Raw genomic sequence first — 234,691 nt, forward strand, 5'->3', positions numbered from 1 at the left:
ACCCTCACCACCATCACTTCACCCGACTCCACCTCCTTAGACTGCCCAAAAAAAATGTTTCTGAGAAAATGTGAAAATGATTTTTCTCTCCATCCCTCGTGCGAGGGATGCGCGTGCAAACTTTGAATTAAAAGAGAGAGAGATGAGTGAGAGACAAAGGGAGCAGATGGAGTGAGATAGTCAGCGGCGCTCCTCTGTGCGCCAGCAGCTTACAACTCTCCCTGTGGTGGCTGCTCCATTCACGCTTCACGCATTGTTTTCCATCTTTGTGTGTGTGTGTGTGTTTGTGTGTGTGTGTGTGTGTGTGTGTGTGTGTGTGTGTGTAGGCCGGAGAACAATGGGGGCAAAGCATCAATGCAAGAAAAGAAGAAAAAGAGAGAAGGGTGCAGGGCGAGGTGGCCCCTTCCTCCTAAATTTGAAATATGCACAAAAAGCTCAGATCTTCTCTGGATTTCCTCCTTTTGTGTCCACACTGCATCTTCACTGTGTGTACATTATGGCTGCAGTTTTTCTTTCAGCACAACTGGAAACCTGCAGAACTGCAGTTGCTCTGAGGTCCACTTTAAGGGGAAATGATAGCTCAGTGGAGGCAGCTCATTGGTAGCTCGCTGGAAGCTACGGACTGCAGAGAGGATCTGCTGTCATAAGGGGGCAGTGTCAAAAATATTTGGCTGTACTATGATAATAACAGTCTCACAGCAGTTTGTAAAATATTCACAAGTGTTAATTTACTAATCCAAGGCAGTTCAGTTTTATTTAGATAGCGGTTAATCGCATCTACAGTAAACAGCAGTAAAGGTAGAAAACTGAAAAATGACCCCCATGAGCAAAAACTTGGCGACAGTGGGAAGGAAAAACTCCCCTTTACCAGGAAGAATCCTCAGCAGTTGGGGTTTAGGGGAGCAAGACAGGACAAAAGATTCACATTTCTGTTTCTGGGCACGAAATTTCTAGTTTTTAATGTACCTGAACAGACTTGGCACAACCACAGTCTAATAATCTTCATCCTTTAACTGCGCTCTGCTTCTGAAGAAGCTGTCCTGATGTGACATTTTGGGGGAGTGTCCAGCAGCAACGGATGATACGGTTGGTTTTACAGCATTTCAAGTGTGTTTGTAGAGCAATAAACAGCAACTGCACTTTACTCCTTGTAACTACTGCAGTAGTGTGACACACCAGCTTTATTTTATGTAGGAGAGTCATAAGAAAGCTGCTTCACAGACTTAACTGATAACACAACTCTGAATTTCTGCACAGACCAAACCAAATCACAGTCTCTGCTAAACATTCACTCCATGCCAACTGTTCAATAAGCTGCATTCATTGGATCTTAACAGATATAACTGAATATTGTTGGACATTGCTCTAAACACAGATTTATGTTTATTTGTTTTTTTGCTCTTAGCTCTGGATGATATCACAAAGTGAGACCATCCATAATCTGATCATCTCACAAAGCTCCACCCACCTGTTGTTTAAACTTGTTGTTTATGCGGGACAGCCAATTAAAAAAGCTGTTGGCTTAAAGTGGGAGGGGCTAAAACGGTTTATTTCAGACAGCTGATAAACTGAGGGGCTGCACCAAGGCCCAGTATATTCAAATAAGGATCATTTTGAACTGTGAATCATGCAAAGCAAATCTATTAGCAGGAGCATGAAAATATAGAGCTGGAACTGACTACAACTGATCCCATTTATCCCAACTCAGTGACCCTGCTGTGTGTCAGTTAAGATTTTTAATTTCCCTGCATGAATTTTTAGAGTTTCTATTGACCCACCAGAAACGCTCATGCTCATTCTAAAAAGATTTCACATGGGTTGCTTTCCACAGAAGATCATGCAAAGCTACTCTGAAATGAGGAGCTGGAAATGAGAAAAATAAGTCCAGTTTAAAAACAAACGTCTGCTCCACTGCCCAACACTGCAGTGCATTCGTTTGCAGATCATTAAAGAGCAAAGAAGAAATGTAGCTGTTTTATTCTGAAGCCTAAAGCATCTGGGACTGGGTTAATTGTCGCGTGCAGACACAGCGCGGTCCAACGCCGACCCCTTAAAGGATCTTAAAAGAGACACGAAGAAGACGAGAGAGTGAGCGAGCAGAAAAGGGATGTGTCACTCAGCGTGCCGTTGACTCTGCAGTCTGATGCTGATGATGATTTGACATGACAGCCAGCAGCCTCCTTTTCTCCTGCTCCTCCTTTACCTCTGCTCTGCCCTCATCCCCCCTCTGTGCCTCTGAGGAGAGGAGACATGGGGAAGGAGTGGATGGGCAAAGGAGGAGAGCCAAGGAGAGAACAAAGGAGATTCAACAGAGGATCCTAGTGGATGAAATCAAACTTGTTTTTTCATAGTTTAAGAAAAGTCACCAGATGAAGACGTATTATTTGACTGCACATTTCCACATGAATTGTATCCCTCATAAAATCTGATCTAGCCCCGTTTTCTGGGGTGCACATCTGGCCATTTTGATAAGATGTTCTAAAAAATGTTCCAAGTTTTTGGACGTTGGCAGCAATGAGACTTAAAACATGACTGCAGATGTCTCAGCCCACAACAACATCTTCTGACCATAAAAAACGTGACAGTCTTTTTAACGATGCCAAACATGCCATAATGTGAGCAATATAAAGTCCGGCAGAGCAAACAGGACCTCACACTGTAAATGCACACAGTGGACTGCCTTTAACTTTATTTATACTCATATTGAGTCAGTGACTCGTACTTGGTTTTTCAAAGTACAGAATACTCATATTTACCTGCCTTAGTTTAGTCATGTTTATGTGTTTAACTGGTCATTCCAGTGGATGAGAAGTGCTTTCCAGTGTTTTTTGGAGCGAGAGCAGCAACAGGCCACCAGCAACAGTGCTCGTGTTCAGGGTTAATGATTAAATGTTAATTAAAAGTAGTGTTTCTGTAACTGGTGTTATGGGGCATGTGAATGAGGCAAAGTGTGAGATCATAGAGAGTTAGAACATAATTTAAATACTGTGGACTCACAGGCTTAGGTTTATAGAAAACATTTAATCATCTGAATTTCTGAGTTTATTTACTAAAAAAATGTTACATAAGTTAACAGATAGATAGGTAGGTAGGTAGGTAGGTAGGTAGGTAGGTAGATAGATAGATAGATAGATAGATAGATAGGTAGGTAGGTAGGTAGGTAGGTAGATAGATAGATAGATAGATAGATAGATAGATAGATAGGTAGGTAGGTAGGTAGGTAGGTAGGTAGGTAGATAGATAGATAGATAGATAGATAGATAGATAGATAGGTAGGTAGGTAGGTAGGTAGGTAGGTAGGTAGATAGATAGATAGATAGATAGATAGATAGATAGATAGGTAGGTAGGTAGATAGATAGATAGATAGATAGATAGATAGGTAGGTAGGTAGGTAGGTAGATAGATAGATAGATAGATAGATAGATAGATAGATAGATAGATAGATAGGTAGGTAGGTAGGTAGGTAGGTAGGTAGGTAGGTAGGTAGGTAGGTAGGTAGGTAGGTAGATAGATAGATAGATAGATAGATAGATAGATAGATAGGTAGGTAGGTAGGTAGATAGATAGATAGATAGATAGATAGATAGATAGATAGATAGATAGATAGATAGATAGATAGATAGATAGATAGATAGGTAGGTAGGTAGGTAGGTAGATAGATAGATAGATAGATAGATAGATAGATAGATAGATAGATAGATAGATAGATAGATAGATAGATAGATAGATAGATAGATAGGTAGGTAGGTAGGTAGGTAGATAGATAGATAGATAGATAGATAGATAGATAGATAGATAGGTAGGTAGGTAGGTAGGTAGGTAGGTAGGTAGATAGATAGATAGATAGATAGATAGATAGATAGATAGATAGATAGATAGATAGATAGAGATGAAGTGTATCTGATGTGTTCTTAATTATTCAGAAAAAGACTAACAAAGTAAACTTTTTAGTCCATACTGACATGACAACATCACCAAATTCTGAATGTCTCAGCATAAAGCACGATTCATCAGGTAACGTTTTGTATTCATTATATTATATTATCATTATATTAAGTGTATTTAACGTATCCATTTGAAGTCCTACACAGTCAGTCTTTTTTGAGGTAGCAAGTTTGGTAAAAAAAAAAAAGGTAAATGTCCTGTATTTATATAGCGCTTTACTAGTCCCTAAGGACCCCAAAGCGCTTTACATATCCAGTCATCCACCCATTCACACACACATTCACACACTGGTGATGGCAGCTACATTGGCAAGTTTGGTTTACATTTTTAAAGTTTAGCCAACTCGTCATGTTAGCTGCCTTTTCCTTTGGCTCATATGTCGGCTAACAAGAAATAAACCTCGCAGTCAAAGTGACACACTGTCTTATTAGTGTGTACCGATGAGAAAGTCATTAGTGTGATGTTGGTTTACCGGTCAAATAGCCTGACAGGAAACAAAAAAGCTAATCTGTGAGGCACACTCTACCACCTAACACCGCTGTGACTGGAACGTTTGCAATATTGTTGTTTTTTGTTGCATCAAATCTGGAGTCCAGAACCTCTACAACAGGTTCAGTATCATCAGCGGTGGCTGGATTTAAGGGGTTAAAATGTGCAGCACATTCTCAGTATCCTGCATCTTCATGAGGGAATATAAACATCTCCTGAACTGATAGAGGCTGGCAGCTTTCTCGTCTGCAGTAATTACACTGCTGTCTCGACATTTAAGTGGTAATGATATATTGATGTTCTACTGCACGCTCTGATATCTCGAAACATTTCAGGAATTAATGTGTCTCCATTTTATTACCAGTGGTTCAGACTGCCTGCAGGGTCACAGCATGCTGAAATCCCCGACTGAACCGAGGAAAAATCATTTTCACCTGACTGCTCCTGCACAGCAGTAACAGGTCCGTCCCTCTCAGAGGACACTTCCTGTCTGTATATTAAAAAAAAAGGTTAAAAGGCAAATTAAAATCATTTTCTACCTTTTTAAAGACTGCATAAAATCTCTGCGGACCAATAAAACAAATCTCGGATATTCGAAGGTAAGTCGTGCGAGTTTTAGTGTGTTCTACTCAGCGCGGTGTATTAAAAGCAGAGAGGTAAAACCGTCGAGCTGTAATTCAGCAGCCGGAGTGCTGAGTCAGGCTTGTTTCTGTTCCCCATCACCGGCAGACCTTTTTCACTCATCACTCCATATGCTCACCTAATGAGCCTTTGAGACCAGGAGCACTGACACACACATAAATATGCATTGATGCTTTCAGGTAAGCGTGTAATTCCATTCACAGCTGCTCCGTGGGATTCCTCAGAGCAGAGGGATGGGCTCGTTACGTTTCACGTGTGGAGGTCCTACTTATACGTGTACAGTTTATGGCAGAAATGTCTACCTGGTTTAAAATCTGAGAGTCTGATTCTGTGTGTCGGGCTGACAGATTTTGTGTCTTATGTTTGGGGAAGTAAAACGCAAAGCAAGCAACTGAAATCTGCAGTCGGTCTAACGGCAACCAGACCATAATATTTTATTACAGTGATCTGAACATCCTGTAGGTATCAAAGGCACTGCCCTGCAGTGGTTAGAATTATATCTGTCTAACAAGCCCCTTTTCCATAAGTACCTACTCGGATCGACTCAGCACAGTTGGCCACAGTTTTCCATTAGGTCACAGTTCCTGGTACCAGGTACTTTTTTAGTACCCGCCCAGGATTCCAGGCGATCCAAGCAGGTACTAAAATGTGATGTTGCCAGACTGCATGCCACCGACTGGCTGGTCAGTAGCTTCACTACTCATGAGAGTTTCTCATTCATGAAAATTAAAACGGCCATTTCGAAACCCGGCGAACAAGAAACAACGCCGTTTTCCCCGAGTGTAATGAAAAGCCACAGACCGAGCAGCAGGTATATTCTTGCTTCGACATCCACCTGTTTTGTAGCGTTCGTGTTGCATGATGCTTGGACACATTGCTATGATGACAACCACACATGTTAGGTAGTACCAGATTGTAATGGAAAACCAGTCGATCCAACTCGAGTGTTGTGACTAGGTACTTATGGAAAAGTGGCTACAGACTCCAGTTTGTACATGTAAATGGAGAGTCCTCTTCACACACTGAGGTTAATTATGGAGTTCCACAGGGTTCAGTGCTAGGACCAATTCTGTTTACATTATACATGCTTCCCTTAGGCAGTATGTCTGTGAAGGTTCTCAGTCATCCAGGTCATCGTAGTCAAAGGAGCTTGCAAAGAAAAGCGTCTGGAAGAGCCACCTCCACAGGACAAGACTCAGCAGTCCATCTGCATCTTAAGGATAAAGGACACTCTTTCGAGGATGCCAATGTTCACATTTTGGACAGAGAGGACAGATGGTTTGAAAGAGGAGTGAAAGAAGCCATCTATGTCCACTGTGAGCGACCATCTTTGAACAGAGGTGGGGGTTTACGACACCAACTCTCTGCCATCTATAATCCAGTTTTGAGATCCCTTCCCAGACGCCTTAACGCCCACTCACATCCTGGGCCATCTGACCTCAGGAATTCGCATGATAAGGTGGGGCCAGGTTTCACAATGAACACACCCGAAACTCTGGCTGATTGGGACCCACGCCCAGTTTCCCACCTTGGCTCAGGCGATTAGAGGATCATCAGGGGGTCCTTTTGTCCCTCTGTGGGGGGAAACTCCCACTAGGTTTATATCTGGGACTCTCCACCATTTGACCTTAGAACTGAAGAAGCTTCTCGGATGAGAGGTGAAACGTCTTCAAGCAACTTAAAGAAGTCCAGACGCTTTTCTTTGCAAGCTCCTTTGACTTCCCTTAGGCAGCATCATTAGAAGACATAGCATACATTTACACTGCTATGCAGATGACACCCAGCTCTATCTGTCCATGAAGCCAGATAACACACACCAATGAGTTAAACTGCAGGAATGTCTTAAAGACATAAAGACCTGGATGGCCGCTAACTTTCTGCTTCTTAATTCAGATCAAACTGAGGTTATTGTACTCGGCCCTGAAAAGCTTAGAAATATGGTATCTAAGCAGATTCTTACTCTGGATGGCATTACCTTGGCCTCCAGTAACGCTGTGAGGAACCTTGGAGTCATTTTTGACCACGACATGTCCTTCAACGCACATATTAAACAAATATGTAAGACTGCGTTCTTCCATTTGTGCAACATCTCTAAAGTTAGAAATATCCTGTCTCAGAGTGACGCTGAAAAACTAGTTCATGCATTTATTACTTCCAGGCTGGACGACTGTAATTCATTATTATCAGGATGTCCTAAAAACTCGCTGAAAAGCCTTCAGCTAATCCAAAATGCTGCAGCAAGAGTCCTGACAGGGACTAGAAAGAGAGCAGATTTCTCCTGTTTTGGCTTCCTGTTAAATCAAGAATCAAATTTAAAATCCTTCTCATAACATCTTGAATAATCAGGGCCATTTTTATCTGAAAGTCCTCATAGATCACCCAACAGAGCACTGCTCTCAGACTGCAGGTTTACTTGTGGTTCCCGGGGTCTTTAAAAGTACAGTTGGAGGCAGAGCCTTAACCTTGTCTTTACCTTACAATACAAAGCACATTGAGGCAACTGTTGTTGTGATTTGGCACTATATAAATAAAATTAAATTGAATTTAATTAATTTCTCATGTGAGCCACAACAAAATCTACATGTTAAGAGCTGGTTGTGTCACATAACCTTCAAAGTAAAACTAATCACTAATCACCTTTTTTGTATGACCTTTTATCGTATCTTCCTTTGGCTATAACGTACCATTTTTCATTTTCTGTCTGTCTGGTTACATTTAGACACTAAAATTACAAAAACATCGCTTCATAATTAAAATATGCATTAAAAGCAAACTCTGAGTACAAAGGCTAAGATGGCTTCTGGTCTGAAAAATGCAGCCAAGCTAGAAGCACCGTTAACATCCTTTCTCAGTAATGGTCAGCAGGGGACGACTTCTTTGGTTTCAAAAAGTGCGTTTGTGTCTTTTCATCGCTGATTTTTAATTGTGAGGAACAACAATAATCTAAAAGTGTCAGCACTAAAAGATAAGTTGGGTGGAAGAATTCACAATCGCATGAATTCAAGCTCTCACCTGGACCACTTCTTTTTACTTATTTGAATTTTTAATTGCTCTTGTTTTTGACTTTGCCTTTTGTTCTACTGTGGTTTTAAGTTTAAGTATTAAAACTAGTAAACTAAAACTACTCTTAAGAGTTTTAATAGGGGGTGACTCCTCTGCTTGTTTAAAAAAATGTATAGGAGCCTGTAAAAAATATTACCCAACAACTCATCTGATTTATTCCATTAGCAAACACTTCCTTCATGGGTATGTGTATATTTTAAAGCCCTATTAAATACAACATGATGTTTTTGTTTTCAGTTATGGTCTCCATTAGTGTTTAAATAGACAAAAAAAACAGGGAATCCTTTACTGTGTAAAGTACATTATGTCTATGATCACAACAAGCTCACTGGTGCGCAGGTAAGGTTCTTACAATTATAGTAGCGGCAGGAAGATTTCAAGTGTATGTCAAAGCAAAAGAAAAAAATAGAATTAGATTATTTCTTAAATAATGACTTTAAATAATCAACATTTTTGGGTGGTTTCATGCTTTGGCTCCCAAGAAGCCAAATCAATTGATAAAGGGGTTCGGTAAGAAAAGTAAATAAGGTGAGAGCTAAATTGGAACTTGCTGGAGGAGACACACAGTCTGGCACTCCACTGTGTTTGAGAAAATGACTTCAGGGCGAAGAAAGTCCCCGAGGTGTTTATGTATTTGTAATGAAGTTGGTTTGTTGAGGTTTGGGCTTGTATTATTGTGGGCTGGAAGGAGAACAACTTACAAACGAAGATTAAAACTGTGGTGAATATTTGCAATGATGAATGACATTTATGGAGCCTCATGTGGACATTAGAGGAACTGCGGTTTTTCCAAAAGTTGATTCTGTTCATCTGGACGTAGCGTTTTGTGAGAGAAACGTTTCGTCACTCATCCAGGTGACGTCTTCAGTCTCAGCTGACTGCAGGTTTCAACCTTATAAACAGTACATTTGCATAATGACTGAAACCAGTTTTTGGTTTTTGGCTGAAAGGCTGATGCTTTTGGTCCTTTTCATGTCATCCTCATGCAGTTGTCTGATTTTGGTGTTGTAACAGATGATTTTAGGAAAAAGTGTCTTGTTATCCTAATAATTCAGCTTCCCTTTGGTCAAGCCTGAAGCCTCTGGATGATGTTTGATGTGTCTGGATTGGTTGGCACACCGTAACTGAAAGTCTCCCTAATTGAAGCTACATTCGTTAGGATGTTCCCCTCTAGAGGAGAATAGACTTTCCCACTTTGACCTTGTGATTGTGAGGGGACCATCCCACTTTGGCCCACATTATCCTTCTTTTGGTCTTCCACTGTAGACTAATGAGTGTGTGTTGAGGGCTAATTAGGGCTGCACAGCTGTAAGTGGCTGTAATTGTACACACACTCATACACAGCTTTAGGGTAAAGTTGACAAACATGCCAACATGGTTTCATCTTTAATTCCATCTCAAGTCTCTCTCTCTCTCTTTTACTTGCCCTCATCCCCCCCTCTACACACACCTCCACATTCATCCCCCCTTTCATGAACTTCATCTCGCTTCCCCTCACTCACCACCTCCTGACTCCATTCTTTGATTTCTTCATCACCACATACCATCTCTATCTATCTATCTATCTATCTATCTATCTATCTATCTATCTATCTATCTATCTATCTATCTATCTATCTATCTATCTATCTATCTATCTATCTATCTATCTATCTATCTATCTATCTATCTATCTATCTATCTATCTATCTCAATAAAGAGAGGGGGGTGAACACACACCCGTAGCAAACACACACAATCCAATGTCGTCTGGATGTCACCAGACAGAGAGGTGTCTGGAGAGAGCCTCCTGCCTCTGGTGACAGCAGTCTGTGTCTGTATGTGTGCAAACAGTGATGCCAATGGAGGGGGAAAAAACACAAACAGAGGATGGAGCACGACAGGCGAATAACAACAGACAGACGGCAAGACAGAGGAAGAAGAAATGAGATGCAGAATGTGCCAGACAGTGGCATAAAACGAGAGAGAGGGAGAGAGGGAGGCATCGATAAAGTGAGAAAGATGGGTAATGAAAGAGGGAGAGAGTTTGCCTGAGGACAGAGCGACCAGCTTTGGCATGCTCGGGTAAAGCCGACACTGCCGGGTAATAAATAACAGTCATTGGGATGTCAGGAAAGAAATGGATACAGCAGAGAGACAGACAGACAGACACAGAGACAGACAGGCTTGATAAACGGTGTTAGGGACGGTCAGTGGTCCTAGGGATGGCAAACTGTTAGGAAAAGTAATTGGATAAGCCCCTCCCACCACACTGTTCTGGCGTAGAGCTTTTTTATGTTTACAAGCTGAGATGACACGTCATGTGGGTGGAGCTGAACTGGTGGCAAAAAGCAACAGTTATGCAGTATCTTGCAAACCTTCAAATCTTTTGATGGATATAATTCTGCACTTTGGCGTGATTTCAGTGACATTTGGTTTCAAGATTTGTTCACTGATGTTTATCTAAAAGATTTAAGGTGCACTGACACGCCACGTCCCAAACTAAAAGAGGGGGCACGAAGCAAGGTGAACCTAGGATTGGGTCAGAGAGGGCGAAATGCATAAAATCTTTGCCAGTTCAATGATGTGGATCATCAAGAGTGAGATTTCCATTCCAGAACCACCCGCCCGGGTTCACTGGTGGCCAGCAGGGTGGAAACTGTGCTGCTGATGACCAAAGACAAAGGAAGAGGAGAAGAGGAAGGTGTGTTAGGAGGCAACGAGAGAGAAGGAACACCAGAGTGTGGAAGTGAGAGGAGGAACTTTAAACACTGGGACTAAGAGGAAGACCACAGAGACCTCATGAGAAAGTCTGGTTCTTGTTGCATTAATAGATACCAGCTATTGATTAGCTTTAGGTAATAACTACTTAGTTAAGTTTAGGCAGATAAACTATTTGCTTGACCAGTGAGAGCAGGAAGCAGGTAGAAGAGAGGTTACATGGTGGTGACTGATCGTCCTGGAAGGCTGGCTTTCCAGCCTCTAATCTCACACCGTTGAGAGACAAGAGGGTTGACCCTTTCTGGATTTTCTATGCGTGGACTACTATTTCAGATTTCCATAACAGGAACCAACAAAAGGGGAGGAAGCTGAACTGAAGATCTTTACCCTGAGTGATGGACAGGACTAGAGATGAGGACACCAGAGGAACAGCTCAGGCTGAGCGGTGTGGAGACAAAGTTAGAAGGACAAGGCTGAGATGGTTTGGACAGAGGAGGGAGAGGGGCTGCCAGGCAGGAGGAAAAGAGGAAGACCTCAAAGTGAAGGAGGACACGGAAAGAGTCGATGTGACCAAAGAGGATAGGGTGAAATGGAGGAGCATGATCTGCTGTAGTGAACCCTAAAGGGAGCAGCCGAAACAAGAAGAAGAAGCTTTAGACAATAAAAACTTCCCTGTCAGGTTAATCAATCAAAACTAAGTTCAGCGATAGACAGAGATCACAGTTTAGGTGAAAATATAACAGAAACTTTTTCAGACCTTTGTATTTTCTGGCTTGGTGTGGTGATGCGTCCTAAGAAAAAGTAACGGAAACATTGTTACACTTAATTTGTGTTTGTGGAGATGAGCAAACAGGTTTTCAGCTGTGAGACCGAGCTGTCGGTGAGAGCGTACATTATAAACCTATGGCCTCTTCACGCTCGGCTACATGTCTGTGCACTCATCAGTGAGCTCATGTATACGTCGAGGGTTGGGGTGTGTGTGTGTCATCAAGCTCTTTGTGCTACCCGTCAAATTAATTTCCCGCTCGCTTATCATGCTCGCTTATTTTCAGATATGCGGTGCGCACGTGCAGCAGGATGCAGCTGTTGCGGACCAATACGGATGCAGTTTAGATTTCCAGTCAGCAGCAAGCTGGTCTCTGACTGGTTGAAACGTGCAGGCTGTAAGTGTAGGAGTTTAGCCGAGATTAACTTCAATATCTAATCAATGTTGACTGGTAGCATAACAGTGAGAAGAAGAGGGAAGCAGGAAGGGGGAAGAGGTGGAGGACATGGGAAAGGGAGTAGAAGAGAAGGGGGTACGAAGGAAGAAAATGAGGAGGAGCTGGTCTCCTTTCAGTGGCTGTGCGTTGATGCATGTCAGCGTCCTCCGCCCCCAAATATCCCACAACCCCCCCATTCACATGAATTAAAGGCTGTGTGTGTCATTGTCACCCTGAGCGGTCCAAGCCATCGGCTGGAACTAAAGACCGCCACAAAATAAAAGTATGACTCATCACACACACACGCTCACACAGAGGTGAGGTAATGGCAGCAAAATGAAATGAATGAGAGGCTGGGGGCTGGAACAGCAGATGGAGAGGGCTTTGTGAACTTGTGATATTAGTAAAACTGTGAAAAATAAAACCATTTTTCTCAAGGCTTCATTAACTGTGTGTGAAATTGTGTGCACAAATGTGTAGGTGCTAAATGTAAAGTGTGAGTGTTTTTGCTGATAGTGCAGTAAACCAGTTTTTGAACTGTTAGCTCCACACAACGTGCACTATAGAGTTATCACTTAAGACTTACCGCATCTCACGGCACAACATGGAATAAGTTTAGTCGGTCTGTGTTTTGATCGCACTCAATGATCCAGGTAAGGAAAGTCTCAAAAAGTTGATTCAAAACTGGCACCACTGAGTAACCTTCAGCTGTGAGGTCAGTTTCATGATCATTAACATGCAAACTGTAGTGAAGACTCATCAATGACCATGACTGCATTCACAGAGAGCTGGGGAATTGCTGCAACCGTCCGCTCTTTAAGTCTGATGTCATTAGCCGTTTTCCGTTCCAAACTCCGCTTTAGGTCCCAAAGTCAAAGTCTGAGAGCTACAAACTGTCTAAATTCTTTCATCTTTAATAAAATGATCAGCGTTCTGCTCTACCAGGTGTAACAATTAAGTTTAACATCCAGGCATCCATGAAAACAGAATTTATTAAATTTAACGGCATTAGAAGTTAGCAGGAAGTTAGCTCGCTAGTTTCCATCTAAAGATTGAGGGATTCATGAAAAATTCAAACGTACAGCTCTGCTATCATAAATCATAAATGAAGACAGAAAAACTAAACAGCAGAAAACTAAACAGCAGTGACGTTTGTAGGGTTACTGAAGTTGGGCTAGCTGGTATATAATGATGTGCTATGTGGTGGCTAGCTACACAGCTATGTTAGCGTAGCATAAACACAGTAAAGCTGGAGGATGAACGCGAACTTTTTTTCCACTTGATAAAAGTTAACGTGAGGGTTCCTGATGGTTACGGACAAATGCAGTCGTATGGCAGGATGCTGTAAACGGAACAAACTGCGACTGTGTGTTTCCTGGGTGAGAGAGCGCCTTTTTGTTGTTGTTGTTGTGCTAAGCTAATAGGCAGAATGCTACAGGCATAACACTAAAGAATGTAGCCTCATGGGCAGTGTAGTCTGTGCTGCAGGGAGAATGGACTGCCATACCCGTTATGTGTCTGTGAGCACGAGGAGGTAGAAAAATGAGAGTGGAAAAGTACGAGCTGTCATCGAGCAAAAACGGGAGCTGGAAGCATGTAAATTCAATTCAATTCAATTCAATTTTATTTATATAGCGCCAAATCACAACATAAGTCGCCTCAAGGCGCTTCATAGATACAGAGAAAAACCCAACAATCATATGACCCCCTATGAGCAAGCACTTTGGCAACAGTGGGAAGGAAAAACTCCCTTTTAACAGGAAGAAACCTCCGGCAGAACCAGGCTCAGGGAGGGGCGGCCATCTGCTGCGACCGGTTGGGGTGAGAGAAGGAAGGCAGGATAAAAGACATGCTGTGGAAGAGAGACAGAGGTTAATAACAGATATGATTCAATGCAGAGAGGTCTATTAATACATAGTGAGCGAGAAAGGTGACTGGAAAGGAAAAACTCAATGCATCATGGGAATCCCCCGGCAGCCTACGTCTATTGCAGCATAACTAAGGGAGGGTTCAGGGTCACCTGGTCCAGCCCTAACTATATGCTTTAGCAAAAAGGAAAGTTTGAAGCCTAATCTTGAAAGTAGAGATAGTGTCTGTCTCCTGAATCCAAATTGGAAGCTGGTTCCACAGAAGAGGGGCCTGAAAACTGAAGGCTCTGCCTCCCATTCTACTTTTAAATACTCTAGGAACAACAAGTAGGCCTGCAGAGCGAGAGCAAAGTGCTCTAATAGGGTGATATGGTACTACAAGGTCATTAAGATAAGATGGGGCCTGATTATTTAAGACCTTGTATGTGAGGAGCAGGATTTTGAATTCAATTCTGGATTTAACAGGAAGCCAATGAAGGGAAGCCAAAACAGGAGAAATCTGCTCTCTCTTTCTAGTCCCTGTCAGGACTCTTGCTGCAGCATTTTGGATTAGCTGAAGGCTTTTCATGGAGTTTTTAGGACTTCCTGATAATAATGAATTACAGTCGTCCAGCCTGGAAGTAATAAATGCATGAACTAGTTTTTCAGCGTCACTCTGAGACAGGATATTTCTAATTTTAGAGATGTTGCACAAATGGAAGAACGCAGTCTTACATATTTGTTTAATATGTGCATTGAAGGACATGTCCTGGTCAAAAATGACTCCAAGGTTCCTCACAGTGTTACTGGAGGCCAAGGTAATGCCATCCAGAGTAAGAATCTGGTTAGAGACCATATTTCTAGGCTCTTCAGGGCCGAGTACAATAACCTCAGTTTGATCTGAATTAAGAAGCAGAAAATTAGCGGCCATCCAGGTCTTTATGTCTTTAAGACATTCCTGCAGTTTAACTCATTGGTGTGTGTTATCTGGCTTCATGGACAGATAGAGCTGGGTGTCATCTGCATAGCAGTGTAAATGTATGCTATGTCTTCTAATGATGCTGCCTAAGGGAAGCATGTATAATGTAAACAGAATTGGTCCTAGCACTGAACCCTGTGGAACTCCATAATTAACCTCAGTGTGTGAAGAGGACTCTCCATTTACATGAACAAATTGGAGTCTATTAGATAGATATGATACAAACCACCGCAGCGCAGTACCTGTAATACCTACAGCATGTTCTAATCGCTCTAATAGGATATTATGGTCGACAGTATCGAATGCTGCACTAAGGTCTAAACATAATAATAACCACTGCAGCCAAGAAGAGAGCCTGATGAGCCCAGTTGTAAGTAAGCTATTAAGACTCGACTGTACAGTGTTCGTGTTTCCCTCTGAAACAATAAGTTCCGTTGGAGCAGCCTTTCAACGCCTCTCTCTGTCTCAAAGTTGACCCAGACAACAAAGTAAAGCTAATTTTCGGCTACGAGCCAACACGAACCCGACGTATTAGCCAGAGGTCCCTTTAGTACGGTTCTGTGCCGCGGACCTTCAGTAATAGTAATAAATCACATTCATGTAGTTGTAAAAAGCATGATAATATATTAAGTAATCCAAAGTATTCAGAATACGTTACTCTCATTGAGTAACGTAACGGAATACGTTACAAAATACATTTTGGGGCATGTAATCTGTTACCTGTAGTGGAATACATTTTAAAAGTAACCTTCCCAACACTGTTCATACGTCATCACTTATAAACGGATTGCAGGTCATCATACAGATGTACTTTCATAGGGTTGGGTAACCCTTCAGCCAGCGGAGTCTTTTCTCCATCTAGACAAACAGAATCATCTTTCTGGGATTTAGTTGACCAGGATTTGAAACACTTGCTATTGTAAAACTAACTCTGCAGCTTTGGTGCCTAAACTCAACCATACAGTGAAAAACACCATGACGGAAGTGTACAGTAACACCAAACAAAGAATGAAACTCATTGGTTAAGAGTTTTACCCAGGACACTCTGGTTCACCCTGACGTTTGGCTTTGACTCATCGGATAGGATTTCAAAAAGATCAGGCTACATTTTTTATGCTATGATGGTCACAACTCCACCTGATGTTTTAGAACCACGAATTCACATCATCACAACCAAAGTAATCTGGAATATTCCATCACTGATCTAAAGCTCATCAAATAGTTTTGTTACTTAAACATAACCGAGGAGGTTTTAGTTCCAGTTCTTAATGTCTGTAATTTCCCCTCACGTCCAGCTGGTCATGACAGATGGATGCTCCTCCCTCCTGAGCTTTGTGCTATCAGAGGTGTCTTCCTGTTAAAAGGGAGTTTTCTCTTCCCACCATCTAAAAGTGCTTGCCCACAGGGGGTTGTCTGAATGTTGGAAGGAGGTTTTCTCCAATACTGGGTGGCTGTAGCTCAGGTGGTAGAGCAGGTCATCTACTGATCGGAAGGTTGGTGGTTCGATTCCCGGCTTCCCCTAGTCTGCATGCCAAATATCCTTGGGCAAGATACTAACCTGAAATTGCTCTCCGATGCATTCATTGGAGTATGAATGTGTGTGAATGTCAGTTGTGTGAATGGGTGAATGCACAAGTTGTGTAAAGCGCTTTGAGTGCTCAGAAGAGTGGAAAAGCGCTATATAAGAACCAGTCCATTTACTGTACCTCACACCATAAAGCCCTTTTTTTAAAGTGAATATTGTTGTAAATTGGCATTATATAAATAAACTTAAACAGAAAAAAATGTTTAATATAGAGGGTAATAGAAGTGAGTTAATCTGTCCATAAATCAGGCCACTCAGGACTATTTCTACGAGGTGTTAGCCCAGTCCAAATGTACTACCTGAAATAAGTTGCCTGGGTAACCGCCTTCACCTTTCCTTAACCATATAGTTAGGAAAGGTGCCAGAAAATAAGCAGTTTCCAGTTCTGCACTATAACCTGTTGATGCACTATAAATGATGTGTTCAGGCCAACAGGTTAATAAGATGATCATATTGTGCAGACGTTGTAAGTTTACTGATGTTGAAAGAACAGCTGTTCTGTCTGTGGAGCCCCTCCCCAGTGTTTGCTGTCTGTCAACAATAAGAAAATACTGGAAAAAGTTATTTCAGAAAGTTCTGCAATGATTTAATGTTGCACTTTATATAAACATAAAGTTGAGGGATTGTAAAAGAATGGTGAAAATTGCAGCAGTGGAGGCGGAAACCTCCCAAATTTACTGTTTACCTCAGAATCAGTGAGACAGACGATAAAGCAGCCGTCGCTGTGATAACTCTCCGGAGTTGTAAAACTGTTTCTGTGCAGCCTTCAAACTCACACATCAATCCATCAAACGGGACTCTCTGGATCTCGAATTTCATTAGTTCCAATTCTTGGTGATGTCAGTGATTTGTTTCAGAAACGGTGTAATGGAAACGTGTTAATCTGTCCTTAAAAGCCACTGAAAATCTGCCCACTCGGGACGGGCTCAGTCATTTCCACGAGGTGTTATTTTGTTCGGCCATGCCACACGCTGAACTGCGCTTTATTTCACTAAACCCATCGAATTGAAGTGAAGTGACAAAGAGGGAGAGGAGAAATTAGAAAAAGTGAGGGAGATTATAAAGTATAGTGCTGACACATGCTGTCTAACGAGAACGAGCGAGAGAGGGTGAAAGGTATAGGAAGCGGAGAGAGCGAGCGAGCTGGGAAGTCATCTATTAACATTAGAGTCTGGAGCATCATGGAGTCTAATAGTCTCTCTCTCTCACCCGCTCTCTCTCTCATTCTGTCTTTTTAGTCCATTTGGGTAACTGCTCTCTCCACGCCACATTAATCTGTGTAATTAGGTTCGAAGCTTGTTTTACCTCCTTTCCTCCTCTTATCTTTTTCCTTGGCCTTCCTCTTCTGTTTCCTTTTCTTCTTCCTCTACATTTCCTCCTCTTCTCTCTTAATTTTACTCCATTACCTTTCCTACTCATTCGTTCCCTCTCTGTATCTTCTCTTGTTTTTCTTTCTGCATCATTCGCTTCCTTTTTCCTCCGCTTTTCTACAAACTCCAGCTTCTCTTTTTCCTGGCTAAATCTCTGGAGCCCCGTTCACACAGAACCTGGAAGGACTGAGTTTAATTATTCATGGTGGATAGAAACAAGGAACAAGACTACAAGCCCGCAGTCACAGCTCTACAAAGCTGCACTGGGTCGAACACTAATGTCACCTTGCTAACATGATAATGACAAACCAATGCGCTACCTATCTGCTCGTTAAGTCTGACGTCATTATCCATTACCAGGTCCAAACGCTCCCTCAGACAAACGTCCAGGCTCCCCAGAGAGTTAAAAACAGTCCAAATTCTTTCAGCTGTGATAACCAATCAGTGTGGCCGGGCATCCAAGAGGGTTAACTGAATAAGTCAGCAGGAAGTTACCTGATAAGCCATGTTCTGGTTGAAGTCTAGTGCTGATCTTGAATCAAAGGCTTTCTTGCGATGTTTTAAAGTAGTCTTGAGCAACAGTTCTCCTTTTTCTTTTGACATTGGCTGCTTTTTCACTCCAGTCGTTGTATCTGACTGCTTTCAGAGGAGTCATTTGTTTGTTGAGCCACTTAATACTGACCTATGAATCATTCAGGCATGAAAAAGAGACTCACACATAACACATCATTTAACAAATTGCCTACATTTAGGCGCTTTGTTACTAATGGCCTGTCACATTTCCTTTATCGAGGATAAGACCGTTTGACAGACATAAAATAGCGTTTCTGCACCATTCTTAAAGACTTGTTATCTGAAAACATATCTCAGCGCGGTGTGCAGGAGCTGAGGAAACTGGACGAGTGGAGGACCAAAGTGTAGGGCCTAAAAAATTATCCACAGCAGATAAACAGGATCTGAAAGTCACGTCGTTAAGAACCAGGAAAACATCCAGCAAAGACCTGACACAGGACCTGAGAGATGCATCTGATCCATCTACTGTTCACTCATCAGAAATGGTCTCGGGTATGCTCAGGTGGCAGTTTTCACAAGGTGATCACTATCAGTCATGAATCGGTGTCCCTGGAGCCCGAACCTCAACATTACTGGAGCGGTGTGGGATCATCCGGACAGGGACCAGAACAAGAAGAGACTTCAAGCTATGCTGAAGAATAGAGATGCTCACACCAAGCTTAGTGACATTGTACTGTTATTTTACCATAATAGTGGAAAATATGAAGGGATGAGGAAAATCCTCCATGTGAGTATCTGCTTATTGGCCTCCATAAATGCATCAGCTTGTGCTGTTGTAAGTAGAAGCAGAGAGCTGTTTATCTGTAACATCTCTAAATCCTGCAGACTGTAGGGAAAAGCTGAGGGGATGCCGTGAATCCTGGAATTCGGGTTTGTTCGCTCTATCATCTTTACAAAAAAACCCAAAGTTCAGTCCAGGTGGAGCTGAGATGAAAGGAGTAAGGAGCCACCAGCTGCTTGCTGGAGGCATCAAATAACCTCTACTTAAGCCTTAACCTGGATAAAGGAGTGAGTTTGAGATTAGTGTCACTTGATTCAACATCAAGTTTGCAGCTCAGCACAACGTTTGGCCTATTTTTACCTAACTGACCCGAGCACAAGCACACCAATGGTGAACACACAAAGTTCAAAGTTTTACATACGTGTGTGTGTGTACTCATCACAAGAACATCGAATTTCGGCGTATCTCCCCAGATGTCAGTCAAATGTGGTATTATTTTGACCTTCTGAAACAAAGGCGAGGTTTGATCTTGATGTCTACTAAACATTTTTAAATCTCCTTTGGGTTTGTGTGAGGAAGAGCATCCAGCATAAAACTGCAAAATCAAATAAGTGAAACTACCAGCTGTGGCTGCAAAAGATTTCCAGTCCTATAGACGTGTGTGTGACAAACAACCATGAGCCGTGACGCCTGTCAACACCTCCCTGATGGGTTCATGGTCTCAGTCACGAGTTTCAGGTCTTACTGAATGAAACATGAAGCATTTTTTTAAAATACATTTTGGCCATTGTGTTAGAAAGGTGGATCATTGTGAATTCACTCACCAGTGGGTGATGTCAAAGTGGATTGGTCCATCTTTTATATGTTTATGAGTTGATGCCAACTTCTGAACAAACCATAGTTAAAAATTATTAGACAACTTTGTGAAAAATAAGTACTGACCAGGTAAGGTTTTACTTTAATAACTAGAACACGTTAAGGTGCAATTAAAGCCCAGCAGGAGCTTCCATGTGTGTAGAAGCAGCTGGTCGTGGTGGTTGGAGAGGATACCATCAGGAGGCTGCAGCTAAAAATCTTCTGCTGCTCACCAAATGCTTCGGCTCGTGGTGCTCAAACATTCCTGATACTCACAGAAAGGTATTTTACTATAACAGAAACCAGTCGAAAACAATCTAAAAATTCCACTATATCTGTTATCTCAGCCCCTTCTGTCAAAAATGTGATGAAAATTTCCAGAAGAAAAGTGTTTTCCCCACAAAGTCTACATTTCACAGAGCCCCATTCACGCTGGATTCTTTGACATCCTCATTTCTTGCTTCCACTGGCTGAAAAATGTTTTGTGATCTTTCTGTTTCCTCTCCGAAGCCAAGATGGTGAGCATCCAGCTTTTTGACCTGTCACATACTCTTAGAGCCCTTTATGAGGTAGTAGTCGATGGTGTGAAGACACGCATGCCCTCAGAATAGTTAGCATGTGAGTATGTACATGATTTTAGACACAGCTGTAGTTTGCTGTATCAGTGTGCTAATGAGCTCAATACCTGAAGCTGATGCCGATGTTTATGTCTTCAAAACATTTCACTTTTTAACCAAGTCCTGTGTCAGACTAGCAACCTGTTCAGGGCGAACCCTGCCTCTCAACCTGTGGCACGGGGGGTAGGCCCCCCCCAGGACCCTGAATTGGATAAGCGTAAGTATGGATGGATGCATGCATGGATGCATGTATTAAATGTATCGCAGTGTATGGCACTTTGTTTTCAGTTGGGAGTTTTCTGTAAGTGCTATATAAATTGATGGTTGAATAGATGGATGGATGCATAATGGATGCATGGATGGATGGATGATGGTTGAATAGATGGGTGGATGGATGCATGATGGATGGATGAAAAGATGGATGATGGTTGAATAGATGGATGGATTTTTAAATAGAATTTGAACATGAAAATAAATCTTATAAAGGGTTAAATACCAGATTTGGTACAAAATTTACCCCCCATGAAGCTCTTGTGCTTAGTGGGCGGTAATTTTGCACATATTTAAGATAAAATGATGAAGTCGCTTAATTGATTTGTTTACATGCAGTATTTCCAGCTCTTCATCCGTTTGTCCTTCTCTGTGTCTCGGTGGCCTGTTTCCGTCTGTCTCTGTGTTGCTGATTCATGGCAGAGCTGCAGGGGCTGACATGACAGTCAGGCTGGTAGCACTCAAACACAAGTCCTACTGGCTGCTCAGCCCGTGTGTGTGTGTGTGTGTGTGTGTGTGTGTGTGTGTGTGTGTGTGTGTGTGTGTGTGTGTGTGTGTGTTATCTGTGCTGACTAGTGCTGTCTGCTGTCTTTCACCTCTTTGGGTCACATCCCCAAACAGCCCTGAAACCTCAGCAGCAGCAGGAGGACAAACAGGGTCAGGACGGCTGCAGACAGAAAATAAGAACTGAGTTTATTTAGTTTGCCCTTTTCTTGTTTTGTCAGGAAAATTCTTATGCTGCAAGCACAATAAAATAGCAGAAACTCATATTTGGGTTTTGTGCAGAATATTAAGAAACCTGGCAATCATTTTTATAGTGATGTGTTCTTGTCTTGGGTTTAATTTTGGTAGGAATGTGCTGCATTATCACTTTAATCTCATTACAGTTATGACTGCTTCACAGTTGGAGACTGGGTATATTATCCTGATAGAGAAGCATAATTTCAACAGAAAGGAAGAAAATAACTTCATATTTCATGTTTGTATGAAAGAAAAACAGCCATGAACATCATGTATGTGTGTTTGCTTAACTGCAGCAACATGACAAAGATCCACACCAAGACCTCAAGTCCGGGTTCCAGTTATTGTTTATGAATGTAGGTAATCTGCTGTAACTCAGTCCTTCGCTTGCTCTCCAAACTCAAACATGAAACCAAAGCCCACTCTGCTTTGGTGGACTTGGACTCCACTCAGACTACAAATGGAAATCAGAAGGCTACTACTACCAAAGATCTTGACCTTTGACCCGATGTGAAAGTGGGTCTAATAAGAAAAAAAGGACATTTAAGTCTACAGTTTCACTCCCTACCTTTGGTCATGAGCTGTGAATAAAGAAAGAAGACACGTCCCTTTTGATGGATGACTGAGCTCACCTTTAACCTGACCAACAGCCACCCAGGAAAGGTTCTGGATTGAACCAAGTTAAGCTCCTCCCCCTTTTAATATTATTTCTGCCTGTTTCAAACACTGAAATCTAAAGTCAACTGTAAGGCCAAAGTTAATGTGCGTGACTTTATTTAAATGGTCACATCTTCAGCTGTATAAAAACTGCCATTTCAGCATTTGGCTAACCCTGGACAGGTCAGAACCTGCCTGCTGTTAGCAGGTTAAAGGCACATCTGTACAGGTATTCAAGGCTCGCTCTATCTTAGAAATATAATACCATTCTTCATTAACCTTGTAAGACCCAACCCTAAACTAACACTGAGCACTCAGAATGTGTCATTTTATTCTTTATTAAATTCTTCTCCTGAATCTTGGCAGTCAGGAAACAAACAAACAAAAACAAACAAACAAAACAAAAAAAACCACTCATACTATTGTTGTTTTTGCCTGTTATAGTTAATCAATGATGAGTCGGGCTACAGAGGTTTATAAGCTGGAGGGAATGGCTTACACCAAAAGTGGGAAACTCCAGGCCCGGTGTCCTGCAGGTTTTAGATCCTGGGTCAAAATACCTGAATCAAATCATTAGTTCATTACCAGGCCTCTGGAGAACTTCAAGACATGTTGAGGAGGTCATTTGGCCATTTGAATCAGCTGTGTTGGATCAAGGACACGTCTAAAACCTGCAGGACACCGGCCCTCGAGGCCTGGAGCTCCACCACCCCTGGCTTAGACCAAGGAAGAACACGTTAACGTATTTAGCCTGATGCCACTGCGATTACACACAGTGAAGAAAATAGATGCCATATCCACCATGAAGTTACATGATGTTGGTGTTTTGAAAGCGGACGTGATGAGTGCAGGACACGTCTGACTGATGACATTTGTGTTCCCACATCGTAGAACAGTTCAGGGCTGCTGTGCATGTGTGAACCGCTGAGTTTATGAGCCAGGAGTGCTGCGGTTATTTCTGTTACTGGAGACACTTATTTAGCACTGTTACTATTGATTATGAGGTCAGCCTCATACGACTACTCCTTTGCTTCTTCTGTACACCTTGGCTCAGTTCTTTTTGGAATAAATGTCACAGGTTTGTCAGCCATCCTGTGTCAACCTTGTGTTTTACTCTTTTCTGAATAAAAATAACTGATTCCAACTTTGAATCATACAAAGCTACTGTAGCAGAGTCCAAGAATGAAGAAATGAAGCTGAATGAAGCTGTTTCTGCTGCCTTATATGTGAGTTACATTAACACAGTGATGTCGTGCCCTCGCTGGCCTTATGCTCTGGACTGACTGCTGTTTCTGACCTGTATCAGTTATTGAGGGTGGGAGGCTTTTTTTCAGGTGGGGGTCTGCTTTCCCGTCACTATGGCAACAAACCTTTGGGGCAGTCGTGTTCCTCTTTAGCTGTGATGCGAAAACGCTGGAGCACAGCAGATAAACTTTGGATCCAACGCACACCGACACAAACCCTGTCAGAACAAAGAGGGGGGAACAAAGCCTCCCTCTCACATCCCTCCACCCCTTGTCCCTCCATAATCCCATTATGTGTAGCAACGACCTGTCAGTGTCAATCAGTGTTCTCGTCATGCCAACCTCCCGCCATGAACCAGACTGGCCAATGGGAAGCCTCCCTGCTGATTAGCTGGCGTGATCTCATTATGTAGCCCAACCCACTCTGGGGGGAGGGGAGGAGGGCTAGCGGTGGGGGTGGGGGAAAGAACAGAAGGATTTTCAGGTGATGTAACGCACCTGCTGGCGGCCATATTGGATGTTTTTATCGGGCTGCAGCAGAAACGAGGATCCAGATTTGAGTTGTGCTGCTTCCAGGAGTTAGAAAAAAGGTTTTTGTGCTGCGTTGAACTGGCACCAAATTTATACGATCAGACTCTGTTTGGTGTTTGTTGCAGGAATGATGATGAACGCCTAGAAATGACATATAAAATTAAATCCACACAGGATAACAAGAGCATGGGAAACACGAGGGAACACAGAGGGAACTAATCAGACACGAGAGACAGACGGAAGCAAAACCTAACACACTGAACACAGGAGAGACTGTCAAAATAAAACAGGATGTACAATAACCATGGAGACAAAGACTAAGACACGTGGGAGCAGGCATACAAACATAACACAAGCAGAAAACAACTCAGAGACCCGGAACCAGATAAATACTCAGTCAAATAATAATAATTAAACCAGCATAGAAAAGAACAAATCCATAAACACAGAGCCAGGACGTTACCAGGACACACCCTGTTACCCTGTGACTGTCATGTCTGAGCAGTGCTTCTTGCCCATCTCGTCTGGTTTATGTTTGAGAATTCAAAAAACAGAATCTGACTGAAAGCAATGCTTCTGTGTCTTTTCCTGATAAAATATGTCGTCTAAATAAAATCGAATCACTGGTTCGTGTTCCTGTCAGGTCTCACAGGATTCATGTCTGTGTGCATGAAAAGAATGTTTTCTACTTCAAAAAGGTGAAAAAGTCCACATTTGAAGGTTGGAGGGTTTGGTGGTGGAGCAAATCGTTTCACCGCTCACATCAAACACAGACTTTCACACATCATTCAAAGTGCCTGACTCGAGATGTGTTATAAAGAGCTCAAATTTGAGTTCAAATAATAGCTGTCGCTTCTTTTAAAGCTCTGATTTCTTTTGTTTCTTTCTGCTCTTTCATGATTTCATGATTTACTGTGAGACCAGGCCTAACGCCTTGTGCAGAATGGAGAAACTAACTGAACGCGCTGGTTCTTCTTGAGATCGACTAAATCTTTCACAGCTGTGTAGGACCGGATGGTTTTCGCTGAAACACCACTGTCTATGGACGTAAACATCTGTCACAACTTCACCCACTGGATAAATAGATCCAAGATAAAGTTGCTCAACCAGGATTTGCTAATCCGGTTTATTCAGTTTATCAAAGTAGCCAGATTCAACCACCTGTGATGATGACTTGCTCATGTACTAGCTGAGCAGGGGAAACGTATCAGTATCAGAAATCATGATCAGCATCTCTATTGGAGGAATGATGAGAGATGCAAATGATTTTCCTGACAGGATTCACCAAAAATGAGAGAAACAAAAGGTGACTGAGGTTTGGGAAAGTAATAACGTGGCCTTTCCTTCTCCCTCTGATATTAGAAACTCTTTATAACATACTTTTCTACTGCACAGTGAATGTAAACATGAAAGAGAGAAACAAAAGTCTGTTACAGGAAGTCCAAGATAACAGAGGCGAACACAGAATAAAGGTCAGTCAGAAAACTCAGCGTGAAGGACAAGATAAGACGAGGAGGAGAAAGAGATTAAGAAAAGCAGAAAGAGGTGAAGAGGGACAAATGTTCACTCATCGACTGATCTTTCCTTTTATTGCTCTTTTTTATTCCTTAATATTCAGAGCGAGCAGCAGCAAACACCAGGTCGGAAATGTAAAATAATCTTCAAACAGGTATATTTGATTTTTCTGCTATTGCTCTGTGACCTATTAAAAGGTCACAGAGCAATTAATGTTTTCTGTTTTTAAATCAAATAGGAAAAACAAGATTTCTGCACATGCAGAGAAAATATTAATCAGCTGAGGGTTTCGAGCGGTCTGCAGGGGTTTGGCTCGCAGCGATTACGTTTAAACTTTGACGTTTAAGAGAAAGAAAAATAAAATATGTGCACTTTTATAGGGGAGTAAATTCTGTCTGGAGGATTTGAGCCAAATCATCCAAAACTTGATTGTTTTTTACATGGATTACTGTTTCAGCCAAACAAAAAGCACATCCATAATTCTTGAGAATTAAAATTTGGAAAATTTGGAAATGTAGGGCAGCATATGTGATACGCACAAAGTGGTCGGTGTTCACCTCACCTGTGACACACCTGATGGCTCCAGCAGGAAAGTTGTTGTTGTGCAGCGTAACCAGTCTGCTGGCTTGCCAACAATCAGCTGTACAGTCAGGCTAAAGGCTAATCTGGTGGCAGTAAACATGGTTTGAAACTGGCCAATGGGTGGACAACAGGGCAGATTTAAAAGTCAAACCAGGACAGTACGCTAAGCCCGGCAGCAGCTGTACAACACTGTAAGTGAAACAAAAACACGAACAGGCAGTGGTCAGCAGAAAAAAGACACTGGGAGTATTTACTGAGGTAAAAAGAGACATTTTTCATACAGCAAGGACGACAGGATATAAAACTAAATGGGTTAAAACATGAACTCTGGAGATTACTTCAAACAGATGGTTCAGGATCTTTGTTTTATTCTGTCGCTCACAGGCATCTTACCTTAAACTGAAACTGTACAGTCACTGACCTTATCAGGATAAAGAAAGACAGACAGGAGGTTATTTATAGCTCAGGATATATAGACCACCTCCATATTTAGATAGCAGTGAGAAAAACAGCATCTGTGTAAGAAATGTGTGTTTAGATGCGGCACAAAAATCTGATACAGCTGCTGAATGTGGACCTGTTCTATTGCTCTTTATTGTTGGACTCTATCAGAGTAGCTTTGCATCATTTCCGGTTCAAAATAAGCCTTGAAATTTTGGTCATGTTTAATATGAACACCCAGCCTTTGGAGAAATATCTGCTCCCTTTTAATCTCCAACAGTGACCAGGCTAGGGCTTTGTTACCTTTGTCCTGTATGCTTACAAACTCAAACCCTACACTTGACCCTAGCTGGGCTGCTGATGAACTGGTGGATGTTAGAGGGTTAAAGAAAATATACTTTGATATAAATCATGCAGACTGTAGGACTTGTCACAGTTTCAGGTTCCAGCATCAGTGCTCCTCATTGGTGTCTCCCATGGATGATGTGACTGTGGCTCAGGAGGTACAACAGATCATCCACTAATTGAGAAGGTTGATGGTTCAATCCCTGATTGCTCCAGTTTGCCAAATATCCTCGGGCAAAATACTGAACCCCGAGTTCATGTGTGATGCACCCGTTGGGGTATACGTGTTAGATGGCACTAAGATGTAGAAGAAACTGCTGTGTGAATGAGGCATGTTACATAAATCACTTTGAATGAGCAGAAACATGCTTGATACAGACCAGGCCTTTCACAGATTTTAGGTCCCAGAGTCGTCGTTCATGCATCGCTTTAGCTCACAATAAGTAAGCATGTGAACTAAACTGTGCTCACCGTTAGACCACAAGTCACCAACCTGTGTTAAATTCCTCTGCTTCACCTGCTGTGGTCTGATTTGAGCTTCGTTTGTGTTGCACCCACTTCATGAATGGACGTCTGAATCTATCGGAAGCAGTTTCTGTCACGTACTCTGATAGAAGCCGCGACACAGAGCCCGGCTCACTGCTACCGATTTATTCTACACTGTTGCTCCAGCTCCTAGTGAGATCTGTCCCAGAGAGGCAGACCTACTGCTGAGTGTACCGCACACACACACACACACACACACACACACACACACACACACACACACACACACACACACAGTGTCAGCTCTATATTCTGGGACAGTCACATCTTAACCAGACTGCCCTAAAAACACAGTTTTTTCCTAATGTGGCCCTGAGGCTCCGTCGTAGGCTCCAAAGCCTCAGCATGGTGACAGTGAAAACGTTCAGTTCAAGGGGACTTCGCACACACCTGAACAAATGAAGGGAAACGGTGCACCAGTGAGTGAGCCTGTTATGCCTGCTGTGTGGTTGGTTGAACTAACAGATCATCTAAGAAGTACGAGGAGTTCATTAGTCTGACTGCAGGTTATCCGAGTCTCTGCAGTTCAGCTTTCTATGTGAGCTGGCTAACATTCGATGATAACACCGATGTAAATAATGCAGCTTCTAAATACAAAAACAACAACAGTAAAAAACCTACGTGGTGTTTCATTTTTCACAAACCCACCCGGTGATGTCATGGCGGCTTCGTCCAGCTTTTACAGACATATCGAGTCTTCAGCAGCTCGCAGCGTGTCACCACTCTGTACTGAGGAAGAGGGCGTAGCTGTTTTCTGTCACTCAGATAGTCGAGCACAGACAACGCCCCATGTGTGAGGATGTTTTCACCTGATCGTGTGTGCGTGTGTGTGCGTGTGTTTAGCGTCAATCCCCTGATGCATGTAGCACAGCGCACTTGTGTACATCTGCATGATTCAGTTGTGTGTGTAACTGCTCTGGGTCCACAGTCCCTGGAGTACACTCACCTAGTCAATAGAGAACATAATGTTGTGAGTTTACCCATAATGCCCCAGGGGAGCGGTGGTTGAGTGAACTCATAGCGGTTTGACTGGTGTACTGAGTGGACCCTCGGGACGAGAGACATGGAGAGAGGCAGATAGTGATGCGTTTCCACAGTGAACACACACACACACACACACACACACACACACACACACAGTGAACACACACACACACACACACACACACACACACACACACACACAGCTCACCTCCATACAAAATCACTTAAATGTCAAGTCATTCAAAAATAAAAAGCCGGCAGCCTGCGAGGCATCGCTGCTCAGGTGGAGAACAAACGTCTTAGATCGCCTGAACGGAGCCGCACAGCTCGCCACAGCTCAGCTGTCTCAACCGTCTTTATTCTGACCTCAGAATTTTAACTGCTCACATAAAGAACACAAAACTAAAAATGAACATAACTGATGATTGCTGAAATAAACCTGAGTACTTGCACAGGTGAGCATGCAGCACTCCACTTGTCTCCTCTGGGGGGCTGGGCTCTAACAGGCGGACAGATGATTGGACCTGAGGGAGCACTGACTCAGGTCAATACTAATCTACTGAGGCTCTAACCTCAGTGACCTTTAACCCTGAGACGCTGACTGAAGACCACCCACCGTGATGTTTAAACCTCTGAATATTTGGCTTTAAATAATAAAGACACATGTGTAGTGTTACAAAAATCTGATTACAAATAAATGTTTGATTAATTTAATTCATTCAGCTCATTTTGCAGTTTCAAACTGCTCACTGAGACCTTTTTTGTAGCTCACCTGTATGGATGATAAAGTTTGAAATATTAGGGCCGTGGCCTCTTTGACTGCAGGTGGAGGTTGCTGCTAGCTGCCTGCTCAGCTTCACCGGTTGATTTTCTCTGATCAGTTGTATTAATTGTACTAATGGACCATCTGATGAAGCTCCAGCACAGATACAGGGAATATTCAGTGTAAACCTGGTTTAATTATTGTTTTTCTAAGACTTTTTGAGAAATTGAAGGTGTTTAAACAGCTACATGAAGCTTACAGCATCAACTTCTTAAATATTCCAGTCAGTCTGCTCTGGTGTCGATCGCTTCAGAGGCTCATTTTAAATAATTAAGTAGCAAAAACACCCCAACGTCTTCCCCTTTTCATGCTCCGGATCCAGCGTGTCACTTTCAATTTCCAAAAAGCATCAGCTTCCTGCCACACACACACACACACACACACACACACACACACACACACACACACACACACACACACACACACACACACACACACACACACACACACACTTCCCACCACCAGCTTCCTGCCTCAGCTGGTGTGTGTGTTGAGTTGGCAGAGATCCAGATGTTTTCCCACAGCAGCCAGTTGGTCAGTCAGTCACTTCTGTCACTGTCAGGCTCTGATCCAAAGCGGTTAGCTGGAGGAACATCCTGACTTCATCCTGCGCTGCAGTACTAACACACACACACACACACACACACACACACACCTGTCCTACAGATGGGTGCAGGTAATGCTGTGTTAATTGGTGTGTTTACAGGCTCAGGACTACGATTAACCTCCTTTGGATGCTTTTATCTGCATTAACGCTCGCAGCAGAGCGATGATGGTTAGCACTATTAGCGATCCGTACCCGTGACCTCGCCAACATTAGCAGCGCTTTAAACAGCCTGAGCTGGAGGTCAGGATGACGTCCTCCTACTTGATTTCATAGTTTTTTGGGGTTTTTTTTAATTGAATTTCTTTCTCACACATTTTCATACCAAAAGATTTTTTCTGCTCACTTCCAGCTCCACACTGTAACTCTTGATGCAAAGCTACTCTACTCCAGTAGAGTAGCTTTGCATCAATCCTTTTCTTGTACAGGGCTCTGGTGCAGCTCCTCCCGTTGTCAGATACTCTGCTTCTCCTTTGCTGCGGGTTTGTCTTTACAGCTGCTCTGTTGACTTCAGATCAGGCGACTTGATTACTGAAGAATCTCACATTTCCGCTTCTTCATGTAGAAAAATTAAAAGATGATAAAAGTTTATATTTCTCACAGTCATGATAATATTGGCTGTCAGCCACTGCTGTTCCATACACTAAAAACAAACTGCGTCTGTGTGGATGTATTTGTGATGCTGAAATGCAGAGAATGTGTTTGGGACAGAAGTGATAAGAGAGTCTTAAGGATGCTGAAACCTCGAGAAGATGGCTGTCCAGGATGGTAATTTGGACGGTTCATTAGTTTTAGAGATCAGGGAGAGTGTGTGTCCAGCCTGGAGCCACACTGGGTTATCTGCACGCACACACACACACACACAGCCTAAAAAGAAAGCTGCATTTTTCTGGTTTTGTGTTTTTAAGCACTTAATAGACTAACTCCATTACATCTCCATTAAATCAGGAATGTTTCTCTCTGACATCAATTTTCTTTAAACGTCACTAAAACCTCAGTGTGTTTTAAATCTGATTAGCCACAGCAGCTAGCAGCTGGCGTACGCAGCACAAATGAAATCAAATCAGTGCAGGAATTAGTTTTTTTTTTCCTTTACATTTGCTCCGTTGGTGCTCCGAAGGAATGGCGTTTAAAATTCTTTAATGAGAAACGTTAGCATGGTAAAATGCTAAACTGTGGCCTCAGTGCGAGGAAGCAGCTGCGAACAGAGTTATCTATAGCCTGGAGGCTGAAGGAGGGTTTGTGGATGCAACAACATGGCCTGTGTGCTCTTCCTAAACATGCTCTGAAATATCTCACATTCCTGAACGCAGCTGCAATGCGACTGGAATCCATCGCAGACTTTTCCCTTTTCGTGGTTTGTTTCTGCAGTTCGGCTGAGTTAACTTTAGTGCAGTTTACAATGTTGTGCAAAAGTCTTGGGCCACCCTTCAATTCTTTATATTTTGCTAAGAAACTGTAAAATATGTGCAGGAATTATTGAAATTGGCAAGTATAGAAAGAAATACAGCATGGGTGGCTCAAGACTTTTGCACACTGCTGTTTATTTCTAGTTTAGATGAATGCCTGCACATTTCTAAGTCTTAATAAAGGCATCTCAGTTGTATTTGTTGAAATTAGGGTGATTTTACACATGAACTCTGGATAAAGTGAGGATATTTCTCAGGTGTAGCACAAAGCAGGAGATATTCTGGTTCCAGTGACCGTGAAATGCACTTTGCAGATAAAGAACTATGTAATATGTGCATATTTCACTGACTGCAGTAACTTTCAGGAAGAGTGGTGAAGTTTGCCAATGACTGCCTAATTTATTATTACAAATTAAAAATGTTGCAATCAGTCTGAGCCGGTCTGAACTGACGAGCGCAACTCATCTGCAACGCAACTCTCAAACAGCGGACAGCTGCTTTCCAGCTGTTTGCATTCTGGTTACATTCTTATACATATAATAAAATAAAAACTGTCATAGTCTGTGTATGTAGATGCCAACAGGTTTGTGATTTTGATGATTCCATGAAAATCCAAGAAAACAGGATTCATGAAATTTAACTGAGTTGGAAGTTAGCAGGGAGTTAGCTCGCTAGCTTCCATCTAAACATGATATAGCATGTTCTGACTGAGAGATTACTGACAAATGAAAACGTACATCTCTGCTATCACTTCCAACATAAAGACAGAAAACTAAACAGCAGTGACGTTTGTAGGGTTACTGAAGTTGGGCTAGCTGGTATATAATGATGTGCTACGTGGTGGCTAGCTACACAGCTATGTTAGCATAGCATAAACACAGTGAAGCTGGAGGATGAACGCGAACTTTTTTCCACTCGATAAAAGTTAACGTGAGGGTTCCTGATGGTTAGAGACAAATGTAATGGCATGGCAGGATGCTGTAAACGGACCAAACTTCAGTCAGGAGAACAACTGAGATAATCCATCCACAATACGAGGTTAGTCATTCATATACTGCTGCATGGGCTGGGCTGTAGTTACATCGGAAGGTTTAAAAACTGAGCTTTAAAATGAACAGAGAGGCCGACAGTGATCACTGACTGTTTTTAGGGGCTTGTTCAGATTAAATAGAACAAGATACAAAGCATTAAAACATGTTAAAAACACAACAGCCTTAATAAACGCAGAGTAGTTTGGACCCAGAAGCAGGATTCATACATCATCACTGAAAGACCAGATCGTCACCAACAGATGACCAACTTGACCCCATTCAGTCGCAATCTGATAGCAGACTGACTCTATCATACTGCTGTTGATACACCAGCTTGGTTCATAAACAAGTTGGTCTGTGGTTAAAATCACAGTAATAAAATAAAATAAAATAAAATAAATAAATAAAAAACCTTGATCACTGATTTTAATTTTTTGTCTTCCTCTTAGTTACCATCCTGTTTTTTTTTTGTTTTTTTTTTACTTTCAGTGTGAGCCATAATGTGGTCTCTGGTTTGTCATGTCCTCAAGACGGATTACAAAACTCTCATCTTACATATTTGTGTGTTCTGCAGTAAAAATGAGGACAGCCCAGTGAAAGATATCACTTAATTACAGCGGCATCTCAGGGGTTTCCAAGAACTTTGGTAGTCCATAAAACCGGAAGAACCTTTTCCTGAACTCGGATTGGATTTCAGTTGTTTTTGAGTAGGACTGCTTCCGAGAATTAACCCACTGCCATTTAATGCTCTTTGGAAGGGAAACATATAGACTTAAATATAAAAGAACTCCCTTTCCACAGTGACATATTTGGGGGGCAGAATCAGTCACAGTGAGCTTTAGTTTAAGAACTGCAAACCTGCACAACTCCAACATCATCAACACTTTTATGTTTGTGGTGAAAGTTTCACTCACATCATCTTTGGAACTCTTCAGTCTGCAACAAATGTTTTGCAGAATTATTGTGAAGCTTCCAGTTGTGATCTCCATTTTACACAAGCGTGTATGTAACACTATCCTCCCCACTCACCTCACCAGTCCGAGCCATGGTCTGAGTAACCCTCATCACTCGGGCCACTCACACACAGACTCTATACTCAGACCAAGTCCTTCGCACTGCTTCCAAACACTTTGCTCTTCAATGTGTGCCTTTCTCGTTTTGCATGTATCCATCTTCGTTGTAGATTTTGTGTTCCTCCTATTTATATTTGATTCCTGCGCTGTTGGTGTGGAGCACCCGTAATTTTGTTGTACATGTACAGTGGCAATAAAGGGCTATTATATTCTATTCTTTTATCTTCTCTTTCCATCTCTTTGTGTGCCACAACTGCCGGGTTAAAAGTCCACTGTTGAATTCCTCTGCTAATGTGAAATTATTTGCCCTCTAACTGAATTTGTGCCGATTTCTCAGCTGTTGGAAACAATCGTGTCCATTCATTTGCTCGCCGCCCTCGTACGCTTTCCTCCTCCCTGAACCTCTGTCCCGTTTCCACGCGCAGAGGCTGAAAAACAGGCTTTGTCCATCCAAACACACGCTATCTCTATCAGACAATGTGCAGATTTGAAATGGGAATCCAGCTTATTGATGTTTCAAAAGAAATGCTGCTGCTACTCGCAAAGAAGCTAAAGAAATGAGATTTGTGCGAGTGTGTAAAACCTCAAAAGATCTTCCAGGAATATTTTGTTCTTAGTGTGAAGAAAAAATTCAGTCCCCCGCGCTTTTGGCTTCAATTTGAAACTTAACTACAGTGCAGTGGTTGTTTTGGTCGTCTTGTGGTTTCAGTGAATGAAGTTTAAAATTTTCTTCTCTTTTTCCCTCCTCTTAATGAGCGGATATCATAATCATCATTGTCTCAGCTGCAGGCCTGCCGGTGCTCCGAACAGATGGAGCACTTTCATTAACTGGATCACCAGCAAAGCGCGCGCGCACACACACACACACGCACGCACGCACGCACACGCACGCACACGCACACGCACACGCACACGCACGCACGCACAGACACACACACACACACACAGAGAAGCTGGAAAGTCACGCAGATAAAAGTATATTATCAGTGGAGTCATTCATAAGAAACCACACACACACAGACACACACAGACGAAAATCCATCTCTGGAGGAAGAAACACTGGTGCAGGCAAAAACAGGCAGAGTGTGACAAAAATGTAGCTGAACACCCGAACATAACAGTGTTCAAATAGTTCCTGGTTTAAAAACATAATTTAAGGATGCCTTAATTGAAGCTATATCAGTAATCAGCCCCTCACAGAGTGATATCAATTAAAGATCAAATAAGGTTCTCTGTGAGTAATACTACTTCTAACCACAAGATGGTAAATGGCCTGTATTTGTATAGTGCTTTACTTGGTCCTAAGGACCCCAAAGCGCTTTACACATCCAGTCATCCACCCAGTGTCACACTGGTGATGGCAGCTACATTGTAGCCACAGCCACCCTGGGGCGCACTGACAGAGGCGAGGCTGCCGGACACTGGGCCCTCTGTCTTGCCCCAGGACACAATGACCGAGACTGTCGGAGCCGGGGCTCGAACCGGCAACCTTCCGATTACAAGACGAACGCCCAACTCTTGAGCCATGATCGCCCCATGATGCTACAGTGAGTCAGCGTAGCGTTCAACCTGCCCTCTCGAACTAATCTTTGCTCACTGTTTGTACAGAATTCACGTTACTGTGATATTTGTCTGACCTGCCTGTGATTAAGCATCGAACAGTTTACACCAGAGGCGTGCGCACTTTTTCAGCATGCGAGCTAGTTATAAAAATGAAACTGAAAATGATCTACCTGCTATAAAAATGTAAAACATTTATAAAACATCGAGTATTCTTTGTTTGTACAATACATGTTGATGTACCTTGCATAACTGTATGAATCATTGCACAATACATTTTCGGTTATTACCTTACTCTGATGACTTGGACTGAATGGACTCAGCCAGGGATGCATAGTCCAGATATCTCGATGCACGCTCAATCATCCAGGTAAGTAAATCCCAAAAGGTTGATTTTGCTCATCTGGATGTAACGTTTCAACCTTGTGGGATAGTCCAGATAGCAGCTGCTGTCAGGCCCACTTCCAAATGATCACCATCATGGTGGAACGGTAGAATTTGATACAGTAGAATCTACTGGTGAAATTTCAGTGAGCAGTCCAAAATTGCCGCTCCACACGTCGCTTCTTTGGAATAGCAGTGGTAGACTGGCAGATGAGGGCAAACACACTTTGAATGTGACATTACGGGGGGAAAAAAATAAAATAAAATAAAAAAAAAATCCTCCCATTCTGTATGGAGATGGGAGGTTTTTGGCTTCTTACTTGGCTGATGTCAATTTTTTATTAAATGCCATGCGATCTACCCACGCTACCTTTGCGATCGCTGGGTAGATCTTGATCGATGTCTTGGGCACCCCTGGTGTACACACATCAGACATCGAGGACTAGGAAATCCGTGGGCAGTCTGGCTTCTCATCACAACAACAGCTAGAGGTCACTGAGGTCTGGACTGGCACAGATTAATGATGTTTTTTTGTTTTTTTTTTTGTTTTTTTTTGAGAGTCACAAATACAGGTTTAATCACAACAACGGGGGATAATAAGGTCACAAGATGACATTTCAAACTGATGCATGACACAAGTCATCCTAACGACTGTATAACGAGCTCGATGTTGTTTAAAAGCCTGATAAATAAACGGTTTATTTATTTGTATGTCGACTGTGGCAAAGAGGTTGCTCTCATCTGAGGCAGAACTAAGCAGCCAGCCAACAGCTGTTTGTTATAGGTCAGATATTCACAAATAACTAGGCATGCGTATGGAAAATCTGTGTGCAAGTGAACAACATAGCATTGAGGCAAACCAATTACAGCACGTTTTCAGCTGAAGTTTGGATGGAAAAAGTGAAGGTGAAAACTGCATATGTCTCTGTGTCAACTAAAGAGGCTAATAAATACAAGCATGTAAAAAAAAAGAGAAGAAGCTTGGACTGAAAGTGTGAGAATATTTCCACTCCATCAAAGTCTGTACTGCAGATAGTTACCCCTTGAAAATAGCTGTCCAAACATGTATAATGTAATTAAAAGTATTTATAAAAACAACTTTGCGGTTATTTGTTGTCATTTAATCATCACAGAGTTATGTTGGCTCATACGCCACAGAACCAGACAACCCTGCCCTTTTTTTTTTTTTTTTTTGGCCTGTCCCGTTTGGCTCTTTTGCCATCAGAATTGTTGTCTAAAGGCAAAGAAAGATGCCCAACGGATTTACTTTACCAAACTGACCATCCCAGCCTTGCCGTAATGGTCCATTTGATTCACCTTTTATTGTTTATTTTATTTTCACTTACTGAATACGGGACAGACTTGACTGGGGGAAAGAAGGAGAGAAAGAAAGAGGGAAAGAGAAACAGCTGAGAAGAGGGACGGGGGAGAAGGGCAAAAGACAAAAACCAACAGAACGGGCAGAGAAAAAAAATGCATATATCAATCACCTGGATCACCTGCTGAGAAAGAAAAAAGAAAACAAGCAGAAGAGAACAAGAGTAATAGAATAAACAACATCACAATGATATATGGGAATATGACAGTAAATACTAAATGTTAAACATTATTGTGCAGCACATAAGATCAACAGAACACAGTGTGCTTTGAGGTAGGAGCCAAAAAGGGTGTAGTTTGTGGGTGTGATCACCCGTGTGTACACCTGTGAGCATGGACGCGCTTGTTTTTTGTTTTTTTTAAAAGGTTCCTTCATGTAATAATCTGCTAGAGGGTGTGGGGGGGCCACAGCCCCGTCCTCCAGGGCGTGAAGCAGGTGTGGAGGAGATCAAAACTCCAGACATCCAGAGGCCCCCAGAACACAAGAGACCAAGGAAGACCAACAGAGGGGCAGCCGCGCCACTGTCCCGGAAAGAGCTGAGGAGAGTCCCAGATGAGGGCTCACTCAGCAGCCGCGGAGCAGAAGCCAGGGGGAGTTGCAGTGACACGCCCGTGAGCTCCGCCGGCAGCCAGCTGCGCCTGAGTGACCGAGCCCCAGGCCGAGAGGCCGGGGGCACCCCACCTCCGAAGTGGCCCGAGCGAGCCCCAGGCTCCAGGCCCCGATAAGCGGCCGCCAAGGAGTGAGCCGGTGTGTACCTGGACGCCCATCCCCAGACACAAAGAACCACCAACGCACCGATGTCTGAGGGAGTCCGCCACTGGCAGGGGAAGTGGTGGTAGGGGGAGATAGGCCTCCAAACCTTGGAGGGCCTGAGATGTCCCCAGAGAGGTGGCGTCTGATACCCAACCTGACATATAGACACAGACATACAGGCACACACAGATACAAACATCCATTCCCACCCTCATGCTCTCATATGCACTTACTCCACACTCAACCAAAGTGGAGACAGACATAAAGAGACATTGTACACACGATCACACTCCCCAAGCGTACTCTACAAACCGGGTCTAGGTGCCCCCGCCCCTGGAGGGGGGAACTGCACCCAGACCCAGGTGGTGTTTCCCTTTTCCCTGCGGTGGGGAGAGGCAGACCACCCCGACTCCGCAGCAGCAGGAAGGCTCCACACTCCAGACCGCAGTCGGACGGCCAACTCCTCCTCCTAGTCCTAGCCCCCCTGCTCCAGCAGGTCGCAGAGAACGGGGGTGAGAGAAGACTCCGAACCTCCCTCCACCCGCTCATTGTAATGTTGATGCATGTGTGTTCTAAGGTGCATTTAAAACCCAGGAGGGCATGGAGCTACCTGCCAGAGAGCAGCAGGTAAGCGCATGGTCCCTCCTGCTAGCCCTCAATGTCTACGTGTATTTAAAATTGAGAGGTGGGCAACGATGCCAGGGGTGAGGTGTACACCCTGATGGTACTTTGGACTCCGTGTATCGTGCCCACCCCCAAGATCCTATATGTATGTGTAATGAGAGTGTGAGTAATGTGAATGTCTAAGTTGTGGGATAAAATTGAGGCAGAGGCAGCCAGAAGGGGACAGAGGGGGGGGGGGGGGGGGGGGGTAGCCTCCTCTGCACCCTGGTGACATACCCCTACTCCAAGGCCCTGCATGTGTGGGTGGTTGTGGTGGAGCGGGAAGAGGGAGGCAGCTGGAGATGGGGAGGGAAGGAAGGGAGGGGCAGGTGACCCCTCCCTGGGGCCAGCTCCCCCGCTGACCCCAGTAGGCACCCCCATACTCCGCGACCCGCCAGGGAAAGGGGGCCCAGGCCCATCCAGACCGGGCCCAGTGCAGCAGCGTCGCCCGGCCCCACAGAGCCCGGGACAGTCCACCCAACCCCACCACAGAGAAAACTGCACCCACCCCACCATCCACTCATCTTCCAGACTACATAAGACAATAAACACCCAGGCTGAGATCTTCCTCCACCTCTCCTGTATCTCCCCCTCCTGCAGAGGGAGCTCCTGAGGAGAGGAAAGCTCCTGCAAGATGTGACAATCTCCCCCACCAGTTGAAGAGCCCCCCAGGTGGCTCGACGCACCGGCGGCACCCTGCTCCAGGGCTGGGCCCCCATGCACCCACCTGCCCACAACCCCGGCAACACACCAACCAGGACCCAAGCCCCCGAGGCCCGGTCCGGGTCCCAGCCCAGAGACGGAGCGCCCCCAGAACCTCACGCCCATCCCGGACCCACCCAGGGGCAGCCAGGCTACCAGGTCAGTAACCCACGTCCGTCAGCACAGACCCTCCCCTAGCCCCGCTGCACGCAGCCGCGAGGAAACAGTCACCGGAGAGCCAACAGAGCCCCTAACCGGACATGACCGCTACCCCGGGTTGAGCCCCCCAAGGAAGATGCCTCCGGGGAACCCCCCCAACGCCCTAAGCCTGTCCCTACCCCCACACCAATCACAACAGTGAAGGCGGGACCAAACTATGACCCCCCACCCCCACTAGGTGATGGAGCTGATCAAAGGAGCCCAGAGCAATTGATCTGATGTGGTGGCAGAGGCTGTATCAAGACTAATGTAATCTAATAGATAATTTCTATATTGGTTAGAATTAAGATTATTTTTATTTTTCCAGTTCATGAGGACAGTTTTCTTGGCGATGCATAGGGCAGTGAAAACCATATGGGCTATATTCTTTTCTGTAGTGACATTATCTAAGCTGCCCAACAAACACACTAAGGGGGAAGTTGGAATGTTACATTTCAGACACTTCGATAAGTCTTCACATATCTCGCGCCAAAACTTCTGAACTGGTGGACAGAACCAAAGAGCGTGGATATAATTGTCTGGTGAATTGGTTTGGCAGTGTGAGCAGTTGTTGGTAGACGTAAAGCCCATCTTGAACATCCGATGACCTGTATAGTGCACTCTATGTAATATTTTGTATTGAATTAATTGAAGACTGGGATTTCTAATTAGATGAAAGGTTTTTAAGCAAATCTGAGACCAGAAGTTTAGGTCTAAGTTAACTGATAAATCCGCTTCCCATTTTGCAATAGGAAGTGATATTGATTCATCTGTTTTAGAAAGCATTCTGTATATTTTGGATAGTAATTTGGGGGGTTTAAGAGTAAGAAATTGAACCACACTTGGTGGTGTTTGTAGTTCAACTTGACCCGGTTTAAATTTCTTTTTTACTATGGATTTAATTTGTTGATATTCTAAAAATCTTTTCTTGTTGATCCCATATTGTGTAACTAGTCCGTCAAATGAAATAAATTCTGTTCCTTCTAGTATATGTTCTAAATATTTGATTCCTTTATCACTCCAATCTGAAAAGTTTATCATATTATTGTTTTGTAATATGTCAGGGTTGTTCCAGATAGGTGTACGTTTGCATGGGATTAATGAAGACGCCGTCAATTTTAGAAACTCCCACCATGCTGTCAGAGAAGAGCTGATGTTGATGCTTTTAAAGCATTCATGGCGTTGGATGTTTGAGCTGATAAATGGTAGGTCTGAGATCTCTAGATTATTGCAAAGTGCTTGTTCTACATCTAGCCAAGGTTCATCTAAGAGGGTGTGTTTTAGCCATCCTGAGATAAACTGAAGCCTGTTGGCTAAGAAGTAGTGCTGAAAGTTAGGCAGTTCTAGTCCTCCTCTATCCTTGGTCTTTTGTAGTGTTTTTAAGCTTATACGTGGGGGTTTATTTTTCCAAAGGAATTTGGACATACATGAATCTAGAGATCTGAACCAATCTTGTGGCGGTTTAGTTGGGATCATTGAGAATAAATAATTTATTTTTGGTAAGACCATCATTTTTATAGCGGCAACCCTTCCCATGAGTGATATGGGTAGACATTTCCATCTAGCCAGATCATCTTCTACCTTCTTTAAAAGTGGGATATGGTTTAATTTAGTTAGATCTGCAAGCTTGGGAGAAACATTAATACCTAAATATTTTATATTTCCCGATTGCAGTGGTGTAGAAGAGGAATTATGGAAGGAGCAATTAATCGGTAGGACTGTAGATTTTGACCAGTTAATTGAGTAATCTGATATTCTTGCAAAAGAGTTTATCAATTCAATCACCCCAGAGATATTGGTTTGTGAATTTTGGGGAAAAAGCAACACATCATCCGCATAAAGGCTGATTTTATGTTCCACGTTCTTGCATTTTATGCCCTTAATTACTGAATTCTGTCTAATTGCTGCTGCTAGTGGTTCAATAAAAATTGCAAACAGTGAAGGGGAGAGTGGGCATCCCTGCCTGGTGCCCCTCAAGAGACAGAAGCTGGAGGATGTCTGGTCATTTGTTCTAACACAAGCTGTTGGGGAATTATATAATATTTTTAACCAGTTTATGAAAGAGGATCCAAAACCAAATTTGTGTAAAGTTGCAAATAGAAATTTCCAGTTAACTCTGTCAAATGCTTTTTCTGCGTCTAAAGAGAATATTGTAGTTTCTAGGTTTTTACTGTATGAGTAGTCTATCAATTTAAGTAATCTACTTGTATTTGTTGATGAGTGCCTACCTTTTATGAAACCAGTTTGGTCAGGATGAATTAAGAGGGGGGTTATTTTCTCCAGTCTCTTTGAGAGAGCTTTGCAGATTATTTTAAGGTCTACATTTATAAGGGATATTGGACGATAGCTTGAGGGATATACAGGGTCTTTGCCTGGTTTTAGCAGGAGATTAATGTTTGCAGAATTCATATTTGATGGAAGTCTGCCCTTTTCTTTGATTTCCAACAACGTTCTGTAGAAAACTGGTGCTAGAATCGACCAGAATTCTTTGTAGAATTCTGCAGGAAAGCCATCTGGACCTGGAGCCTTATTATTGTGCATACTTATCAGGGCTTCCTGGAGTTCACCTGGTGTCAGTGGTGAATCCAGTGCCATTGCTTGAGTGTCCAATAATTTTGGAAGAGTTATGTTGTCCAAAAACTGATCAATTTCTTTTTTAGATGGGTTTATTTGTGGTGAATACAACGTTTTATAGAAATCCCTGAAAATGTTGTTTATTTGTATCGGATCATATATTGTGTTCCCAGATGAATCTTGAACAGCACATATAGTTGTTTTTTCTTTATTTATTTTTAGCTGGTTTGCTAGAAATTGACCGGATTTATTACCATGTTCATAATTTTGTAGGCGTAGTCTTTGTACTAAGAATTTTGTTCTTTTATCAATTATCTCATTTAATTCTAGTTTTGTTTTGCATATTTTGTTCAATGTTTCCTGATCTTGGTGGGACGCGTAGGCTTCTTCTAGTGATTTGATGTTTTTTTCTAATTCCTGAATATTTTTGTTTTCTTTTTTCTTTTTATGTGATGAGAAAGAAATTATTTTACCTCTCATCACAGCTTTCCCTGCTTCCCATAGAACAGAAGCTGATGTTTCGGGAGTGTCATTATAGTCCAAATATGAAGTCCACTCTTTTTTAAAATATTTAATAAAGTCTTCATCTTTAAGTAGTGATATATTAAATCTCCAGTTTTTACTTTGCGTAGTATTATTCTTGTGCATTAGTGTTAAAGATACAGGAGCATGATCGCTGACAGCTATAGGATGAATCTCAGTGTCTGAAATGTCACACAGCAGTGAGCTGCTGACCAAAAAATAATCCAGACGAGAGTAAGAGTGATGGACATGTGAGAAAAAAAGTATATTCCTTACTGGTGGGGTGAAGGGAGCGCCATGCATCGCAAAGACCAAAGTCGCTCATATACTGTTTGATTATATTTGTGGACTGCCAATTACGCTGAGTTCCCGCTGTATTGAGCCTATCCATGTCTTCATTTAGTCCAAGGTTGAGGTCGCCTCCAAGAACAAGTGTGCCATCTAAGTGTTCAGAGAGTGCACTGAAAAAAAACGTGAAAGAATGAGGGATCATCAACATTTGGACCATATACACTTGCAATACATAGCTTTTTATCACGTATAGATAGTTTAATGTGCCAGAATCTGCCAGATTAATGATGTTAAAGACAGCTTTTACTTTGAAGGAGTCTACAGGAAATTAACAAAGTTATGGCCCACTGCGCAGTGCCCCTGACTGGGTTGTGTTTGAGCTTTAGGTTGAGGAATGATTATTGTTTGGTTTAGAAACTGATCCTAGTCAAGCTGAGCACTTCACCATACAGCCACTTTAGTTTATATTAGTAGAGCTCTGTATCTGACAGGAGAGGCGACCGCAACATCCTCTTGCTTGCTTACCTGGTCTCTCAGCACACACAGGTAACTTCCTTTATCTCGTCTGTGCTTTACTACACCTGAGAACATGAAGGAAAAGGAGGGGAGGAGGAGTGGCTGTCACACCTGTGTTCTCGTGCGACATCCAGTGGTGCCGAATGTCATGTACAGAGCTCCATGCACACACCTCGCCCTGCAGCATTGATCCCTTTTAAGTGTATTAGCAGTGTCACTGATCGCTGTGACTCGGCATTCTGCAGACACGTGAGTGCGGCATGAGAGCCAGCATGCAAATCTGGGCAACGCAAAATCTCTCACGCACACACAGCTCTAGATTAGATGATGCCTCGAACATCTCACAGAAATTCAACCTGCAGACACGCTGCAGTCAAACTTGACCTTCCAGTGTGGTTTGCACCAAACTGGCTGTTCAGCTGGGATTGTTAAAGCTTCCTGGAGTCTTCTGGTCCTTCTGGACATCCAGGTCCTGCTGAGCTGGTTTGTAGCTGACACCGCAAGGAGGAAAACTGGCTCCTCCAAGTCCCTGATTATTGGCTGGAAAATGATGGACTGTGCACTGTGGGTGTGAGGTTTTTCTTTACAGTCAACCCTTTAAAACCAGCACGTTTCAGGTCTGCAGCATGGACGTTGTCTTAGTCCAAGAAAACAGAGTATAAAATAAACTTTTCTTTTCTCCAAAGCCAGTTTGCTGGTTGATTCCTTTCTAGTCTCACCTGTGGCAATGAGCTGAAGACAGGGACTGAAAGAATAAGCTCAAAGATACAATCAGAGTCCGTCAAAGGGTGTCTGAGTTCAATAAGATGAAGAGCTTATTCATTCAGGAGCTCAGAGGGGATCCACCGCTCATGATGATTGGGATGTTCTTTGGATGGAGACTGCAGGAAAGCCAGAGGAAAGACCGAGGTCTGTCGTGGAAACACCTCAGTATCGCCTTCAGAAGAACTCAAGAAGGTGGCTGTTAAGAGGGAAGTGTGGGCATCTCTGCTTCTAGTGATTTTCTCACAGCTCAGACGGACAAATAGACGTTTAACTGCCAACTAAAGTGACCAAAAGAGACATTTTCTTCATCACTTTAAAATCCTAAACTCCCACATTACAGTCCTCCCCCCCATTCTGAGAATTAGCAAATACCATTTCAAACACCACCTCAGTGAATATTTAAGATTAATTGTAATTCCACTGAAGCTTCTCAAAGGGGGAAGGAAATTCAGGAAAGCCCGTTTGGCTCTTTAGATTCAGTCAAAGCTAAACTGCAGACAGTAACGTGGACTTTGACCAGAAACTGATCAGGAATTACTGAGGTCATTGATCAAAGATCAGAAAATACCACTTTTTCATTTAATTAATTTTTATTAATGTTAACACATTTATATATATATAAAAAAATGACATTTCATTGGACAAAAAGGCTTTTTTCAAATATTCAACAACACATCAAGAATTATTCTTGTATAAAAAAAAAAATTGAAATGTATGAGGTGGCAGGCGACCAATACAAACGTCAGTTTTACAGTTATTTTGCCAACACACTTTAAAAACACATGATCTCATAATTATGTAGCTCATGACAGCAACAGAAAATGACTTTTCCCTCAAACATTTAGGAAGCTGTGCTGAACTCAGACTCACACATGGCATCAAACAGCTCTTCATACTGAAAACATGTGTGAGTGCTTCACATACCTCTGCAGAACATGACTGCCGGTCAGTCAAAGCTCGTCTCTCTGTTTAAAAAGACGCCATGTTGACTTCCACAGGCCCTGTTTACACCTCTCATTAATGTGCATCCACAGCTCCAAGAACATGAGGGGACCAGTTCTTCCAGGATCTCTCCCTACATTTTCTTTATGTTTGCAAAGACCAGATGCCAGAGTCCTGCACGGGTCCTGGTTGGCAACCCGGCCCCCCATAGCTCGGTAGACTAGCAGAGCTGTGAGCTGTGTAGGTGGTCCTTCAGTGTCGCCCAGACCACCTTAAAAAAAATGGTCTGAGTAACCAGGTTTTAGTGCGTGAGAACAGCTCTGAACTTGGAAATCAACAGAGATGCTGGATGTCAGGTACCAACAGGGCCAAAGATGGGCTCTACAGTTTGATTCTCACAGAAGTCTGAAACCTTAGAAATAATAAAACGTACTTTTTCTAAATTGTAATGAAAATATTCCACCACAAGGTGGCAGCACGTTGAGCAGAAGGTTTCATTGTTGCCGTCAAACTGTCATCTTTTCAATCGCATTTTCTTTTAACTATTCTGAAGGATGAACTCTAACGAATCCAGAATAAGTCGGATTAGCTCGACTATTTTTGGGACGTCTTTACCTCAGTGCGCCACCTTCTGGTTTAAAGTCTTATTACACACAAAAAATAGAACCCGGCCCCGTTTAAAGTCTTTAAAGACTGAAGTGGTTTAGAAAAATGTCAACGTCACTCTCGGTCATGAGCTTGGACACAAACGCTGATGTTCACTCAAAGTGAAGCATTTTCCTGTAAAACATGCAACACTGTACAAAGTGAATTAGGAAAGTACCGTCACAGGCAGACGTGGACTATGAAGTACAAAATACTACAAATATTTGATATAAATGACAAAATTATATACAGTCATGTAGTGAGGGGGGAGGTCAGTTTGTAAGCTGCATTTTAACATTAGCACAGTTTGAGGACATCACCGTGGATATATAAACCTCTCCCATATCATTTTTACAGTTTTTACAAAATGTGAGGTCCCTGCAAGTCAGACTTCAGAGTGAGAAGATCTCCAACATTAGGTGCATCCTGTGTATCATTGTATACAGACTTTCTTCCATCTTCTAGCAGAAGACCTGATTGTTTTTGTGGTCTTGTTTCAAGTTATTGCAGTTTGAACTGCTCACAGCGAGCTGCAAACCTCTGTCCTGAAGAGCCACAAGAAAGCGTTTCCACTGGCACTCAGGTAGGCGGGGGTCCGTTGACGTATCTCAGTGTCAGGTGGCAGGTACGGGCCATCGTGTTGCTGCGGTGACATGGCTGCTCCGCGAAGACCCAGGCCAGACAGGCCAGCAGAACCAGTGCTGCAGCCAGGAGGAGGCAGAGGAGGGTGGGGGAGAGCGAGGAAGCAGCCCTGCTGCTGCTGCTGGAGGTCACACAGGGAACACTGCAGGGGAAGGTGGAGGCGTTAGTGTTTGGTTTACCTGCCCGGGGAGTTTAAAGGAGCTCAGTGCAAACCATTAGGTTTTAAGGAGACCTGCTGATGTCAGATAAATTGAGTCAGGGCTGCGGTTTGCCATGTTTGATGTAATCTGATTTTGCCAACAATAACATTAGGAAGCAAGATGTAGATTCATTGGCCACTTTATTAGGTACCAATAACATGGCAGCAATTCTGCACATTTAGCCCTGCGGTTAAGACAGCCTGCTGAAGTTCAAACTCTGCATCAGAATGAGGAAGAAAGAGGATTTTACACACTCAGGTTTACAGATAATGGTCAGAAAAAATTCTCCGGGAGAAAGTGTCAGACTGCTTTAAGCTGAAGCAACACCAACTCAAATACTCACTCATTACAACCAAACTATGTAGAAGAGCATCTCTGCATCTCAAACCTTAAAGCAGACGAGCCACAGCAGCAGAAGACCACCGGGTACCACTGCTGTCAGCTAAGAACAGAAAGCTGAGGCTACAGCTCACAGACCCACCAAAACTGGACAATAACAGATGGAAAAAAGTTTCCCGATGTGTCTCAATTTCTGCTGCGACATTTAGATGGTGATGCTGACAGGATGGATGCATGCACCAGTTCAGGCTGCTGGTGGTGTGGGGGAGGTTTTCTTGGCACACTTTGGGCCTCTTGTCTAAACTCCGTAGCCTGCCTGAGCGTTGTTGCCGATCACCTCCATCCCTCAGTGAGAACAGTATCCCATCATCTGATGGGACTTCACTGTGCTCACAGTCTCCACAGTCACCAGATGTAAAAAGTTAAAGTCATCAGAAACTGCCCTGGGAATACTCCATTTAAATAAAACCTGCAGAAAATATAATTGAGGCACTAAATCAATAATTAAAACATGAAAAGTTGAATAATTAAAGCATTTTAAGAAATTTGCTTTGGGCATCTGAAGTTTGAGTAGAAAGGCGAGTACTCTCAAAGCTGTGCAAATGGAAACTGACTGTTTATGTAACAGTTTTCTTCTCTTCCTGACCTCTCAGAGCTTTACATCCACACAGTCACATCAATCAAGGCAGTTCGAGCGCTTCATCTCCTCTCAGTCACCAGCCTGAGATGCGCGTCTTTGTGGTTCGAGAAGAAACGCGAGCAGCCGGAGAAACCTCCTCACACTGAGGCGACACCACAAACCTCATCTGGTCTCAGCATTTCAGGGACTTAAGTTCACAGACAAAGGCCGTGCTGATGGGACACACGACGCACACCGATTCCATAAAAAGTGACAAAAACATTAGCATCCATTGTGCGTGGGAAGAAAACTTATTTTTACAGGGGGAAAAAAAAAAAAAAAAAAAAAAAAAAACCCTAAACAAGCACCGAGTGCGCTGCTACGTAATGGGAAATTCACAGAGAAACTCTCACTGCGGCACACCTGCACCAGGGTAAACCTCCGCCTGCCTCACTCCTGCTCAACAGGTGAAAATAGAGCAACAGGACCGCTGAGTCTGTGACTTTATTTATTTTCTGCTGTGTTTTACTTGCATCTATTTGAAAGACTGAGTGTAAACACAAAAAATATTTTATTTTATGAGCTGGAATGTGCAGAAAATAGGTTTAAATGTTAAACAACTTTCTTTCAGTCAGAGAATGTTGCATATAATTACATTTTTGCTTGATGCATAAAGTTAAAAGATTAAAACTAATAAAACAAGTTTTAAAAAGAGACTTTTCCATTTGATTACATTTTGTATGATGGATTATGCAGAAAAAGTAGAATTGGGCTGAAAGATCTATCACTTTATCACCTCTTCAGGTTGTAAATCGTGTTTTTAAAAAGTAACTAAGTAACTAAGTAATTAATTACTTTTGAAAATAAGTAATCAGTAAAGTAATCATTAATTTTTTGGGGAAGTAATCGGTAATTAGTTACTGATTACTTTTTTCAAGTAACTTGACCAACACTGTATTCAACTGTCTAATCATATCCTAAATCTAGAGGTCAGATATTTATGTGACCAGCTTACCAACTTTGTTTCTATTCCCAGTTAAGTATTGAGTGATATTTAACCCTTTTATGGCTCCAAGCCTTTAAAAACAATACAGTCATCATCCTACTTTTGCATGTTTTCAGGTGTTTCTTTAAAAACACAGGCTTTGGGACACAGTGTCCCACATATTGAATATTTTAATACTTGAAAAATGAATCAGTTAAGCTTGGGCTGAGACTTAAGCATCATATCAGGCATATCTGCTCCACGTGACATCATACAGATCCGACAGTAGAAAAAACACTGATATAGTATTTACAGCAATCTGAACTCATAATTACTTTTGCATTTGCTGACCTGAACAAACTGTTAGAATGTTAGAACAGGACATGAGTTCCTCTGAGGGATTTCTGCGTTTCCTCACCTTTGTTCAGAGATGAGACGCTCAGGTTCCTCACAGCAGTACAGCTCCTCTTCCTCCTAAAAGAACAGAGAGCCTCCAATAATCCACACCAGTGTCAACAGCTTATAACTTTATAGATTTAAAACTATCTACCAACACGTCCAGATGCTTATTTTCTCCTTGAAGTAACAAAAACAAAGAGTTGTTATTGAAAACCCATCAGCTCACCGGTGCTTGTGACTGATAGTGGTTCCTCATCCTATCAGAGCTGGCCTTTAAATTCAGGTGATCTGATGGTGAAAGCCGCCGTGTGTCATCGTGGCAGCCATGGCTGCTGCTGGATGCATCAGCGTGGTTTTCATCCATGCAACCCTGCGACATCTGAACGTGGGGATTTTGGTAAACAAACGTAAATGTTAGAGTTTACTTCATCCTTCCTCAAATCACGGTGAATGTTTAAAGATGGACGACAACTCAGACACGGACGCTGTGTTTCTGAGCTTTGAGATTATATTTGCATTGTTATCCGTCAGATCGGAGAGCAGCAACATCGGGATTGAAGCATTAAGCAAATGTGGAAGTCCCAAAAACATGCAGCTCCTCAAATGTCCACTAGAAGCACCAGCAGTGAATCAGCCCACAGACGCCCAAGTTAACGTGGTTACAAACACCTGTTTGGTCTCTATGGCCAATGTCCTCCTTCATAACAGCTGTACGGGGATAGATTTTGTTTTATGACTCATTTTTCATCACGACGGTGTCCATCTTTTATATACAGTTTATATCCTGTCGCATGAACAAATGCCACACACTTCTGTTTTCATCACAAGTTTGCAGCTGCTGCAAAACATCGACAAACTTTGTGACTTTCTCCTTCGCTGCTCTCGATCTGGACTTGCAGCTAATTTCTCCTCCAATTTGTTTTGCACTCACTCGATAGTTTTTTTTCTGTAATGAACCTCCATTAGAAAGTCCCAGTGCTATTTCGCACAAACACGCGCTCAATCAAATTTGCATAATTCAAATTCAAGTACATAAAGAAATCTGATACAATAACACTTTGTCATATGAATTGACCCCTAAAAACGAATCCACAAACTTTCTTCCCTCTCTTCCTCATCTTTATAGATTTCCTGCACACAGAGCCAGTTCACATAACTGTCCAAGTCAGACGGAGGAAGACGAGGGCAAGGAGAAACTAAAGAAGGAAGAAGAAAAGGAGGAAGTCGGCGTGCTTCTCTGTTTTTATGGTGACAGTTAAAGTGCAGTCAGACGATGCATAAATCAAGACTTTATGGATTCATTCGGCGGCCCGAGGAGCAGCAGACGGGACGGAGGAAGAGGAGGATAAATAGATGCTATTCCCCAGTAATGAGAGCGAGGGAGAGAAAATGAAGGCTGAGGCCAATGAAGTCTAAATGGAGAGAGAAACATGAGGCCTGGAGAGGAGGGAGAGGACAGTTATTCAGGAGGATGAATCTGGGAGGAAAATAAAGGCTGATGGGATCTGTTGTGTGAGCTGCAACTTTAAACTGGAACATATAGACTGTGCGGCTGCGTCAGTGTAAAGCCTAAACCTGTATTAATGAGCTTCTGGGGACACTTCTGCCTCTTCACCCACACTTCGGGGACCCGACTACCATCTCAGGACAAACCAAGGTAAACAATAAGGACGTGAGTGAGCGCTAAACAAATCTGTGCTCTCCAAAGTCGGGCCGCAACTCGACATCTGTGAGCACGCAGGACAGATTTGTAAGAGCCGAATTGGATTTGTGTGTGTGATTGAGGACAGACTCATTAATGCAGCAGCTGTTTGGAGCCGTGCAAAATAAATTGTATAACTAAATCTGAGAGATCAGAGCTTCTCTTGCTTACAATTATCAAATCTGCTCACGCTCACTTTTGGCAGTCAGCGAGGAGAGCGCAAACGGTTTAAAGCTGCGCGTCTGACATGTCGCTCACAGCTTCGATTTCTACAAACTTGCTTAAAAAGAACTTAAAAACTTTCTAACTCAATCAAAAAAGATATTACAGATGTCCGTGTGATATCTGCGTAGATATCAACTAAAGTTGAACTAGACCTGAGCTGTACTAGTGTGTAATTCCGCTTTTAACCACAAGGCGGCGTTCGATTTACCCTCCAGCACAAGACCTCTTTTCAGGCCACTGCTAGCTCCAAATTTGTACAGAATTCATGTTAACGCCACACTTTGCTGATTTATTTTGGTAGCTTCAGGAGCTCAATCTGTGAAGTCGTCGTTTTTAAATAGAAAACAGTACAAACATTAAATTAGGCCAAACTTTGTGGTAAACTGCTGCCACCTTGTGGTGATGTTTGAGAAACCGACTGTCCTCAACTTTTTTTTTTTTTTTTTTTTTAACTGAACCCGTTTTCCTGGAGTTGAGCATTAACATTCAGCACATGAATATCATCTGCGTGTAAAACCTCCTGACCTGAGTCTGCTGACATTCTGCTTCACTCTCCCACAAACAGATGCTCTCAAATGAAGGGCCGACCTCGAGGGCACCGGCTTCGTTTTGGAAGTGTTTAAATGGAAAATCAAACCGTTCTGAATGCACAGCTCCGCTCATGAACTTCTAATGACTTAAGATTTGTGAGAAGTGCAGCAGCACCAACTGTTTAAGCATCTCGGAGAATGTTATTTGTAAAGAATAAACTATAAAGATAACTTCAGTGATCGAGCGCGCTGTTCGGTTGTTTTTCATGGTTATATTTGGACCACAGAGGAAGTATAACCATGGATCTTGAACATTTTTTAAGACAGTACCTTCAGCCTCCCATCAGTCTGCACTTCTTTCGAACAGCACGTGCTCCTCTCTGGCAAAGCGGCGCTCTGGACTCTCAGCCACGCCTGCACGCGGCCTCCATCAAAGTCAACCGGTTCGCCGTCCTGTCGGTCGGGAGTCGAGGTCTTCCACTGGTCCCTGCAGCCCAGAGCTTCTGCCTTTTGGTCTGCGACAGGCGAGAAGCCCAGCTGAGTGTGATCAAGCCATTCCTGCAGACAGAGTTCATTATAGAAAAGTTTAAAACCTCACTGAGATGATTTAACTTTTTTATTTTCCAAGTCAAACTCAGAACTCCATTATCCATCCAGGTTTGCAAAACTTCCAGTTATTCTGCTCATTCCCACCTCCGTGTTTTATTATCTGCTGGAGCAGCTTAGCAAGAGTTTGAGTAGAAGAAGCAAACAAACAGGAAGACAGCATGAAATAAAGAAAAGCAGAAGGTTAATTTTGTTCCACAAAAAGGGAAAAGTGCATCCAGGCCGCTCACCACTAACTCTGCTTTGTGCTTGTACATAAAAGCTAAATGAAAGATCCTGTGTGTCCTCATGCAGACAGGGTCTATGCTGGTGTGTGAGAGCCTACAGGTTTATATTAACTGGTAATTATGTGAAAATGTGTTTTTAGATCTTTAAGTACTGTAACGAGTCGTGTAATTATTTTATTCTGACAAGTAATTAAGTAACTTAATTTTGCCAAAAGTAGTTTAGTAACAAGTAATTAAGTTATCAGTTATTTTTGAGTAGTCACCTCATGAACTGTAAGGTTTAGTTTATATCGATATTTTTTATTTTAATCTTATAGCAGCTTGTGTGCATTTATTTCTTTTCTTAATTTTTTTTTAAAACATTGTGGGAAATGATGCAAAGATTATCTGTGCTGTAAACATGATGTTCATTAAGACGACGCCACCTTGTGGTGCAGGTCGTCATTACACTTTGCAGAGGGCTCTCACAAAATGTACCTTTAATGAGTTAACTGTATAAAAAGATGACCAGGAACATTTTCAGTCATGAAATCACAAGAAATGGAAAAAAACAAATCTTTTTACAGGGAGCCAGCGGTGGTGACTGTAGTGGACATGATCACAAAACTCTGCAGGCACGTCTTTTGAGTAGCACTCAGAATTCATGCGGCGTGCGAGCACCCAGAGACAAGGTCACACAGTCGCAGATTTAATGAAGTACGACCACATGAGTCCTCGGGGCAGGCGGTGCCGAGCCGAGCCCGTGGGGATGGCACGCTGACATCACGTCTTCGCCAGCCCAGTAAATAATGAGGCTGGGCTTATAAGAAAGCAGAGTGGGATGACACAAACTTTGATTTCTTTGTTGTGATCCTGCAGCTGTAATCAGATGCTAATTCAGTTTTACATGCGCCTCTCGTTTGTTTCTTTCCTGTTGGGCTTTGGGTTTCACCGACAGTGCGACACAGTGTGTTTGTCTGAAAGAGACAGAAATACACAAAAACGAGGAAGCTACAGGCTGCCAGAGGAGGACATTCAAATTACCTCAGACTGACAACGTCTGTCCTCGCCTTTGTTTCCCCATCTTATTTTCCCCTTTTCCCCTCCTCTGCCTGTCTCATACAGCAGCTTTTTCAGCACACTGCAGCGTCTCGCCACAATAAAGCTAAAAAAGGAAACCCGACAACATGCAGAGGTGCCACGTTCTGCAGGCATCATCAATAAATCAGCAGAAGAGGAGGTGAACTGCTGTAACCAGCTCATACAGCCGACAGCCGCTGATGGGGAACGTTTTTAGAGAGCCGCTGTATCTGAACATCAATGACTGTGTGAGAGAGACAGAGGCAGGCAGACAGGCCTCTGGGCCATGCAGCATCTGGGTCAGAGCAGAACAACCAAGAGAGAGCAAACAACACAATTAGGAGGCCAAACGCCACAAAGACTGGCTTTAATTTCATCCAGAGGTTTTTGCAAGAAAAGGTTTTCCAACATCAGTGTTTTGCTGGTTTATATCATCACGGTGTGCTCCAGACTACAGTTTGGTGGATGCTGTGATGGAGGTAGAGATGGGAGGTTTTGTAGCTATTTCATTGACTAAAATAACCAAATTATGTATTTTTTCAGAACCTCAAGAGAAATAAATGACTTTATCCATTCAAAAAACAAACACAAAAAACAATGTGGTTCATATCGATCGAGCTAAGGCGTTAAACCGGAGAACAAATCAAACACTGCTGGATGGTTTGACAATCACCTGTCATACAGATGTGAGTGTGCGCAGGCAGAAGGAATCACTTCTACCATAATGGAACTAAAGGTGTTCCCCAGGGTTCAATTCCAGGACCACTCATTGTGAGAATCTTGGTGGTATCGTAACAGCAAACGTTTTTTTTAGAGTGAAACAATCTCTGCGATTTAAAACTCGTTAACTGGTGACAAAAACGACAAATGATGATTTCAAACAAGAAAACTACTCATCACTGCAGTCCAGGGCTCGGAAACTGGAACCAGATTTTTACTTCTTTTCCCCTCCTCTGCCTGTCTCATACAGCAGCTTTTTCAGCACACTGCAGCGTCTCGCCACAATAAAGCTAAAAAAGGAAACCCGACAACATGCAGAGGTGCCACGTTCTGCAGGCATCATCAATAAATCAGCAGAAGAGGAGGTGAACTGCTGTAACCAGCTCATACAGCCGACAGCCGCTGATGGGGAACGTTTTTAGAGAGCCGCTGTATCTGAACATCAATGACTGTGTGAGAGAGACAGAGGCAGGCAGACAGGCCTCTGGGCCATGCAGCATCTGGGTCAGAGCAGAACAACCAAGAGGAGAGAGCAAACAACACAATTAGGAGGCCAAACGCCACAAAGACTGGCTTTAATTTCATCCAGAGGCTTTTGCAAGAAAAGGTTTTCCAACATCAGTGTTTTGCTGGTTTATATCATCACGGTGTGCTCCAGACTACAGTTTGGTGGATGCTGTGATGGAGGTAGAGATGGGAGGTTTTGTAGCTATTTCATTGACTAAAATAACCAAATTATGTATTTTTTCAGAACCTCAAGAGAAATAAATGACTTTATCCATTCAAAAAACAAACACAAAAAACAATGTGGTTCATATCGATCGAGCTAAGGCGTTAAACCGGAGAACAAATCAAACACTGCTGGATGGTTTGACAATCACCTGTCATAAAGATGTGAGTGTGCGCAGGCAGAAGGAATCACTTCTACCATAATGGAACTAAAGGTGTTCCCCAGGGTTCAATTCCAGGACCACTCATTGTGAGAATCTTGGTGGTATCGTAACAGCAAACGTTTTTTTTAGAGTGAAACAATCTCTGCGATTTAAAACTCGTTAACTGGTGACAAAAACGACAAATGATGATTTCAAACAAGAAAACTACTCATCACTGCAGTCCAGGGCTCGGAAACTGGAACCAGATTTTTACTTCAGAATCCAGTCCTGTCCGTCCTTAGAGGCCGGTAACGGACGAGCTGCTTCCACTTTTGTGCCACTTTGTGCGTGTCAAATCAGAAAACTGGAGTTTACGGTTTGTTTGAGGGAATAGAATAAATGTATCACAGTATCCTCCATCACCAAAATATAGATGAACTATTGACTCTGTAACAGTTTGATCAATAACAAATTACAGTGAAGTCACCGCAGTCGGGCGATTCCCATCCTTTGAAAGAGAAGCACGGAGTAACAAAGTAAATTAAAGGACATAAATGACAAATGGGTGGCAGAAGTGGAATATTTCCAAGAGTTTGTGCAGCAGGAAGTCTGCGGGGTTCACTGCAGATCACAATCAAGATTTCTTTCTACTAACCTGTGGAAATGGCTCAATGTTAGACTTTAACTCACCAAGTCTCCCTCCTGGTTCCTGATGTCGGCGCTGATGTCAGACCGAGAGTCAAAGGAACTCAGGTAGCTCCACCTCTTCAAACCTGCAGAAGAAAAAAAATCCTGTTGAGAGAACAAATCTGCATTCTCACGGTGTCACCTTAGATTTCTTAAGGCGGTATTCCCGTGTAAGGTGAGGCATCTTCTTACCTGTGCTGGCACTGAAATACGATGAGTCGGCGTCGTCACGGGAGACAGAGCGTCCAATGTCAACTGACGGGTCCCACTCCAGCCCCAGGTGCTCATGGGTAGGAGAGGATGGAGGAGGAGGATGGTGAATGGGTGAGGGAGGGTCTGAGGAGGAGGCAGATGAGAGGTTTATGGTTCGTTTTGATCTTAATCCTTTTGTGAGTAACTGATCAAATCGACTCCTTCAGGTCAGAGATGTTGGTTTACCTTTAGGATGGTTTGACGATGCGGGGAGGTCCACATTTTGCTTTTCAGCTGTTCCCTCATCTTCTAAAAGACTCTCCGAAGGACAACCAGAGTCTGTAGCCTGGGACAGGATGCAGTCGTCCTCAAACACCTGGAGGAAGAGGATGGGGAGGAGGAAGAGGATATTTATGAGTGCTGGGGTTTGGTTGATGTGCATGTTTTTGAAGCTTGACTTCAGACTTTAATCACAGTACTCCGTTACTGGAGCACTCATGTCAGCCCACAACATTAAGTCCTTAATACGCCCGAGTTACTGTTACGCATCTCTATGACTGGAATATCTGGATAGTCCATTCAGGATTCCTGAATCTGGGAGCTACTGCCTGCAGACACGGCTTCTGGGAAAGATGGCCAATGTTTCAGATGCAGCCAGTAAATCTGAGCCAAAGAAACAAAGAGGGGCCTGATATAAGAAAGTCCAAAACACGGAGGCTTAGATGATGACAAAGAAACCTTGCTCACAAACAATAGGAAGCTAAAATAAAAAACGACAACTGATGCCAGTATATTCAGTCTATTCCTCAGAGACCTGTTACCTGCATGCAAACTAACCCTGAATTGTCAGCATGATGAAAATAGTAACCAGGAAGCTTCTTGGAACCAATCCGAGGGTTAAGTGGGCGTCCGGTTCAGTGGTCTCAGGATCTCGTCTCTGCTTCTTGGGGATGATGGTTTTATTGGCTTCGTCAGGTGGCGGCCAAGGTTGGAGCAGATTGAATGAAAATTAGCGCCTCAAAGTCTGAGGGCATAGTTCTCAGGTGGAAAGAGGGGAGTGTCAGGAATGAGCTGCTCCCACAGAGAGACGTATTCTGAGTTCTTCTCTGCGAGTGAAGCAAGAGATTGAAGAGCAAAGCCAGTCTACTGGGAAATGGCCACAAACCTTCAGTGGTGATAGAAAGAATGAGGTGGTGGATAAAAGCAAGAGAAATGAGATTCTGCCCAAGGGTGTCTGGGCTCAGCCTCGGGGATGGGATGAGGAACTCTGGGAGGGGCAAAGAGGCGGCCCACTAATCCTCATCATTGAAAGGAACCAGTTGAAGTAGTTCGGGTATCTGACCAGGATGAATCCTGTGTAAAATGTTCTGGGCATCATCCAATGGGAGAAGACCCTGGGACAGACCTAGGACACGGAGAAGGGGTAGACTGGGAATGCCTTGGCATCATCCCAAGGAAGGAAGGAAGGAGTACAAAAAACCTCATCCCTCAAGTTCTGAATATTCCCACTAACCTGAACGTCCCTTCAAACAAACTCATCCTGGACTTCATGAGGCACAGACGGCTCCACCCCCACCCCACACCTCTGCTGATCTCACCTGTGAGGTCGTCTTTTCTTTGCACTACCTCAGAGCACTTTGCATCTGGTTCTCTGATGTGTGGCTTTATCATTTTCAAACATATTCCTGTTGATTGTACACAATTCTCCTGCATGTTATTTATTCCTGATGTCTACTATTTATATTTTATTCCAGCACAGTTTGTGTGGTGCTATCGTTGTACATGTAGAATGACAATAAAGAGCTATTCTATTCTGTTCTATTTTATTGGGAGCTGCAGAGAAGTTCAATTTTACTTTCAAGAGTTTAAAATCAACATTTCAAACAGGTATTTGTGGGACACACTGTTAGTCTGTTTTGTGCCCTCAGGTTACCAGACTCATGCTGACACGATGCACAAACACCAAATGAATGATAAGTGTGATTACTTCAGATCCTGACATGTTTTTAAATGTCTAAAAGCACAAAAATCAAACACTATACCAATTACCTGAGACACGCTTTGATTACTGTGTGTGTGTGTGTGTGTGTGTGTGTGTGTGTGTGTGTGTGTGTGTGTGTGTGTGTGTGTGTGTGTGTGTGTACCAGTCTCATGCTGAGCAGCCGCGTGTGTGTTCGTCCAATGTTGTTGTAGACGTGGCTGCAATGCTGCAGCAGCTCCAGCAGCTGGCTCTCGACGTGCTGAGCGTCAGAAGGCACACTGTGCTGGATCAATGCTTCGCCGCACTGCAGCAGGGCGTTCACACGCCCCGAATTCTCGCACACGCACTCCTGAAACGACTACGCATAAAAAAAAAAAGACGAAATAAAATGAATAGCAAAGTAAAAACATGCAGAAAGAAACTGATGTGTCACTTCAAAACAAGCCCACACCTGCAGCTGTCTCAGTTTTTCACAGGCGTTTCCTGTCAGCTGCTCAACCTCGATCAGGCGGACATCCATGTCAGCCAACCAAACTGCAAGCTCCTCCCTTTGTGCATCAAACGCCTCCCACTCTGAGACAAAGAGCTGAGAGAGAGGGAAGAGTCAACTATAAAGAAGAGAGAGAAGTGAAACCCTCCTCAGAAGGTCTGACTCGCGTACCTGCAGTTGGCCTGTGATGGACTGCAGTTTGGCGCTCACGTCATCCCAGCGGCGGCCGCACTCCCTCGCCGATGACAGCAGCCGAGCCTGCATGGTACCCTGGAAGAGCCGAGTTAGTGTTCGATTCCTCCGTGTCAGGCTGTCCAGCTGGATGAGGCGAGGCCCCGCCTCTCGCCGCAGCCTCTGAACACACAAACACAAAGTGCATCTGAAGCAGATGTTTTTTGGTTTCCCAAATCCAGGCTTGATCAGGTGGAGATATTCTTATATTTGGAAAACTTGGACGAGCCTGCGACTGTTGTCTTCCAGAAACAATGAAACCCGAATCAAATCTATGCGATATGCAATCAGTTCAGAAGAACACACTCTAAAAGCCCCGTTTCTGCCCGATTTCAACTAAATTGTGCATCAAAACAGGCTGAAAGAATTAAAACGAGTGTTTGTAGCTACAAATGTGGCTACACATCTACAATGTGAGCACAAAGCCTCACTTTGTACATGCCTGCTATGAAAGTTCTCCTCTATGCAGACGACTTTCCTGTTCTCAGGCACAACTTAGATCTGTTGTAGAAATCTTATAGACACACACACTTAAAACTACAGTGTGCACGACTCCAGATCCTGATCCCTCGTCCTAATATGTGGCTCACAAAAACCAACATAGCAATAAAGCAAATGCTAAAGCTTCAAAATGCAAAGTCCATAAACCAAAGGCTGACATGGGTTTATCACAAGGATGATAAATATACAACATATGGTCTTAGGACTAAAAGTATAAACAGATTTTAATCCGTTTTAGAGATTTGATGTTCATTTACCTGCAGATGCAAACCTGATCAGAACATTTTGCAAGCCAGTATTTAACCTCTGAGGACCTGGCGTCCATATATGTGGACATCACATTTTGGATTGTCTAGACCAGGGGTGTCAAACTCAAACACACAGTGGGCCAAAATTCAAAACTAGAACAAAGTCGCGGGCTAACGTTAATATTTATTGAAATATATTTATTCCTCCAGATATAAGAGTGAATCTTTTCTTATGGACTCAAACACGTTTTGCTGAAAAACTGAATATGGAACAAGCAAAGCTTAATACTAAACAATATATATATTAGCTGTATAATACCAGTAGGCCAGCTCTGATAGTAATTTGGTATGGCTTCGCGGGCCAAATGTAATTAGGCTGCGGGCCAAATTTGGCCCGCGGGCCAGAGTTTGACACCTATGGTCTAGACCAAAATACAAAATTTTGCTCTACATGGGCCTGATGTCCACTTACGAGGACGATATACTGCCAAGGTCATATCATCATATGTGGACCTCAATTTTCTCAGAAACAAAAATCAGATTAAAAAAATAATAATAAAATCATGCAATTCTTTGTTTTTACATTCATCAGGTCCCAGTCAGTCCAAATAGCAAAGAGAAATTAAAAATGCCATGAGAGTTCGGGTCTTAGGAGGTTAATGCAGGAAGTAGGTGAACTACATTGGGGGCGTCTTTCTTTGTGAGAGGATCGTATTAATGACAGGAAACCTCAGTGACATCATAGAGATGCATAAAGACGCTCAGTCTCCCGATTCTCTTCCTTCTCCTCCTTTTCCATCAAATTCTAATTCAGTCTAATTGTGTTTCTCCTCTTCCTCATTTTGTTGGAGCTGCAGACACAATCAGTGTGAACCTGAATGAATTTGTGCAAACAAGAAGAATCTACAGCTTTTCGGTCAGAGGTGGTCTTGTTATTTAAGCCGGCAGCACGAGTAGATTTATGTGTTGATGCTGCCTGCTTCAGCTTTACGACTGGCTGCTGAGTGATATTTACACCCTGGCTGGGTGACAACTTTAACCATGTGCTGAACTTTGGCCCAGCTTTGCTCTGACCCAGGTTTTAATTTGTGCGAGTGCCTGAACACAAACACAGAGCTCAAACATCAATTCTGTCACAGAGAGACAACAAAAGAGATTCAGTGCACAACAGAAATACAGATGAGTCCAAGGTGAAAGATGGTTGCTGGAATCCCTGTGAGGTTAAAACACCTGAAGCCAAGTTTAGATTTCAGTTTCTGTTTAAGTTATTTCTTTTTCCCCACCTCAAACTTCTTCATTTCCTCCTTGGCGGTCTGGTAGGTAACGTGGACGGAGTTTGGGGAAGAGACGGCCTCCTCGGCCAATCTCAGCCAAGCATCCAAGTGGTCGTACTCCTTCATAAACTCGTGCCAGAGCAGCCATCTCCTCTCCAACCTGGCAGAAATACGCACAAAGTGAGAAGTTTTCAAGCTGAACAAGAAACCTGAGAAAAGTGTAACTGTGCTGTTATTAGTCTGCAGTGCAAATTCATCGTTCAAAATTGACCTCAGCTGAAAAAATGCTGCAGAGTAGCTGCACAGCAACTCTTAAAGATCCATCATCTGTTTTACTGATTACTCAGGTCTGATTATCAGCTGAAGGACACTCACTGTCCACAGTCCTGCAGGTCTCCATCTTGGCTCCAGCTGCTGTCGACTCGCTGCATTTCCTCCTTTAGCTCCACTGGAGACGACTGGACAGGAAGCCGGCACTGGTACAGATCCAGGAGGTGCTCCGTGTCACTCACTTCATCTCCGGGTACAACATCACTTCCTGCAGGGTTTGGGGTGATGCTGCTGTGGCGTTCCGAGGTGGGCAGGTCTATGCCAGGCATTTCAACATCATGTGACCTTTACCTGATGGAGAAGACGCCACTGATTAGAATTCACATTAATTCAGAGACCTATGCCTAACGCAACACGCCAACAATATTGGTTACACTAACCACTGCCAACCACCCCTCCGTGCGCTGCTGATCCAACTCTGGGTCAGTTTGTTTTTCTGAATTTTTGGTTGATATTCTGTCCATGTCCATTAATATTCAAACAAAGTGAATTCATTTTATTCTGAGAAAACTTAAATTCAGCAGGGGATCAAATAATTTCCTCACTCTATAGCCAAATATGGAGTTACTGCATTCAACGACTAAACGAAAGTCCCAGTTTTGCCAAGTGTTTGTGGGCAATAAGGAGAATCTTTTTATTCCCACAATCTTTAGTTGTTCCTGAAGTTGATGCGACTGCTTTAACAAGGTGACACGAACACGTTTGAGACGGCGCTCCTGGAGAAGAGCAAACAACAAGAAATCAGGCTGCCAGTCAGTGGTTTAAACCCTCCGAGCCAGGAGGACGACCACACAGCCATGAGTCACCATTATCGCTTCCACTAGGACACACACACACACACACACACACACACACAATGAGTCACTCGGGTTCTTTATTGAGATTGAGCCAGAACTGTTCTCCATGAGTGGAGACAGAGCGGGTCTGATTTATGAAAAGCAGGACAAATTTACACTGCACCTTTCATTCAGTTGGTGCTCACAGTCTGTGTGTAATTATCTCCCGATTTACAGACGCAGCAGGTGATTACACACTCAGGACCTGTGACCGACATCCAGGCGCTCTGTGCACAATAAAACGTCTCAAAATTAAGATGATCACAAACATTTTCAGACAGCATTCAGGGGATTTGGCAATGTGGAAGTTAAAGTAGACGATAATGTAATAAAAAGGTGCGTAAATAGGAGATTTTATAATTTAGCCCAGTTACTTGTGCTGCTGACTAACCTGCCAGCTGTTCTTCCCCAGATGATGGTGAGAGACGTCTGTAAAAGCTGTTACAGCCCAATTTAAACACGTTTAAATACGCTGCTCTTCTCAAAGAAAAAACACTTTCATATCTTAGTGAGGACGTTAATTAACATAATGCTCACCATAACTGTAACCCTGACTCTAAAAACCACTTGTGTACACACACACACACACACACACACTTCCTGTCATAAATCATACCCATCTATTGTGCGTTTAGTGGAGGAGCAGGAGTGTACTCTGAGATAAAATGAACACAGAGGAAACAGTGATGGCAGATCTGCCAGTCTCAGCTCAGTAAATTCAGACAAATGCAAACTGTAGAGTCTCATCAGAAAGTGTGCTGCAGGGATTTCACAGTTCAGTGAAGCTGAAGTTCAAGCTCAAGTTTAATGAAGAGAAAACTGCTCGTCCTCTGTGTTTGAAGACAGTCTGCTTGGTTTCCCTTTCCAACACTCGTAGTTTTCTGTGCACCTTTAGTTAACCTCTTAAGCCCCAAGCCTACCTGATCTCCTGCTTTCAGGGGGCAAAAAGCAGGAGATCAGGTAGGCTTGGGGCTTAAGAGGTTAATTAACTCTTATGATAAGGAAATAAATAGGAGAAAATATCATTTATGGTCACGTATCGGTCAACATCTTTACTAGCTGATCGGTTTTTGTCCACCAGGGGGAAGAACAACATCATCATCATCAAGCTGACAGAGACCGTCTGTCCTCCTGCCAGTGAGCCATAAATCAGCGAGCCATCCCGAAAGATGTTTTCCTGAATTCCCAAGATGCACGGAGGCGGTGTAGTGTAGTAAGTGTAGTAATGCACAGCTGTTTTATACAAGCCACATCTGGAGAGACTCTACGTAGCAGCCCCCTTATATTCAAATGCTTTGGCGACCTGTCCACGGTGTACCCCGCCTCTCGCCCTATGATAGCTGGGACAAGTTCCAGTAAACAGTTTCCTGATGAGTTTATGGTCTCAGATGTTAGATTGCAAACTCTCAGCACTGGCTTGTTTTTAGAGGGTTTTTTTTCTTTTCAGCCCCTCAGGCTGCTGCTCAGTGATGCTATGATGGCCATCTTTTATATACAGTCTATAACTAACAGATTTCACCGTGTCGTCCGTTTGCTCCTCGTCCTTCCCTCTCCAGTCAGACAGCCACCTCAGGTGCTCGCACACACCTTTGTGTTTCCACCTGAGCACTTTAGTATCCCAGACTCATAGATCAGGCGCTGCCTGTCCTATCAGGCCGAGGCCGCCTCCTCCAGACTCCCACCTGGGGACTGAGTGTGTAACAGAGTTATGAGGCCAAGGCGTCAGACCTGGACCACTGAGGCTGCATAGATCCTGCTCACCTGTCTGCCTGCTACAGCAGAGCGTGTGCACCTCTCCAGTCTGCGTCCAGTTATATTTTAACCATTACACACCATTTATTTCTTACACAGGGAAAGCACGTGTGCGTGTCTGACCTGGACTTTACCTTCACACCAGTTTTATGGCTTCAGGCCTTTAAAAGCTTTAATCAGGTTTGATTGTCAGATGGTAAACGGAGAGCAGCTTTGTAATGTCACATCTACTGACCAATCATGTTTGAGCAGCAGGTTTTAGTTGCCTGCAGGTAATTCACTGCACAGGACTGATTAAAGAGGAACTCCCTGAACCGAACCACTGGTGGTGGGGAGGGAGCCGACACGGCATCTAGATCCATGTTTTGTGTAGGATCGAATAAAACAGCCGTTCATTGCCATTGTACGTGTACATCGACGCTGTGGTGCAGTCTGTGCCTGAAGTGGGCGATCGTGGCTCAAGAGTTGGGAGTTCGCCTTGTAATCGGAAGGTTGCCGGTTCGAGCCCCGGCTCGGACAGTCTCGGTCGTTGTGTCCTTGGGCAAGACACTTCACCCGTTGCCTACTGGTGGTGGTCAGAGGGCCCGGTGGCGCCAGTGTCCGGCAGCCTCGCCTCTGTCAGTGCGCCCCAGGGTGGCTGTGGCTACAATGTAGCTTCCATCACCAATGGGTGGATGACAGGTTGTGTAAAGCGCTTTTGGTTCCACAGGGACTAATAAAGCGCTACACAAATGCTGGACATTTACCATTTGAAGTATGAAAGCGGCAGACAGGCAGGTTCATCTCAGTTCATTTAGTGACATTTATCACCTCAGTCTCCACAGAACAGACGCGAACATCTGCTTAACATCTGAACACACACACGGCTGTTTTCCCACTGAGCTCAAAGAGTGAATGAAGCTTCAGTATGTAGATTTACCAGACAGAGAGCAAGCAAGCATCTTTAACTGCTGATGAGTCGCCAGCTGCCTGCAGTACACACACACACACACACACGATTTAATGACTGCATCAACCTCACCCCCCACTCATTGAGTCTTATCAGAGACACGAGTGAACCCTCAGTCCCGAGCTGTCCTCTTAGTGCTGTCAGTGCAGTTTCAGACCCTGGAGGAAGTCAACATTAGTCTATTTTAGACCCAGCAGGTGTAAGACGTCGGCGTGACAGAGGAGGAAGCTGGGACAGGAGGCAGATGATCTGCTGTGATGCCCCTTAAAGGGAACAGCCAAGAACAAGATGAAGAAAACAGACTGAGCAGATCTAACTTTGACTCTTGCACGTCTTCATTCATAACAGCGTTTGGAATTGAACCAGTGAACAACATCCAACTCCACAGATAAAATAGACTCATTAACCTTTGTTGCATCTAAAGGAAAGTGCAATAAGAACAATAAAACATTTCCAGATATGCAGAATGCTTAAAATGAAGATTAAGGGGAAACAAAACTCTTTTCCATTACTCTGCTGATCCCTGCTGCAATTCTCTCAGTAAAAACAAATGTAAGTTACGTCATGCAGCAGAAATTAAGAGTTTGAATAACAACACAATGTTACTAAGAGACTCTGGAAATTTGACAGGGTGGGGAAAAAAAAAAGTGTTGAATTTCCTGTCAGACTGAACAAACGTGCCATCTTCAGTTTCCCTCGTTATGCAGCAGCCTGGTGTGTAACAGACTCACAGCACGAGGCTGAAACCATTTCCTGCAACCAACCGAGGACAAGCTCATTACATATTCATTATATTTATACATTATATTTATGCTTGAGAGAAGAGCTCGAGACAAAAGGATTACTTATTATTTGAAACATCAATATGAACACGAGACATGACAGGAAATAAGAACAGAACAGGTCCACTTTAACCCCAGTTTCCTGTCTGTGTGCTAAGCTCGGCTAACCGTTTGTGGCATTCGTTTCATGGACATCTAAACATATTTGCTTATTGCCGAGAACGATGAGTGCACTTCCCCCGAACTGCTGAACCAGTCCTTCAAATGTGGACAGAGCGCAGAGCCCAGGACAACAGCAGGCAGGTGTCTGGAAATTTTCCATGAGAGGGAAAAATTTGAATATGAGATACACCCACCCAGCTGAATTACAGGAAGAACTGCTCAAACATTAGAGTCACAACACACACACACACACACACACACACAATAAGTCTACTACCTGACATACTGATGACATCACTTATGATGTCAATCACCAGCAGGAACAGGGAGGCAAAAAATAAATCAATAAAAATCTTGTGATCGTATTGGACGAGAATACAAGCAGTGAAGTCTGATTGGCTGTAATGATTGATGCTTCGTCATCCAATATGATTCCCCGACAGCTGTGCGTGTCTGTGCGCACGTGCACGTCTTCCATGACTTTGACGCCGGTAACACCTGTCTGCAGGGACAAACAGCCGGGCTGAGGCTCAGCAGGGCGTAAAACCAGCTGTCCTTATTCTCCTCTCTTTTTCAGCTGGATCCAGAAATCCACCTCTTCTGCCTTTATTTCATTTTATTGGCCCACTTTTCATCATTTTAACACCTGAACTTGCATTTTCAGACGTTACCAGCCTCTAGCAGAATCTAATTTCATCAGATAGGAAACAACATCAGGGCAATCTGTTGCAGAAAGAGAGCAATGTTCGCTCCCGGAGCCGAGAAATCTGTAACCAATCAGTTTGGGGAGATCTGGATTCATTTAAACTTTTATTAACCATGAAATCTGACTCTTGGGACATTTAGGAGCTCTGTGGGGGTTACTACACGATGTTTGCCCTTTCAGCTAAAATCTTTCCTTTTCCTCATCCCTTCCATGACGAGTGAGCTTTAATAGGGCTTGTTTAATGTCATGTGACTTTGACTGATGGACCCGTCCTCCCTTCATTCAAAGGAGAATAAAAGAAGTTGACAGTGTGAACCCACAAGCGTCTTGCTGTGTGTCGTTTTCTGGCACCGTTCTCACTTTCACACACCCCGATTAGGTTAATGCAGTGGTTAAAAATGTCTTTGTTCACATCATTTTCTTTCTGAGGAAGTGAAACTGAATTAAAATCTTTCACAAACCAGACCTGGCAGAAACAGCAGCCATATTATTGGCCAGATATTTGCATTAAAAAGGTCCAACAGCACAAACGTGGTACAAAGGTCCAGTTCAGGGACTCCAGGTAGCTGAGGCGACACCTAGCTGACAGCTAGCAGCTACAGCCGCCTCTGTCTCCATCCGTCAAACAGGCCACGCCCCAATGATGCAAACTTGATGCCTTAATAGAATTTAACCAGAGTTACACAGTTATTACGAAGTATTAAACTATTCATAGAAAGCTCATCAGTAGCCGCCTGTAAACATGTTTATTCTCCCCTTGAAGGGCGCCAGGATGTAATCAGCTGACTGCATTTTTGGTGGAAACCAGGTCAAGGTCATTAGGTGACACCAAATGTGAAAACCAGTAAATGGATCATCTTCAGGTTTAACCTTCGTTGTTTGCAGCCAAAGTTAAACTTAAAATAAAAATCTATCAGTAAATACAGTTTCTTGAATATCGAGTGAAAGGGCAGGCAGAGAGCTGTGCAGCACACTTCATTTTTTCAACACTACGCCATATGATGTCACAATGACATCACAGGCTGACACCACATACTGACACACAAAAAATAAAAAATAAAACACCAGTTGTAGTTTTACCTTTGACCTTCTGGTGTTTCTGCTGTACAGTTTTAACATCGAGCCTGACGTGAATGACTCGCTGCTGGAGCCTCGAGTGGACATCAGAGGAACTGCAGTTTTTCAGAGTACTCTTTAGTTTGCACTGAGAGTCAAATAATCTTCATCTTATAACCTCAGTTTACCTGAAACGGACTGTTTTAGCTCCTCCCCCTTTAAACCCCTTCCGATTTGCTGCCCCTGCATCTGCAAGAGTAGGAAACACCGATGGTCTGAGAGCAGCCACTGACCATTACTGGAAGTTTTTAACTTTAACGTTGAACGTGAACGCCCACGGATGGAGCAGGAGATGTACCACGAGACGTAAGGAGAAGCAGAACCCACTTTATTTCCATGTTCCTGAAACACAGGATGATTGTGGTCGCACTGCTTCTGAATAATGCTTCATTTACATCATCTTATTAAAGTTGTGTTTTTTTTAAGGTTAACTACTCTGACAACCCGACCAGAGTCGAGGGAGAGGATGGCGTTATCAGATCTTCCTCTGAGCTACAATTTTAATTGAGCGAATTAAGAAAATCCAGTTTCAGGAACCTTTATCTCCCTTTCTGCCGTTTCCAGCAAGCTTCTCTCTGTCCCTGCTCTTTAAGGTCAGACAGCACGCAGTAGTGGATCTTATCCGCTAACTTTTCTAACCCTGTTGGCAGATCTTCTGTTGGATACCAGCAGATTTCTCTTAGATTTTATTCACCGTGCCATTCTGTTCTGTCTGCATGAAACCACAAGCAGGCAGACGGAGCAGCGTGAGGGAACGAGGGGAGGCAGCTCATCACTACTATTAAGACCCGTCCCTGCTGGGATGAGGAGGCTATCACCTCTGCTGTAAACCGCGCTGCAGCAGAGATAGGAAATGAATTCGAGTTATTAAGATTAAGGAAATGGCTCCGGTTGAGGCTGATATTGATATCGAACTGAGGGAGAGATTAAGATGAAGAGGAGGAGGAGAGGGGAAGAGGCGATTCTGCTTCCTCTGTGCCCTGAACCACACTTTATTATAGCAAGATAAAGGGGCGGGGCTTAACTTCTACATAGCTTTATTAGCACGGCACTCTGAGGTGGTTTTATCCAATTAGATGTGCAGAATGTGCAGCTGTGAAGGTGACAGGAGGCGAGTTTACAGCTTCAGAGCAGGATGACACTCCCACAGTGCCCCACACTGTCCTGAGACTACAGAGCAGAGCACCAGCAATACGCAGGATGTGTCTGAGGTAGAAGGGGCTTGCATGCAGCCGGATTTACACTTTAACTGTGTGGCATTCCCTAAAAAAAAAAAAAAAAAGTTAAACACGTTTCTAGAATATATAATAAGAATTGGCAGAATTAGCAGACAGGCCACAAACAGAGGGGTCTGCGGGGGCCTTCCTCCAAGAGGGCCATAGCTGCTAGCTGTCTGATGGGCTTCACTGAACTGGACCTCTGGACTGCGTTTGTGATGTTGGAGCCTTTTTAATGACATTATCTGACCAGTAATATGGCTGCTGTGAGGTTACTGTACTAAGATACCATCCAAGAAGGCGGAGCTACAGATTTGATGAAATTCTGGGATTTCGTGCAGATGTTGGTCAGCTGTGATTAGCACGTATCTGTGGGTATAGCTGAACACTCCAAAAATCATCTGATCACTGTGTCTCAGTACTTTTAAACAATGTTGAGCTCACGCAGTGATGGATAATTCATAACGACCACCGCTCCAGACGTTTGTTTTTACGCGTTTGCCCCTGAACGCAGCGGCTTTGTTGGAAAATTGGATTTTATTCACGTCAAAAGCTCCAAATACAGAAACAAATTCATGCGGGGTTTTCAAATCTAACCCACTTGTATCCTGTGCAATTATATCATTAAAGAATAAAGTGCAGCTCAGCTTTTTAAAGTTAACTGCATTACCTAGATTTATCTATTAGACCAGTTTCACAGTAAGATACGCTGAACCGGAGCTTTTCCCCATCACCCTCCTTTCTGTGGATGCAGCATAATTTCCAATGAACAATGCAGGAAAAAGATCCATGTTTAAGAAATGTTTCCATTAAAAATAAATAAAAAGCAGGAATCGGGCTCTCCATTTGTTTCCACATGCATAGCTGGCAGTCAAGGTGACACTTTAATTTGGCTGTGACCTTAAAACTGGCATCGAGCATATTATGCGTGCAGAGCGAAGCAGCGCAAGTCAACGAGTGCAGTTTGGAAAATGCTGGAAACGCAGCCCTGAAATGCATCACTCGCTGAAGCTTCGGCGGCGGGGAGAAGAGACGAATGGCTCCTATTAGAGCTCGGCCGCTTTACAGGGAAAGCGATATTCAGCTGAGGAGATGATGAAGGTGAGAGGAAATCAGGACTATTAGAACCAAGACTGATTAAAATAACGTCTGTGTCCTGAGACAAAGTTAAACATCCCCCCTGCTCCTCAGCAGAGAACACAAGCACCTCAAACCTGAGCTTCTGTGGCCTCTCGGCGACCACATTGAGCATCGTTTGTTGTATCGACAGTTTTACATCATCTCAGCAGGAAATCGCCGATTCAGAAACATGTCTGAGAACAGCCGGGCTAGACCCGAAAGCAGCTTTGCATGAGTCACAGCTCAAAATAATCCTTCTTTATCTTATAAAGAAGAGCCTCAGTTGATCGTCTGACACAAGCTGGTTTAGCCCTTTCCCCGTAAGGCCTTTCAACATTATCCACTTTGGCAAAACACTGAAATGACTAAACACAGGCATTCATGAATATTTCAATCCTTTAAAGTCTGTGTTCACACCATTATTAACAAAGATCTATTAGGGCAGGGGTGGAGAACTCCAGGCCTCGAGGGCCGGTGTCCTGCAGGTGTTAGATCTCACCCTGGGTCAGCACACCCGAATCAGATCATTACCAGGCCTCTGGAGAACTTCAAGACATGTTGAGGAGGTCATTTAAATGAGCTGTGTTGGACACATCTAAGACCTGCAGGACACCGGCCCTCGAGGCCTGGAGTTCCCCTACACCTGTATTAGGGCCACTGAGGGTTGAAGAAAAATTCAATAATTTCTTTTAAAATTCCTGTTAAAGTTGGAAAAAGTGGTGAAACTGGATTTTTATTAATTAAAGACTTAAGTTGAATTTAAAAAGGAAATAAATTTCCAATAAGCTCAGTATAGCAGGCGACAAACTACGAGCTCGGCTTTGTTAGACCGCGTTGAAAAGTGTTTGCGGTGTCGTGCTGCAGTTTGCTGAAAGAAGATTGAGTAATAACTCAATTTATAAACAGACGACATTTTCTGGTTTGGGCTTTTCAGTCACCTTACACGAGACGAGCGTCCACTCTGACCTCAGGAGCACTTTGGTCGATCTGCTCATCAAACATAAAAAATTAGGAGACACCAAGTCTCAATCACATACTGAAAAAAAAAAAAAAAAAAAAAGAGAATAATGACCCAGGAATCACTGTAAGCAGAAGGCCTCTGCTTAGTTTTTACAAGGCTGCCAATCAGAGGAAAGAAGAATTTAAAGGGGGAGGAGCTAAAAAGGGCTCCATTCAGATATTTTCTGGACTGAGGGGTTTCCTCGAGGCCCAGTAAGACAAAGATGAAGCCTTTTATTTGTCACATGCAAAGTTTACACCTGCAGTGAACCCCCAACCATACATGCATACACATCACGTGGAAAGGCAGGTCGGAGACAGGTTGGAAAAACAATGAAGTGTACAATGAATTATTATGAACTGAATCACGCAGAGCTACTCCAGACGACTCCAATAATAAACACATGGAGTTTGCAATGAGCAGATCTGCATATATAAATGTAATAAACTATAAACAGGAAGGAACTTGCTGCTGATTTTGTGTTTTTTGTGATGTTCCTAAATTTCATACACTAGAAAAAAAAACACTAACTTGATATAGACACTCATGTTTTTCACAGGCATGGGTAAAATTAGTCTCTTTTCCTATTGTCACCTTTTTCTCCGCCTAACTCACTTTTGCCTCCTCCTCCCCCTCTTCGTCCCCTGGAGTCACTGCATTGTCTGTTCTGGACAAAGGCAGGCAGGCTGGGAACAAGCAGCCTTTGTGTCGCCCTCGCAGAGAAGAGACAGATTACGTAGAAGTAGACGAGGATGCGAGATGATGGAAAGTGAGACTGTGAGAATAGGTGGAAGGTGTAGAGTTTACCGATCATCTCCAAAATAACTGACCGAGAAAATACAGTCAGAGCCACGTGGGACAAAACACTGATGTGTTGTGGGTTTCTGGACAGCTAACAACGGGCTCATCTTTGTGACTCTCAGCAAACAAAGTGCATTTGTTATTGGCTCTTTGGCAGCAGATTAATCTCATTTAAAGCCGTCTGAGTCAAAACAAACTTCAGTGTGTGGGTTTGTGGTTATGCAGCGCTGACGTGTTATCCAAATATTCAAATCAAGCTCCTCTGAAAAGCTTTCGCACCAGAGGAAGTGATGGGCAGAGCCCAAGAAGGAAGCTGTTGTTCCTCTAATGTCCACACGAGGCTCCAGCAGCGAGTCAAACAGTCCCGCGTTAAAATGTCCGACTTTACAGCAGAAATAAACACGTTTACAGCCTGATACGAACACAGCTGTGCAGGGGATCATTTATTTTATGACTCATCGAGTTGGACACTACTGAGGATAAAACGCCAACGCCAGATAAAAGCCTGAACTGGTCCTCTGGACTGTTTGTGATGCTGGAGCAGCTTTAATAAAACTACCTGACAAATAATACACCTGCTGTTCATCAAGAAGAATCAAAGGTGCAGTCCTCAGACCTGGGAGCTACATTTGGCTTTACAGAGTCTGACTCATCGTGTTTTGTTATTATTGTACAGAAACTTGTCCCGAGGCTCGGGCGCCGTCTTAGGAGCTCAGCTGCAGTTCAACAGGAGCCAGAGGATTACAGAGCGAGGCCTGCAGAATGGAAACGGCTTCAATGTCACGGTTTCTGTTCGACACCTTCACATGCACCCGGGTTCGTCCTGCTGTGGCAGCAACACTGTTTAAATGGATGGTAAAGTAATTCAGATGGAAGGTAATACGAGCCTCTGCTCCTGCTGAAGCAGGAAAACGCCGCTTCAGTGAAACGCGAGATGGTTTCGTCCTCCGTTTGCCAAATTTAAGAAGGAGAAAAAACAAAAGTGCACATCACAAAGCTAAGAGCAAGAGCTCTTCTCTGGAGATTTGCTTAATTTAAAGTTTTAAATTTCTCCCCGTTTTTTCCCTCTCATGTTCTCAACCCAGATTGTGGCCGAAGCTGTTAACAACAGATCCAAGTCTTCAGATAAACTTTCAAGAAACACATTTTGGGCTCACACTGAGCACCGACAGCTTCCAGAGACCATTTCAAGCTTTACTTTGTGACTCCGCTGAATCTTGAATGTTTTAAGAAATGAACAGAGCTCCTCAGGAGGAAACTCAAAGCAAACAGATGTTTCCGTGAGCACGACTGTGGTGAACGTGCAGTGATGCAGAGACACGTGGGTTTGAAGAAAAATAAAAATCCAGTTTATAAGAGCTTTAAGTCTCAATCACTTTAATTCTAGTTTTGACTGCCAGACAGAGCAAATGTACGACTTAAAACCTTCTTCAGAGCTTTTTTGTGTAATTTTCAAACTGTCAAACTGTTCAGACAAAAGCAGATAATGGAGTTTAAAACAACCAAAATGTTTTATATTAAATGTGGAGCGACTCGTATGGATTTAAAGTCTTTAAGAGAAAGAAAATTCAGCCCCACAAATACAAAAAGGATGCACTCGCCTGCTGTGAAGGACGGAAACAATGATCCTTTTAAATGAAATTTGCCAAATACTGACGAGTTCGATTCCTCTTAGAAACTGCACAAAGCCAGAAGAACAGCAGGCAGCGTGGGCATCAGCAGCCACCCATGGCCCGTTCAAACAGGAATTGGACCACCCAGGCCTCCACTGGCGGCTCTGGTCCTGGAGGCCTCTTAGGTGACGGTGTTGTGGCGTGTCCTACCAGGAGAAGAGCCCACGACTGCGAGACTGTGTCTCGGGAATGTCTCGTTTAGACGCATTTGATCCAACCCGAGTGACTCATGTGGATAGAAGACTAGAAAGAACCATGAAGTAAAACTTGTGGTCTGTTCAGTCCAATCATCAGACCAATGACATCTCCATTATAGTCTTCTGCAAGGCTTAATTAAAAGGAAGCCCCTCCCCTCCACATCCACACACAAACTCTTCTTCCTGCAGATTTCGCTCTGCGGAGGCCACAGGAGGCTGAAAGGCACATTTCTTAGTGATCATTTTGGCCGGTTCTTAAAAATTAACGAGGCTCTGACATGTTGATTTTACAAACCAGCATCTAACACCTTTAATGGAGCACAGAGGAAGGCGGAGCCGCGATAAACACACGTTTATAAATCAAGATAATTACATTTGCCCCGGAGAGCGTCTCAGTCGAGGCCAGCGAGTCGTTAGCGTCCTGCACTCTGACGCCAGCTGCTGTACTGCAAAGACACCGAGGCGTCATTTCTCACACCGTGGCATTAAAACAGAACGACTCGAACCCCAGATTATTTTTCCTAAAATGCAAAAACAGCAGTCTCAGTTTTCTCAGAGCACATCGGACAGATGTGAGTTCATAACTCCGGCTCAGTGATTATGTCCCGTTTGGTTTCAGGACAGAAAAAAGGACTTTCTAAAGGTGTCGGAGGACTCTCTTTTTACTGCATAGATCTTTATCTCGTGACCCAAATACACCAATGCCGCTCTGGAGATTTGAATGTTAAACCAACTCATCTGGAAGTGGTGTCACGAGGCGGCGGATTGCGATGAATTAAAGGCAGAGGAAGGAGCGAGCGTTTGAGACGAGAGGATCACAGAGCGGAGTAGCGTCTTTCCACACGTGAACCTAAAAACGACCGTTGTTACTGCCATGTTATCTGCAGGCAGCAGGTCTCTACATGTCTCATTATAATACTTTTTATACACATCAGGAGACTTCTGGATCAGACTTTTACGACCCCGTGACCTTTCTTCAAACTTCACCTTCATAATGAAGAGATCAGGTGTCTCTAAATGGCTTTTCTATGAGGTGTAAGACTGCATGTCAGTATTTCCCAGTAAAGGCGTAAAGAGAGATGAGCTAAAACATCTTGTTTCAGGCAGAGGATGGACTAAGTGGCTGCACGAAGGCCCAGGTAAGATGAATGAGGATCAATGTGAACTCTGAATCATGCAAAGCTACTCTAATGTCAAACATCTGGCTGTAAACTTGCATTACAGTCTCTTTAAGCAGCTCATTGAACTCTGGAGGCCGAGTGCATGAGCACAGGTGTCGACACCTTAAATCCAGCTTTCCAAGGTGTGTGTAACACTTTTATTTGGCTGTACTTCAACCCCAAAAGCTTTTTCCAAGCAGCACACATTTAAACTGATAGTTAAAGAAGGCAATAAAGTTTTTAAGCAGTTCTTAAATACAAACGTTTTACTTCAACTATTAGATTGTGCTCAGCTTTCTGGTTTCCAATATACCAACTATTAAATCAGCTTTGCAAACATCCTGATTAAACTATTTATTCAAAGAGGCTTCTGTGTTTACACAGCAGGGAAACAGCAGTTACAATAAATAAAAGTCTGGACCTGGCTCGACTTTTGATGCAACCTCATCCGGTAACGTGGAGCACCGAGGCTCGCACACACATCCCTCCAGGCGGCACTTAGCTGCAGATGCACTGCTGTTATTCAGGCATTTGCCTCACTGAACTATCAGTGCAATTTTCAGCCACATCCTGACAGTAAACACTGCAAAGGAAGCTCGTGTGGGTCTGCAGGCTGCCCGAGTGTGTTTGTGTGAGAGGGCTGCAGGTAACAGCAGCCATAAAGCTGAAGGAAACAGGCTGTTTAATGGTGTAAAAACATTATGTGTTGTTATGGCCATCAGAGGGGACATTAGCCTGCAGATGTTAGCTAGCTGAGAGTCAGAGCGGCCCGCCGCCTCGGGGTGGGCGGAGCCTTGGGACACTGTGAAGATCATCTGAGTCATAATGAATCCCAGCAGCCTCGGCTGCTCTAATGAAACACATTAGAAAACGCTCATCAACTCGGAGCCTGCTCCGCTTACCCTTCCTGTGGTTTTCCTCTCCTTCAGGTTCAGTATTTTGGCTTTTCCTAAGCAGGTTGATCTCCGGGCTCAAAGAAATGCACCAACTGTTCCAGACAGCAAACATCGGTAATCAGCATCATCATCCACACACATTTCTTCCAAACAAAACACTCGACTCGAAGACTCAGAAGTGTTTGTTTGGAGCTGAAACCATGAGATGATTGTTTGGTGAATGATTTCATAAAGACAAATCTGCTGTTTGCTGCAGCTTCACAAAGAGGAAAAATGCTGCTTTTTGTCTTAAATATCAAAGTGACTCCCTCCTCTTAAATCCAGACCTCTGGATTAAAATGACAGAGCAGCTCTGCAGCAGTAAGAAGTCACTCGAGGCGTTTTCACGCCTGTAGGTCATTTACTCTGAGTTTGCAAACTTTTCTCGTGATTTGAGAAAAATTCAAGAAAACTCCAAGCGAACCCAAATGTCACTGAAACCACGTGACAATGTTCAGTCTGCTTATTGGCCAGATGTGTCTGGGGCGGAGCAACAAAAGTAAATACAGGAAGAAGATGCTGTGTTCTGGAGAATTCACGTCAGCTTCACAGCTAGCTGCTAGCTCGTACAGACCGTTACACGTCTATAGTACTTCGTCCAACAAAGCCACTCTCCTCTGCAAGTCCACGTTTCAGCCGTACCTCTTTAACTTTGTCTCCAAACCACTCAACCTGAGCTTCATCTCTGCCCCCTCCAGCTCAGCCTCCAGCACCTCAGACACTACCCACCATATCGTCTTTGTTTCGTCTTCACCCACTCCACCCTGCCTGGAATCTCTTCACCTCTCACGTGCATTGTTAATCCAGGTATTTAAACTCGTCTTCCTTCACTATCACACTGCACGTCTCCATCTCACTCACACGTGTTCTATCTTGGGTCTTCTCACTTCCATTCTTCTCTCCAAAGCATTCCTTCACCTCTCCAGGCTCTTTCCCACCTGCTCCCCACTCTCACTACGGCTCGCCAGCTCCACAGACACTCCTGCCTGACCCCATCTGTCAGTCTGTCACCACTGCAAACAAGAAGGGGATCAGAGCAGATCCCTGATGTAGTCCCACCACGAATCCATCTGTCACTCCTCCTGCACACATCACCACTGTCCTCGTACCTGTCCCGCACCAGCCTTGCACATTTCTCTGCCACACCTGACTCATGCAGGAAGTCAGGTGTGGCCTTTAATAGAACAGCGGTGTAAATAAAAAAGGTCTTCTAAAATGACCTGCCAGGTCTTTGGCCCATGTTTAGTACAAAAAAGTACTTCAGTAGAACTGCGGTCAACACAGCCCAGACCCAGCAAACATCTCAGCACTGACCAGCTGCCGTCTGACTCCTCTCACAGGTTTTTATTCAGAATGATGTTGGAGGTGAGAGACAGCAGCTTTGTTTCAAATGTGCTTGCTGGGACGTTTTTGGAGATAAAGTCAAAAATGTCTCTTCAAATTCTGCTGACAGTCACATTTGCAAGCTTTCAAAATTATCTTAAATACAAGAAGTTTCCTTTAAAGATCAAATAACTTCACTTTTAAATTTCAAAGCGACAAACACTGGAGCTTCAGGGTCAGGCGGATCTCTCCAGTAACTCCATCAGGTCCAATCACCGTTGAACACCTCAGGCTGAAGTGAAACTGTAGACAGTCATGTGATCTGTCACACAATTAAAAGCTGCAGGTGACCTCACCTGTGCTCTGCGACACAGTCACCTTCCCCTCAGAGTTCATACAGGAGCCAACCGAGTACATTTAACAGCTAATTTAAGCCTGCACGGTCAGATCTAGCTCCTCATCTAATAAGGTGAGGGATTGGTTAGTTATCCACAGTGACATCAATGACATCGTACATGGGACAGCCGTATAACGCAAGTCTGCAGCCATCAGGTTTAAACTACAGAAAGACGAGAAAAGCCGACAGTCTGAATGTTCCTCTGACAAACATCCAGACCAGCCAGAGCTCTTCAGTAAGAATCAGCGGCACTAACATGTGACCAAAACATACAACCTGAGAATCTTAAACCTGACACAGCTGCACGCGCTCAGGCTCGAGGTTGCATAAGGACGCAGTATCGACCCGATGCCCGCTCTGGCAGCACATTAGCAGAGCAGGTGGCGCCTCACTTCTTCCAGGTATTTGTTTAATGTCGGACTTTAAACCGATCAAATTGACTCAAAGTAATTGCCAAACAGACACCCGGGCATCATCGGAGCCGTGAAGGGTTTAGCTCGTGGTGACGGAGTCTGAGCTCGCAGCTCAGCTGACGCTCGCCAGACTTTACCGAACAGGAAAACCTCAGGTCAAACATTTTTAACTCTGCAAGGTGAAAGAAAACCGTAGCGCACACCTGGAGAACAGCGAATCCTTGTTTTGTGAGCATCCACCAACAATCAGAAAGGGAGAAATTAGTCATGCTGTAGCAGTCACAGTGCTCGGCCTTTGACCCGGAGTTGGTGCTTCGTGCATTTCTTTAGTGTACCGAGTTTAGAGTTCTCTGTTCCTGGTTGTATTAGCGTTTAGTTTATACTTTAGAGTTTCTTGTTCCATCCTCTCGAGTCCCTGATCTCAAGTAAATGTCTTTGTGTTTCGCCGTTTAGTTATCATTTCTTACTTCCTGTTTTATTCTGGTGGTTATTTATCTCTAGAGCAGGGTGAGGAACTCCAGGCCTCGAGGGCCGGTGTCCTGCAGGTTTTAGATCTCACCCTGGGTCTACACACCCGAATCACATGATTAGTTCATTACCAGGCCTCTGGAGAACTTCAAGACATGTTGAGGAGGTCATTTAGTCATTTAAATCAGCTGTGATGGATCAAGGACACATCTAAACCTGCAGGACACCGGCCCTCGAGGCCTGGAGTTGCCCACCCTGCTGTAGTATCATCCAGCAGTGTGTCTGGTTGCTTTTCTGTGCAGTCGTTGGCCTTTGTCAGAGTGTCTGCACGTACAACTTGTGGTTCATTAGTTTGGACTTTGTTTTGTCCCTTGTAAATAAGCAGCTCACCTATTATTGAATCCTGCCTGCTGTCCATGTCTACGATTTGGGCCGTCAACATCCCAGCTGCCGTAAGGCGAGAGGCAGGGTACGCTCTGGACGGGTCACCAGTCTTTTACACGACTTGTTGATTAAACATTTAAACAATGAAATGTTCGAAAACTTAGAAAATAAAGATGCTGTAATCTGACAAAACCTGGAAGAAAAAAAAAATGAACCAGGCAAAGGAGGAAAACCTAGAAAAGCCAACTTTTAGATCTGAGATGGGTTGAAGTCATCAAGCTGACCCTAAACTCATGTCTAAGACCAGCTGGCACGCTCAGTGTTGAGGCATAATGTCAGGTCTTAAATCCGGACTGCAAGATTAAATCTTTAATCACAAAGCAAACCTCCTTTAACTGATTATTCATTTTGGGTAGATAAACTCTAGTGTTTGCTGCCCTGTGGTGTCAGACGGGCTTTTGTTTGTTCGGTTGGTGGAAAAATTCAGAGACCGACAAACGTGCATCTAATTGTTTCTTAGCTCAGGCGTGGCGGAGGATCAGCCTGCTGTCGGACGCCCACAGTAGGTATGAGTATTTTTCTGCTGTCGCTGGGTGGAGAAGCTGTTCAACCACAGCCACACATTCCTGCAGCGAACCAGTCAACACAGACCGGAGGAGCCGAGGGTGCGCCTGAACGTACACTTATGTTTGGAGTGGATCAAGACCTGTTGATAATACTTTACTGTGCAAAACATGGGAGAGAGAAGACAACTTATCGAAATTTATAGAAAGCTTAATGTTTGGATTTAAAGCTGGAGTCCAGGGTGCTTTGGTCAGCTAAAGATAACAAGTTCAAAGTGATATAAAACTATAAAATGTAGTAAATCTTCTGATTTGGGAGGTTTTTAAATCAGTTTGACTTTTTTAGATTAAGAAGATGATAACATTAAACTCATTAATCTGAATATTTTCAGTCATCACGTGTCAGGAGTAACAGTGGTAAGTTCTTTAAGATTGTTTTGCAGTATGTCACAGTGCTGCAGACGCTCGTTTATGGCCCCTTTTAGAGATAGCATGAAAGAGCTGGGGCGGGGGGTTCAAAGTGGCTTCCAAAGGCAGCAGCAACTGAATTCGATCATATTATTGCAATAAAGTAAGCAAATTCATGCTCTTTGTACTTTCAGTGCAACATTTAAATGACAATGTAATTGGTTAATGAATGGTTGGCAGAACAAGAGTAACCATCTATCACAGCGTTTCCATTTTATGTTCTTCCTCCTTTATGTTTGCTCAAACTCATAAAAGCGTGCAGCACAAAAAACTTCCAATAGCCAAACTTTCCTTTGATCTAAAGTCCAGGAAGCGTGAAACAGAGCCGAGCTAACGGCACCAAAACCTCCAGTTTGGATCCAGTTTTGGTTAAAACGGCGCAGAAACAGACTGAGCGGCTGTTCGACATGCTGCTGCGGCCCGACGCTCACAAACTTCTTACCATCCACTAAATATAACATACGTATAGTTCATATGTAATGTTTTTACAAGTTTTAAGGATTTGTAGAGTTTGTTTTCAAAATCCCGTATCAGTGTTGGTTTTGTCCTCAGGTGGTTTGCACAGGTTGGTGTTAGTTTAAGTCAATATTAGGTTAAGTGACGCAAACATGACGGCGCTGCTGGATCATGAAGCGGACTCCGCAGACGCCGCCAATAACAAAGCATTTACTAGATTTAAATATATGTATGCACATTTAAATTAAGTGCGTGTGAAGCTGAAGTGACCCCAGCAGCATGCGTGATGTCACTGTAACCAAGGCAACAGGACCATTTGCACACCAAACACTCACGCACGCACCTCCGCAAACTCGTGTCGGGAGAGCACACCGGACACCGGATACACCCCCAGCAGCCCTGCATCCAACAACACGCGCGTGCACAAAACCAGTTCTTACGCAGGTATGAATTACACGTCACAGTCTCGCATTAAAACCGCATGTTTCCTGAAAACAACACGAGTTTCGCTGGAAGTGATTACTGAAGTCTGCTCTCACGCGACACACAGCCAGAAACCAACCAGCCAACAAACAGCAGAATAAAAAAAAGCAGCAGCTCAGGCTGTGAGGAGACGCTGTGCAGAGGCCGCAGGTGCGAGTAATGACCGACTCACCTGCGGGTGGATGATCTCCGCTCTGCGACTCTGGGCTTCTGACCGGCTGAGCGATAAGTGAACAAACTCATCAGCAAACACTGAATTATGTTCTTCCAAAGCGGAGCAGAGACTGGAGCGCTGCAGGTAACCCGAACCTTACCTGCTGCAGGTAGTTTATAAGCCACGCCCCCTCCACAGACCTGTCTGCACGCACGCACACAAAAACACCTGCTGCAGGTCACCTGCATCACGCTGCAATAGCTCTTCCTATTTTGGTTTCCTGCGTCCTATTTCTGTGCCAAACCTTCCTCTGATCTGTCCTCGTTCGCCTCCTTACTCAGAAAACCACGACCTTTCACGTCCTCGTGAAGCTTTTGTGCTCTTCGTTCTTTATTTCACTCGTGTTTAGTCTGTCTGAGGATTGCCTCGGTCCACAGGTGTCTGTCAAGGACGCATAGACGTGCTCCGAGTTCGGAATGGGACGTGGCAACGTCAGCCTGGCCTGCTTTCAATTTGTAATCAAACCATAAAGCAATAAAACTCAGAAACCATCTAGCTCACAACTGTAAACACGCAGCTTAATTTTTAATGAGCAGACACACGTTCCAAGGCCTCACATGTGATGATGCAGCATTTATAATCGCAGCGTTAATTATAAACCTTATTCAGGTATTGTTGTGCTCACCTGAGCTGCCAAAGCACCGACACTGAACCGCATTTAGTCTTTAAGCAAAACCTGAAACACATTCACACACAGCAACACGTTTATGATGAAAACAACACAACACTTGTGCTTACGGGCACCTGCTCCTCTCCAGCTCAGCCACAACACTTCACGTGTGTTTTAAAACACATCCATGTACACAGTGTTTAGTTTTTGCACTGTTAGTGGATGAAAAAGTCGACCTTTGAACCCTGGAGAGCTCAGTTCGACTTCCTCACACAGCTGACTGCTACAGACTATTTTAATCTTGCTATTAATTATATAAAGTTAAAGTCAAGCCCTAAAAACTTTGTAAGTTTTAACCAGCAGAAAGCTCAGAAAACATTTGTGTTTTCGGTTCAAAGAGTTTTTTAAAGCCCTGTTTTCTGGGTTGCCGTGGTAACAGATCCCTACTGAAGACAAATCAGCTGTTATTAAAATCCATGAATATTTGTGACTGTGAGGAAAACTCGAGCACAAACACGTGCTGCTTTCTGAAGTGTTGGTTTTATGTTTTGTGGTGTTTGTGTCTCATGAAGCTGCTTCATGATCAGGATTGAAACGTTCCGGGATGGAGACGTGAGCGTCCACCTGAACCAGCAGTTTCACCAGATTTGAGGCTGTTTTCAGATAATTATTCATTTTTCAGTGTTTTGTGTAGTTTAATTATAGCTTTTGGTCTTTTTGTACATAACTGTTGAAATTAAAAACATTCAAAGGCCACAAAAGGAAAAGTGAAGCCCGTGTTGCCGGCCTCGCCTCGTTTCCCGGCGCCGTCCTGACCCCTGTGTGAAAACATGCCCAGGCGGAGGCTTCGTCAGGCAGCCCACACAACACCTTTGTGCGTTTTATGTGCAGAGGGGAAGGTGTTTGTTCAGCACTCGCGCAGTGACAACATCACCATGGAAAAAACTCGCAGTCCTTTATGAACTGATGTTTTCTTTCCTTTCTTTTGTCCGTGTGATATACGTCTTCATGTCACTCTCTGAGTTTGCACAGTAACTACAGTCGTAATGAGCTGCCTGCACATACGGCCGTTTCCTCAGCAGTGAGGACAAAAAAAGGCAGACATTTCAAAACCTGACAAAAAAAATGTCTTTATATTTGCAAGATAATGTTTTGGTGCCAGTGTTCAGATAGAAGGAAATGTGAGATGTTGAGATGAACAAAAACGTGCTTATTTTAAAACTTTCTTCTTGTATATTTTCTTCTTTTTTTTGCTGTTTTCTTTCCTAAAACTGACCCAGATATCCATCGTGCATCTGAGCCAGCCTGAAACGAGCCTGGTGTAAGTCCAGAAAACCATTATGAGTGACCGTGGAGGCCCTTACATTGTAAATGAAACACATCTGACAGCTAACAGAGCCTGCATGTGACGTACCTCAGACTGTGCTCTTCGAGTCTCTGCAGGCTGATGTCACAGCGCTCTGTGAAACAGTCACGACCTTCAAACATCTGATTCGTGTTTCTGAAAGCAAATTTTCATCTCTCTGGTCTCACGTGTTCATAATTCGTGTCAGTGTATACAAGATGAACATTTTCTACTTGTAAAGAGCTGAAAAGTCCACATTTGAAGGTTGAAGGTGTGGGTGATGGAGATGAGATGTGATGTTCATGTCTAAGAAGACAGATTACCGTTAGGTGACCATGTCATGTGAGGCTTTGATATCAGGCTGGAGAGATGAGTTAGCATCATGGATCGTGTTAACTGCTGGTTTGGCAAGCTAACAAACTATTTCCTGTCTGATTTTGTTATCAGTGAGATTACAAAGGGAGATACAGTTAGCCGTGCAAAAGTCTTGAGTCAAACCTTCCAAGGAGCCAAATGTCTGGTAATGTCTTAAAGCAGCGGTCTCCAACCTTTTTTGCGCCACGGACCGGTTTATGCCCGACAATATTTTCACGGACCGGCCTTTAAGATAAATACAACAAAATAAAACTAGTACTGGTATCGAAAAAAAGAAGATTTATTCACAACACACGTGGAAACTCACGGACCGGTACTGGTCTGAGACCCGGGGGTTGGGGACCGCTGTCTTAAAGTGCTCCTGAGCAACAGTTTTCCTTCTGGAGACCTGTCAGAGTTTTCCTTTGGACACCAGCTGCTTTTTCACAGGAACGATAACGCAGACGTATGAATCGTTCAAGCATGAAGGGCTCCCAACGAACAACGTTGTCTAAACATCGCAGAGGACTGAGCAAAGAACCAGGTCTAAAAAGTATCTTTAGACACCTTGTTACCAGCAGCCTGTCACACAACACATTTTTGAACAATTTCTTTAGTTGAATCTATAAAAAATCTCAAAGAAAACACAGTTTGACAGCATGAAAGAATATTTCTGCGCAAACAAAAGAGCTGTTAGAAATTCTGAGGAAGCTGGGCAAAAGAAGTGTAACGTCTAAAAAACTGTCTGCAACAGATGAACAGCGTCTGAAAGAAACAGGAAAACAATCCAGCAAAGAGCTGAGACGAGAGCAGAGAGACGATCGGGACCTTCGGCTGATCGTCTGCTGTTCTCTGGAGTCTCAGCAGAAATGGTCTCAGTGAAGGACGGCTGTCAGGAAGCCGTGCTTAACGAAGGGAGAGGTATGAAACTGGACTGAAGACCAGAGGAACCGGTCTGATGGAGAGATGGACCCACGGTCAGGAGGAGGTCAGCAGTCGGAGTCTGCAGCCATCTGTGAACACGCTGGAGGCTCTGCCATGTTTGGCTTTTTAATCGGTGATGTTGGAGATCCTTCGAAACTGCTGGAATTACGAACGCAGACGACACCATCAGATTTATCTGGAAAGCATCTGACTGATAACAGCGTCACTGTTTTCCTTTTCTTTCTTTTTTCTTTTGCTTTGTTTTAGTTTATGTTTTCATACATTTCAATAAACATATTGTCTGTAATATAAAGAGAAGGGGGGTGGCGTGAGACTTGCCCAACACTGCATTCACTTTTCATTTGTAACGTAGCATCTCTGGACCATAACGTGAACGACATGTTGGATGATTAACCATCCATGATCATCATCGTCCAAAATCACAGATTTATAACACAGAGCTGAATCTGACAGCTGAAGTTTATCTGTTGTGGGGGCAGACAGCAGAACAAAACTGAGCCTCAAAAATACTTTTGAACTTGTGGGGACCAGGATTTTGGTCCCCACAAACATATGAATACATGCTCACATACACACATTAAAAAAACAGGCAGAAGAAATCAAAGTCCTGCCATATTTTGAGGAATTGTAGACACGTGAGGCTCATTTGCATATATGTAAATGAGGGGACACACTCTGGGCCATAGATTAGCGCAATGAGTTTATCGCTATACAATTATGTAAATGAGGCCCGGTGTTGTAGGACAGTTACGTAAGGCGGCGTATTTCAAAGAGAGGTTTAGTAGGAAATTACATAAGATGCTGGTTCTGGGGCTATTTACGGCCACGGCGAACGGCGTGCTGCCAACACAATCCCACCAGGACAATGAGCTGTATTTATGGCTACGAGTAAAAGGGAATTTAACGGCCGACACGAGCCAGGGAGCTGGTAAATTTAGGTTGTAGCTGCTTGGTTTGTCACATCTGCCAGTCATGGGAAGCTCTTTTTGTTCAAAAGTTTTAACCACCAGAGCCACCCATGAGTTTTTAAAGTTCCCTGTTTGATAAATTCATATTTAATGGTCTCCTGCTGGGTGGTTGCTCTCAGCCACACTCTGATCAGCTGATTTTCAGACTCAAAACTAAGCAGATTTGAATTTGGACCAAGGAAAGAATCCACATCACCCCCTCTGCTCTGTTTTGTCATTTTTGGCCCAAAACAACTGTTTACACAAAAATCTTGCCAAGTTCAGTTTTTGGTGCCACTGAGCCGAATGGATGACCTTGTCATGGCCCTATCTGTCGCCTTCACGCTGATTCTGGCTCTCTCAGCTCACCATGATAATAATTCATGGACTGATCACTGCTCTTATTATGTTGGACTTGCTTTTTCTTATGGTTAAGTGCATAAACATATTTTTGTACTTTCAATAATTATATCTGAACTGTCCATCCTGCTTGGTGCCTTTATGAGGCTTAGACGCTGCTTTAAAGCCCGTATCCACCTCTTTTTTCTTTAATGATGTTTCTTTACCTGCAGAGGGTGTGAAGGGAACAGAAAATGAAAGAAATGGGTGGTTATGAGGAGTTTGGGGTGGGTAGTTGGGCAGACAAAATACTGGACTGGACTTGAAGTTGTTGTTTATTTCCAGTTTCACACAAAGAGTCAGTGTTGCTTGTTTTTGTCCGTTTATAACCTTTAATCACATGACTGTTACTGTAGCAGTGATGCTGAAGGTGCTTGAACCTCAACAAAACTCACCTGATGTGCAAAACAAAACAAAAATCTTGATTGACTGAATATTTTCTTCAAACTGAGCCGAGGCCTGAGTGGCAGCTGAAACTAACTTTCATCCAATAAACATGAACGACTGTAGAAAAGTTCGGGTTCTGTTCTCCAGTATTTCCTTTAATCGATAAAACCTTTTTATTTTTGTTTCTCATTTTAACCTTTTGAAGCCTGAACCATAAAATAATCCCCAGAAAATTATATTTTCTTGAAAACGACAAATTAAAAAACAATAATAATAATAATAATAATAATAATACATTTTATTTGAAAGCACCTTTCAGAACACTCAAGTACACTGTACACAGTAGAATAATAAAAGCAACATAAAAGCCAGCAGTTTACAGAATCATAAAAGCATAAGACATAAAACAAATTTGCATGTGGGGAGAGAAAAGGACGGAGACGATTAATGTTGCGCAACTGAAAATATGCAGACCGAGTGACGTTATTAATGTGTGAATTGAAAGATCGAGTGCTGTCGAGGATGAGACCCAAGCTTTTCACAGAGGAAGAAACGGAGACCGGCGAGTTATTGATAGTAACAGAGAAACTGTTGGTTCTGGATAATGTTGATTTAGTGCCGACCAAGAGGAGCTCGGATTTATTACTATTGAGTTTGAGAAAATTAGAAGAGAACCATGAATTTAGTTCAGCTAAGCAGAGGGTGAGGGAGGACGGGGGGAGAGCAGAATCAGGTAAAAGGTAAATATTAATTTGTATTATGAGTTTTCATTTGTTTACATTGGCTACATTCTGCTGTTTTTCTTTTTTTATTCACTAAAATGTACTGTACAATTTATTTTGGCTTTTCAGGGGCTGATGTAGACGTCTACGAACTCATGTATTAAATATGATACACTCCATGTTAAAGGGTTACGCATTAGGACAGGCGGTTTCTCTGTAGCATTGCTGCCCAGTACTGAAGTGAAGTGGACTATGAAGTTTGAGTAATCTTATCTTGCATTGCATTGGATCCGGGTCAGGACACAACGGTCTGAGCAGAGCTGCTCCGGCTAGCTAGCTATCCTCCAGCTAGCTAGCTAAAACTTCTTTCTGTAAAGTTTCAAACACATCTGTGACAAAGGATCGCTCTGAAAGCCCACAGTCAGGTGCTGCTGGGCACTAATCTGACTTACTGTCAGGAATGCAAACCAACCTGTTGCTGTGGTTGTACAGGAACTACATCCAACCATTGTGCAGTATGGGAATGGGGAAGATTGTCTTCTTAGAGAAGTATGGGGTACGGGCCATATGGCGTTAATAAAATAAAAGCTTCCGAATTACTGTATCCATGGTTACCCTTGAGTAAAACATTAGTTTCATCAGAATCAAACAAACACCTTCCCCCCACCCCTGCCCACCCACCTCACCAATCTGAGTCTCGGTCTGAGTAACCCTCATCACTCACATACAGACTCTATTCAGACGAGTCTTTTCTTTGCACCTTCGAGCACTTTGCTCTCCAGTGTGTGCCTTTCTATCGTTTTGTATATATTTCTCTAGTTTGTATAAAACTCTTCTGTTTACTATTTATTCCTGATGTCTTTACTATTTATATAGTTTTTACTCCTGCACGGTTGGCGTGGAGCACCCATAATTTCGTTGTACCAGGACAATAAAGGGTTTTTCTTCTTCTTCTTAAAACAGAAAACGCTGGATACAAAACCCAGGATCATGACGTGCGCTCCTGTCCATGAATATTCATGTGTGGTTTTCAGTGATTGATTAGCCTCACTTGGGTCTAAGAGCAACTTAAACCGGTGGATAGGGATGACGCCGTTACTGAGCTGAGTGCATCCCTCTGATGGAGAGAAGATGCTACAGAGCGGCTGTGGAGGATTAGCTGATGGAAGTTTGATGGGGGCTGCATCTCTTGGCTTCAGTGAGCTAAGGCTCCTAGGGCAGAGAATGGGAGTATCTATGATAGCGTTAGCATCAGGGCCTGCTTCAGAGGCAGAGATAGCACTGATTAAACTTCAGGCAGTGTGGCGACAGAACAGTCTTTCTGTGCCAGGGTTTCTATGACCTAAGAGATTCATCTAAATCCAAAAGATTCAGCTTTCAGGTTTAAAGGAAACTTGAGATCATTGTACAGACACTCAAGATATCAGTCAGTTATTTCAATTCTGCCCAGAGTGCAGGAGGGGCCATAAAAACAGAGCGTAGGACAAACATCTACTGCGTGTGCACCAAGTCTGCACTTGGAGGCAGGAGGGCTCAGCAGTGGTGTAAATAACGTCATCGCTCCCTGTGGTTAGAGTATTTTTACATATTCCTAATAAAACTCCTTGTTTGGAGGCGGCTGTAGATCGTGATTTTAAAATAAAACTTGTGACGCGTCTCTGCAAAGTCACTACAACAAGAAACATGTTTACTACTGAAATAAATCGATTTCACAATCAAGTGATTTAACATTTGTTTCCTGACATGCAGCTAGTGTTTTACACTCGGATGATGAGGCGAGTGGATTTGTGTGAACAGGTTGAAGAATGAGCTGCTAGTGACTGCGATCTGTTTGCAGTTCATTCTAATCTTCGGGTCTGTCTTGCCTTTGATGCGTCACACTCCCATAACCCCCCCCCTATCTGACAGCTGCATGGACAGACAGAGGTTCCCTTTAATGGTACTTACTGTTAAAAATAAATAAATTCAAGTTTTCACCACACGGTGGCAGCATTTTCAGTATAGTTGTCCACCCCGACTGGTATATCATTTTTTACACATGTTGGAAGTTATTTTGTATTGCTGCTTAAAAGACGTCTTCTAATCTAATGTTTCTATTCTACTGAAATAAGTCGGCTGAGTATGACAGTTACATGAATTCATGTTGTGCATGTTGCGCTAACATTAGCTAGTTATCTGTATGTCATGTTGGGTTCAGGCCAGGCTGGACGTCAGCTCCTGGATCAAAGGGATATTCCATGAGAGTTCAGCTATTTCAGCTTCAACAGAATACAGTTACATTACCCAAAACAGCCCAGTGGGAATCAAACCTGCCTGAACCTAAGACGACGAACACAACACAAACTAAAACCACCAGGTATGATGATAACGCCGAGGTTTCGTTTTCTCTTAGAAACAGTTTTTGCGTGCTTCTCTCAAGTCTTTTATATTTAACACGTGTCATATTAACAGGACAGCACAGTGGTGCAGTGGTTAGCACGTTCTGTGTTCGTCTGGAGCCGTGGCGTGGAGTTTGCACGTTCTCAGTGCGGGCTCTCTCCAGGTACTCCGGCTTCCTCGCACAGTCCAAAAACGTGCATGGCGTTTCTAAATTGGCTGGTTGTCTGGCTCTCTGGGTGGCCCCGCCTCTCGCCCTGTGACAGCTGGGATAAGCTCCAGGCCCCCGTGACCATGAATCAGATAAGTGGAAGACAATGAGTGGTAATGTTAACGTATGGATTTTCATGGTGCTTAGCTTGAAATCCAAGAACATACCAGTGTTACTGATGGATGTGTGAGTAAAATTGCAGCTTGTATATTTGGTATAAAAGCCTTCAGGCTCACATTTCCTGGAGATGATTTGTGTGCGATTCATTCGAGAACAGAGGGAACATGTGGGCTTCAGCACACTCTCCGACCTCCTCACCTTTCCGCCTCGATGCCCAAACAGCCTTTTGTTCTCTAAACTGACCAATGGCACGGCCGCCTGTCAGGCCGTCAGCCAGTAACAGCTCCTGTTATGATGCAAATGAGCCAATCAGGACTCCATATGTGCCCCCAAAACCGACCAATGAGAAGGCAGACTACCCAGTCTGGACCCAACTCCACCCGTGAACACACGCTGAACTCCACTCAGCCGTTCTTTGTGTTGTTCACTGTACACTTGTGCTCTGTGTGTGCGCGTCTCCTGACCTTTACAGCTACATCGGCTGCGACCTTTTTAGCTGCATTTTATCTGACACGCTAAGAGGAGAAAAATGACAAAAAAGGGTCAAATGTCTTGTTTTTGTTGTCCTTGTTGTTAATCGCTGACATTTTCTCACATTTTCACCAGGCGACCACGACGCATCGTGCACTGGAGCTGAATTTGCATTTTAATCGCACCTGAAGAGCCGAGACGGCTGCACAGACCTGAGAATAAAGAAACTGATGCAACAGCTTGGAGTCACTTCATGATTGTCTGTTTGTCTCATTTGTGCAAACTAAATGATTCAAACATCAAAACTGCTTCATGGTGGGACAGTTTTCAGGTCTGCATTTTTACACACCGTCTGATCTTTGAGAAATGAACATTTGTTTCTGTCATTTTCAAATACTGACTAACACTTGTCCCTGGAAGGCTGACACAGTCAGTCTGTGCCCCTCGGAGCAGTGACAAACATATTTGAACAACCACACACAGTAAAAATGGCCATACAGCCTTTTTAACGCCCACCAGGGGGCGATACCTGTGGCTGCAAAAAGACAGGAAAACGCCCCTCTGTGACCAAAAATGGGAATGTTGCTATACTTGTGGGGACCAAAAGTCACTTGCCCGTCCTCACGAGTTTTGGTTTTAGTGTCAGGGTTAGAGTTAGGTTATGGTTAGGTTTAGGCCTATCCTTCAGCATCAATGAGATGTCCTCTCTAAGATATCAAAACGAGCATGTGTGTGTGTGTGTGTGTAATCCTGTCTTTATCCTTTTCTTTATTTCACCAGCTGATCGGTGTCCTCGCCTGCTGTTCGACATGCTGTTGTTCTTTTGGAGGACTGTGTGGAAGCACATCACTGTTAAGTTAGAGCAGTGATTCTTGAGATAAGGGACAAAACCCAATTTTGTGGTTAAAAATATGCATACAAGTGTTACCCAACTGCGTAAAAGACAAACCAAGGCAATGTTTATACAACAAAAGTATGATTTTGCATTTTTTATACATATTTATTTATTTTAAATGGTACAATACATTACCAGTACCTTAAAAATCCACTGTCCAGAAGCAGTTGTGATAATATTAAAATACAGAAAAAGAAAATCAAAAGTAATATAAAATTAAACATCATGGCTCTCTTCACTAAGTATTTAAGTCAATACCTTATATAATATCAAAATATGCAATTGAAAATTTATTTTTACATATTTTTTAAGTGATTAAAATCGTGTCCAGAGTTTTTGTCAACACCATCAGATTTTTTTAAAAGTACAAAAAAATCAGGAATTATTGTGGGCAGCTTACACTCTGAGGACCCCTTCACCACTTCCTGTTTGAGACACATGCCATGAGGTCACTGCTGTGATAATTTGTTTGTTTTTATTTCATTTATTGCACACCTTTCTGATAAAACTCTGTGTCACAGCCATAGTGCGTCGTAATCCAAGATTTAATTATTTTTTCTTGTAAAAACAGCCTCATTTAGGTAGATTGTTGAGGCCATAGACTTAATAAACTGATCCGTAAGGCCAGCAATGTTGTGGGGATGGAGCTGGACTCCCTCAAGGTGGTGTCGGAGAGGCGGATGCTGTCCAAGATAAAGACAATGTTGGATAACACCTCCCACCCACTCCATGACATGCTGGTCAGTCACAGGAGCACGTTCAGTGAGAGACTGAGATTACCGAAAAGCACCACTGAACGACACAGGAAATCATTCCTGCCTGTGGCCATCTCCCTGTACAACGCATCCACTTAACACACTGTTTGCTGCTACAACTACACATGTTTCTTTTCCAACTATTTATTTATGAGTGACTTATGTATGTATGTATGTATATATATGTATATATTGTACTATTCTTAGTTAGCGTATTGTCTGTCTTGTCTTAATGTTGGTTTAAAATGGAGCACTGTAACAAAAAATAATTTCCCCCAGGGATCAATAAAGTATTCTGATTCTGATTCTGATAAGCAGCTGATGAAAAACAAGATGGCTTCTGTCAGAAAAACACGTGTTATGAGAGAAAGTTGGGTATTGTGTCAACACCATCAGGATTTTTGTCTGACGGTGTTGACAAATGTCACAAATGTGTGCTATTCACCACTTATATTAAGTTATTTTTACTAATATTTCAGTCATATTACTTCTTGTGTATTTTACTGATATTTCTGCTTCACAGATGTGTCAAATATTATCACATTTGCCTTATCTTGAATCTCATTGTTTATGTTTACATTATTAATCCTGTAGGAACATGCTTAGTCCTCTGCATTTGACCCATTCACTCAGTGATGCAGTGGGCAACTACCAATCCAGGATAGCCTCTGTTCGTTGGATTTAAACACCCAACCTTCCGATCATGTGGCATCTGCTGAGCTAGCTGTGCCCCGACTGCTGTGATGATGTATGAATCCTGCTTCCGGGCCAAACTACTCTGTATTTATTAAGCCTGTTGTGCTGTTAAAATGTTTTAATGCTTTTTATCTTGTTCTATTTAATCTGAACAAGCCCCTAAAAACTGCCAGTGATCATTGTCAGCCTAACCATTGGGAACCCTCACGTTAACTTTTATCAAGTGGAAAAAAGTTAGCGTTCATCCTCCAGCTTCACTGTGTTTATGTTATGCTAATATGGAAGAAATAAAAATTCAGTGTCATAAATTCAATGTCTAAAAATACTTGAATTCTGATGATACTATATTTCTTCCATATGCTAACATAGCTGTGTCGCTAGCGATCACGTAGCACATCATTTTATACCAGCTAGCCCAACTTCAGTAACCTGACAAACGTCACTGCTGTTTAGTTTTCTGTCTCCATTTATGTTGGAAGTGATAGCAGAGCTGGTGTATCATGTTCAGGTGGAACATGATAATCTGTGAAAAAGCATAAGGTTCAGAAAAATTATAGTAATTACAAAATGGTACATTTCAGGCTAGAATAGCAAAGGGGAAGCTGTCAGAGGAACGAAAGAGAAGGAACTGGGATGATCAAAAAAGAAGGAGAGAAAACATTAACAGCCAGCCTGAGTTGAAGAAAGAGTTTCTCATAAAGGGAAAGATGGAGAAATAGAGTGAAAGAGGGAAAAATAAAGAACATCAGTGATCTGAAAGGAAGAGAAAAAAGTCAGAAGAGAAGGTTTTGGAAACAAGCAGAGACAAAAGGAGAGAAAGTCCAGCAGCGTCTAAACACAACCACAGAGAACTTTAGGAATCAGGAGCAGGCGGCTGCTTGCTGGCGAACTATTAAGATGTAGAACTTGCCATGTGCAAAAACAGAATTGTTATGATGCGTCTTGTGATATTACAAAGGTTGCTAAGGTTTAATGGTCATTTTGAAAGAAATAATATCTTGTTTTATATCTTGTCGCCTCTGTCAGTGCAGCCCAGGGTGGCTGTGGCTACAATGTAGCTTTTACCAGTGTGTGGATGTGTGTGTGGATGTGTGTGTGACTGGATGTGTAAAGCGCTTTGGGGTCCTATAAAGGCTATATAAATAGAGGCCATTTACCATTTTCTACTCGTGTGTCACCACCGTCAGCACCTTGTCAACTCCATAATATGGAGTTTTGGTTTATTTTTCTCTTTTGGAGAACCGAGACATATATTTTCCTCCCTCATGATCTTCCAATAAAAATAAGCAATTTCCTCAATAAATGTGTAATTTGCATTCTGCTTAATATGATTGTTTCTTATAGAGATTAAATACAAGCTTCTGAAAATATGTATGACTGTAACTCTAATAATAAAAAGCCAAAACAATCTTACTTTTAAATGTGGTAATTACTTTGAAAACACATGTGCATAAACAGAATAGAGAAGCTGCTAATAGTCAAAATAGCTGAAACAACCTAATTTAAAATATATATTTTTGCATTTCTTTGAAAAAACCTTGCACTTCTCCAGCAAAAACACAAATGATTAAAAAATGTTACACCTGGGAGACCAAAACATGGTGAGACAGCCACAACTTTGTGTAACAATTATATATAAATATGTTTTTGAAAAATCACAAAATATATTTTAGAAAATTAAAACCTGTTTTGTCCCTGATCTCAGGAATCACTGAGAGACGAGTAACACAAACAACCCTGGGACCACAGATCCAGAGTAAAACTGTTTCTGCACGTTAGCTGAAATCTAGGCTACATTCACGCTCTCAATTTCTGATGGGTGTAAAACAGGAATTATTCTTCCCATGTCCGTGAGTCCACTGGTCTGCTTGGGTCCCAGTGATGTTAATCTGTGTTATCAGACCTTTAGCCTGAGGATCTGTGCAGACACCAGCGTGCCTTTATTTGTTTTACCATGAGGAATCATCTCCATAGAGAGCAGCAGCCACACGTGGTTGATTGATGACCTGATGCTGCAGAGGTGAGAAGTAGCATGTCCAGGTCTAAGACCTTTGTTCTCAGTAGGAAAACGATGGAGTCCTAACTCCAGATTAAGAATGTGGAAGAGTTTAAGTATCTCAGCGTCTTATTCAAGAGGGAGGGAAGGAGGGAGACTGACAGACTGCATTAGTGAGAGGGCAGTCAACCCGCATTTCACTGCTCACCTTTGATCATCACTTTGAGTGACTAAAAGAATGTGGCAGAAATCAGCTTCCACTAAAGGACTTCCTGTTACAGATAGCTCCCTCATTCAGGAGGACTTGAGAGTAAACCCACTCCTCCACCTTCCAATGCTTCATGGTTCACCTCAGGGACGTTCAACTCAGAGGGCACACGCTAAACATTGACCAGAACCAGGATGTGCAGCCCTTTTAGATGGCTTGGAACAGCTGAAGCAGCTGGTTGGGAGAGGGAGGTCTGGAGGTCTTTACTTAGACTGCTGGCCCTGGAACCTGAACCTGGATGGATGGATGGATGGATGGACCAACATCAGAGTCTAGGCCCTCTTCCAGTTTGGCCCTGAGGGCAGTCAGACCTGATCCAGGCTCCACGGTGCCGTTAGAGGTCAACGTCTTTGAAAGTTCAGGAAGTGTCAGAGCTTTGAAATCTGACGATTACTTTACAGTCATGTCAGACTGAAAAGACTTATTCACAACCAGCACTGTCCCATCCAGCCCCTGTGTTTCTTTCTTCTTCATCCTTGCTAGAAGCAGAGTTCAGCGCTCAGCTCCGTGGAAAGCTGGGGGCACATTTCATTCATTAGACGGAGTAAAGACGGGCGGATCTCTCTGAGGTCTCTGCAGAAGAAAAAAAATCCTGCAGAGCTGAGTTAAATCAAGCGCGCCTGAAGAGAGATCACATTATTCAGAGAAAGACTTCTGTACCGCCTCAGGTGTGTGTGTGTGTGTGTGTGTGTGTGTGTGTGTGTGTGTGTGTGTGTGTGTGTGTGTGTGTGTGTGTGTGTGTGTGTGTGTGTGTCCTGTGGGGTATGCAGCACTGTGCTGTGAAGGTCGGACAGTTGTCTAATGACTGTCTAGCGAGTGTGTGTCTGTGAGACAAAGAGAAGAGAGCCAGAAGTCTCTCGAGGGTTATTTTAAATCATATACGTTACATTTAAGGCGGAAACAGGTGTAAGGTGGCAGCAGAGAGAAAGGGCGAGCCACGTTAAGAAAGACTGGTGTGCTGAGAGGGAGAGAGAGATGGATGCTGAATGACAGATAAGTCGGTGAAAACATAAAAGAGGAAAACACAGACGTTACATAATGGTTTTTACCAGCCGTCTGTCTGCGCCGCCGCCTGCTGGTCACAACGGTGAACTGCAGCGTTTGTGAACAATCACTCAGAGTCGTCATGATGTAAGTACGCTGAAAAATAACAGAGAGAGACCCTCTGTTGGTGCAACATCCATGAAATCAAATGCAAACAGGAGGAAGAATAAAACTTTTGAGCTGCACAGTTTCGTTTTGTTCCAAAGAGTCAAATCACAGTTTAAAACAACTAAACTCAGGCTTGATTTTAAAGTGCCAAGCAGAAAGTAACACAGTAAGCTAACACCACATGAACACGTCGAGCCAGCTAGTTTAACAGTTTAACAGGTACTTTAAACTTCAGCTCCACCCTCTTGGATGGGACAGTTTGTTGTTCTCTTATTTAAGGACAATTTAATCCAAATTCCATTTTAACTCATTTTTCAGAAATTTGCTGCAGTTTCGTTGGAGGTAAACGTCATACATTTACGATAAAAGGTTTTATTTGAAAATGTAAAAAATGTTTCCTTGTTTTTGATTTGCTCTAAGTTCTCATGACAGACCGGTTGTGCTACTTGCAGTACCTCCATGAGCCACCAGGGGGGGCACATTTATAATTCATTAATTAGAAATGTTTTCTACGTTGATAAAAATGTCATCACTGCAGTTACAAATAATAGGACGTTAAAGACGGGGTCCAGGTAACTGTGTGAACACGCTAAAGCAGCACAGAAGTCTTTTACTGTGATTTCCTTCCAGAGTTTCTTCTAAAAATGAAAAAAGGCGCTTACATGTAAACGTCAGACACACAGACTCAGTATTTCCAAACTCTCTATGATGAGTCATCCACGGAGCAGAGACTCAGACAGCAGCAGAACAACAGACTGAGCTCTGAACAGTTTCTGATAACGATCCCAAACGCCCTCGCTACGATCAGCTGATCCGAGCAGACAGACAGAGGGGAGCAATCCTCTGCTGTCCTCATCGATAAATAACCAGCGTCACTCTTACCCCCCCTCGTTCTGTCTCCTGTCCTCAGATGATTCGGGTCGTAGCCGGGTTCCAGGCCGAGGCTCTCATCCTTTTATGCCTCATCACAGCATCTTTAAAGAAGGTGAACAGCTCGTGGACACATTTTCTGAAACTTTCCTGGGCATTTCCTCTCCGCCTTCACCTGTTTCCTCTGACCAGCTGTTCATACTCCACTGCTGATTATTTTTATTTAACCTTTATTAACACAGCTCCTCCCCCTGAAACTCCAGGTCTTATTTGTTTAATAAAATGTAACATGTACATGTCAGGACGTTGTATTCTTCTTTCCCCGGGCTGATCGCAGATGGCTGCCCCTTGCTTCTCCTGGATAGTTCTTCCTGTTAAACGGGAGTTTTTCCTTCCCGCTGTCACCCAGCGCTGCGGTAGAGGGCATCGTCTGATTGCTGGACTCTTTAACACTGTAGCGTCTAACAACATAAAGCACACGGACGTTGTTGGGATTTGGTGCTACATGAATAAAACTGAAGCTGCACACACAGCCCACTGTGATCTTATGCGGAGTCAGAATGGTGGAACTATTCAAAGATGTCCCTTTGGGCTTAAACTATAAGAAATGAAGTTATAGAAATCTTTCACGTCATTCTTTGGTGCGGTATGAATCGCCACTGCGTCTTATTCTTTATCTGGGAATTATTTTTATTTCATTAAAGTGCAGCAGCAGGTCACCGTGGGTTCAAAGATGGTACTATGCCCCCCTGCCAGTACCCGGGCCTGCAGCCCGACCGAGCTCCGCTCTCTGTCTGTGACTCGTGGAGAAGATGCCAAGAGGAACTTTGCAATGAGCTTTGCTGTCTCGTTGCTGTTTGCCTTTTACTGCTGACCAGTGAGGCGTCGTAAAACTGTGCTGCTGAGGCAACAACGCAGTTAAAAAGCAGCCCAAACACAGACTGAAGGAACCCTGAAAGCAGCTGATAAAAAGACGCAGCCAGTGAACCTGTGCAGAGCTGCAGAGTGCTGACACACATCCCCAAAACATGAACAGATCCAGCCCAGAGGAGCACTGGGCAGCAGCACTGCAGGCGCAGGGAGGAGACGACAGATGAGGAATGAAACGTGCCCAAAAAGCCCTGCGAGTGAACCCCCGCCGCGCTCACTGACCAGCAGCCAGAACCAGACAGCGAAGCGGGGAGGGAGGGGCTGGGTGTCTGGAGCCCAGCTCGGAGAGCAGTCTGGGCATCACCACGATTTGCTGATTCACGCTGAGAGCGACGAGGCAGACGTAAAGCAGTCAGCAGGCACAGAGGGGAAAGGAAGCTGCAAGGCAAATTAAAACCCGCACGACAAAATAAGATCAGGTCCACGACCGCGGGGCCTGCGCACCCACTATCATTCATCTGCACGCGCTGAATCACGAGAAACGCCAGTTGTTGGGGCGGATGCTGCCTAAACCCTGTGTGACCTCTGCCGTTCTCCTGATGCTTCAGACCAAGCTCGTTCCTTTCTCCAGCTTTTACCATCAGAGATGAACAAACACGATGCAAATGTCACAGTAAAGGTAGCACGTCGTCCAGCACAACTGGAGCCCTGACTTCGTTAGGCTCGTGTTATCCCTCTGCCTGCCTCCAGTGGACATTAGAGGAACTGCACGTTGCTGCTCAGGCTTGTGTCTTCACAGCTTGAGTTTCACGTCCAAAGCCACGCGAGGGTCATCTGCAGAACTTTATCTGCTCACTTAATGAAGAAAACACAGAGGAGCCAACAAATCCAGCTTTCTGTGAACGGACCAATTAAATCTGCTCCCCTGATATAAACACAAGCTGCATATTAAAGCTATATTTCTAACCTTCCTCCAGTTGAAATACCAGAGCCCTTATTATTTTATAGCATTTTGTCGTCCTCTATAATATTCAGACTTTACACAGACGGTGAGCACTTTTTGTATTTTTCCTTTAATGAGCTACTTTATTTGATCATATTTTATTTGATCAAACTCCTCTTTTTTGTGTTTTGGGCTGTGATTACTGTTCTGGATGTTACAGTAACCCTTTAAATGTGATTTAAAACACAGTTTTAAAAAGCTCAGCTTCTAGACTCTAATCCAGGCTTTTCTGAGTTGGTTTTTGTCTCTATCTTATCAAATCTCTGTAGAAACTCTGCACAGGTTTAAATGTTCCCTTTGATCTTTGAGAAGTTGCTCTTTAACTGTCAGTTTCTCCTTTTCATTTCTTAACGATCCCTCAGATTTGAGGAGGAGACTTCAAAGAGAGGAAAGTCATTGATCTGCTGTTGATTACTGATTGATCTTCCTTCACTGTCCTGTTCATGCAGGGGTCTTATTAGCCTGTATGTAAGATGAGATTGACGTGATGAGGCCAATAAAACGCTGCTTTCTACCTGTGATTAAAACTGTAAAATGTTCTGAACTGTATATACAAACATGACAGCTCCTCTAAACCTCTGATGGAAACTTTTATCAGACTAATGTCTGAGAGCAGTTTGAGGCGCTGAACCTTATTTTTATGGTTGTGTTCAGTGTTGGATCCCTGCTGGGTTTCATGCTGGACTTAAGATGATCAAACCAGAAAAAAAGTGAGAAAAGCTCATCGAGCTTTTGATGCTTTGATGTCTCCAGTTTGTGAAATCTCCACATGATGAAAGCAGCGATGCACAAACACGCTGGTTTCACTCCAGAGCTTTCATGCTCTCGGAACCACGTGACCGTTTTTATTTCTTATTAAACTTTTCTTTAAAAAAAAAACCTAAAAGCTTTAACAGTGCAGGAGGCCCATCTGCCTGTTAGCAGATTTGTATATGTAACTAAAACTGGACTGCGGCGACATCTGGTGGTCACCAGCACACACTGCAAGAAATAAATACATAAAAAATAAAGAATGAAATAAATATACAACATATGAAATTCATGAAATAAATAATTTAAAATAAATCGTTCCTTATTAAATACAACAAAAATATCTATCTAAATATCATCTATTGTCAAGAATGTTCATTTAAGTAGATAAAAAAATAAATAATTATCTGGTTGCTTGTGTGACGGAAGATAAATACAATAAAAATAAACATAAATAAACGAATTTTATTAGAGTGTTTAATAAAAATAAAATGGATAAAAAACCATTTAAAGTTTTTTTTCAGTATTATTCGCTCTGCCTGCTTTCATAAACGATGATCCTCTCTCCTGTATTTTAAAATGTTTGTCAAAATACGGATAATTTACGGTAAAAGACCCGTTTTAAATTTACTTACTAAACATATCTCGAATATTATTTTAAGTCATATTCGAAGCTAAAGAATAAAGAGGAGTTTTGGTCTTTCAAACGGAACTAAAGGGATTTAAATGTAAAACGTCGTGAGATGAAAAGTAAATCTCGTATGTATCAAACTATTCTGTTCTTACACAAATGTTTCCAAACAGTTTCCAAATGTAAAGAAGTGTGTCTTTCGTACACTATGGGTTTTTACATAATGTGGTTTCATTAACATTTAATCTATGAGGGTTTGATTCGCTCCAGTCTTGGCTGTTGTCTCTGAGGCGTTTACAAACTGGGGTTAATTAAGATCCAAAGTCTTTCATCTTTTCAGAGTGAAACAAAAGTTGAACTTTTAATCAAAAACTTCATTAACAACTAAAACTGCGCCATCACTGATGAAGGAGCTCTTTGAAGTTACAGGTAACACACCCATTACAGAAGCTGCTGTCAGTCATCGTCCACTTCAAACCATCAAAGGGTCAGGGGTCAAATCAAAGTCCAGATTTCTTCTCATGTCTGAATTCAGGAGCTGATTAACATGTTAAAGAGCAGAAGGTGTTTAAAGGTGGACGCTGGAGCTCTCGGGTCACAGAGAGAAACCATGGACCGAGGCCGAGTGTCGGACTTCAGCATCGAGCGCATCCTTTCCCCGCAGCTCGGCCCGAGGCCGCCGCTGCAGGACTTTCCACCGAACGGGTATCACCGGGGGGTCATCGGCAATGTCAGAGCTCCCTCGCCGGTCCAGGTCCCGTTACAGGCGATGGGCTGCCAGCAGTGCAGAGAGATGAGCTTCGGAGAGGAACGATTCCCGCTTTACAGACCCGCTGTCCATCAGCAGCACTTCTACTCAAACCCCGGAGTTTACGCGCACTTCAGCCAAAACCGTGCCGGTAAGCAGAGACTCTCACAGTTCAAGTTTTATTTCTTCACCAAAACTTTGAGACTCTTTTTTTTTAAAATGGGAAACTTTTATTATTTTTCGGATTTAGTCACAGTCAGGATGTGTTTGCTGTGATATTCATGCTTCTGTTTTGTCTGATTCTTTCTTCGCTAAAAGTATTTCTGGTCCTTTCCTCCCCAGATATGCAGCCTCTGGCGGCTTACAGCGGATACCCGCAGCCCTCGGCGGTGCCCCCGCAGTCGCTTCACAAGTTCCGGGTGAGGACGGTGTTCACTGACAGTCAGATCAAGCAGCTCGAGGCGCTGTTCGAGATCACGGAGTACCCCTCAGTGGAGACTCGTGCCGAGCTGGCGAGGCGCACCGGGCTGAGCGAGGAGACCGTCAGGGTGAGTCCGACATGATGATTTGGGGTGTGAGGCTGTCAGGAGGCCGTGAGGAACGAACAAGTGACCGTCCGTGCGTAAAATCCCTCCAAGTTACACAAAAGGCTCCCAAGTTCCATTTTACTTTGACTCAAGTAATTAAAAATAATAAGGGTATTTTATTACATGCATACATTAAACACAAAGGCCTTTTTTTAATCTTTGCGCACAGAGCAGCCAGGGAATGAACAACATACGAATTCACTTTTTAGAAAAACATCATTAAACCAGAGTTTATGTTATTATTTAACAATTTTAAGATTCTGCATTTTGAAACGGAAAAAACAATAAAAATGTCTCATGCGCAGGCGCTGTAAATGGTGCATGTAATGACAGCAGACTCACTGATGGGGAAACTGAAATGTTCCTGAAATTTGACTTAATTGTTTTGACTAAATTTGACTCGTGCTGTAGCCGAAGTTTCATGTTTTGTAGAACTGACTCATTAAATAAGAGGAGAAAAAATAGTTGCCTGGAAAAGTTCGAAGACTTTTAAATGTTTATTATCAGTGAAGATGGACGGTGCTACGGTGATCCAGTACCTTTGAATCCCTTTAACGTTCCCAGTACTGATACTACACTGGTTACTAGTTTTCAGTATTGGGCCTTTTGAAACATTAGGTACCTTCATGCCTTCCAACATACTGTAGTGTTTGAGTACTTCAGACCTTTACCCGGTATTTCTAATAGATGAAGACCTGTGAAGGATTAGTACTTCACTAAGATTGCAGTTTGTAGTTCAAGATTACAGTTTTGGTACTGAACTGTTATATTTTCGTAAGCTGCACTGTCCTCTCAGACCGAAATGCGCACGCATATTAGAATCACGAGACTAACTCTGTGTCTCCTTCGTTTCCAGGTGTGGTTTAAGAACCGCAGAGCTCGGAGGAAGCGTCAGTGAAGCTCGCTCTTCTTCTCCGAGAACATCTTCACCTCCCAGACTGCCCGCCTGCTGTTCACCTGAAGCCTGCTGTTCACCCTCAAACCTGCATTCTTCTTAATGGCCAGTAGGAACACGACCCTTATTTATGACACTGCCCCCTGGTGGCAGTACACGAAAAGACTTTACGCTGCACATTTCTGAGCCTTGTCTCAATACCACGATGAACCTCAGGAAGAATGAATGATGAAATGTTTCGTTCAGACTGTTTGACCTAAAATTTAATTTATAAAATTCTTCTTTTTCTTTGAGCATTCAAAAATAAAATAAAAAACGCACCTTTGAAGCAGAGTTTGTAACTTGGAGAGGTTTATGAAAATAAATGGAATTATGATTAAAATCCATAATATCCAGTTCTGTGTGTTTGTGCCTTTATTCACAGAATCAGTAACATGATTTGTAATGTTCTTTGTATTGATGCACATTCAGGAACACATGACAGGTAGTGTTACTGCAGGGCTGGACTGGGACAAAAAAATCAGCCCGGGCATTTTGACTAGTGACCGGCCCACCGTGGTATTATAGGAAAAGCCATAAAGCCTTTGTAATAAACTTAAACCTACACCGTCCTCACTATTCTGCTATTCTAGACAGTACTTAAAAATATAAAACAACCTAATTTATGATTACATATTCCTCACTAATAGGGTTGCCAACTCCCAGCAAAAAAAGAAAAGAAAAATAGGGAACCCTCTGCCTCAAGATGCTTAACTGACAAAAACGTTTTTAATTTAATGCACGTATAAAACAAATGCACAGAAATCTGTTATTTTTCTCCAGTAATTAAATAGATTCAACATCTTTCTTCAACAGAATTGCAGACTGCACAGGTGGTACCTTCCCAAAGGGAAGAATACTATAACTTACTAGGATATATACTAGGCTTAATATTTACTGAATACAATAATGGATTTCTATAAATTTTAATCAGATGAAAACTTTGGTTGTAAGATTCAGATAATTATTTATTAAAAGCAAAACATTTTAAATGAGAATAAGAAAGAAAAGTATTTCTTTGTGCCCCCCTCTCCCTGTTAATGCCCTACCTGCCCCCTGGCAACACTTTGCTAGACCCGCCCCTGCACAGTTACCAGCTGTCAGCTGCTTAGAAAAGGATCCTGGTGTTATTTGTCTCTCAGAAACAGTTCATAACTTCAACTCATCCATGTCACCTAAAAGGTAAACCTGTTTCTCCATCACAGCTCTGATGATTCAGTAAGGACATCTCCTGGTTTCATCCTCATGTTTCCCTCTCACCACATATCCAAACCATCCTGACCAGCAGCTTTGCAGCTGTGGCTCCAGCAAACATCAGCTGATACTAGAAATTAATATTAAATAAATTCTAACATCAGCTGATCAAACGTGCTGCTGTTGTTTAGCGCGACATCCGCTGGTTTCCTCTTTCTGGCGCAGAGAGAAAAGCTGATCAGCTGATCACTGATCAGTTTCATGATTGAATTAGCAACTTTCTAGCTGAAGAGGAACGGGGACAAATCGCTTTCCTCTTCACCTCAACTTTAAAGTTCGACCTCCTCGGCTGTAATTGGTCCAGCCCAGAGTCGATCATGACCAACTGGCCAATCCACCACCTTTCATTTATCCCGTTACAAAAAGAAAAGAAATAAAACCCCATCGGCCCATAAAAACGAAAAATCCCGGCATGACTGGGGTAGTAGCGACGAAGACTGTGACGAGAGGAAAGTGTGTTCTGAAAACTGGCCACTGGGTGTCACTGTTAATCATTTTTAATTGTGGTCTTCATATTTCTGGAGTAAAACAAGCTGTTACGTGACGTCGTTTTGTTGGAGACTAAGTAACACAAGGCTGGCCAAGCAACCATAGCACAAGAGGCAGGGTACACACAGGACAGTCTGTGACAGAGAAATGTTGCTGCAGTAAATGTAGTAAACTCTTTTTATTAAACCTTTGCTTAAATTGTAAGAAATGTGTAAAATTACAGAAATCTATCATTTCTTTGGTGTATTATAAATGGCTGTGGGTGAGGTCTTTGTCAGAGAACAAACAAACCACATTTAAAATCCAAAATCATTTTCCTCCTTCACATTTTCCAAAGGGCCTCATGTTTGATACCCCAGGTCTACAGACACCTGTGTGAGCCACGGAGGAGCTCACGGGGAGAAAGAAGCACAAAGAATCCCCATCAAACTAAAATCAACATGTAATTATGCTGCAAGTATGAATTTATTTATACTTATTGTCTGTCTAAAATTTAAAAATATGCATATAAATTATTTTCACTCTGCAGATTTTGTGGGTGTGCTCTGATAACTGGCTACAAGGTGTCAGTGTGAATCCTTTTATAGTCTGATGAGTCAAATAAAAAAAGATAATAAACGTATCAGTTTTATTAGTTACTGTTTCACCTGATTTTATCTGAACGCAGATAAAAAGTCCAGCAGACAGAAGGTTTAGAAAAACATCAAATCTTTATTATATTCATAGTTGTTATTATTAGAAGCATTTTCATGCTGATGAGAAGATACACTGAAAACCCCGAATGAGAAAATACTGAGAGAGCATGCAGTGAGGATCTGTTAGGAAGAAGACGTCGATGCTCCTTCTCTCCTGTTTCTGCTTCCGCGCCCGTCGGCTTTAAACACACTTTGAAAACAGGAGTGACGCACACACATGGACTAAAGTAACACACACGCACACTTTACAAAACCAGAGAACAAAAAGTACACTTAGTGAAGTTATCAAAATATAGGCTATATACTGTATAATCTTCAGACTCCGAATGTTGAAACGAGCAGTGCCGAGTTCGTTTCTGTGATTTCGACGTTACATCGTCAGACAGCCGTCACTTCTTTAAAGGACACCGACTCTCTCAGTTAACTACAAATCACAGTTTCCATTCCTGCTGATCCAAACGTGACTGATTTCCTTCCTTTAAGCAGCCGCTGGCGTCAGTGCAGCTCTGAAAATCTGCTTGCAGAGAAGTTGTGTTGCAAACAAGAGCTGAGCCGCTAAAACTGTCCAACGGCTCCCGGCTTCACATCAGGAGGAAAGAAATCACAGAGGCGACTGACAATAAACTCCTGACTCAGCTTCGTCTTGAGTTGTGGAAGATGAGAGACGATCGCCGTGTTTGTGCTCATACGACATAATAACAACGCTTCTCCAGAACCAACCGTGATCACGGATGCACTGATCGGATATTTGGGTTGTCTGTCAGTCTGACGCCGAACACTTCAACAAGTCGTTCAGCTGTATGTAGCTTACACCACCCATCAGCAAGGGCCTGTCAGCTGTGGTGTAGCATGGAGGGAGCCAACAGGAAAGCAACTCTGAGGCTTTTCACACCTCCGATGCAAACAGCTTTTATTTGTGGATGATACAAACGTGCATGTGAGGAGCACTCAGACCGAGAGGACCAAAGGAAACTAAAGTAACAGACGCGACGCACAAATCAGTTCAACCAATGATATTTTTGTCTTCCAGACACTTGAAATACAAACAGATTTCCTGAATATCTGTTGTATTTGTGAGTCTTTAATAAGATAATATTGTCATAATCTTGTTTTTGTTTGGTTTCATCAGGGAAGCTGCCCTCTGGTGGACCAACGTCAACACTCATAACGAGGCTAACGGGAGTTTCTCTTCTTTGCTTTTAAATTTTCACTTTCAGGCTCCAGCTTCCAGTAAAGATCAGTAAAGATCAGTAAAGATCAGTAAAGATCACTGCTTCCTCATTCCAGACTGTTCCTGGGTCAGTCCTCAATATCAGCAGACACCCAAAGCCAGGCTACCACACTGGAGCTGAAAAAGTTTGATCGGTGCATCCCTGATCACGATTCTCAGGATACATGTATTTAACGTCATCTCATCTTGTTGAAGTGTGGAGAAACGAAGCCAACGTGGGCGATGAAGGCATCAAACAGGATTTTCATTTGAAACCAAAAAGTGGAAACATTTCTAGAACATTTTTAATTTACAGTCACATTTTGGTTTCGATTAGGAGAAGATGATGGCTACGACGTGACGGAGTTTCAGTGGCTGAATCTCGACAAGGATGCAAAATTTCAAACATTCCTGCTGCCTCAAAGTAAGGAAACCAATCTTAAAGTAAAAGCATGTTTGAAATCCAATCAACAAAAACGACAAAGTGAGAGTTTGTAGTTAAAGAGCTAAATCAGGCAAAAGGAGCGGCAACGGCCTTGGATACAGAAACCAAAGTGAAAATATGTGGCGATAAAAACGTCTGTAACGCTTCCTTTAGCGTGAGATTAATAACTGGTGACGCTCCACATCTACACAGCACGCTACGTTCAAACCGACATATCGACTGTACTGTTACTGTACGTTTACTGTACAAAGACAAACCTCCACCATCACTGCGGTCCACTAACGCTCGCCCGACTGGGTGGAGCTTCAGCATTGAACGCCGTGCTACGACAGCTGACTTGTGGCGATGAATTTCCAGAGTGAAACTATAAACAGATGCAAATACGACACGTGGACTGACTCCGGTTCGTCTGGCTTGTTTGGGCTGTGGCTGTGATATTTATTTGTGAAGGTAAAGCAGTAAGTCATCTGCACATCGCTCGAACGTCTAGTCCCATTTTTCAAAAAGCTGCTTCTCAGGACACTTTTGGAAGGTTCCAACAACTCGATGGATGCAGGACTGACTTTTTGTGTTCATCTCATCCATGATGATTTCAGGACATCCTTAAAGCAGCTTAAATTTACTACAGTCCTACCAGGACACCAGTTTGTGTCCGTGGGGAACGCGACATGACTCAACCTACCGCTCGTCTGGTTAAGTCATTCAGAGGCGAGGCTCAAGTCAAGTTCAAGCAGGAATGAAAGGTTTGTGACCACATGGACTAAATCCTGCAGCTGACTGAGTTAAACTGAGCGCCCGGTGAGTGGAAAAGCAAAAGCACTGCAGTTCTCGTTAGTATAACGTTGAAGCTGATTCCACGAGCACAAACAGGACATTATCCACAGCAGTGTGCACGAGCAACCACAAATGTCTCCTTTGGCCGAGGCTGCAGAGCACACGGAGAGAAAAACCGGCAAGCCCCGCCTCAAAGGCTCTTAACGACCTCATCATTCTCTAAAATGACCTTCAACCAGTGTTTGCAGGAAGGTGGTTGGTCATATTTCATAATTCTCATAGTTTAAAGTTTTACATCTCTGGAAACAAGTTACCAAATCTGCCCGGTCTTGCTCATGAGATCTGAATGCTCCGTCCAAGAATCAGATAACAGAATAATGAAGCAGCACAAACTGAGGATCTGACCTCACCAAATACGCTCCACGGTCTTCCTGGTGGCATCTGGGTCACTTTCCACTTGACTTGGATCAAAACTGAGGATGGATTTCATCCCTTCGCTTGCCCGGTTATTCTCTGTGCTCGCCCCAGCAGCCTCGGCCATCCGAGCGCGAGTGTGTTCATCTCTCTGTATCGAGTGCTCACAGAGTGTAACGAGACATTAACACAGGAAACGTTTCCACACAGAGATAGGTACACTGTTTACATATTGCTGTTTCTCAGTTATGCAGAGATTTACCATTAAGCACACATTTAGGTTAGCTTGTGTTTTTCTTTTCGCGGATGCTCACATTCACAAAAGATACCAAAGTCTTATTTAAATGGAGAGAGAGAGGAGCGAGAGAGGAGGGTCAGAGGAAGATCAAAGATTTGGACTCGGGAGCTCGTTTGGGGGTTAAACTTTTAAGTAAAGGTCATTAAAAACCTCGAAATGGAGGCGCTGATGAAGGGACGCTTAATATTACAAAGACATATTCAACCCTGAATGGACTGGACATCACATTTAGCTGGAACTGAAGCTCGTGTTCAGAGGCAACATAAAGACATGACAGTCTCATGAAATGGGGCCGGAAACGTCAACGGTTTGGGTCAGTTAGCAGTTTATGGTTAACAGATTACAACTGGAGCCTGTTATTAGTGTCCGAGTATTGGCAGTACGCTGATTAGCAGTGACTATAATCAAAGGTACTTTTTGTAAAGAATTCTTGGACAAAAGCAGATTCAATCCTTCAAAAAATAAACCAGCTTGCGCCTTTATGTCAAAGACATTTATGTTGCAGATGCAAATTGATGTAATACCTCTGTCGACCACCAGGTGGACCTAAACTGCTCACGAGAAATTCTAAAATTAGCTCAACATTCGTACAAATGTTGCTAATCAGACTTATTTTATTCATTGGAGCACAAAAATCGTTCTGTGCATGTAGACGACTGTAGTGCTGGTGGAAAACTACACTGGAGCTCAGATGAAGCGCTGCCACCTTGTGGTGAAAATGTGCGTTGCATTTCCTGCCAGACGTTTGCTAAAAGTACCTTTAAAGATTAACGGCTGACAAACAGCAGGATAAACATCAAAGCTGTTCTTTGTGGTCAGGAAAAATGGAAAAATGTAAATTAAAGATAAAGCTTCTTCTTGTTATTAAATGTTAGCATCCACACTCCTCCACATACAGCGAGTCAACCCGGAGGCCAAGAACCACTTACTTATCTCACACATCAGCAGTGGAAATAAACTCTCCTACAGACAATTATTGGCTGCGTTCAAGTAAAAACCCTGTTTTCACTTCTGAGTTTCAAACAGTTTGGAGTCGGGATGTTTTCTGGGATTTTCCCTCCATGCACTCGGGATTTTTACATCTTAACTCAAGCGGAGACGGCAGAGGTTCTTGGTCTCAGACGAGCAGACAAACTTATTTTGCACAAACTGTTTGAGCTCTCGTGCGCTGCTCTTGTTCATTTGTGCAGAAAGTGTCTGAGAATTTAACAAACACATCTGCCAAACCACAAAGCACAGGCTGAATATCTGCATTATTGTCCACGTTTTAGCTAGCTTGTGCCGAGCTTAGCATTAATGACAAAATCTGTTTAAGACCCAAAGCTAGTAGCAGCAAAAACAAACGTTTTGTGGTTGTTGTTAGGCCCCGAATGACAGCACAGCACGGACAAATACCGAGCTGGGACGATGAGGTGAGAAGACGTGAAAGGTTGGGTTTTTTGGAGGAATCGGATTCTCGGTTTCTTCAAAGGAATGCGGAACGTTTTGATCAGATACAAGGCACTATAGATTTTGCTATAGAACGGCTAAATTAGGAGGTTCTGGGCTGAGATTAAGAGAGGAGGGGGACGGGGTCACCACGAGAAGTTTGACTGACGACGGCGAAAGTCGGTGAAAGCAGGAGTAGAAGATGGAGAGCAAGTACAGCGGAGAGACTGATCTGGTGGTGGAGTAGAAGAGAGAAGAGGAAGGGCGTAGTTAGGACTGCATCTCAGCGCGCAGCATCCACGGAAACCAGCAACAGAAGAGCAGCCTGCAGGAGACGAGGAGGAGGAGGAAGAGCAGGGTTCAGTAAGTCTAATCCTGCCTGCTTTGCTGGACTTATTTGGACTTTTGATAAAAAGGTGAAAACAGTTTTATTTTGCTTTTCTTTTAAAAGCTCAAATTGAACCGTTTCCAAAATTTCCTCTTGTCAAAAAGTCCAAAAAAGCCGAACAGCAAAGAGCGCAGGACTGTAATGTGACGGAGCAGGGCTGACCTGGATATGGAGCTCTCAGACGTGAGGTCTTTAGGAGAACGCATCGTGTTGAAGTTACGCTTCGGCTGTGACACTGCAGCGCACAAGCACACAACGCTTGTTAGAACAAGGAGACAAATACGGTTTTCAGGGGTAAAGAATGATAATAAAACACTATGGTCGTCACTTACTGGTGATCTGGTGGACCTTCTTCACCGTGGAGCTGTCGTTCTGTGAGCCGTCCTTAGGGCCTCCGATTCTGACAACAACAGTGTTTATTGGCGACTTTTAAGGCGTCGCTCAGGAATCAAAGATTTTAAAAGGCCTTAATGTCACATCGTCCTGGTTACTTTGAAGCTTCACTTCAAGCTTCCACAGCTTTTAATGCTCTGCTGTATTTTCAGTTTTTTTCATATATTTAATCTTTTTCATTTCCAACATTGGAAGAATTTCTGAGCTAATTAATCCTGAAGCTGATTATCTCCCCATTCTCATTTATTACACACACTAAAACATCACGGTACCTTCGACATATCCTCACCTCTGGACACGGGAGGGCGGAGCAAACACTCCATATTTGGGCAGGCAGCTGAAGTAGCGGACCCCAAACACCGAGCCGTCGTGTTTCCCTGTGGGCTGGTCCAGCTCGATACCGAACCAGTAACCTGCAGGGACACAGATCCGGTCACAGCTGCTCTGTCTGATAAGCATTTCTGCAGGATTAGTGGAAAGTTTCTCCGGACTGGAGAAGGACAGACAACACAGTCCTACAAGTATCCACATGTGCACAGTTCAGAGAACCGACTGAGGATCAGCAAACGCACCTGGAGCAAAGTCTGTCTTGCCAAAGTAACGAACGATGCCGTGCTTCTGTCCGGCTACCAGAACCTGATCTCCGACCTCCACATTCATTCCCTCTGGATCCAGACTGGCTACTGAAGCCTTCTTCTTCTGGGCTGAGAATGCAGAACAAAACTGATGAGAAGCACAGATAAACCTAATCGAATGAAGCTATTAGCAAAGACTGTAGCTCGGTTACCTTTCTCTCGCTCTTTCTCCTTCTTCTCTTTCTCCTTCTTGGTCTTTCCTGCGAGGCGGGAGGCCAGATCCATGCGGGGTGTTCTTGGGGTGGAGGTGACTGATGAAGGCGTCTGGTCCACAGATTTGGAAATCTTTGAAACTGGAGCGAAAATCCCTGCAGGGCAGAAGTAGATCAACGCAGTGAGAAACAGCAACAACTCCTGTTTCCATGCTGGAAAGATGACGAGCGTGCTCCTCCACCAAAAGCCTCCACAAGAACAGTCGGTCAGTGAGTTTGTTTACGATGAAATCAAAGAGCTCACACCAGGACTTGCAGCAGGGACAGCCGACTGAACATGAACAAGGAGATGACTTTAAACGGTGAAATGAGGGAAGGACTCTTCGTGTTTGCCTCCTGTGTTTTTTAGTGATGCTTTTGATGAACAGAGATATGACGTCTTTAGATGTCACGTTCTCTGATGTATTCACTGATTCGCTGGATGTTCTAAAGCTTGGAGGTCTTGAAGAGCCACAGTCACTTCCTGCAGATTCAGGAAGTATTACTAAACTTGAGTTAGGTTTGTCTGATTCCCCTTTGGAGGTTTTCTGGGAACATCCAATGGGGAGCAGATCAGAACTCACTTGTGAGAACCCGGAGCAACTGGAAAAATCCTGGGAAAAGTCGCCTAGAATACGCTACTTAACACGGTGACTTGATTTCAGCTAACGGGAACAAAATGAAAGGAGTCTTTGTCTCGCCTGTAGAAACCACAAATCTCTCACCTAACTTCGGAGGGCAGATGAAGTAGCGGACGCCGCCCACGCTGCCATCGTTCTTGCCCTCTGGCTCGTCTAGCTCCACGCCGACCCACTGCCCGCTGGCGAACTCTGTAGTACCACAAAACCTCAGAGTGCCAGCCTGAGAGACACAGAAACAAAAAGAGAGGGCGGAGTCAGAGGTGACCTCTCGCACTCTCGGAGCATGACTGCAAAAGAGATTTTTTCTGGTTAGGTTGCATGGGGGCAGATAGTCTGGGTGTCTGCTGCTGTGTTTTATGAAAGGGACGAACGTGACATCAACGCTACAGATGGAGTGACGGTGATTTCATAGGAAGACAACATGTTGGCAGCGTGGTGAGTCACTTCAGTTAGTCTACAATCCAGCCACTCCAACCAACCTGTCTGCGTTTTGCAGCCGGGCTGTCGTCTCTGCTCTGGTCTCTGTGGGGCTGCACAGTGAAAACACACTGTTCAGAGCTCAAGAAGCACAGTGTGAAGGACAAACTGCCACCACACACACACACACACTGCTGTTTACATGTTGTTAAAAAGAAACTGCCGATCAGATTAACCTCTTAACATCCACTGGCAACCCCCCCAAAGGCTACAGGGTCCTATTTTAAACGCCCAAATGTAAAAGCTGTTAATAAAAAACTGCAATTCAAACAAGACTTTATTTGAAATGTAACATCTTCTAGTTTCTGAAAATCTGCCGACCAAAAATAACGACTTGATGCTCGATCATCCAGGTAAGTAAATCTGTTGAATATGTTCGTCGGGATTTAGACTTTTCAGTGGGAGAAACATCAACTCATCCAAGTAAAGCCATTGTTCCTTCAGTGCTGCAGGTTTCAGTCACTGTGCAAATGTCCTGTTTATAAGGTTGAAACCTGCAGTCAGCTGAGACTGAAGACGTCACCTGATGATGATGAAACGTTTCTCCCACTGAAAACGTCCAGATGAACAGAATCCTGCAGAAACTGCTCGAAAATCCACCTACGGAGCAAATTCCAAACCACCGATCCCTTCCACATGTCAACCCAGATCAATCCAGGTGTGAAACCCCAGGTGAACATCAAGAAAACACTGGACTAACCTGGAGAGCATTGCTCCAAAAACCAGACAAAACTAGTTTCCAGGCAGGAGGGAAACTGGAATGAGAGTTTTGACACCAAAGTACAACTTCTGGCTTTCGATAAGAAGAAAGAAAATGCTGCATTCAACCATAAGAGCGTCATTAAATCAGTGAAGCATGGTGGTCAATCAATCATCATCAATGAAACGATGAATTCTGACTTAGAATTAGCAGAAAATATCAGGAGACCTGTCTGTGAACTGAACCGTGCAGCAACACAAGAACCATCATCGCATCCTACAAAGAAGAAGAAGTCCTGACTCAGAGCCCCTCCCTCTCAGAGCTGAGGATGCCTGTACCTGGGAATGGAGTCAAATCCCTCAACAGCTGCCTGAAAAGGTCGTTTGTAGTTTTTGATACACGAGGTGGCTCACAGCAAATATCCAAAGCAAAGGTCCACATACCTGTAAGCCTCTGGAGTATTAAAAAGTACAAATCTAACATTTTAATGTAATTTCCTGTACATCTCTTTGAGTCTCCTTGACCTCCATCCACCAGGCTGCCACAGAACATCTTAGGGGTAGTTTGCATGTGAGCGACACGCTAAACAAGCACTGGCTCAGAAACTAGAAGATGCCACCTTCCAAATCTAGTCTCTTACACGAGTTCGGTCTTTTGTTGCAAGTCTGCATATGAGCACAAATATCATGTAAGTGAGTAGACGTGAACCAAACTGTACCTCTAACCCTAAAGAGGTCACTGTTGACCTGGTGGATGTTCAAGAGGTTCAGGACCGTGATGTTTTAGGTCATGTTTATGCAGAAATACAGAAGATTTGTTGTTTCAATGTCCGTCAATCCATTTATCCCAGTTTGATCTCAGCGTGTCTGACCTTCATGTCGTCCAGCACCACACGGTCTCCCAGCTTCAGCCCCAGAGCGGCCAGCATCAGGTTTCCTGGGATGTTGTCGTAGTTGGGCAGCGTGGCTCTGGGAAGATTGCAGCTCAGTGGAACGGCGTCCAGTAGCAGCTGCTTCAGCTCTTTGGCCACCATTGCCGCCTCCGCCTTGTCCAGGCTCATGTCCATTGGGTCGGGAACCACCTCTGCTGGAACCTGACCCTTATCGTTCTGCAGAAACAAGTCAGAAAGTCAGATTTGAGACGATAAATCACCATTAAGGGTCTCTGGATTTCAGCTTTAAAGGAACAGCAGCACAAAAAACTCAAGGAGCTGAAGCAGTCTTATTATCCTTATCCTCCACCTGCAGTTCAGACCTTCACAGACTGGATCAGCCAATCAGAGGAGAGCTCGGCAGAAGCTAAAAAGGCTTGTTACAGAATTAAAAAGAACTGAGGGTCTGCACCAAGGACCGGGACAAGGTAAAGAAGGATTACTTTGAACTGAAAATTATGCAAAGCTACGTTAATTCATGAATTAAAAACAAACAAACATGGAGCTGGAGATGAGCCCATTTAATTAGCCCCCAGTAGTAAGTAAGGAAAGCTGTCCTTACCCGGACGGTGGGGTTGGCTCCGTGCTCCAGCAGACATTTGACTGCACCCAGGCAGAGGTTGGAGGCGGCGATGTGGAGAGCCGTACCATAGTGGAAATCGCTGCATGTGGAGTTCAGGACTGAGGAGAACACGGAAGGAGAGTCTCACCTCCTGTTACCTTCAGAACGACCACTAAAATACTGCCTGGTGTAGAAATTACCTCTGGGTTTGGCTGCTTTGAGCAGGACTCGGATCAGCTCCGGGACATCGAAGTACGCGGCATAGTGCAGGGCGTTCATGTTGGTCCAGCGGCTCCTCAGACTCACGTCGGCGCCCAGCGAGATCAGCTGAGTGGTGAGACGCAGCGCTGCCGCCGGGTCGCCTGCACACACAATGAGGACGAAACTAAGACGCGGAGGAGCTGAATCCACCACACGCACAGACGCCGGCCGCCCCAGAGCAGGTCCACGCAGCTGCCCTGTACAATAACTTGGAACCACGTGAGAGCTCGAGTCGGCATTATTCCCAGTTGTTACATCAGGACGAACTAGAGGAACGTGGGACCTGAAACAAGGATCGCCCCTCTGCTCTTCCTCCTGAAGCAAAATCTCTTCTGAATCGAGGGTGGAAGGATTTGAGACTTTGGACTGAAGTTGGTTTGGTGTGTTGTTGGGATTTTTTTGTTTCATGTGATTTGTGATTATTAGAATTCAACCCCCTGAGGGCCAAGTTTTCACAGGTAATAACACAAACTCTTCACAGAAGGTTTATGGGAAAAATATGTAAATACTTTTATTATTTTCTCGTGGGTGGAGTCAGAGTCATCAGCAGTAACGTCGAGTTAGACCCAGGATGGTAAAGTTGAAGATTTGTGATATTCTGGGCTGATATCAGCGTTTAGAGTCATTTGTCAGATATTTATTCTGGGATGATTAACAGAGACGCACTGACTCCAGTTTTCCAAATGTGTCCTGCTGACTTAGATGATGTCTCTAAGAACCTGACAGCCTTACAAGCAAAAAGCAGCTTTTCTTCATAATTAAAGAACCTTTTTGAACATGAACTGTGGTGAGTTTCTCTCACTTAAACTACTGAACTAATGAAAGTGCTGAAAGTGAAGTGAAATGAGCTGCTGCCGGATACCCGACCTCACCCGACGTCACCGAGCCAGCAACTTTTTTTCTGTTTTTCACTCGTCTCTGTAGTTTTGCTCGTAGCCGCCTTGATCCTTTGCTCATACCGAGGCTGCTAGCTTGCGGCTGAGGTTTGGATAACTTTGTTAACTGGCTGAGGGTGAATTACGAGGTCTATTGTCTCCATCACTCACAGCGAAGAGCTCGCTAACAGCCACAGCCTCACATTAACGACCTGCCTGTGAGTCTGCAACTGAGTATTTGAACACATCGCTGTGTGTATGCTGCATATGAAACAGGCTAATTAAGTCAGGAACTGTCTGATCCTGGTCTCTGGTCGGTCGGTCGGTGCACCTCTAGACCGATGCTTCCCTAATAAGTATCAAATAAAGTAACTTACCAACTCCGTGCGCTCCGGCCTTGCAGCTGTAGTGAAGCAGCGTCATGTCGGTCAAACCATCGCGGTCGTTCACATGGCAACCACGCTTCAGGAGCTGAGACGGAGGAAAGACAGTTACAGGTAACCTGACCAGAGATTTCACATCAAAACTTTACAAACTGATATCTGCACGTGCAGGCTTCTGGAACTTTCCCTTTCTGTTTAGAGCCACTTGTACTCTGGGTTTTTTAATCGTGTCAGAGCATGTTCTGGTTTTCACACAGCAGTTATTGATATCAGGCTTTCAGTTTTCTGGATTTTTAGGCGTCACTTTCCTGTCACACTAAACAAAAACGTTAAATAAAGCCAGGAGGGGCAGATAGCTGAGGATACATTTATAATATTTTATTTAACATCTGTATATCGCTCCTACATGTGATGTTATGGTTGTATAATAAACTTTAAAGTGGGAAAACCCTGAGTTCACATCCTGGCCGTGCTGGCTGCCAGCCTTCCAGCTCGTTGGCTGATTTCTTCTCCGCGATCGTCGCTGTGACGCTCTCTCCTTGTTTTTCTTTCCTCCAGGCTGAGTCGGCTTCACGCTGAGTCACGGTGAAGCCTCACTAACTTTCCATCGCTCCCTCTCCCTCTGCACCACTTGCTCTGCCTCCTGTTTCCATGCAGCCATTTTAACTGGGTCATTATCACCATCTCTCTGTGTGCAGCGCTGCTGCCAGTGTGACCATTACAGAAGGTCTGTACAGATATGCCCCCTTCATAAACCTTTCCCCTCCCTAAGGGATGGATTTCTTTAAATAATTGTTTAGGTTACGGTGAGCGGATGGGCCTGATGATGCACATGGATGCTGCTGCTTTAGGTTTGCTTTGGAGCATTTTCAGTGCAGTGATCTGACAAACAGCATGTCCAGCTGTGGGGCCCGCGCATCCAATCTTCTCTAGGATGTTATTTGCATGTTGCTTAGCAACAATTACATGGTATCTGTGCCTTGGTCACCATGGTTGCTAAAAACTTGGCACAGCAGCTTCTTCTCACTTTTGACTAAAAATAAAGTAACGGCAGCAACAACCTTTGAGACGCTGCTGGTGATGCAATCAAAGTGCACATACAGGTGTCTGATGCAGAGAGCACTTTATCACATGGAAGAGCCTCCATATTGTTATCAATCATCAATAATAAATAATCTTCCCAGCCTGTATTTTTTAATTGCATGGACCATAATTTGTGCTTTGAACAGAAGCTTTCAGCATTCAGGCTTTAAGAGCCTGACAAGAGCTGCTCAGAGAGACATCACTGTGTGTGTGTGTGTGTGTGTGTGTGTGTGTGTGTGTGTGTGTGTGTGTGTGTGTGTGTGTGTGTGTGTGTGTCCAGAGGGTTGAATCTGGGTCAATGTGACAATGAATCAGTGTTGGCTTTAAGCCAGTGACACAGAGGACTGCAGCAGGCTGAAAGAGAAGCTGCAGCACTGCCGAGGTTTCAAAAACGGAGACATGAGCCCCAAAGTTTAAGCCTAATGGAAGTTATTAAAAAATTAACTATGAATGTATGAATCAGGAAATTATGTGTAGAAAGCAGCAAGTTTTTATGCATCAGACTGTAAACGTGTTTATTTCTGCTGTAAAGTTTGAACAGGGGAGTCTGTGGGGACGGACTCACTGCTGGAGCCTCTAGTGGACGTTAGAGGAACTGCAGGTTTTCCAGTGTTTTTTTTTCTTTTTGCTTTTATGTTCTCACCTCATTGCCGATGATGTCAATCTTGTGCTGCACCTGGGGAACCCACTGTCGCACGATGGCGAACAGCTCAGGGACCGTGGTTTGGGGATTCATGAGGATCTCCAAGCAGGCCGGGTCATTTGGGTCGAAGAAGGTGAACGCTGCACGCAAACAGGAAGAAATCACAGATGAGCTTAAAGAGACAAAGAAAGGTAAACGGAAAGGAGCGAGGAAAGCAGGCAGGAGATGGTTCCAGACGGTGACACCAAGAAGAATCTGTCCCCGTCATCAAATCAGAAATAACCTGCGAGTGCTGCAGTTTCTCTTCCTGCAGGCTCTGCAGCTCTGAGGAGGGTTTTATTTCACTGCCATCAGCCTGACAACCTGCCCCACTGCGACTCACTGTCAGCAGCTCCGGGAGAGCCATTCCACTTCCTGCTAATAACAATGAAGGAAATCAGCTGCATATTCATCTTGAGGCACAGCAGGGGGCGCTCATGAGCTTGTCCTCAATAGCCCCTTTTCCATTAGTACCTACTCGATCGACTCAGCACGATTCGCTACAGTTTTCAGGGTTTTCCATTAAGTCATAGTACCTGCTCACTCGGGGTTCCTAGCGATCCGAGCAGGTACTAAAATGTGACATCGTCAGACTTCATCCCACCAACTGGCTGGTCAGTAGCGTCACTCGATTGTTTACGAAAATCCAAACCACCATTTTTGAAGCTTGACTACGAGGGAAACGGCTACAAAAACGACGCCGTGATCCAGAGTGTGAGAAAAGCCACAGACTGAGCAGCAGGTATATCATCACCTCGACGTCCACCTTTGTTGTGGCAGTCATGTCATGACATGCAGATATGTTGCTATGACGACAAGCACGCACACTGGGTTGTAATGGAAAATCAGTGGATCCGAGTAGGTACTAATGGAGAAGGTCTTATGAATGGGACTGAAATAAAATACCACCGATGTGTAACTTTATCTATAAAATGCATTCTGCTAATGCAAGCTGATTGGTCACTAAAGGACGTCCTCCCTCAATGGCGCCCATTCCCAAAAGATAACCGGACGTTAGAAGTTAAAGAAGAAGAAGCAGCTGGTTGCGGTGGTTGAAGGTGATGCAGCTACACAGTCTCTGCTGCTGTTTGCTTCACGCCCCAAATCAAAATGGCAGCTGCCATTAAGCAGCTTGTGGTGCTGTAACATCAGTAATACTCAGACACAACAGAAACCTGTGAGAAACATCTAAAAATTAAAGTGAAGCTGTTGTCGGGACCAAACATTTACCTCACATTTATATTTTTGCTCTACAGCTCCACAGAGCGCCCCCTAGGGAGCAGGAAGTGCACAGAGTAGGAGTTAATGCTGAAAGAGTAAAAGTCAGCTTGAGAGCGCCCTCTGCTGTGCTGCTCCGTGAACTGCGGTGATTTGCTTACTGAACAGTGATTGGCTGTCATCAATACAACAGGCCGATCAGTCAGACTGTGAGTGCTGACAGTGAGCTGTGACTCCAGCAGTCTCCACTTTAACAGCGTGACTGGCAGCATTTAAGGTGTCTGAATTTAAGGTGGTATGACGTACCGTAGTCTTTGGGCAGCGGTGCCTGGGCGGACGGGTGCACCATGGCTCGGCGCCGCGGCTCGTGAACCGGACTCTGGTACTCGGACACAGACACGGGCTCTGGCTCCGGTTCGGCCGGAGCCTCCTCCTCTTCCTCGCGCTCCTCTCTCTCCTCCCGCTCCTCCTCCTGCTGCTCTTCTTCCTCATCCTCCTCCACTTCTGTCCTCTCCTCCTGCTCCCTCTCTTCCTCTAGCTCATACTCCTCCTCTTCCTCTTCTTCCTCCTCCTCTACTTCTTCCTCCTCTTCTTCAGTCAGCGCCTCCTCCTCCTCTCTCTGGACCCTCCCCTCCTCCTGCTCCTCCCGGTCGTGCCTCTCCTTCTCCTGCACCTCCAGGTTCTCCTCTTTTGTCATGATGAGGGATTCTGCAGCAGGGCCTGTCAGAGAGGACGCAGTAACAGATTTTCATGAGATTTTCTATTATTTTGTCCTTTAAACAACATTTTGCTCACATTTTATTCAGGAATTCTCAGCGTTTGTGCTCCTCAAACACTAATGAGAATAAATGCAGAGGTTGAAACAGGAAGCTGGATGTTGGAGAGCACAAACTGTCAGTGAGTAGTAAATACTAATAACTAAGGACATCCCTGATTCAGGGAGCCTTACGTCCTCGGTCAGGACACCATCCAGTCTGACTGACCTTCATGAAGAACCAGGTTTCACAGCCTTTCTTGATGTTTTACTCCATCAGACTGCTGGGCCTTCACACTTTTTGACTGACTGTACAAGTCTGATCAGAGAAGACAGGTGTGTGCTAACAGCCACGGCTGGCGTGCCCTCACCCCGTCTTTGTAACTGACACTGAGTCTTTAAAAGGAGCTGCTTCCTTTGCTTTCCTGCGGACTGAGGTTCTGTTTCTGTCACATTGTCTCGTGTGACCTGAAAGACTTCTAGCTGCAATGACTGCCCCTCTTGTTTGGTTTAATATTCGCATTTTGTGAAACAGAATCAACCACAAGAAGTCCAAAACTGCGACACGGGTGAGACTGCTGCAGATAATAAGCATGATATGAACCAGAACACAGGACATCGCGATACAGACCTCGTCATAAGAAGCACGACATCATCGAAACCAGAGCCACAAAACACGGGACACAGATCAAAGCAGGAAATCCAAACTTCCCCCAGAAACAAATGAAACAGAAAAGCTGAAAACATTCAGCTGCTACGTCACATAGAAGCTCATTTTCTTTGCTCCAAAAAGACAGAAAATCTTTACCTTTCAGATGTTTGATTGAATCTAAGGTGAGGTTACTGTTTCAGACTAAATCTGCTCCGTGTGATGTTTCAAATGTTCTGTGCACAAACACTCATAATAAAGCTTTATTGGCAGCACATAAAGACAATGACCGTCTGCATCTTAACATCACACCTGAATCCAAACGGTTAGAATTCTATTACTGTGCTGTTACATGAAACTAACATTACTCAGATAAACCTACTGCTAATACTGGGCTCGAGCTTAGTTATTACTTGGTATTTACTCAATAATTACATTTTGTAATTACATAATTATTCCACTAGCACCACATTATGTTTCTGAGCTGTGCTGTGACGCGCTTCAAACAGCTTTACTTTAGGTTTCTGCTGCAGAATGACTTTAAATAAACAGATTCAATCAGTGACGCAGTTTGTTGCCAGTAACACAACATTTCAGCAGTTTGTTGTGCTGTACTCGGGCCGCTCCCGGCCCGAACCACCGCACGGCTCCGCCACGAGGGCGTGGCCGGGATGCAGCTGAGACCGGCCGAGGTTTGTTTTCCTTCAGCGTCTTGTTGTCTCTGTTTCCATTCAGCATCACAACACGAGTGCTAAGTATAACTCCAGAGAGAGGGTGTGTGTGTGAGTGTGTGAGAGAGAGGAAAGAGCTGAAAGCAGGCTAATTGACCCACTGCACAGTGGCTTAGAGGGCTAACGCTAACCCTTGCTGCCCATCATTAGCTGTTGACTGGATTAAATCCACTTTAGCAAATGGACACGATGCTGAAATCCATCCGACTGCATCCATCACTGAGTCAGCATCATGCAGAGTGTGCTGGTTTAGGTTTAGGCTGCTTTCAAACGCTAAAGGCAGCGTTTTCTTTATTTCTTCACGTTATTTATCAAATGTCTGTGCGACGCAGCCGTGCAGTCTATGCACGCCATGGATCTCATGTATCTGCAGAATCTTCCAGAACAGGCCTGAACGTGTCACTGTGGGCTGTTTACACGTGAAAATGACCTGAAAAGCATGAGCGGGATAAACACTTCCCTCTGTGCACCATTTAGTGGGTTTGACTTCTCTGATTAAGCTCGTTATCAGTGCTTTATGTAATCTGAGATCCCAGCGGGACACAACGACAACAGGACTCAGCTGAGGCCACGATCGAGGTTACGCAACACGACCCTACGAGTCAGCGTGGACACACACACACACACACACAGGTGAAGTGCATAAGCATCCCGATGTATCTCCTAAAAATAAGCTCAGCTGCTGCTCTCTGCTGTGTTAACGAGGTTCCTGTTTTCAGACGCCTCGCTTCCAGGTCAAATGATCCGGGCTGATTTAGGACCAGTGAAGGCGACACGCACATACATGTTACATGTATTCACTTCATGTTTATGGCACATGTACTAAACACAACTTCATGTAGATTTACTGAAACAAAAATAAAGAAATGAGAGATTCCTGATGAAAGCCTGAGCAGCACCAAAGTTACAGCCACGCTCAGCATTCTGAGAACAGAGATCATCTGTGTTAATAAACATGAGTTTGGATTATATTCCAGATTATTGTTGACTGGACAACGACACCGAGAAACAAAAAGCGTTTCTGTCCCTACAGGTACAAACTGCAGCACGTCGCCTCTAAGGAGGCGCTTTTGACCTTTTGTAAGGCCACTGTGCTACATCCATGTTCTCAAACAGGAACAAACGCGTTCACAGTCACAGGCTCTTCTGGGTTTTTCTATGTGCACCATCAGGAGAAAGTCAGTGTTCAGACACGTAAGACGTATTTCCCAAAATCTCCACGATGTCCAAGATGTTCCCGTTTTAAAGATAACCACGTTGTCCTGTGTTCAAAACGTTCCTTCATTAGCAAAACAAACACATTCAGCAGTTTCCTTATGCCCCAAACATCCCAGCAAAGCCTTTCCCAGTAATAATTTTATCATCAATATACTCCAGGGGATTTTTTATATGACCCCGAAAAAGCTCATTTTAAGGAATAGCTAACAAACTGCCCCCCCCATAATATTCCTGCTTTCTAAAAATTCAAACTTTCCAGTAAATTTCTAAAATCTCCAGATGTTCCATAATGTTCCGACTTTCCTAAGACCTTCCAGCGAGCCTTGAATCTGACCACGTGAAAGTATTTTCACTTTTTTGTCTTCTCGTGGAAGCAACTTTTCCTTTTTCCTGCAACACAGTGTCGAAGAATACTGCTACTTTCCAAAACGAACATTTCCCCCAATTTTCCTCGTGAACAAAAATATTTTCATTTCCACAAATCGACCGGCTCAGTTCACACACTGGAGCAACATCGACCTCTTACTGGGAATACTGGGAAAGCTCTGTTACCACCAACAAACAGCTCCTTTTACAGATTACATGGCAAGCTGCGCACTATTTAAAATATCCATACTTTCCAACATATTATGGATAAATCTCCTCATGCATATTCAAAGATGTCCGTGTTTTCTTAGATCGGCCCACTCAGCTCGCAGACTGGAGAAGGATCGATCTCTTACTGGGAATACTGGGAACGCTCCGCTCTACCCAGCAAAGAGCTCGTTTTACAGATTGACCGACACGCAGACCTGAGCGCTTATAACGCGACAGCTGCGCGATATTTGTGTGGGTTTGTGGTGGTTAGAAGCTGTTAGACGCCACGTGATGTGGGAGGCGGAGGAAGGAAAGGAGGAGAGGAAGGAGGCCATGGCAGCTTCAGCATCCTCCTCCTCCTCCACCCAGCCTCCATTTTACATCAAACCAAACATGAAGACAAAATCGCTGCAAACCGAGTCAGAACATGCCCGAACCCACGGTCTCCTCCCCACGCAGCGTGTTTCTGACGCTGAGTGATGAAAATGTTGGGATTCGGGCTCGGTGCGCGTTTGTGGCGATGTGCGCAGTGAAGGCCAGGACGGGAAAAACGCCCCTGTGACACAATGAAAACATCGGCAGGCTGCTTAAAGCCCACCGGAGCCACTTTAAAGAGATTTGAAGCTGCTGCTGCTGTTTTCTCCATCCTTCCTCCGCAGCATCGTCATCCTCACTAAAGCACCTGCTCTGCCTCCATCGTCTCGTCGCCTCCAAACCCCGTAAATGAAGCTCAGCTCGGACTCAAATCTGCGCTTTGACGTGTTTTACTTACCTGAGAACAAGCCGCTGGTTGATGAGTGGGTGACGAGCTTCTCTCTTGTCTGATGGCAGCTCCGCAGCACTCACCTCTGTGACGCTGCGCTCCTTCCGCCGCTGTATATAGTCCTCCCTCTCTCTCCGCCCAGACGGTTCTGGCTGTTTCCGTCTGCGTCGCTCCACCGCCTCTCTCGCTCACCTCTCCGCCGCTCAGCCATAAAAACACTTTCAGAGAAGAAATGACTTTTTTAATGGGATCAGCTGAATAATTATTCCTTCATTTAGGAATAAGACGCCTTTATATACACAGACACTCTCCATTAGATACACATATTCAGCTGCTTGTTAATACAATCATATGATAGAAACCCAGCGCAGTTAATCATGTAGACATGGTCAGGACAACTCGCTGAAGTTCAAAGTGAACATTGGAATGACGAAGATTTAAGACTTCTTTGCCCCCAGACGTTCATGTGAGTGTTTCAAAAACTGCTATTGATCGGCTGGGATTTTCCACACAGCCACAGAAAATCTATTTTACAGAAAATGGTCTGAAAAGGAGCTAATATCCCGCGAGCAGCAGTTCTCTAGGAGAAAGGGAGAATTGCTTCAAGCTTATAATTAAGCCACCAGTAACTTAAATAACTACTTGTTACAACTGAGGTATGCAGAAGAGCATCCATATGATCCACAGCAGGTGTCAACTAAGAAAACCAACACTACAACTGAACCAACGTTGGATGTTGGACGGTGGGTCAGAATTTGCCTTAAACGTCATGAAAACTTGGATGCATCCTACATTGCATCTTATGTACATGCTGTTGGTTTTGGCCTCTCAGCACCAACTGAGCATCATTCAGACTCAACAGCCTAACTGAGTGTTGTTGCTGACCATGTCCATCCCTTCATGACCAGTGTACCATATTCAGATGGCTGCAGGATACACAATCATACAGAGTACAACATACAGTGAAATGTTTTCTGTCCAGGCTGCGGACATAGCTGCGCCATTCCAGGGCTTGGTTTTTCACATGGGGGGTCTAGCCAGGACCCTTACTGGATATTGGCTGGGGAATCAAACTTTCGCTCCAAAGGTGTGTAGTCTTACCACTACACTATCGAGCTGGTAGAATAGAGTTCAATAGAGCACCTTTGGAATGATGGAATGGGAGAATCACATTGTGCACATTTGTGCCACTGCCAAATCTGAAGCAGTTGTGTGATGCTATCACATCAGCATGGACCAAAATTTCAGAGCAATGTTGAATGTGGGCTGTGAAGAGCTAACGCAGCTATGAAGGAAAAAGTGAGTCCAACCCAGTACTAAAAAGATGTACCTAATAAAGCAGGGGTGGGGAACTCCAGGCCTCGAGGGCCTGTGTCCTGCAGGTTTTAGATATCACCAAGAATCACATGATTAGTTCATTCCCAGGCCTCTGGAGAACTTCAAGACATGTTGAGGAGGTCATTTAGCCATTTAAATCAGCTGTGATGGATCACAGACACATCTAAAACCTGCAGGATCCCGGTCCTCGAGGCCTGAAGTTGCCTACCCCTGTAATAAAGTGACTGGTGAGTGTACAGGGATATTTTTTTAATGAATCTGTTAGACCCTGATGAGGAAAGCAGAAGAGAATGGATGGATGGATAGATCTATTGGTGTTTATCATTCATGTACAGTTTCCTTTGTATATGACAGATATTCAAAGTGTTCTTAAGCCATTATGACTTTCGCTCCCCCCCATCCATTCGATTGTTTTCATTATCATCTTGAGCTTTACATTTCTGCCTCAAACAGCAAATCTTGCTACTGTGGGTCTGTTATCCATGGTTTAATGCAAAACATGCCACTGCAGTGATTAGAAGTGGAAAATTACATTGAATCAAAGCCTACAATCACAATCAGAATTATTATGTAATGTACATTAAAAGCATACATATATTTTACACAACTCTGCACCACCCACACATTAATAGTCCTAACTGTGTAAAACAAAAATAAGGAAAAAAATATAAAAGTTGTGGGAGAAGCAAACTGACAAATCCATGTCTATGATTAAATATAGTGGCACCTAGAAATAAATGAGGGGTCTCATAAATGACTTAAAGGGTTAAAACATGTCCACGCTTTACTAAATGCACCAATACTCCAAAAATGACTGCACAATCCAAAGTTTTACTTAATGCCCTCACAGATGTTCACCTTTTTAAAATGAAATCCTATTTAAAGGAAAGAAAATCCAATACTTTTCCAAATTATCCACAAATGTTTTTAATTAAAAAACAAAACACAAAAAACAATTGTAATTTTCAAAATGACAAACGTTTGTCTCAATGTTTCCTTTTTTTCATTAATTAAAAATGTAAATGGCACCAAATGAGGATGTGGTGCTAATATTGCTGCTTTACCAGGTGTAACAATTAAGTTTAACATCCAGGCATCCATGAAAACAGGATTTATTACATTTAACAGAGTTAGAAGTTAGCAGGAAGTTAGCAGGAAGTTAGCTCGCTAGTTTCCACCTAAATATGATATAGCATGTTCTGACTGAGAGATTACGGAAACAAATTCAAACGTACAGCTCTGCTATCACTTCCAACATAAAGACAGAAAACTAAACAGCAAGGCAAGGCAAGGCAAGGCAAGTTTATTTGTATAGCACAATTCAACAACAAGGTGATTCAAAGTGCAGCCGTGACGTTTGTAGGGTTACTGAAGTTGGGCTAGCTGCTATATAATGATGTGCTACGTGATTGCTAGCTACACAGCTATGTTAGCATAATAAACACAGTGAAGCTGGAGGATGAACGCTAACTTTTTTCCACTTGATAAAAGTTAACGTGAGGGTTCCCGATGGTTAGAGACAAATGCAATCGCATGGCAGGATGCTGTAAACGGACCAAACTTCAGTCAGGAGAACAACTGAGATAATCCATCCACAATACGAGGTTAGTCATTCATATACTGCAACAAGATGGGAATAGAACAGCTGCCTGAGAATTCAACATTAATGAATCAATGGTACAGAAGTGGAGAAAGCAAGAAGAATGATTTGACTTTTTTTGGACAACAGATGGAAATTAGCCTTTGGCTATAATCTGGTATGTTTGCATTCATGTAATTTCTTTTTTTTTTTCATTAACATGCACTGTCCCAAGTAAATTTATAAATAAAGAGTAAAGTTTGACTTATCTGACCGTTTTGTTTCGCTTAATGCGCCTTATAATCCGGTGCACCTTATGGTCCGAAAATACTCATGCAAAGCTAGTATAGTGGAGTCCAAGTATAAAAATATGGAACTGGATATGAGCAGACTAGATCCTCCTTTAAACCTAAAAATGTGCCAACAATCTTATTTTGTTGCTTTTACTTAGCCAAGACTCTTGCATGGCTGGTAGTGTTTACATGGCATAATTTACTGGAAATTCTGCTCCCTTTTACCTTAACATATGTACAAAGTTCAATCAATAGATAGATTAAACTACAGTTTTCATAAACAGTTGGTTACTCCCATTCCTGCAGGTCACACAAAGCTGCTGAGCACTTGTGCATTTCAACTGTAAACCAGAACCAAAGTGCAGGGTAGAGGGGATCAGTGAACTTGCAGTGAAAGGTGTGGAGGTGGATCCGAGTGTCAGTGGAGACATCAAAGAAGGACAGAATGCCAGCTGGCCAGTCCATGTACACTCCAATTCTAAAGCAAGAGCCTTTATTGCTGGGGCGAAATGGTATCTCTTTTTGACTATAATTGTGCCACACGGAGTAATTATCCCTATGGCAGAGTAGTATCCAGGACCTCTCATTTCCCCCAAGCCAGTAGGATTTATCCTCACCTTTCCTCTGGATGCCCTTGTAAGTCACACCTATGGAAACAATCCCTCTCCACTTTACCTCCCAGTAACAACGTCCAGTGAGACCTTCTGTACATAGTGCCTGTTCCCAGTTATAAAATATATCTGGAGTGAAAGGCAGGAATTCCCATCGTGACTGTAAAACTGGCTGTTTTGACCCCAACACAGTCTTCTTGTCTGGCTTCAGAGCAAGGTTCTTGTGGACTGTATTATTGTCCAGTGTGAGACAGCAGGCATCTGATTGAAGAAAAGATTACAAACTGATAAAACAAGGAGCTTTAACAAAATTTAGTTAATCACACTTGCTACAAAAAGCTATTTTTCTAACTGCAGTGATTTTGAGCACAGCGAGCAGCCAACAACATAGACACTGTGGCTGATGATATAGAATCAGCCTATTTTATACAAGAAACATTTCTCTCCTTTCCCAAATGTGGGCTAATAACAGTCTTTTAAAGCCATTAGTTGTAATTAGAATGACCCAACTGCTGCATTTTGTTCTGTTTAATATCCAACTTGTTTGTTGTGAGTCTTGCAGAGGGCTGAGTTCACTAACTTAAGTTTTCAATGATTTTTATCTTGAGGATAACAACTGTAGCGCTTGCAAGCCAAATTAGCCTGATTACTAGCAGCAGGTTTAAAAAGAAAAGCTGATGCACAACATGCACAGCTCATGTTTCTCTGTATTTTGCAGGTATGGAGATATTTTTGTGTTCTGGAAATGTGAGTTTTGTTATTTGCTTGTGTGCTGTTAAATTAGCACTTGCTAATATGATTTTAGTGAATTTGAGATTAAGGGTTGAATTGTGAATTTTTGTTACATTTGTTATATTTTAAAGCACCAAAACCTTCAATCCGGGTTGTCAATTTTTTGTTTTGTTTTACTGCTTAACTTTTTATTTATTATTTTTCTCAGTTGGGTTTTTGGTGATTTTTTTTAGTGATACATTACTTTATGTTATTTATTTAGCCCTTTTGTTGACCATTGAAAGTTTGACTTGATATTTTAAATGATTACTTTTTTGCATTACATTACTGTATGTGCTCTAAAGCTATAAAATGAGAGGCACAGCACAACATTTTGGTCGGAGAGTGACGAAACCTGCAGCTTCAGAATCTGTGAGATTGTTGGCTTTCAGCACCAACGGTGTGGCCGCATACGTGCCATCAGGTGAACAAGTCATGCTTTGTGTTTACATTGTTTTCCTTTTACCTGCTCTTTCATTGTTACCGTTCTAGCTGTTTGGTGGTTGTTGAAATCATTTTGTGAACTTTGAGCTGAGATTCTGGTGTTTCTGGCAAAATACATTTATATTTAAAAATCGATTTCTGGATTTAATGAATCGATATCACGTTATTCTAACTAAAATTAATTTAAATCAGGACATCGATTTTTTTAAAGGCACCCTTAGATAGAACATGATTTACTGACTACGTTCCTCTGTAATCCCATCATCATGGCGAATGAGGGTGCTGTCTGGGTTACTTTCTACAGTAAAAGCTAACATGTAAGCAGTTAAACCGCTGTAACTTACAAGCTTAGCTTCATCAAATCAAGGCAGCTTTGTTTTCATGACACTGATACTCAGGTATAAAGTATGCACATTTGTACAATATGCCTATTCTCTCAGTCATTACCAACAACATGCTTGTAACAATATATTACAAAGATAAGGTTTGACAAAATAATGACACTTTCTGAGCAGGAAACTTTCCAATTTAAAAAAAGGTTTTCACTAATTAATTACTTACACTTTCTAAGATCTGTTTTTAACCTCTGTGCTCCATTGTGGTCCAGCCTGAGATAAAAAAAAAAAAGCAAACAATATCAGACCAACATGCTTCCATCCATCCATTCTCTTCCACTTATCCTTATCAGGGTCATGTGGGGGTTTTAGTCTGTCCCATATGGAAAAGGAATCTGACGCAGGGCCAACACAGAGAGACAGACAACCATTCGCGCTCACATTCGCATCTATGGGCGATTTAGAGTTACCAATTAATCAAACCCCACTAATTGCATGTCTTTGGACTGTGGGAGAGAGTCACACAATCCAAAGAGTACCCAAACAGAACCCACACAGACACGGAGAGAACATGCAAACACAGAAAGGGACCAGCCAATGGTGGAGTACAAACCCAGGACCTTCTTGCTGTGAGGCAACAGTGCTTTTCTAAACCACAAGCAACTACAGAAACAAGCTGTTAGCAAATAAATGCAGTATTGATTAATCAACAGCGTTAAATCTACAGGAATATAAATTAGCATCAGGTTGATCATCAAAACAACTAACAGATAAAACTGGTTATCATGGATGCACCACTGCTTCAACATGTGAAAAATGCAAATTTTCATTTCATTTCATTAATAAGCACAATGAACCATAAAGACATAACTATTTTCGACTGGTGGGAATGGCAGCCTCAGTGTTTTTCAATTTTTCTTCTATGGGATGAACCATGAATTTGTCTGGTTTCACAGTTATCAAAAATTCTTTCCTGGTGCTTCTTTATATATCTCTGGATTAAAGCAAGGCTCTCCATACCTGAGTGTTTCCAGTCTGCATTGGGGATCCTCCAGTTTAGCAGTAAGAAGCATTGCGCCAAAGTCACCAAGATGATTGTAGTTCAGGTCCAGTTCTTGCAGATGGATGGGGTTGGATGTCAGGGCTGAGGCCAAAGAAGGACATCCTTTTTCTGTTATCTGACAGCCCGACAGACTGTAAACGCACACACAAAGGGAAAATGTTATGTTATACTGTATTTGGCAAAAAGGACACAAAAAAGGCCCCAACATGTTGCACTGATTTCCCATAATTGCCTACTGTTTAGATGTCTGAATTCCTGATTTTCTTTATCTCCTATGCCTTACTTTTACGGTGCATTCCAATTGTCTGTTTTGGTTAGCAAGGTTCCTAACTGATAGACGTCACCCAGAAGTATCTGGATGGCAGATGTTCCAAATACTAATTAAAGGAGCTTCATTGCTTCCTTCAGCATAGTATATACTGGGACCAGCCTTTATGAAAAGAGCTGACCATCCAACCATTTATGAAAAAAATCAAGATAATAAACAAAGTGGTGCAAAGTGTGCATGTTAATTGTAACCACTTTTTCATTTCATAAGCTGCTGATATAGTTTTTAACAACACAGCTGAACCCTGAACACATCTGGAATAAAAACTACTTCTCATCGAGTTGTTGCCTGGCGTGAATAGAAAAGATTTTTACAACTCTAGACCATGATACCCTGCCCAGGATAGTGTTACTGTGACAGGGGCCTAGGTCTCAGGTCCAACTTATTCCAAAATGATCAGTTTTGCAATTATGCCATCAGATCTATGGCTGTTTGCCTTGGACACTCAGGTGAAGGGAAGATTTGAATTTTAGCATTCACCAGCTGGTGGTAATCATTTGATAGGGATCGGGTGGCAGGGGAAGATGCTCAGTAGGCTTGGCACTTGGCAGAGGACATGGTTATGGAGATCTTTAATTTCTACCTCAGGTAGAACTTTGACAGCATTCCAGTGGAGCCTGGGGATGCTGAGCTCAAATGAACTATGTTCGATATCTCCTCTGCAGAGAGACCTTGCCATAAGAGGCTGTATGGTGGTTGGTGCGTGTTACAGCAATCACCAAACTAAATTATCCAACTTGACAGTAAAAATGAACATGTTGAAACCCTGGTACAAAAACAAACAAGCAAACAAAAAATACTGTACAAGGAGTACATTTTTTTCACTTGGAATACTGATAAGGGTTCATGTTAGGGGTGTGGCTAAATTACCTGCCACCTGCCAAAATAAATAAATAAAATACAGTTAGTTATGGTCAAAACATTAACATGGGGCCTTCAAAATACTGAGTTGAAAACAGCTATGTACATTTTTATATAAAGTCAGTATTTGTAAATGCAAAGTTCTAAATTTGTCAGATTAAACACTGAAAAAAATTATAATTTATGCTTTGATTGAAGTACTATAAACTTTAGTAGATCCCAGACAGTAAATTGTTTTCTTGTTACAGAATGTTATGGCCACCACCATTAATGAGGAAAGTGTCATGGTACTGTATTCAGCCAGGCTTTACTTTCAGTCGGGTGTCAGTGGAAATAAAGGTCAGATCTGGTACTCTGTTGGTTTGGGAGTAAGTCAAGTACCTAAGTGAATACTTTCAAGTTATTCAAGTTTATAGATTTAAGAGTAAGACTGACAGACTACTATAGAATGAGGTGGATGAGTACCACGTCAATACTGATGAAGACAGATTTTGAAGACCTAGTTCAGGCAATCCACCAGTTTCAGCCAGCTAAAAACAAAACAAAACAAAAAAAAGTCTAATACTAAGAACACAGCCAAGGTGTTCAGTTTAAGAGATCTGACCTGAGTGCCTTCAGTTTACAGTAAGGATTTCGTAGTCCAGCAGAGAGCATCACCACTCCTGAATCCAGCAGGTCATTGCTACTTAAATCAAGAACTGTCAGATGACAGACTCTGACAGCTGAAGCCAGATATCCACAGCTTTTCTCTGACAGACCACAGTAGCTAAGGCTGAAAAAAAGCACATTTGATATATTATTGTGAGTCTTTGCCTTAAAATACAAAGTGTTTTAAGGTACTGCTGTTGTGATTAGGCACTATATAAACTGAATTCAACTGAACTGAGAATTCTAACAGATAATATTGAACAAATGAAAACTGGAGACATTACAAATGAGAGAGCAATCAACAGGCCTATGCAATATTGCAGTTACCCCACTGACCTGAGAGTTTTTAGTCTACAGTATGGACTCTGTAAGCCAACACAGAGTTGCTTGACTCCTGAATCTTGCAGACAGTTGAAACTCATGTCCAGCTCTGTCAGCCTGGAGGACTGAAAGTTGAGCACTGAAGTCAAAATGCCACAGCTTACTGTTGATAGATCACAGGCAACCAACCTGAATGTTTAAAAGAGAAGGAAGAAAACCCCCCAATATTATATATGTTAATATAAAATCATTTTCCTTTCAGCTGCTCCATTCAAAGGTCACCACAGCAGATGAGCTCCATCTACCTCACCTCATCCCAACATGATCCCCTGTCATACCATCCCTCTGCATGTTCTCCTTTACTACAACCATGAATTTTACTGTGGTCTTCATCTTTTCCTCTTTCCTTCCTCTTTTTCCCCCCACTATATCCACTATCCCTCCTCTGTACATGTCCAAACCATCTCTCTCATGGCTCCCAGCTCAGGTGTCACTGTGATATATTCATTTTCATTAGTGTTCTGACAGGACAAGCAAAGCAAGCAATACTTACTCCTACTCCATTTCTCCTCCCATCTACACCATGGCACAACAACTCCTGGCCTTGCTTCCCTTCCAAATGGTCTCCTGCACACATAATAAATTATGCCGGATGCCCTTCCTGGCACAAGCCTCCCCATTAATCAGAGTAGTCTGTTATAGTCTTATCTCTATGTTTAGGTTGTGAGTGCCTATTTTATTTTGGTAGCGGTTTGTCCATGTCATGTTGCCAGTTCCCCTATTCCCCAGTCTTGTTACCCTTAATTAGTTTCAGGTGTTCCTTGTTCCCAACCTGTTTCCCTAAGGCTACGTTCACACTGCAGGTCTTAATGCTCAATTCCGATTTTTTGATCAAATCCGATTTTTTTGTCTGCTCGTTCACACTACAAATAAAATGCGACAGCAAACGCGCTCTAGTGTGAACGCTCAAAGCGGCCCGCATGCGCAAAAGAAGCTGTCACACACAACGAGCTCTGTTTAGACCCAGAGCAACAGTATTGTTTGACTGATGGCCCTTAATATGCAGACTTCGGACTTCGTTTCCCAATTTTTGCTTTAAGTTATTTTGTTATTTACATAATAATGTAAATAACCTAATAATGATCCTTATTGCTGTTTAAGAGAGGAGCGGTGCTTCAAACACTGAAAAAAAGGGACTGGCCATCTCTTGGATTTATGTAAGCATCTTGCATGTATTTAACACAATTGCCTCATGTTTTAAAGATAAATGTAACTATATAGTGTAAAAACTACATGATATGCAGAAAGGGTGTATTAAATTGTTCATATCATGTTCAGGTGAAGTAAGTCAATAAGATAGCAACGTTAAATCTCGTGAAACCACGCGTGATTTCATCTCGCGGGCTTTGGATCGTGGTTTAAAAAATGCATCCATCTCAGTCAAGTCAAGCAGCCAACTCTACGTTTTTTGGTATGTCTTGATTTTTTGAATTAATGTTTACCATATTTCAGCCAAATGTAGTTAAACGTCTAAAGTGCCGCCATGTAACATGCTAAAAAAGAGCCGTTAGCTTATTTGCTGTTTTATCTGTTGTCAAAGAATTGGCGCTTTTTCATTTGAATTTGTCTTTGGCACAAGAGCCGTAATATCACATTAAACCTAATTGCGAGGCACTCATAACATAATTTGGTTTTCTGTGTGAATAGATTTGTCAACTGACTCTTCAGTTACATTGTTGTATTTACTGCACCGTGGTGTTAGTGAGATTTTGGACATTGAACAGCTTTAGCTAATATCATCAGCGGTATTATGCTAGCTTACATCCCTACCCCTCCTGCCCTCACCTGCTGTCCTTTTGTTTTTGTTTTTGTTTTTGTTGATGCACATTGAGAGACCACATCTATTCTGCATTTCACCAGGAGTCAGCTGATGGATTGTGGGTTCAAGGTGTTATGGTAAGAAAGTATATTCTATTTTCGCTTAAGGTTTCTGTAACTTAATTATAATAGGTTTTTTATAATTATTAGGTGCATGCATACTCAAATAGACCACCCTATTAATACAACTGAGAAATCCAAAATCTGCCATAGGTTTAACTTATACCTGTATGTATTGTCAGAAAGGTGATTACTGGACTCACATTAATGCACACTTGAACTAAAATGAGGTTGTAACTTGTGGGTTCTTGGGTTGCAAATCAGAAATAAACATCTTTGGATTTTTTTAATCCCATAAGATCTGGAAACACAGTTTTTATTCAACAAAACATTGCTGATTATTAACCAAGCACAGTGCCTGCTGTTATTTCAAAATAATTTTATGTCATTTCAGATGAAATGCAGCATTCCAGTGCATCCCAACCATGCCTTTACAGTCAAGGTTTCTGACGGAGCTGAGTTTCTCTCTGACAGTCTGCTGAAAGTGTTTGCAAAGTGATTGGGGGAACAGTGCACAAAGCTAAAGGATGTAGCTGCCATAATGACAGTAAGAACTTTAAAATTCTTTAACTACAAAGTGTATATGTATTGCATTAGGTCAGTAAAAGATTTTTATGCTGCATCCATTGAAACAGTCAACTATTACAAGTGAGTACTGATTCCACTGAAAGGATGCCATAATTTTCGTCATGCATTTACTGGCCCACTGAGAAAAATTGATCTTTTTAAAAAAATAAATGTTCTGGAAACTATATATCCATAAAGTTGATGTCAAACAGGAACTTTTGATATTGCTTTGTAGATGCTGGTGTTGCATGTTGACTGGTTTAAGTTTTTGTCTGGGATCATTTTCTTCTGTGCTACTGAAAAGTTCACAAATCTCTGTTTTCTTTGTTATAATACTTTAGGATGACATTAATGCTGGAAGGGAGTCCCTCATCAAAGTGCTCCGCATCTGTGTGAAAGACAATTGCAACATCTTGGTGCAGGAGTTCATGGTGAGTGTTTTATGAGTAGATTGTGGCTTTGCAACATTTAAAAATGCATTTAGTTATCCACTTGATCCTCATTGGACTGGTTAGGACCAGTAGTCCTCTTTAATAATTTGAAGTTCACATGAGGCCTGGTAGTGAACTCGGCCACCGGCCCTTGAGGCCCCACCCCTGTATTAGGGGTCACATCAGTGTGAAAAAACTTTAAATTTGTCATTCTAGTGAACAAAGGAAAATCCCACCAATATTTACATTAGCTTTTGTTTGAAAAAAAAAAAAAGACCAACAGCTAACCAAATTGTGGGGCTGAAAGTCTAAATTCTAACATCTTCTGAGTGACAAAACCTGGATTTCTGATGGGCCGGTGTCTTTCTAACAAAAACTAATGTAAAATTATGTTTTTCACCCTCTCTTAGAAACTCTGTTAGACCATGAATGGCAGCATGGCAGGCCACTCTTTGGCTATAGCTATTTACTATGTTGCTTGCATTGGTTTAAATTACTCTAACATTAGAACTGGTAGATTCAAAAGAGATGAGTTTAAAAGGGAATCTTAAAAAAATGTTTTGTGTTTAACCAGGACTTGACTGAGGCCACTGCACAGATTGAGAAAACCACAATGAACATCTGTCTCCAGAGGATGCACCAGGCAATGACTTTTCTGATGTTGGCATCATCATCGAGGGTATAGTAGTTCTTCAAGATCTGGATAACGTGACCTTTGCAGTAGCCATGCTGTTTGGACCTTTTTTATTCCTTCAATATGAGTTACCCATCACAACTCTGCTACACTTTTGAGGTGATTCAAAGGGTGGTAATGGAGTTGGAAGCAACTCAGCTCTCAAGAAAAGCTCACAACTAAGACAAAACTGCTCCTGCAACGAAGCTCACTGTTATGCATGTGAGGTGACCAGCTCTAGGTGAGAAGACATTTAAATCTCACACTTGTTCTGCTGCATTTTTGAAGCTCAATTCCAGGAACAGATCGCAGGGTTCATTTTTATATACACTGCAACTGCCATGAGGACGAGCTGTTTTTTTGTTGTTGTTGTTGTTGTTTGTTTTTCCTTTTGCTCTGTACAAGTTCTCTGTTTGGCAGCATTTTTAAATTTCTCTTTGTATTTTTTCTTTCTTTTACTAGTGAAGAGATGTAGCATGAACAGTTATGCAGTCTAAATATCCCATATGGGTCGTGTGAAATGGTATTTTCAGTTTCATTCAGTTGAAGTAAGGAACGTTGAATATTTCTAAGTGTGCTGTTTTGAACCAAGATGTCACAGTATGATCAGTGCTGTAATTTTTGACAGTCACTGTATCAATGTTATTTTAGCATCTCTTGAATAAAGGTTTTGACCTGCAAGTGCTAATTTCTTTAGTTATTGGGGTAAAATGGGTAATGTTAATAGGAAGGTGTTTGCCAATTCAGTAACCTAATTTAATGTTAATGGAAACTAACATTACCTCAAATTGTTTAGTTATAATTGTTGTTTAACTGAATCTTGACGTCAGAGGCCTTAAATAGAATGTTTTGATTTGTTCTTTCCCAACATTTTTCAAAAGAAACAGTCTAATTTCTTTGCTGTGATTGATTCCAGAGAACACGGAAGAACTGACATTATTTAACTGTTGATTTATGTAGATTCAGTAGTGGAGTAATGTCAGTTTAATTCTTTACCTACTGTCAATGCAGTGAAATTAGACATTTTGTTTTGAAAGGTTACTGGTGGATGCCAGCAACCATCTTGGAAGAGAACAATATAATCTGTTATAAGGCCTCCATTTGAAAATTGTGTATTTGATACTAGAATATAATAGCAAAATGTAATTTGAAGATAACATGTAGTATTTAAGTGACCAAGTAGTATTGGGTAAAAGTTATTGAATGGTGTTGGGATAAAGTGAGAAAATTGTGAAGGATTAAAATATTTCAAGAGCTCAAATTACTTCATCAAAACATGTTTAAGTCACATTTTATCAACACAAATTGCACAGGCTTATTGAACATGAATAAATTGTGTTAATTTAACTCAATTGTTTAAGTTGCTGCCAAAGCAAAACATCTGTGTGCAACAAATGTCCACCATTGAATTAAGTAAATCCAACAACATATTTTTTTCAGTGAATGATAGCTGCAGATTTCTGTCAGAATCTGCAGATTATACAGTACAAATAAAATGTTCACATTGTCTTCCCAACAGTTTCACTAACATCTACACTGGATGGCCAGGAAGCGTTCGCGATGTCTTCTCGGGCGCTTCTCTGGCGCTGATAATTGGCTTCAGTCTTGTGTCGGTGACGTAAAAGGCGGATTTAATGCGACTTGACCGTTCAAACAGCAGTCGCTTTCTAAAACATCGGATATGTATCGGATTCAGTACCACATACGAAAGTGACCCAGATCGGATTTGAAAATATCGGATTTGCGCCGTTCACACTGTCATAGCATGATCGGATATGGGTCGCATAGGGTCAAAAAAATCGGATTTGATGCGCTTTCGCCTGCAGTGTGAACGTAGCCTAAGTGTCCCCTAGTATAGATTTTCTGTGTTTTCCATTTATCCTTTAATGCTGTTGTCCTTGCCTTCCTGTTTCCCCATGTGTGTTGCTTTGCCTGGAGATTTTTATTTTGTATCTTGGACTGGTAAATGAACTGATTCTTATATAGCGCTTTTCTACTCAAAGCACTGTATACAACATGCCTCATTCACCCCAGCACTTCTAAACTCAAGTGCAAACTAATAAACATTCACACTCCAATGAACACATCAGAGAGCAACTTGGGGTTAGTATCGTGCCCAAGGATATTTGGCATGCAGACTAGGGAAGCCAAGAATCAAACCACCAACCTTCTAATCAGTAGCTGATCTGCTCTACCACCTGAGCCACAGCCACCGGTCTCTGGTATCTTGGACATTGTTTAATTTCTTTTTTTTTTTTCAGCCAAAATAAGTGGTTCACTTATGGTTTTGTACTTGGTCTTAGCTTCCAGGAATTGAGACCATAAACTCTTCACAAAGTGTTCGCTGAAGCGAGAAAGTGAGCAGTGGGAGCATTTTCTATTTTCTATAGTTCTTAATATATCTACTTCCCCTCCAGCATGTTTTGAGCCCCTTTGAGGACATTTGCTACCACTGCTACGCAGATGATATCCAGTTATTCATTTCTTTTAAGTCTCAAGATGTTTCTAAGCTACAGATTTTTAATGAGTGCTTAGATTCCAGGAAAGACTGAAGTCCTTGCATGCCCCTGATAGACACGTACCTAAGATAATGAATGCTCTTGGTCCCCTTGCAACATTTCTGAAATTGTCTAACAGGAACCTAGGGGTAATCTTTGACCTCACTTGGATGTTCATGTCAAATCTTTGGTTCGGTCCTGCTTTTATCACTTAAGAAACATTTCTAAACTAAGCCCTATTGTATCTCACACTGAACTGGAGATTATCATTCATGCTTTCATTTTATCAAGACTGGACTACTGTAATTCACTGTTTACATGTTTAAACAAAAACTCCTTGGAGCATCTACAGATTGTTCAAAATGCCGCAGCAAGACTTGTGACCAAAACATCTAAGTATTTACATCTGACACCATTGCTAATACAGCTGCACTGGCTCCCCATTGAATTTAGAGTCCACTTCAAGATTCTGGTACTGACTTATAGAGCTCTTCATGGTCAAGCACCTGCCTACATCATTGAACTTCTACAGCCTCATGTTCCTAGCAGGTCTCTTAGGTCATGTAATCATGGTCTACTTGTCATTCATCATACAAGGCTGAGAACTAAGGGAGACTGTGGAACTCTCTCCCACTGAGCTTAAAATCTCTGGACTCAGTAGCTTCTAAATAACTAAAAACACATGTTGTCTGTTTTGTTTTATACTTTGTTATCCCTGTGTGAAGCACTTTGTGATCTTTTATCTTTAAAGGTGCCATATAAATAAAGTTTTACTTGCTTTTTTTAAACTTACTTTCTCAGACTTCTCTTTTTTTTATATCAGAGAAGTTGCTCCCTGCTGGCTGTTTGAAAGAATCATATCTTTTATATGTGCTTTGCCTAACACAACCATTAAACATTTATCATGCTGGTATTTTCTTAATAATGTTTTCTTAAGTATCTACTAGTCTAAACAGTCTTGGCAGATGGCCCTGACCACCACCCAATCCACAGTGCAACAAACCACTATACCATATCTTGGGGATATGGCTAAGAGCTTTGGTTGATCACAGACCTCATTCTTTTAGGTCATTCAGGTTGAGTTCAGAGGACAGCCTAGAGTCTTCTAAACTTAAAGAAGACATTTGAGGGGGAGCATGGAAGGAAACCCTGGTGCAGACCCAGAACACACTAGGGAGATTATGTTTCTTGGCTGGCTTGAGCTGGAGGAGGTGAGCTCTGGGTATCTCTGCTTATTCTGTTGTGTCTATGACAGATGCATGGATATTTTTTCATTATGCTGAAACAATGGGCAGAGTTACATGTTCATAATTTAATTTTCTCAAGTAATGCCCACTGTCAAGCTGCAGGAATATATGTATGTATTTCCCAATGATGGCATACGCCTTTTAACATATTTTTGTATATATGGCTGTGGCATGAACTACCATATTCATGATAAACTTTCTTTATAACCTAGACAGTAATATGACTAAAACTTTCTTCATTAATCAAACCTGAGAACTTCGAGTTTACACTGTAGACTGCCCAAGCCAACAGAAAGCAGCTTCACTCCAGAATCCTCCAGCTTGTTATAATTCAGGGACAGGTTTATCAGACTGGAGGACTGGGTGCTGAGGACTGATGAGAGATCCTCGCAGCATGCCTCTGTGAGACTGGTTTGTTCCAACCTAAATGTTAAAAGAAACACATTTGTTTTTATTTCAGACATTTCATAAGTTTATCCGAGATCTTTAGTGCCTTAATAAACTACATGTAGGTTGTAAACAGTTTTAAAACACCAAAATTAGAACTGCATAGAGTGCAAATTCATAACAAATGTATGTCTTCACATAACACAAAATCTTACAAGAAACACATAAGCACACGCAAACTTTATCAAACCTCAGAGTTTTCACTTGACAGTATGGACTCCGCAGTCCAGCACAGAGTGAAATCACCCCTGGATCTTGCAGGTTGTTGTTACTCAGGTTTAGCTTAGTCAAATTACATGACTGGGAGTTAAAAACTGTTGCCAAAAATGAACAGCTTTTCTCTGTCAGCTTACAGCCGCTCAGCCTGAAATAAGTACCAGTGGGGAAAAGACAGAAGTCATATAAGTAGATTCAAGTTTTATTTTGTCATTCATTAAAAAAAACAAAAAACAAAACTCGCCTCTTTCCCTGCGGTGGCGGTCTTTATCCTTCAAACTCAGGCCCTCTACCAGAGGCCCGGAAGCTTGAGGGTCCTGTGCAGTATCTTAGTTGTTCCTAGGACTACGTTCTTCTGGACAGAGCTCTCAGATGTTGTTTCTGGGATCTGCTGGAACCACTCGCCTTGCTTGGGGGTCATTGCACCAAGTGGCTGGCATCCAGAAATCCTACCAATGGCTGGACAGAGCTAGACTAAAAGACAGCACAGAGGCACTAATCATGGCAGCACAGTAACAAGCTCTAAGTACAAGATCCATAGAGACTGGAGTCTACCACACCAGGCAAGACCCCGGGTGCAGGCTGTGTAAAGATGCCCCTGAGACAATCCAGCACATAACAGCAGGGCGCAAGATGCTAGCAGGCAGGGCATGCACGCCATAACTAATGGTGATGGCGTTCTATGTATGCCAATGGTGCAATGACCCCCAAGATAGCCGAGTGGCTCCAGCAGATCCCAGGAACAACATTCCAGATCTCTGTCCAGAAGAGAGCAGTCCTAAGAACAGCTAAGATACTGCGCAGGACCCTCAAGCTCCCAGGCCTCTGGCAGAGGACCCAAGCTTGAAGGACAAAGACTGCTCCGCAGGGGTGAGAGGGGAATTTTTTGTTATATATAACATCAACCTACAGAGCTGTGCTGGAGGTTTTGACCACTGGCAGCAGCCTTTGAAGAGCTTCCTCTGATGCAGAGTATTTCTTTAGGTCAAACACATCCAAATCTTCTTCTGATGACAGTAAGATGAAGATCAGTGCTGACCAATGAGCACGTGATAGTTGGTTTGAGGAGAGACTTCTTGACCTCAGTGATTGCTGAATTTCTTCCACTAGAGAACTGTCATGCAGTTCATTCAGACAGTGGAACAGATTGATGCTTCTCTCTGGAGAGATTTTTTTTCTGATTATTTTCTTGATGTACTGATTTGTTTTCTGGTTCACTTTTGAGCAACTTCCTTGCTGTGCTGGCATAGCAGAGCCTGCTAGGAGTGCCTGGTTGGTTTCCAGCGAGAGACCCAAGAGGAAGCGGAGGAAGAGATCTAGATGTCCATTCGGACTCTGCAAGGCTTTGTCCACAGCACTCTGGTAAAACTTTGCATATGTGTTGTCCTTGTTTAATAGTCCAGACCATTTGGATTTAGACTGTACATCAGACAGCAGATTGACCCCAGAATTGATGAAGGTCAGATGGACGTGAAGAGCAGCCAGAAACTCCTGAACGCTCAGATGGACAAAGCAGAACACCTTTTCCTGGTACAGTCCTCTCTCCTCTTTGAAGATCTGTGTGAAAACTCCTGAGTACACCGAGGCTGCTCTGATATCGATGCCACACTCTGTCAGGTCTGATTCATAGAAGATCAGGTTTCCTTTCTGAAGCTGGTCAAAAGCCAGTTTTCCCAGAGACTCTGTCATCTTTATGGTTTCTGGACTCCAGTGTGGATCTGTCTCAGCTCCTCCGTCATACTTTATGTTCTTTAGTTTTGCCTGAACTACCAAGAAGTGGATGTACATCTCAGTCAGGGTCTTGGGCAGCTGTCCTCCCTCTCTGGTTATCAGCACATCTTCCAGAACCGTAGCAGTGATCCAACAGAAGACTGGGATGTGGCACATGATGTGGAGGCTTCGTGATCTCTTGATGTTTTGGAGGACAATACTGCCCTGCATTTTATCTTTAAATCTCTTTTGAAAGTATGCTTCCTTCTGTGAATTAGTAAATCCTCTGACCTCTGTCAGCATGTGGACACATTCAGCAGGTATCTGATTGGCTGCTGCAGGTCGTGTGGTTATCCAGAGGCGAGCGGAGGGAAGGAGTTTACCACTGATAAGGTTAGTCAGCAGCACATCCAGTGAAGTTGACTTTGTTACATCACTCAATGTTTTATTGTGCTTGAAGTCCAGAGGAAGGCGGCACTCATCCAGACCATCAAAGATGAACACAACTTGGGGCTTGTCATAGTTGTAGGTTTCTCCTTTTGTTTCAGAAAAGAAGTGATGAAGAAGTTTCTTCAAGCTGAACTTTTTCTCTTTCAGCACATTCAGCTCTCTGAAAGTAAATGGAAATATAAACTGAATGTCCTGATTGGCTTTGTCTTCAGCCCAGTCAAGAGTGTATTTCTGTGTTAAGACTGTTTTCCCAATGCCTGCCACTCCCTTCGTCAGCACGATTCTGATTGGTTCATCTCTTGTAGGTGAGAGTTTAAAGATGTCTTCACATCTGATTGTTGTTTCTATTTTGTCTCTTTTCCTAAATACTGCTTCAATTTGTCTGATCTCATGTTCATTATTAATCTTTCCAGTCTCTCCCTCTGTGATGTAGAGCTCTGTGTAGATCTCATTGAGGAGCGTTGGATTTCCAGCTTTAGCAACTCCCTCAAACACAACCTGGAACTTCTTCTTGAGATTACATTTGAGTTTCCGCTGGCAGTTGATGGTGTAGGTTTCTGAATCAACAATCAACAGAAATAATAATGAGTGTTTTTGCCAAAATTTGTATAAACCCATTTTTAAAAAAAATTGAATGTCAAGTAAAATGTAAATAAGAACAGAATGTAAATGTAAAGGTGAATTAGCAAGTCATTTAAATACAACAACACATGTTTAACCCATAAGGACAAACGGGGACAGAGGTGTCACTGGGGGTTCTTATGGGAAAATGAGGTAAGTTTCTGTTAAAGTTTCAGAATTGAATCCCCCATAGTTTTCCTGACTGTAAAAATGGGTCTGGGCTTTTATTTGTTAATATGATTTTGAATTGCTTAAATTCTCTGATCTGCATTACAGCCATCATTTATATTCATTATATATTTGTGCACAAGGCATGGATAACTAACACCATAAATACTTACAGATTTATAATAATTCTACTGCTATCCAGACTTTTCCGTAAATCGTGGTTATTTAAGCAAGATAATGACATTTTGCATTTATTCCAACTGCATGGATCCATAGTAAAAGACACTAAAATACTTCATATAAACATGTAAACAATATTCAAGTCAGTGTTTATGCTTGACATTTCATTATGCAAGTTATTAAAAGCCTAGAAGAGGTAGAAGAACACTTCTCCAACTCCAACCCCCAACGCATGTGGCAAGGACTCCAGACCATTAAAGACTACAGGACCACCAAACACTCCCGCGCATCCTCTGATGTCTCCTTCCTCAATGAGCTCAACAACTTTTATGCTCGTTTTAAGCGAGGGAACCCCACAACTACGACCAAAGCAGACGTGACGCCGGACCACCACCCACTGACTCTTTCCCCCACCGATGTAGGAGCGGTGCTGAGCAGGATTAATGTCCAAAAGGCTGCAGGTCCTGATGGCATCCCCGGGCGTGTTCTCAGAGCGTGTTCTGGGGAGCTTGCAGGAGTGCTGACAGACATATTCAACCTGTCCTTGGCCCACGCTGTGGTACCGGTCTGCTTCAAATCCACCTCCATCGTCCCGATACCCAAAACTCCAACCCATCTAGCCTCAATGACTACCGCCCAGTAGCACTCACCCCTATCATCACTAAGTGCTTAGAGCAGCTGGTCCTAGCACACTTCAAATCCTGTCTCCCCCCACCCTGGACCCCCACCAATTCGCATACCGCCAGAACAGGAGCACAGAGGATGCAGTCTCCATCGCACTGCACTCTGTCCTCTCACACCTGGACAACAACAACACCTACGCCAGAATGCTGTTTATAGACTTCAGTTCAGCATTCAATACAATCCACCCCTCACAACTCATCAGGAAACTGACAGACCTGGGCATCAGTTCCCTCATCTGCAAATGGTTACTGGACTTCCTGACCAACCGCCCCCAACATGTCCGGCTGGATAACCACTGCTCATCTACCATCACGATGAACACCGGTGTACCACAAGGCTGTGTGATGAGCCCTTTCCTCTACTCCCTCTTCACCCACGACTGCAGACCTGCTGATGGTTCCAACACCATCATTAAGTTTGCAGATGACACCACGGTGATTGGCCTCATCAGTGACAACGATGAGGCCGCCTACAGGGAGGAGGTGGATCGTCTGGCTGAGTGGTTCGACACAAACAACCTGCTGCTTAACACCGAGAAGACCAAGGAGCTCATCGTGGACTACAGGAGGAATGCTGACCCACATCCACCCATCCACATTAAGGGGACGGCTGTGGAGCGTGTGAGCAGCTTCAAGTTCTTGGGAGTCCACATCTCCGAGGATCTCATCTGGACGACCAACTGCTCCAAGCTGGTCAAGAAGGCTCACCAGCGCCTCTTCTTCTTGAGGACTCTGAGGAAGAACCACCTGTCCTCAGACATCCTGGTGAACTTCTATCGTTGCACCATCGAGAGCATCCTGACCAACTGTATAACAGTCTGGTACGGGAACTGCTCTGCCTCGGACCGGAAGGCGTTGCAGAGGGTCGTGAAAACTGCCCAGCGCATCGCTGGAGCACCACTTCCTGCCATGAAAGACATCTACAGGAAGCGGTGTCTGAAAAGGGCTGGGAAAATCATCAAAGACCCCAGTCACCCATGTGACATGGACTCACATGGACTCTTCACCCTCCTGCCCTCTGGGAGGCGCTACAGGAGCCTCCGGACTAAGACCACCAGGTGCCGGAACAGCTTCTTCCCCACAGCTGTCAGACTCCTGAACTCTGCCTCCTGACATCTGACCCACGTTAACACATGGACTGAACATACACACACCCACAATGGACAACTGTACCCTCAAACACACAATAATAACATGGACTGAACCACCACTCACAACCACTAGCACTTTATATAGCCTCTGTAAAAAGTAGCCACATATTTCACTTATCTTAACGGCACTACTGTATAATTCTGTACAAACAATCATTCTGTACAATATGATAATTATAATTCTACAACTGTTTACAACTGTTCACAACTGTTTATAACTTGCATATTTCTGTATAGTTTCATATTTATATCCTGTTCATAGCCTGTACAAAGCTTGTATACCCACTACAGCCTGTACATACTTATAGCATATTCATAACAGACCTTCATACCGTGTACATTGTAACATACCCATAATAGACCCATTTTTGTACCCTCATACCTATAACAGACCCATTTCTGTAATATATCTATATACCTATATTATTGCTCATATATATTTTGTAATATATCTATATCATGGCTAAAGCACTTCTGGATGGATGCAAACTGCATTTCGTTGCCTTGTACTTGTGACATGTGCCATGACAATAAAGTTGAATTCTATTCTATTCTATTTTAACAAAAAATATGTGCTTGTCAGAATACTAGTCTGGATGGTATCATTAGTATAACCTTTTGATATTTTTTCTCAACAACTGTTTCTCGGCGTTGTCTTACTGCTCTGAAGTGACTCAGCTAGTTCCTCCTGATTCATTCTTCTCAGAAAATGCAGCGTGATTTCAAGAAAAGCTGTTCTGCTGCTTCTCAACTGTTTTTTTTTCTTAATGTCTCCCATCTCCTCAACCTCACTCCCAGTCTCTAAATATTCAGAGTCATCTTGGCTCAAAATCCTCTGGATCCTCTTCAGTTCAGTCTTCACAAATCCTGCTATATTCTCCTCAAGTAACTGTATCGGAATGAACAGATAAGAATAGAACCACAATCAATTGTATGACTTGTGAACACTAGTCTGAATAGCACTGCATGGATCATGAAAATGCAAGATATTTTAATTGATTTTAAAAGTGGTAAAAGGTTTTCAACAATCACATACTATAAATATGGAATCCATGTCCTTTGGAGTTTTATGACCACATGAGAAACTGTCAGATTCACACTTGTCCCCAAGATCTCTGCAAAGAAAAATATTATCCATAATGTGTTGTTATAGATTATGCACACACTGCATCACCTGCATGCATAGAGACAATTCTAAGAAGGCTAACAAAGCTAGTGAAACTGCCAAAAGTGTGAAGAGAGAAGAGGAATTTAAAAAATAAAGATGGAAGTGACAGGAAATAAAATCAGGATGACATCTATGACAAACACTTTTCAATGTTCCCATGGCTTCTCTAATAACTATTAAACCAACCAAATCTAATCTTTTTTTTCAGTTAGTCAAGTCTTACATGTTTTCTGAACCAGACTGTCCATCTTTGAATCTAAGAGGTTCAGACTTTGACCAGTTGCTCTTCATGGACACAGAGCTGGGATCAGAGCACTTTGCTTTCTCCTGATGACTACTGAGATCAAAAGAAAGAGCATCAGAAACTCAAAAAAATAAAAATCTAACAGTGCAAACTTTAACACTTATATCTCAACAACATCTCACGTCTTTCCTGAAGAAGATTGTCCATCTTTGAATCTAAGAGGTTCAGACTTTGACCAGTTGCTCTTCATGGAAACACAACTGGGTTGAGGTTGAGGAGACTTTGGACTCTCCTGATAGACCCTGAAATAATAAAAGAGAATGAATTAAAAGGATAGGATGTCAGTTGTTAGTCTGAGTAGACTTATCTGTGAAAGTGGTCCAGTATGTTTCCAAGGAATAGACCAAAATTGAATTAATTGAATTAGGGTAACAGAACAGAAAATCATCCTATGGTATGTTTTTATTTATTTATTTTTATTAAATTGTTTTTTGGGGAAGCATTTTAGCCTTTATTTGATATAAGAGCAGACAGACAGAAAAGTGACGACAGAGAGAAGGGGAGGACATGCAGCAAAGGACTATGTGAGATGTTATGGCCTGCGCACCGACTGAGCTAAACTGACTCCCAAGAATTTCTCCTAAAGGGTGTACTGCCAAATACACTTGCATGGCTGTTCAGGCATAAGGAGTTCTGTAAAAACCTCTGAATGTCACGGATGAGCAGACTTGGGAAACAGTCAGTGAAACAACAATAAGCCTTGGTGCAGCCTCAACAACAGAAAGCATAACTTTTCAGTCTTTACTTTTCATCTGCAGAGTTTTGTCCATCTTTAGGATGACTCTTTTCTGTGCAGCGAAATTCACCAACCTCAGGTCTCTGCTGCTGCAAACTTTAAGGAGAGCAAGAATATATATATTTTTTGTAGTTGTTTTCAATTTCATATGATGAGAAACGATGAAAACAGATGTTACTGTGATTTAAACTACCTTTTCCTGTTGGAGCATGCACCTAACATTAAAAAAAAAAAAAAGAAGTGAGAGAGTGAGTTGCTGCAAAATCAACACTGAAGCTGAAGATTGTTTTTAAAATGACAACAAATTATAAAAGAAAAATAAACATTTAATAATTAGGACTTACTTGGGTTATTCCTTTCAGGATCCATCACACCAGCAGATCATTGTATCCTACACACAGCTGCTTCAAAAGTGACTTTTACGATGATCTGACTGAATTATTAAAAGTTTATTAGCACAGATAATAAAAAGTTAGATCCATAATTGCCAAAAAGATAAAGCAGGAGAGACACTTCTCAGACAGCTCTCTTTCCTCCAAGCTGCTATCAAACTGTAACATCATGAAACCAGTTCAGCAAGTGCAAGTTGGGGCAAAGAACTGTGGCATTCAGAGGTTGACTCGAATGTAGCAAAAGAAAGAGAAAACTAGCAAGGTATAGAGTAGGTGTTTGGCTATGTTGTTCATAATCTTCAGATACCAGAGAAAAAGAATTACTCAAAGTAATAATCATTAATAAATTACAAACTATCGAAATGACTGGATGGTCTTGAATTGGTAATTTTGGCTTTATAGGAATAAGATTGTTTTAAATACAAGAAGAAGCTTAACAATAGTGCACACATATTGTTTTCTTTTCTAGTCCTTTGAGAAAATTATATTTCTTTACAGCCTAGTTTTATAAATGATGTGATCTGTTCTAATTAACCTCCAGTGGTAACAAGCTGCAGACATGGCTACATCACTACAAGTCTAAGCTGCCCTCTGATGGCAGCAGAGTGGAACTAAAGTGATGTGCAGGCATGTCTTTAGCTCTGTGTTTTGAATAGACCCAGAAGTGGTAAAAGAATTGTTTAGTAAAGGGCATCCGTATTCAGGCATCAGTTTTTCACTAGGTAAGTAACACTACTGTCTCTGTCTGATCAACTGACAATCATAATGCAATCTTATATTTGTTAATGTGTTCAAATGCAAATTTAGTTGACCCAGTGTTTAAAATAAATGGCTAAATAATGTGTTAAATGTCTAATCTTTACATCAAAAAATACATATTTGGATTCTTTGATTAGAACTGTATTCTTTTTACAACCAGGACAGGAGAGGGAAGAAGCAGAGAGAGGAAATGAGATGAAAGGTACAGTAGATTAATTGGACACTAAAAGAGCAGGAAAAGTGAAGAACACGTGAGCATCCAAAACACCAGACAGAGGTAATGCATTTTAAAAGGAGTCATAATTGCACAACAGAAGCAGAATCTATGAGACCAGAGCTGCAAAAAAAACCTGAACAATGTCAACATAAAATCTCACATGACTGCTTCATCAGCAATGTGATTTTAATACTTAAAGTAAAAAGTAGCTGTAGTGCATAGAATCTGAAGTGTTCTATTTATTTTACTATCAAATGTAGTAAATAACTTTTAAAAGGTGCTGTTACTGAGCAAAAATCCAAAAGATTTCAGGGCTGGGCTAATTTCCCAATGTTTCAAGTTCCTAGCAACAGCCCTGACGTGTACGCACAAACACACACATCTTATGTTGAACGTTGATTTTGACTTTAGTTATCTATAGTCTGTGTTTCTGTTCCACACAGACACTCTGCTTCAACTCTATAAATCAGGAATGTCAAAGTCATTCAAAGTCATTTTACATGTAGAACACTTTGATATTAAGTGGGTCCACCAAGTGAATTTTGAGTATAAAGAAATTTTACTACACCTTTAATCCCTGAGATATCTTAATATAAGATAAAGAAGTGTAATTTCAATAGTACATTATGTTTTTCTGTGCAAAATTACAGGAAAAGTTCTGGTAGCTCAGTGCCCACTGAAACGCACAGTTGCGGCTTTCAGGAGTCATTTGAATTTTGCGATTGCGTGAACGGTTGAAGAAGTAGGTTAGTTTGACCTAAAAGACCTCGTGGGTTAACCTAGTTCCAACAGTTCTCTCATCAGTTTTACTGCAGCACTGCACATCACCTTTGTTCTTGAAACTCGGTACCATTGCACTTCTCAGTTCCTCCGGTATCCTCTCACTCTCCTGGATTGTGTTAAACAAGCTGGTTAAAAAGTTCATCAGCAGGTAGTTCATCTGGACCAACTGGACCCTGCTGTAGCTGCCCTCACTTCCTCCTTACAAATCTTCTGCATTTCCTGAAGAACCGTCTCCTATTTCTTTCAGATTGCACCTCCATCATATTCAACCTGTGCACCTTCCTCCACTTCTATTTTACGTTACGTTCCTCCCCTTTCTTGAACCATGGGTTCGCCACAGTCATTTCCATTCTTATTCTTCTTTTTGCAAAATTTGCCACTATTTGTTCTTCAGCATTTATCTCATTAACACCACACCTGCCCAACACATCTAAATCCCCTCTGTTCCCTTCACCTACATGTTTACTGAGGCTCCAGATTCTTACATTTGAGCTTCTTCCCTCTAGTCTAATAGTTACTATTCCTCTTACACTTTCCAGCTTTCAGTTTAAAGTTCTCAAATAAGATCAGTTGTCTGATCTTAAAATTACCAACAGCATTATTTTTTTATGTAACTCCTCTGAGCTCCATACAAGCAATGACCACTTTAAGACATGCAGATCAGTGCTTCTTCTCTCACTCTTGCATGTGGCTTAGATGGTTTAAAGCCTGTGCACTGTCCATCGAAGTCCTCCAACCATCCTCTCTGAGATTAACTTAAGATCTACAGTATGTAGCGAACAGAAGCCAAAACTGGAGTAATATGTGATTTCCTGTTAGTGCTATAGTTATGTCACGTACAGGTCTGGTGACCCACTGTTTCTGTGTTTGGTTTAAGTTATTTTATTTGAATGATTGCTTCCTGCTTGTATTATATTTATAGTTCCTGGTGTCGTGTCTCCACTGAAGGTTTCCTTCTGTATTCTCGTTCTCCTTATTTGTCTCCATGTGTTGTATGCTTGTCTCAGTTCTCTGTCACTGCGTCTTCCCTGTGTTCCTCCCCAGTCAGTCACGTCTCCTTGTCTGTCTTCTGTTTCTTGTCCTGTGCTCAGTGCATTGAGTTTTGAGTTTTCCCCTTCGTCTCATTATGTCAGATTAGTCCCAGCTGTGTTTGCCTCCTGTTTCCCATTTCCTTGTTAGTCCCTCGTGTATTTAAGTGCTGTGATTTCCCCTTACAGTGCTGTTTTTCTTCTGTGCTCCTGGTGATGTTCTGGTTCTCTGTTTTCTAGTTTGAGCTTCATGTTTTGAGTTTCTAGTTTTGTTTTCTTGTATTACAGGTTCGAGTTTTCTCCAGCAATGAAGCTGCTGTTTTGAGTTTATTCCTTCGTGCACGAGTGCTGCGTTTGGATCCTTCATCCTGCCGGCCACAGCACACACATAGACAAGTCTTACCACAGCATTCTGTATAGTCTGAAAGGGATCCAAAGCTTATTTGTTGAAACAAGTAAAAAGACTTTTACAGTAAATCAAACGATAAGAGAAAATAAAAAAAAGACTGACTTTTCCTTTTTTTTAATGCTCCAAACCTGAAAACAACCAATGACTTTTGTTTCTGGGCCCAAGAACCACAGGACCGTGTCTCTAATGTAAACTTGCAAAACTAGAAAGTGAACATGCTCCGACTGAAATGCCCTAGAATTTGAGTTTCTTTTTCCTTTTCAATAAAAAGGTTAAGGGCAATTTAGTTTTAGCATTTTTTCTTCCTCGTAATGAACGTGACATTGGTGAACCGGTGTGAGAAGAAATAATAAAAACATCTCCTCCCATGATTCAGCGTCTTTCACACTAAGTATTAACGTCAATAACACAATATAATATTAAGCGCAGATGATATAATAAGTTTATAATAATATAATATCAAGATGGCAGACACAGAATCACAGCTGAACTGGATTAAATCTGTCATTCGTGGATCAACGCCGCCCTCTAGTGGACACAGATATTCACATAATGTCGCTATGATGACACGGAGCTGTCAGCAAACACAGGTTTGTATATTAATACAGTAATTACAACAGATAACACCGTCTGGTAAACATTAGCTCTACACAATAACAACAACAACAATGAACGTATAAATGGAAATATAGCCTGTGAAGCCAGGCTACTACATGCTTCACTGTTAACGTGGCTACTCTCACACTGCAGTAACAAAGTGTCTACATGGGTGAATTTCCTCCATTAGTCTGGTAACGCAGGAAGATAAATAAGCAGGGTAAGAAGGCGGGTGTATCCACCCCCACTTACTTCCACCAAGTTCTGACCAGTCCATCTGATCCTGGGAAAGTTTCTGTGATTCATCCCACCAGCCACAGTGCACGGGGAAGCCGTGGATCTACAATCATAACTGCTTTGCCCCCAAGAATGTCAGGAGTCTTGAAGTTCCACTTTTGTCTGCTCTGCAGGCTCGGAAGAAAATATTTAAATGAAACGCTTCCAAAAGTTTTGGCCAGTACCTGGTTGTGACGCCATCTCTGTTTAATCAATAGCTGTCTCAACTCAGAGGCCGCATCCTTCCTGGACCCGGCCTTCTCGGTCTACATGGGCCGGGTCCTCAGGAGGTCGGGTAGGCCGGAAGTGAGCGGCTGTGAAATTGGACGGTGTGGCCTTCAGATCTGCGTTACCGCTGTCTCTGTGGAGTTTAATAAACTCGGCCGTCTGCTCCTTGCTATCTGAATATAACAGGACGCTGGAGTAAACTCTCGACCGTCTCACACTTCTGTTTAATCGCTTTTCTGTTTGACGTTTATTCAGCTGTGAAAACTAGAACTTTAATCTCAGCCAAACAGATTCACTGAGGAACAAATCAAACACTGAAAAAAGCCAAACAATAACATTTTTAAGATATCTAAGTGACTTATATATCACGTTTAACCTCAGTAGTGAAAGACCGCAGGGATCTGAAAACGATGTGCCGGGAGTTCGCTGTTCTCATTGGCTCTAGTGACCTTTAACCTCCTGACTAGCTATCAAGCTGGTGGGTAACAGGGTAACAGAGTATGAAGGGTATGAACTCTGGGATAGGTTGGGCCATGAAGGACACACCGACCCATCCTTCAAATTCGGGGAAATGAAGGACGCATTTGAAGCAGCCTTCGTCTCGTTGCTGTGACGTAATCGGCCTTCAAATGCGGCCTTCAAAGGATGCAGCCCCTGAATTGAGACACAGCCTATATCTCTGATTCAGGGTGGACAATCTGTGGACACAGCCCCAAGCTCAAGTTTGACAACATGGACGTCCCATTTTACTCTCTGAATCTCTGCTGTGTAGGTGAGGACCTGCTCTGATGACTTCAACAACCTCTGCTCTGCGGAGCAGAGGAAGCACCGCCTCCTTAGGTGCAGCGTAGGCATATTAGGATCTGAGGTACTGCAGGGAGGCAGGAGGACTTTTTAACAAGCAACAGTAGTAATTTGTTTTTTGTCAAAGCCACAGAGAGCCACTGTAGTTGGATGAAAGAGTCACATGATCCAGATAAAGATTCAGAACCACAGATTTGTGACGTATGCCCCAGGATGTAGTATGAAGACTAAAGATGTGCTTCAGTCACTGAGTCCTGCACAGCGTTGTGGGAATTGCAGAGCATATGGTACACACAGTTCTTCTGTTAAAAAGCATTTATTTAATCATGACCAGAACAAAAGATTACAAATGATCAGCAGATACATGAAATATATCTAACAGAACACATTATTGTATCATTGCAAATATAACTATGTAATGTTAATTAATATAACAATGTGCTCTATGAGGTCCTGAAGTATTCATAAACAAGGCAAGTACATAAGTCCTCATGTAAGATAAATAAACTGAACAAAGCTACGCTGGAGTCCAAGAAAAACACTTTAGAAGTGAACATGAGCAGGACAGCTCTTTAATCCCTGGGCTAACTTAATAATGAGCAGGTATTTATGATGGAATCATTATTCATGCAGAGACTGACTATGGCTGCTTCCAATTACTCTAAATTCCAGTCTTAACCATTAGGGTCAGAGACTTGGTGATCAAACACTTTTTTCAGAGAAAAACATAATAAAATATTTCTGCATCAAAGTCTGACGTGTCTCAAAATATGTGGTCAGGTGATCACAGTGTGTACAAAGGTTGTTCTGTGTGGCACTTAAGTAGTTGTTTACATTTGGTGACTGCTATCCCTGCGGGTCACACAAAGCTGCTGAACACTTGGACATTTCAAGTGTAAACCAGAACCACAGTGCAGGGTAGAGGGGCTCAGTGAACCTGCAGAAAAAGGTGTGGAGGTGGACCGGAGTATCAGAGGAGATATCAAAGAAGGACAGAATGCCAGCTGGCCAGTTCAAAAAAACTCCGACTTTTTGAAAACCAGCGGGGTGCTGAGAAAGTCGTATTTCTGTCACTTTGTAATCGTGCCACGCTGAGTAATGATTATCTTTGCAGAGCAGCATCCAGGATCTGTCATTTCCTCCATGCCACGATTCATCTGGACCTTTGTCAGGTCCAGCTTTGTAAGTTACACCTATGGAAACAGTTCCCTTCCACTCTACCTCCCAGATACTTAAACCAGTGAGACCCTGTGTACATAGCACCTGCTCCCACTTATAATAAACCTCTGGACTGCTAGGAAATAATTCCCACCGTGAATGTAAAATTGGTCGTTTTGACCCAAGTACTGCCTTTCTGTCTGCAGAGAGAGCAAGGTTCCTGTGAGCTGTATCGGGGTCCAGTGTGAGACTGCAGGCAACTGTTGGAAGAAAAATATACAACACTGAGATGTTTCATCACTGCAGTGTTTCTTACAGGTTTTACACATTTGTCCTGATGCATGCTCAGTCGTCAGGGTAAGTAAATCATGTTCATCTGGAGAAATGTCAAAGAGCTGACCTCACAGTTCATTCAGTGCTAGTTTCAGTCATTATGCAAATGTTGTTCATAAGGTTGAAACCTGCAGTCAGCTGATGATGATGTAACGTCTCTAACACTGAAAACGCTGCGTCCAGATCAACAGAATCAACTTTTGGGGTTATACACATGTTTGAATATTAAAGAGCGCTTTGAAAGTTTCGCTTTATGAATAAAATACTTGAAGTTATTTTGTTTTTTGCTTTGAAAAATCTTCAGTCTACACACTTTCAGGCCTCTTTTATTTGCACATTGAAATCTACAGCAGTGTTTGAACATGAATATCAAAACCTTTGTGTGCAGCAGGATGCTGACGATTCAGTTAACTAACCACAGGTGCCATTAATAACACGTTCATGTAGGTTACATTAATGCAAACTAGCGCACACTGTTATTGACACATTTTCAGGAATTAAACATAGTATTGAGCTTCCCAGTTAAAAAAAAAAGACTTCATGAATTACTTACCCTTCTTCGCACCCTCTGCTCCTGAGTAGTCCAGCCTGAAACGAAGAGTAAAAAATCATTCGCGCTCACATTCACTCCCGTATTCTCACCTATGGGAAATTTAGACTAATCGATGAACCTATCCCTACAAGCTGCATGTCTTTGGGCTGTGGGAGGAAGCCAGAGTACCCGTAAGGAACCCACACAAACACGGGAACATGCAAACTCCACACAGAAAGACCCGGGGATGATGGTGGAATTGAACTCAGGACCTTGTTGCTGTGCGGCAACAGTGCTAACCACCGTGCTGTATAATAATTACATTTATTATTTCCAAAATGAAAATTAATTTAAAAAAAAGCAATCTAATAGTCAGTTTTATATGTATTTTACGCATGTCTCATGCAGCTTATGCTTTCCATAGTTCGATTTGTTAGTGAAAAGTGTTTTTTACATTTTTCCTGATACAACATGTAATTAAAAGGATTAAGTAAGAATGAGGCATATAAGTCTCAGTGGTCTGCTCCGTGGGGTGAATGAGATTTGTCTCAGGTTCTGTAACATTCTGGATGTTGTGGGACTGTCTTAGTTGTCTTTCTGCTATTTTCATCCATCATTTAAAAGAGGAAGAGCTGCTACTCCAGTTAGGATGCCTCCTGGTGGTTTTGTCCCACTGAGAGACAGACCCAGTCTCCCCTTGTCAAATCCGCGTCTATGTTTTGTGTTTCCTGTTTTACTTTGTTAGTCTGTGTCTCATGTCAGTGTGTCTAGTTTGGCTTCCTCTGATCTTGTTGTGTTTGATTACTCCCAGCTGTGCTCTCCTCCTGTGTCCCATCCCCTCGTTATCCCTCAGTGTATTTTAGCCCTGTGTCAGTCAGTGTCGCGTTGTCCCCTCATGCTGTGTGGTTTCCCCTCTGTGAGCCTTGTCTCCAGGTTTCTTAGTCTTTAGTAGTGATGGCCAAATGAAGCTTTCTGAAGCTTGTATTGAAAAACGGTTCATTACTCGAAGCTTTTCAACACAGTCCTCTCTGGTGACATCTGGTGGCCAAAAATATGAAGAGCAGCTTGAATCCACAAAATAAAACCAACTGCTTCATAATGATTGCTCACTCGACAGAGTGGAATTCTGTCTGATATTGGGCCGCCGTTGTGTTGCTTTGAACGTGTATTTTTTGGTGGTTAAAATTTTTTTGTTTTATTTATTTAATAAATAATTTTGACCACTAAACTCTCCTTGTTTAAACATGCACCATGGTGTGGTCTTTCTTTGCTTGTGACTTCTTGATGTTGGTAAATACAATAATTGAAAAATACCACGTTACATATAATATAATAATGTACAACACATTATGGAGTATGCTTCTGCTGTGAGGTCCTGCCTCCATGCACTTATGCAATTAATCGCTAGACGGGTGTATTTATAAATAATATTATATTAGGGAAATTTTCCAAGACATATTTTTGACCTGGGGGTAGAATTGATTGTGAAATGGAAACGGAAAAATGCTCATGAACTTGCAAATTAAAAACATGATGCATTTAAGGTTACCTTAAATGCTTTTTCATTTTTATTTAAAAAGAGAATTTGTTCTAGTGTGCGATGGCCGAACCTGTTCCTTTTCGTGGAGATAATTTCTCCTGCCTTAAGGAAAATCCCTTCACATGGCCCAGAGGAGGCTGGAGTGCAGAGAAACTGGTAGAGATGCAGTTGTACAGTCTACCTGGGCCCCACAAACTATCAGCTAAAGAGAATAAAGAAATTCAATTGCTGCACATTTGGCAGACTAACATTTTCAGATTAATTAAACAATAAAATATATAGTTTTACAACATTACATGTAAAGAATCAAGTGGAAGTTTTTCTAAAGTTATTTAATGATATTTATATTATGGAAGCAGATTTTTGACATTTTACCTTTTTCCTGTTTTCAGATATAATAAACACGCACAAAACAAAAGCAAACAACAAGAACACAAAGCTGGAAAACCCACCCGATTGACAAAAATCAACTCAAAATTCTCCCACACAACAGAACCTCCTTTATTCCTCGCTGGCTCCAAATCTCTCAGTAGAATGATCAGTGGTTCGCTTTCTGTCACCATCACAACACTCCACAAATCCCGTGAATGATTCGCTTCGTTATAAACCATTGAATCAGATACCGAAGCGGTTAGGCTCTAACTGAAGCTTCGGACGTCACTGATCACGTGACTCTGGCCAAACGAATCAAGCTTCGACACAGAGCTTCTGAAGCAGTGTGTTGATTTTTTTGACACACGCACCGAAGCTTCAGCTTCAAGCGGGCCATCACTAGTGTTTAGTATTAGTTTCTAGTTTAGTTTACTTTTTGCAAGTTTATTGTTTATGGAGTTTTTTCTGCTACTGCAATAAAAGCAGCCTCTTTGAGTTTACTCCTCCGTCTGAGTGTCCTGTGTTTTGGGTCCTACATCCTGCGTGCCACAGCCGATTCATGACACTCAGGCTGCTATTCCCACAACTACTCATAAAGCCGATCATGGATGGATGAAGTAAACATAATCTGAGAAAATGCATAAAGGGGCCACATTTTTATGAATAAAGCATAATGAGACACATCGACAAATATTTTGTATTTGAAAAAATACAGTGTTCTTGTTTTCAGTCATGTAAGAATCACATGAATGTCACAACCTTGAATTCTGCACTGAAGATGATCAGTATCAACTTTGATCTGGTTAATGGGTGATATATAATATAATGGGTGTATAATAATGAGACTATACTGATACACCCATTATATTATAATGGGTTAGTTCACAAACATGATGCTTAGACATCTGTGCATGACAAAAAGGCTCTTTATACCTGAGAGTCTCAAGGCTGCACTGGGGATCCTTCAGTTTAGCAGAAAGCAGTTTTGCTCCCAAGTCACCAGGATGATTGTAGCTCAGGTCCAGCTCCTTCAGGCTGAAGGGGTTGGATGTGAGGGCTGAAGCCAGAGAAATGCATCCTTTCTCACCTATCCAGCAGCCTGACAGACTACAAAAGCAAAAAACAGTAGGCAGAGAATTAATTGTATGTCAGATGGACCCTTATGAGCAAGCAAGCTCAGAGACATGCTGTTTATAGACAGTAGTTGTATATGCAGTTTTGACGTCTTCTCCTACATCATTGCTTATGTGGCGATATTGTCTGAGTGCTGATTCTTCTTGTTCAGAAATACTGCAGCACCTCAAAGCGTGTGTAAATACAACTGTGAAATGAGATTGCAGCAGCGAGTGAAGAGACCGTTACACTGGGAGGATACAGGGTCACCTGAACCTGACTACATGCTTTATCTAAAAGGAAAGTGGCTAATTTACACCACTGAGCCCTGCCCTCAAAAAGTGACACAGATGTGAAGCTTGGGAAAAATGACCATTTCATTGCATTAAATACGCGTAAGCTGATTGCGCTGCTCAGTACATCCAGCTAGACCAGGAAAAGTGTGACTCGAGGTTGTTGATCCAGTGAACCACCTGTCACTGGACTCAAACAGGCCGTCCTCCACATAGTCATCATTCATAAAATGCTTTACAAACCCGAACATTACGGCTAACAGCTGGATTTTCCTGTTTCAGTGCCGCTAGCTAAATAATGAAGAACCACTAATTGCTTAAATGACAGACAGTGAAAGTGGACAGTATATCCTTGGTTTCTTAACACAAAGCTCATTGTTGCAGCCAGGGACAGCAGAAAAGTGTACCCTTTGATTTTGTTTTAGTGTCCTTATTTTTCTCTGAGTTACTGGTTCTGTTACTAATTAGCTAACATAAACTAATGTAAGCTGAAACCAACCAACCCGCTAAACTTGTTCTAAGAACTTAAAGCACTTATTTCTTAAATCCAGCTTCACAGACAGTGTTACATTTGTGTCAGTTTTTGGAGCAGAGCTCTATGATGTCAATTAGCCTTTGTAACTGTTATGTGTCACAGCTGAAGGCTCCGCCTACTTTTAAATACCGTAGGAACCGTGTAAGCCAGGAGTCTGAAAGCAGCATTTTGGATCAGCTGAAGACTTTTTCAGGGAGTTTTTAGGAAATCCTGATAATAATGAATTAGTTCAGTCTAGAAGTAATAAATATATGTAGCAAGGATGTAAAACTATTAACAAGATAATCAACTTCGGTGTGAGTAGAATTTATGTAGCTATTCTGCACTGTTTGCACATGACATTGGCAATAACAATACTTATTGCGTTTTCAGAAAGACATCTACTGTAATGAAATGTATTCCCACTGCTGTGAAATCCATTTTTTTAAATGTCATCAAGAAATGACAGCTTGCTGTCTGCTAATCAGGTTGTGAAGACCTAAGCAACTAAACATTTAAGATAAGTATGCCAGTGCATAGAACACAGCTAACTTGTCTGATTTAAGGATTCCTTACTTGAAAGATTTTATTTGACAATCAGGACTTTGTAGTTCAGCTGAAAGCCTCATCACTCCTGAATCCAGCAATTTATTGGCACTTAAATTAACCACTTTCAGATGACAGAAAACAGAAAGACAACCTGAAAGTGTAAAAATGAAGAAATGATCAATTGGATTTTAAAAAAATCTTTTGGTTAGTTTAAATTAAGCAGTCTAATCTTAGTTTTCTAGGACCGATCACTTACAGCACCTCCAATACATAATGCTGTATTTCTTCATAGCCTCTTTTCTTTTGCCAAACATACTGAATAGAAAATTAAAGTACTGATTGGACTGTGCTCATTGAAAGATTGTGGCTGTATTGTTGGAGTACAGGGATGACTTTAGGTGGAAAATTAGGTCTGAATAACAACTATGTTTACATTGCTAAAACAAACCGACTCAGATGTTGAAAGACAACAGAGACGACTCTGGCACTTCCTGTAGATTGCGGTACAATAAAAATAGTTAAAGCAAAAGACATAAAATAGGATAAAGTTAGAAGGGAACAGAATCATAGAATGATAATAAAAACAATAGTAACAGACTCATACTGATTTAAAAGCAAGACAATAAAAATAGGTCTTTAGATGGGTTTTGAAAGTCTCCAGTGTTGGGGAGGTCCTGATGTGCAGAGGCAAAGTGTTCCACAATTTAGGAGCAGCCGCCACAAATGCCCGGTCTGCTCAGAGTGTCACGATCCCAGGTCTTATGACCCAGTGTTTTGAGTTTAGTTTATTTGGATGTTTATATGTTTTTCTAGTTCTTTGTTATTAGATTCCCCTTGTGTCTTCCAACCCCTGTTAAGTCTCCCCTGCTCTTCATGTGTTTCATGTCTGTGTCTTACGTTGTCAAGTTCTGGTTGTCATGCCTGCGTCTCATTATGTTTCCTATTTTATTTTGAAGAAATCTTGTGTTTTTATATTATGGATTATGTTTTGAGTCCTTTGTTGTACTGTTTCTTGTTTCCCTAGATTTCAGTTATGGTTATCATAGGTTTAGTTCTTTGGCTTGTAATATGGCTTCCCTGTGTTCAATGTTGTGTCTACTGTGACCTTTTTGTACCATGTTTCAGGTTCCTATGTTCTGTCTTCTCAGTTGCTGTTAAGTTTGCATGTCTAGAGTTCAGTCAGTGTGTTTCCTGTTTTACTTTGAAGGTCGATGTCTCATGTGAGTGTTTCTAGTTTTGCTTCCCTTGTCTCGTCCAGCCTGATTACTCCCAGCTGTGCTCTCCTTCTGTGTCTCATTCCCTCGTTATCCCTCTGTGTATCTAAGCCCTGTGTTTCTCTTTGTCAGTGTCGTAGTCTCCCTCATGGCTGTGTTTCCTTGCGTTTCAGGTTACCCATGTCCCAGTTTAGTTTTCCATGCCATTCTGCAATAAAGCAGCTTTTTGAGTTTAATTTCGTTGTCGTGAGTTTTGCGTTTGGGTCCTTCTCCTGCCTGTACACAGCTGAAACATGACAGAAGACTACGACCAGACAATGGACCCAGCAGCTCACAATCCCTCCGCTGAGCTCCAGGAGGACATGATCTACACGGTAGAATTTCTCTGCCAGGAGTGGTTTGCGTTACCGTTTAAGGAATACCAGGAGGAGCTAGCTCTCCGCTTACAACGGATGATCTCTGGACTCCCCTGGTTATTTGGCATGCTCCACCCTTTAATCCAGGACTTCCTTGTTTCTACTGTGCGTGTCCGCCCTGAGCAGCCACTCCTGTGTGAAGAGCCGGAGGCTTTTCAGACGAGTCCGCTTGAGGATTTGCAGGCCGACTCGTCTCCTCCCTCTTCCAGGAGAAAGCGGCATTCACGCCGCCACAACTCCACAGCAGCTGAGCAGACCGTTTTTGTGAGTAAAAGTGACTGTTTGCCACATTCTGACTCCAAACCTTCTGCCATTTCATCCACTGTTAGTCATGCTGCTCCTATGAACACTTTAGTTTTTCAACCAGCTCCTCCGAACCTTCATGATTCCAATCCTGTATCTGAGACTCTACGTGATGCTCTGCCAGTATCTCAGGCAGTTATTTTTTCTGTGCCTCAGCTGGGAGGTGTAAACAGTAACAGAGTGCCTCCCACCATAGTTAAACTGGCTAGAAGACTTGGACTTGATGCCACTGAGCTCATGAATCAAGTTGAATTTTGTGTTCCACAGCCAGCCATGTTCAAACACACTCACCATGTTTTAGAGTCAGACCAAGTTCAACCTGCACCTCAAGTGACTGTTTTGGGTGTGGCTTCACCCCTGGACTTTGCTGCTCACCAGTCAGCTTATTCAGAAACTGCCTTTGCAAACCTACCTACTCCTGTGACCGCTCCTGAGCTCCACATTCCCCCACCTGTCCCGGCTCCCAGGGTGAGGCCAGCCAGGACAAAGCCTACCTCCGCACCTGTACCTACTCCTCGGGTGGGAGCAGCTCGTGTCCTGCGGGTGCCTGCACCCATTGCTGTGTCCGCTGAAGGCTCAGGCGAGCCTATCCAGCCCCTGTCCTTGTGTTCTGTAGGCTCAGAGTTAGGTCAGCAACAACTACCACAATCACTACAACCTCTCATTTTTTCCATAGTTCAGTCTGTTGCTCAGTTAGCTCAGTCATGTGTTTCATCATCAGTTTTGCTAAGGCTAAGGTCATAATGGTCACAATGACCTCAGTTTTCAGTCAACAGTTGATTCTTTGGTCTTTGCCACGTTGAGCTGCAGATGATTCTGCTCACACCACGTGACAAAGGAGTCGACCACAGCCCGGGACTCTGTCTCATCATCCCTGCTGATGCATCCAACCACCACAGAGTCGGCAGAAAACCTCTGAAGATGGAGGTCTCTGTGCAGTGGCTGAAGTCTGTGGTGTAGAATGAAGAGGAAGGGGGTGAGGATGGCCCCTTTGTGGTGCCCCTGTGTTGCTGGTCCTCTAGTCAGACACAAAATGTTGAAGATGCACATACTGTGGTCTTCCTGTCAGGTAATCCAGGGCATGAGAGAGGATCCACCTGCAGCCTCGATGTCCACCTTTCTTGTGGCCTTCGTGTGAAATACTAATTACATCAGTTTTTGCTTTTTTGTTAAGCAAAGCCAGGAAGGGTGTGTTCCCATCTCATCACAATGTAATAATAATAATAATAATAATGGATTGCATTTATATAGCGCTTTTCGGGGCCCTCAAAGCGCTTTACAATGCCACTATTCATTCACTCTCACATTCACACACTGGTGGAGGCAGCTACAGTTGTAGCCACAGCTGCCCTGGGGCAGACTGACAGAAGCGAGGCTGCCATATCAGCAGGTGAAGTGGCATCATATTCAGTACTTACTTTTGACAGTTCACTCTTCGGCCGCTCCCTTCTGCCGTATTTTGCGGCACAATTATCCACACCCACCGCCACGCTATGAATTGTGGGATATATGGGACCATGAAACATGCACCGGACCACGCTTGATATTTGGAGTATGCAGTTGAAGTACACTCCGAATTGGGACAGCCGTCGTCGCATGGCGGTGACGTAATCACACTTAAAATGCGTACTTCAAGAGTGCAGACCCTGAATTGGGACACGGCCTGTGAGTGCTGCTGCGGTCCCGATTCCGGCTTCCTCGCGTCATTGTTTCCCCGGGTTTTTTAGTTCCTCGTTTTGCTCCTTTGGTTTTCCCGGGTCGCCTTTTGTTGTTATAATAAAGTGTCTCTGTGAAGGTTCTCAGTCATCCAGGTCATCGTAGTTAAAGGAGCTTGCAAAGAAAAGCGTCCAAGTCTCAGCCACCCTCTCCAGTGCCAAAGTCCCTCCATCCAACCTCACAATACAGGAAAAGAAGGCCGTCGCTTCCCTGAGCAAAGATCACAACATCACTGTTTTACCAGCTGATAAGGGAAGATGCACCGTGGTCCTAAACACTACAGATTACCACACAAAGATCACTACTCTCCTCAGTGACAACAATACCTACGAAGCCTTAAAGCGAGACCCCACAAGCAGCTACAAAAAGAAAGTTATAGCTTGCCTTCAAGACTTTGAAAAGGACAAAATCATTGACCGCCTTACATATCACCGCCTTTACCCAGGGGATGCCATACCCTGCATTTACAGAAGCTGTCCCACTCAGACCCATAGTCAGTAGCATAAACTCAGCCACTTATAATATTGCAAAACACCTTGCTACCATCCTTGCTCCTCTCGTGGGGAACACCCCACACCACATCAAGAACTCCACCGACTTCACTGACAAGGTCCAGAAACTTACCCTGGATCCAGATGAAACCATGGTGTCCTTTGATGTAGTCTCTCTCTTCACTTGCATACCCACCACGGAGGCCGTGGAGACTGTCAGAAAACGACTACAAGAAGACAGCTCCTTGGAGGACAGGACCAACTTCACACCCGATCAGATCTGCACACTGTTAGACCTCTGCTTCACCACCACATATTTAAATACAACAAAGGCCTCTACAGACAAAAACATGGCTGTGCCATGGGCTCCCCCGTGTCACCTATTGTAGCCAACCTTTACATGGAGGAAGTGGAAAGGAAGGCTCTTGGCTCTGTTAAAGGAAGATGTGGAGCAGGGAAATTATTTTACTGCTATTGTTAAATAATCATCATCATTACTATTGCATTAATAATATAATCTGCAGCATTGATATTGTATTCAGAGGTTTAAACAGTGTGTGTCTTTTAGAAAGACTAAGTTGCAGTTGACAGGAAGTTGCAGAAGGCTTTGCAGAACTGAAACTGAAAGTCATTCTGAGCAGGTTAGACGAGGCTATTTGAATTACTAGGTTATTCAAATTGTCTGTTATACTTTTATATTCTTTTATTAAGCTCTTAGTAGAGGTTCTTGATTAAAACATTTATTCAACATAGTACATGTAGTTTCAGTTAGGTTATTACACATAAGGATGAGCCTCTGGTCTGGTAAAAGGTCAGAAGTGCAACGGGTGAATTGAGAGAGCATTTGAGGACGACACACACACACACACACACACGCGCGCGCGCGCGCACACACACACACACACACACACACTCAGTTAGAGAATCATTTATAGGTGGAAGTTTAATCATGTTTTGCTTGGGGTTGCAAAAGAGCAGTTTGTCGCAGAACTGCTGCTGAAGTGTCAAGATGACAAGAGAGCATCCGGCAGTGACAGGAAGTACCGGCCATGAAGATAGAAGACAACGTTCCTTTAAACTGTGTTAAAAGTCATTGTGGTTTTGATTTGACGTGTGTATATATTCTGTCTGTGACGTATGAAGGGGCGTCGTTAATTCAAACCCTGATGCTATAAAAATCTGTGTATGCTTTGATTAAGTCGAAGATCAAGTGCTGTCTGCGTACAGAGTGGTCTTCCCACGCGTGTATTCATTAAAATCAATTGTTTGACCAAGATCTTCTGGATCTGGTTGTTTGTACTCTCCTTCCTCAATTATGTGAACCTTAACATTTGGGGGCTTCGTCCGGTGGTTGAGGAGGGAGAGAATTGGAGGCGTAGACGGTGAAACTCGGTGGTCTGTTGTGGTCGGACAGGCAGGCGTGACCCGGCAACCAAACTGAGGGGACAGGCGCCTTTAAAAAGAGGTAGGCACAGGCCTGTTGATTTTATCCGAAGTGTGCTGAATTGGATGATAAAATTAAATGTCTATTCAGTAAAAGTTGCCGGTAAATGTCTGCTTTGATTTTGATGAGAATCTTATGACAGTACTGAGGATTTAAAGCAGTTGGACTGCTGAAGGATTAATGCGGTTGGACCGCGGAAAGCAGTTGGACTGCTGGAAATGATTTTAGTATGTTAGGGAATTTGGTTATTTTTTGGTTATAAGGTTGGACCTGCTTCAGTCTTACACTTGGTTGGGTGTTTTACTGTTGTTCCAAAGTAGTATAAATTACTCAAGAACGCCAGTTGGACTGGTAAGAAGCGCATAGCCCGGAGTTTACGCTCCCTCCTTGTCGTGGACGCGCGACATTGACCTCTCGGCGAAGAGGGTTAGTTCAGTGTGGCTTAACTGTGGGGTACAGGGCATCCTGGAATAAGCTAGTGGTTGGACCACTTTACCGTTTGGAACGGTAATCTGCGCTTTTTTTGGGCAGCAAAGGTTGGACCTTGGGTGTTGGACACTCTTAAATTGAGTTAGGGACTTTAGAGATGAGGCCAGAAACTGTTGGACAGATACTGGTTAATTGATTACAAAAAAGTTGGACTTTATCGGTTGGACGGTTAACTAAAATTTGTCGAAATTGGTTAGGCGCTAAAGCTGACAGATCTATTCAATTCAATTCAATTCAATTTTATTTATATAGCGCCAAATCACAACAAAAGTCGCCTCAAGGCGCTTCATAGATACAGAGAAAAACCCAACAATCATATGACCCCCTATGAGCAAGCACTTTGGCGACAGTGGGAAGGAAAAACTCCCTTTTAACAGGAAGAAACCTCCGGCAGAACCAGGCTCAGGGAGGGGCGGCCATCTGCTGCGACCGGTTGGGGTGAGAGAAGGAAGACAGGATAAAGACATGCTGTGGAAGAGAGACAGAGGTTAATAACAGATATGATTCAATGCAGAGAGGTCTATTAATACATAGTGAGTGAGAAAGGTGACTGGAAAGGAAAAACTCAATGCATCATGGGAATCCCCCGGCAGCCTACATCTATTGCAGCATAACAAAGGGAGGATTCAGGGTCACCTGGTCCAGCCCTAACTATATGCTTTAGAAAAAAGGAAAGTTTTAAGCCTAATCTTAAAAGTAGAGATAGTGTCTGTCTCCCGAATCCAAACTGGAAGCTGGTTCCACAGAAGAGGGGCCTGAAAACTGAAGGCTCTCCCTCCCATTCTACTTTTAAATACTCTAGGAACAACAAGTAGGCCTGCAGAGCGAGAGCGGAGCGCTCTAATAGGGTGATATGGTACTACAAGGTCATTAAGATAAGATGGGGCCTGATTATTTAAGACCTTGTATGTGAGGAGCAGGATTTTGAATTCAATTCTGGATTTAACAGGAAGCCAATGAAGGGAAGCCAAAACAGGAGAAATATGCTCTCTCTTTCTAGTCCCTGTCAGGACTCTTGCTGCAGCATTTTGGATTAGCTGAAGGCTTTTCAGTGAGTTTTTTGGACATCCTGGTAATAATGAATTACAGTAGTCCAGCCTGGAAGTAATAAATGCATGAACTAGTTTTTCAGCGTCACTCTGAGACAGGATATTTCTAATTTTAGAGATGTTGCGCAAATGGAAGAAAGCAGTCTTACATATTTGTTTAATATGTGCGTTGAAGGACATGTCCTGGTCAAAAATGACTCCAAGGTTCCTCACCGCGTTACTGGAGGCCAAGGTAATGCCATCCAGAGTAAGAATCTGATTAGATACCATATTTCTAAGATTTTCAGGGCCGAGTACAATAACCTCAGTTTTATCTGAATTAAGAAGCAGAAAGTTAGCGGCCATCCAGGTCTTTATGTCTTTAAGACATTCCTGCAGTTTAACTAATTGGTGTGTGTTATCTGGCTTCATGGACAGATAGAGCTGGGTGTCATCTGCATAGCAGTGAAAATGTATGCTATGTCTTCTAATGATACTGCCTAAGGGAAGCATGTATAATGTAAACAGAATTGGTCCTAGCACTGAACCCTGTGGAACTCCATAATTAACCTCAGTGTGTGAAGAGGACTCTCCATTTACATGCACGAATTGGAGTCTATTAGATAGATATGATACAAACCACTGCAGCGCAGTACCTGTAATACCTACAGCATGTTCTAATCGCTCTAATAGGATATTATGATCAACAGTATCGAACGCTGCACTGAGGTCTAGCAGGACAAGCACAGAGATGAGTCCACTGTCAGAGGCCATAAGAAGATCATTTGTAACCTTCACTAAAGCTGTTTCTGTGCTGTGCTGAGCTCTGAAACCTGACTGAAACTCTTCAAATAAACCATTCCTCTGCAGATGATCTGTTAGCTGTTTGACAACTACTCTTTCAAGGATTTTTGATATGAAAGGAAGGTTGGAGATTGGCCTATAATTAGCTAAGACTGCTGGGTCTAGAGATGGCTTTTTGAGTAAAGGTTTAACTACAGCCAGCTTGAAGGCCTGTGGTACATAGCCGATTATTAGAGATAGGTTGATCATATTTAAGATCGAAGAATTAATTAATGGCAGGACTTCTTTGAGCAGTTTTGTAGGAATGGGGTCTAAAAGACACGTTGATGGTTTGGAGGAAGTAATTATTGAAGTTAACTCAGAAAGATCAATTGGAGAAAAAGAGTCTAACTTAATATCAATGGTACTAAGAGTAGCTGTAGATAATATTACATCTGTGGGATGATTATTGGTAATTTTTTCTCTAATGATAAAAATTTTATTTGTGAAGAAGTTCATGAAGTCATTACTAGTTAACGTTAAAGGGATGGTTGGCTCAAAAGAGCTCTGACTTTTTGTCAGCCTGGCTACAGTGCTGAAGAGAAACCTAGGGTTGTTCTTATTTTCTTCAATCAGTGATGAATAGTAAGATGTTCTGGCTTTGCGGAGGGCTTTCTTATAAAGCAGCAAACTATTTCTCCAGGCTAAATGATGATCCTCTAGATTTGTGACACGCCATTTCCTCTCCAGATTACGAGTCATCTGCTTTAGGCTACGTGATGGAGAATTATACCACGGAGTCAGGTACTTCTGATTTGAGGCCTTAGTTTTCACAGGAGCTACAGTATCCAGAGTCGTACGTAGTGAGGAGGTGAAATTATTAACAAGATAATCGACCTCTGTTGGGGTAGCGTTCAGATAGCTGCTTTGCTCTGTGTTGGTACAGGGCATTGGAGATGATAACAGTGGGTGGATTATATTCTTAAACTTAGTTACAGTGCTTTCAGAAAGACATCTACTTTGATAAAGTCTACTCTTCACCGCTGTGTAATCAATTATTGTAAAAGTAAATGTTATCAGGAAATGATCAGACAGGAGAGGGTTTTCAGGAAACACTGTTAAATGTTCAGGTTCGATGCCATATGTTAAAACAAGATCTAGAGTGTGATTAAAGTGGTGGGTGGGTTCTTTTACATTTTGAGAGAAACCAATTGAGTCTAATAACAGATTAAATGCCATGTTGAGGCTGTCATTTTTAGCATCTACATGGATGTTAAAATCACCCACAATAATTATTTTATCTGAGCTCAGAACTAAATTAGATATAAAGTCTGAGAAATCAGACAGAAACTCTGTGTAAGGCCCAGGTGGACGATAGATGATAACAAGTAAGACTGGTTTCTGAGTTTCACAGCTGGGGTGGACAATGTTAAGCATCAGGCTTTCAAATGAATTAAAAGTCTGTCTTGGTCTTTCATTAATTAATAGGCTGGTGTGAAAAATTGCTGCCACACCGCCCCCTCGGCCTGTGCTTCGAGATTTCTGGTAGTTAGAATGGCTCGGGGGTGTTGATTCATTTAAACTAACATAATCATCCTGCTGCAACCAGGTTTCTGTAAGGCAGAGTAAATCAATTTGTTGATCAATTATTAAGTCATGTACTAACAGAGACTTGGAGGAGAGAGACCTAATATTTAATAATCCACATTTCACTGTTTTACTCTTTGGTTCAGATGTGGATACTGTATTGTTCTTTCTTTGTGATTGTTTATGTTTAAGTTGTTTGTTGCTGGTTTTTAGTTTGTTTTTTGTCTTTTTGGAAGCTGACACAGTCTCTATGGAGATGGGTTTTTGGGGGGGTAGCAGGAGGAGAGAAGCTGCAGAGAAGCGTGTAAGACTGCAACTCTGCTTCCTGGTCCCAACTCTGGATAGTCATATTTTGGGGGGTTTAATAAATTTGTCCATATTTCTAGAAATGAGAGCTGCTCCATCCAAAGTGGGATGGATGCCGTCTCTCCTAACAAGACCAGGTTTCCTCCAGAAGGTTTGCCAATTATCTATGAAGCCCACATCGTTTCTGGGACACCACTCAGACAGCCAGCAATTTAAGGAGAACATGCGGCTAAACATGTCACTCCTGGTCTGATTGGGGAGGGGACCAGAGAAAACTACAGAGTCCGACATTGTTTTGGCAAAGTTGCACACCGATTCAATATTGATTTGATCTGACAGTGGTTGTAAATATAAGACGTCTTTGTTTGTTTGTTTTTTAATATTTTTATTGAGAGACAAGTGTACAGTAGTTTACAATGACAACACAATCTGTTCCCCTCACATATTTTTTAGTTTTTCTTACATGAACAGACACAATAACACACACACAGGCACACCTACACACACGCTTAAGTAAACAAACAAAACAAAACCTAATAAGAAACCCAAAACAAACACAAACCCCAAAAGGGGGAAAAAGAAAAAAAAGAAAAGAAAAAAAAGGGGGGGGGGGGGGGGAAGAGACATGATATTAATCAGCTGGTAGAGCGTTTAATGACTTGCAATAGTCCACGAAGGGGCCCCAGATAGAATAAAATTCTCTGTATTTGCCCTTCGCCACAAGGCCTATCTTTTGCAATTTAAGAGATGACATCACATCTCTAAACCAAAAAGAAACTGAAGGTGGCTTTGAAGATTTCCAAAGGAGTAAGATGCAACGTCTAGCCAAAAGTGATGTAAAGGCTAATATTTTGAAGTGTGTAGGGTCGGTTAGACCAGTGTTGACTGGAAGCCCAAAAACAGCTAGAAAAGGGTCCATGCAGATTTGGGTCCCAAGAGCTTTGGAAAGAATAACTGAATACTGACTCCAGAAGCCATGGAGTCTTGGGCACAGAAAGAACATATGGCCTAGGTCACATGGGGTGGCATGACATCTCTCACACTGATCCATCACTTGTGGGTAAATCTCAGACAGACGAGACTTTGAATAGTAAACCCTGTACAACACCTTGAACTGGATGAGTTGTAACCTGGCACAGGACGTACTATAACGGACATTGGATACTGCTTTCTCCCATTGCTGATCCGAAAAAATTATTCCTAACTCCTGCTCCCAAGCCCCCCTAATTTTAGCAACGGAATGGACATTTAAATCCATAAGTTGTTTATATATTAAAGATATAATTGACTTCTTATTGGGTTTAAGGGATAAGAATTCCTCCCACGGTTGGACATTTGGGAGAAGAGGGTAGGAGGGGAAGAGAGCAGAAGTGCAATGCCGTGCCTGAAAATAACGGAATAGATTGGTAGCCGGAAGATTTGTTTCTGAACACAGGTCTAAAAAAGTTAAGAAAGTGCCATCTTTATAGAGATCCTTAAATGTATTAATACCATGACGCTTCCACTGTACATAGGTACCATCAATGAGGCCAGGAGTAAACAGATGGTTCTGCGTGATGGGCATGTGTACTGACGCAGAGATGTACTTAAAATGACTCCTGAATTGTGACCAGACCCTTAGACTAGACTGTACCACGGGATTTTGGGTGAAATGAGAAGGCTTAAGTGGTAGTGGAGAGAATAATAAAGCTTCTAAGGATGAGGAAGTGCACGACAGGCGTTCCAGTTTGCACCACAGCAGGTCTTGAGATTCAAGCCAATGGGTCAATTTGTGAACATGAGAGGACCAATAGTAAAATAAAAAGTTAGGCAAGGCAAGACCACCATCAAATGTCAGTCTCTGTAATAATGATTTCCTCACCCTGGGGTGTTTCCCTCCCCACAAAAACGATGTAACTAGCTGGTCTAACTTTTTGAAAAAAGCTTTAGGTAAAAATATAGGAATACTCTGAAACAGAAATAACAATCGAGGCAAAATGTTCATCTTTACAGCATTGATCCGACCAATTAGGGACAAAGGTAGCGATTTCCATCTCTGAAAATCTGATTGAATTTGAGTCATTAAAGGGGAGAAATTGGAAGAGTATAGAGAAGACAAAGTACGAGTCATGTTAACTCCCAAATATTTAAAGCCAGCAGGGCTAAGTCTAAAAGGAATGTCAGATTGTTTAAGTGTAAGACTTAAAGAATTTATGGGGAAACATCCACTTTTAAGTAGAGATGGCACGATACCACTTTTTTATGTCCGATACCGATACCGATATCATAAATTTGGATATCTGCCGATACCGATATGAATCCGATATAGTGTTTTTTTAATCAACAAAACTGTTTTTTTAAATATCTTGCTGCATTTTGTATAAGTTCATACTCAAGTTTAAAACAACAACTACACTAAAGCTATTCTGTTATACCTGTATACAAAAAAAAATATTTCATAGTTCAGCAATACTGATCAATCTAATAAACTTAGACCTACACCATCCTCCCTATTCTGGTATTTTAAAGAGTACTTAGCGTAAATATTAAGCAACCTAACTAATAGGGTTCCAACTCCCAGCAACAACAAAAATAAATAAATAAAAAATAGGAAACCACCCCTCACGCTCCACCTCATGATGCTTAATCGACGTAATCAACCTTAATTTGATGCAGTGTGAAAAAAAATGCACAGAAATCAATTATTTTTCAAGAAATATTAAATAGATTCAACAACTTTCTTCAACAAAATTGCAGACTGCACAGATGGTACCTTCCCAAAGGAAAAAGTACTATAGCTTACTAGGGTATATATATTAGACTTAATAGTCACTATATACAGTAATTGACTTCTATTCATTTTACATCAAATTAAAACTTTGTGTGTCAGATAATTATTTATTAAAAGCTCGACATTTTAAATGAGAATAAGAAAGAAAAGTATGTCTTTGTGCCCCCTTTTCCCTGTTAATGCCCTATCGGCCCCCCTGGCTAAACTTTGCTAGATCCGCCCCTGCACAGTTACCAGCGTCAGCTACGTAGAAAAAGATCCTGGAGTAGAAAGTAATAATAAATAAATTCTAACAACAGCTGATCAAGCTTAAACGTGCTGCTGTTGTTCAGCCGCTGGTTTCCTCTTTCTGGTGCAAAGTGGGCCAAAAGCAAACTAGAGAGACGGACTCGCGACAGAAAAGCTGATCAGCTGATCGTTAAGCAGTTTCATGATTGAAGTAGCAGCAAGAAGAAGCAGTCGCTCCATATATCGCTCGTTAAGCTTAACGCAGGAATGCTTTACAAACATTCAGAGATGGACTTACACACTTGCTTTACTTCTCTCGGGGATAACTTTGTCGGAGATGAAATGCCGGGTTGCTAGCGAAGCTCCAAATGCTATCCAGACCACCGACAGGTCCCGCATGCCACAGCCGCTCTATGACGTGATGCATACTGCTCCGACTGCTAACGTTCTGAGGTGAGTTACGGCGTGTTGCAAGTTTTGTGAGGTGCTTTCGTGATATTTAATGGATCGGATTACATTTTTTATTTTTCTCCGATATCCGATCCAGTAATTTAGGTCAGTATCGGACCGATACCGATACGTAATATCGGATCGGTCCATCTCTACTTTTAAGAAGATTTATTTTGTAACCTGACAGAGAGCCGAACTTGTTTAGTAGAGACACAATCGATGGTATGCTAGATAAGGGATCAGAAACATATAGAAGCAGGTCATCTGCATATAAAGACAATTTTACGTCAAGGCCTGACCGGGAAATACCACGAAAATGAGGAAGGGCCTTCAAAGCTACAGATAGGGGTTCAATTACAATAGCAAAGAGTAGGGGGGACAGGGGGCAACCCTGTCTCGTCCCGCGTGACAATGAGAAGTAGCCAGAGGAAACACCATTTGTACAGACACTGGCTTGGGGTGCCCTGTACAACAGTCGAATCCATGAAATGAATCTGTCCTTGAAACCAAATCTTTGCAAGACCGCAAAGAGAAAGCTCCACTCTACACGATCGAAAGCTTTCTCAGCATCAAGTGAGATAACTACTTCTGGATTAGTGGTTGAGTGTTGGGAAAGAATGACATTCAAAAGCGTGCGGACATTAAAGAACAGCTGGCGGCCTTTAATAAAGCCATTCTGTTCATCTGAAATAATAGTAGGAAGAACCTTTTCAAGGCGAATTGCTAAAATTTTAGCCAAGACTTTAACATCAACATTCAGCAGTGAAATAGGCCTATACGAGGTGCAAGACGTAGGATCCTTACCCTTCTTTAAGAGAACAGTAATTAGTGCTTGAGACAATGTAGGGGGCAATAGACCACGTTCAAAAGATTCATTATACACTGAAAGAAGTAGTGGGGCTAACTTGTCTATAAAAGTTTTTAAAAATTCAACTGAAAACCCGTCAGGTCCTGGTGCCTTACCATTGTGCATGGTCTTGATTGCATGCACAATTTCATCCAGCCTAAGAGGGGCATCTAATTGTTCAGCTATAACAGGATCGACAGTGGGCATTGTAAGACCGTTAAAAAAAGAATCTATCTCTGAGGCGTCAGCAGCAGATTCAGATTCATATAGGGAGGAATAGTACGTCTTAAACACCTCGTTTACTTCCTTTGAATCAGAGACCGAGTTGCCTGCCGCATCTTTAATCTGGGAAATTAATCGAGACGAGGCCTGACGTTTTAACTGATGGGCCAAAAGCCTTCTGGGCTTATCACCATATTCATAATAAGTCGCACGCGCACGAAGTAAAAGACGTTCAGCATCTGCCGTAGAAAGTAAATCAAATTCAGTCTGCAAGTCAAGTCGTCTTTTATGCAAATCGGGAGTGGGACTGTCAACAACCTGTCTATCTATGTCACAGATTTGTGTAGTCAAAGTTTGAAGTTTGGCTTTGTGGCTTTTAGTGAAATGGGCAGAGAAAGAAATTATTTGCCCACGCACATATGCCTTAAGAGATTCCCAAAGCAATGACCTCGTAACAGTATTGCTGTCGTTAAACACCATAAATTCATCAATTGCGGATTTAATAAAGGTAACAAACCCCTCATCCGAAAGCAACAAAGAGTTAAATCTCCAGGGTGAGGAAAAAGAGGACTGGGCTATGAGCTTGATGTCAACGCTAAGTGGTGCGTGATCGGAAATGACAATAGGATGATATGTAGATGACAGTACTTTTGGAATAAGGGAACCGTCCACAAAAAAATAATCAATCCGCGAAAAGGACTGATGTACCTGAGAAAAGAAAGAGTACGCTCTGGCAGTAGGGTTAGAAAACCTCCAGGGATCTACAAAACCATTCTGAAACATAAACTCAGAAATAGACTTGGACATAGAGGATTGGGTCAGGGTCCGAGGATTCGAACGATCTAAGGCAGGATCAATAACACAGTTTAGGTCACCACCCAATATCAAAAGATGAGTATCAAGGGAAGGGAGACTACTCAAAAGTGCATCTGTAAAACCTGGATTATCAAAATTTGGCGCATACACATTGACTAAGAGGACGGGTACATTGTACATGGTGCCTACAACAACCAAATACCTCCCGTTTTTGTCAGCTTTAATCTCAGAGGCTGTAAACTGTACCCTTCTGTTTATTAAGATCGCCACCCCCCTGGCTTTTGAATTAAACATTGAATGGAAAGTATGACCCACCCATGGGCACCTGAGCCTAAGATGATCCCGATCTCGCAAATGGGTCTCTTGCAAAAACATTACATCACTCTTTAAACGTTTAAGATGCGTAAATATTTTAGATCGTTTAATTGGGCTATTCATACCTTTGACATTCCAAGTTAAAAATCTAATACCACTATTGCCTAAGGACTGACCTGAAGTGCTGATCATTGCAGAAAGACAAAAGAGAAAATACTTATTTCTTCACCCCCAAAGAAAGAACAAGTGGGAAAAACACACTCACACAAACACACAACGCAAACCCACAACAACAAAAGTACAGCTTCAGAATAAAAATAATAATAACACGTCTCGGAACTATACAAAAAGAAAAAACCCGTCAAAAAGTGCCTGGAAATGCTAGATAATAACTAGACTCTGCAGGAGCTACGCTCGGTGCGACCTACGCCATAGTCACATAAACCGGAAGTCCCCATAAGACGTCTTTGTGATATAAAATAAGAGAGATTGGTGTGAGAGGAGGCTGTGTGTCGAGTCAGCAATGCACTGACTGCCTGCTGCTATTTTTAGACGGTGTGTGTGAGTGTGAAAATGCAAATGAGTAAGCAGTGAACTGTTTAAGCCACAGTTGGTTTTACAAATACTGCTGCAAACATTGTTGAATGTGTGTTTAAAATGCCATTTATGTTCATTAGAGGGCTATAAATAAAGTTTTGAGTGGCCGTAGTGGATGTATAGTAATTGACTGAGTTTGAATGTAGATATATAAATATATTGAGTGCACTGTATATATTTAAGATTAACATATTACGTTCAGTAGTAACTTCTCTCCAGCAATAGTTGCTGGTGTGTTTTATTTTTTTCAATTTCTTGTGTGTGCGGTGAGAAGTAATGGAGGTTTAAATTGTTTTTTGTTTTTTTTACTTGCTCCTTCTGATTATGAAGAGCATGTCTAAAATACTTTTAGGAAAGCGTGTTGTGAGTATATTCCTCAACTCTGGTCACAGTTTAAGTGTGAATGCTGTGAGTATAGTAGGCTTTGAGGGATTGGGTGTGATGTGTACAAAATAATAAATAATAATAACAGTATGAAAGTTGATAGTAGAGTGAGTGCAAAAGGAAGTGTGAGAGGATTATGAAATCATTGTGTGAATGATGCTACATTTTAGATCAAAAGTTAGTAGAATTACAGAGGGTTTGTAGATTGTAAATACAAAATAAGTTTGATTAGCCTGCAGAAACAGCAAAGCAGCTTGAGCTACTCTGAGCTTTAAGAAAATAAATGAAAAGGATATTAATCGTATGCTTTAGTGTGTCAATACAGGTTACAGATAAATAAAGGTGGACTTCTCTCAACCTGGAATTTTGAGTACGGCGCCAAAACCAGTAGAGTAGCATAATGGGGAGAAAACAGGCCAGATTTTGGCTTAAAATTTTATAGCTTGACCTCCCACTTGTCACCATCCTGAGAAGAAGCTCAAAGGACAGTTAATCTCCTGATGAAGACCAACAGAACATCGTGGACTTGATAAGAATTTACAAGCAGGCAAAAGACAGTGCAACTGAACCGTTAACACTGAAACCAAACTGACGGGACCAGCAGCATGTAAGGAACCACGAGATGGAAACATGCACTGTGAATTACAGGCTGGGCAGTTGAACAGTGGGATAATGAGCTGCGGAAAGCACTGGACACTGATTGTCAGATTTGCCATGCTTGGAGTAATCTTGAAAGAGACGACTGAAAGGATCAACAGAAAAGAAGAAACTACGTGATGAAACATGGACGGTGAACTGCAGGCTGGTAAGAACAGTGTGACATGACTGAAAGGCACTGAATGTGATATTTTGCCAGGCTGGGACTTAATCCAAAAGGAAAATACTGAAAAGAAACAGAGAAGAAACGGACTGTGTTTGCTGGAGAATTCAAGACAACAAAAGGACACTGAGAGAAGAGGACAGGGACCAGTGAGAGGTGAAGCCGGACGAGTTCGACTGTGAGAATACAGGGTGTAATTGGATTGAAATGAAAGCCTGAACTCATGATGGTGTTTAGAGATGTCCACCAGGAAACTAAAGAGGTAAACAAAGAGAAGGTAAAATAAAGAGAGAAAATAACTGACAATTACATCAATGAATAGAAAACACACATACACAAAGTGTTACATGTGAAATTATTTCTGGAGAGAATCAGAAGTGAGATAGTTTTGAATTAAGAAATCAGTGAAAAGATGCATGAATTAAACCTGATTATAACATACAGAGGCAATGAAGAAAGCAGCTTACACTCACTGAACATTAACATACATAGGAAAAGCAATGAAGACCTGCTTACACTTATACACATAACATAAGTTGGGATCTCTGACCAGAGAGGGAAACGGGTAGTTTAAGTACTCATGATAATAATGAAAATGTCTCAGTTGTGTTTCTTCAGGGGTGAAACAGACCTGGATCAATTCTCCACATGCAGCGGTTGGAAGAAACCTATAGGTTAACATGACTGGACATGCCAAGGCAAGTTTCTGGTTGAATTGTTCACAGCGCCACGTGTCCCTGAACCTCACAAGCAAACTCTCCTTCCTCAATCATGTGAACCTTAACAAAGAGTACCCAGCCACTGGTACAGATATGTGGACGACACCTGGGTCAAAATCAAGACACAAGAAGTGGAATCCTTCACTGCGCACATTAACGCTGTGGATAAAAACATCAAGTTCACCAGGAAGACACAAAGGACAACTGTTTGCCTTTCCTGGACTGCGCTGTGCACATTGAAGAGAATGGCAAACTCAACATCGAAGTTTACCGGAAGCCCACACACACGGACCAGTACCTCCTCTTTGACTCCCATCACCCTCTGGAACACAAACTTGGAGTAATCAGGACCCTACACCACCGGGCAGAACATGTTCCCTCTAAGCCTGAAGGGAAAAAGAAGGAACACACACATGTAAAGGAAGCACTCAAAACGTGCGGCTATCCTAAATGGGCGTTTATAAAGTCAGCAAAGAGGCACAGAAAAGAAGACCAGACACCAGCGAGGGAGGATAAGAAGGAAACTGGTTCACCCGAAAGACAAAACTCCAAAACACAAACTTAACAATGTGGTGTTTGCTGTACAGTGCAGCGAGGAATGCTCAGACCTCTACATTGGAGAGACCAAACAGCCACTTCACAAGCGCATGGCACAACACAGAAGAGCCACCTCCACAGGACAAGACTCAGCAGTCCATCTGCATCTAAAGGATAAAGGACACTCTTTCGAGGATGCCAATGTTCACATTTTGGACAGAGAGGACAGATGGTTTGAAAGAGGAGTGAAAGAAGCATCTATGTCCACTGTGAGCGACCATCTTTGAACAGAGGCGGTGGTTTACGACACCAACTCTCTGCCATCTATAATCCAGTTTTGAGATCCTCCCCAGACGCCTTAACGCCCACTCACATCCTGGGACATCTGACCTCAGGAATTCGCATGATAAGGTGGGGCCAGGTCTCACAATGAGCTCACCCGAAACCCTGGCTGATTGTGACCCACACCCAGTTTCACACCTTGGCTCAGGCGATTAGAGGATCATCAGGGGGTCCTTTTGTCCCTCTGTGGGGGGAAACTCCCACTAGGTTTATATCTGGGACTCTCCACCATTTGACCTTAGAACTGAAGAAGCTTCTTGGATGAGAGGTGAAACGTCTTCAAGCAACTTAAAGAAGTCCAGACGCTTTTCTTTGCAAGCTCCTTTGACTATAATACTGTAATAAAGTGTCATTTCTGCTAGCGCTTGAGTCTGCGTTTGGATCCTTTTGTGCACGCGCGCCATGGCGCATGACAGTATCAGTAGGAAAGTAACAACAGAAACCCAGGGCCCCCTCAATAGAACGTGGGACGGGGGTTACACCTTTATTTATTTGTTTTTGTTTGTTCCCCTATTTGCTCTCTCACAAATACTCACTGCTGGATTTAATAGAATTACAGACATTATATAACATACACACTCACTTCAGTATTTAAATATTACCATTGTCTGTAATGTTCTATGTATGTAATGTCTGAGAGAGAGAGCGAGCATATTCAAGAGTCTTGATGAGCACTGAAACTCCCTCTATGTAAAATACATCATACCTGAGAATCTGGAGTTTACACTGTGGACTGGACAAGCCAACAGAAAGCAGCTTCATCCCTGAATCCTGCAGCAGATTGTAATTCAGGGACAGAGTTCTCAGACTGGAGGACTGGGTGCTGAGGACTGATGAGAGTATCTGGCAGGATGCATTTGTGAAGCAGTTTCTTTCCAACCTAGATTTTAAAAGAAACACATTTGTTTTGATTCAGATGTTTAACCCCAAAACAAAATAATGGAATTCTAAGATATACCACTGATCACAAAACCTGTTTATATCCAGACGGCATTTTGCTGTTCATATTCATCACTTCATAAAACATTCAAGCTTGTCAAAAAAAACTTATAAAATCTCCTAGTATTCCATAAACTGCATCAACAGTACATCCATTACACATCCAAAGCATAGGCTGTACAGTTCATAAACTTCTTATCCCTGTGTGGACGAGTTACAACACTTACCATCAATTCTCAATTTAGTTTGATTTATATAGCATCAAATCACAACAACAGTTGCCTTAAGCCACTTTATATTGTAAGGCAAAGATCCTACAATAATACTAAAAAAAACCCCAAACAAACAAGAAAACCCATCCACCCAATTATATATGACCCCCACTGTGCAAACGTTTTGGCATCTGTGAAAAGGAAAAAACTCCCTTTTAACAGGAAGAAACTTCCAGTACAACAAGGTTCAGGGAGGGGCGGGGCCATCTGCTGTGATTGGCTGAGGTGTGGGTAGGAAGACAGGACAAAGACATGCTGTGGAAGAGAGCCGGAGACTGAAAATAACTAATGATTAAATGTAGAGGTGTATAAACACATAGTGAGTGAAGAAGAAACACCCAGTGCATCATGGGAATCCCCGGCAGCCTACACCTATTGCAGCATAACTAAGGGAGGATTCAGGGTCACCTGGTCCAGCCCTAACTATATGCTTTAGCAAAAAGGAAAGTTTGAAGCCTAATCTTGAAAGTAGAGATAGTGTCTGTCTCCTGAATCCAAACTGGTAGCTGGTTCCACAGAAGAGGGGCCGTGAATTTTGTGTATCGTTGCACCCCTAATATATATATATCTATTAGGGGTGCAACGATACACAAAATTCACGGTTCGGTTCGGTACTTTGGTGTCACGGTTCGATATTTTTTCGATACAAAAAAATGTTCATGCATTTTTAATTTGTCATTTATTAAAATTATAAATATATATTTTAACTCAAAAGTACAGTTTTTAAATTTAACCCTAACCCTTGTGCGTGTTTTTTATTTTGACAGCGAATGCGCACCTGTGGACCACTTATGTGCAGCCCTGGTTATTTAGCTCGTCATATTGCAGCCACAGAAATAATTTTGTCCATGAAACCATAAAGCTGCACTTTCTTTTTGCCTTATAGTCTGATTTGTCATAACTTCTCCGTTTTGTGGTAAGCTTTTCTTTGGCTGTCACTTCTTCACCCTGACCTGTCTTATTTGGCTCAGCAGAACTAAAATATATATCCTGCTGCTTTTACACACACACTCACATAAGCTCAGCGATTCTCTGCGATCAACCTCTCACATGTTTAAGCTGCAGGAGATTTCACTTGTCATGTTTGCATAGTAAGCTAACGATTAATAAGACGATGTCAGAGGAATTGGTGCGCAAATTATCATCACTCACAGATCAGTGCTGTCGCTCTCTATACACAGTTCGCACGATTGCAAAGTGAAAGCAAAAAAACAAGCGCAAATTCAAACGCGATTTCAATATGTCACATATTGACAGTGGCTCACCGATGCCAATGACATAATTACCCAGCTACATTTCCGAAAGAATGCAAAAGCATTGACATATATTTTTCCTTCCTACAATAGCCCGACGGGCAGGGCAGAGATAGATTTTGGTAGCCCGACTGAAAAAATCGCTAGCCCCGGGACGTCGGGCTAGCGATATTGCGAGCCCTGTATCTGATTGAGGAATCACTCATCTTTGGAAAAGAGAGTTTATTACAGAGAAATGGCTCTTTCCAAAATAAAAGCTATACTATCCGCTTCTTCTGGGCTATATTCTCAGCAGCATATTAAACAGCTGTCTAAATGACTCGGCTAAAGTTAGTAGCATGCTTGCTTGTTTTTTTTCTGCTTCCACTTGTCTTTGCACTAGGATGATGTCGGCGTAAATGTGCAGTCATATTCGTTGTGTTCCCACTAGTGCTTTCAGGTTAATCTCGTTGAAATGACCTTAACGCCACAACAAGGCAAATCTCCGTTAACGAGCTACCACCGATCGCCCAGTGCATGGGGCTAGACGGCCAACAAGTTAACGAGCTAACTGCGCTAACACACTAGCTCCCACCCATGTAATTGAGCATTGCATGGCACATCCAACATACTGTTTTACTTTAGTCCATGACTCGCTTACCTTCAGGGTCATACGTCACATGAAAACCAAAATAATTCCAAACGCCAGATCTGAATGAGGGTGGGGGAGGTCCATGTTGCAAGGAGAGCTTAACTTCTGTCTCGCTAGCTTACCCTGCGCTCTTCCTTCTGACGATGCTGTCTGTGTTGAGCGCTCAGTGAATCTGCCTAGGCTCCGCCTAGGCTGCACTGTCGACCCTAGGCGGAGTAGTCGAACACAGATTCTCTGAGCGCTCAACACAGACAGCATCGTCAGAAGGAAAGTTGATAAAATAAATTACAAATTTTGTATTGTTCGATACATATGCATACCGAACCGAAAGCACTGTATCGAACGGTTCAATATCGATACGAATATCGTTGCACCCCTAATATATATATATATATATATATATATATATATATATATATATATATATATATATATATATATCTCAATTTTTATTTTTTTTAATCTTTTTTTTGTCTGCTTATTTAGTTGGTTTTTGTTTTTTTGCCCTTCATCCCCGTCCCTCTTCTCCGCTGTTTTTCCCCCCTCCTCCTTTCTCCCTTTTCTTTTCCTCATTCAAGTCTGTCCCGTATCTAGCAAGTGAAAATAAATAAATAAATAAATAAATAAAATAAACAATAAAAGATGAATCAAATAGACCATTACGGCAAGGCTGGATGGTCAATTTGGTAAAGTAAATCCGTTGGGCATCTTTCCTCGCCTTTAGACAATAATTCTGATGGAAAAATAACCAAACGGGGCAGGCGCAAAAAAAAAAAAAAAAAAAAAAAAAGAACAGCCACCCCGGTAACAATAAAGGACAGCTTGTGCAAAAACACAAAGACTGTCCCCCGGATTTGGAATGTTTGACTGAAATGCACACCCGTCCTCATATCTCTCGAGTTTGCTGTCGTCATGGTAACGGCCATGTATGTACCACCCGATGCTAACGCTAACTCGACCATGGATGAGCTGCACAAGGCAATAAGCAGTCAGCAGAACTCCTGTCCTGATGCAGTGCACATCATAGCTGGAGACTTTAACCATGCTGACTTAAGGTGAGTATTCCCCAGATTTGAACAGCATGTTAAATGTGCAACGGGGGGGAACCACACTGGACAAAGCCTACAGCAACATCCAAAAAGACTACAGAGCAGCCCCTCTACCACATTTAGGTTTGTCAGACCACATGTCCATGCTGTTGATCCCTGCATACACGTTAGGAGGAGAGCCCCCCCAGCCACAAAGACTGAAAACCATCACAAGCATCACATCAGCTGCAGGACTGTTTTGAAAACACAGTATTGGACTGTGTTTTGTGGAGATCAGGGAAATATTTTACTGCTACTATTCATAACCATTATCATTACCATTACATTAATTATCATTTCATCAAAGCATTTATTCAGTAGATTACACATGTTCTTAGTTAAGATTATTACACCTATCACAGAGAGCTTCTGTCTGGTAAAAGGTCAGAAGCGTCAACGGGTGGGGTGAGGCTGAGTGCATTTTGAGGTCGAGACACACACACACACACACAAACAGTAGTTAGACTCATGTTTAGGTAAGAGTTCAAATAATAGTTTGCAAAAGCTTGTGACTGCAAAATTGTGTCTGCCTAAGGGACAGTTTGTTCCAGGAGATTAGCGAGAGTTAGAAGATTAATAGGAAGCACCTAGCCTCAAGACGGAGAAGATGTCCTTTTAAATGTGTCAAAAGTAGTCAACAGAACATTTGTGGTTTTGAAACTTATGCATGTATTGTATCTGCTTTGACGCATGAGGGGGCGTCATAAACAATACCCTGATGTTATAAAAACAACTGCTTGTGTATCATTGGGCGGAGATCATGCTGGTGTGTGTAGTGTTCATCTCCCCATGCATGTGTTCAGTAAAAATCACTGTTTGACTTAACTCTTCTGGACCAGTGTTGTTTTTGTGCTCATCTTCAATATTTGAATCCGTAACAGTTTGAACACCTGGACCTCAAAGAGCACACAGCATCAGTGCTCTCATATATTAACTTCAGTGTCAACAGTGTCACTTGTTGACAAACATCTCCAACCAGAAACCTTGGAGAACTAAAAAGGTCCAGGTCCTGCTGAAGCAACGTGACGCTGCTTTCAAATCTGGTGATGGTACGCAGTACATTGCAGCCAGATCTGAGTTGAAAAGAGGCAACAGAGAGGCCAAGGCAGCGTACAAGAGGAGGATCGAAGACCACTTCAGCAACAACAACTCAGGACAGGTATGGCAGGGAGTTCAGCACTTGGTCAATGTGATATTGTCAGGCTTGTAGTTGGTTGAGGGCAACGCGGCACTTGCAGACCACTTCTCTGCATGCTTTGAAGTGAAGGGACCAGAGGCAGCAGCATCCCAAGCTTCATAGTGCAGGAATATGAGGTGAGGTGCACACTGAGGGCAGTGAACCCAGGAAGGCCGCCGGTCAAATTGGGGTGACCAGAAGGGTCCTAAAAGAATGTCTAACTGGCTGGTATCTTCACTAAGATCTTCAACACTTCACTGTCCCAGTCCTGCATCCCACCGTGCCCCAAAGTCGGTCACAGTTGTCCCACTGCCAAAGCGTACTAACATTAGCAGCCTCAACGACTACCGACCAGTCGCTCTAACACCTGTTATAATGAAGTGTTTCGAGAAACTGGTCCGACGTCACATCATGTCCTGCCTGCCACCCACACTCGACCCACTCCAGTTTCCATACAGAGCTAACAGATCAACTGAAGACGCCATCGCTACAACGCTCCACACCACCATCTCTCACCTGGAACAACAGGCTGCTCCTTGTTGACTTTAGCTGTACTTTCAATACAATACTCCCGGACAGACCAATAATAAAACTGCTGGATAATGAACTTCCTTCAACTACCTGCTGCTGGATCAGAGACTTCCTGTCAGACCGTGTACAGAGAGTTAGAGTGGGGCCTCATCTTTCCCCAGCCTTAACAGCGACTCTCCACAAAACTGTGTACTAAGTCCCCTACTGTACACTCTGTACACACATGACTGTGTTAGTTCCCACCCAGACAACGCAACAACGCAGTGATTAAGTTTGCAGATGATACCACCATGGTGGGGCTCATCTTTGGGGAAGACGAGACGGCGTACAGAGCTATATATGTGTACACACACACACACACACACACACACACACACACACACACACACACACACACACACACACACACTGAGCAATGTAAAATTTATCTAACCCGAGAACTTGGAGTTTACACTGTGGACTGGACAAGCCATCAGAAAGCAGCTTCACTGCTGAATTCTGCAGCTTGTTATAATTCAGGGACAGAGTTCTCAGACTGGACTGGGTGCTGAGGACTGATGAGAGATCCTGACAGCATGCGCTTGTGAGGCTGTTTTTGTCCAACCTAGATGTTAAAAGAAACAAATTTGGTTTTATTTAAGAAACTGAAATTGAAATAAAAGTCTTCCTTACAATAAAATAAACAAACACCTGAGAGTTTTCAGTTGACAGTTTGGATTCTGCAGTCCAGCACAGAGTGAGATCACTCCTGAATCTTGGAGGTTGTTGTTACTAAGGTCTAGTTCAACCAAATTACACAATGGGGAGTTAAAAACGTTTGCCAGAAATAAGCAGCTTCTGTCTGTCAGTTTACAGTCACTTAGTCTGGGGAGAAAAAACAGAAAGTTACAAATATTACAAATGGAAGTAATTTATGGTTGTTGTTTTTTTCTTTCATGCTTCTATATATTGTTATTTATAAAAATCAACCTACAGAGCTGTGCTGGAGGTTTTGACCACTGGCAGCAGCCTCAGAAGAGCCTCCTCTGAAGCAGAGTATTTCTTTAGGTCAAACACATCCAAATTTTCTTCAGATGACAGTAGGATGAAGACCAGTGCTGACCAGTGAGCAGGTGATAGTTCATTTGTGGAGAGTCTTCCTGATCTCAGTGATTTTTGAATTTCCTCCACTAGAGAACTGTCATTCAGTTCACTCAGACAGTAAAACAGATTGATGCTTCTCCGTGAAGAGACTTTTGTTATCATCTTTTTGATGTATTGGATTGTTTTCTGTTTAGGTTTTGAGCAACTGTCTTGCTGCCTTGGCAAACCTTGCAGGAGACTCTGGTTGGTTTCCAGTGAAAGACCCAAGAGGAAACGGAGGAAGAGATCTAGGTGTCCATTTGGGCTCTGCAAGGCTTTGTCCACAGCAGTCTGGTAAAACTTTGTAGCTGCGTTGTCCTTAAATAACAGTTCGGACAACTTGGATTTAGATTGTGCATCAGAAAGCAGATTGACTCCAGAGTTGATGAAGGTCAGATGGACATGAAGAGCAGCCAGAAACTCCTGAACGCTCAGATGGACGAAGCAGAACAACTTTTCCTGATACAGTCCTCTCTCCTCTTTAAAGATCTGTGTGAACACTCCTGAGTACACTGAGGCTGCTCTGATATTGATGCCACTCTTTGTCAGGTCTGATTCATAGAAGATCAGGTTTCCTTTCTGCAGCTGATCAAACGCCAGTTTTCCCAGAGACTCTGTCATCTTCCTCCAGTATTGATATGTCTCAGCTCCTCCATCATACTTGACCTTCTTCACTTTGGCCTGAACCACCAGGAAGTGGATGTACATTTCAGTCAGGGTCTTGGGCAGCTGTCCTCCCCCTCTGGTTTTCAGCACATCTTCCAGAACTGTAGCAGTGATCCAACAGAAGACTGGGATGTGGCACATGATGTGGAGGCTTCGCGATGTCTGGATATTGCTGAGGACAATGCTAGCCTGTCGCTCATCTCTGAATCTCTTCCTGAAATACCCCTCCTTCTGTGGATCAGAAAACCCCCTGACCTCCGTCACCATGTGCACATACTCAGGAGGGATCTGATTGGCTGCTGCAGGTCGTGTGGTTATCCAGAGGCGAGCGGAGGGAAGGAGTTTACCACTGATGAGGTTTGTCAGCAGCACATCCAGTGAAGTCGACTTTCTGACATTAGTCAAGGTTTTATTTTTTTCGAAGTCCAGAGGAAGGCGGCACTCATCCAGACCGTCAAAGATGAACACAACTTGGGGCTTGTCATAGTTGTAGGTTTCTCCTTTTGTTTCAGAAAAGAAGTGATGAAGAAGTTTCTTCAAGCTGAACTTTTTCTCTTTCAGCACATTCAGCTCTCTGAAAGTAAATGGAAATATAAACTGAATGTCCTGATTGGCTTTGTCTTCAGCCCAGTCAAGAGTGTATTTCTGTGTTAAGACTGTTTTCCCAATGCCAGCCACTCCATTTGTCAGCACTGTTCTGATTGGCCCATCTCTTTCAGATGAAGTTTTAAAGATATCTTCACATTTGATTGTCGTTTCTGTTGTGTCTGTTTTCCTAAATACTGCTTCAATTTGTCTGATTTCATGTTCATCATTGACTTTTCCAGTTCCCCCCTCTGTGATGTAGAGCTCTGTGTAGATCTCATTGAGGAGCGTTGGATTTCCAGCTTTAGCAACTCCCTCAAACAAAACCTGGAATTTCTTCTTCAGATTACATTTGACTTTCCGCTGGCAGTTCATTGTGTTAGTTTCTGAATTAAAAAACAAACAAACAAAAACAAAACATAAAACAAACCAGTAATAACACCAAGTGGAGTTTGCAGTAACAATGGCAAAAGTGATACAACCTCATTTTCAAAAGAGTTTAGACAGTGTGTAAAATCCAAATAAAAACAGAATCCAGTGATTTTAAATACATATTGGAGTACTGTATTTTTCAGGCGCACTTAATATGCTTTAATTTTCTCAAAAATCGACAGTACGCCTTATAATCTGGTGCGACTTATGATGAATTCTGGTTGTACTTACTGACCTCGAACCAATTTAATGTGGTACACGGCGCTCAAAAATCTGTCAAAAATGTTTTAGTATGACTTTGCTAAGCTACAAAGCCGCACCGCTTGATGGATTGTCAGAGCATTACGACTGCTGTAGTCAGGAACCTCGCGGAGTAATCTGGCTCCTAAATTCCTTCTGCTTCAGGTCCCAAAGTTAAACGAAAACAGCAGCATCACTGAGAGTTAAAAACTGTCTAAATTCTTTCATCTTTAATAAAATGATCAGTGTTGGGGCTTTACCAGGTGTAACAATTAAGTTTAACATCCAGGCATCCATGAAAACAGAATTTATTAAATTTAACGGAGTTAGCTCGCTAGCTTCCACCTAAGCATGATATAGCATGTTCTGACTGAGAGATTTCTGAAAAATTCAAACGTACAGCTCTGCTGTCACTTCCAACATAAATGAAGACAGAAAACTAAACAGCAGTGACGTTTGTAGGGTTGCTCAAGTGTGATTAGCTGGTATATAATGATGCGCTACGTGATCGCTAGCGACACAGCTATGTTAGCATAACATAAACGGTGAAGCTGCAGGATGAACGCTAACTTTTTTCCACTCAATAAAAGTTAATGTGAGGGTTCCCGATGGTTAGAGACAGGATGCTTTAAACGGACCAAACTTCAGTCAGGAGAACAACTGAAAATAATCCATCCACAATACGAGGTTAGTCATTAATATACTGCAACTACATGGGAATAGAACAGCTGCCTGAGAATTCAACATTAATGAATCAATGGTACAGAAGTGGAGGAAGCAAGAAGAATGAGTTGAGTAAAGTTTGACTTATCTGACTGTTTTGTTTCGCTTAATGCGCCTTATATGGTCTGAAAAATACGGTACACATGTGTAATGGAGTTGTAATGGCTTCAGTTTTTAGACCTGTATTACATCCATTATTTATATTTGTTCCATGATTTGTGCACATGGCATGTAAAACCTTTACATCTGGGGATGCACCATAAAGATTTATATGAATGCTACTATCTAACCCATGTCTTTTTCATTGCTTAATTCAGCAAGCCAATACTCCTCCCTGCAGTGGCGCCATAGACCACACCCTGCCACAAACAGTCTCAGTAGTTGTTTGCTTTTTTTTTTCTGGATTTTTGGTTGACATTCTGTCTCTCTGTTAAAATGCAAAGTCAGCGCAGTCCACAAAGTTAGTATGTATAACTTTGTTTGTTTTTTCTGGATTTTTGATTGTGTATTACATTCTTTCTCTCCATGATTTTTACAGAAGTTTTAAGTGAGCAAATAAATTCAGTATACTTATAATCACACGGATATGCTGAGCCTTAGTTTTTGTTTTGTTATGTTGATGCTGGTAGCATCTCACTTCAGGTTTATTCTCCTGTTCATTTTGAGTTTTTCCCCGATTGTGTCCAGTTCATAGGTTCAAGTCTACATCTTGGCATTAGCTTTTACTCTGTCAGTTACTTCCTGTTTTACTTTGATAACCTCTCATGTTGTGTGCTTTGTATTGTGTTTTCTCTCCCTTGTCTTATTCCTGATTTTTTCCCAGTGAATTCTCCCCACTAGTCACATTACCATGTGTATTTGCCCATTGTCCTCAGTGTTCTGTGGTCCCTAGTTCTGTGTTTCCTTAGAGTCTAATTTAGTGGTCCAGGCCCATCTTCTGTTTTTTGCATGTATATTTCGAAAGACTTCAGTATTAAACCTGTTTTGAGTTTATTTCCTTTTTTCATGAGTCCTGCATTGAGGTTCACTTCCTGCCCACCACACAGCAATTCATGACAGTATTAGGGATCACTGTGGCATCATTAGATGTCATAGCTTTTGTCATTGTAATTATCATCATTTGTTTCTCAGTATTGTTAATATGTCTTACTGCTCTGGATGGACTTAGCTAGTTCGTTGTGATTCATTCTCCTCAGGAACTGCAGTGTGATCTTAAGAAAAGCTGTTCTCCTGATCCGGATCTGCTTTTCTTCACCAACATCTCCCACCTCGTGCTTCTTCTGAGTCTCTAAATAGTCAGAGTTTCCTTGACTCAAAACACTCTGAATCATCTGCAGTTCATTCTTCACAAATGCTATAATGTCCTCCTGAAGTAACTGTAACAGAACAGACAGAACCACAATCAGGCAATGTTGTAGGAGTTGACAACACTAGTCTTAATAGCACTGCAAGGATCATCAAAACAGATAAATTTTCAATGATTTTAACGATGGTGAAAAATGTTCTACAATCACATACTGCAAATATGGAGTCCAAGTCTTGAGGATTGTTATGGATAGATGGAAAACTGGCAGACTCGGTTCCGTCCCGATGATCTCTGCAGAGAAATAAAACTATGCGTAATGTGTCATAGTTTACATGCAGTACCTACAGGTAGTTAACAGTAAATAATGCTTATCTATAGCAGAAAGATTTGTACAGTAGTTTAACTAACACCGTTGTGATCTCATGACCGCCTGCAGTTGTGAGCAGCTGTCACAAAACAGACTGAGCGCAACACATTCACATCTAAAAATGGACAAATTTACAGCGTAAATAAATCAAAGGAAGAGAACACAATGACATGTCTCACTTCAATGTAGGTTAATCATGCTAAGAGAAAGACACCCCCCCCCCCCCCCCCCCCCCCTTCTCAGTTAGTGAAGCCTTACGACTTTTTTGAGGAAGACTGTCCATCTTGAAAGTTAAGTGGTTCAGGCTTTGACCAAGTACTCTTACAGGATCCAGAGCTGGGTTCAGGGGACGTAGGATTCTCCTGATCTCTGCTGAGATACAATAAATGGGGATCAGAAACAACAACAACAACAACTTAAACAGTGCAAAGTTTGACACTGAAATGTGAGCAACATCTCACGTCTTTTTGGAAGGAGATTGTCCATCTTTAAATGTAAGTGGTTCAGGCTTTGACCAAGTACTCTTACAGGATGCAGAGCTGGGTTCAGGGGACTTTAATGTTTTGTGATGACTGTCGAGAGGAAAAAAAAAAGAAAAGAAAAAAAAAAGCATCAGAATGCTAATGTCTGCCAGAGAAACACATTGTAGTCGTGAGCACGACCCACATGTACACATTCAGAGGCAGGCAGATGTAATTTGAAAATGTTTTTTGATTGCTAGTGATGTTACACCTGACATTGAAACCCCCAGGCCTGTATCAAGCAAATGGGGTGTGTCCAAATGATGCCTTTGTCGAGGCCCATATTGTTCTTCAGGCCCCTGCAGAACATCAGGGGGGACAGAGCATCTCCTTGGTAGATCCCGCACTTGATGCTGACTGACGCTATTGGCTTGAAGTTGACCTTTAGTGTTGTTCACCACATCCCCATGAGTTCATGATGAATATTTACATATATATAAAAAAAACAAAAAAAACAAAACCCCCAACAAACCAGTGGCTGGCGTAGAATACAGGAACATCTGGGCCGAGTATGGACTGGAAGTCCTGAGATCAACATGGGAGACTCCTACTAGGGTGGTGCAGAATAACTGACCAAAGATCTTTTGGGACTTCAAGATACAGATGGGCAAAACGGTGGCGGCTAACCAAATGGACATAGTGGTGGTAGACAACCAGAAGCAGACGGCTGTAATGATAGCTGTAGTGATACCGAATGACAGCAACATCAGGAAGAAGGAACAGGACCCTCAAGCTCCCAGGCCTCTGGTAGAGGACACAAGCTTGGAGCATGAAGACTGAAACCCTTATATGATAAATATACATACAAAGCATTATAGATATATATTTTTTAGGAACATGTAGGTTCAGTTTAACAAGTCATCACTTGTTTGGATTGAGCTAGCATATGGGAAACCAGTAAAACCAGACTTGACTAATGTAGCCTCAAAAGAACCACTTTCAATTCTTTAATCCAAGTCCTTAATTTTCATCTACTTTTGACCATCCTTAGGATGACTCTTTGTACACCACTTAAATTAAAACCATGCATTTTCTTTTTTTTTTGGAGTTTAATGTGTTCAATTTCATAACAACTCAGATCATGAGCTTCATCAGTAGATGAGAAATGTGTTTAAGGGAATGAAAGCACGATATAAACATGGGATTACCTTTTCTTGCTAGAGGATGCACCTAAGAGCGAAAAGAAAACTAAATTAGCACTCAGGTTGAAGATTATTTTAATTATTCATTTTATTATTAAAAGTCCTCAAAAAACAAAACAAAAAAACAAACAATAAATATGAAAAAGAAAATAATAGGACTTACTGGAGTTATTCATTTTTGGATCCATCAGATCATCTGCATACTGCACTTCTAAGGAAACTTATCTGAGTGGGATAGTTGCAAAAGTAGTACGTTAGATTCAAACAGCATTAGAAACGCTACTTATGCCCTTTGAGTTCTAACACCTTGTCAAACCAGTCCAGCAAGAGCAAGTAGAAACAGAATTGTTGAGTAGTGTCAAATGTTAACGGAAATGTAGTAAAAGGAGAAGCTTGCAGGGTGCATAATTATAAGAGCTTTAAAGAAGTCTCAAGACAAAAATGAATAATTTAGAAGCTCCAGGACAAGAAAAATAAACAACAAGGGCTAAAAACCCAAATTCAGTTCAACACAAAGGTGGCATAACAAAGAAAAAGTGAAAAATAAGTAAGACTTGCACAACGTAAATGTTATTTACAAGTGGACACAATAACAATAACCAAAATTGAATACAATTTTAAATTTGAAGAAGTTTATCACAATTAAAAAAAACAAACCTTTTTTTTTTAAGTTTAGGAACTTGACTACAAGTTCACTAACATGTTTTATAAAACACTTAGTTGATTAGTTACACTGCAAACTCCTGTTTTAAAATGTACATGTACTATACCTGTCATGTTTGAGGTTTTCTGACTGAAAACACAGACTCAGAATCCAAGTTCAGTGCGTTTTTGTCTTTTTACAATTAGAACATCAAGTTGCCAGCGATAGCGGAACCTTCAAGCCGTCTGAGCCATAACTCCTCAGTTACGACACTCCGCCAGTTCAACAGATCCTTAATCCTCCTTTTTACTCACACCCCAGGTCTAGATATCGGCACAGAAAGAAGCAGAAGGTAAGTTGCAGTCTCTCACAGAAAAAGCAGACAAACATTTCCATACTCCAGATGAACAGAATCAACTTTTTGGGATTTCCTTACCTGGATGATTGAGCGTGTATCAAGACATTTCCATACTGAGACACCAATCTCATTAACAGTCTGGCATCAAATGGACGTCTTCCTCAAGCCTCAGTAGGGAGCGGCAGATCACAAGTTCAGAAACAGGTGTGCCCAGTCTGGCTGAAGTAGGCAGAAGATCCACCTCTAAAACACAGGGTGTGGTTAGTGCACCCACACAGCACAGACAGATAGAAAAAGAAAGAAAAACCAGAGGGAGAGGGGACAGGGGACATCCAGGAGGACCATGACAACACAACTCTTTTGTTTCTGTTATTTTGCTATGAGACCTTCGTCGCTGGACTATTGTGTAACACTCCTTAGTGTAATTCTGGGCTTTCCAACATTTCGAGTTCTATTCATGTTTTCTTAGTATTAAATACCTTGACCCTGTATATAGATTCTCCTTGCCCCGTCTTGAGACCCTGTTTCCCAGAACCTGTACGTGAGTGTGGCAGTTTAAGTGTGGCATGTAGAAGGAGGAGGATTTCCATGTGGAGTGAGTGGACCGGCAGTGGACCCCTGGGATCCCTGGACCCCCTTTTCCCCACTTGTATATGGTGCACTTGGAGTTGTGTTAATAAGGAACTGTTTATTGTGATTCGCAGTCTGTGCGTGAGTCTATCCTGCTCCGACGTGACAGATTCATATTCAAAATAATGACTCTGAAATTTCTTATAGTCCAGTTATTCCTTCAAAAGAAATCAAAATAAGATTCTGTCCTGTGATACAGTGATCCAGACTCTTGAGTCAGGATCTGTTCGACAGCAGTTTATAGACAGACCTGTACAGCGTCCGTATCACTGCAGACGCTGCACCAATCCATCTTCTTCCCTTACTTGTGAAGAAAACCCAGAGATACTTAAACTCCTCCACTTGGGGAGGAGATTCCAGGTCCCTGACCTGGAGTGGGCACTTCACCCTTTTTTCTGCTGAAGACCATGGCCTCAGATTTGGAGGTGCTGATTGTCATTCCCGCTGCTTTACACTGGCGTGAGAATTGCTCCGGTGTGAACTGGAGGCCACCACCTGATAAAGCCAACAGAACCATATTATCTGCGAAAAGCAGAGATGAAATTCTCAGGCAGTCCCAGTGGAAACCTCCCACCACCTGGCTATTCCTTGAAATTCTGTACAAATAATCTGAATCAGTGACAAAGAACAGATTTGGCAGAGTCCAAACCCCACTGGAAATGAGTATGACCTATTACAAGCTCTTGCAAAAGTTGTATAAGGATCAAATGGCCCCCATCAGTGTGCCAGACACCCGAATACTCTCGAAGAACCTCCCACAGAACACTCAGAGGGACACAGTTGAATACCTTTTCCAAGTACACGAAACACGGGTAGACTGGCTGGGCAAACTCCCATGCACCCTCAAGTATCCTCAAGAGCGTGAAGAGCAGGGCCAGCGTTCCACGACCAGGATGAAAACCACATTGTTCCTCCGGTATCCAACATTCGACTAATGAACGAACTCTGGCCGAGCAGTGTGATTCCCCCCTATAGTTGGAGCATGCTCTCGGGTCCCCGCTTCTTGAAGATGGAAAACACCACCCCGGTCAAGAGGTTCCACCCTGATCTACATGCAACATTGTAGAGGTGTGTCAACCAACCTGAGTCGCCTGATGGTTTGTGAGAATCCCCTGGCAGCTGCCCAGCACACACTGCACCCGACCCTTAGAGTGCTTCCTGCTGGTGATGGGCCTACAGGAGTCTGGGCTAATGTCCATTTATTGGACTGGGCGGGCCCCATGGACTAAGACCCAGCTGCCAGACGTTCGCCCCCAGGCCCCCTCCCCGGACCTGGCTCCAGGGTGGTAACCCTATCCTGGGCTGGGTAAACTGTTCCCTTCACTCCTAGGACTTTTTGAATGTTTTTGTCTGGTTACTAACCCAGGACCCAGGTATGACTACTGTACTTAAGTAGAATTTTCAGCTATCTGTATTGTACTTGAATAGTTTTTTTTTGTTTGCTTGTTTGTTTGTTTTTACCAAACCCAAGTGACAAATAAAGAGGCAATGCTGAGATGGTTTGAATATGTCAGGAGGGATAGTGGACAAAGCATATTGAAGATTGAGCTGAAAGAAAGGAGGGGAAAAAACAAAGTGGACTAATGCTAAATTTCAAAATCTCAGTTTGAGAGTGATGTTGTATGCTTTTGTTTGAATGAAGTCAATTTTATTTTATTTAACCTTTCTTTATACAGGTAGAGACCTGTTTCAGACAAACAGGTTAAATAAGACAATTGTCAGATTTGGTGTATATGTTGGAACGCTCCATTTGAACCCATTTGAAAATTGGAACTTTGATTACACTATATTGAAAAAAGAGTAAAGCTACAACAAAGCTTTCAAAGACAAATCACTTTAAACTTATTGAACTATGATAAAGAGATATTTATGGCTCTTCTATTTGTTCCTTCATATAAGTGTTAGGGATATTCCAAGTTTTGACCTACCAGCGTCCTCACTGTGGTGAGAACCTAAATTGCTCATCCAAATGAGTGAAGAGGGTAGCAAATTTGGTTTTTAGCAATATCAGAAAAGCTATCAGACATGACTGATTTTATTAGAGGTCCAAAACAAGAATTTTGACAGTTAAAGGCTTCTTTCAACACGTTTGCCTGAACAAAAATTTGCAAAAAAAAAAAAAAAAACCGAAGGGGAAGAAGAATTCCAGATTGCTTTTGGTTCAATTCTGCAGACTTCCTCCCAAAAAGTCCATTTTGCTATTTGGTCATATCACTAAATAAAGGTTAACTTCTCTTTGTCTTGATGCTCAGTCATCCAGGTAAGCAGATCTCCAAATGGTTGATTCTGTTCATCTGGACGTAGCGTTTTCAGTGGGAGAAACGTTTCATCACTCATCCAGGTGACTTCTTCAGTCTCAGCTGACTGCAGGTTTCAATCTTATAAACAGTACATTTGCATAATGACTGAAACCAGCCCACTGAAGGAACTTCTCTTTGCTTTTACCAGCCAATGTGATTTACCTAACAGTTACTCCTGCCATTTTTCATCAGTTCTGAATTCTTCATCATCTCCTTCCTTTAAATTTGTAAGATTATGCTTCATTTTAATGTCTGTCACTACATTGTATCAAAAAGGGGGAAAAATTAAAAAACCTCAGAATAACACCCTGTGTTAATTTATTAACTTTTAGCTAACAGTGCCACAAAGAGAGAACTGATTTGCTGATATGTCACTGATATGCTTGGAAAACAGAGAAATCTAAAGAAAATTTGAATATTTACTGTGACACAAATAATACTGGTAGCAGTCCACAGTGACAAAAGCAGAGCTACTTTATGGAGGTTGTTTCTGGGCTTTCAGACTGAGCCTTCAATCTGCCCATTCACATGTCAAGATGATTGACAGGACTCAAACGCGGGTCTCTGAATGTTCACAATAAAGGTGAGTTTATTTAAGTGACACCAGCTGCTATATACAATGGTGAAGGGAACAGGAGCTCCATAGAATCCAGAGAAGGGAAACACGCCCAAACTCCTGTCTTCACAAAGTCAGTCACTTACATGACCAAACTTGCACTCCACGCTGATGCTCACTCATGAATACACTCGCTCAACAGGGTCCAAGGGAAACAGGGAGGGATCAAGGAAGGTCTGCACCAGGGAGAAGAGAAACTGTGACAGCTGGGGCTACACGAGCCAGCGATGACCACAACTCAGCCGCCGTAGTGACCAGTCTGATGGGGATGATGAGCAGCAGGTGAGTTGATTGCCAGCAGGTGCGTTGGCCGAAGGTGGAAATCTGCAATGCAACACCACCCAGGCGGAAAGGAGTGAGGATGGGAGGGAGAGAGGGACACACAATAACAAGCACTGACAGGAACCCAGGGAGAATTGGAGGACCATGACATCACATTTCAAAATCAAACAACTACAGTGGGAGACCTCCATATCTGGCAGGAAATTACCTCCATATTATAATAATAGTAAAATCTTTAATAGAAAAAATACATTAAAAATTTTAAAAGCTAAATAGAAAAAGTCAGCTGACTGCTTTCAAGGCATAGAGTTGATGCAGTTTTTTAATGCATCATTATAATAAATTCATTACTATTTAAAGTAAAGAAAAATGTAAATGTAACATTTCAAAACATACAGCAACCAAAACTGAACCAATTTGTAAGTGCAAGAACCTGTGAGCAACTAAAGACACGTGTTGGGATTTATTTTTATCTTGTAAGGCTAATGTCGCATAATTAGCACCACATATTTGTGTTTTGTCTTTTACTGCACACAGGATTCACTCTGATGCTAACAGACATGAGCAGAGAGAAGCATTCCTCTCTGTGGAATATAGCTAAGGTGATAAATCAGTTGTTAGGCGATGGTATGCACCATACACTCCTTTATGCAGATCTGACTGGAGGGTAGGAGGTGGTTGCCATGGTGATGGGTGAAGCAGTGACTCCAAATAAGGAGATGCCCAGAAAGTTGCAGAAGGAGAAACATGAGCCGAGATCAGACCTAAGGCCACCTTAATCTGTTTTAGTATCCTGTTTATCACCCATAATAAAAAGTGTTAGTGCCTGGTCGTGGCAGTCGTTTGTCTCTGAGAGAGGAGGTCCAGAGCATTTGACTTTTACTCCATTGTCTCTTCCCAGAATCTATTTTTTGTTTGTTTATTTGATTCCTGTCTGGCAATAGTCCAACAAACGGTCTCTACATTGGTTAAACTTAAAATGATTTTTATTTTCCATTTCATGAGGACAGTCTTCTTAGCAATGGATAAGGCAGCGAGAGCCATGTGGACTGTAATCATCTCCACAGTGACATCATCTAAATGACCCGAAAAGCAAACTGAAGGGGAGGCTGGAATGTTACATTTCAAAAAACTTTGATAAGTCTTCGCATATCCAGCACCAGAACCTACGAGCATGGATGTAATTTTTAGGCGTATTGCCTTTACAGTGCGAACAGTTGTTAGAAGACGTAAAACCCATCCTGAACATCCATTGATCTGTATAGTGCACTCTATGTATTATTTTATTAACTGTACCCAGGGATGTAAAAGAATTTGTACCACACTTGATGGCGTTTGATTAGGCTTTAATTTCTTTTTTACTATAGACTTAATTTGTTAATATTCTAAAAATCTATTCTTGTTAATCATGTATTGTATAACTAATCTGTCAAATGGAATAAAGTCTGTTCCTTCGAATATATCTTCCAAGTATTTAATTCCTTTACGACTCCAGACTGTGAAGTTAATCATATTATTGTTCTGTAGTATGTCAGGGTTGTTCCAGATGGGTGCACGTTTGCTTGGGATGAATGAAGACACCATGCTGTCAGAGAGCAGCTGATGTTGATGCTTTTGCATACATCGTATTTGATGTTTGAGCTAATGAATGGTAGGTCTGAGGTCTCTATTTATATTGCATAGTGCCTGTTCTGTGTCTAGCTAGGGTTCATCTAAGTGGCTGTGATTTAGGCAACCTGGGATGAATTGTAGCCTGTTGGCTAAGAAGTAGTGTTGGAAGTTAGGTAGATCTTGTCCTCCTTTATTCTTGGCCCTTTGTAGCGTTTTAAGCTAATACGCAGGGGTTAACTCTCCAAAGGAATCCAGAAATCTAAACCAGTTCACAAAGAAGCATCTATGTCCACTGTGAACGACCATCTTTGAACGGAGGGCGGGGCTTACGACGCTAACCAGCTGTTATATCAGAGTAAACACTAATATTTTTATAGTTAGGGTAAATTTGAGGCTGATTTTTTTTATTTTTTTGCATCTTGCATGTTCTCTCCAGGTACTTAAGATTCCACCAACAGTGAAAAATACAGATTGTGAAATTTTCTTTGATAGTTTGCATCTTTTTTTTCCCTTTTCTTTTTTTTAACCTTTTACCTTTTCTCTATATTTTATTGTGTTGTGCTTATTATATTTTACTGCTTCTATTGTTCTTGCGCTATTGTAAAGTGACCTTGAGGGTCTTAAAGGCGCCTATAAATAAAATGTATTATTATTAGTAGTAGTTTTGTAAATTCTTGCACAAATAACACACATAAACAATTAAGCAGCGTATATAAGCATGTATTTCTTAATTTTTATTAATTAATCGATGGCTAATGATTTATAGAACCTAACTGGAAGCTATGTTTTAATATTTAAGTCGGTGTCTCTTTATAATAATAAAAGCTAAAATAATTAAGTTTCATAACCCCACATATCTTCAAATGTTTTACTAATTTCAACTCATTTTGAAATGTTTTCAGCAAATTGCAGGTGAGTCAAATCTGACGTGATGATTTGGTGATTTTATAGACATGTGTATCTATTATGTATACAGGGAAGGGGCACTACAGTGTCAGCAGATGGATCAAATACTAATGTTTGAAAAGAACGTGGCTTTACGTTCCACCTGAAATTTAGACGTGCTGATGAATCTGCTCGGACTTTGCGCTCAGTCTCTTCTGGAGCATGACTGACTCCACCCTGGTGCAGCAGGACAGTACTTCAGTTTACTGCCCATTACTGTCAGTATCACCATAATTTTTGCCCTTCCTTCATTGACTTTTTAAGTAAGTAGTTTCTTTTTGCAATACTATTTGTTTTCCAACAGAGGAGTGGAGGACGCACTTTTGACTTTACTAAATCTAATTCTTAAACATGTAGAGAGTAAAGGGACTTTTGCAAGACTTCTTTTCATTGATTTTTCTTCGGCTTTTAATACAATACAGCCCCATATTTTAATTAAAAGACTTTTAGAACAGTTTGAAATCAGGAAAAACCTGGTGGGCTGGATTTTAGATTTTCTAACTGACAGGTCACAAAGAGTGAGAATAAATGGGGTTCTGTCTGACCCAGTGTTCTCCTCCACAGGTTCTCCTCAAGGGTGCGTCCTATCGCCCTTATTATTCACTCTCTATACAAATATGTGTCAGGGCAGACATGAAAACAGGGTCATTATTAAATATGCAGATGACTCTGTTATTGTCAGCTTACTGAAAGAGGGTGAAATTAACCACGGTCCAGTCATTGATGACTTTGTTCAGTGGTGTGAGGAATCTCATCTCCAGCTGAACATATCTAAAACAAAAGACATGGTTGTTGATTTTAGGAAACAACAAAATGGGCAAGCAGTCACTTTAATTAAAGGTCAGAAAATAGAGCAAGTACAATCATATAAATATCTTGGGACCATAATAAATGAAAAACTGAACTTTGATCAAAATTGCAAATCAGTTTGTAAAAAGGGTCACCAGCACCTTTATTGCCTTAGGAAACTTGTTCATTTCCACATTGACCAAAAAATTTTAACTTTGTTTTATCGTTCTTTTATTGAGTCTGTTTTATCCTTTTGTTTGGTGGCATGGTTCGGTCAGACCTCTGTCACAGAGAAAAACTCTCTAAATCAGATAGTGAGATGGTCCAGTCGTCTGATAGGTGAGCCACAGTCTTGTTTAGCCTCCCTGTACTCTAAGCAGGTACAGAGGATGGCTTTATCAATCCTTAAAAATGGTTCCCATCCTCTAAGGGGTGAATTTCAGCTTCTTCCCTCAGGACGGAGGTTTCTATTTCCGAGATGCAGGACAAAGCGTTATAAAAATAGCTTTGTCCCCGTTGCTGTCACTGAATTAAATAAGAACTGTTTTTGATTCGAAATATTAAAGTATGTGTCACAGTGAGTTTTATATATTTACTAGGTATGTGTGTTTTTAAAGGGATGTCAAATGCTGTCATTTTTCTGTAAAGCAAATTTACCTTGCCTTTAGGTATAAATAAAGTTACCTTACCTTACCTTACAATTTCTTGCAATTCAGTTCCAGCCTAGCTTTAAGGTTTAACATGGAGAGGGGTGTAGGGGCTTGTTTTGCTCATGGCTGATAATGTGGACAAGTTAGAAAATCACAAATTTGGAGCTGTTTTTTTCTTGAGAATGACTTCCTGATAAGACTTATTGACGACACCTTATTTTTGATACCATAGATCAGAGAAGGCTAACAGGCGGACCACGGTCCGGATCTACAACACAAACAAACAAATTTTATTTTAACTGGTAGAGCTTTATGGTAGTGGTTCAGCCTGAAGAAACACACCTACCAGATGTGATACGCATCTGGGCAGTAAGCACTGGGACTCTACAGTGCCAGCAGCTGAAAAGACAGTAGAAAGAAAAGTTTAGAAAAAGAAAACTAAAAAACAGAGAAAGTGAGAGAAAAACAAAGAACAAAAACCAAATACAGAGGTAAATCCCCTGGTGAAGCACCTGATTAGAAACATAATTAGAAAATAAATCTAAAATTAAAAGTTTGACCTGATGGTGGCGCTAGAGTTTCATTATCAAGGGGCCATTTATGTATTCAATAAATAAACAAAGTGCCTGACACAAACACTTGCTCATCAGCCATATGCAAACCATTTCCTTGAGGCAAATATCTCTTGGTGGTAAAACGTGTTAGTAATATTTGATGAGAATATGAGGGTTAATGTCGCAATCGAAGGTCAGACTCACTCTTTCTTCTGATTGGTGCCAACCCTAAAAGGCCCTCCATCCTAGCGCCCCACGTGGCTTTCCACTCCTCTGATTGGGGCGTCTGCCTGCCCCTCACAGGGCCTCGGCCAATCGGGTGCTTTTGTCCTTCTTACTCGCGTCATTTGCGTTAGCTGTAGTGCTACTTTCCAACATGTCGGCTGTGTGTGTGCTCCCCATGTGTCTGCGGGCGAGCCGGGGCCTCCTCCGGCTCAGGAGCGCGGCGGCGGGTGCCTCCGCCCCAGCCATGGTGGACGTCATCCGGACACTGTCCACGGACAAGCCGCCGGCCGCAGCGGGCAGTGCGACGGGCGGGTTAGCTCAGGCGATCCTCCAGGAGAGACTCCAGCAGCAACAGCAGCCGACTCAGGTGCGCTTCATTTTACAACCTTAACAGCACTCAGTGGCGTCGACGGGGGTAACTGTATTAAGTAGTAGGTCCGACCGTGAAACCCCGCCATCACGAGCTGCCCTGGTGATGTAAATCAACTCATGAACGAACATTTCCAACCTTAGCGCAGACTGACAGCTAGCTTACATAAAGTTATTTTCTTGACCCACGCGGGCCCGGACGGACTAAACTGTGTGTTTTGTGGTGTTTGTCGCGACACACGTGATCTTCAGAAATGTGACGTTATGACAGCACCACCCCACGCGGGCTCAGCTGTCTGCTGAATGAATGAACCTGGCATCAACTAGCTAGCATGCTAATGTTAGCATGCGTTTATCTAGTCTGGCTGTAGCAACACAGCTTACCTGAGCCCGGCTCACGTGAGTATCCTCACAATGTGTGTTCCTCTGAACAGTAACCCTAGGGTTAGGGTTAACCCTAACTGTGTGGCAGTGAGTGCAGCTGGCACTGCTGTGGTTACCTGCCCTTCACCCGCAGCTGTGTGTGTGTGTTTGTCAGTGCCACAGCTTGATTTTATCTGCGGGATAAATCGCATTAACAGCCGAGGTTTGTTTCGCTCTGAAGGTCAGAGCAGACCCCCACCCTCCTCCCCGTGCAGCTCAGTGTGGTGTCTGGTCATGGAGGAAGCCACCCACCACGTGACTCCTAACAGTGTGTTTCCCACAGACTCCAAACATAAAAGTGTGACATCTACAGACGAACTGTAATAAGGGTTTTAGTTAAAGACTAAATAATTGCCACTCCACTTCTTCCCAGCAGCAGATACAGAAAGTGCTGAAATCTGTTAAAATCCATGAATTTAATTGGACATGAAGGAAATCAACAGCCTTCCATGAGACCATGTTGGTTTCTGTCAGTCTGTGTTGTTTTAAATGCTGTATAACATTTGCACACATTCACACATCCATGCCTTTTCAGTTAGTTTGGCATGCTCCTGATGATGGACGGTGTTTTGAGGGTGATCTCCTCCCAGACATGGACCAGTGCATCTGTGCGTGCTGCAGTCTGCAGTTCTGTTTGGCAGCATCAGGTGCATGAACCTCCCTGAGGTTCTCCTTGGGTTCAAGTCTGGGGAGCATGAGAGTCGTCATCTTTCAGACACTGACTACACAGTGCGGCTACACAAGGGCCTACTGCAGCAGCATCAGGTCTCAGACTGGGTTTGAGGACTTTATCCAGCTAAACCAGTCATGCTGGATGAGCCTGAAGGTATCATAACGTTCGTCTCCAGACTCTCATCTGTCTCCTGTGCTCAGTGTGAACCTGCTCTCATCCACCAGAGCTGGACTGTTGGTTGTTGTCCTCTGCTGCACTGTGCTGTGAGCACGGGCCCTGCTGCACGCGGTCTGATTCTGACAGTCTGCTCAGAAACATGCACGAGGAGCACGATGGAGGCTGTTATGCAGCACTCATGCAGCACTCCTCTACTGCCCTGCACGGCTCTCCTCCACACTCTGTCGACTGTGCCAGCATACACACCAAACCACCTCCTGTCAGTTTTTATTGTTTCTGTAAATTCTGTTTTTGGGAATAAAGTTTTTTTGTTTTTTTTTTTTTTTTTTTGCTTGTTTGTTTAAAAGAGACACAAAAACGTTTCCTTGTGTTAAACTGAATGAAGCTGACGTCTCTAACGCTTTCCTCTCAGTTCAGACTGAAGGTGAGCGCATCAGTGCTGCACATTTCATTAATGCTAGTTCATAGTCAAACAGAAACGCTTGTTTTTGTTTAAGGGTCAGCCTCCTCCAGAGGGAGGGGAGGGCGAGAGGGAGGGCGAGAAGGCAGAGGACAGGAAGCAGAAGGAGAACACGGCCTACGCCAAGAAGATGGTGCTACGGTTGGCCGGATTCATGGGAGTCGGCGGCGCGGTCGCCATCGTTTATATATTCGGTGAGTCTTTAAGCTTCGTCCTGTGCACTCAGAGCGAGAGACTTTGCTGCCTCTCCTGAAACGGCGTCCTCACTTAGTCAGTTTCAGCCGGTTTGCTTCACAGGTGGAAACACGGTCACTGTCAGCCAATCAGCTTGCTCAGCAGCACGTCTCTATGTTCAAATCCAGTTCAACCTCTTTCTGTAGGGGTGATGTGACAAAGGAGCTGAAAATAAATTTCAGTAGACACAAAGCTGTTTCTACCTGGTTTCTATCCAGAAACTTGACATTCAACAGCTGCAGAGTTTAAATGTGTTAGATCAGGGGTGGGAAACTCCAGGCCTCGAGGGCCGGCGTCCTGCAGGTTTTAGATCTGCAGGACCCTCTGGGTCAACACACTTGAATCACATGATTAGTTCATTACCCGGCCTCTGGAGAACGTTACGACATGTTGAGGAGGTCATTTAGCCATTTCAGTCAGCTGTGATGGATCAAGGACACATCTAAAACCTGCAGGACACTGGCCCTCGAGGCCTGGAGTTCCCCACCCCTGGAATAAAGTCAAGAATAAGCCTGTAATCCAGATGTTTCCCACTGGATCAGATTGATCATGTCAAACCTTCCATGTAAAGAAAAGAAGAGATTTGTTTGAGGACAAACAGAAATTCTTGAAAAGGTTTGAGGAGCGTTTTTTTTAAACTAATAGTTGACAGAGTCTAGTGTGGTGTGGCATTTTCAAAGGAAGAGAGGGTTTTTATTGTTTCCTTCATGCGAGTGTGCTGTGAGGGTTTATGCATGCAGGGCAGCTCTGTATTTTTCTCTTTAGAATTTAATGAGGGTTTTGTTGGAATAAATGTGCCACAGCTACCCTGGGGGTCAGTAATATTAAACTCCTGGAAAGATCACCGTGGGCTTTTCGGCCGGGCGCTTTTATACATACCCCTGTTTGAAAACATGAACCCAGCACGTGGTTGTTGGTCACGGATGAAACGTGGATCAGATGTTTGGTTCTGCTGCTGGGTTTAAACACGTCAGTTTCAGGCGTTTCAAACAGGAGATGCAGCTTTATTCTTTGAGCCATCTTCAAAAGAACAAAAGAACAGGTATAATCTGTATTTCTGGCCGCGCTGGGCCTCTGAACTTCCTCTGATGGAAAGGTGGGTGTGATTGGTGTTTTCACACTTGGCTCCCTGATTGCAGGGACAGGTGGGTGGAGCTAGCAGCCTGTCCTTCAGAGGAGAGTCAGACTGAGGATGGTGAAGGGTGTTGTTGACAGGTTTGTCGAGTAGAAAAATGGACCCAGAGTGATCCGTTTAAGGAGGAGGAGAGGATGGAAATGTAATCTTTGATTTGTGGAGTCGGACTCGGGTGAGGACAGGATGAAGGATTTCTTTGGGGAGTCGTCCTCTTCAGAAACAAGTCGTTCATGAAGTTATTGGAGATTTTTGATTTGCTTTTTGTCTGCGTGTTTTGAAGACCGTGGCAGACTCTGTGACCTCGGTCTTCACAGGAATGGGATTTTATGTCTTTAATTCCACGCTTTCAATCGTATTTTGGATCCTTTTGAAGTTCGTTCCTCCTGGAGATTTTCCACCTTTTCCACTTTGACTTTCTCCTTTAGTTGTGAAATATTTGTGCTGCACTGTGAGAATGACAGAAGAGATTTTATGGTACATCTTTTCTGTGGCTCATACCTGGAGATGTTCAGGATTATAACCTGCTGTTTCTCCTGTGTTTCTTTGTGCTTTGTAGCTTTCGGCTCAGGGCGGCTGCACCAAAGGTTTAAATGAACATAAATATGTAAAGACTGTGATTGGTTCGTTGAAAGGAGGTTATTACAGTGATCAGACTCGTGTAAGAGCTGCTGAGTTAATAATAATAATCAGCATCATAGTTAGTGCTGTGTGTGATGCCATCACAGCCCATTACAGCACTTTAACACCTGCACCTCCTCCAGCTGCTCGTGCAAGTCATTTTTCTGGTTGTGGTAACCTGGTGCAGTGTGCAGGTTAGCACTGTGCTGAAGCCACGACTGTAACGACGTGTCTGTACAGAAGCTCAGAGATACGGCGGGAGACAGTTTGAAAACTTCTGCTTCTGACTTGTTCTCTTCCTGTGTCGGGGCTGAGGTGGCGCTGTGTGATATTACCAGCAGCACGTGAAGCCACCACAGCCTCTGACGGTGTGCTAGCACCTGAGGGCCCAGGCCTCACTGCAGTCTTGACTCAGAAACGACCTCGGTGTCGGTGCAGACAAAGGAGAAGACGCAGCTGAAACAGGAAACACCGACACCGCTGAGTTTCATCTTTTCAGGCTTACAGAAATCAGAGAGCCCAAACCACAGCTGCTCGCTTCTGATGAGTATAAATAGATCTGTAACCTGACCTTTAACCTGCAGGGCACCTACCTGGAAATGTAATAAATGAAGCTTTTAAATGTGTGTAACAGCGACTGCACAGTGTAGTGGTTTAACCATTTCTAACAAGCGAACATCCTGGGAGGAGATGAGATGTTGCTGTTGGTGCTTGTTGGTTATTGGATGGTTTGGTTGTTTTTTTCGTCTCATTTATTTTTAAAACATGGGAAAATGTTTTTGCTCGACCACAACCAGTGATGTCTGTTTACTCACGCGTGTTTTCAAATATTGATTTCTCTGTGTTTGCTAATATTTCTGCTGGAAGGTTCAAGCATTATTGTGAAGTGTGCGTGTCACCTGCCTCAAATCTAGTAAATAACCTGAACAGGTGATACACTGTGGGTTCTCTCCAGGTACTCCGGCTTCCTCCCACAGTCCAAACACATGCAGTTAGTGGGGACAGGTTAACTGGTAACTCTAAAGCAGGGGTCCCCAATCCCAGTCCACAAGGGCCGGTGTCCTGCAGGTTTTAGATCTCACCCTGGGTCAGCACACCTGAATCACATGATTAGTTCATTACCAGGCCTCTGGAGAACTACAGGACATGTTGAGGAGCTAATTTAGCCGTTTAAATCAGCTGTGATGGATCAAGGACACGTCTAAAACCTGCAGGGACACCGGCCCTTGTGGACTGGGATTGGGGACCCCTGCTCTAAAGTGCCCATAGGTGTGAATGGTTGTCTGCGTGTTAGCCCTGTGACAGACTGGTGACCTGTCCAGGATAAGTGGAAGAGAATGGAGGGAGGCAATAAACTGTTTTATTTTTCTTCTTTTTTAGGCACAAATTCGGTGGATGAACAAGGAAACACAGTAAGTTTTGCTGTCTCACACACACACACACACACACACACACACACACGTGTGGTCGTGCTCATGCTTTAAGGCGACGGTGTTTGATTGTGAAGTCACCTGTTCAGATTCAAATCAGGCATCTGTCGCGTGAGGAGCACACTTAACAGCTCGCTGCGTGATGGAGGGGTGAGAGGTGTCGCTGTGGGAGAGGAAGCAGCACACTTATCTCACCTTTTGTCCGCTTTCATACTGTAACAGGATTGAGCAGGACAACGACCTGCACTTCCAGCCAGACGGTGATCCAGATGTTCAGCAGGCTGCAAGAGCAGCATCAGCGTTTTAAACATGCGCAGCTCCAGCCCTCGCCTTCAGATTATACATGTTTGTGTTCAGATAACCAGCCTTTCCAGTGCAGAAGCTTTGCTTTGTTCCGGTAATAAGATCGTCCCCTCGCTCTTACTTTGCTCAGCTCAGTTGCTGCTAACCAGCTGAAAGGCAAGCCAGATGTGTTTCTGTGGTGAACTGATACAGGGCAGTGTTTACTGATGGAAACAGATGTTTATTAGCATCTGGAGACATCAGCAGTGTCTGTGTGTGACAGATCTGAGCTGATGGTGATTTTGAAAGTAATAACAGCTGAAGACTTGGATCAAGCTGTCAGATTAGAGGGGGTGGTGGGGGTTGGCTTGAGCTTTGCGGTTTCCTTTGATGCTGGTCTTTGGGGACAGGATCTTTGTTGGAGGCGTTAATGGCCACTTCAAAGGGCACACTTCAGTCTCATTAGGATCCTTTTGTTGGTGACAAAGAGGTGAGCGTGTCGTTTGCTCGGTGTGTATTTGAAGCTCGGGAACAGAAGAGCCGGCCGCGGGCATCAGCGTCGGAGAAAAGGACCCCAGACTGAAGCCTGCAGTAACTTCAGTCGTTTGTCTTCAGTTGACTCATAAACTTGCTCTGCACTTCATTACTGCACACTTACAGCTTTCTAAAGTGTCCTTTTACAGACAGATGTGCTCGAGCTGAATTTAAATGAAAAGCAAACAGATGGGGGGGGGGGGTGTTCTGGTGCAAAGCTGGGTCGTCTACCTCGGGACGTCTGAGACAGCTCGGTGCAGAGAGTGATGGACACCTGAAGCACAGGCGTCGTGCTTTATCTCTGTGTGAATCATCCACCTCAGGATCAGCTACGATCCAAACTGGAAGGGAGGAAACTGGTGTGTTTCATTCTTTTACCCTGATTATGTATTTTACTGTATTAGAAATCGTACATTTAGTAATTCAGAATCTGATCTGCCTGACCGTGCAAGCTTTAACTGACAGGAAGTGAATCGACCGTCTGCTCAGGTAGGATAGTTTCAGTTTGAGGTGTGGATGTGGGAAGGATGAGCTCGCTTTGTCCCGGCACGAGAGGATTTCTCTCTTCAAAGGGCACACTTATCTCACCTGACTTCCTGTCAGGAGCTCCAATCAGACGGCACACTTCTCATGTCGCCGTGACGCCCGTCTTCTGCAGTGTGTCTGCGCTAACACTTACCAACTCCTCATCCTCAAACTGTCGTCTTCAGGGCATTTAACGGCGGCGTGTGCCGGCGCTCGGAGAGGTGTTTATGCAGGAAACACTTCCCAGAAAGAGTGAGTGTGCGTGTGTGTGCGTGTGCGTGTGTGTGCGTGTGTGTGCGTGTGTGTGCGTGTGTGTGCGTGTGTGTGTGTGTGTGTGTGTGCGTGTGTGTGTGTGTGTGTGCGTGTGTGTGTGTGTGTGTGTGCGTGTGTGCGTGTGTGTGCGCGTGTGTGTGTGCGTGCGCGTGTGTGCGTGCGCGTGTGTGCGTGCGCGTGTGTGTGTGTGCGCGTGTGTGTGCGCGTGTGTGTGCGCGTGTGTGTGTGTGCGTGCATGTGTCAGCTGCTCTTTAGTCATAAAGTTTTAATTATTTTCCACAGTTTTAAGTTTGATCTCCCTGCTGTTTGAAACCACAGGTGTGATTCGTCTCGATGTCACATTTCTACAAACGTAATGAAATGAAACGATCACTTCGCTGTTTAGACGTTTTTACCTGCTGCTGTGAGGTGTTGTCGTCACCCCGCGCCGTGGGCGGGCAGCATGGACACAAGTTTGGTAGGCGACGTAGGAGAGTGAAATTAATACTGAAGGTGTGGGGGGATATCTACTGAAAATCTCAGACAGGTTTGAATCTCAGTGATGTCGAGGTCAAAGGTCAAGTGTTCTGAAAATCTTGTGAATGCTGTAACTCGAGAAGAAAGTCACCGAGGACTTTTGAGTGAGCAGTGTCTGTGAGGAGGCTGAGGGGCGTCATCAGTATCTTCGTCTGCTGAAACCGACCGGACTGTCAAAAGGAAACGATTAAAACTTTGGGATGGACGTTCAGGTTGGAATTTATTGCCGATCGGCTGAGCCTTTCACCGGTCGTTGCCAATAATGCTGGTTGAAGCTGAGAGAAGCGGTCGGTGGTGAAACGAGCAACAGGGCTGTTTATGTTATTAAATATTTCCGTCCTGGAAGCACATGTTCGCCAAACGTTTTCAGCAATCCAACGGATGATCCTTTTCCACAGTATGATGCGACATCATTTCCTTTGACAGATATTTAGATACAGCCAGCGTGCACTGTGTCCACCTGAGCTGTCCATTTAACCCTTTCATGGTGGTCACTACAGTGGACAGCCAGTGTTGGTGCACAAAAAGATTCTTATTTAAATTAAAATGTAAATTTCTCTAACCTCTTAGAAGTTCAAAAATCTTTTTTTCATGCCTAAAGATGAATAAAAAAATACGTAAGAAAAAAGTCCTGATTGAGGTTGTCATGATTGATGCATGACAGGGTTAATTTTCAACCAATCAAACATTGCTCCGCCCATCAAAAAGTCACCTGCGCGAATATATCGCCTATCATCATTTATTGGACTGATGAATATCTGCTGGAAAATTTTAGATATCGCCCAACTTTACCATGAAACCCAGCACAAAGCGCCCTGGTGGTGCTCGGGGGCGTTAGTGCACATGGCAGGAGTAACATGGAGGCCCCGTTAATGTGTGAGAATATTTGTGAGAGTAAATCTGTGAAAGTGCATCTAAAATACTCTTAAACCAGAGCGTTGGCTGTTTAAGCAGCGTGGGGAAACCTGCTGCTGACCGCGGCTCACGCTGACACGCACAGGTTTGTTTTTAGGGTTTTTGTGGACGTCCTTGTGGTTTGTCTGCATGCAAGGTCTCACACGTGAGCGGACCTGTGGGAACCCTCTGCTGTTATTTAACACTGTGGTCAGTATGATGTAAATGTTCTAAAATCAGCGCCGCGAGGACACGGGAACCGCAGGCCGGCCTCTTTTCCGTGCTGCGCCGTAAGGACCGCTCTCTCACATTAAAGCCTCCGGCTGTATCCTGTCGAGCCAGCAGGCGGGCCGGACCGCTTCAAAGCCGAGGCACACTTCTCACGCCTTCCTGCTAGCCCGCCCCCCTCGTGAGGTCACACGACCCGGCTGTCAGGAGGAGAAACCCTTCAGACGACACACTGTGAACAGATTTACACGTTACGGTCGGCTCGGCGGCCGTCGGGGTAAAAATCCAATGAAGCACAAATGAATTAAGAGCAGCAAACAGCCGCCTGCTGGAGCTCTCAGACAGCTTTGGGAGAAGTGGTGAGCACCGAGGCTTCTTCCAGGAACAGCTCCCGGTGTCCCTGAAGAACAAGCTGTTGGCCTGTTACAGGGTTTGGCACGCTGTAAGTCATGCAGGCGAAATGATAACCTTTGACTTCATAATGACTTTCTCATAACTACAAAATGTAAAGTCTTTACATACTCAAGGAATCATGAGGTCGTCAGTTATATCAGATATAAATGTTATGAGAGGTTCTCATCATTAGGACGATGTTTATGGGCTATTGGTGTTTTTCAGAAGCACAACATTCTGCTCTGCAGCGAGGGAAGCTCTGCGCCGCTGGACGTAACTTCGTAGCTGGTGTAGTCTGTGTGTGGAGGGGTGACACGGTCAGTGCATGTGTGAGGGCAGCGTGGTTTTGGCCATAAATGACAACAAACAAAAATCCACGAGCCCAGACTTGATGACACTCGTTTGATTTGTGGGCATAAAGTTTGAGCCGGCGTGTGTGAACAAACGAGGCACCGCTGGGATAAACGGTCCTCGAGCGATCTCCGTTTTCTAAGGATGAAACGTTTGTACAAAGAAAAATAGTTCTGATGTTTCGAACACGTGAGCTCCACCGCCGAAAACGACTTCCTGTTCTAGTCGTGCAGGTTCCTGCACAGCCAGGTGTGTGTCTGACAAGGTGATTAGCAACACAGGGGCACCACAGGGGACTGTCCTCTCCCCCTTCCTCTTCACCCTCTACACCACAGACTTCAGCCACTGCACAGAGACCTGCCATCTTCAGAAGTTTTCTGATGACTCTGCGGTGGTTGGATGCATCAGCAGGGATGATGAGACAGAGTACCGGGCTGTGGTCGACTCCTTTGTCACGTGGTGTGAGCAGAATCATCTGCAGCTCAACGTGGCAAAGACCAAGGAACTGATCGTGGACTTCAGGAAGACCAGGAAACACTTGACCCCTGTTTCAATCCAGGGGGTCAGTGTTGACATTGTGGAGGACTATAAATACCTTGGAGTACACATTGACAATAAACTGGACTGGGCTAAAAACACCACAGCACTTTACAGGAAGGGCCAGAGTCGTCTCTATTTTTTGAGGCGACTGAGGTCCTTCAACATCTGCCAGAAAATGCTGAGGATTTTCTATGAGTCTGTGGTGGCCAGTGCGATCCTCTATGCTGTTGCATGCTGGGGGAGCAGGCTGAGGGTCGCAGATGCCAACAGACTTAATAAACTGATCCGTAAGGCCAGCAATGTTGTGGGGATGGAGCTGGACTCCCTCAAGGTGGTGTCGGAGAGGCGGATGCTGTCCAAGATAAAGACAATGTTGGATAACACCTCCCACCCACTCCATGACATGCTGGTCAGTCACAGGAGCTCGTTCAGTGAGAGACTGAGATTACCGAAAAGCACCACTGAACGACACAGGAAATCATTCCTGCCTGTGGCCATCTCCCTGTACAACGCATCCACTTAACACACTGTTTGCTGCTACAACTACACATGTTTCTTTTCCAAATATTTATTTATGAGTGACTTATGTATGTATGTATGTATATATATGTATATATTGTACTATTCTTAGTTAGTGTATTGTCTGTCTTGTCTTAATGTTGGTTTAAAATGGAGCACTGTAACAAAAAATAATTTCCCCCAGGGATCAATAAAGTATTCTGATTCTGATTCTGATTAAACAAACTAGAGCAGTGAAATGCTTTGCTTTTATTGGATGTCTGTGTGGAGTTGTGTGTGTTTGAGGGCTCTCTGTTGCCAGCGCGACACGTTTAAATGATGAATCCCGTCCGGCCGGTGGTCTCCGTTTGCCAGCTCAGATTCTGGGATGTTTTTGTACTTTCTGTCCTCGACACGTCGAGTTTGGGGAGTGTGGGAACCCGTCCCGCTCTCCCAGGCTGCTCTGCAGTCGCACCGAGGTGTCGATGAGGGTTTAATGGCCTCTTCCACGCCTCTGCACTGACATCACTTCACCCCCGCACGAGAGCATCTGCACGCCTCTAATTAGCCATTTTCTCCACTCTGTAAAAAGAAAAGAGCTTCACCAGAGGAGGTTCATGCACATCCACCCTTTTCCCACAGGTCTGCCCATCAGAATTACATTAAAATCATTAAAGAGTCGAATTAAAATAATAAAGTGCATTTCTAGCATCAGCTGGTAGGAATCTTAAAGTCTTAAAGTGAGCAAAGTCCAACGGAGTCAGTGACGCGTACCTGTGGTCCAGCGTAGTAACTGCAGTGACTCTGCATGTCCACCAGGGGGAGGGCTTCATCACAGATCCGACTTCAGATCTCTCTTCATCATCTTATCTTCTGTCTCTAAAAAGATTTTCCTTCTTAAAAGTTCAATTCAATTTCAAATTGAACTTTTAAAAACAAATCTTTGTGTAGTTTTTACGCCCAGAAAAAGTCATGAAGCTGTAGATGAATCATAGAAGTCATATAATGTAATTATACATTATACCTGTGATACTTGATAGTTTTTTTTATTTATTTTTACCTCTGTTTTATTTTGTCCCGATAAATAAATGCATTTTATTGTATTTTATTCAGACTTTATTGAGCTTTTTGCTGTTTTGTTTATAAGTAAATCTCATTTGAATCCTGTTAGCTAATAATCAGCTGATCAGTACCTGTCTCACCTGAGGTCTGTGTCATGAACAGAAAATAAAAATTATTTTCTGCAGTGTATCAGCACACGTGTAAGTAAGCAGACCGATGTGGAGCTGCATGTTTACGCTGCCCTCACAGCTCTGATGAGCAGACGTGATTGATGAGAGCAGATTTGTAACCACCTCCTTTCTGCTCCTCCTCACAGATTCCAGACGAGTTCGACAAAGGTGAGTGTAAACCTTTTATTTCTTTTCTCAGCTCGAGCTCACATTTAAACTGATCTTAAACTGTGTTTACTGCTCACAGCTGAGGCGCTCTCTGCTTGTGTGAATGATTGATCACTCGGTGCCAACTGTTCTCACTCTGTGTGTTTGCTCCAGTCATCCATATGCCCCATCATTCACCCCGCCCACCCCTGAGCTGCCTGTCAGCACAAATGCACACGTTTCCATCCAGCGAGACAGACTACAGCTCATCGCCTCCGTTAACCCGCTGCCTCTTAACAAGATGACAGAATAATGGGAGTAGTGCTAAAAATACATGTGGAGACCATTGGCATGCTGAAGGTGTGGAAAGCTGCGTTCATTAGCTGAGGTGCAGTTCTGTGCAGCAGTAGGTTTGCATACGTACAGATGACCAGTAGCAGGCTGGACCACCTTTAGCTTTTAGAAGTGGCCGTGCGTGGTCACAGTAACGGGCTGCAGGGTTTAAATAACTGACGGGGGGGCGGGGTGTGGTCCTCTGCTGATGTAGCTCATCTGCTCAATCCGAGATGCTCGTCTGCACACCTCTTCATGCACGTCAGTCATTATTGGTTTGATTTTATTGCTGAGTCGTGCAGAAAACTACATGCTCCGCCCAAACAGGTTCACAAGATGTTTATAAAACTGAAGCAGCAGCTTAATTTACAGATGAAGTAATAAAGAAATAATCTCTCCTGACGTGTTTTCCAAGCTTTAGAAACAAAGATGACAAAGTTCATCTTACGATTAATATCTATAAAAGATTGAACGGCTTCCATGTGTGGCTCATGTAAATTCAATAAGTGAATGGAGAGTGAATCCCAGAGCTGCATCATTTCTACATGCAGGAGGAAGAACATGATGTAAACAGAGTAAATCTTCATTCTTCTGGCCTTTCTGCTCCTCACATTGATCTGCTCTCTTTCTTAAAAAGCTATTCTGATTGCTTATTAAACCTAATAATCAGATGGTCAATATCTCTTCCTCCCGGGGGTCCAATCTGCCTCCTCTCCTCCTCCTCCTCTCCTCCAGTCCTCCCTTTCCAGCCTAAATCGCTCCCTGAGGTCCACTTTGTCCTCATCTGGCTGCAAACCTCCGTCTCTCCTCCCTCTGTGGGTGACGCCTTCGCCCCCTCTCTGCCTGTCCGTCTCCATCTGCGGTCGGCAGCTCGCGATGCCGAGGCTGGAACCGGTCGGGACAGACGGGAGAGAGGGAGGATGTGTGGATTGATCGATTGATTGATGAACAGAAGGACGAGGTTGGACTGAAGCTCAGGGACACTGAGTATTGATGAGTGGATTAGATCCGGGCTGATGTGACGCTCACAGCTGTCCACCACACACTCATTTACAGTGTGGACAGCTCCCCACGTCACAGTTTTATCCTCTTAAACCAGCAGTTTGACTCTTAAACTGTTTTTATACACAAAACTTTGCTTTTAATTCAAGTTTCTGTGCAGAATAGAAAGTTTTGTAGAGGTAATAATCATTTTCCCTCCGTGTCCTCGGAATAGTGTGTCAGACATGAGAAAAGAGTTTAACGTCTCTACATAAAGCTGTTAATCTGCACGATTAAAGCACAAATCATTGTCAGATTTATATTCGATATTTTATCTATAGTGGAAAAAAATAACTAAACTTTTAAATTGGAAGTTGTCCGTTTTATTCAAACAGGAAAATTCAAACCTTTTACAAGAGTGAACGACAGCATTAGCCGCACAGATGCATCTAAATCCACATCCATACACCAAAGCAAGAACAAAGTGAAACAGAAGTCTGCAGGCTTCAAAGCTCAGTCGGCTTCAGTTTCAGCGCCGCCGCGTGAAACGAACCCGCGGCAGATGGAAGCGGACAAAAACTGATCTGCGTCACGTTTAGCTGTGCACGCAGAAGGACTTTATTGCTGTTTTAATTAATACTGACAGTAAGGAGAAAACTGCTCGTTGGTGTTTGCAGCCGGTTTGCTTCAGGAGTAGAAATCGCTGCTGGCGCTCTCTGACAGCAGACCATCAGTTATGACGAACACTGAAGATGCTGAAGAAGAGCCGACCTTCATCATTAGTTCTCACATGCGGTCTGAGGGGCTGTAAATGTATTCACAGCGAGGAGAAGAAGAAATGTCAGAATGGTGATGAGTGGTGGATTCATGCACATCATGACCTGCGGGACCTTAGGAACCAGGGGCAAATGATCCCTGATTAGCTTAGGGAGCAACCTAAAAGTTCACCACCCCTCAGGGAGACGCGCCTCCACATCTTTCATCCTCCTCACTCCTCTTTTATATTCTACCTTCCTCCTCCTCCTCCTCCTCCTCAGGGAGCGGCAGAAGGTGAGTGAGGCGATGGATGTGCGAATGGGACTTCTGGGACACATTTGGCTGCAGAATCTGTTCGCGTGCCAAGTGACGGCATTTGTGTCTGTGATGCTGAGGAGCGTCGGATACCATAGCAACCAGCATGTGACACGCCTCGCACACACAATGCAAAGTTTTACCTTCAGAGCGACAGACTAGACTTGGAGATGGTGGAAAGGGGGAAATCTCACGTCCTGCCACCTGTCCCACACTCTGATATGAGCCTTCAACATTTACCCAGAATGCACTTCATATTCACATTGCTTCATATCGTGACACTGTGAGTGGGCAGCTCTTTGAGCCCTAAAAATGTCCCCTGGATGTCTGCTGTTCATACGTTGGTGGATCTGTGCGCTCAAAGCCTAAAAACCGTGTTTCTGTCCACGCCGAGCCCTCCGTGGTGTTTGAACCTGACACGTTCGTACTGCGTCCTGCTGCCGGAGCATTAATAACCCCTCGCAGTCAGCCCGGGGGCCTCGTATGAACACATTGAAGAGGCCACAGCGTGCCGTCGTTTGTCACCCGGAGAGAAAGCAAACGATTGATATCTGAGGAAGAGGAGGAGGTGGCGTTGTGCAGCAGATGCCCGTCCTCACTGTGGCTTTTGTTTAAGGCCAGAGACCTCCATCTCTCCACACACCTCCCTCTTTAACTCTTTCTTCATCCCCTTACTCCTCTATCCCTCTCTTTGTCGCCTTCATCATACCTCCTCCTCCCCCACCTTTTTATTTCAGAAACAGTAAAAACTTACTGAGCTTCTCTGCTCTTAACACTCAGATTCAGATTGTTTTCTCTTCTCTTGGATCTTTGTGAGGTCATAGAGACGGGGTCATCTAAGGTGGTGCTAAAACAGCTTGTTTCAGAGCTGGAAACAGTAGAATAGGCCGTGTTTGGAGTGTGTTGCATGTTTCCACCTCATAAACGAAAGAAAAGTCAAGAAAGGGAAAATATTCTCGTTTAGGAAGCGAAACCAGTCTTTGGTGTGTCTTTGGCTGCATTTTGACAACTGAAACAAATTCCAGTGTAATCCAGTAAAATGTGGTTAACATCCTGGTGTTGCCTCGAACACCACCTTCTTCCTCTCAGTCGTAGAAACTGTCAGAAAGACAGATTCCTCCCCCATCACCACCTCCATCACCTCTCCTCTGCTCCATTAACATGATAAAAGCCCAGATTAATCCCCCTCCCCTCTGTGGAGGATATCCCCACACACTGGCGTCCTAGATTTCCCTCTCTCACACACACACACACACACTTTTCCTGGTGTGTTTGGTGGGGCTCCCAGGGGACAGGTTACTCAGCAGCCACGCTTTACACCCCACGCTGCCTGCACGCGTAAACATCCTCTTCTTCAGCCTCGAGGATATTATCGCTCCTCTTTTATTTCATTACTCTCACACCATCTGTTTGCTAGCACCCCACAGCCTGTATGTAAAAGATGGACATACCTTCTCTGACATCACACACTACTTTCCCCCGTGTGTAATCTAGCTGTTGTCACAAATAATCTGAACACTCATGTTTCTGCAGATGCTCATGCAGAGCAGGAAAAACCTCACTGGAGGTTTTATCTTTCCTTTCAGGTCATTGTGTGTCTTAGAGTTTGTTGTCTGTCTCTTTGTGGCCATTTCATGGTTTTGATTTTTGTTCTGTTATTTCTGGGCTTCTTAGGATCTTAATGCAGGTGTTTTGGTCTCATTTTCTGGTTATTTTGTCTGCACTTTTTTCTCGATTTTGTGGATATTTCTGGATATTTGTTGGCATTTTGTTTTGTTTTGTTTGTTTTTTTTATGTCTGTAAATGTCATGCGTATATGAGTATACATCGAAACAGAAACCAGATTTAAATGTGGTCAGTCTCCCCTGCATGGTCATCTCCTTGTTTACTTCTGGACATCTTTAACTGAACTTTATTTATATAGCGCCAAATCACAACAACAGTCAACTCAAGGTCTTTATATTGTAAGGTCGACCCTACAATAACACATACAGAGAAAAACCCAACAATCATATGACCCCCTATGAGCAGCACTTTGGCGACAGTGGGAAGGAAAAACTCCCTTTTAACAGGAAGAAACCTCCAACAGAACCAGGCTCAGGGAGGGGCGGGGCCATCTGGATACAGTTACAGTATTTTATTATTTGGATAAAAGCAAACATTGAAGAATTACCAACATATACACAGACAACAGTACAGGGGATCTAACCAGAACAAACTGAGCTAGCGTGATGTTTAAAATGAAGCTCCGATGGAAGAAGGAAGTCTTTTCCAAAGTGATCCAACCTCAAAATGTGGATATAAAAGGACGTGGTGGATTAGATGGTCGGCGAGGCAGGAATAAGATCAGAGGAGATCTGAGATATAAGCAGGAGCCATGTAGGGTGTTGCACATTATTTATAAATGTTCAAATAAATACCAGATTTCACTGGAAGCCAATTAAGGAAGCAAGAATATGAGAGACGGCCCAGCTGTGTGGTCCAAACAGTGAAAAGTCAGCTCTAATATAAATGTGATTGGCTTGTAGGGAAACGTCAGCCTCTCTGCTGCTGTCAGGACCTGAATGCTGAAATTAGGCTGTAAACACCTTTATTTCTGCTGTAAAGTTTTAATGAGGACTGGCTCACTGCTGGAGCTCGAGCGGAGTGATCCAGGTCTCCACAGGGTCTTTTATTTTGAAAACTGCCTGCTCTAAGCTTGCTTTGTTTGCCTTCCCGTCCTCGTTTAAAAGATCTGCTGTTCTTGTTAATGACACAAAGCAGAGCGGTGCCGTGGGAATGAAGACCTCGTCTTCACAGGCTGAGTGGAACACGATAAGGAATCTGAGCTCCATCTTTGCTGTCCGTGTTTTGATGGATGGATGCTTGACCTTCTAATTTGGAGTCATGCACTCTCTCCTTTGCTCCGCCCCTCTCTAATTATTAACCATATATACATGTACATATTTCCACACAGTGTGTGTCCACCTCCTCAGCGTGTCATCACATCAGGCAGATGGCTCCCTCGCTTCCTGCAATGAACTCTGGGGGACTGAGTCCCTCGGGAACACAGCGTGCGTCTCTCAGTGCTTGTGTTTAGAGGGAGATGAAGGATAGAGGTGTGCAGTAATGAGCCCACCACCCCATGGGAAATGGAGTCATTGTTATTTAGTAGTCATTAGCACGAACACTCGGCATCGTCTCCCCGATCACCACGCTGATAAAAACCAGTCAGCTCAGCTTTGGGTTTTATTCTGACCAATCAGATCTCCTCCTGCTACTCCAGTATTTGTTAAAGCTAAAAGTGAATTTAAAAATTGCCAAATTAATACAAGTATATACATAATAATCACATTCAATGCCATCTCACAGAAATGTATGAAGAAGATCATGGACGCTGTGTGTTTTGCTGTTATTTACCAGGGTTCCCGTGGGAACCTCGATAAATAAAAATGAGAAAAAGATGAAAATAAAAAGATCTTAAAATGTCTCATTTCCCCCAAAATTACTGCTGGTTTGTTCAAAACTGGTAGAAGGGAATCGCAGCCAACAGAATAGATCTTCCCCTCCGTATTCAATGGTCGTTTGCTTTTTGAGGAGATGACTTGAACGTGATGTTTGCCGAGCTGTCGGAGACCTGCGGCTTCAGCGTCGGCTTGGCTTGGCTGGAAGTCCAGCTCCACGCGCACTCGCTGAGATCTTATCAGCTGTTTGCGTCCCCTCAGGGAATTGTAGTTTTCAGAAGCCATTAGAACTACAGCTGTGCTCACTTTCGGTCATCTGTCGGCTTTAAATGGGCTCTAAGCAGCTAACAGAGGAGTCCCGCCTCCTCTTTGATCATCTCCTGCACCGTCAGCCTCCGTCTCACAGTCAATTCACTTATGTAACTGAGCACTTTTCCCTTTTCTTTCAGACCCTCCGGTCATCCAACAGTTACGAAGAACCTACAAATACTTTAAGGACTACAGACAGGTGAGTCCAGTCAGCGTCGGTGCATGGAAACATCCAGAACTAACTTTCATGAGAGTCAAACAATTAAGATCTGATTAAAGTGTAGACCCAGCTTTAGTGCAGCCAGTTGAACTATTGCATTACCTGTTTCGGACTTTTAGAGGCTCTCTGTGACCTCGTCTTTGTTTGTCTCTCGTTGATGATGTCAGATGATCATCGAGCCCACGAGCCCGAAGCTGCTCCCCGACCCTCTGAAGGAGCCGTACTACCAGCCTCCTTACACGCTGGTGCTGGAGCTCACAGACGTCCTGCTGCACCCGGAGTGGTCGGTACGTCTGCTTCTCCGAGAGCTTTACAGCCTTTGTCGATTATAAACGGTCCAATGAGAAGCTGGAGGGTAACACTGCAGCAATCCCACTGAAACTGAACGGAACTGAAAACTGTTAAAGTTAAATTAGTCAAGTTTTTCCAACTTCCTTCAGAACGTTATGAAGGTGAGGAATCAGCAGGCAGAAGAAGCATGCTCTGTCAGCTCTGCAGAGGTGTGAACTCGGAGCAAAGCAACAGCGTGGTGTATTTGATCCTTTACAACCAGCCCCACAGATTATAATCTGTCAGTTACAGATACCCCTGATCCCAGCACCTTATCTGTATAAAGTAGACTTGGAGTCAAGACCACCTAAACCAATGGTACTGAGAGTAGCTGTAGATGATGTTTTCTGATGGGCCTTTGGAGGAAAACAGGAGGTGAGAAGCTGAGAGAGGCGTGTAAGACTGCAACTCTGGATCGTCACGTTTTGGAGGGTCTAATACATTTAGCCAGATTTCTAGAAAGGAGACCTGCTGCAGCCAAAACGGGATGGATGCTGTGTTATCCCTGTGACAGACCTGCGACCTGGCCAAGGTGTGCCCCGCCTCCCACCCTGAGACAGATGGGATAGGCTCCTCCCCTGTGACCTTGAATTACATAAACGGAAGAGAATGGATATTAATTGTTTGGCCAAACAGTGTCTCAGGAGATGAACTCCTTTAGTTGCTTTAATGGCATTAAAACGTCTTCTCCTTTTGACAAGTGGCCGTTCGCCAACAAAGAAACCCGAGTTAGAGCTGTGGTACGTAGCTTCCTGCTTCCAGGGCTCCTCACCTGCTGTTTTTTAGAAAGCTGCTGCGAGCTTGTGTTTGGCCTCTTATTGTCCTTGTTTCCTGTCCTCGTTCCCTTAAACTTGAAACACACAAAGAGCTACAGTGAACTCCTCAAGACTGAATAATCCTGAAATGATCCTTTAACAAACAGGTTACAGTTCAGGAGAGACAGGTGGAGGATGTGCTGGAGGCGTGTCCACCACCTGTCCGCTCGTTCAGTGTCTGCTCCTTTTCACTCGTGTAAAACACGCCTCTTACCTGACAGGTGCGCAGCAGCCAACACCTGCCGCCGGTTAAAGCAGGCAAACACGTTCACCTGCTGGACCGTGTCAGCCTTCCTTCCTGTTACACACACACACACACACACACACACACACACACACACACACACACACACACACACACAGGTGATAATGGGACAAAGCTTGTTTTATCTGTTTAACTGAAAGCAGCCTGAGTGACGAGGTCACGACCTCTGAGCGTGCCCAGACAGTGGCTGTCAGATCTCCTTCCTGCAGCTGTCGGTGCCTCACGCCTTCATACTTTTGCAAAACGATTCATGTAACCTTCATTAACGACTCTTTTCTGGTCTCGCAGACAATGTGTTGTGTTGTATTCTTAACAACATGTGATCGAACTTTATTATGATAAACAGAGAAACTCAGAAAGGGAAGCAAACTGCTCGCGTCCACCAAAGTGCAGGAAAAGCTGCAGGACTTTGTTCATGATGAGCAGCAGCTGGAAACCCTACGCTTCAATCCAGATGTGTTTAAACAGCTGCTCTTTCTCTCTGCAGTTGGCAACAGGTTGGCGCTTTAAGAAACGTCCGGGCATCGATTACCTGTTCCAGCAGGTGGCGCCGCTCTACGAGATCGTCGTCTTCACCGCAGAGACCGGCATGGTGAGCGTTTCAGCAGCTGCTCATAGAGACGGCTTACAGTTCCCTCTCCTGCTGTTCCCACACGGGCTGGCCCTCTTTAATGGGATCGTACCACTTTGAACTCACGTGGGGGGAGAGGAGCGTGTTTCTGTCTTATTTACTAATCTGAGGCGTGACGACACATTAAATCAGCTCTTTGCATCCATGCTTTGTGCTTCCTTTCGTGTGCAGACGGCGTATCCTCTGATCGACAGCATCGACCCTCAGGGTTTCGTCATGTACCGTCTCTTCAGAGACGCAACGCGTTACGTGGAGGGACATCATATCAAGGTGTGTGTGTGTGTGTGTGTGTGTGTGTGTGTGTGTGTGTGTGGTTACTGCTGAGGTGCTCGTCTGTGTGGTGTTATGTCAGCCTGACATGACAGAAATGTTGACTTAAAGGACACTAACATACATTTAAAGGTGTTTTTGACCAACAAACCTTTGCTCTTGAATAATCTCATGTTTCACATCAGTTTGAATCTGTGGCTCAAAAAATCCTAAATTTCTTTTACATTTTAATAATAAAAAGTGTTAAAGTTTTAGATTCAGTTAAAGAAGTGTTCAGCTTGTGTTGGATAACTTTATTCATGTGTTAAACGATCTTTAGTGCTGATTTCTGGATGGATGTTGTTACGGGTTCAGATATTGAGGGTGAGCACAAACACAACACTGGCCCAGAAGAGCTTCGGTCAAACAATGGTTTTAATGAACACACTCGTGGGGAGATGAACACTGCCCACCGACTGCATCGATCTCCAAATGGTGGAGCATTACTCAAACTCTTATAGCCACCGTTGACCCCCACCTAGTCGTAAAAGCCTAATCATTCACTAACTCCTAGCGAGCCTGACTTATGGCCTTGGCTCCCTATTTCGTCTGCCTTTAACAACAGCAGGAGTGAAGCTCCCGTGGAATGTGCTCTGACTCCTCCGCTATCAGAAAAAGCAAAGTCCTGACTCTGAAAACAGCATTTCTTATAACTCAGCAGTATAATGCATCATAAACAATATCATTCATTCACAATAAATCAGCAGTCTGATGTAATACCGATCAGTAATAGTTTCACCTTCTCTAATTCAGGAGAATAATGCAAACTAAACCTACATAATAATTTCACAATCATTAATCGGGGGCATAACGTGGCATAAGATAATATTATAATCTCACAATGTAAATTTTAAAACGAGACAGCGCCCCCTCTGTGAAGGGCGGGGCGTGGCGAGTTTAACTAAAATCATCCCAAAGCATCTCGTTCGCTTCTTAAGTCGACTGTTAACAGTGAAACACGTCCAACTAACATAGTCTTTGTTCATTTTGTCTTCCTTCATTAATTAAAGCGCTGAGGTGTCCGTACTGTGTAGTTTATGGGTAGTTGACCGGTTCTTCTATAGAGGTGCTCTGCTCCAGGTGAGGTCAGGGTGCTGTGCTCGTTTAGTTTCTGATCCTTGTTACCTGCAGCAGTCAAACATGCACAACGATGCCTCCTGTCGTTGGCGTGTGTTATCATGTTATCAGTGTCGGGTAAACGCTGATAACATTTACATCTGCGATTTTCTATGCTGTGGTCTGCTGTCATGGTGGAGTGGCAGAGAGGGACGGGGGGAACTCAAACTGGTCAGGAGGGCCAGCTCTGTCCTGGACTGTCCGCTGAGGTCCATCGAGCAGGCTGGGGAGGATGTTGTCTAAGCTAACATCCATCACGGACATCACCTCCCACCCCTGCATGAGACTGAACACCGAGCAGCTCGTTCAGCAGTAGGAAGGAGGTCATTACAGCAGCTGTCAGACTCTGTGACGCAGCTTAACATGCTTTGGTCGTCTTACTCACCAGCTTGTTTGTTTACGGTACATTTCATACAAATCTCTGTACAATTTTCTCAATTTTTCTATACATATTCTGTACATTGTTACCTGTATATACAAACTTTGGTTGCTTATGTTTATAGGACCACCTTGTGTCTTCCTTTTATATTTAATTTTCCCGTGCTGTAAGAGCTCTGTAACCGAGATTTCTTATCCGTGGGATAATAAAGATGATTCTTTTCTAGGCGTGACGTGGGCCACGAGTTTGAGACCCCTGCTCTAAGACAGTAACAGACTGAACCAATTAAATAATACAGTATATTACAAAGTTAACAAATGGCTCAATTATAAATATACTGAAACGCATTTTCTAAACAAAATACAGAAAGAATCTGAGCAGATATATTTCAGATAAATCCAAGTGAAGCATGAAGTTTACAGTTAACAACATCTGTTCTATGCGCACAACAAAGAAGCATTCGTGCTGCTCCATTTTGTACCATTTGCAGTTTCTCCTCTGTTGCACCACCAGACCAAACTAATCGATAATCCACTACTACTGCCTGATCAGGTTTGGTGCCCAAACTTTTACTTTCCAGCTACTTCCAGAAGATGAAACCGTGAGCAGGAAGTTTAAGTTTCTAAACTCTGCTACAGCAGCTCGGCGGTGCTGCGTCACCCCCCCCCCCCCCCCCCGTCCTCTCTCCATGTTCGCCTTCTGCTGCACAAATTGATTTCTCCTCCCCTCGCTCCCCCTCTCAGGCCTCATTAACCTTCTGCTTCCTTTCTCCCCTCTTCCTCTTATGTCACCTCCCTTTCACCCTCCCTCACCCCACTTTCTTCGTCCTCCTCCTCCTTCTGTCTCCCTCCAACTGCCATCTCTGTGCATTAGAGAGCTGGGTGGAGGCTGGAAGGAGCTGGTTTAACCTACTTCCCAGAGCAAAGACACACTTTACCAGCTCATCTCCATAATGCCAAGACAGGCTGAATGCAACAGATGCTGAGAGAGAGTTAAAGTGCTGTATATGGCAACAAGAGAAAGTTACTAAGTCCCTGTGAAATTAAAACCGTTGTTTAATGATGCCTGTGGCTGTGCTTTTAGCAGCCGTGGACGAGTTTGATCCAAACCAACACCATCAGGCTTCAAACAGACATCACAGAGTCACAATCTGAAGTCTGTTTTCTTTTCTGTAACTGGACAAAACTTCAAAAAATGCATTTTGGCTAATTTTCCGGTTTTGGTTCCAGTTTTTTCCGAGTCCCTCAGATTTAGGGGAAATATTTAGCACCGATCAGTCTGTATGGATGCTCTTTCGTTTGTCAGTTGGATTGTGAGGTTTCTTCCTGTTAAAAGGGGTTTTTTTTCTTTCCACTGTCGCCAAGTGCTTGCTCCACAGGGATCATCTGACTGTTTGGGTTCTCTTTGTATCATTAAGGATATTTACCTTACAGTAACGAGCACCTTGGCGGTGCGTGGTGCTTTTTAAATAAAACTTAAAAATGTAATTATATCTGTGCATCGTCTACATTAGTTATTATTTTAGCTTTTTTTTTCTTATTCCGCACCTAAAAATGAGCAAAGCTGCTCTGCATGGATGCTTGACCGCTGAGTTGGAAAAACAATGGTTGTCTTTTTATTTCACAGAGTCAGGCATACTGATCCTGTTCTACCAGCTGTTTTATTCTCCACTGTCTGATATTCCTTCAGGAATATTAAACTAACACCACAATGAGATAATTACCTCAGCGTTAACCCTTCCTCTGCCTATTGTTGGCTGGCCTGCATCCGAGCGTCGGCTGCTGGCCTGAAGTGGATCAGACGTCTTATTGTTTGTTGGCTGGATAAGAAACGCAACAGTTGGATTATCTTTGTTATTTTTAAATCATTCATTTTAAGCCTGATGTTTAGTTTATATATGCAAAACCCCAAATCAGGAGGTCTGCAGACACTAAAACACACTGAAGGGATCCCAACTCTTGTATTGGTTCACGTACATGTGCACGCTTCTCACTCTAAAAATGACCTTAATCTGTTATAACAAACTCAGAATACATTTAACATTAATATAAAGTACATTTCACTCATTAACTCAGACAATATCCCAATGAAACCACAAAGAGCTGCTCAGAGTAACATCTTTAAGCACAGAGTTAAATAATAAACTTAAGGCTTACTTTTTGAATTTCAAGGATATTTTATTGTTTCAGTAAATATTTAATCAGCCAGTCACATGTAGACTCAACAAGTTTGTCATTTTGTATGGAGTTGCCCAGCCTGAAACGAAATACTGTTTCTCACCAGCCTCTACAGTGCAATAAGCAATACAGTTAAAAAGAATAAATACAGTTTACAAAAGGCCGTAATGAACTGCAACAATAGTTATGGTTAAAGATGTAGAGCATATAACCACGCCCAGGAAGACCTGCTGAAGTTCAGACTGAGCACCAGAATGGGAAAGAAATGTGATTTTAGTGACTTTGAACATGGCACGGTGCAGAAACTGCTAATCTGCTGGGATTCTTCCACCAACCATCTGAGTTTACAGAAAACGGTCCAATTCGAAAATGTCCTATGAGCAGGAGTTCTCCGCGAGAAAATGACTTGTTGATACCAGAGGTCAGAGGAGAATGGACAGAGCGCTTCGAGCTGGGCTACAGCAGCAGAAGACCACAATGAGTGTCACTCCTGTCAGCTACGAACAGGAAAATGAGACGACGGCTCACACAGACTCACCAAAACTGGGCAGCAGAAGACCGGAAAGACAAACCTGGTCAGAATGTGGCTAAACATCATGAAAGCATGGATCCATCGTGCCTGTGTCACCAGTTCAGGCTGCTGGTGTGATGGTGTGGGGGTTATTTCCTTGGTGGACTTTTCTCTCCTCAGTACCAGCCGAGCATCGTTCAAACTCCACAGCCTGAGTGGCTGCAGAATAAATCACCACGTTACAAACTCAGATCATCAAACTGGTTTCTTGACCGTGACGTTCACTCAAACATCCACAGTCACTTAATCTTAATCAAATACCGTATTTTCACGACCATAAGGCCCACTGTGCTAAAAGGCGCAGTCTCAGTTATGTGTGCCCTTACTGTATTTAACACACACATAAGGCGCACTGGATCATAGGGCGCATACAAGTACCGTATGCGTATTTAAAAATAAAGCGGGAGCAAACCTGAATTCGGTACCTTACTCACATTTCTATTACCAGTAATCGTCATCATCAACAACACACAAGCATACAAGTGTGCATATTTAAAAATAAAGCAGGAGCAAAACAAAGTTTGGTACTCACATTTTTATCATCAATCAAACCCATGGAAGTCCTCATCCTCTGTGTCTGAATTGAACAGCTGCGCTAAATCTCCATCAAACATGCCAGGTTCACTTTCTTCACCGTCAGAGTCACTTTCCGTGCCGTGCGGCTCCTCGGAAATGATGCCGGCTTTTGCGAAAGCTCGAACAACAGTGCCAGCAGACATGTTAGCCCAAGCATCTACAATCCATTGGCAAATTGTGGCATAACTCGCCCGGCGCTGCCTTCCACTCTTAGTGAAACTGTGGTCTCCACCGGTCATCCATCGCTCCCAGGCCGCTCGCAGCCTTACTTTGAACGGGCGGTTCACACCGATGTCCAGCGGTTGGAGTTCCTTTGTCAGGCCTCCTGAATGACAGCAAGCTCACAGTTCCTTTGTTTCACTAGTTTTTTTCACATCGGCTGTGAGATGGGCACGCATAGAGTCACAGATTAAGAGCGATGGTGATGCGTGGAAAAAACCACCTGGTCTCCTTACATACACCTCCCTCAGCCACTCTTTCATCATTTCCTCATCCATCCAGCCCTTTTCATTTGCCTTAATGATGATTCCTGCTGGAAACTTCTCTTTAGGCAAAGTCTTTCGCTTAAAAATCACCATAGGCGGCAGTTTCTGTCCATTAGCATGGCAGCCAAGCACAACAGTAAAAGAAGACTTTTCATACCCCGTTGTGCGTATCGCTACCGTGCTGGTCCCCTTCTTCTCCACAGTGTGACTCACCGGGATGTCAAAAGTGAGCGGGACCTCGTCCATGTTAGTGATGTGGCTGGGCTGGATGTTTTTGTCGCCGATGTGTTTGCTGCAGTAGGAGCGGAAGATGGCCAGCTTTTCCTTATAATCCGCTGGAAGTTGCTGCGCTACCGTAGTCCTGGTCCGGATGGAAAAATGGCACCGTTTCATAAAACGAAAGCACCAAGACGGACCTCCTTGGAAATGTTCAATGTTCATCTCTTCAGCTAGTGAAACTGCTTTTAGCCTAATGGTGACCGTCGAAACGCTTCTCCCGCTTTGCTCGATGATCCACCGCTCGAGTCTTTCCTCCAACTCGAGCCACCTCGCCTTATGTCCGCGGAAACTCAGCTGCGTCTTCTTGACCTGTCGGAGCTTGTTTTCCAGCTTCCTCCATTTGCGAACCATCGATTCGTTAATCTTAAATTCTCTCGCCGCTGCTCGATTTCCATGTTCCTCCGCGTAGCTGATGGCCTTCAGTTTAAACTGTGCTTCATAAGCGTGTCTCTTTGCCATTTTCAGGGTTGTTAAAACAACGATGTCCTGCATAATGCACATACCTGTTCTTTTATACAGGTATGTGCGATTGTCCCGGTATATACGATCAACGCCCACACTTCACCCTTTAACGTTCTCATGGTGTTCTCTACTACGTCCTCCTTACAACACATAGGGCGCACCGCGCTATAGGGCGCGCCGCACTTTTTGAAGAAAATCTAAGACTTTTAAGTGCGCCTTATGGTCGTGAAAATACGGTAGTCTTTTTTTTTTTTTTTTATGATGTAGTGGAGTGGGAGGTCATAGACGTGCAGCAGCTGTGTGACACTGTCATGTCGAGGAATCTGAGACATGAAGAATTAAAACGGCTGTGAAGGAAAAAGAAGGTTCAACCCGGTATACCTTATGTATTGGCCCCACTGTTACAGACTGCATGCTGGTCCATCAATAACAGGACAAGCGGACTCCTCAAACTGATGCATCTGCCAACTACTGCAGTGCTCCAAGACATCAGAGGGGGAAGATGTTGGAGAGGAGGAGCCATCCAGCTCGAAATGACCCAAATAAATGTTTTGGTCTTTTTCAAGACCATGCAGTGGGCGGAGTCAGGCTCTGATATGATTGGGATAAGTAGAATCTTACTGTCAGCTTGCAGTACAGTACATAATACATTTACCTAAACTGTATTTGTGAGTGTGTGCAGCATTTCTTAGCACTTCACCGACTCTGTAAAAATGCTGCTGCCGAGGGTCTCGCAGGAGGGAGTCACGCTGGTGTTCGTGAGCTTCTGTGACAGCAAAGTTTCCTCTGCTGGACGCTGCACAGCAGTAGATGTCATTCCTATTTCTAATCTCCCAACGGAGAGGGCAGCCACAGATGGCGCCTGCCAATAACATCGCACGGCAGATTTGACGAGAGGAATTTTCATACAAAGACGGAGAAGTGCGGTGCCGGGGAAGTTGTCGGGGCGCGACCTTTCATTGACGTAACTCTGTGTGTGTTAACCCCCAACCTGGAGCAAAGTCCTGCTTTAGTCCCGTCCAGCTGCTGTTCTAGAGTGAAGCCAGTGTTTCACAGTTTGAATCGACGCGTATTTAGAACATTCAACATGACAGGCTTCGGACGGCTTTTATTGGTCACATGGCATCATAAGAGCTCTAATTAAGATCAGAGACCGTCGTTGTCAGACGTCCACGCCATGTTGCTCTATTGCATCTTCTCTACGTCACTTATATTCATAGTCATTATTCATGTACCTGAAACGAAGACGAAATGTTCAATTCAATTTTATTTATATAGCGCCAAATCACAACAAAAGTCGCCTCAAGGCGCTTCAAATGCACAAACAATATGTGGAAGAGGGAAAGGAGCAGCCAGGTGTCGACTATCAAATGCACTGATTAACCGATCATCTGAAAGCTCAAGCTTCCCTATAAAAGCAGAGGTTTGGGCAGTTTGCAGGTCTGCAATCAGCAGTGATCTTAGAGAACCGTCTGCTGAGGGAGGGCTACGAGGCCATTTCCTTAACTGAGGTTTACAAAGGCTCAATAAACCACATCTGTAACAGCGTCCTTCAAATGGATGATACCAATGTCAGAATCAGAATCAGAAACTTTATTGTCATTGTCATGAGAACAACGAAATGAAGAATGGTCCCCGATCATTGCATCATCCCTAGCAATATCAAAATATAAATAAAACAATAAAATTCAATAAATAAAATGGATAGAATACTTAAAATACTAATAAGATATAACAGTAAAACATTCACATACATTCCCACACACATGCTTCAGACCGTGCATAGATTAACACAAGAGTGGCGTGATGGACATTTTTTTGTAGTATTCAGATGTGTTATTGCAGTTGGATAACAGCTGTGTTTGAGTCTATTAGTCCTTGCTCTGATTGCCCTGTACCGTCTGCCTGAGGGCAGCAGTTCGAACAGGGAGTGGCCAGGATGTGAGGTGTCTTTTATGATGTTTTGGGCCTTTTTAAAACAGTGGGCGTTGTGTAGAACTTCCAGTGTGGGGAGAGGGCAGCCAGTGATCTTTTGGGCGGTGTTAATGATCCCTTGGAGTGCTTTCCTCTGAGCCCCTGTGCAGCTAGTGTACCAGATGCATATGCAGTAAGTTAGAACACTCTCAATGGTGGCTCTGTAGAAGGACACCAGCAGTCTCTGTGTGATGTTATTCCTCCTGAGAATTCTCAGGAAGTACAGTCTCTGTTGGGCCTTTTTCAGCAGCTCGGAGGTGTTCACACTCCAGGAAAGGTTCTCCTCTATATTGACTCCCAGGAAGCGGAAGCTTGCCACCCTTTCTACACAGTCCCCATTTATGAATAGTGGTTGGATCTCTGCCTTTTTTCCTTCTGAAGTCTATTATGAGTTCTTTGGTTTTTGAAGTGTTGAGGAGGAGGTTATTGGCCTTACACCATGACGTCAGCTGCTCCACCTCGTCTCTGTACGTAGACTCGTCTCCCTTGGAAATGAGCCCCACCACTGTGGTGTCATCTGCAAATTTCACAAAGATGTTGCTGTGGTGGCGAGGAGTGCAGTCGTGTGTGTAGAGAGAGTAGAGCAGTGGACTGAGCACACAGCCCTGGGGTGAGCCAGTGCTGAGACTCAGGGCTGAGGATGTGTGATGGCCAACTCTGACTCTCTGTCTACGGCCCGAGAGGAAGCTATTGATCCACATGCAGGTGCTGTATGGAAGCCCCAGGTCTTGTAGCTTGGCCACCAGTTTGTGTGGAAGGATGGTGTTAAAAGCTGAGCAGTAATCCACGAAGAGCATCCGCACATAGCTACCATGCTCTTCCAGGTGAGTTAATGCAGCATGGAGTGCTGTGGCTACAGCGTCTTCCGTGGATCGGTTTGCTCTGTAGGCAAACTGGTGTGGATCCAGGCTGCGGGGCAGGGCTGCTGTGATGTGTCTGCGGACCAGCTTCTCAAAGCATTTCATTACCACTGGGGTGAGTGCCACCGGTCTGTAGTCATTCAGGCTGGTGATGTGGGGCTTCTTAGGCAAGGGGACTATGGTGGAGGACTTCAGGCAGAGTGGGACAGTCGCCTGTGCGAGGGATTTGTTGAAAATCCTGGTGAAGATCCCAGCCAGCTGTCCTGCACAATCCCTCAATATTCGACCTGGCACACCATCAGGACCCGCCGCCTTCCTCGGGTTAACAGCCTGCAGCATGCGCCTCACCTCGTGCTCTTCCAGGGTGAGGGTGGTGCTGCTATGGGTGGCGTGTTGCTGCTGTGGCTCCAATACCTCCGGTACCCTGGTCTCAAAGCGGGCAAAGAAGATATTCAGCTCCTCTGCCAGCTCCAGGTCACCGTCCGCAGCTCCGAGATTGATCTTATAGTTGGTTAGGTGCTGGATGCCTTGCCACACCTGCCGGCTGGTATTACTCTTCAAATGGTCCTCGATCCTCCTCCTATAGTCCCCCTTTGCCTCTCTGATGCCTCTCTTCAGGTTGGATCGGGCTGTGGTGTAGTAATCCCTGTTGCCAGACCTGAACGCAATGTTCCTCTCCTTCAGCAGCTGCCTGACCTCCCGGGTCATCCAGGGCTTGCCCCAGCTGGTGGAGAGGTTTGTCCTCAGCTGCAGAGATCCAAACTCAGTTCAAACGCCTCATACCGACCGGTGGACGAGGGATGACGATGTAAGCACTTTGCAGTCGCTGAGTTGAGCCAGGCAGTAAATCTCCAACAGAATGGCTGAAAAAGAAAAAGTCCAGACTGCTCAGCCTGCTGACACCTTCAGAGAGCTGTGCTTAGATCCACCGTTCAAATCTCAATGAACTGAAGCAATGCTGGAAAGAAGAGCGGCCAAAATTCCTCCACAATGGCGTAAAAGACTGAGAAGGTCCGATTCTTCAGTGGCAGCTTGATTCCTTCACACAAACACAACGTGAAGGAGAACGGCGGCCTTCTTTCATCAGCTGTGAGGACGTGGAGGATGATTGGGCCGCAGACAGTCCCTCTCCATCTGTCTCACTCACACACACGTCGGGTATTCATTTCTTGTGGAGACATCTAATTGAAATAATGCTTCCCCTTGCCCTTTACCCTAACCATCAAAAGTGAATGCCTAACCCTGAGCCTAAACCCAACCATAACCCAGTTGTAACCCTGACACTAAAACCACATCCTGAGTCTGAAAAATACCTTCAGACTCGTGAGGATTTCCAATTTTTGGTCCCTACAAAGATATGAATACACACACACACACACACACACACACACACACACACACACACACACACACACACACACACACACACACACCAGCTGGGGCTAGCAAGTGTTACCTTAAGGGTCATTAAGGTAATGGAGTCTCTTATTTGATGAGGCATGAAAGATCACCAGTGTCAACTTTAGTCGGGCTGGAGTGATGGAGGAGGCGTTTACCTCATCAGTCATCGAATTAGTGATTTTATCTGCAGCAGGAGAGTAAACGTGTGTGTGTGTGTGTGTGTGTGTGTCTTTTAGGATGTGTCGTGTCTGAACCGCGACAGCAGTAAGGTCATCGTGGTGGACTGTAAGCGGGAGGCGTTCAGCCTGCAGCCTTTCAACGGCCTGGCTCTGAAGAAATGGGACGGAAACTCTGAGGACCGAACGCTCTACGACCTCGCCAACTTCCTCAAGAGTAAGACGCACGGCGAGGCGTTCGGGGACCGTCCTGTCACCCAGCCGTTCCTTAACTTAATTTGTTTTTGTAGTTGACGTCTGCTTCTTGTGTTCGTCAGTGCATCCCTCTACTGTCACTAAGCTCATATTTGATTGGTTGACCTTCCCGTGTTTCCTGTCTGTTGTTGTTTCACCTCCTCCGTCTCCTCCTCTCCATCAGCCATCGCTATGAGCGGCGTGGACGACGTGCGTTCGGTGTTGGAGAACTACGCGCTGGAGGAAGACCCCATCGAGGCCTTCAAGCGCCGACAGGCTCAGCTGGCACAGGTAGGAGGAGAAATCAAACGCACCTGTCACAGGTTTCACCTGGAATGGCTTTGACTCTGTTTTCTCTGCCCGTCAGGAGGAGGAGCAGCGTCTGTCCGAGCTCTCCCAGCAGAAGAAACAGGGACTCTCGATCGGCTCCATCGCCTCGCGGTTTTGGCGCTCCAAGCAGCAATGAGCCCCACCCCCTCCCCTGCTCGCTTTCCACCTATCACTCGTCCAAGGTGAGGTGAGAGAGAGGAGGAGAGAGACCCGTGTGCTGCAGGCGAATGGTCTCCGCCGTCACGGACGTCTCAGTGGGCGGGGCTGTTGCGCTGGACCGGAGCTAGGACTTTAACTGGCCTTGCACTTCCTGGTTTTTGTGGAGGTGGGGCCTCATCTTTGTGACACCTGATGCATTTTTAAGCTTCTGATGGAGAGGATCCAGGTCGGTCTAAACTCTGGTTGCTGGTGGTTGGAGGCTGATCGGGAATCAGCGTTGCCGTCGCCACTCCAGCTCCAGTCGCATCGCCGCTCACTGGATCTGACCTGAGATCAGCTGTCATCTGCCACACTTTGAGAATGTGTATTTTATTTTCTGTTCCTGTGTGTGTGTCTCAGACTGTGCTGTTGGAGGCGAACGTCACATCATGAATATTGTTTATAATGATGCAAATAAACGATGGAGGAAATCTTGGCGACAGTGTTTGGCTCGGGATGGCTCACCTGGTCTGGTCCTATGAGGGCTTCATTAGATCAAACTAGATCACGTTAGCTTGCATAGCTCGGCAATATTAGGCCACCAGCAGACGTGTTCGGGAGCACCTCAAGGAACACGTCAGAGAGCCTGAAGTGTTGACCCGACCTGCCACCCTGACTGAACATGTGATCGATCCACAGAGATCACCTCCACGTGACGAAGCTACCAAAGATGCATGCCGAGCCACGCCTGGTTCCTGTGCTGTACACAGTTGTGCAGAAGTCTCAGGCTACGTCCACACGTACCCAGGTATTTTTGAAAACGCAGATTTTTCTATGCGTTTGCACCTTTCGTCCACACGTAAACGGCGTTTTTGGTCACTGAAAACGAAGATTTTTAAAAACTCCGGCCAGGGTGGATATTTTTGAAAACTCCGTTTTTGCATTTACGTGTGGACGAAAAAAACGGAGAAAACGCAGCGTCAAAGGTGTGCGCATTTTTTGACGTCACACTGTGCGCCACGTTATTGTTTCGGTGAAATGAATTTCTACAATACTGTTAATTCTACTCTCTGCAGTGTTTAAATGCTTACATATACACACAGTTACTGTCCCTCCACACATACGACTCGGTTCTGCTTCTATGCCCCAGCTTTGTTTACTTTTTCCCACCGAGGCTTCTAGACTTCTGATTGGCCAACATTTCTGCACGGTTAGGAATCTAGCGCCACCTGCTGCTTTGGCATGTTCCTAGCAGCGTTTTCCTTCATTTCTGCCTTTATGTGTGGACGGGATTATTTTTTAAAACGGAAAATCTCCGTTTTCAAAAATACCCGTGTACGTGTGGACGTAGCCTTAAGCAACCCCTCATTTCTCCCTATTTTGCTTCCAAGCAGTCAGACTTGTCATTTTTCACAAAGAATCCTCCTCCAGCTTTCTGAAGATCCTTCAGTCTTCCCTTGTTTCCAGTCCAGTCCTCGTACCTGACCATTTTCAGACGTTTTTCTTTGTTTCCATTTAACTCTGACCTCATCACTCAGGCATCATAAAGGCTCCGAGGTAAAGTCGTTATGTCTCTGCACATAACGACTTGCCAGAATCCATCTTAAAGTTTATCTTTGATGAAAGCAGCCTGTCACACAAACCGATGATTTATTCTAGTTTCTTTAGTTGAATCTGTGAAAAATCCTGAAGATAGTAGTTTGTCATAAAATGTCATTTTTGGACCAACAATGGATTCTCTGAACTATTAGCAGAAAACCTGGCGGATCTCGCACGGTGTGCAGTGTGTCCTTAAAAAATGTGAGGAAACTGGACAAGTGGCGGACAAAACAACAAGTGTTCAGCCTAAAAATCACGGGGCCTTCAGCTGAACCATCCAAACTACACAAGAACTGGACTGAAACTCGATAACAACAGGTCAGAGGGAGCGATGAGTCCAAATCTTTGGCGATATGTACAGAGGAGGTCCAACAGTGAGGCCACAGTGGAGGCTGGGTCTGGATTTCAGTCAGTGACGTTCGATTCATCAGTTTTAACAAAGTACCATCAGACTGAATTTGATCCTTCTGCAAAGCCTGACAATGATCCCAACGCAGTGAAAGCGCACAGTGGAGCCTCCTGCAGCGTAGCATTACTGAAGCAGTGTGGGATCATCCCGGCAGAGCAGAACAAGAACAGAAGAGCTTTGCGTGTCCTTCAAGAAGCCTGGAGAGATTTTACAGCCTGTGCTGGAGAATAAAGGTGTCCACTCAAATACTGTCACCTGTTTCTGCCTCATAGAGACCGTGTTTCAATAAATCGCTGCACTTGGTTCTCATTTTCCTGCAGAATATAAAGATTAGAGGAGAGGCGTAAGACCTGTGCACAGCGCTGTACACGAGTCTGATGCGGTGGCTCGTTCTTGGCTTTAAACAGCAGCGTGTTTTACAAAGAGGACGACGTGCTGCATTTCTGCTTTACACTCATTTAGGAAAAAAAGACTTTCAGTCAGATCTGCTGCAGATAAACCGACGATCGCCGCCCTCCGAGGCCTCTGAGTTTTATTCTTTCTCCAGAGCAACGAGTCCAGAGATCATTCGTCTCAATATGCATGTGATGTAAACTCACCATTGGTAATAAACCCAGAATAAATCAAACCGACCAGCGTGATGTGTGGATTTTCCTGTTTTTGTTCGGTCTTTTTAAAGTGTAAATCGGTGGACTCTTTGGCGTTTCAGGCTCATAATGTGAATCATTTTAGGTTTTATAGTTTTCCCTTCGCTGTTTACAAGCTTTGAATTTTCTCTCTTTTAATGAGATTCCGCTGGTTCAGGATGCTTCCCTCTAACAAATGCATCTGAAACACGCTGTTATTGAGCGCGTTGGACAGAGGAGGACACGGCCGGGATGCTTTTGATCTTCTGGCTGCTCCTCGGGCTTCGCAGAAGCCTTCGTGCCGAGTTTTAATAGAACATGTGCAGCGCTGCTGTATACGTTTAATGTACGGAAAATGAGGCCGGCGCTGGGCCGAACGTGAGAAATGTGCTTTTTGTTGGCGTTACAGCAGGAGCCCCGTGGTGCCCAGAACCTGTAAATATGTTTTCTCTTCTGTGGTATCGCAAGAAATAAGTGGTTATATAAATATGAGTATACATAATAGTTATTATTCATAGATACCTACATCCTAAGTTCCCGTTAATCTTCTGAAAGAAACAGAATGAATGTGTTGTTACAATGGTAATGCCAGGAGAGGCAGTATTAGTTCTGTGTTACATTAATGTGTAAGGAAGTGGAAGAAGAGTGTGTCCTGTAGGAGGCAGTAGAAAATGGATGCTCATGTTCTGTACATGCCCTGAAAGTAAGGTTCAGTAAACCAGTGCAACGATACCCCGGTGTAAGGCTCAGTTATTGTATTTTTATTTTTTGAAGATGCAACATCTTCACAGCACGTTTATGTCCCGTGGAGGCGGGACAGGTACCACCTGTGAGATGCAGGTGGTAACAAATTACACCAAGCTGTCTGACAGCTTGGTGTAATTTGTGTTTTTATATGTATTATACGTGTTAAATTATCACTGAAAAGTATGAATTGGTCCAGGCTATGTGCTGGGTAGGCTCAGGGTTATTTTTGCATGTTTTCCTGGTGTTTACTTCAGGCAGCGATGAAGCCCAGAACACTCCTGTGTGAATAAATGTATAAATAGCATATTTGGAACACTTTGCCATTCAGATTCCAAATATTTGA

At 43.1% G+C, this 234,691-nt stretch overlaps 6 protein-coding genes and 2 long non-coding RNA genes across 10 annotated transcripts; 2 read left to right on the forward strand and 6 right to left on the reverse strand.

The window, feature by feature from the left end:
- Positions 1-44,275: 44,275 nt before the first annotated feature.
- Positions 44,276-80,045, reverse strand: LOC147315229 (uncharacterized). Its single transcript, XM_086262488.1, has 13 exons — positions 79,870-80,045; positions 60,383-60,628; positions 60,017-60,167; positions 57,925-58,107; positions 57,715-57,849; positions 57,427-57,621; positions 55,529-55,658; positions 55,283-55,426; positions 55,094-55,176; positions 51,250-51,477; positions 48,689-48,841; positions 48,482-48,537; positions 44,276-46,062 (listed from the first exon to the last, which is right to left on the reverse strand). The coding sequence occupies exons 2-13, from the start codon at positions 60,604-60,606 to the stop codon at positions 45,858-45,860; spliced, it is 1,887 nt and encodes a 628-aa protein (XP_086118614.1). The 5' UTR covers positions 60,607-60,628; positions 79,870-80,045; the 3' UTR covers positions 44,276-45,857.
- Positions 80,046-89,777: 9,732 nt separating this feature from the next.
- Positions 89,778-97,527, reverse strand: LOC147315230 (uncharacterized). The gene is made up of 2 exons (XR_015124773.1): positions 94,458-97,527; positions 89,778-93,981 (listed from the first exon to the last, which is right to left on the reverse strand). It is a non-coding gene; the product is annotated as an uncharacterized LOC147315230 (long non-coding RNA).
- Positions 97,528-99,294: 1,767 nt separating this feature from the next.
- Positions 99,295-100,917, forward strand: dharma. The gene is made up of 3 exons (XM_086260443.1): positions 99,295-99,583; positions 99,649-99,980; positions 100,876-100,917. The coding sequence occupies exons 1-3, from the start codon at positions 99,295-99,297 to the stop codon at positions 100,915-100,917; spliced, it is 663 nt and encodes a 220-aa protein (XP_086116569.1).
- Positions 100,918-103,387: 2,470 nt separating this feature from the next.
- On the reverse strand, positions 103,388-122,211 carry clip3 (CAP-GLY domain containing linker protein 3). 2 transcript variants are annotated; one of them, XM_086262493.1, is made up of 15 exons: positions 122,081-122,211; positions 117,687-118,100; positions 116,124-116,263; positions 114,392-114,485; positions 113,079-113,240; positions 112,879-112,997; positions 112,257-112,493; positions 110,688-110,738; positions 110,293-110,428; positions 109,529-109,684; positions 109,314-109,445; positions 109,031-109,154; positions 108,681-108,748; positions 108,511-108,583; positions 103,388-108,285 (listed from the first exon to the last, which is right to left on the reverse strand). In XM_086262493.1, the coding sequence occupies exons 2-15, from the start codon at positions 118,075-118,077 to the stop codon at positions 108,231-108,233; spliced, it is 1,938 nt and encodes a 645-aa protein (XP_086118619.1). In that variant the 5' UTR covers positions 118,078-118,100; positions 122,081-122,211; the 3' UTR covers positions 103,388-108,230. The 2 variants fall into 2 exon arrangements, with proteins under 2 accessions (XP_086118619.1, XP_086118620.1); XM_086262494.1 differs by lacking the exon at positions 110,688-110,738.
- Positions 122,212-123,846: 1,635 nt separating this feature from the next.
- On the reverse strand, positions 123,847-146,372 carry LOC147315233 (NACHT, LRR and PYD domains-containing protein 3-like). Its single transcript, XM_086262490.1, has 15 exons — positions 146,196-146,372; positions 146,045-146,066; positions 145,861-145,947; positions 145,238-145,357; positions 145,035-145,148; positions 144,680-144,758; positions 144,304-144,532; positions 139,591-141,397; positions 138,655-138,828; positions 138,267-138,440; positions 130,679-130,852; positions 130,299-130,466; positions 128,463-128,636; positions 127,669-127,715; positions 123,847-126,153 (listed from the first exon to the last, which is right to left on the reverse strand). Exons 1-15 carry the CDS (start codon positions 146,218-146,220, stop codon positions 125,570-125,572), a joined length of 3,978 nt encoding a protein of 1,325 aa, XP_086118616.1. The 5' UTR covers positions 146,221-146,372; the 3' UTR covers positions 123,847-125,569.
- Positions 146,373-151,647: 5,275 nt separating this feature from the next.
- LOC147315234 (protein NLRC3-like) lies at positions 151,648-190,736 on the reverse strand. 2 transcript variants are annotated; one of them, XM_086262491.1, is made up of 15 exons: positions 190,647-190,736; positions 190,338-190,533; positions 189,731-189,792; positions 189,574-189,595; positions 188,366-188,476; positions 188,163-188,276; positions 187,750-187,828; positions 187,382-187,607; positions 183,437-185,222; positions 183,154-183,327; positions 182,897-183,067; positions 177,279-177,452; positions 156,213-156,386; positions 153,389-153,423; positions 151,648-152,762 (listed from the first exon to the last, which is right to left on the reverse strand). In XM_086262491.1, the coding sequence occupies exons 3-15, from the start codon at positions 189,753-189,755 to the stop codon at positions 152,191-152,193; spliced, it is 3,663 nt and encodes a 1,220-aa protein (XP_086118617.1). In that variant the 5' UTR covers positions 189,756-189,792; positions 190,338-190,533; positions 190,647-190,736; the 3' UTR covers positions 151,648-152,190. The 2 variants fall into 2 exon arrangements, with proteins under 2 accessions (XP_086118617.1, XP_086118618.1); XM_086262492.1 differs by lacking the exons at positions 151,648-152,762; positions 153,389-153,423; positions 156,213-156,386 and adding an exon at positions 157,783-157,899.
- A 2,427-nt stretch (positions 190,737-193,163) lies between these two features.
- On the reverse strand, positions 193,164-200,144 carry LOC147315235 (uncharacterized). The gene is made up of 3 exons (XR_015124774.1): positions 199,150-200,144; positions 198,738-198,790; positions 193,164-194,438 (listed from the first exon to the last, which is right to left on the reverse strand). It is a non-coding gene; the product is annotated as an uncharacterized LOC147315235 (long non-coding RNA).
- Positions 199,272-233,760, forward strand: timm50 (translocase of inner mitochondrial membrane 50 homolog (S. cerevisiae)). The gene is made up of 11 exons (XM_086262495.1): positions 199,272-199,537; positions 201,310-201,466; positions 204,640-204,671; positions 211,102-211,123; positions 217,380-217,438; positions 217,627-217,746; positions 219,357-219,461; positions 219,672-219,770; positions 230,326-230,482; positions 230,684-230,790; positions 230,867-233,760. The coding sequence occupies exons 1-11, from the start codon at positions 199,322-199,324 to the stop codon at positions 230,963-230,965; spliced, it is 1,173 nt and encodes a 390-aa protein (XP_086118621.1). The 5' UTR covers positions 199,272-199,321; the 3' UTR covers positions 230,966-233,760.
- The last annotated feature ends 931 nt before the right edge of the window (positions 233,761-234,691 follow it).

This window comes from Aulonocara sp. 'chitande type north' Nkhata Bay, linkage group LG14 (genome assembly GCF_057382095.1).
Source record: "Aulonocara sp. 'chitande type north' Nkhata Bay isolate Kocher_YH1m ecotype deep benthic linkage group LG14, A_spYH_male_GT1.1, whole genome shotgun sequence".
Classification (NCBI taxonomy): Eukaryota; Metazoa; Chordata; class Actinopteri; order Cichliformes; family Cichlidae; genus Aulonocara; species Aulonocara sp. 'chitande type north' Nkhata Bay.

Coding starts and splice junctions, on each gene's coding strand:
- LOC147315229 (XM_086262488.1), bottom strand. CDS start 60,606: ATGCCTGGCATAGACCTGCCCACCTCGGAACGCCACAGCAGCATCACC. Junction 48,842..51,249: donor AGACTGATGGGAGGCTGAAG/GTACTGTCTTAA, acceptor CCCCACGTTCAG/ATGTCGCAGGGTTGCATGGA. Junction 46,063..48,481: donor CGTCTCATCTCTGAACAAAG/GTGAGGAAACGC, acceptor CTTCCCCTGCAG/TGTTCCCTGTGTGACCTCCA.
- dharma (XM_086260443.1), top strand. CDS start 99,295: ATGGACCGAGGCCGAGTGTCGGACTTCAGCATCGAGCGCATCCTTTCC. Junction 99,584..99,648: donor CTTCAGCCAAAACCGTGCCG/GTAAGCAGAGAC, acceptor CTCTTTTTTTTT/AAAATGGGAAACTTTTATTA. Junction 99,981..100,875: donor TGAGCGAGGAGACCGTCAGG/GTGAGTCCGACA, acceptor CTTCGTTTCCAG/GTGTGGTTTAAGAACCGCAG.
- clip3 (XM_086262493.1), bottom strand. CDS start 118,077: ATGACAAAAGAGGAGAACCTGGAGGTGCAGGAGAAGGAGAGGCACGAC. Junction 109,446..109,528: donor GGAGAAAGAGCGAGAGAAAG/GTAACCGAGCTA, acceptor CTGCATTCTCAG/CCCAGAAGAAGAAGGCTTCA. Junction 109,155..109,313: donor CAAGACAGACTTTGCTCCAG/GTGCGTTTGCTG, acceptor GTGTCCCTGCAG/GTTACTGGTTCGGTATCGAG.
- LOC147315233 (XM_086262490.1), bottom strand. CDS start 146,220: ATGGATCCTGAAAGGAATAACCCAA. Junction 145,948..146,044: donor GCATGCTCCAACAGGAAAAG/GTAGTTTAAATC, acceptor CTCTCCTTAAAG/TTTGCAGCAGCAGAGACCTG. Junction 144,759..145,034: donor CAGTCTGGTTCAGAAAACAT/GTAAGACTTGAC, acceptor TTTTCTTTGCAG/AGATCTTGGGGACAAGTGTG.
- LOC147315234 (XM_086262491.1), bottom strand. CDS start 189,755: ATGGATCCAAAAATGAATAACTCCA. Junction 183,068..183,153: donor TGTCAACTGAAAACTCTCAG/GTGTTTGTTTAT, acceptor TTTAACATCTAG/GTTGGACAAAAACAGCCTCA. Junction 156,387..177,278: donor TGTAAACTCCAGATTCTCAG/GTATGATGTATT, acceptor TTGCTTTTGTAG/TCTGTCAGGCTGCTGGATAG.
- timm50 (XM_086262495.1), top strand. CDS start 199,322: ATGTCGGCTGTGTGTGTGCTCCCCATGTGTCTGCGGGCGAGCCGGGGC. Junction 201,467..204,639: donor CGCCATCGTTTATATATTCG/GTGAGTCTTTAA, acceptor CTTCTTTTTTAG/GCACAAATTCGGTGGATGAA. Junction 230,483..230,683: donor CCTCGCCAACTTCCTCAAGA/GTAAGACGCACG, acceptor CCTCTCCATCAG/CCATCGCTATGAGCGGCGTG.